We start from the raw sequence: 288358 nt of genomic DNA, 5'->3' as shown, positions 1-288358 counted from the left end.
GATTTCAGAACAATACATAAAATACCGTAAATACACGACTTGAAGCAACCACATATTTCGCCATGGAGCACGTTTTGATTGGCCAGTGAAGTGCCAAGCCTCGACACACCCACAATGTGTTAATTGATAAAAAAACAGCCCTTTCGCGCTAACGCCAGCAAGTGCCGATAATTGTAATAGTGAAAATAGCTCAAATATTTCTGAAACACACCTGAACCTATAGCACTACAGACTGCACTTAGATGTACCATTGTGTTAGGTTCGTTAAAATAGAGCCCTTAAAGTGTTATCACTGTGCTTCATCAATTAGCACAACCAAATGACCTGGATTGCAGTTGGGATTACATTAAAAGTACATAGTGCGAAATCATCACTACTGTTTAAGATTCTGCACAGATTATTAGAGCAATTGTGAAGCTCTCCTATCTTGAACGTGCACGCTTTCTATGATTACACAAGAATACATTTATAGTTACAGTAGTGCAAAAAAGGTATTAGGTGAACAATAGGTAAGTAAAGAAATAAAAACAACAGTAAAAAGACAGTGAAAAACAGTAGCGAGGCTATATACAGTTGTAACGGCAGACTTCCTCCTCTTCGTCTGAAGAGGAGGTGTAGCAGGGATCGGACCAAGACGCAGCGTAGTTCGTGTTCAACATGTTTAATAAAAAGACGATAAACGTGAACACTATACAATACAAAATAACAAATGTGGCAAAACCGAAACAGTCCTATCTGGTGCAGAGAACACAAAGACAGAAGACAACCACCCACAAACCCCAACACAAAACAAGCTACCTAAATATGGTTCCCAATCAGAGACAATGACAAACACCTGCCTCTGATTGAGAACCATATCAGGCCATACATAGAAATGGACAAACTAGACACACAACATAGAATGCCCACCCAGCTCACGTCCTGACCAACACTAAAACAAAGAAAACACAAAAGAACTATGGTCAGAACGTGACAACAGTAGCGAGGCTACAGATGTGTTACTCATTTTTAGGTTGAATAAATACTGTTACATTTAGTTTGTAAAATATCCTTAACTTTAGGCTATTTAGTGTATTACAAAGGTAACATTGAATTCTGTTTGGTCAACAACGCAGGATAGTTTCATCTGAGCCACTGGCTTAATCCTATTATTTTATTGTTGGGTTAGTTAGAGATGTAGATACAACATAGCCTATTAACTTGTCGACAAGTTAACAAATTATATTTACTGTATTGCAAAAGTGACTGAATTGTGTTTGATTGTCAACAAATTCCAATTTGTATACAAGTTTACAATTTATATATGCTTGATTCACATCTCCATCTCAACCAAAAATCTAAGTTAAAGAAATCTAATCTAACTTTAAATGCACTTTATTACGTTTGATTTGATTTACTCCTATCCTTTAACTTAGATTTGTTTGGTTGAGATGGAGACATGAATCCAACAAATTAATGATTAATTTGTAGACAAACAGGATATTTGAATTGTGTTTGGTTGTCATTGCAACCAAACATCAACATTTTAAAGGAGATGTATCTTCTGCTTGGATAGTTCCATTTGTACCGCTGATTTAGTCTGGCTTCAATTCCAGTTTCTCTACAAATTAATAATTGATGAGTTGGATTCAGGTCTCCATCTCAACAAAAAATATGATTTAAAGAATAGGACTAAATCAAATCACTATGTAAATACGTCTCTGAGATGGAGACGTGAATCCAATGTATTAATGAATAACTTGAAGATTACATTTGAAATAGACCAAAGCTTGAAATCCTAGACCTGAATCCTGGGTTGAACTGAAACAATAGCTGTTGATGACTTTACAAATGCTACATAGTCCTAAATAGTATAGTTGATTATATACGACTTATAAAGTTTGGTTTCATTTCCTTTGCTCTGTTAAACCTTCCCTTTGGAATGACTTTGATAGCGACAGTGAACATATTGTGTTATTAAGAGATCTCTCAATAATCATTCTCACGACAGGACATTGGTAGTAGTCAGGGACAAGTATGAAAGCTAAACTGGGCTGGGTTAAAACCCTGGATGGGAGACTAAAGTAATCGGTGTAGATAGATCAATTCTCCAGTAGGAGGTGCTGCCCAGCCTAAACATGTTTTTCTGATCATGGATATAATATTCAAGATCTGATGTTGTTTCAAAGGTACAAATTCAATATATTGTGTACAAGGTTTGTCTATGTTGAACATTGGTTACAATGATATCATAATCCTGTGGTTGAAATTTCACCTTCAAAACAACAGTTTACTTTTTGATTACTTTTTTCAAATAGAATCTATTTTCCACATAGATTCCACGTCATAGAATGTTGACAAATTGCATTGAAGCAACGTTAATTTAACCATTTTATGTTAATTGAAATTTAAAGGTAAATTCCAATTGAGTGTTTACCGTTAATGCAGTCTCTGCAAACGCGAGAACATTGCCTTTAAATTTCAATCGCACTATAATCACATTTCCGCAATAAGGACGGAATCCAGGCCTAACTAATATAATGTAAACTCATATAAGTCATCCGATGCCTTTTTCCAACCTCAGTATGGTCAGTTGTGTAGCAGTGTATTGTTGTCGTGGTCCATGTAGCAGTAAATGAGAGGTACAGAGTGTATCACCACAGGAGAGAAGAACTGCTGCTGCTGGAATGACTGGCAGGTCCCTGTGTCCACAGGGAGGGAGGGGGAATGCATGTGTGTGCGCGTCCGTGGGTATCCGTCCATGTGCGTCCATCCGTGTGTGTTTGTGTTTGTGTTGGACCAGGCCTGCCAGTGGAAGGCAGTATCTCCAGGGAGGTCTCTCTCTACCAGACCTGCTGTTGGGTCAGAAAGAGAGGAGGACAGGAAGAGAAGGGTAGAATGATAGAACTGTTGGGTCAGAAAAAGAGGAGGACAGGAAGAGAAGGGTAGAATGATAGAACTGTTGGGTCAGAAAGAGAAGAGGACAGGAAGAGAAGGGTAGAATGATAGAACTGCGGAGGAAGAGAGACACATGGCTGAGCGTCTCTGTATGTACACATTAAAAAAAATGTATGTATTTCTCACACTGCGTCAGGAATAGTTTTGGAGTCCTTTGTGGGAATCCCTCAACAAAAAACACACACACACACACACACACACACACACACACACACACACACACACACACACACACACACACACACACACACACACACACACACACACACACACACACACACTAAAATTACAAAAGGTTAGCTTGAGTTAACTGATTAACTGTGACAGCCCTAGTATCCATCTATACTTGTTATATCTTTTTGATACTGTAACAGATCTGTCAATATGGGGAGAGAGTGTGTCGTAGACCAGTTCTGTCACTGCCAGGGGAGAAAGAGTGTCATAGACCAGTTCTGTCACTGTGGGGAGAGAGAGTGTCATGGACCAGTTCTGTCACTGTGGGGAGAGAGAGTGTCATAGACCAGTTCTGTCACTGTGGGGAGAGAGAGTGTCATGGACCAGTTCTGTCACTGTGGGGAGAGAGAGTGTCATGGACCAGTTCTGTCACTGCCAGGGGAGAGAGAGTGTCATGGACCAGTTCTGTCACTGTGGAGAGAGAGAGTGTCAATGACCAGTTCTGTCACTGTGGGGAGAGAGAGAGTCATGGACCAGTTCTGTCACTGTGGGGAGAGAGAGAGTGTCATGGACCAGTTCTGTCACTGTGGGGAGAGAGAGTGTCATAGACCAGTTCTGTCACTGTGTGGAGAGAGAGTGTCATGGACCAGTTCTGTCACTGTGGGGAGAGAGAGTGTCATGGACCAGTTCTGTCACTGTGGGGAGAGAGAGTGTCATATACCAGTTCTGTCACTGTGGGGAGAGAGAGAGTCATATACCAGTTCTGTCACTGTGGGGAGAGAGAGTGTCATAGACCAGTTCTGTCACTGTAGGGAGAGAGAGTGTCATGGACCAGTTCTGTCACTGTGGGGAGAGAGAGTGTCATATACCAGTTCTGTCACTGTGGGGAGAGAGAGTGTCATATACCAGTTCTGTCACTGCCAGGGGAGAGAGAGAGTGTCATGGACCAGTTCTGTCACTGTGGGGAGAGAGAGTGTCATGGACCAGTTCTGTCACTGTGGGGAGAGAGAGAGTGTCATAGACCAGTTCTGTCACTGTGGGGAGAGAGAGTGTCATATACCAGTTCTGTCACTGCCAGGGGAGAGAGAGTGTCATAGACCAGTTCTGTCACTGTGGGGAGAGAGAGAGTGTCATAGACCAGTTCTGTCACTGTGGGGGGAGAGAGAGTGTCATAGACCAGTTCTGTCACTGCCAGGGGAGAGAGAGTGTCATGGACCAGTTCTGTCACTGTGGGGAGAGAGAGTGTCATGGACCAGTTCTGTCACTGTGGGGAGAGAGAGTGTCATGGACCAGTTCTGTCACTGCCAGGGGAGAGAGAGTGTCTAGGACCAGTTCTGTCACTGTGGGGAGAGAGAGTGTCATGGACCAGTTCTGTCACTGTGGGGAGAGAGAGAGTGTCATAGACCAGTTCTGTCACTGTGGGGGGAGAGAGAGTGTCATAGACCAGTTCTGTCACTGCCAGGGGAGAGAGAGTGTCTAGGACCAGTTCTGTCACTGTGGGGAGAGAGAGTGTCATGGACCAGTTCTGTCACTGTGGGGAGAGAGAGAGTGTCATGGACCAGTTCTGTCACTGTGGGGGGAGAGAGAGTGTCATAGACCAGTTCTGTCACTGTGGGGAGAGAGAGAGTGTCATGGACCAGTTCTGTCACTGTGGGGAGAGAGAGTGTCATGGACCAGTTCTGTCACTGTGGGGAGAGAGAGAGTGTCATGGACCAGTTCTGTCACTGTGGGGAGAGAGAGTGTCTAGGACCAGTTCTGTCACTGTGGGGAGAGAGAGAGTGTCATGGACCAGTTCTGTCACTGTGGGGAGAGAGAGAGTGTCATGGACCAGTTCTGTCACTGTGGGGAGAGAGAGTGTCATGGACCAGTTCTGTCACTGTGGGGAGAGAGAGAGTGTCATGGACCAGTTCTGTCACTGTGGGGAGAGAGAGTGTCTAGGACCAGTTCTGTCACTGTGGGGAGAGAGAGAGTCATAGACCAGTTCTGTCACTGTGGGGAGAGAGAGTGTCATGGACCAGTTCTGTCACTGTGGGGAGAGAGAGTGTCATGGACCAGTTCTGTCACTGTGGGGAGAGAGAGTGTCATGGACCAGTTCTGTCACTGTGGGGAGAGAGAGAGTGTCATGGACCAGTTCTGTCACTGTGGGGAGAGAGAGAGTGTCATGGACCAGTTCTGTCACTGTGGGGAGAGAGAGTGTCATGGACCAGTTCTGTCACTGTGGGGAGAGAGAGAGTGTCATGGACCAGTTCTGTCACTGTGGGGAGAGAGAGTGTCTAGGACCAGTTCTGTCACTGTGGGGAGAGAGAGAGTCATAGACCAGTTCTGTCACTGTGGGGAGAGAGAGTGTCATGGACCAGTTCTGTCACTGTGGGGAGAGAGAGTGTCATGGACCAGTTCTGTCACTGTGGGGAGAGAGAGAGTGTCATGGACCAGTTCTGTCACTGTGGAGAGAGAGAGAGTGTCATAGACCAGTTCTGTCACTGTGGAGAGAGAGAGAGTGTCATAGACCAGTTCTGTCACTGTGGGGAGAGAGAGAGTGTCATAGACCAGTTCTGTCACTGTGGGGAGAGAGAGTGTCATGGACCAGTTCTGTCACTGTGGGGAGAGAGAGAGTGTCATGGACCAGTTCTGTCACTGTGGGGAGAGAGAGTGTCATAGACCAGTTCTGTCACTGTGTGGAGAGAGAGTGTCATGGACCAGTTCTGTCACTGTGGGGAGAGAGAGTGTCATGGACCAGTTCTGTCACTGTGGGGAGAGAGAGTGTCATAGACCAGTTCTGTCACTGTGGGGAGAGAGAGTGTCATAGACCAGTTCTGTCACTGTGGGGAGAGAGAGTGTCATGGACCAGTTCTGTCACTGTGGGGAGAGAGAGTGTCATAGACCAGTTCTGTCACTGTGGGGAGAGAGAGTGTCATGGACCAGTTCTGTCACTGTGGGGAGAGAGAGTGTCATGGACCAGTTCTGTCACTGTGGGGAGAGAGAGTGTCATGGACCAGTTCTGTCACTGTGGGGAGAGAGAGTGTCATGGACCAGTTCTGTCACTGTGGGGAGAGAGAGAGTGTGTCGTAGACCAGTTCTGTCACTGTGGGGAGAGAGAGTGTCATGGACCAGTTCTGTCACTGTGGGGAGAGAGAGTGTCATGGACCAGTTCTGTCACTGTGGGGAGAGAGAGTGTCATGGACCAGTTCTGTCACTGTGGGGAGAGAGAGTGTCATGGACCAGTTCTGTCACTGTGGGGAGAGAGAGTGTCATGGACCAGTTCTGTCACTGTGGGGAGAGAGAGTGTCATGGACCAGTTCTGTCACTGTGGGGAGAGAGAGAGTGTCATGGACCAGTTCTGTCACTGTGGGGAGAGAGAGAGTGTCATGGACCAGTTCTGTCACTGTGGGGAGAGAGAGAGTGTCATGGACCAGTTCTGTCACTGTGGGGAGAGAGAGAGTGTCATGGACCAGTTCTGTCACTGTGGGGAGAGAGAGAGTGTCATGGACCAGTTCTGTCACTGTGGGGAGAGAGAGTGTCATAGACCAGTTCTGTCACTGTGTGGAGAGAGAGTGTCATGGACCAGTTCTGTCACTGTGGGGAGAGAGAGTGTCATGGACCAGTTCTGTCACTGTGGGGAGAGAGAGTGTCATAGACCAGTTCTGTCACTGTGGGGAGAGAGAGTGTCATAGACCAGTTCTGTCACTGTGGGGAGAGAGAGTGTCATGGACCAGTTCTGTCACTGTGGGGAGAGAGAGTGTCATAGACCAGTTCTGTCACTGTGGGGAGAGAGAGAGTGTCATGGACCAGTTCTGTCACTGTGGGGAGAGAGAGTGTCATGGACCAGTTCTGTCACTGTGGGGAGAGAGAGTGTCATAGACCAGTTCTGTCACTGTGTGGAGAGAGAGAGTGTCATAGACCAGTTCTGTCACTGTGGGGAGAGAGAGTGTCATGGACCAGTTCTGTCACTGTGGGGAGAGAGAGTGTCATGGACCAGTTCTGTCACTGTGGGGAGAGAGAGTGTCATGGACCAGTTCTGTCACTGTGGGGAGAGAGAGAGTGTGTCGTAGACCAGTTCTGTCACTGTGGGGAGAGAGAGAGTGTCATGGACCAGTTCTGTCACTGTGGGGAGAGAGAGAGTGTCATAGACCAGTTCTGTCACTGTGGGGAGAGAGAGTGTCATAGACCAGTTCTGTCACTGTGGGGAGAGAGAGTGTCATGGACCAGTTCTGTCACTGTGGGGAGAGAGAGAGTGTCATGGACCAGTTCTGTCACTGTGGGGAGAGAGAGAGTGTCATGGACCAGTTCTGTCACTGTGGGGAGAGAGAGTGTCATGGACCAGTTCTGTCACTGTGGGGAGAGAGAGTGTCATGGACCAGTTCTATCACTGCCAGGGGAGAGAGAGTGTCATGGACCAGTTCTGTCACTGTGGGGAGAGAGAGAGTGTCATGGACCAGTTCTGTCACTGTGGGGAGAGAGAGTGTCATGGACCAGTTCTGTCACTGTGGGGAGAGAAAGTTTCATGGAGTTATGTCTTTCTCCAGCGTATCCATCAACCTGCTATTTTAATTGGCTATGCTTTTATTCAGCTCCTACAGAGAAGAGAGATGAAGAAACATGGAGGGAGACGGAGAGTGATGGAGGGGGATGGAGGGAAAGGGAGGGTCGGAGACGGAGGGAGAGAGGGAGGGGATGGAGAGGGAGGGTGGGTCGGAGACGGAGGGAGACAGAGGGATACGACACGCTGCTCATGGTTCCCATCTTCAGCTCTCCAGCTATGTCATCTCACCGTCATTCCAATCTATAATAACCCCACTGTGTGTGTCTCTACGAGTGTCATTCCTGTCTCTGTATCCAAGGCCGCATTTCTCCAGGTTTAAGAGGTGTATCTGAGGTATTGTGTGGTGTTGTATTGTATTGTATGGTGTGATATTGTGTGGTGTGGTATTGTATTGTGAGGTGTGGTACTCTATTGTGAGGTGTGGTATTGTATTGTGAGGTGTGGTATTGTATTGTGAGGTGTGGTATTGTATTGTGAGGTGTGGTATTGTATTGTGAGGTGTGGTGTGGTATTCTATTGTGAGGTGTGGTACTCTATTGTGAGGTGTGGTACTCTATTGTGAGGTGTGGTACTCTATTGTGAGGTGTGGTACTCTATTGTGAGGTGTGGTATTCTATTGTGAGGTGTGGTATTGTATTGTGAGGTGTGGTACTCTATTGTGAGGTGTGGTATTGTATTGTGAGGTGTGGTATTGTATTGTGAGGTGTGGTACTGTATTGTGAGGTGTGGTACTGTATTGTGAGGTGTGGTATTGTATTGTGTGGTATTGTATTGTGAGGTGTGGTATTGTATTGTGAGGTGTGGTGTGGTGTGGTATTCTATTGTGAGGTGAGGTACTCTATTGTGAGATGTGGTATTGTATTGTGAGGTGTGGTGTGGTATTGTATTGTGAGTTGTGGTACTGTATTGTGAGGTGTGGTATTGTATTGTGAGGTGTGGTATTGTATTGTGAGGTGTAGTATTGTATTGTGTGGTGTGGTATTGTGTGGTGTGGTGTGGTATTGTATTGTGAGGTGTGGTATTGTATTGTGAGGTGTGGTATTGTGAGGTGTGGTATTGTATTGTGTGATGTGGTATTGTATTGTGAGGTGTGGTATTGTATTGTGAGGTGTGGTATTGTATTGTGAGGTGTGGTATTGTATTGTGAGGTGTGGTATTGTGTGGTGTGGTATTGTATTGTGAGGTGTGGTATTGTATTGTATTGTGAGGTGTGGTATTGTATTGTGAGGTGTGGTATTGTATTGTGAGGTGTGGTATTGTATTGTGAGGTATTGTATTGTATTGTGAGGTGTGGTGTGGTATTGTATTGTGAGGTGTGGTACTGTATTGTATTGTGAGGTGTGGTATTGTATTGTGTGGTGTGGTATTGTATTGTGAGGTGTGGTATTGTATTGTGTGGTACTGTATTGTGAGGTATTGTATTGTGAGGTGTGGTATTGTATTGTGTGATGTGGTATTGTATTGTGTGATGTGGTATTGTGAGGTGTGGTACTGTATTGTGATGTGTGGTACTGTATTGCGAGGTGTGGTATTGTGCGGTGTGGTATTGTATTGTGTGGTGTGGTATTGTATTGTGAGGTGTGGTACTGTATTGTGAGGTGTGGTATTGTATTGTGAGGTGTGGTGTGGTATTGTATTGTGAGGTGTGGTATTGTATTGTGAGGTGTGGTGTGGTATTGTATTGTGAGGTGTGGTACTGTATTGTGTGGTATTGTATTGTATTGTGAGGTGTGGTACTGTATTGTTAGGTGTGGTATTGTATTGTGTGGTATTGTATTGTGTGGTATTGTATTGTGAGGTGTGGTACTGTATTGTGAGGTGTGGTACTGTATTGTGAGGTGTGGTATTGTGAGGTGTGGTATTGTGAGGTGTGGTACTGTATTGTGTGGTACTGTATTGTGAGGTGTGGTACTGTATTGTGAGGTGTGGTATTGTATTGTGAGGTGTGGTATTGTGTTGTGTGGTATTGTATTGTATTGTGAGGTGTGGTATTGTATTGTGAGGTGTGGTGTGGTATTGTGAGGTGTGGTATTGTATTGTGAGGTGTGGTATTGTGTGGTGTGGTATTGTATTGTGAGGTGTGGTGTGGTATTGTGAGGTGTGGTATTGTGTGGTGTGGTGTGGTATTGTATTGTGAGGTGTGGTACTGTATTGCGAGGTGTGGTATTGTGCGGTGTGGTATTGTATTGTGTGGTGTGGTATTGTATTGTGAGGTGTGGTACTGTATTGTGAGGTGTGGTATTGTATTGTGAGGTGTGGTGTGGTATTGTATTGTGAGGTGTGGTATTGTATTGTGAGGTGTGGTGTGGTATTGTATTGTGAGGTGTGGTACTGTATTGTGTGGTATTGTATTGTATTGTGAGGTGTGGTACTGTATTGTTAGGTGTGGTATTGTATTGTGTGGTATTGTATTGTGTGGTATTGTATTGTGAGGTGTGGTACTGTATTGTGAGGTGTGGTACTGTATTGTGAGGTGTGGTATTGTGAGGTGTGGTATTGTGAGGTGTGGTACTGTATTGTGTGGTACTGTATTGTGAGGTGTGGTACTGTATTGTGAGGTGTGGTACTGTATTGTGAGGTGTGGTATTGTATTGTGAGGTGTGGTATTGTGTTGTGTGGTATTGTATTGTATTGTGAGGTGTGGTATTGTATTGTGAGGTGTGGTGTGGTATTGTGAGGTGTGGTATTGTATTGTGAGGTGTGGTATTGTGTGGTGTGGTATTGTATTGTGAGGTGTGGTGTGGTATTGTGAGGTGTGGTATTGTGTGGTGTGGTATTGTATTGTGAGGTGTGGTATTGTATTGTGAGGTGTGGTACTGTATTGTGTGGTGTGGTATTGTATTGTGTGGTACTGTATTGTATTGTGTGGTATTGTATTGTATTGTGTGGTATTGTATTGTGAGGTGTGGTATTGTGTGGTGTGGTATTGTGAGGTGAGGTGTGGTATTGTATTGTGTGGTATTGTATTGTGTGGTATTGTATTGTGTGGTATTGTATTGTATTGTGTGGTATTGTATTGTATTGTGAGGTGTGGTATTGTATTGTGAGGTGTGGTATTGTATTGTGAGGTGTGGTATTGTGTGGTGTGGTATTGTATTGTGAGGTGTGGTATTGTATTGTGAGGTGTGGTATTGTATTGTGAGGTGTGGTATTGTATTGTGAGGTGTGGTATTGTATTGTATTGTGAGGTGTGGTGTGGTATTGTATTGTGAGGTGTGGTACTGTACTGTATTGTGAGGTGTGGTATTGTATTGTGTGGTGTGGTATTGTATTGTGAGGTGTGGTATTGTATTGTGTGGTACTGTATTGTATTGTGTGATGTGGTATTGTATTGTATTGTGAGGTGTGGTATTGTGAGGTGTGGTACTGTATTGTGAGGTGTGGTACTGTATTGCGAGGTGTGGTATTGTGCGGTGTGGTATTGTATTGTGTGGTATTGTATTGTGAGGTGTGGTACTGTATTGTGAGGTGTGGTATTGTATTGTGAGGTGTGGTGTGGTATTGTATTGTGAGGTGTGGTATTGTATTGTATTGTGAGGTGTGGTGTGGTATTGTATTGTGAGGTGTGGTACTGTATTGTGTGGTATTGTATTGTATTGTGAGGTGTGGTACTGTATTGTTAGGTGTGGTATTGTATTGTGTGGTATTGTATTGTGAGGTGTGGTACTGTATTGTGAGGTGTGGTATTGTATTGTGAGGTGTGGTATTGTATTGTGAGGTGTGGTATTGTATTGTGAGGTGTGGTACTGTATTGTGAGGTGTGGTATTGTGAGGTGTGGTATTGTATTGTGAGGTGTGGTGTGGTATTGTGAGGTGTGGTATTGTGTGGTGTGGTATTGTATTGTGAGGTGTGGTATTGTATTGTGAGGTGTGGTACTGTATTGTGTGGTGTGGTATTGTATTGTGTGGTACTGTATTGTATTGTGTGGTATTGTATTGTATTGTGTGGTATTGTATTGTGAGGTGTGGTATTGTGTGGTGTGGTATTGTGAGGTGAGGTGTGGTATTGTATTGTGTGGTATTGTATTGTGTGGTATTGTATTGTGTGGTATTGTATTGTATTGTGTGGTATTGTATTGTATTGTGAGGTGTGGTATTGTATTGTGAGGTGTGGTATTGTATTGTGAGGTGTGGTATTGTGTGGTGTGGTATTGTATTGTGAGGTGTGGTATTGTATTGTGAGGTGTGGTATTGTATTGTGAGGTGTGGTATTGTATTGTGAGGTGTGGTATTGTATTGTATTGTGAGGTGTGGTATTGTATTGTGAGGTGTGGTACTGTACTGTATTGTGAGGTGTGGTATTGTATTGTGTGGTGTGGTATTGTATTGTGAGGTGTGGTATTGTATTGTGTGGTATTGTGAGGTGTGGTATTGTATTGTGAGGTGTGGTATTGTATTGTGAGGTGTGGTATTGTATTGTGAGGTGTGGTATTGTATTGTGAGGTGTGGTACTGTATTGTGAGGTGTGGTATTGTATTCTGAGGTGTGGTATTGTATTCTGAGGTATGGTATTGTGTGGTGTGGTATTGTATTGTGAGGTGTGGTGTTGTATTGTGAGGTGTGGTATTGTATTGTATTGTGAGGTATTGTATTGTGAGGTATTGTATTGTGAGGTGTGGTATTGTATTGTGGGGTGTGGTGTTGTGAGGTGTGGTATTGTATTGTGTGGTGTGGTATTGTGAGGTGTGGTATTGTATTGTGGGGTGTGGTGTTGTGAGGTGTGGTATTGTGAGGTGGGGTATTGTATTGTGAGGTGTGGTACTGTATTGTGAGGTGTGGTATTATATTGTGAGGTGTGCTACTGTATGGTGAGGTGTGGTATTGTGAGGTGTGGTATTGTGAGGTGTGGTATTGTGAGGTGTGGTATTGTATTGTGAGGTGTGGTACTGTATTGTGAGGTGTGGTATTGTATTGGGAGGTGTGGTACTGTTTTGGGAGGTGTGGTACTTTATTGGGAGGTGTGGTATTGTATTGTGAGGTGTGGTATTGTGAGGTGTGGTATTGTGTGGTACTGTATTGTGAGGTGTGGTATTGTGAGGTATCGTGTGGTGTGGTGTGGTACTGTGAGGTATCGTGTGGTGTGGTGTGGTACTGTGAGGTGTGGTGTGGTACTGTGTTGTATTGTGTGGTGTGGTACTGTGAGGTATTGTGTGGTGTGGTACTGTCAGGTGTGGTGTGGTACTGTGAGGTGTGGTGTGGTCCTGTGAGGTATTCTGTGAGGTTGTATTCATCCTGCTAGACAAAGCCATGACATGCATTATGTGTGTTGATACGACAACACACAGGGAGTGTGTCCCCGGCTGCAGGGCAAGGTTCAGACCTCTGGGCTGTCCTCATTAGGAGTCTATCAGTCAAACACAAACACCACACACACACACTGCCAGAGAGCCCAAACCACAGCAGCTAAGACGGACACACGTACACAAGAAGACAGAGTAGCTATTTGACCAACGGTGACTATGAGGCAGCATCCCACTGACTGTAGGCATACCTATATCTGGCCTAAGTTAGCTGTTGATAAGGTGGTAAGCCTGACCAGCAGCAGTGGTGCAGTGAATAGGCATCTGCCTCAGTTCTCTTCAGTGGTGCCTAAACAGTTGCCCAAAACATCTCACAGGATGCCAATGGATAGTTTCAACATGGAGACACACTGTCATCCAGTGGCTAGATATGGTACTGTATTCTCAGTAATGCCTTATAATAAATAGCTCAATGAAACACATTTCATGGACAAAGATTTATTGATTTGAAACCTACCAGTGAAATGAGTGTCATTATTATAACTGATTATAAGAGAGTGAGTTACATAAAGATCTGATGGGATCTTTATTGCCATATAGGAGATACCCAACCGGTTGGCATGCAGTCATATTCAAAACCAACCGTAGTCCAGCCTCCCTCATACACTCATTAGACTCTAGGCTACATTAGGAGAAATCTACAGGCCACAAAAATGACAATGGGATGTTTGCTTTGCTGTAAGACAGACCTTTGGACATACAGCAATATGAACACGTGTCATATGATATACAATACAGTTGACTGCAGAAGTACAAATTGATCATGAATTGGTTTTCAACAAAAAATCAGTAATGTTGAGGACCTGAAAAACCAAACTCTACATTTTCACATGTTACTGAATAGGAGATGATGTTCTGGTAACGTAGAGGTACTGTTGAGGCTGTGGGGTAAAAACACTGAGGATGCAGGCTTCGCCTCGCTTGAGACATGTGACTAACAAATGGTTCACCGGCTGTCTGACTCTCCAAAGTCTTTTCCATAGCAGAGGAAATATACAAAATGCTAACCGCTCCCCTCCTGAGCTTTACATACAGACTTCTTCAGATAGTCACCAGGTTCCCAATGGAAGAATAAATTACCACACAAATCATCAAAGTACATATACACAACAGGATCTGTCTTCATACAGTATATACACAATCAATGGAAAATAATGGAAAGCTGTATAGATACAAAAAAGTAATGTAACAATATATACAAACATCATCTTTTGAAACTTTGTCCAGGATTCAATCCGATTGCGCTTTTTGTCGGCTCTACTCCATTTAAAGGTCATTTCCGATTGAGCTGACAAATGCAGCATTTACCAAGAATGCAGTCTCCGGAAACGGGCTAACATTGTCTTTAAAAAGGTGCATAGCGGACAAAGCGAGCTTGGATTGAATCCCGGCCTTTGATTGCTTTTGTGTGTTCTCAGTGGTGTAAAGTACTTCAATAAAAATATTTTAAAGTACTACTTAAATAGTTTTTGGGGGAGTATCTGTACTTTATTTTTTACAACTTATACTTGTACTTCACTACATTCCTAAAGAAAATTATGTACTTTTTACTCCCTGAAAACCTAAAAGTACTTAGATACTAGATAGCTTAGCAGGACAGGAAAATGGTCAAATTCGCACACTCATCCCTGGTCATCCCTACTGCCTCTGATCTGGCGGACTCACTAAACACACATGCGTCCTTTGTAAATGATGTCTGAGTGTTGGAGTGTGCCCCTGCCTATCCATAAATTAAATAAACAAGAATGGTGCCGTCTGGTGTGATTATTATAAGGAATTTGAAACGATTTACACTTTTACTTTTGATACTTAAGTATATTTTAGCAATTACATTTACTTTTGATACTTAAGTATATTTAAACAAAGACTTTTACTCAAGTAGTATTTTACTGGGTGACTTTCACTTGAGGCATTTTCTATTAAGCTACTTTTACTTTTACTCAAGTATGACAATTGGACTCTTTTCGGACCACTGTGTTCTTAAATGTTTAAGTAAAGCAGAATACTTCTATATCTAGTGGCTAGACTGGAAGCCTTGTCTATCTATTCATATCCTCATCTAGTGCAGAGCGGTCCTCTGGAGCTCCCATTTCACTACAACATTCAAGGTTTTTTGAAGACCAAATGAAAGGTGCAGTATTTGTATTTGCGGCTGAGGCAAAATGACGGGTTGCAAGCAGTTCAGAAGAAACAGTAGAAATCCCAAGTGGAGTGTTCCTCGATAAGATCCAACCTGGATAGTAAATGTAAATCCCGAATACTCCAATTAGTACGCTTATGTTACGTTTCGTATGGTATGTATTGATTTATGGATGTCCATCATACATTTTGTACAATATGTTACGATTTTGAAAACGTATGATATGTTACGAATTCCAATTAGTTGTGGCTAACGTTAGCTAAGCGGCCAATGCTAACCTTAGCGAGGTTAGTTGTAATAGGGATTAAGGTTAGGAGTTAGGTTAATGGGTTAGGGTAAGGGTTAGCTAACATGCTAAGTAGTTGCAAAGTAGCTAAAAAGTAGTAAGTCGTGGCTAAAATTCTAAATCTGCCCGTCATGATTCAAACACGCAACATTTGGGTTGCTAGACATTGCCGTTATACATCCACCCAGACCAACCGCCGTACTTTCGTTTTTGCCTTATGTCTTATGTAACCATACAAAACGTGTAACAACATACTAATTTCAGTATTCTGGATTTACCTTTACTATGTTACATCTAGTCTATGAGACCAGGCTTTAAGATCAGGTCAGGAAGGACCTCTGTATCTCAGCGTGTGTAGAGCATGGTGCTTGCAACACCAGGATAGTGGGTTCGGTTCCCGGGACCACACATATGTAAAACGTGGATAAAAGTGTCTGCTAAATGGCATATAGTATTATATTACCCCAGCGATGATATTGGGATAAAGTCTCCTCTATGAGTCTCTCCATCATGTTGAGTAGTGGGTTTGGAACTGGGCCCAGGACAGTCAGTGTGGCTGGATCACTCGATCAAGGGCCAAGTGTTCGGTTTGAGATTCAGCCTGTGTTGGGACAGTGATGAATGCTGCGTGGTGGTTTTAGAACTGAGCCCAGGTCAGTATAGTGTGTCTCAATATCTCTCCATGGAACAGTGTTGGGTCAGTGGTGAGTGGTGGGTTTGGAACTGGGCCCAGGTCAGTATAGTGTGTCTCAATATCTCTCCATGGAACAGTGTTGGGTCAGTGGTGAGTGGTGGGTTTGGAACTGGGCCCAGGCCAGTATAGTGTGCCTCAATATCTCTCCATGGAACAGTGTTGGGTGAGTGGTGAGTGGTGGGTTTGGAACTGGGCCCAGGCCAGTATAGTGTGTCTCAATATGTCTCCATGGAACAGTGTTGGGTCAGTGGTGAGTGGTGGGTTTGGAACTGGGCCCAGGCCAGTGAGTGTGTCTCAATATGTCTCCATGGAACAGTGTTGGGTGAGTGGTGGGTTTGGAACTGGGCCCAGGCCAGTGAGTGTGTCTCAATATGTCTCCATGGAACAGTGTTGGGTCAGTGGTGAGTGGTGGGTTTGGAACTGGGCCCAGGCCAGTGAGTGTGTCTCAATATGTCTCCATGGAACAGTGCTGGGACAGTGCTGAGTGGTGGGTTTGGAACTGGGCCCAGGCCAGTGAGTGTGTCTCAATATGTCTCCATGGAACAGTGTTGGGACAGTGCTGAGTGGTGGGTTTGGAACTGGGCCATGCTTTATATGAGTCTCTCCACGGGCGGCGGCTGGGCTATGTTCCACATCTCTACGCGGGATCCCTCCTTCTCCTGTCGGCTGGGGCTGTAGGTACCGTGGGTGGCCCTACGGTTCAGAGCCACCACCAGGCCCACAGAGATACTGACCAGGGCCAGTAGCAGCACCACTGACACCAGACTGACCGACAGCAACAGGTCAGCGGTCAGCCCTTCAGAGGTCAACTGGAGGGGGAGAAGGGGTGAGGAAGAGGAGGAGGGTAGAGGTGGGAGGAAGAGGAGGAGGGGGAGGACAGCGGTGGAGGTGGGAGGACAGGGGTGGAGGTGGGAGGAAGAGGAGGAGGACAGGGGTGGAGGTAGCAGGAAGAGGAGGAGGAGAGGTGGGAGGAAGAGGAGGAGGAGGACAGGGGTAGAGGTGGGAGGAAGAGGAGGAGGAGGACATGGTGGGAGGAAGAGGAGGAGGAGGACATGGTGGGAGGAAGAGGAGGACATGGGTAGAGGTGGGAGGAAGAGGACAGGGGTAGAGGTGGGAGGAAGAGGAGGACATGGGTAGAGGTGGGAGGAAGAGGAGGAGGACAGGGGTAGAGGTGGGAGGAAGAGGAGGAGGAGGACAGGGGTAGAGGTGGGAGGAAGAGGAGGAGGAGGACAGGGGTAGAGGTGGGAGGAAGAGGAAGAGGAGGACATGGGTAGAGGTGGGAGGAAGAGGAGGAGGAGGACAGGGGTAGAGGTGGGAGGAAGAGGAGGAGGAGGACATGGTGGGAGGAAGAGGAGGACATGGGTAGAGGTGGGAGGAAGAGGAGGTGGAGGACAGGGGTAGAGGTGGGAGGAAGAGGAAGAGGAGGACATGGGTAGAGGTGGGAGGAAGAGGAGGAGGAGGAGGAGGACAGGGGTAGAGGTGGGAGGAAGAGGAGGAGGAGGACAGGGGTAGAGGTGGGAGGAAGAGGAGGAGGAGGAGGACAGGGGTAGAGGTGGGAGGAAGAGGAGGAGGAGGAGGACAGGGGTAGAGGTGGGAGGAAGAGGAGGAGGAGGACAGGGGTAGAGGTGGGAGGAAGAGGAGGAGGACGACAGGGGTAGAGGTGGGAGGAAGAGGAAGAGGAGGACATGGGTAGAGGTGGGAGGAAGAGGAGGAGGAGGAGGACAGGGGTAGAGGTGGGAGGTGGGAGGAGGAGGAGGACAGGGGTAGAGGTGGGAGGAAGAGGAGGAGGAGGACATGGTGGGAGGAAGAGGAGGACATGGGTAGAGGTGGGAAGAAGAGGAGGAGGAGGACAGGGGTAGAGATGGGAGGGGGAGACGGGGGTAGAGGTGGGAGGAAGAGGAGGAGGAGGACATGGTGGGAGGAGGAGGAGGACATGGGTAGAGGTGGGAAGAAGAGGAGGAGGAGGACAGGGGTAGAGGTGGGAAGAAGAGGAGGAGGAGGACAGGGGTAGAGATGGGAGGGGGAGACGGGGGTAGAGGTGGGAGGAAGAGGAGGAGGAGGACATGGTGGGAGGAAGAGGAGGACATGGGTAGAGGTGGGAAGAAGAGGAGGAGGAGGACATGGGTAGAGGTGGGAAGAAGAGGAGGAGGAGGACAGGGGTAGAGGTGGGAAGAAGAGGAGGAGGAGGACAGGGGTAGAGGTGGGAGGATGAGGAGGAGGAGGACAGGGGTAGAGGTAGGAGGAAGAGGAGGGGAGACGGGGGTTAGTACAAGTACACTACAAACTGGGAAGCAGGAAACACAAACATCAATAAATAGGTGCTAAAGTACATTGGCAGCATCATTAACAAACTGGTCAGACCAGAGGGAAGAAAAACACAAACTCTGTCTTTAATCTCTCCATTTCACACACACGCACACACACAGTCTCTCTTCTGGATATGTTACACAAGGTGCTCCGGTTCCAAGCGCTGTGCGAGCGTCATGGTAGATCTGTCCCCTAGCCAGAAGGCAGTAGAGTTGGGATCAGACGAGGATCAGGGATTGGACGAGGCTGGACAGGAGACAGGAGTCTCTGAGGTGTGAACCCCCCCCCCCCTCTATCTGCCACCGCTCACGGCTAACACCAGCAGCACTGGTAACAGGATTATCGTCATGCCAACACACCGCTGCCCTGTGTGAGCCACTTGGAGCACGTGTTGAAGAAAACCATTAAGGAGAACTCAGCATTAAATATAGATAGGTTTAGTTGCTAGGCTGAAGTAGCAAGGACATGCACATTAAGAGAAGATGACACCCAGGCTATACTCTATTTTTAAAAGAGTACATTAACCAAGACCATACGTACATTTATGACAGCTGGACGTACTATGGTCAGCAGGATACAGGAAGAAAGATGGAAGCAAGATAACTGATGACTAACACGTAAAACATAAGCATGCAATGCATAGATTATTTTAGGACGTGAAAAGGGTTCTGTCATCGTTATAACCTAACCAAAAGCAGATATGAGCGTTAGTGGGCGTGAACAAGCAAGCTCTGAGATGAAAAGATAATCATAGAGAAAAGTCAAGGGAAGCTATTTCCATATAGAGGGAGGGGACTCTATACTTTATGCAAAGACAGAATCCTATAAAGGCAGGACTCTGTAATATGAGAATTTAGTCTCTTTCCATGGAGGGGCTCGGCTTTGCTACTTTGTATTAAAGTCTTTATTGAATTCACAAGTTCTTGTAAGAGTGTTATATTTCTGAGATGATTCTCCACGACACACGCTCCGTCTGAGGAGAATCACACACACGCAGGGTCGCGTCAACTCAGCTCAGACACCGAGAAACACGTACACCGTGCCAACACAATCCAAACACACATCACAGACAACTGTTGCCAGGGCTGCTCAAACACACATCACAGACAACTGTTGCCAGGGCTGCTCAAACACACATCACAGACAACTGTTGCCAGGGCTGCTCAAACACACATCACAGACAACTGTTGCCAGGGCTGCTCAAACACACAATGACCGATTTAAGGAAGTAAAATCATCACTGTTTTTGACACAGTGATTCACAGCACATTGGATGTTGTATATCTGATGATTTTGACTAAATGAAGAACTGTGTGTTCCATCTTATTAAGCCACTGCTGTCAGAATGCACCTACATGTGTCATATTGGAGCCAAGCTGAGGTGCTGCTGGGAGATTTGACCCGTTAAACCAAGTCAACTGTCACTTCACACAGGAAAAAGAGTGAGCAACATGACCTTGTGATGTCACAGAAAAACACTCCCTAAAAGAGTCATAACACCAGGAAACCCTGAAATACAGCTAAACGAATGCCTTGTTTAAACAGTTATTGGTTGTTTGTCTGTCAGAAGAGAAAGGTTGACTGTCAGAGTACCCAGAGAACTCCACAGCAACCACGGCTCTTCATCAGTCACAGCCAGACAGAGGACTCTCTAACCAGAGGACTCTCTAACCAGTCTACACTCAGTTTCTACAGCAAAGCAAGGCCACACACACGGTCTGTCCCTACTACAGCTATACAGTGTTCATCTCAGAACCTAGGTGTCTGAGAGGGAGATGTATTCTGTGTGTGTGTGTGTGTGTGTGTGTGTGTGTGTGTGTGTGTGTGTGTGTGTGTGTGTGTGTGTGTGTGTGTGTGTGTGTGTGTGTGTGTGTGTGTGTGTGTGTGTGTGTGTGTGTGTGTGTGTGTGTGTGTGTGTGACTGTATCTCGATGAACGATAGTATCTGCGAGATAAGCTGCCCAATGTGCATTTCTCTGAAACAGTCCCAACCTGCTGGAACACCACCAGGTCTCTGAAACAGTCCCAACCTGCTGGAACACCACCAGGTCTATGAAACAGTCCCAACCTGCTGGAACACCACCAGGTCTATGAAACAGTCCCAACCTGCTGGATCACCACCAGGTCTATGAAACAGTCCCAACCTGCTGGAACACCACCAGGTCTATGAAACAGTCCCAACCTGCTGGAACACCACCAGCTCTATTAAACAGTCCCAACCTGCTGGAACACCACCAGCTCTATTAAACAGTCCCAACCTGCTGGAACACCACCAGGTCTATGAAACAGTCCCAACCTGCTGGAACACCACCAGGTCTATGAAACAGTCCCAACCTGCTGGAACACCACCAGGTCTATGAAACAGTCCCAACCTGCTGGAACACCACCAGGTCTATGAAACAGTCCCAACCTGCTGGAACACCACCAGGTCTATGAAACAGTCCCAACCTGCTGGAACACCACCAGGTCTATGAAACAGTCCCAACCTGCTGGAACACCACCAGGTCTATGAAACAGTCCCAACCTGCTGGAACACCACCAGGTCTATGCGGAGTTGCACTTCAGACAGAAACACAGACTGCTTTTAGCTGGTCAAGCATCTCTCTCTCCAATTCAATGGGGCTTTATTGACATGGGAAACATGTTTACATTGCCAAAGCACGTAAAATAAACAATAAACAAAACAACAAAAACAAACAAATCGAATTAAACAAAACAAAGAAAACCCCTGATATTAACAGTAAACATTACACAAAAAGTTTCAAAAGAATAACAATGTTTCAAATGTTATATTATTTGTGGTAAAAAAAATGTAGTATGACATTTAAAATGTTACATAAGCTATGCGTTGTGACAATGTGCAAATAGTCAAATGTACGAATGACAAATAAATATAGGTTATATTACATTGGTATTTCTCACCCACTGATTTACCTTTTCTTCTGGCAGCAAGTCACACATTTTGCTGCTGGTATTGAACACTTCCATATCTCGCTTAACAGTTACGGAGCTTTGTCAAAATGTAATTTGTGTTCAAATTCTTTGCAGGTTTGTGTAATCGTAGGGAAATATGTGTCTCTAATATGGTCATATATTTGGCAGGAAGACAGGAAGTGCAGCTCAGTTTCCACCTCATTTTGTGGGCACTGTGCACATAGCTTGTCTTCTCTTGAGAGCCAGGTCTGCCTGCGGCGGCCTCTCTCAATAGCAAGGCTATGCTCACTGAGTCTATCCTTATTCAAAGCTTTCCTTAAGTTTGGGTCAGTCACAGTGGTCAGGTATTCTGTCTCTGTGTACTCTCTGTTAAGGGCCAGGTAGCATTACAATTTGCTTTGTTTTGTGGTTGATTCTTTCCAATGTGTCAAGTAGTTTTCTCATGATTTGGTTGGGTCCAATTGTGTTGCTGTCCTGGGGCTCTGTGGGGTCTGTTTGTATTTGTGACCAGAGCCCCAGAACCACTTCTCTTTTCTGGATGTTGATAACCCGTGGGTTTAGTTCTAATTCTGCTCTGCATGGATTATTTAGGGGTTTGCATTGCACTCTGATTATATTTTTGGTGAATTCTGCATGCAGAGTCTCCGTTGGGTTTTTGTCCCAATTTGTGAATTCTTGGTTGGTGAGGGACCCCAGACCTCACAACCATAGAGAACAATGGGTTCTATAACTGATTCAAGTATTTTTTGCCAGATCCTAATTGGTATGTCGAATTTTATGTTCCTTTTGATGGCATAGAAGGCCCTTCTTGTCTTGTCTCAGCCTTGAGGAAGTTACCTGTGGTGCTGATGTTTAAGCCGAGGTAGGCATAATTCTTTGATGCACTAGGCCAACGGTGTCTAGATAGAATTTATGTTTGTTTTGAATTACTGAGATTCTCTGTCAGGGCCCAAGTCTGACAGAATCTGTGCAGAAGATCTAGGTGCTGCTGTAGGCCCTCCTTGGTTGGGGACAGATCTAGGTGCTGCTGTAGGCCCTCCTTGGTTGGGGACAGATCTAGGTGCTGCTGTAGGCCCTCCTTGGTTGGGGACAGATCTAGGTGCTGCTGTAGGCCCTCCTTGGTTGGGGACAGATCTAGGTGCTGCTGTAGGCCCTCCTTGGTTGGGGACAGATCTAGGTGCTGCTGTAGGCCCTCCTTGGTTGGGGACAGATCTAGGTGCTGCTGTAGGCCCTACTTGGTTGGGGACAGATCTAGGTGCTGCTGTAGGCCCTCCATGGTTGGGGACAGATCTAGGTGCTGCTGTAGGCCCTCCTTGGTTGGGGACAGATCTAGGTGCTGCTGTAGGCCCTACTTGGTTGGGGACAGATCTAGGTGCTGCTGTAGGCCCTCCTTGGTTGGGGACAGATCTAGGTGCTGCTGTAGGCCCTCCTTGGTTGGGGACAGATCTAGGTGCTGCTGTAGGCCCTACTTGGTTGGGGACAGATCTAGGTGCTGCTGTAGGCCCTCCTTGGTTGGGGACAGATCTAGGTGCTGCTGTAGGCCCTCCTTGGTTGGGGACAGATCTAGGTGCTGCTGTAGGCCCTACTTGGTTGGGGACAGATCTAGGTGCTGCTGTAGGCCCTCCTTGGTTGGGGACAGATCTAGGTGCTGCTGTAGGCCCTCCTTGGTTGGGGACAGATCTAGGTGCTGCTGTAGGCCCTACTTGGTTGGTGACAGAAGAACCAGATCATCAGCAAAAAGTAGACATTTTAATTTAGAGGATTGTAGGGTGAGGTCGGGTTTTGTAGACTGTTCTAGTGCACTTGCCAATTAATGTATATAAATGCTGAAGAGGGTGGGGCTCAAGCTGAATCCCTGTCTCACCCCCGACCCCCAGGGAAGAAATCGGTGTATTTATTGACCACACACTTATTATCATTTGTCAATTAGAGTGTGCAGGGTGTGTACAGTGCCTTAGGAAAGTATTCAGACCCCTTGACTTTTCCCACATTTTGTTATATTACAGCCTTATTCTAAAATTTATTACATAAAATAAAAAAAACTCAGCAATCTACACACAATACCCCATAATGACATCACAATACCCACGATGACATCACAATACCCATGATGACATCACAATACCCTCGACGACGAAAAGAAAACAGGTTGTTAGATATTTTAGCAAATGTATAAAAAATAAAAAATGTGGTTTGTCGTATGGTATTTTGGTAAGAAGCCTATTTGACATTGTTTTCACTGAGGAAATGTTGGAGTCTGCTGTCGATGATATTGCAGAGGATTTTCCCGAAATGACTGTTGATACAGATTCCGCGGTAATTATTGGGGTGATTAGACCTTGGTTCCAAATATTGTGGAAGGTGCCAGATCTGAGGAGAATGTTGAAGTTGTTGTACTTGAATTTGGTGTGTGTGTGTGTGTGTGTGTGTGTGTGTGTGTGTGTGTGTGTGTGTGTGTGTGTGTGTGTGTGTGTGTGTGTGTGTGTGTGTGTGTGTCACCACTAGCGGTCTTTGAGTTGGTATCTTAGGATCTTATGGAAAAAGAAATGGAGCCTCATTGTCTCTCTGGGTGGGTGAGGAGGCTTTGAAATAGAGGACTCCTCAGACCCCAGAATTTCAATACGAACCCGAATTGGATTCGTTAAATTCCTACCCTACCTCGACAGGATCCGGCAATTGAAAAATATATATCCGATCCGATTCGGATACGAGATGGACCAGATCCGACCCAAAACTTGTCCGAGCTGAGAGAAAATCGGATCAAAATTGGGTCTGGTCTGTATACGACCCAAATGGATCCGAAAGCAAAAAAATTCTACTTTATTGCTCGTGGAAGCCAGCTAATTGTTTTGACTTGTCTGGCAGTGAACTTTAATGTGCATTTTTGGTTGTATCTAAAATAAATGATTTGTGGTCTACAGCATAGTATTTTCGTAATGACATCTCTATAGATAGATGGAGAACTTTATGGAGTTTTCAGAAATGTTTTCCTTATTTCTGTTGACCAAATATTTTAGAAGAAGGATCTTTTTATGTGATGATAATCACTTGCCAGACTGAGCAGCAAATAGTAGTTCACTTTTGTCTGTAACATAATATTCTGTAGGCTTATTGTTTTACTAAGCAACATTACAATCTAGCCTACTTAACTGTTTTGATCAACATTGATTTAGACTGACGTTAGGCTAAGCCTGTTTGACCAGAAAGCTTCAAATTCAAAATCCATTTAGAATAGCCTATGGAAGAATGGAGTCTCCCATCTGCATTCCCGTGTCATTTCTAACAATTGGCATTTGTAGGTCTAGGTTAGTATTCCTGCTATGACAACACTATAAATGGATGTAGAATATGTTTTTAGGTTTTCAGAGATCTGTTCATTTTGTTTCTGTTGACCAAAATAAAATAAAATTGTGGTGATTTTAGACAAAGAAAATAGCAAAATAAAATAACAAAACAGCCTACTAAATAGGCGAAGTCTAAACAAATAAATTAGATAGCCTAAATAAACAAGTAAATTGAATAAATAAAACAATTAAATGAAATAGCTAAGGTGTTTTTCCCCTCCGTATGATGTGGATAAATGAAGATGTGCCTGTTGGTTTTTCCTCCCTGTACTCTCTTTCATTCAGCAAAGAGCGATTCAATGTTTCAGAAACTCTTTTTTATGTGATGATCATCACGTGCCAGACTCAGAGCAGTGAATAGCAGGGAAAGGTCAGTTGTACAACTGAATGCCTTCAACTGAAACGGGTCTTCCTCATTTAACCCAACCCCTCTGAATCAGAGAGGTGCGGGGGGCTGCCTTAATCGACATCCACGTCTTCGGCACCCAGGGAACAGTGGGTTAACTGCCTTGCTCAGGGGCAGAATGATAGATTTTTACCTTGTCAGCTCTGGGATTTCATCCAGCAACCTTTCAGTTACTATCTCAACACTCTAACCACTAGGCTACCTGCCGTTCACGTTTGTCTGCACCCTAATATTCTGTAGACTTTATAGACTAGGGCCTATCACTGTTTTCCGCTGCGTCCTCCTCCTCTTCCACAACAAGTAGCCTATTTTACCGCTTGATGTGCAGTGGCTTATTTTCATAAAGAGAATATAGCATTTTGTCACCACATGATATTGACACATTTGGTTTGATGAAAGGGGACCCATGACAGTCATTTAAGAGAATACAATCTAAATGTGTAAAATTTGCATCTGTTGTTTAGGAACTAAACTCTTCAAACATAATTTTGGATCCGGTCGGTATTCCAAATTTTTTTCTACACAGATCCAAGGCCCATGGCCACCGAGCGGGATCCGACCGGGGATCCGTGGGTTAACTACAAAATGTGGGATCCCGGATCTCGTGCAATAGGATTCGGAAAGATCCGTGAAGACCTCTACTTTGAAATAGGCTTCACAGAACAGTTAGTAACACAGTCAAATTCAAACACTTTCCACTTTTAAAAGTTCCCAATCAGAATTCAACAATGGATGTTAATCTTAATCATAGAGGATAGGGTGACAGGACAAAATATGATAAAAGGGGAAGAAACACGCTAACACACTAGCCTCTCTCTTCTTTCTCCCATCTTCATCAGACCTTTACAACACCCTCTCTCTCTCTCTCATTCTCTCTGAAGAGAGACACATCAGTAAAGCCACTGAGGAGAAGATTCACTATTTCTCTCTACTTTATCTCTATTTCCCCCTTTCATTTCTTCTTCCTTTGGTCTCAGCCTCTTTGCGCACACACACACACACACACACACACACACACACACACACACACACACACACACACACACACACACACACACACACACACACACACACACACACGCACACGCACACGCACACGGACACACAGACAGACACGGACACACACACAAATACACACACACTTGCAGGCATATTGACGTGCACATTCATACACACATGGATAGGAAAGGTTTGTGTGTGTGCAGTATGTGTGAGGTTATCAAGAGGTCACTTCTCTCTGTGTATCCTGTTAAGAGAGATTAGGTAACTATGTTTGGATGTCACGCAGCAGTGCCATACAGCTCACCAGATGACTGGTAAACCCGCCCAGTACTGACCAGTGACATAACTGCTTGATGTTGGATAAATGAAGACAGGAAGTGAAAGGAGGACAAACAACAGATTGAGGGTGAAAAGACAGGAAATGTTTATTTGAAACAGACAGAGAGATGGACATAGAGACATACTTGTTTAAAGAAGACATGAAAGAACAGACAGAGACAGCCATAGAGACAGACATAGAGATGGACATAGGGACATACAGACAGCGAGACGGACAGAGAGACAGGCGGAGACAGACAGACAGACAGATGTGATGGATGACAGACAGACAGAGAGATGGACATAGAGACAGACAGACAGACAGACAGATGGATATAGAGACAGACAGATAGAGAGCTGGACATAGAGACAAACAGACAGACAAAGAGACAAACATATTTTTAGGTCTAGAAAACAACAGGGAATGTGTGACAGAGTTTAAAATGAATAAACGTTAGGTGTGATTCATTGCCTTCAAGGGCCTAGGGCCATCTCTCTAGCTACACCTCATACAGTATCAGGACAGTACCATCATCCTCAAGGAATACAAAGTATAAATGAACACGAGGCTGACCAGATATTGTAAGTGAGATTAATCTCAGAAAACACTCTATATTTTTCCAAAAGTGCAAAAGTTTTTCAATAAGAAATAACATTTCTTTCGGGAAATTGTGCTTATACACTGACTAGCCTGTGCAATTGCAAAACCAGTGTCTTATTTTCCATTTGTTCCATTTGGAAAATACCCTTTATCACAGTTTCTGTCTAGTCTAATGGACATTATCAACTGGGTGGTTCGAGCCCTGAATGCTGATAGGCTGAAAGCCGTGGAATATCAGACTGTTTACCATGGGTATGACAAAAAAACATATTTTTACAGTTCTAATTACGTAGGTAACCAGTTTATAACAGCAATAAGGCACCTCTGGGGTTTGTGGTATATGGTGAATATACCACGGTTAAGGGCTGTATCCAGGCACTCTGCGTTGTGTCGTGCTTAAAATAACAGCTCTTATCCGTGGTATATTGGCCATATACCACACCTTCTCGGGCCTTATTGCTTAAATATAATGCTACCTGAGCTGTGTTCGTTAAGCGCCATCGCCCAAAGGATATTCATATTGCCATATCCAACAAAGAGCATATTCAAAAATCACACAACTTTATTAAAAAACATGCTGCCTATAGAAAACGTGTTGTTTTTAAGGCACAATAACAGCTCTGTGCTCTTTTCAGAAAAATAAGATGAATCCATTTAAATGTAGCTCACCTCAACAATATATAACAGAATTAAACCAATAACTAAGTTGTACTTTCACACGTACAATACCGTTCAAAAGTTTGGTGTCACTTATAAATGTCCTTGTTTTTGAAAGAAAAGCAAATTTTTGTCCATTAAAATAACATCAAATTGATCAGAAATACAGTATAGACATTGTTAATGTTGTAAATGACTATTGTAGCTGGAAACGGCAGATTTTTTTATGGAATATCTACATTGTTCGAAAATGGCGCCAGAAGAAATGACAGCAGTTTGAAATGGAGGCAGTTTTACGGGCGCCCAACCAATTGTGCTATTATGTGTTTTTCCAAGTTATTTGTCACTTATTTTGTACATCATGTTTCTGCCACTGTATCTTACAGCAAAAAATACCTTCTGGATATCAGGACAGCGATCACTCACCTCGGATTAGACAAAGATTTTTCTTCAACAAGCAGGACACACAGGACATATTCCGAGCACCCGACAAGGCCAACATCCCAGTTATTGGCAAGAGGAAGAGACGCAGGTGCAGAGAACACAGAGCGGGGTGCCTCGTAAGGATCCGCCGAAGGCGAGTGGGAAAGCTGCCGTTACTGTCAATATTACTCACCAACGTGCAATCATTGGACAATAAATTAGACGAGGTACGATCACGAATATCCTACTAACGGGACATCAAAAACTGTAACATCATATGTTTCACGGAATCGTGGCTGAATGACGATATGGATATTCAGCTGGCGGGATATACGCTGCACCGGCAGGATAGAACAGCACACTCCGGTAAGACGGGGGGGGGGGGGGGGGGGGGGGTCTGTGCATATTTGTAAACAACAGCTGGTGCACGAAATCTAAGGAAGTCTCTAGATTTTGTTCGCCTGAAGTAGAGTATATTATGATAAACTGTAGACCACACTACTTGCCAAGAGAGTTTTCATCTATACTTTTCGTGGCTGTTTATTTACCACCACAGACGGATGCTGGCACTAAGACCGCACTCAGTCAGCTGTATAAGGAAATAAGCAAACAGGAAACCGCTCACCCAGAGGCGGCACGCCTAGTGGCCAGAGGCTTTAATGCAGGGAAATTTAAATCAGTTCTACCTAATATCTATCAACATGTTAAATGTGCAACCAGAGGGAAAAAAATTATAGATCACCTGTACTCCACACACAGAGCTCTCCCTCGCCCTCCATTTGGTAAATCCAACCACAACTCTATCCTCCTGATTCCTGCTTACAAGCTAAAATTAAAGCAGGAAGCACCAGTGACTCGGACTATAAAAAAGTGGTCAGATGAAGCAGATGCTAAACTACAGGACTGTTTTGCTATCACAGACTGGAACATGTTCCGGGATTCTTCCGATGGCATTGAGGAGTACACCACATCAGTCACTGGCTTTATATATAAGTGCATCGAGGACGTCGTCCCCACAGTGACTGTACGTGCATACCCCAACCAGAAGCTATGGATTACAGGCAACATTCGCACTGAGCTAAAGTGTAGAGCTGCCACTTTCAAGGAGCGGGACTCTAACCCGGAAGCTTATAAGAAATCCCGCTATGCCCTCCGGCGAACCATCAGACAGGCAAAGCGTCAATACAGGGCTAAGATTGAATCGTACTACACCGGCTCCGATGCTCGTCTTATGTGGCAGGGCCTGCAAACTATTACAGATTACAAAGGGAAGCACAGCCGCGAGCTGCCCAGTGGCACAAGCATAATAGACGAGCTAAATCACTTCTATGCTCGCTTCGAGGCAAGCAACACTGAGGCATGCATGAGAGCATCAGCTGTTCCAGACGACTGTGTGATCATGCTCTCTGTAGGTCAACATTCACAAGGCCAGACGGATTACCAGGATGTGTCCTCCGGGCATGTGCTGACCAACTGGCAGGTGTCTTCACTGACATTTTCAACATGTCCCTGATTGAGTCTGTAATACCAACATGTTTCAAACAGACCACCATAGTCCCTGTGCCCAAGAACACTAAGGCAACCTGCCTAAATTACTACAGACCCATAGCACTCACATCCATAGCAATGAAGTGCTTTGAAAGACTGGTAATGGCTCACATCAACACCATTATCCCAGAAACCCTAGACCCACTCCAATTTGCATACCGCCCAAACAGATCCACAGATGATGCAATCTCTAGCACTCCACACTGCCCTTTCCCACCTGCACAAAAGGAAAACCTACGTGAGAATGCTATTCATTGACTACAGCTCAGCGTTCAACACCATAGTACCCTCAAAGCTCATCACTAAGCTAAGGATCCTGGGACTAAACACCTCCCTCTGCAACTGGGTCCTGGACTTCCTGATGGGCCGCCCCTCCAGGTGGTGAGGGTAGATAGCAACACATCTGCCACACTGATCCTCAACACTGGAGCCCCTCAGGGGTGGGTGCTCAGTCCCCTCCTGTACTCTCTGTTCACCCACGACTGCGTGGCCAGGCACGACTCCAACACCATCATTAAGTTTGCAGACGACACAACAGTGGTAGGCCTGATCACCAACAACGACAAGACAGCCTATAGGGAGGAGGTCAGAGACCTGGCCGGGTGGTGCCAGAATAACAACCTACCCCTCAACGTAACCAAGACTAAGGAGATGACTGTGGACTACAGGAAAAGGAGGACCGAGCATGCCCCCATTCTCATCGATGGGGCTGTAGTGGAGCAGGTTGAGAGCTTCAAAATCCTTGGTGTCCACATCACCAACAAACTAGAATGATCCAAACACACCAAGACAGTCATGAAGAGGGCACGACAAAGCCTATTCCCCCTCAGGAAACTAAAAAGCTTTGGCATGGGTCCTCAGATCCTCAAAAGGTTCTACAGCTGCAACATCGAGAGCATCCTGACTGGTTGCATCACTGCCTGTTACGGCAACTGCTCGGCCTCCGACCGCAAGGCACTACAGAGGGTAGTGCGTACGGCCCAGTACATCACTGGGGCTAAGCTGCCTGCCATCCAAGACCTCTACACCAGGCAGTGTCAGAGGAATGCCCTACAAATTGTCAAAGACCCCAGCCACCCCAGTCATAGACTGTTCTCTCTACTACCGCATGGCAACCGGTCTAGGAGTGCCAAGTCTAGGACCAAAAGGCTTCTCAACAGTTTTTACCCCCAAGCCATAAGACTCCGGGATGCTGGCCTTCTAGGCAGAGTTGCAAAGAAAAAGCCATATCTCAGACTGGCCAATAAAAATAAAAGATTCAGATGGGAAAAAGAACACAGACACTGGACAGAAGAATCTAAGTTTGATGTGTTCGGATCACAAAGAAGAACATTTGTGAGACGCTGAAAAAATGAAAAGATGCTGGAGGAGTGTTTGACGCCATCTGTCAAGCATGAAGGAGGCAATGTGATGGTCTGGGGGGGGGGGGGGGGGGGGGCTTTGATGGTGATTAAGATGGGCAAAAGAACACAGACACTGGACAGAGGAACTCTGCCTAGTAGGCCAGCATCCCGGAGTTGCCTCTTCACTGTTGACGTTGAGACTGGTGTTTTGTGGGTACTATTTAATGAAGCTGCCAGTTGAGGACTTGTGAGGTGTCTGTTTCTCAAACTAGACACTATAATGTACTTGTTCTCTTGCTCAGTTGTGCACCGGGTCCTCCCACTCCTCTTTCTATTCTGGTTAGAGACAGTTTGCGCTGTTCTGTGAAGGGAGTAGTACACAGCGTTGTACGAGATCTTCAGTTTCTTGGCAATTTCTCGCATGGAATAGCCTTCATTTCTCAGAACAAGAATAGACTGACGAGTTCCAGAAGAAAGGTCTTTGTTTCTGGCGATGTTGAGCCTGTAATCGAACCCACAAATGCTGATGCTCCAGATACTCAACTAGTCTAAAGAAGGCCAGTTTGATTGCTTCTTTAATAATCAGCACAACAGTTTTCAGCTGTGCTAACATAATTGCAAAAGGGTTTTCTAATGATCAATTAGCCTTTTAAAATGATCAACTTGGATTAGCTAACACAACGTGCCATTGGAACACAGGAGTGATGGTTGCTGATAATTGACCTCTGTACGCCAATGTTGATATTCCATAAAAAAATCTGCCGTTTCCAGCTACAATAGTCATTTACAACATTAACAATGTCTACACTGTATTTCTGATCAATTTGATGTTATTTTAATGGACAAAAAATGTGCTTTTCTTTCAAAAACAAGGACATTTATAAGTGACCACAAACTTTTGAACGTTAGTGTACATACTGTATCTCTGAACAGTCAGAGACCTTCAGTCTGGTCCACGGCTCCAATTTCTCATTGGCTTAGTTTAGGAACAACCCCAACTGTTTCTTAAAGACTCCTGTCTAAGGCTAAATCAAGTACATAGTGGTCAGCTGTCACGGACAGATTTAACCCCTTAACACCCGGTTAAGAGAACCCTCTCTGGGAACGCTGGTGGTACTGTAAAACAGACACAGATATAACAGTACTCACACACTGTTTTTCCATTGGACAGGCATTTAACAATGAAACACCCACCACCATAAGTCTCAAGCTTCCACTACAAGCCACACACACACACACACACACACACACACACACACACACACACACACACACACACACACACACACACACTCTCTCTCTCAGTCGTCCTGCCCTCCCCAGTCGATCTCAGGGTCGTCATCGAGTCGTAGGATAAGGTAGGAGAGTAGCTGGAAGAGGTTCTGCCAGAGCAGAACGGCCACGTAAAAGTAAATGTCGCTTACGTCGATCTGGCAATTGTCCCCGGCGAAACTCATGTCACACACACAGTGGTACTTGTTGATGAGGTTTCGGCAGTAGCCCCCGTTCAGACAGGGGTTGGACTTGCACTCATCCACCTCCTGCTCACAGCTGCACAGTACAGACACAGAGACAGAGGCCGAGAGAGGGTCAGAAAAACAGACAACACACAGCATCATGTGTTCTTTGTGTATGTTTTACAAGGTTCACCTATATTCTGGGTATATTTTCTTACTTTATCTCTCCCCTCCCATCTACCGCTTCCCTCTTTCTCTCTCTGTTTCCTTCTCTTTTCGCTTTCTCCCTCTGTCTCTTACCGCTGCCCTGTGAAGCCAGGTAGACAGTCACAGGACAGCTCTCTCTCGTGCAGTTCCCTACCCCTTCCCTCTTTCTCCCTCTGTCTCTTACCGGTGCCCTGTGAAGCCGGGTAGACAGTCACAGGACAGCTCTCTCTCGTACAGTTCCCTACCCCTTCCCTCTTTCTCCCTCTGTCTCTTACCGGTGCCCTGTGAAGCCGGGTAGACAGTCACAGGACAGCTCTCTCTCGGTGCAGTTCCCTGCGTTGAAGCAGGTGTAGTTTCTGGTTTCATCTCCACAGACAGACACTGGCAGCTTGGGCCGACTGTGCAGAGACACAAACACATACAGGATAACCCATCAGATAGGACAACCCATCAGATAGGACAACCCATCAGACAGGACAACCCATCAGACAGGACGACCCATCAGATAGGACAAACCATAAGACAGGACAAACCATAAGACAGGACAAACCATCAGACAGGCACACTTCTCGAGAGAGAGAGAGAGAGAGAGAGAGAGAGAGAGAGAGAGAGAGAGAGAGAGAGAGAGAGAGAGAGAGAGAGAGAGAGAGAGAGAGAGAGAGAGAGAGAGAGAGAGAGAGAGAGAGAGAGAGAGAGAGGGAGGTACTGTCTGTCTCCCCACTGGGAGACTACGGGGTTCAGGGGGTGATAGACCCCCTACTGCTCCTAAACTACAAGACATTAAACCAGAACTGTGGGAATTTAACACATCATGGACTTAGTCCTGCTCTATGGGACTTACAACATCCCATATGCAGGCTGGTTGATATGGTATTTCTTGAAATAGGTAGGGAGGAGTGAGAGGACTAGCAAATAATAAAAACAACTTACCCATTCCTGTTGACTACTATGTACCATGGAATTTCCTCAACACGATCACTGGAGGGAAAGAGATAGAGGAGAGACAGAGACAGAGATAGAGACAGAGACAGAGACAGAGGGAGAGACAGAGACAGAGGGAGAGAGATACAGAGATACAGAGAGAGAGAGAGAGATACACAGAACAAAAAGTTTGATTTAGGATGTAAACTCTTTAATTATAGCGTAGTGAGGGAGGCTGTTTCAAAAACGTCCTTGTGAAGGAGCGATGTGAGATAGAAAGAGAGAGTGTTGAAAGTGCGTGTGAGAGAGAGAGTGTGTGTTTACAAGATAAATGAATGGAGGAATTCCCTCGATGATGCTCCGAAACTAACAAAAGAGGAGAGGCAGTAGCACTGAACCACCAGGGACCTGATTACGCAGTACACTACAGCGACACACTAGAGCCATAGCCATGTGACGTTTAGTACAACAGACATGCAACAAGTAAAACACGCAGTTCATGCATGGTTTCAGTGCCTTATACACATCTCAACATTTAGAAGATCTCATTTTGCCTTAGTGTGTTGTAAAACTAAAAGGGAGTCCTGCTGGTGTACTGTCCTGTATATCTCTAAAAGGGAGTCCTGCTGGTGTACTGTCCTGTATATCTCTAAAAGGGAGTCCTGCTGGTGTACTGTCCTGTATATCTCTAAAAGGGAGTCCCGCTGGTGTCCTGTCCTGTATATCACTAAAAGGGAGTCCCGCTGGTGTCCTATCCTGTATATCACTAAAAGGGAGTCCTGCTGGTGTCTTGTATATCACTAAAAGGGAGTCCCGCTGGTGTACTGTCCTGTATATCACTAAAAGGGAGTCCCGCTGGTGTCCTGTCCTGTATATCACTAAAAGGGAGTCCCGCTGGTGTCTTGTATATCTCTAAAAGGGAGTCCCGCTGGTGTCCTGTCCTGTATATCACTAAAAGGGAGTCCCGCTGGTGTCCTGTCCTGTATATCACTAAAAGGGAGTCCCGCTGGTGTCCTGTCCTGTATATCACTAAAAGGAAGTCCCGCTGGTGTCCTGTCCTGTATATCACTAAAAGGGAGTCCCGCTGGTGTCCTGTCCTGTATATCACTAAAAGGGAGTCCTGCTGGTGTCTTGTATATCACTAAAAGGGAGTCCCGCTGGTGTCCTGTCCTGTATATCACTAAAAGGGAGTCCCGCTGGTGTCCTGTCCTGTATATCACTAAAAGGGAGTCCCGCTGGTATCCTGTCCTGTATATCACTAAAAGGGAGTCCCGCTGGTGTCCTGTCCTGTATATCACTAAAAGGGAGTCCCACTGGTATCCTGTCCTGTATATCACTAAAAGGGAGTCCCGCTGGTGTCCTGTCCTGTACATTACATTTACATTTACATTTAAGTCATTTAGCAGACGCTCTTATCCAGAGCGACTTACAAATTGGTGCATTCACCTTATGATATCCACCTTATGATATCCTGTACATCACTAAAAGGGAGTCCCGCTGGTGTCCTGTCCTGTATATCACTAAAAGGGAGTCCCGCTGGTGTACTGTCCTGTATATCACTAAAAGGGAGTCCCGCTGGTGTCCTGTCCTGTATATCACTAAAAGGGAGTCCCGCTGGTGTCCTGTCCTGTATATCACTAAAAGGGAGTCCTGCTGGTGTCCTGTCCTGTATATCACGTTGGTGAAGTTGCATGGAGATGCGTTGATTAAACTTTTACCTCATTGAAATGTACAAGTTGCAGAATCCGTTTTCAAAACATGAAATATTGTTTCATGATGTTATTGTTTCAACTGACAGTTATTAAAGTCTATTTGTAGTCTATTTGTAGACTTCAAACTTAATATTTTTCAAAATTGTGTTTAAACTCAAAGGGACTTAAAAAAAACTTGACAGACAAAAATAACATAAAAGCAATAGCAATTTGGTGACAATGTTTCAGAATGAGGTGACGGTTTTCTGGTGCGTTTATTCCTTTGTATAAAAATAAATATGACATTTCATTCCATTCCTGACCCCACCCATGTGACTCACTTGCAGTAAGGTCCGGTGTAGTTCTCAGCACACAGACAGGCATACTTGTTCACTCCATGTAGACACGTCCCTCCATGAGCACATAGATGGTTCTCACACACATCCACCTCCTCCTCACAGTTCATACCAGTGTAGCCAAACTCACAGGAACACTTGTATGCCAGCCCCTGAACGCTACAGTTGCCATGGATACAGGGGTTGGAGGCGCAGGTGTCTGTGTTGAGCTCACAACGGCGTCCGGCCCAGCCCTCGTCACAGCTACAGTTGAACAGGTTCCAGAGGTCCTGGCAGCTGCCTCTGTTCACACACGGGCTGGGCTGGCACACCGGGCCTCCACTGCACCCGCCCCTGGGCGGGCTGGGGGATGTCCGCAGGAACTGCTCCTCCTGAGTCCGGGGAAGGTTGACCTCTGAAGGGCTATAGTAAGGCAGGGCGATGCCCCCCACCTCCACGGTGCCCAGGCACCCCACTAGGCTCCAGCCAGCCTCGGGCCCCAGCCCCCCCAGCAGGATGTCCACCTCCTCCCTGAGGAAGTCCAGGTTGCCTCCTTCGCTGCTGGAGGTCCCTGCCTCCTCCGCCTCCTCATCCAGCACCATGGTCCAGCGGGATGCCTCTGCCCAGGGGGTGACCATGAAGAGGTGGACGCTGTGCCACTCCCCGTCGCTGACCCTCCTCCGGCTGCTGAGGGACACTGTGGAGGAGCCCTCCCACACCCCGCTCTGGAGCTCAAGGAAGAGAAGGCCATCCTGAACAGACACCGTCACAAACTCCGGCCCACTCTCAGCGTGCAAGATGGCGGCGTGGCGTTTACGGGTGCGCATGCTGAGGGAGATGCTGGCCAGGCTGCGTTGGATACGGCCGTTACCGCGGTAAGACAGCACACTGCTGTCGTCAAGGAAAGTGGCGTTGGAAAAGCCTGTGAAGGAGAAGAAGGGATAACTATGTAAATATGCGGTCATTTAAAAAAAGGTTTTAATCCTCAACCATGTCATGGAATACGGAATACAAGTAGTAGTGAAGCAAGTAAACAGAAAATCAGCCACAACAGGATGGATAAGATGAAGGTACGTGTGCTGGGTATACACAACAACACTGTATAGTATGCTGGGTATACACAACAACACTGTATAGTGTGCCGGGTATACACAACAACACTGTATAGTATGCTGGGTATACACAACAACACTGTATAGTGTGCCGGGTATACACAACACCACTGTATAGTATGCTGGGTATACACAACAACACTGTATAGTGTGCCGGGTATACACAACACCACTGTATAGTATGCTTGTGAATGACGGTGTTGGTTCTGTCATTATTCCAGGACAGCTAATCACAGGGGTGACAGGGCAGATGGACAGCCATGTAAATCATCACTAATCCAACCACAGGCTAATCTGGCCTAATCCCATTCCCACCTCGCGGACAGACGGACGGACGGACTGACGGGCGACAGATTTAGAGCAGAATGACTTACACTCGTATCCCTGGCTGAGGATGTGACACTCTGCCCGTGCGGGGCAGGGAGACAGCTCACACCACTTGACCTCCTCACAGCGCCGCCCTGCAGTGTTGGGGGGGCAGGTGCAAGTGAAGTCGTCCCACATGGAGTAGCACATCCCTCCGTTCTGACACGGGTTCCTCTGGAGAGGAAGAAGAACAACATAAACACATTATTATTGTTTTATTAGAACTAAAGCATAGAGGGACAGGTTATCTTGTATAATTCATAAATGCTCATGTCTGACTGACTGGGTAAGAGAGCACAGTGTCAGCTGTACTAATACAGCTAGTAGTTTACTGAACACTTAGCATCGACAAGGCATGCATAGAGAAAGCATCTCTGGTGTGCCATTATACACGAATCATACACTGAATTTTCCCATGACATAGACTGGCCAGGTGAATCCAGGTGAAAGCTATGATCCCTTATTGATGTCACTTGTTAAATCCACTTCAATCAGTGTAAAGAATGATTTTTAAGCCTTGAGACAATTGAGAAATGGTTTGTGTATGTGTGCCATTCAGAGGGTGAATGGGCAAGACAAAATAATGTGAGTGCCATTGAACGGGGTATGGTAGTAGGTGCCAGGTACACTGGTTAGTGTCAAGAACCAAGAACTGGAGGTACAACACAATCTGAGGAAGGTGTTCCTAATGTTTGGTGTACTCAGTGTAGAGATACGTAGGGATTTGGGATGGAGATAGAGAGTGATAGAGAGGGAGATGGAGGACATTAAGTCAATGGCCCATGTTCTGAAATGAAGTCAAATAATCTAGTCCTGACACTGACACTACCTCGGACTCTAACCCAAACTCTGACTCTAAACCAAAATCTGACTCTAACCCAAACTCTGACACTAAACCTAACTCTGACTCTAACTCTGACTGACTCTAACCCTAACTCTGACTGACTCTAACCCTAACTCTGACTGACTCTAACCCTAACTCTGACTGACTCTAACCCTAACTCTGACTGACTCTAACCCTAACTCTGACTGACTCTAACCCTAACTCTGACTGACTCTAACCCTAACTCTGACTGACTCTAACCCTAACTCTGACTGACTCTAACCCTAACTCTGACTGACTCTAACCCTAACTCTGACTGACTCTAACCCTAACTCTAAATGACTCTAACCGACTCTAACAATGACTCTGATTCTGACACTAACCCTAACTGACTCGAACCCTAAATCCGAGTTTAACCCTAAGTCTGAGTCTAACTCTAAATCTAACTGACTCGACCCCTAACTCTAACTCTAACTGACTCTAACCCAAATGCTCAGTCTAACCCTAACTCTGAGTCCAACTGACTCTAACCCTAACTCTGACTCTAACCCTAACTCTAACTCTAACCCTGACTCCAACCCTAACTCTGACACTAACCCTAACTCTGACTCTAACCCTAACTCTGACTGACTCTAATCCTAACTCTGACTCTAAATGACTCTAACCCTGACTCTAATTCTGACACTAACCTTAACTGACTCGAACCCTAACTCGAACCCTAACTCTGAAACTAACCCTAACTCTGACCCTGACTCTAACCATAACTGACTCTAAACCTGACTCTGACCCTAACTGACTCTAACCCTAACTGACTCTAACCCTAACTCTAACACTAACCCTAACACTAACTCTGAGTTTAACCCTAACTCTGAGTCTAACTGACTCTAACCCTAACTCTGACTCTAAATCTAACTGACTCTAACCCTAACTCTGACCCTGACTCGAACTCTGACTCTAACTCTAACCCTGACTCTAACACTAACTCTGACACTAACTCTGACACCAACCCTAACTCTGAGTTTAACCCTAACTCTGAGTCTAACTGACTCTAACCCTAACTCTGACACTAACCTTAACTGACTCTAACCCTAAATCTGAATCTAATGCTAACTCTAACCCTGAGTCTAACTGACTCTAACCCTAACTCTGACTCTAACCCTAACTATGAGTCTAACTGACTCTAACCATAACTCTGACTCTAACCTTAACTATGAGTCTAACTGACTCTAACCATAACTCTGACTCTAACCTTAACTATGAGTCTAACTGACTCTAACCATAACTCTGACTCTAACCTTAACTATGAGTCTAACTGACTCTAACCATAACTCTGACTCTAACCTTAACTATGAGTCTAACTGACTCTAACCATAACTCTGACTCTAACCTTAACTCTGAGTCTAACCCTAACCCTGACACTAACCCTAACTGACTCTAACCCTAACTCTGACTCTAACCCTAAACCGGACTCTAACCCTAACTGACTCTAACCCTAACTGACTCTAACCCTAACCCTAATTCTGAGTCTAACGCTAACTCTGACTCTAACCCTAACTGACTCTAACCCTAACTCTGACCCTAACTGACTCTAATCCTAATTCTGAGTCTAACCATAACTCTGACTCTAACCCAAATCTAAACAGTTGTCAGTATTCTTCTAGGTCCTTATTCTCTACCAGTACTCTTTGTTTCTTTAATCACCCTCTCTACTTGACATTATTAAGTACATCACAGCACTTCTGTTTAACACCCTTACCCTTAACCCTTAAACACCATTTAATTTGATTGTGTGGGATAGGTGACGTTCATCCTTTTCTAAGGCAATGAGGACGAGTGAGATAATGAAGGCTGAGAAGGGATGGGCAGGGGCCAGACTGGGGCCAGACTGGGGCCAGACTGGTAGAGCATGGTTGGGATAGGCAAGGGTGGCACAGGGCAGTGTGCAGAGCAGGGAAAGACAGGGCAGGACTGGGTATGGCATGGGAAAAGGACAGGGCACGACAGATGGAAAAGACAGGGGACAGAGTAGGACAGATGTAAGACAGGGGACAGAGTAGGACAGATGTAAGACAGGGAGCAGAGTAGGACAGATGTAAGACAGGGAGCAGAGTAGGACAGATTAAACACAGCGGACAGAGTAGGAGAGATTAAACACAGGGGACAGAGTAGGACAGGGTACAGAGTAGGACAGGTTTTAGACAGGGGACAGAGTAGGACAGGTAAAATACAGGAGACAGAGTAGGACAGGTAAAAGACAGGGGACAGAGTAGGACAGGGTACAGAGTAGGACAGAGTAGGACAGGTGTAGGACAGGGAACAGAATAGGACAGAGTACAGAGTAGGACACGTTATAGATAGGGACACGTTATAGAGTAGGACAGGTAAAGGACAGGGGACAGAGTAGGACAAGGGCCAGAGTAGGATAGGTAAAAGAAGACAGGGAACAGAGTAGGACAGGTGGAAGAGTAGGACAGGTCCCAGAGTAGGACAGGTAAAAGACAGGGGACAGAGTAGGACAGGGGCCAGAGTAGGATAGGTAAAAGAAGACAGGGAACAGAGTAGGACAGGGGACAGAGTAGTAAAGGTAAAAGACAGGTGACAGAGTAGGACAGGGGACACAGTAGGACAGGTAAGACATAGGGGCCAGAGTAGGACAGGTGAAAGACAGGGACCAGAGTAGGACAGGTAAAAGGCAGGGGGGACAGACTAGGACAGGTAACAGAGTAGGACAGGTGAGAGACAGGGAACAGAGTAGGACAGGTAAAAGACATGGGACAGAGTAGGACAGGGAGGGGCAAGTGTAGAGAGGATTAAGGACTGATCAGTCCACTCACACTACAGGAATCATCCCCAGTGCAGCCCGCTATGACGTTAGCCATGAGCTCGACAGGATATGACGTCACCGGGGTGTCCAGCCTGAAGAATTGCAGTCTCTCTCCGTTGATCCTCAGGTCCTGTATACAGCCTTTAAAGTAGCCCCCGAACGCTGCTGACGCCTTCTGCTCCGCCAGACCCCCAACATACACGACATCTCCCATTTGACTGTCCACCGTCCTGACCTCCACCGAGCCCTGCTTCTGGTTGGCTACATACAGGACCATATGCTCACGGTCAACCACCATGCTCACAAAGTGGATGTCTCCGTCGTTGACCGCACTCTCACTGGTCAAGGTTTCAAAGTTATGGAGCTGAACTCTGACCCGTCCCTTGTCCAGCCACAGGCGCAGGTATTGGCTGGTGCTGTTGACGAGCACCAATAAGAGGCCAGCGTGGCGACGTGTGCGCAGGAAAAGGGAGACAGTGATGTCACTTCCTGGGTTGTCTGTGATGGTGAAGACGGCATAGCTCTGAGAGTCCTTGTTGCCGAAGCGGGCCGCCACGTACTCTACAGAGAGAGAGACAGGTTAGGGTCATCACGTACTCTACAGAGAGAGAGACAGGTTAGGGCCGTCACGTACTCTACAGAGAGAGAGACAGGGTTAGGGTCATCATGTACTGTTCCGGTGAGAGAGACAGGTTAGGGTCATCACGTACTCTACAGAGAGAGAGACAGGGTTAGGGCCGTCACGTACTCTACAGAGAGAGAGACAGGGTTAGGGCCGTCATGTACTGTTCCGGTGAGAGAGACAGGTTAGGGCCATCATGTACTCTACAGAGAGAGAGACAGGGTTAGGGTCATCATGTACTGTTCCGGTGAGAGAGACAGGTTAGGGCCATCATGTACTCTACAGAGAGAGAGACAGGGTTAGGGTCATCATGTACTGTTCCGGTGAGAGAGACAGGTTAGGGCCGCCACGTACTCTACAGAGAGAGAGACAGGTTAGGGTCATCACGTACTCTACAGAGAGAGAGACAGGGTTAGGGCCGTCACGTACTCTACAGAGAGAGAGACAGGGTTAGGGCCGTCATGTACTGTTCCGGTGAGAGAGACAGGTTAGGGCCATCATGTACTCTACAGAGAGAGAGACAGGGTTAGGGTCATCATGTACTGTTCCGGTGAGAGAGACAGGTTAGGGCCATCATGTACTCTACAGAGAGAGAGACAGGGTTAGGGTCATCATGTACTGTTCCGGTGAGAGAGACAGGTTAGGGCCGTCACGTACTCTACAGAGAGAGAGACAGGGTTAGGGTCATCATGTACTGTTCCGGTGAGAGAGACAGGTTAGGGCCGTCACGTACTCTACAGAGAGACAGACAGGGTTAGGGTCATCATGTACTGTTCCGGTGAGAGAGACAGGTTAGGGCCGTCACGTACTCTACAGAGAGAGAGACAGGGTTAGGGTCATCATGTACTGTTCCGGTGAGAGAGACAGGTTAGGGCCGTCACGTACTCTACAGAGAGAGAGACAGGGTTAGGGTCATCATGTACTGTTCCGGTGAGAGAGACAGGTTAGGGCCGTCACGTACTCTACAGAGAGAGAGACAGGGTTAGGGTCATCATGTACTGTTCCGGTGAGAGAGACAGGTTAGGGCCGTCACGTACTCTACAGAGAGAGAGACAGGGTTAGGGTCATCATGTACTGTTCCGGTGAGAGAGACAGGTTAGGGCCGTCACGTACTCTACAGAGAGAGAGACAGGGTTAGGGTCATCATGTACTGTTCCGGTGAGAGAGACAGGTTAGGGCCGTCATGTACTCTACAGAGAGAGAGACAGGTTAGGGCCGTCATGTACTCTACAGAGAGAGAGACAGGGTTAGGGTCATCATGTACTGTTCCGGTGAGAGAGACAGGTTAGGGCCATCATGTACTCTACAGAGAGAGAGACAGGGTTAGGGTCATCATGTACTGTTCCGGTGAGAGAGACAGGTTAGGGCCGTCATGTACTCTACAGAGAGAGAGACAGGGTTAGGGTCATCATGTACTGTTCCGGTGAGAGAGACAGGTTAGGGCCATCATGTACTCTACAGAGAGAGAGACAGGGTTAGGGTCATCATGTACTGTTCCGGTGAGAGAGACAGGTTAGGGCCATCATGTACTCTACAGAGAGAGAGACAGGGTTAGGGTCATCATGTACTGTTCCGGTGAGAGAGACAGGTTAGGGCCGTCACGTACTCTACAGAGAGAGAGACAGGGTTAGGGTCATCATGTACTGTTCCGGTGAGAGAGACAGGTTAGGGCCATCATGTACTCTACAGAGAGAGAGACAGGGTTAGGGTCATCATGTACTGTTCCGGTGAGAGAGACAGGTTAGGGCCATCATGTACTCTACAGAGAGAGAGACAGGGTTAGGGTCATCATGTACTGTTCCGGTGAGAGAGACAGGTTAGGGCCATCATGTACTCTACAGAGAGAGAGACAGGGTTAGGGTCATCATGTACTGTTCCGGTGAGAGAGACAGGTTAGGGCCATCATGTACTCTACAGAGAGAGAGACAGGGTTAGGGTCATCATGTACTGTTCCGGTGAGAGAGACAGGTTAGGGCCGTCACGTACTCTACAGAGAGAGAGACAGGTTAGGGCCATCATGTACTGTACAGAGAGAGAGAGACAGGTTAGGGCCATCATGTACTGTACAGGGAGAGAGACAGGGCTTTAGGGCCATCATGTACTCTACAGAGAGAGAGACAGGTTAGGGCCATCATGTACTCTACAGAGAGAGAGACAGGTTAGGGCCATCATGTACTGTACAGGGAGAGAGACAGGGTTAGGGCCATCATGTACTCTACAGAGAGAGAGACAGGTTAGGGCCATCATGTACTGTACAGGGAGAGAGACAGGGTTAGGGCCATCATGTACTCTACAGAGAGAGAGACAGGTTAGGGCCATCATGTACTGTACAGGGACAGAGACAGGGTTAGGGCCATCATGTACTCATTTACATTTAAGTCATTTAGCAGACGCTCTTATCCAGAGCGACTTACAAATTGGTGCATTCACCTTATGATATCCAGTGGAACAACCACTTTACAATAGTGCATCTAACTCTTTTAAGGGGGGGGGGTTAGAAGGATTACTTTATCCTATCCTAGGTATTCCTTAAAGAGGTGGGGTTTCAGGTGTCTCCGGAAGGTGGTGATTGACTCCGCTGACCTGGCGTCGTGAGGGAGTTTGTTCCACCATTGGGGTGCCAGAGCAGCGAACAGTTTTGACTGGGCTGAGCGGGAACTGTACTTCCTCAGAGGTAGGGAGGCGAGCAGGCCAGAGGTGGATGAACGCAGTGCCCTTGTTTGGGTGTAGGGCCTGATCAGAGCCTGAAGGTACGGAGGTGCCGTTCCCCTCACAGCTCCGTAGGCAAGCACCATGGTCTTGTAGCGGATGCGAGCTTCAACTGGAAGCCAGTGGAGAGAGCGGAGGAGCGGGGTGACGTGAGAGAACTTGGGAAAGTTGAACACCAGACGGGCTGCGGCGTTCTGGATGAGTTGTAGGGGTTTAATGGCACAGGCAGGGAGCCCAGCCAACAGCGAGTTGCAGTAATCCAGACGGGAGATGACAAGTGCCTGGATTAGGACCTGCGCCGCTTCCTGCGTGAGGCAGGGTCGTACTCTGCGAATGTTGTAGAGCATGAACCTACAGGAACGGGTCACCGCCTTGATGTTAGTTGAGAACGACAGGGTGTTGTCCAGGATCACGCCAAGGTTCTTAGCACTCTGGGAGGAGGACACAATGGAGTTGTCAACCGTGATGGCGAGATCATGGAACGGGCAGTCCTTCCCCGGGAGGAAGAGCAGCTCCGTCTTGCCGAGGTTCAGCTTGAGGTGGTGATCCGTCATCCACACTGATATGTCTGCCAGACATGCAGAGATGCGATTCACCACCTGGTTATCAGAGGGGGGAAAGGAGAAGATTAATTGTGTGTCGTCTGCATAGCAATGATAGGAGAGACCATGTGAGGATATGACAGAGCCAAGTGACTTGGTGTATAGCGAGAATAGGAGAGGGCCTAGAACAGAGCCCTGGGGGACACCAGTGGTGAGAGCACGTGGTGCGGAGACAGATTCTCGCCACGCCACCTGGTAGGAGCGACCTGTCAGGTAGGACGCAATCCAAGCGTGTTCCGGTGAGAGAGACAGGTTAGGGCCGTCACGTACTCTACAGAGAGAGAGACAGGGTTAGGGTCATCATGTACTGTTCCGGTGAGAGAGACAGGTTAGGGCCGTCACGTACTCTACAGAGAGAGAGACAGGGTTAGGGTCATCATGTACTGTTCCGGTGAGAGAGACAGGTTAGGGCCGTCACGTACTCTACAGAGAGAGAGACAGGGTTAGGGTCATCATGTACTGTTCCGGTGAGAGAGACAGGTTAGGGCCGTCATGTACTCTACAGAGAGAGAGACAGGTTAGGGCCGTCATGTACTCTACAGAGAGAGAGACAGGGTTAGGGTCATCATGTACTGTTCCGGTGAGAGAGACAGGTTAGGGCCATCATGTACTCTACAGAGAGAGAGACAGGGTTAGGGTCATCATGTACTGTTCCGGTGAGAGAGACAGGTTAGGGCCGTCATGTACTCTACAGAGAGAGAGACAGGGTTAGGGTCATCATGTACTGTTCCGGTGAGAGAGACAGGTTAGGGCCATCATGTACTCTACAGAGAGAGAGACAGGGTTAGGGTCATCATGTACTGTTCCGGTGAGAGAGACAGGTTAGGGCCATCATGTACTCTACAGAGAGAGAGACAGGGTTAGGGTCATCATGTACTGTTCCGGTGAGAGAGACAGGTTAGGGCCGTCACGTACTCTACAGAGAGAGAGACAGGGTTAGGGTCATCATGTACTGTTCCGGTGAGAGAGACAGGTTAGGGCCATCATGTACTCTACAGAGAGAGAGACAGGGTTAGGGTCATCATGTACTGTTCCGGTGAGAGAGACAGGTTAGGGCCATCATGTACTCTACAGAGAGAGAGACAGGGTTAGGGTCATCATGTACTTTTCCGGTGAGAGAGACAGGTTAGGGCCATCATGTACTCTACAGAGAGAGAGACAGGGTTAGGGTCATCATGTACTGTTCCGGTGAGAGAGACAGGTTAGGGCCGTCACGTACTCTACAGAGAGAGAGACAGGTTAGGGCCATCATGTACTGTACAGAGAGAGAGAGACAGGTTAGGGCCATCATGTACTGTACAGGGAGAGAGACAGGGCTTTAGGGCCATCATGTACTCTACAGAGAGAGAGACAGGTTAGGGCCATCATGTACTGTACAGGGAGAGAGACAGGGTTAGGGCCATCATGTACTCTACAGAGAGAGAGACAGGTTAGGGCCATCATGTACTGTACAGGGAGAGAGACAGGGTTAGGGCCATCATGTACTCTACAGAGAGAGAGACAGGTTAGGGCCATCATGTACTGTACAGGGACAGAGACAGGGTTAGGGCCATCATGTACTCATTTACATTTAAGTCATTTAGCAGACGCTCTTATCCAGAGCGACTTACAAATTGGTGCATTCACCTTATGATATCCAGTGGAACAACCACTTTACAATAGTGCATCTAACTCTTTTAAGGGGGGGGGGGGTTAGAAGGATTACTTTATCCTATCCTAGGTATTCCTTAAAGAGGTGGGGTTTCAGGTGTCTCCGGAAGGTGGTGATTGACTCCGCTGACCTGGCGTCGTGAGGGAGTTTGTTCCACCATTGGGGTGCCAGAGCAGCGAACAGTTTTGACTGGGCTGAGCGGGAACTGTACTTCCTCAGAGGTAGGGAGGCGAGCAGGCCAGAGGTGGATGAACGCAGTGCCCTTGTTTGGGTGTAGGGCCTGATCAGAGCCTGAAGGTACGGAGGTGCCGTTCCCCTCACAGCTCCGTAGGCAAGCACCATGGTCTTGTAGCGGATGCGAGCTTCAACTGGAAGCCAGTGGAGAGAGCGGAGGAGCGGGGTGACGTGAGAGAACTTGGGAAAGTTGAACACCAGACGGGCTGCGGCGTTCTGGATGAGTTGTAGGGGTTTAATGGCACAGGCAGGGAGCCCAGCCAACAGCGAGTTGCAGTAATCCAGACGGGAGATGACAAGTGCCTGGATTAGGACCTGCGCCGCTTCCTGCGTAAGGCAGGGTCGTACTCTGCGAATGTTGTAGAGCATGAACCTACAGGAACGGGTCACCGCCTTGATGTTAGTTGAGAACGACAGGGTGTTGTCCAGGATCACGCCAAGGTTCTTAGCACTCTGGGAGGAGGACACAATGGAGTTGTCAACCGTGATGGCGAGATCATGGAACGGGCAGTCCTTCCCCGGGAGGAAGAGCAGCTCCGTCTTGCCGAGGTTCAGCTTGAGGTGGTGATCCGTCATCCACACTGATATGTCTGCCAGACATGCAGAGATGCGATTCACCACCTGGTTATCAGAGGGGGGAAAGGAGAAGATTAATTGTGTGTCGTCTGCATAGCAATGATAGGAGAGACCATGTGAGGATATGACAGAGCCAAGTGACTTGGTGTATAGCGAGAATAGGAGAGGGCCTAGAACAGAGCCCTGGGGGACACCAGTGGTGAGAGCACGTGGTGCGGAGACAGATTCTCGCCACGCCACCTGGTAGGAGCGACCTGTCAGGTAGGACGCAATCCAAGCGTGGGCCGCGCCGGAGATGCCCAGCTCGGAGAGGGTGGAGAGGAGGATCTGATGGTTCACAGTATCAAAGGCAGCCGATAGGTCTAGAAGGATGAGAGCAGAGGAGAGAGAGTTAGCTTTAGCAGTGCGGAGCGCCTCCGTGACACAGAGAAGAGCAGTCTCAGTTGAATGACTAGTCTTGAAACCTGACTGATTTGGATCAGATACTCTACAGAGAGAGAGACAGGTTAGGGCCATCATGTACTGTACAGAGAGAGAGACAGGTTAGGGCCATCATGTACTCTACAGAGAGAGAGACAGGGTTAAGATTATGATGATTGTTTTATTATAACAGGGTTCTGATGATTTTTTTATTAATTATTTATTGAACCTTTATTTAACTAGGCAAGTCAGTTAAAAAAAATATATAATTTACAATGACGGCCTACCCCGGCCAAACCCGGACGATGCTGGGCCAATTGTGCGCCACCCTATGGGACTCCCAATCACGTCCGGTTGTGATACAGCCTGGAATCGAACCAGGGTCTTTAGTGACGCCTCTAGAACTGAGACCCCTGCGCCACTCGGGGGCCCTCGTGTTGATTGTGTTATTAAACAGGGTTATAATGATTGTGTTATTAAACAGGGTTATAATGATTTGTGTTATTATAACAGGGTTATAATAATTGTTGTGTTATTATGTAATAATTGTGTTATTATAACAGAGTTATAATGATTGTGTTGTAATGTCTCATCAATCTCAGATAGCAGCTACATCCTGTAATGTCTGCCTTTTCCCACATCATACACTACATCCTGTAATGTCTGCCTTTTCCCATATCATACACTACATCCTGTAATGTCTGCCTTTTCCCATATCATACACTACATCCTGTAATGTCTGCCTTTTCCCATATCATACACTACATCCTGCACTGTCTGCCTTTTCCCATATCATACACTACATCCTGCACTGTCTGCCTTTTCCCATATCATACACTACATCCTGTAATGTCTGCCTTTTCCCATATCATACACTACATCCTGTAATGTCTGCCTTTTCCCATATCATACACTACATCCTGTAATGTCTGCCTTTTCCCATATCATACACTACATCCTGCACTGTCTGCCTTTTCCCATATCATACACTACATCCTGCACTGTCTGCCTTTTCCCATATCATACACTACATCCTGTAATGTCTGCCTTTTCCCATATCATACACTACATCCTGCACTGTCTGCCTTTTCCCATATCATACACTACATCCTGCACTGTCTGCCTTTTCCCATATCATACACTACATCCTGCACTGTCTGCCTTTTCCCATATCATACACTACATCCTGTAATGTCTGCCTTTTCCCATATCATACACTACAGCCTGAACTGTCTGCCTTTTCCCAAATCACAGGCTGTGTTTACACAGGCAGACCAATTCTGATCTTTTGCCCAATTATTAAAACCAATTAGTGAAAAAACGACCGCTTATGTACAGTGGGGAGAACAAGTATTTGATACACTGCCGATTTTGCAGGTTTTCCTACTTACAAAGCATGTAGAGGTCTGTAATTTTTATCATAGGTACACTTCAACTGTGAGAGACGGAATTTAAAACAAAAATCCAGAAAATCACATTGTATGATTTTTAAGTAATTAATTCGCATTTTATTGCATGACATAAGTATTTGATACATCAGAAAAGCAGAACTTAATATTTGGTACAGAAACCTTTGTTTGCAATTACAGAGATCATACGTTTCCTGTAGTTCTTGACCAGGTTTGCACACACTGCAGCAGGGATTTTGGCCTACTCCTCCATACAGACCTTCTCCAGATCCTTCAGGTTTCGGGGCTGTCGCTGGGCAATACGGACTTTCAGCTCCCTCCAAAGATTTTCTATTGGGTTCAGGTCTGGAGACTGGCTAGGCCACTCCAGGACCTTGAGATGCTTCTTACGGAGCCACTCCTTAGTTGCCCTGGCTGTGTGTTTCGGGTCGTTGTCATGCTGGAAGACCCAGCCACGACCTATCTTCAATGCTCTTACTGAGGGAAGGAGGTTGTTGGCCAAGATCTCGCGATGCATGGCCCCATCCATCCTCCCCTCAATACGGTGCAGTCATCCTGTCCCCTTTGCAGAAAAGCATCCCCAAAGAATGATGTTTCCACCTCCAAGCTTCACGGTTAGGATGGTGTTCTTGGGGTTGTACTAATCCTTCTTCTTCCTCCAAACACGGCGAGTGGAGTTTAGACCAAAAAGCTCTATTAATGTCTCATCAGACCACATGACCTTCTCCAATTCCTCCTCTGGATCATCCAGATGGTCATTGGCAAACTTCAGACGGGCCTGGACATGCGCTGGCTTGAGCAGGGGGACCTTGCGTGCGCTGCAGGATTTTAATCCATGACGGCGTAGTGTGTTACTAATGGTTTTCTTTGAGACTGTGGTCCCAGCTCTCTTCAGGTCATTAACCAGGTCCTGCCGTGTAGTTCTGGGCTGATCCCTCACCTTCCTCATGATCATTGATGCCCCACGAGGTGAGATCTTGCATGGAGCCCCAGACCGAGGGTGATTGACCGTCATCTTGAACTTCTTCCATTTTCTAATAATTGCGCCAACAGTTGTTGCCTTCTCACCAAGCTGCTTACCTATTGTCCTGTAGCCCATCCCAGCCTTGTGCAGGTCTACAATTTTATCCCTGATGTCCTTACACAGCTCTCTGGTCTTGGCCATTGTGGAGAGGTTGGAGTCTGTTTGATTGAGTGGGTGGACAGGTGTCTTTTATACAGGTAACGAGTTCAAACAGGTGCAGTTAATACAGGTAATGAGTGGAGAACAGGAGGGCTTCTTAAAGAAAAACTAACAGGTCTGTGAGAGCCGGAATTCTTACTGGTTGGTAGGTGATCAAATACTTATGTCATGCAATAAAATGCGAATTAATTACTTAAAAATCATACAATGTGATTTTCTGGATTTTTGTTTTAAATTCCGTCTCTCACAGTTGAAGTGTACCTATGATAAAAATTACAGACCTCTACATGCTTTGTAAGTAGGAAAACCTGCAAAATCGGCAGTGTATCAAATACTTGTTCTCCCCACTGTAGCTTATTCCCAGGGTCATTCGGTGCAGCCAGGTGAGCTAAAGTTCAAATCTACATCTAGATGTGTGTGTAGCGTTTGTGTTTCTGTGTGTCTTTCCTTAAATACGGTCAGATTATTACTAATCTCCTTTGATGACAACTGGCTAATAATATCCCTCTCAGAAAAACAAAGGGCTGAAATGACTTGCCTGGGTGTACTGTAAACTCCGCACTGACATTTGTGTGAGTCTAGGATTGCAAATCAATCTGTGTGTTTTTTGTATTGTGTAAGTATTGTAAGTCCTTACATGGCAATGCATTACGTCATCGTTTCCAACACAGATTTCCTCCCTCCTTTAATCCATTTATCCTTTCAGGGAGCTGATCTCTGAATGGGACTTCTGACTGCTCTGCTCTATTCTACACGGTGTTCTGTTCAATACATTTGAGCATGGGTATGAAGCTGTGTATGGTACTGATGAAGGCCATTGATGATGGCCACTGGTGAAGGCCATTGATAAACGCCATTGGTGATGGCCACTGGTGAAGGCCATTGATGAAGGCCATTGATGAAGGCCATTGATGATGGCCACTGGTGAAGGCCATTGATAGAGGCCATTGATAAAGGCCATTGGTGAAGGCCATTGATGAAGGCTGAAACGTCACATTTTTAATAGTTGCTTAAATTATATAATAGGTTTTTTGTTTTCACCTCGACTCACGTTGGTTGAGTGCCCTCCACTTCTTCCCATATGTAGCTACAGTTGAAGTCGGAAGTTTACATACACCTTAGCCAAATACATTTCAACTCAGTTTTTCACAATTCCTGACATTTAATCCTAGTAAAAATTCCCTGTCTTAGGTCAGTTAGGATCACCACTTTATTTTAAGAATGTGAAATGTCAGAATAATAGTAGAGAGAATGATTTATTTCAGCTATTATTTCTTTCATTACATTCCCAGTGGGTCAGAAGTTTACATACACTCAATTAGTATTTGGTAGCATTGCCTTTAAATTGTTTAACTTGGGTCAAACATTTCGGGTAGCCTTCCACAAGCTTCCCACAATAAATTGGGTGAATTTTGGGCCATTCCTCCTGAGAGAGCTGGTGTAACTGAGTCAGGTTTGTAGACCTCCTTGCTCGCACACGCTTTTTCAGTTCTGCCAACACATTTTCTATAGGATTGAGGTCAGAGCTTTGTGATGGCCACTCCAATACATTGACTTTGTTTTCCTTAAGCCATTTTGCCACAACTTTGGAAGTATGCTTGGGGTCATTGTCCCTTTGGAAGACCCATTTGCGACCAAGCTTTAACTTCCTGACTGATGTCTTGAGATGTTGCTTCAATATATCCACATGATTTTGTTTCCGCATGATGCCATCTATTTTGTGAAGTGCACCAGTCCCTCCTGAAGCAAAGCACCCCCACAACATGATGCTGCCACCCCTGTGCTTCACGGTTGGGAGGGTGTTCTTTGGCTTGCAAGCCTTCCCATTTTTCCTCCAAACACAATGATGGTCATTATGGCCGAACAGTTCTATTTTTGTTTCATCAGACCAGAGGACATTTCTCCAAAAAGTACGATCTTTGTCCCCATGTGCAGTTGCAAACCGTAGTCTGGCGTTTTTATGGCGGTTTTGGAGCAGTGTCTTCTTCCTTGTTGAGCGGCCTTTCAGGTTATGTCAATATAGGACTCGTTTTACTGTGGATATAGATACTTTTGTACCTGTTTCCTCCAGCATCTTCACAAGGTCCACAAGGTTGTTCTGGGACTGATTTTCACTTATTGCATCAAAGTACGTTCATCTCTAGGAGACAGAACACGTCTCCTTCCTGAGCGGTATGACGGCTACGTGGTCCCATGGTGTTTATACTTGCGTACTATTGTTTGTACAGATGAACATGGTACCTTCAGGTGTTTGGAAATTGCTCCCAAGGATGAACCAGACTTGTGGAGGTCTACAATTGTTTGGCTAATTTCTTTAGATTTTCCCATGATGTCAAGTAAAGAGGCACTGAGTTTGAAGGTAGGCCTTGAAATACATCCACAGGTACACCTCCAATTGACTAAAATTATGTCAATTAGCCTATCAGAAGCTTCTAATGCCATGACATCATTTTCTGGATTCTCCAAGCTGTTTAAAGGCACAGTCAACTTAGTGTATGTAAACTTCTGACCCACTTGAATTGTGATACAGTGAATTATAACTGAAATAATCTGTCTGTAAACAATTGTTGGAAAAATGACTTGTGTCATGCACAAAGTAGATGTCCGAACCAACTTGCCAAAACTATAGTTTGTTAACAAGACATTTGTGGAGGGGTTGAAAAACGAGTTTTAATGACTCCAACCTAAGTGTATGTAAACTTCCGACTTCAACTGTATGTATGTAATGGGCAAAACTAGCCCTTGAAATTAGAGAAGATCTCGAGGGCTCCCATACCTTTTCCTCACTACACCTATCCTCCTCCACTCATTCCTCCATTCTTACCCTCAGCACAGTCGTGACCTTCGTATGGCCGGGGGCACCGGCACTGGTAGCTCTGCCACAGGTTGATGCACTGTCCTCTGTTCTCACAGGGGCTGTCCTGGCATCGGTCCCTGTGGCTGCAGCCTGCAGTCACGTTCACTGCCGAGTCGCTCAGCCACTCCTCCGGAACCACCAGCTGGGAGTCCACAAACACGTCCCGTAGACAGCCAATGAAGGCCGGGACTGGGACCAGGGCGGCGCCTGCCTCCACCACCCCGCCGATGAAAGTGTTCTGGAGGGGAGACTCTGGAAAGTCCGCCCCAGCCAGGGTGCCATCGACCCGGGCTTCGCTCTCACAGTCCTGCTCCTGACAGACCCCACCATCCAGGAGCCTGAGGCTGAGCAGGCCGTCCTCCAGCACGGCTTTCACAGAGTGCCACTCCCCATCAGTCACGTTAAGGGGGAGCTCCAGGGTCTGCCTAAGCTGCAGGGCCTCTCCCTCTTCCCCACCCCCAGCCAAGGCCTCCCTCCTCAGGCTGAGTGTCAGCTGGCCCCCCAGTAGCTCCAGACCCAAGACCAGCCCTCCACTGCCCCGCTGGAAGAGCACGGCCCTGGGCAGCACTGTCCGGAAGCTCAGGGTGATGTTGCATGAGGCCTCCGCGGCCACCAGTGGGCTCTGCAACAGCAAATAGCCTTTCCGCTCGAAGGAGAAGGCTGTGGGGGTCTGGCAAAGAGGCCCGGTGAGGCCCGGGGGGCAGAGGCAGGAGTAGCCATGATGACCGTCGCTCAGGAAGGGAGAACACGAGCCCTGGTTCTGACACTCGTGGCCCTCACAGCCCACCATAGCCTCGCTGCAGTTCTGTCCCCCGTACAGGAACTCATCGTGGTTCTGCGGAGAGCAGTGGCACACATAGCTCTCCACAAGGCTCTCACACTGACCCCCGTTCTCACAAGGGCTGGGGTCGCACGCGTCCACTACCTCCTCACAAAGAGTTCCTGGAAGAGAAGGGAGACTGGGTGATGATGTGGGTCGATAATACTACGATCGGTAGAAATTAGTCTTTGGAGGAATGGAAATTAAAGTATGTTATTACTTTTTCTCTAAGAGCTGGTACCAGGCGTGAAATATTCACTCTTCACATTTCCTGCTATTCTAGTACAGAAAATATTCTTCTTCTCCTCACCTTTTGAAGCACTATTTTGAATCATGAATAATGTACAGTATATAACTTATTGAGGGACATGACCACATTATAACTTCTTACCGAAGACACATGTAAACCTTCACCATAAACACGTCTTCCATTGTACTGTATATGATGAGTGATTTGAAGCTGTAGACTAAAGGAAGCTCCCTGCGGTGCCACCCTTCCCATGATGCTCTCTGTGAGCTAAGCTCGCCAACCTCTACACCATGTCAAGTTAATACTAAAACCTAACTGGACTATCGTGTGCCTGTTGCATAATGATAAGTCTTTGGGCAACCTCTGGTCCACAGACCCAATAGACCCATCCAATCATATATACAGTAGAAAACCACATAGTAACAAAAGCTACTACACTAAGACATTTTCTCAATCTTTGCAAAAACAAACAGCAAAAGCGTGAATCTTGCTGTTGACGATCAACAATAATGTTGACGATCAACAATAATCACTTCATACAATTTACTTCAATGAGATTGATAAGTATAACAAGGTCATTACCAGCATTCGGTATTTTGTTATTGACAAAAAACAAACGTAAGGCATAAAGAACTATTTATAACCTGTAACCATACCTGCACTTAGCAATAGAATGCTCCAAATCCATACTTCCACTTGCAGCATGGTGCCGGTTTTTCGAGTTTCCCACCAATAACTATACACTCGTCTAGATGTCAACTACCACTGAGTGTTCAATCCCGTTGTGACCATAGGTCATCATATTAGCCGACAGTCCCTGTCCTCTGGTCTCCAGCCATACACAACTGAACACAGTGCGGAGTCCTTCTGCAGGAAGTAGTCCAGGGAAGCCAGATCCTCAGGATTAACACTAATGCAATTACAGCCTTCTTACAGAGTGAACACTGGTGACTGCTGGGGGAGTCAATTATAGACACTAGTCTTACCTGCTGGGGGAGTCAATTATAGACACTAGTCTTACCTGCTGGGGGAGTCAATTATAGACACTAGTCTTACCTGCTGGGGGAGTCAATTATAGACACTAGTCTTACCTGCTGGGGGAGTCAATTATAGACACTAGTCTTACCTGCTGGGGGAGTCAATTATAGACACAGCCACTAGTCTTACCTGCTGGGCCTAACAGGCAGATCACAGGCCTGCTTATGCAGCAGGATGAATAGAATAGAGCGCTAATGGTAGCCTAGTGGTTAGAGCGTTTAGCCAGTAACCAAAAGGTTGCTGGATCGAATCCCCGTTCTGCCCCTGAGCAAGGCAGTTAACCCACTGTTCCCCGGGCGCCGAAGACGTGGATGTCGATTAAGGCAGCCCCCCCACACCTCTCTGATTCAGAGGGGTTAAATGTGGAAGACCCGTTTCAGTTGAAGGCATTCAGTTGTACAACTGACTAGGTATCCCCTTTTCCCTTTCCCTAATGGGTGAAAACTTTGTAGGCCCAAGCTACAACCATTGGTGCCTGTCATATAGTTATGAAACAGAGTTGATCATTGGTTGTTGGAGGTGACCTAAACAATAGGCTGGACCAGTATCCATACTTAGGGTTGTCATATTTTAGCATTTAGCAAATGAGCATGCACTCATTTGTTATGGGAGTGCCTAGCTTCATCGAGCAGAAATGTGAACCTTTGATGGGTAATGACAGTGATCAGAAATCATTCATAATGTGTTTCAATGGACATTACCTGTGGTTCCTAGTTCATAATGTGTTTCAATGGACATTACCTGTGGTTCCTAGTTCATAATGTGTTTCAATGGGACATTATCTGTGGTTCCTAGTTCATAATGTGTTTCAATGGACATTACCTGTGGTTCCTGGTTCATAATGTGTTTCAATGGGACATTATCTGTGGTTCCTAGTTCATAATGTGTTTCAATGGACATTACCTGTGGTTCCTAGTTCATAATGTGTTTCAATGGGACATTACCTGTGGTTCCTAGTTCATAATGTGTTTCAATGGAACATTATCTGTGGTTCCTAGTTCATAATGTGTTTCAATGGACATTACCTGTGGTTCCTGGTTCATAATGTGTTTCAATGGACATTACCTGTGGTTCCTGGTTCATAATGTGTTTCAATGGGACATTACCTGTGGTTCCTAGTTCATAATGTGTTTCAATGGGACATTACCTGTGGTTCCTGGTTCATAATGTGTTTCAATGGGACATTACCTGTGGTTCCTAGTTCATAATGTGTTTCAATGGGACATTACCTGTGGTTCCTAGTTCATAATGTGTTTCAATGGGACATTACCTGTGGTTCCTGGTTCATAATGTGTTTCAATGGGACATTACCTGTGGTTCCTAGTTCATAATGTGTTTCAATGGGTCTTTACCTGTGGTTCCTGGTTCATAATGTGTTTCAATGGGACATTACCTGTGGTTCCTAGTTCATAATGTGTTTCAATGGGACATTACCTGTGGTTCCTAGTTCATAATGTGTTTCAATGGGACATTACCTGTGGTTCCTAGTTCATAATGTGTTTCAATGGGACATTACCTGTGGTTCCTGGTTCATAATGTGTTTCAAATGGGACATTACCTATGGTTCCTAGTTCATAATGTGTTTCAATGGGACATTACCTGTGGTTCCTGGTTCATAATGTGTTTCAATGGGACATTACCTGTGGTTCCTAGTTCATAATGTGTTTCAATGGGACATTACCTGTGGTTCCTGGTGGGCAGCTGCATATGAAGCCTGCAGCTTGCTGTGGGTCGTAGTGGTCTGGAAGCAGAGACTCTGAACCATACAGGCTCTGCCAGGACAGCTCTATACAGCGTCCCCTGTACAGACAGGGGTTGCTGCTGCACTCACTCACATCCACCTCACACTGACGACCCTTGAACCCTGGGCAGGACACAGACAGAATGTAAGACATACACGCATGCATGCACACACACACACACACACCTCTCTATATTTCTCAGGATAACAAAGAACATTCCTCACATTTGGGGGAGAGGTGTATTTTAGACCTGAAACCCAGACACACACTGTTTTAACTTTAGCCGCAGGCAGGCCATTAACACAAGCTGCTGTGGCTGGAAGCCAGTAACTGATGCAAGCAGTAGAATCAGATTTTTAAAAAACAGATAAAATACACCTTATGGAAGAGTGGAGACTGTGAAGAGACACACACAGACACACATACACATGATAAGACACACACTCTACACACACGTATACATGGATGTTGTATTGTAAATATGTGGTAGTGGAGTAGTGGCCTGAGGGAACACACTTAATGTGTTGTGAAAAGTGTTATGAAATGTAATGGCATGTAATATTTTTTATTGTATATAACTGCCTTAATGTTGCTGAACCCCAGGAAGAGTAGCTGCTGCCTTGGCAGGAACTAATGGGGATCCATAATAAACCCCGGGAAGAGTAGCTGCTGCCTTGGCAGGAACTAATGGGGATCCATAATAAACCCCGGGAAGAGTAGCTGCTGCCTTGGCAGGAACTAATGAGGATCCATAATAAACCCCAGGAATAGTAGCTGCTGCCTTGGCAGGAACTAATGGGGATCCATAATAAACCCCGGGAAGAGTAGCTGCTGCCTTGGCAGGAACTAATGGGGATCCATAATAAACCCCGGGAAGAGTAGCTGCTGCCTTGGCAGGAACTAATGGGGATCCATAATAAACCCCAGGAAGAGTAGCCGCTGCCTTGGCAGGAACTAATGGGGATCCATAATAAATCCAAAATACCTCCTTGAAATTGCAGGTGCCATTTCAAGAACAGACTTCATACTTGACTGCTAATGAAGTACCTACAGTACTTTCTGTCCTGTGACTGTGTGACTGCACTGTACCTGGCCAGCAGTCACAGGTGTAGTTCCCCTTGTCCTCCACACAGATGGCGCTGTTGAGGCAGGGCTGGGACGTGCATGGAGGAGCAGCAGTTTCACAGTGTCGCCCAGTGAAGGTGGTCTGAGAGCAGTCGCAGCTGTACCTGAAATGATAAGGATTTTCAGTTACGGATCTTGCAATTTCAGTGCCAATGACTTTTCCAATAAAAAGTGAAGCTTTGCAAGCAAGCATTAATGGGAAAGGGGGATACCTAGTCAGTTGTACAACTGAATGCATTCAACTGAAATGTGTCTTCCTCATTTAACCCAACCCCTCTGAATCAGAGAGGTGAGGGGGGCTGCCTTAAATCGACAGCCACGTCTTCGACGCCCGGGGAACAGTGGGTGAACTGCCTTGCTCATTAAGCAGGCGTGTCTTGTTTTACTCCACACAAATGAATACAAATCTCTCTCTCACTCACAAACTACTGACCCATTCAACCTATCAATACACAGGGCCCCGTTTTGGCATGGCTGGTGTTGGCACTCGTCAACGTCGATTTCACAGCGGTCGCCCTGGAAACCGGGCATGCAGGTGCATGAGAAGCCGTTGACGTAGTCATGACAACTCCCGCCGTTGAGGCAGGGCTGTGATTGACACTCGTTAATCTGGACCTCACAGGTGGCACCTGGAACATCAAACATGGCCGTCAGAGGGTCTGTAACATGGACTGTGGTCTTATAAAACACATTGGCCAAACCATCTGGACAGGTCTGTTAGAGAGACATGAAGGGGAATGTCAACCTGTGGGGATCATACTGAGGATGAAATTATTTCATGTTTACTGGCGGACTGATCATCATGTACTGATATTAGAGGCTGTTTCTTTTATAATACATCTTTTATTTAACAAGGCAAGTCAGTTAAGAACAAATTCTCATTTACAATGACGGCCTACCCTGGTCAAACCCGGACAACGCTGGGCCAATTGTGCGCCGCCCTATGGGACTCCCAATCACGGCCAGATGTTATACAGCCTGGATTTGAATCAGGGACTGTAGTGACGCCTCTTGCACTGCAGTGCCTTAGACCGCTGCACCACTCGGGAGCCCTTGTGTTGTTGTTTTGTTAATGGTTATTTCTGAGTCCGTTTCCTGATCGAAGCACCAGTGATCATGTTCTATCATGTTATTCTGAAGCCCAGACACAGGAGGTTGGTGTCACTTTAATTGGGGAGGACGGACTCGTGGTAATGGCTGGAGCGGAAGCGGTGGAATGGTATCAAACACACGGTTTCTATGTGTTTGATGCCATTCCACTTGCTCCGTTCCAGCCATTATTATTAGCCGGCCTCCACTCAGCAGACTCCACTAATCAATCACACTGTAAACCAGAACACAGAGTGATGGAGAGTTCGGGCTTGGACAGGTGGCAAAATAGTAAACAGAGTAGATTTAACAAGATTCGTCCATCTGAAAGTAGCCTTGCATTTAACCTTATCGTACCTAAAATACTCTAAAGAACTAGGATTACCCACAGATTATCTTTAATTAGCATTTCTCTCTATCTATAACTGTCATAGAGTATGGAAAAGATATAGATATTCTGATTTTATGTGTTTGTTTTTCATCTTTTAAACATACAGTATGAGCTAGATAGCATAGAAGAGGGAAGGGATAGATTGAGGACTAGTGTAATGAGCTCAAACTGACACTAGATGAAAACATTGTACACTCATTGGTGCCAGTGGTGAGTAATCTTCATCCCTTGACTGGGAACACACCTGATTCAACTAATCAAAGATATAATTAAAGCCTAGTTGATTACGCAGTGTGTTACTGCTTGGCTGGAGCAAAAGCCTGCACCCATGTAAGATTGGGCACCCCTTTACGTGAACCATTGGGAGGTGTTCTCCATACTTTTCACCTAACAATGGAGCAGAACCCTTTGCAACCTAAGTTCAGGTAGTACATCCGTTTCCCTATTGGTGCATTACTGAACAGAGCCCTGGAGGAGCCGTCTCTTCTCTCCTCTTACCTGTGAACCCCGGGCTGCAGAGGCAGGCGTACCTGCCCACCCTGTCTACGCAGGTGGCTCGGTTCCTGCAGGGCTGCGACACACACTCGTTCACCTCGATCTGGCAGCGCTCACCCTGGAACCCCGGGACGCAGAAACAAGAGTAACCGTCACCACGGCTACGGCAGATGGCCCGGTTGTAGCAGGGGTTGGGGAAACACTGGTCCGTTAACGGGGCCGCCGACCTCGCTTTCAGAGGGGATGCACCTGGGGACAGGAAGTCATGTTTTGATTGATTGTCTGACTGATGGGGTTTCTTTTTTTTATGATGTTTTTTTCCCTCTCAAACAATAACAACAATACATAAACATGAGACAATAAACAGACGCACACATAATTCAACAAACATCAATGACATCACACCTGCTCAGACCCACATGTTCCCACCGCAACCATACACGACATCACACCTGCTCAGACCCACATGTTCCCACCGCAACCATACACATTATGACATCACACCTGCTCACTCCCAAATGTTCCCACAGCAACCATACACGACATCACACCTGCTCAGACCCACATGTTCCCACCGCAACCATACACATTATGACATCACACCTGCTCAGACCCACATGTTCCCACAGCAACCATACACATTATGACATCACACCTGCTCACTGCCAAATGTTCCCACAGCAACCATACACATTATGACATCACACCTGGTCAGACCTACACGTTCCCACAGCAACCATACACATTATGACATCACACCTGCTCAGACCCACATGTTCCCACAGCAACCATACACATTATGACATCACACCTGCTCACTCCCAAATGTTCCCACAGACACCATACACATTATGACATCACACCTGCTCAGACCCACATGTTCCCACAGCAACCATACACATTATGACATCACACCTGCTCAGACCCACATGTTCCCACAGCAACCATACACATTATGACATCACACCTGCTCAGACACAAATGTTCCCACAGCAACCATACACATTATGACATCACACCTGGTCAGACCCACATGTTCCCACAAAAACCATACATATTATGACATCACACCTGCTCAGACCCAAATGTTCCCACAGCAACCATACACATTATGACATCACACCTGCTCAGACCCACATGTTCCCACAAAAACCATACATATTATGACATCACACCTGCTCAGACCCAAATGTTCCCACAGCAACCATACACATTATGACATCACACCTGCTCAGACCCAAATGTTCCCACAGCAACCATACAAATTATGACATCACACCTGCTCAGACCCACATGTTCCCACAGCAACCATACACATTATGACATCACACCTACTCAGACCCACATGTTCCCACAGCAACCATACACATTATGACATCACACCTGCTCAGACCCACATGTTCCCACAGCAACCATACACATTATGACATCACACCTGCTCAGACCCAAATGTTCCCACAGCAACCATACACATTATGACATCACACCTGCTCAGACCCACATGTTCCCACAGCAACCATACACATTATGACATCACACCTGCTCAGACCCACATGTTCCCACAGCAACCATACACATTATGACATCACACCTGCTCAGACCCACATGTTCCCACAGCAACCATACACATTATGACATCACACCTGCTCAGACACAAATGTTCCCACAGCAACCATACACATTATGACATCACACCTGCTCACTCCCAAATGTTCCCACAAAAACCATACATATTATGACATCACACCTGCTCAGACCCAAATGTTCCCACAGCAACCATACACATTATGACATCACACCTGCTCAGACCCACATGTTCCCACAGCAACCGTACACATTATGACATCACACCTGCTCAGACACAAATGTTCCCACAGCAACCATACACATTATGACATCACACCTGGTCAGACCCACATGTTCCCACAAAAACCATACATATTATGACATCACACCTGCTCAGACCCAAATGTTCCCACAGCAACCATACACATTATGACATCACACCTGGTCAGACCCACATGTTCCCACAAAAACCATACATATTATGACATCACACCTGCTCAGACCCAAATGTTCCCACAGCAACCATACACATTATGACATCACACCTGCTCAGACCCAAATGTTCGCACAGCAACCATACAAATTATGACATCACACCTGCTCAGACCCACATGTTCCCACAGCAACCATACACATTATGACATCACACCTACTCAGACCCACATGTTCCCACAGCAACCATACACATTATGACATCACACCTGCTCAGACCCACATGTTCCCACAGCAACCATACACATTATGACATCACACCTGCTCAGACCCAAATGTTCCCACAGCAACCATACACATTATGACATCACACCTGCTCAGACCCACATGTTCCCACAGCAACCATACACATTATGACATCACACCTGCTCAGACCCACATGTTCCCACAGCAACCATACACATTATGACATCACACCTGCTCAGACCCACATGTTCCCACAGCAACCATACACATTATGACATCACACCTGCTCAGACACAAATGTTCCCACAGCAACCATACACATTATGACATCACACCTGGTCAGACCCACATGTTCCCACAAAAACCATACATATTATGACATCACACCTGCTCAGACCCAAATGTTCCCACAGCAACCATACACATTATGACATCACACCTGCTCAGACCCAAATGTTCCCACAAAAACCATATACATTATGACATCACACCTGCTCAGACCCACATGTTCCCACCACAACCATACACATTATGACATCACACCTGCTCAGACCCAAATGTTCCCACAGCAACCATACACATTATGACATCACACCTGCTCAGACCCACATGTTCCCACAGCAACCATACACATTATGACATCACACCTGCTCAGACCCACATGTTCCCACAGCAACCATACACATTATGACATCACACCTGCTCAGACCCACATGTTCCCACAGCAACCATACACATTATGACATCACACCTGCTCAGACCCAAATGTTCCCACAGCAACCATACACATTATGACATCACACCTGCTCAGACCCACATGTTCCCACAGCAACCATACACATTATGACATCACACCTGCTCAGACCCACATGTTCCCACAGCAACCATACACATTATGACATCACACCTGCTCAGACCCACATGTTCCCACAGCAACCATACACATTATGACATCACACCTGCTCAGACCCACATGTTCCCACAGCAACCATACACATTATGACATCACACCTGCTCAGACCCACATGTTCCCACAGCAACCATACACATTATGACATCACACCTGCTCAGACACAAATGTTCCCACAGCAACCATACACATTATGACATCACACCTGGTCAGACCCACATGTTCCCACAAAAACCATACATATTATGACATCACACCTGCTCAGACCCAAATGTTCCCACAGCAACCATACACATTATGACATCACACCTGCTCAGACCCAAATGTTCCCACAAAAACCATACACATTATGACATCACACCTGCTCAGACCCACATGTTCCCACCGCAACCATACACATTATGACATCACACCTGCTCAGACCCAAATGTTCCCACAGCAACCATACACATTATGACATCACACCTGCTCAGACCCACATGTTCCCACAGCAACCATACACATTATGACATCACACCTGCTCAGACCCACATGTTCCCACAGCAACCATACACATTATGACATCACACCTGCTCAGACCCACATGTTCCCACAGCAACCATACACATTATGACATCACACCTGCTCAGACCCAAATGTTCCCACAGCAACCATACACATTATGACATCACACCTGCTCAGACCCACATGTTCCCACAGCAACCATACACATTATGACATCACACCTGGTCAGACCCACATGTTCCCACAGCAACCATACACATTATGACATCACACCTGCTCAGACCCACATGTTCCCACAGCAACCATACACATTATGACATCACACCTGCTCAGACCCACATGTTCCCACAGCAACCATACACATTATGACATCACACCTGCTCAGACCCACATGTTCCCACAGCAACCATACACATTATGACATCACACCTGCTCAGACCCACATGTTCCCACAGCAACCATACACATTATGACATCACACCTGCTCAGACCCACATGTTCCCACAGCAACCATACACATTATGACATCACACCTGCTCAGACCCACATGTTCCCACAGCAACCATACACATTATGACATCACACCTGCTCAGACCCACATGTTCCCACAGCAACCATACACATTATGACATCACACCTGCTCACTCCCAAATGTTCCCACAGACACCATACACATGATGACATCACACCTGCTCAGACCCACATGTTCCCACAGCAACCATACACATTATGACATCACACCTGCTCAGACCCACATGTTCCCACAGCAACCATACACATTATGACATCACACCTGCTCAGACCCACATGTTCCCACAGCAACCATACACATTATGACAGCACACCTGCTCAGACACAAATGTTCCCACAGCAACCATACACATTATGACATCACACCTGGTCAGACCCACATGTTCCCACAAAAACCATACATATTATGACATCACACCTGCTCAGACCCAAATGTTCCCACAGCAACCATACACATTATGACATCACACCTGCTCAGACCCAAATGTTCCCACAAAAACCATATACATTATGACATCACACCTGCTCAGACCCACATGTTCCCACCACAACCATACACATTATGACATCACACCTGCTCAGACCCAAATGTTCCCACAGCAACCATACACATTATGACATCACACCTGCTCAGACCCACATGTTCCCACAGCAACCATACACATTATGACATCACACCTGCTCAGACCCACATGTTCCCACAGCAACCATACACATTATGACATCACACCTGCTCAGACCCACATGTTCCCACAGCAACCATACACATTATGACATCACACCTGCTCAGACCCAAATGTTCCCACAGCAACCATACACATTATGACATCACACCTGCTCAGACCCACATGTTCCCACAGCAACCATACACATTATGACATCACACCTGCTCAGACCCACATGTTCCCACAGCAACCATACACATTATGACATCACACCTGCTCAGACCCACATGTTCCCACAGCAACCATACACATTATGACATCACACCTGCTCAGACCCACATGTTCCCACAGCAACCATACACATTATGACATCACACCTGCTCAGACCCACATGTTCCCACAGCAACCATACACATTATGACATCACACCTGCTCAGACACAAATGTTCCCACAGCAACCATACACATTATGACATCACACCTGGTCAGACCCACATGTTCCCACAAAAACCATACATATTATGACATCACACCTGCTCAGACCCAAATGTTCCCACAGCAACCATACACATTATGACATCACACCTGCTCAGACCCAAATGTTCCCACAAAAACCATACACATTATGACATCACACCTGCTCAGACCCACATGTTCCCACCGCAACCATACACATTATGACATCACACCTGCTCAGACCCAAATGTTCCCACAGCAACCATACACATTATGACATCACACCTGCTCAGACCCACATGTTCCCACAGCAACCATACACATTATGACATCACACCTGCTCAGAACCACATGTTCCCACAGCAACCATACACATTATGACATCACACCTGCTCAGACCCAAATGTTCCCACAGCAACCATACACATTATGACATCACACCTGCTCAGACCCACATGTTCCCACAGCAACCATACACATTATGACATCACACCTGGTCAGACCCACATGTTCCCACAGCAACCATACACATTATGACATCACACCTGCTCAGACCCACATGTTCCCACAGCAACCATACACATTATGACATCACACCTGCTCAGACCCACATGTTCCCACAGCAACCATACACATTATGACATCACACCTGCTCAGACCCACATGTTCCCACAGCAACCATACACATTATGACATCACACCTGCTCAGACCCACATGTTCCCACAGCAACCATACACATTATGACATCACACCTGCTCAGACCCACATGTTCCCACAGCAACCATACACATTATGACATCACACCTGCTCAGACCCACATGTTCCCACAGCAACCATACACATTATGACATCACACCTGCTCAGACCCACATGTTCCCACAGCAACCATACACATTATGACATCACACCTGCTCAGACCCACATGTTCCCACAGCAACCATACACATCACATACTGTATGTCTCACAAGCACACTGCCCCTCATTTATTTTAATTTTTTTCTATCTCTTTTCGATTTTTAATTCGATTATACCTTCCGGTAACCTACCTCACCCAATGTGATACGGAATCGCTATTATTTTTTAACTTTGGAACACATTCAAGAACCTCCAGTAGCTAACCAGCTAATCAGCTACTAGCTATTTAGTCATTTTTAGCCACTGCTAGCAGCTTTTACCTTCTGCACAGACACCAGCCCTGTTATTAGCCTGGATATTACTCACCAATTTACCAGCATCGAACTGTCTCTCCACAACAACGCCGGATTCCTGCCGTAATCCCTGAGCCACTACTTATGATCCTCACAGCTAGCTTGCAGCTAGCGCCACTGCCACGAAGCTAGCACCAGTTAGCAAACAATTTCTACAATACCTCCTTCGCCATCTGGCTTGGATTCTCTGTCGACACGGCGCCCCGCCGCACAAACACGTCTGGTCTGCCGACAAATACCCCATCCGCTGTGCCCTCAACCGGCCTCCGTCTGAGCAGACCCCCTCCGTCTGAGCAGACCACCCCCGGGCTACTAACTTTAAACGCCGCGTGCTAGCGTAGTGGCGGCTTCCCTGCTCCATCTACGGCTGCCCCCCGGACACTATGATCACTTGGCTACATAGCTGATGCCTGCTGGACTGTCCATTAATTCACGGTACTCCATTCTGTTTATTCTGTTTATTTGTGTTTTATCTGTCGGCTCTGTGTTTTAACTCAGGCTCTGTGTGTAGTTAATCCGACCCTCTCTGCCTAGTCATCGCCATTTTACCTGCTGTTGCTGTGTTAGCTGACTAGCTGCTGTTATCTCACCTGTTGTTTTAGCTAGCTCTCCCAATCAAGACCTGCAATTACTTTATGCCTTACTGTATGTCTCTCTCAAATATCAATATGCCTTGTATACTGTTGTTCAGGCTAGTTATCATTGTTTTGGTTTGCAATGGAGCCCGTAGTTCCACTCCCCGTACCTCTGATACCTCCTTTGTCCCACCTCCCACACATGCGGTGACCTCGCCCATTGAGACCAGCATGTCCAGAGATACAACCTCTCTTATCATCACCCAGTGCCTGGGCTTGCCTCCGCTGTACCCGTGCCCCACCATACCCCTGTCTGCACATTATGCCCAGAATCTATTCTACCACGCCCATAAATCTGCTCCTTTTATTCCTTGTCCCCAACGCTCTAGGCGACCAGTTTTGATAGCCTTTAGCCGCACCCTCATCCTACTACTCCTCTGTTCCTCGGGTGATGTGGAGGTAAACCCAGGCCCTGCATGTCCCCAGGCACCCTCATTTGTTGACTTCTGTGATCGAAAAAGCCTTGGTCTCATGCATGTCAACATCAGAAGCCTCCTCCCTAAGTTTGTCTTACTCACCGCTTTAGCACACTCTGCCAACCCTGATGTCCTTGCCGTGTCTGAATCCTGGCTTAGGAAAGCCAACAAAAATTCTGAGATTTCCATACCCAACTATAACACTTTCCGTCAAGATAGAACTGCCAAAGGGGGAGGAGTTGCAATCTACTGCAGAGATAGCCTGCAAAGTTCTGTCATACTTTCCAGGTCTATGCCCAAACAGTTCGAACTTCTAATTTTAAAAATTAATCTCTCCAGAAATAAGTCTCTCACTGTTGCCGCCTGCTACCGACCCCCCTCAGCTCCCAGCTGTGCCCTGGACACCATCTGTGAATTGATCGCCCCCCATCTAGCTTCAGAGTTTGTTCTGTTAGGTGACCTAAACTGGGATATGCTTAACACCCCGGCAGTCCTACAATCTAAGCTAGATGCCCTCAATCTCACACAAATCATCAAGGAACCCACCAGGTACAACCCTAAATCCGTAAACATGGGCACCCTAATAGACATTATCCTGACCAACTTGCCCTCCAAATACACCTCTGCTGTCTTCAATCAAGATCTCAGCGATCACTGCCTCATTGCCTGTATCCGCTACGGGTCCGCGGTCAAACGACCACCCCTCATAACTGTCAAACGCTCCCTAAAACACTTCTGCGAGCAGGCCTTTCTAATCGACCTGGCCCGAGTACCCTGGAAGGATATTGACCTCATCCCGTCAGTTGAGGATGCCTGGTCATTCTTTAAAAGTTACTTCCTCACCATATTAGACAAGCATGCTCCGTTCAAAAAATGCAGAACTAAGAACAGATATAGCCCTTGGTTCACTCCAGACCTGACTGCCCTCGACCAGCACAAAAACATCCTGTGGCGAACTGCAATAGCATCGAAGAGTCCCCGCGATATGCAACTGTTCAGGGAAGTCAGGAACCAATATACGCAGTCAGTCAGGAAAGCAAAGGCCAGCTTTTTCAAGCAGAAATTTGCATCCTGTAGCTCTAACTCCAAAAAGTTCTGGGATACTGTAAAGTCCATGGAGAACAAGAGCACCTCCTCCCAGCTGCCCACTGCACTGAGGCTAGGTAACACGGTCACCACCGATAAATCCGTGATAATCAAAAATTTCAACAAGCATTTCTCAACGGCTGGCCATGCCTTCCTCCTGGCAACTCCAACCTTGGCCAACAGCTCCGCCCCCCCCGCTGCTACTCGCCCAAGCCTCCCCAGCTTCTCCTTTACCCAAATCCAGATAGCAGATGTTCTGAAAGAGCTGCAAAACCTGGACCCATACAAATCAGCTGGGCTTGACAATCTGGACCCCCTATTTCTGAAACTGTCCGCCGCCATTGTCGCACCCCCTATTACCAGCCTGTTCAACCTCTCCTTCGTATCATCTGAGATCCCCAAGGATTGGAAAGCTGCCGTGGTCATCCCCCTCTTCAAAGGGGGAGACACCCTGGACCCAAACTGTTACAGACCTATATCCATCCTGCCCTGCCTATCTAAGGTCTTCGAAAGCCAAGTCAACAAACAGATCACTGACCATCTCGAATCCCACCGTACCTTCTCCGCTGTGCAATCCGGTTTCCGAGCCGGTCACGGGTGCACCTCAGCCACGCTCAAGGTCCTAAACGATATCATAACCGCCATCGATAAAAGACAGTACTGTGCAGCCGTCTTCATCGACCTGGCCAAGGCTTTCGACTCTGTCAATCACCATATTCTTATCGGCAGACTCAGTAACCTCGGTTTTTCTAATGACTGCCTTGCCTGGTTCACCAACTACTTTGCAGACAAAGTTCAGTGTGTCAAATCGGAGGGCATGTTGTCCGGTCCTCTGGCAGTCTCTATGGGGGTACCACAGGGTTCAATTCTCGGGCCGACTCTTTTCTCTGTATATATCAATGATGTTGCTCTTGCTGCGGGCGATTCCCTGATCCACCTCTACGCAGACGACACCATTCTGTATACTTCTGGCCCTTCCTTGGACACTGTGCTATCTAACCTCCAAACGAGCTTCAATGCCATACAACACTCCTTCCGTGGCCTCCAACTGCTCTTAAACGCTAGTAAAACCAAATGCATGCTTTTCAACCGTTCGCTGCCTGCACCCGCACGCCCGACTAGCATCACCACCCTTGACGGTTCCGACCTAGAATATGTGGACATCTATAAGTACCTAGGTGTCTGGCTAGACTGCAAACTCTCCTTCCAGACTCATATCAAACATCTCCAATCCAAAATCAAATCTAGAGTCGGCTTTCTATTTCGCAACAAAGCCTCCTTCACTCACGCCGCCAAACTTACCCTAGTAAAACTGACTATCCTACCGATCCTCGACTTCGGCGATGTCATCTACAAAATAGCTTCCAATACTCTACTCAGCAAACTGGATGCAGTTTATCACAGTGCCATCCGTTTTGTCACTAAAGCACCTTATACGACCCACCACTGCGACCTGTATGCCCTAGTCGGCTGGCCCCACGCTACATGTTCGTCGTCAGACCCACTGGCTCCAGGTCATCTACAAGGCTATGCTAGGTAAAGTGCCGCCTTATCTCAGTTCACTGGTCACGATGGCTACACCCACCCGTAGCACGCGCTCCAGCAGGTGTATCTCACTGATCATCCCTAAAGCCAAAACCTCATTTGGCCGCCTTTCCTTCCAGTTCTCTGCTGCCTGCGACTGGAACGAATTGCAAAAATCTCTGAAGTTGGAGACTTTTATCTCCCTCAACAACTTTAAACATCTGCTATCTGAGCAGCTAACCGATCGCTGCAGCTGTACATAGTCCATCGGTATATAGCCCACCCAATTTACCTACCTCACCCCCATACTGCTTTTATTTATTTACTTTTCTGCTCTTTTGCACACCAGTATCTCTACTTGCACATGATCATCTGATGACTTATCACTCCAGTGTTAATCTGCTAAATTGTAATTATTCGATTTATTGCCTACCTCCTCATGCCTTTTGCACACATTGTATATAGATTCTCTTTTTTTTCTACCATGTTATTGACTTGTTTATTGTTTACTCCATGTGTAACTCTGTGTTGTTGTCTGTTCACACTGCTATGCTTTATCTTGGCCAGGTCGCAGTTGCAAATGAGAACTTGTTCTCAACTAGCCTACCTGGTTAAATAAAGGTGAAATAAATAAAATAAAAATAAAATCCTTCATCCTCTGGAACATTCCAGTGCTTGTAGCACCATATGGCCACAAATTGCATAGTTCTATTTTTCTCTGTAGCCCACACCTTTCCAATATTTAAATAATAATATATTTGATTCATCCACCCATAACTCGTTTTACACGTAAGAAATGACTCTGCTGTTGTGCTGTATAATTGTGTCTCTTGTAGAATACATTCTATTCATTAGTTTATACTGGATGAAGCGTACATTTTGTTATCTGTAATTTCATGTTATGTTCCAACACTCCCTCCATCTATATCAGTTATTTTTAAGTCTTGATTCGAATAGTTTATATTTTTTCCAAAGACATTGTCAGTTAGATATGCTCTCTGCAAGGTTTTGTATATCTTACCTATCATATGTGTATCTTTTTCTGAGTCAAATAGGATTCCCTCAGCATTGCTTACAGGTCAAGATTTCGTGAAATAAAACGTTTAAGTTGCATATATTTGAAAATGTCTACATTGGTCAGTCCAACCCGCTTTTTAATTCTAACATTTAAATATTTGTATTTCCTATTACCACATCATTTACGGTTTCTATGCGCCATGTGGGCCAATTCATCAGTGAATTCTGAAAAGCTATCCAACGATTGTTCCATTGGGGTGTTTTTAGTGTGATATTGGTTCTTGTAGAATTTGTGTCATTTTCGTCCATATTGTTATAGTGTTCTAAACTATAGAGTTGTTAATCCTCTTAGCTTTATCTTTTGAAAACAGATACATCAAAATATTCTGGGGATGAGCATGCACATCTTCAATACGTTCCCATTCTTCCTCTCTAGTGCATTTAACTATATGTCGCAAGTAGAAACCTTGTGTGGCAAATGGATGCAATTTCAAATCTGGAAGTTTAAAACTATCCTCAGATTTAGGGAGATGTAAAACTGTTCTATTTACTCTTTGAGTTTTATTTGCCCATATGAGGTCTGTTATGGCCGAGTATACTTTTTTAAAGAGTGTCTTTGGTGGAGTAGTTAGTACTACCGAGAAAAAAAAAAAAAACTTTGGGAGCCATTCCATTCTGAAGAAGTTTATTCTACCGGTAAGATTTATGGGAAGACTTATGGTCACGACTTCCACCTACCTCTCCTTGTTCAGGCGGTGTTCGGCGGTCGGCGTCACCGATCTTCCAGCCATCACTGATCAATTTTTCATTTTCCATTGGTTTTGTCTTGTCTTCCTTCACACCTGGTTCCAATCCCATCAATTACATGTTGTGTATTTAACCCTCTGTTTCCCCTCATGTCCTTGTCGGAGATTATTTGTTTGTTCGTGTATAATGTATTGGTGCGCGACGGATTCTTGTACCCACTTTTATTTATGTTGTATTTTGGTTTTGGAGTTTTATTAAGTTTATTAAACGACTCCATTTATACCAAGTTCGATTCCCCTGCGCCTGACTTCCCTGCCACCTACACACACGTTGTTACACATCTCCTCGTAATGAACATTGTCGAGTATCCTTACAAGAAGGCTAACTTTTCTAGCTATGCCAGGCACAATCGGGCATCATCAGCTCATTGTTATGGATGTATCCAAATGAATGTCAATAGAAAATAGCTAAACAAACGCAAATGCAGCTACTTTGCTGTTATTCTGGCTGCGGAGGTCATGACCGTGTTAGCCGTAGCTAGATGGCTAGCTAGCAAACAAGGGACATAAAGAATGAACGAGCATAGCAACGGAACATAAAGTACCAACGACTGGGTCGCGTCCATAAATATCAAACCAATCGAACGAACGACTGGGTCGCGTCTCTCGAAACCAAAAGTTGACTAAGTATGAATTATCTTTTATAAATGAAAATTTCAACAAAATAATGTTATTTTTAACGGTAAATGTGTGCTTTAGTATTGTTTTCTTTGGCAATTGTGGTATAAACGAGATTTCCATTCTGTACATTACCTTGGAAAAATGAACTCTGCTGAATCGTCCATTATTTCCAAGGTAATGTACATCGCTGTTTATCCCTTACTTAACCTGTAGTTGTTGGCTCTCTTCAAGAGTAAAATATCATATTCCTGCTTAAGTTCTGAAATTGTATTTTCTTCTTTACCTTGTAAAGTGTTTAGGGCTTTTTCAAAGATAGGGATTTATTTATATTTTTCTTGAATTAAAATTTTGAACTCAGATTTAACTTTAGCATGATATTATCATTCCCCTAATATACCCCTTAAAAACATCCCAAATGATGTCGGGGGTCGGCTTTTCTCTGTCCTCTATGCCTGTATTTGTAATGGTAAAGGCCTTTATTTTTTCATTTAAGTATTTAATAGATTTCTGGTCTTGAAGATGCGCTCTGTTCATTCTCCATATTCTGTCATTATGTGTGTTTCTGTTATAGCACATGGGTGGAACATTCCAGACCGGGAGGGCCAAAGGTGTGCAGGCTTTAGTTCCGGACGTGCACTAAAATGTCTGATTCAACTAATAGCAATTGATCTTCAGGGGGAAATTGAAATATGTCACAGCAGACTTATTCTGATATCCTGTATATTATTCTCAAGGTGTCTTTCATACATTCTCTGTCTCTTTTACATTGTCGTACAAATGTCAGTACCACCAAAAAATGTACTCGTGAGGATGAACTAAAAGGGATTCATATGTCTACTAATTCTATCTACTAAATTTTATTCTCTCAGCAGTGTGTTACAATGAGTCAAGTTTTGCATTGTCTCACACAGCAATTGTGTCCTATAGCGTATGACACAAAAGGCTCTCTCCCCTCCAATGAAAACAGGCCTCCTCACTCCCCATTCTCGTCTCCGGTACAAGGACGTTTTGGAACTTAATAGCCTCACAAAGCATCACAGCTGGCCTCCATGGCAACCAATTCCACGGTTCTGTTTCTGCAGTCTCTCTATCGCCATGGCGACCGCAGGCAGACAGAAGTCAGTCATTTATCAATGCATTCCTTCCTAGTACGGCCTCGGTGCTGCTGTGCATCTACTTAATCACACAGCACAGCAGAGATTAATGACACAACGCCTGCCAATCACAGCTATGTTTCTGTTCTGTTCATTAGTTTGGCTGTAAACATGTTGCCTCCCATACTAATTAGTGGATTAATCCACTCACGTGTTTGTCCAACACGTCTACCAGGAGAGAGAAGAATTAACCGAATGGCTCCTCCTAATGCCCGGCTTACTGGAATATAGAACGTCCATTCAGATGAACTGGTATCATTTACACTGTAGATCAGATCAAGGATGGCCAATCCTTCTCCTGGAGAGATGATTTTTACGGTACCTCAGGTGTGTTACAGTAGGGATGGAGCAAAAGCCTTCACACCCAGTAGCTCTCCAGGAGGACGTAGAGTATATTCTATAGTACCCATTTCAACCAGTAAACACTCATCTGAGAGAGGTAGGTTAGTACACATACTGGGGATGGAAGATATGACCTTCCTACTGTACAGGCACACTGAAAGTAAGATGTGGACGGTACAATAATTTATTCCTTTTTCTTTATTTTTTTTATAATTTTCTACATTGTAGAATAATAGTGAAGACATCAAAACTATGAAATAACACATGGAATCATGTAGTAACCAAAAATGTGTTAAACAAATGAAAATACATTTTATATTTGAGATTCTTCAAAGTAGCCACCCATTACCTTGATGACAGCTTTGCATTCTCTCAACCAGCTTGACCTGGAATGCTTTTCCAACAGTCTTGAAGGAGTTTCCACATATGATGAGATCCAGACAAGTCACACATGGCACATAACTTCTCCTACAGTATCACACACTACTTCAATTATCACAAGAATAGAAGTTTAGTAACAGCCAGGTCGACACACAAAGCCATGGGTGAATGGAAACTACTGTAGATGCTCACGAGAGAGAGAGAGGTTCAGTGTTAATAGGTGGGAAGACCTCTGTGTTGTGGATGAGCTGGAGAGGAGTTCCCCTGGGCAGTGAGCTCTGGAGTTTGGGATTCCAGAGGTACACAGAGAGGGTGTGTGTTTGTGTGTGTGCCCTTCACATTTCAGTTGAATGCATTCTGTTGTACTGACTAGGTATCCCCCTTTTGCTTTTTTGCATACGTGCGTGTGTGTGTCAGGCATCTAGGTGATAAAGATGGGATCAGGTAGAGGTCATTCTGGGGTAAATTATTTCATATATCCATTATGAGCTTGTTCTTTATTTAACTCCTACAGTCGTGGCCAAAAGTTTTGAGAATGACACAAATATTAATTTTCACAAAGTCTGCTGTCTCAGTTTGTATGATGGCAATTTGCATATACTCCAGAATGTTATGAAGAGTGATCAGATGAATTGCAATTAATTGCAAAGTCCCTCTTTGCCATGCAAATGAACTGAATCCCCCAAAAACTTTTCCACTGCATTTCAGCCCTGCCACAAAAGGACCAGCTGACATCATGTCAGTGATTCTCTCATTAACACAGGTGTGAGTGTTGACGAGGACAAGGCTGGAGATCACTCTGTCATGCTGATTGAGTTCGAATAACAGACTGGATGCTTCAAAAGGAGGGTGGTGCTTGGAATCATTGTTCTTCCTTTGTCAACCATGGTTACCTGCAAGGAAACACGTGCCGTCATCATTGCTTTGCACAAAAAGGGCTTCACAGGCAAGGATATTGCTGCCAGTAAGATTGCACCTAAATCAACCATTTATCGGATCATCAAGAACTTCAAGGAGAGCGGTTCAATTGTTGTGAAGAAGGCTTCAGGGCGCCCAAAGTCTCCTAAAGTTGATTCAGCTGCGGGATCAGGGCACCACCAGTACAGAGCTTGCTCAGGAATGGCAGCAGGCAGGTGTGAGTACATCTGCACGCACAGTGAGGCGAAGACTTTTGGAGGATGGCCTGGTGTCAAGGGCAGCAAAGAAGCCACTTCTCTCCAGGAAAAACATCAGGGACAGACTGATATTCTGCAAAAGGTACAGGGATTGGACTGCTGAGGACTGGGGTAAAGTCATTATCTCTGATGAATCCCCTTTCCGTTGTTTGGGGAATCCGGAAAAAAGCTTGACAAGGTCAGCGCTACCATCAGTCCTGTGTCATGCCAACAGTTAAGCATCCTGAGACCATTCATGTGTGGGGTTGCTTCTCAGCCAAGGGAGTGGGCTCACTCACAATTTTGCCTAAGAACACAGCCATGAATAAAGAATGGTACCAACACATCCTCCGAGAGCAACTTCTCCCAACCATCCAGGAACAGTTTGGTGACAAACAATGCCTTTTCCAGCATGATGGAGCACCTTGCCATAAGGCAAAGTGATAACTAAGTGGCCCGGGGAACAAAACATCGATATTTTGGGTCCATGGCCAGGAAACTCCCCAGACCTTAATCCCATTGAGAACTTGTGGTCAATCCTCAAGAGACAAACAAAAACTCACAAATTCTGACAAACTCCTAGCATTGATTATGCGAGAATGGGCTGCCATCAGTCAGGATGTGGCCCAGAAGTTAATTGACAGCACGCCAGGGTGGATTGCAGAGGTCTTGAAAAAGAAGGGTCAACACTGCAAATATTCACTCTTTGCATCATCTTCATGTAATTGCCAATAAAAGCCTTTGACACGTATGAAATGCTTGTAATTATACTTCAGTATTCCATAGTAACATCTGATAAAAATATCTAAAGACACTGAAGCAGCAAACTTTGTGGAAATTAATATTTGTGTCATTCTCAAAACTTTTGGCCACGACTGTACATACAGTATAAACAACACATCCCAAAGCAGAAAGGGGCTACATTGCTGTTATTGGACAAACTGCGAAACTCAAGTAAGCAAACAAACACTCACCAGATCCTACATGTTACCAAACAAACACTCACCAGATCCTACATGTTACCAAACAAACACTCACCAGATCCTACATGTTACCAAACAAACACTCACCAGATCCTACATGTTACCAAACAAACACTCACCAGATCCTACATGTTACCAAACAAACACTCACCAGATCCTACATGTTACCAAACAAACACTCACCAGATCCTACATGTTACCAAACAAACACTCACCAGATCCTACATGTTACCAAACAAACACTCACCAGATCCTACATGTTACCAAACAAACACTCACCAGATCCTACATGTTAACAAACAAACACTCACCAGATCCTACATGTTACCAAACAAACACTCACCAGATCCTACATGTTAACAAACAAACACTCACCAGATCCTACATGTTACCAAACAAACACTCACCAGATCCTACATGTTACCAAACAAACACTCACCAGATCCTACATGTTACCAAACAAACACTCACCAGATCCTACATGTTACCAAACAAACACCAGATCCTACATGTTACCAAATAATCACCAGATCCTACATGTTACCAAACAAACACTCACCAGATCCTACATGTTACCAAACAAACACTCACCAGATCCTACATGTTACCAAACAAACACTCACCAGATCCTACATGTTACCAAACAAACACCAGATCCTACATGTTACCAAATAATCACCAGATCCTACATGTTACCAAACAAACACCAGATCCTACATGTTACCAAATAAACACCAGATCCTACGTTACCAAACAAACACTCACCAGATCCTACATGTTACCAAACAAACACTCACCAGATCCTACATGTTACCAAATAAACACCAGATCCTACATGTTAACAAATAATCACCAGATCCTACATGTTACCAAATAATCACCAGATCCTACATGTTACCAAAGGAGACAGAACATTCCTAAACATTACACCTGACAGATAGATATACTGTAACAGAATAAAGATGAATCACTTCCGTCTCCTCGTCCCTTAGATCAGTGGTCACCAACCTTTGAGTCGAGATCACTTCCTGAGTCAAGATCACTTCCTGAGTCGAGATCACTTTCTCAGTTAAAATGCAAGCTTAGATCTACCATTCGAAAAAGAATAACACATAAACCTATGCAACATGAACCTATTAAAAACAGTACTGTACTAATGAGGTTTGTTGAGTAGGCTACAGGCACAAAACATTCTCACCGCATATTGGCTTTGCTTGAATTGCCCTGCCAATGCTTTGTCGTTCTTCTCAGACCATTTAAAAAATATATATTTCAACATTTGAGGTAGGCTATATGATCACACTGGTATTAGCTGTTGTATTATTTGTGACGCACAGCTGAGTGAGTATAAATGTAAATCATTTTTTTATTTTATTTTACTGGGCTGATGGAGAATGCCTGCATCTGATGGTCAGTCTCAGCGGAGGGCAGCAGACTGAAGGTTCACCTCTCAACGTTCCTCAGCTCTCCCTTGCCTCCGCTGACACTGACCCAAAAGGGACACCATCTTCCAGCTGATGGCGAAACTCAATTCGCACCACATTATTTCTGCCTCATACACAAATTCATGTTGTTACTCCTATGACCGGAGAAAGTGAAATATTCCTTGATATTAAAAAAAGATCCATTCGGCTAATTGTAAGAACGCAAGCCTATCGATACCCTTTCCTACTCATTTCAGCTGCAGTGCTGGTTGTAGCGTAAGTGGAAGTAGGGAGAACACACAGTTTATGGATTATAAAAAAGTGTTGAATAGAAAGTGGATAGTGCTGAGTAAAAACACGAACTGACTCATAAAAAAAGCATATCTTTGCTGTATTCATTGACAGTCTCTCTCTAGTCATGGTTTTCACATTTTTGAAATCTCACAGTATCAATTTAGCTGTAGATGTCGTTTCCGCCTACTACGTTACTACAGACATGGTAATGTGAGCCATCCGATTGGCCAGCGGTAGGCATATACAGTGGGGAGAACAAGTATTTGATACACTGCCGATTTTGCAGGTTTTCCTACTTACAAAGCATGTAGAGGTCTGTCATTTTTATCATAGGTACACTTCAACTGTGAGAGACGGAATCTAAAACAAAAATCCAGAAAATCACATTGTATGATTTTTAAATAATTAATTTGCATTTTATTGCATGACATAAGTATTTGATCACCTACCAACCAGTAAGAATTCCGGCTCTCACAGACCTGTTAGTTTTTCTTTAAGAAGCCCTCCTGTTCTCCACTCATTACCTGTATTAACTGCACCTGTTTGAACTCGTTACCTGTATAAAAGACACCTGTCCACACACTCAATCAAACAGATTCCAACCTCTCCACAATGGCCAAGACCAGAGAGCTGTGTAAGGACATCAGGGATAAAATTGTAGACCTGCACAAGGCTGGGATGGGCTACAGGACAATAGGCAAGCAGCTTGGTGAGAAGGAAACAACTGTTGGCGCAATTATTAGAAAATGGAAGAAGTTCAAGATGACGGTCAATCACCCTCGGTCTGGGGCTCCATGCAAGATTTCACCTCGTGGGGCATCAATGATCATGAGGAAGGTGAGGGATCAGCCCAGAACTACACGGCAGGACCTGGTCAATGACCTGAAGAGAGCTGGGACCACAGTCTCAAAGAAAACCATTAGTAACACACTACGCCGTCATGGATTAAAATCCTGCAGCGCACGCAAGGTCCCCCTGCTTAAGCCAGTGCATGTCCAGGCCTGTCTGAAGTTTGCCAATGACCATCTGGATGATCCAGGGGAGGAATGGGAGAAGGTCATGTGGTCTGATGAGACAAAAATAGAGCTTTTTGGTCTAACTCCACTCGCCGTGTTTGGAGGAAGAAGAAGTATGAGTACAACCCCAAGAACACCATCCCAACCGTGAAGCATGGAGGTGGAAACATCATTCTTTGGGGATGCTTTTCTGCAAAGGGGACAGGACGACTGCACCGTATTGAGGGGAGGATGGATGGGGCCATGTATCGCGAGATCTTGGCCAACAACCTCCTTCCCTCAGTAAGAGCATTGAAGATGGGTCGTGGCTGGGTCTTCCAGCATGACAACGACACGAAACACACAGCCATGGCAACTAAGGAGTGGCTCCGTAAGAAGCATCTCAAGGTCCTGGAGTGGCCTAGCCAGTCTCCAGACCTGAACCCAATAGAAAATCTTTGGAGGGAGCTGAAAGTCCGTATTGCCCAGCGACAGCCCCGAAACCTGAAGGATCTGGAGAAGATCTGTAGGGAGGAGTGGGCCAAAATCCCTGCTGCAGTGTGTGCAAACCTAGTCAAGAACTACAGGAAACGTATGATCTCTGTAATTGCAAACAAAGGTTTCTGTACCAAATATTAAGTTCTGCTTTTCTGATGTATCAAATACTTATGTCATGCAATAAAATGCAAATTAATTACTTAAAAATCATACAATGTGATTTTCTGGATTTTTGTTTTAGATTCCGTCTCTCATAGTTGAAGTGTACCTATGATAAAAATTACAGACCTCTACATGCTTTGTAAGTAGGAAAACCTGCAAAATCGGCAGTGTATCAAATACTTGTTCTCCCCACTGTAGTGCACTTGATTTGCCCCTCCCCGGACCTGCCGGGAAGGCAGAGGTTCTACCTTTAGACATGTGAAATGGTTAAAAAAAAAAGTTTTATTTCACCTTTATGTAACTAGGCAAGTCAGTTAAGAACAAATTCTTATTTTCAATGACGGCCTAAGAACAGTGGGTTAACTGCCTTGTTCAGGGGCAGAACTACAGATTATTACCTTGTCAGCTTGGAATTTGATCTTGCAACCTTTCAGTTACAAGTCCAACACTAACCACTAGGCTACCTGACACCCAAGATGGAGCGCAGGGCAGCTGAATCAGGTGCACTTACCGCCAACAGCACGTGATGAATAAGAAAACTAGCTCTAGGATACGCACCAACGATGGATGATATCAAAGACAAGGATTTCCCCAAACATGGCAACCCAAAGTTGCCATAACCACCCAGCAGAACCAGATCATCAACAGTGGCAGGCCGTGTAATGGATGGAATGCGTGTAAGAAGGGACCCACAGCATTTAACACACAGAGGGGTGTGAAGTGCACACCTGTTTTCATTTTGGTTCATTCCAGCGGGCCTTTCTCAAAGCTGGATATGACAATAAACCATGAATGACCTGCCATGTTGTGGGTGTGCACTGCATGACGATCGTTTGAAGGTTTGGGATTTACAGAGTTCCATGTTAAGCAGGTGAAGCAACCATAATGGTATATCACATCAAGTTACACAGGAATGTATTGCGCCAAAAATCTTAGCTTTCCAGTCCATTCCAACTACAGATATGTATTGGTAAAGTAGGTGAACAGATCAGTCAAATTTCTGACGGGAAAGGTGAGTGACTTTCAAAATGGTCAAATCAGACCAATCAGTGACTGTCAAAATGGTCAAATCAGACCAATCAATGACTGTCAAAATGGTCAAATCAGACCAATCAATGACTGTCAAAATGGTCAAATCAGACCAATCAGTGACTGTCAAATCAGACCAATCAGTGACTGTCAAAATGGTCAACTCAGACCAATCAATGACTGTCAAAATGGTCAAATCAGACCAATCAATGACTGTCAAAATGGTCAAATCAGACCAATCAGTGACTGTCAAAATGGTCAAATCAGACCAATCACAGTGGTGGTGCAATCACACTTTCCACGGTGGACAATGGCACAACTTACTCATCCTCTCCCTCCTTAGTATCATTTGTGAAGGTCAATCAATTTCACAGAGAGCCTCCAGATTTTCACTAGAGCAGCTTATGAGTGTCTAGACCTCATCTCAGCATGACCCCGGTTGGGGGTCGGTGTCCAGGTGGGCTGGGGGGAATATCGGGTGTCCAGCCATATGTCCACTATCACGGACTATCAGCTGGAAGTACGTAGATCCAAGGCAGATCAGACACTGGATCACCCAGTGTGCATTACCAGTGCACGCACACACACACACACACACCCCACTGGGCAAAAACTGGTTGAAACCACGTCATTCCAACAACAAAAAATGAATGTGAAATTCAATGTTTTTTTTCACCCAACGTTTAACCTAAATCCAATGACATTGTGAAATTTGTTTATGATTTTACGTTGGATTCATGTTAGTTGACAACTCAACCAAATGTAAACTAAAAACTAGACGTGGAACTGACGTCTGCTCCCATTGGGGGACACACACCGTCAAGGCTGCCAACAGCAGCCACACATCCTGGCCTTGCCAACACCAACAGGTTGTTGACGGTTGTTGCCTTTTAATCAATCAATTAATCAGGAAATACTTTTTTGAATACAGAATAACTGTTGCATGCCATTCATTTAAGAAACCACAGTCCCTTTATAAGACAAAGAGGTCTTCCTGTGAGGCATATCAGTACCTTAATATTCAACCACAAGCCTGTTGACTAATGGTGCGTTCAAAACGTAGCGCCAGCCAACCAAACATCCCCTCCCACAGAATGTAAGGCCTCTTTCATATGCTAATGGCGTTATAGCTCTTTGTTCAGTGCTATCTCTTGTAGAAAGGCCCTTTCATTTTTGCAGCACATGTGGAGGGGAGATCTGACTGGCCTCTCTTTCACAGACTGACTGATGCGCACACAGGCTGGTGTGTTTGCTTGTTTCAGTGGTGATAACAGAACAAGCATGCACGAGCACACACACAAGCGCTCACATTCACACACAGACTCACACACAGACCCACACACAGACTCAAACACACTCTTAGGAGTATTGGAGACATAGAATATGCCCGCCCCCTATGGGGTCTTACGCTGCACCTCATTGTTGGGTCTGTCTTTGTGTGCTCTTTTAGCTTCAGAGCTCCTTACAGAATGTGCCATGAACACTGGGAGATAGCAGTGATGTCACCCCTCACATTTCCAATTGAAATTCAAGGCATGTCAGTTAGAATCACTATATCTAATCAGAAACAACAGTCTACGGATCAGCTACTTAACAATAGTTGTTGTGACACATGCAGCTCAGGGGTTAGAGAGTAGAGAATGCTCCTGATCAGAGAAAAGGCAGGTATGCCAATAGCAAATAGTTTTAAGATCTCCTACACACTTACAGCTGAGGGCAACATTTCTGATAGGACAATTAAAAAACATAGATATCCTACATGTAAATGGATACTTTTTCATGCCTATATAAGCGGGTTATAGGACTATTATTAACACTCGTTAAAAATAAAACAGAAACGGATCACACTGGTTCAATTAGATATTGTTGGCTACTACTGTGATGGATTCATTTACACTTTCAGACGAAACCTTAATATATTTGAATTAGAGCATGAGGATGATCTGATCAGCATTATTTTCAGAAGAAACGCAGCAGCAGTAATGGTGCGCTATACAAAACATTTTATATAACAACCTGTTTAGCACGGCAAGTAGTGGCAAGGAGTGGAATGATAGCTAAACAGACGGGTACACAGACTAGGGTGACAACACAATGAGGACACCTGCAAAATCAATAAACCCAAACAGCAGATGAAACTTTATACTTTAGCCTATGTCTTCTAAAAAACTGAGAAATGGGAATTGAACAGTTATCAACTGGTATAACCAAAAAAATACATAATAAAAGTACCCTTACTCACCATCTATCCCTATGGTTAGTGCACCATAGATGACCAAGGCGCAAGCAAGTGAATGAAACCTAGTAGATCGCAATAAATCCATATTCGTGATAGAAAATCATCCTGCTCGCTCTGTGTGAAGCATGTCGGTAGGCTGCTCCTCGATCTCTCTCTGATGTGCTGCTTGCTGCCTGTGCTTGTTGTGAACTCAAGTGCCACTTTTCCTGAGCTAGGCTCACCAATCACTTGATGCGCCCTTGTCCCCTGACGCACCAATGGGCTCTCTCTACCGTCAGCTCTTCAGATGATCCTCAATCAAACGTGAACGCTATAAAAAGGCCGCCGGGGAAGCGGATTGCCGGTGTTTGTTCAATATAGCACCGGTAGCCTAAGTGACATGGTCTGTCAGTGTTGAAATACTGTAATATAAATGTAAGTGGATGGGAAGGAGGAAACGGTGTATATTTCATACATAATGAGAATGGCTCTTTCAGGCTCCAGCACCACACTGAATAGCCTAATCATGGGGGAAGATGTAGCCTAGGATGCTGTCTTCCGCTGCTGCTCTTTTAGGCTCCAGCATTGTACTGAATAGCCTAGCTTCTCTTATCGCCAACAGAGCCTGAACACTGTAGACCTAATTCGAAAAAAGTACAGATGTTGCATACAACACACAATACTCAAATCAAACACAAATCAAGTACCAGTCAATGCAATTTCATTTACATGATTTTGTGCAACATTTGTTCCACTGGTTAACTTTTGAATTGGACAACAGAATGCCAAACGTAGCACTCACTATATGGTTCAAATTATTTTCGCCAACAAGCATTGCATCACGTATCAACATTTATTTACTAATTTAGTAGGCTATGTGGAAGACATAGCCACACCTCAATGTTGTCTTAAGTGATAAGAATAAACTGAACAGTGAATGCACAGCCACTGTAGGTTACAACTTCTAGCTAAGAACTGCTACAAAATATAATATCAACCTCGCCCCCTTCCTGGGTTGCATCTGATGACTGTAGTGTGCATCTCGGAGTAGGCGCGGCTTATGGCAGTTTAAACATTTTGAGGATCTCTGATTGGCCATTTATTGTTTACCCCGCAGCGATTGGAACATGAAGCAGCCAACCTACGATATGATTGGCTAACAAAGTAAAGCGATATTCAAACGGAACGTAACTATTAACAGGGAAACGTGTTTTCAGTCAGTTAACGTTAGCTCGCTGTAGAGAATAGTAAGGAGAATAACTACGTTAATTAGCTAGATATTTCTTGAGATGGTTCGGTGACTAACTTGCGTTGATTTCTACAGAGAAGTTTGGAAATGGCACAGTTATCAGCGAGGGGAGGTTTCCTGGATTTTAGTCCCATCAAGAAAGAAGACTCATCTGCTGTTTCTTATGGCAATAAAGAAAACAATAACTCGCACCCAGTTTTGAGTTTAATTCAGTTTTCAAGGGCTCCGTTTGTAACATTTGGAAATGTAAAGTTGGGATCTTCCAAATCATCAGTTCTTTGCATTGAGAATCCCGTTGAAGATGCAAACATAGAGGTGGCAATTGATAAGATTGCATCGACGAAAGGCTTTTCCGTGGATCAAACCCGATTTACAATTCAGGTAAGGGGAATTATAGCTAGCTAGCATGTGCTCAAATATAATACTATAACTAGTTAGCTAACTTAACGTTAGATGGCAACGAGTGGGTCTAGTTGGCATGACATTCACCAAGTTAATGTTTTGTTAGCTGTCAGATGTAACTTAAGTTAGCTAGCCAGCCAACAGTTGTCACATTTGTTTGAAGTTCTACTAGCTAGCTAGCCATACATTTTACCCGTAGCTAGCTAACGTTATTTCCCCTGTCATTTTCTTCCCAGCCCGAGGAACGTGTCAATTTGACAATAACATGGACACCGATAGAGGAAGGTGGTATTCGAGAGCTGATCACTTTCATTGCCAATGGGGTGGTCAAACACCAAGCTATTTTGCTCGGTAGAGCAGACGCACCTAAAAGGAGAAAGGTAACTTATTTATATATATATATAATGAGAAAGATGTTGCTACGCATACTAACTAATTCACACTAATCAACATGTAGCCTAATAAATCGAATTTCATTTGAACAATTTCAAAGCATCACTAATGCTCTATACATAACTACAAACCACTTCATGTGATTTATTCCTTTGTTACAGAAGAGTCTGTGGGACTCAATCAAAAGCAAGAAGGCATTTGATCTATCAGACCCTCCAAGGGGGAAGAAAAACTCAGTGTCTTCCCTGAAGATGGCAGCCAACAAGACCTTCCATGTGTCCCGGACACCACAGTACAGACGGGAGAAGGTTCGCAGCCCGCTTGCCTCACTCAACAAAAAAGCCTGCACACCTGTCGAAGGGCAGAAGTTTAAGCAGGATGTGTTGGGTCAGTTCAGTTTCGACAATGTCCAAAAGAACTCGCCTGTCGTCTTTCTAGTCCCCGCTGCAGAGCTAATCGATTCCTCTGATGCAGCAGCCAGCTACAGTTTCCCAGTAGGCACACCGGAGTGCCGAGACCTCACCAGACTACTGAACACGACTGTGTCCCCTGTAGGCACTCCAGAGAGGCTTCAAAAGCTGATGCCCCATATTCAGTCTATACAGAGCCCAGCCCCTGTGATTGATGACACTGTTGCGAACATAAGCCATACAGTGTTGGCCGGAACACCAGTGTTGTCTGTGAGAGATGCACTGGCCTTGATTGAGTCAGATCTAACTCATGTGGTTGGTGCAAGCCCTCCAAATGCGTGCTCTAGCTTTGATTTCTCCCACTCCTTGGAGTCAGCAAATGGAGAGAAGAATTGTGGCCCTGTCAAATCTGTGATTGACCTCAAAGCCCTGTCTGAAAGCCCCATCAAGTCAGATCCTGCACAGCCTAGACTAACCTTCTTCATCAAACCAAAACGTGTTACTGACAAGGAGGGTAGAGTAGAGGTTGGAGAAGTTGTTCCTCAATCCAAAAAGGTCACTTTCACCTCCGCCACAGTCATCAAAAGCAAACCAGCCCCTGTCCAGGTACGCAGTCCTGGGGTGAGGAGAATCAAAACCTCCAGGCGCTGTCTCCTGGAGAAAACACTGGAGCTGTCTGGAGACAGTGGCCATTCAGAGTCAAGCCCTGGTACAACAGTTACCCCTGGTCTCCCTGTCATAGACTCTGATGCAAACCATGATTCTCCATTAACTATCTCCCCACGGGAGGCCAGGCTGGAGTCAATTTCCTATAGCCCAGTTTGTTTGGATGATAACCCTGCTCCAGTCAACCACTCCCTCAGCTCTCCTCTGCCTATGAACCCCCCCACCGGTGGCCCCCAGCACCTTGGCCTGGATGATTCCATTCTGGGAGCCACTCAGCTCAACACAGCACCAATAGTGGAACCTCTACCTGACCGGGCAGGTGTGTTTCCTGTTTACAACCAGAGCCAGTTTGACATGAGGGTGGTGCGGAGCAAAAAGAGGAAGAGCGATGAGTTTCTGAGGGATGGAGGGCAGAAAGTGGAGGATGCTGCGGAGAAAACGTTCCATGTGAAAAAGAGTAGGGTGTCAACAGTGGTGAAGGGACCCAACAGACCAGCTCAGCAGAAGGGGATCAGTGCCTCCTCTCACAGGCAGCAGACAAAAACATCAGGTGAGTTGGTAAATGTTGATTGTTGAAATGTCCTCAGTATTCTTTGTAAATTGAATTGTTTTTAACCATTGTGGACATTGACTTGTGTGGTGCAGCAAGGCTAGGGGGGCGAGCTCCAGTTGAGCACTGTTAACGAGGCCGGCAGCATTCTGATGGACTGCTGTGGAGTAGTAGGGCCAAGTCTAGAAAGCATGAGGAATGCCGACTGGGGGAACAAGCTGCAGTTGATCACGGTCTCTTAATGAGTGTGTGGCAGCCCTCCTAATTGACTGCCTGAAGACTTAAAGGTGTGCAGCTCTCACTATGGGGGGAGCATTCTCTAGAGCAGTCCCGTACCCCTTCAAACATTCAACCTCCAGCCGTATCCGCTATAGCACCAGCGTGTTTTTTGCCATCATTGTAAGCCTGCCACACACACACACACATATGATACGTTTAATAAACATAAGAATGAGTGAGTTTGTCACAACCCGGTTTGTGGGAAGTGACAAAGAGCTCTTATAGAACCAGGTCACTCATAATAATCAATAATTTTGCTCTTCGTTTAACCATCTTGCATATGAAACCTTATTTGTTCATCGAAAATGGTGAGTAACTCACCACAGGTTAATGAGAAGGGTGTGCTTGAAAGGATGCACCTAACTCTGCAATGTTCTATTGGAGAGAGTCTCGGTCTTAAATCATTTCCCACACAGTCTGTGCCTGTATTTAGTGTTCATGCTAGTGAGGGCCTAGAATCCACTCTCACATAGGTACGTGATTGCAAAGAGCATCAGTGTCTTAACAGTGCGATTTGCCAAGGCAAGAAACACTGAGCGCAGCCCAATCCAGATTTAAATTACATTTTCACAGAACTGCTTGTTGCAATTTCGATGAGGCTCTCTTGTTCAGATATCGCTAAGTGGACTGGAGGCAGGGCAGGAACGGGATAACAAATCCAGTTTGTCTCATCTGTTTTGGGAAAGTACCTGTGTAATTGTACCCAACTTAATGTGATTGGATGTTAATTATTTGTCTTGGCTGCCTCTCTTTGATGTTGTTATTTTGCTGAACACTAGATTATTAAATGTATTTTTAACAGTGAAACGAGGCTACACAGGCGAGAGAAACTCACCCAAATGTGTAGCCCCATTGGAAAATATAATTGTTTACATTTTGAAAAATGTGAATCACATTTTTATTTTGCGTACCTGCGACGGAATTGCGCGTACCCCTAGGGTTAGGTAAACCTGGTCTAGAGCGCACGTCCTGTCAGGTATGGCTAGGACTGATTTTATGATTTGCCGCGTTTAAGCTTTTAGCTAGTCTTGTTGACTTCATGCTTTAGTTTTCTAAGTTTAAAGTCTGGCTCTGGAAGAGCTCTGGAATTCTATTTTCCTTTTGTTAATTAAAGCCTCTTTATTTGTACCGCGCTCCTGTCTGAGTCAACCTTGAGTCACTGCCTATGCCCGACCTCCAAGACAGTGCACGGGGTTTCACACGACATGCCTATTGCTTTGAATATTTCACATTCCCTGGTCTATACTTCTTAAATGATGTGATCTGTGTGTATTCTTGTTTTCCAGCTTCTGTGTGTACTAGTTCTGCCTCATCCACGAGGGCTCCAAAGTCTGTGTCCCCTGCCCAAGCCAAGCAGCCAGCTCCAAAACCTGGCCAGCGAGGTACAACAACTTGTCCTTACAATGTGGAAAACAAGACAGTACACTGTAGATGTGTTGTACTGGTAAATTAGTAGGCCATTTTCTATATGGAAGAGTTTTGCATTTCTTTGTTTTCTACTCTGATCATAGGTGCACAGTCTTTGAAATCATTTGGTGGCTCATCTGTAAAAACTGCAAAGATTGTAGCTGTGGCCCAGTCCAAGCTCACATTCACCAAGCCTGGTCAAACAGGTAACCTAGCCCTTTTGATACATGCATGCATACACTAACTACATGGCCAAAAGTATCCCTTCAAATGAGTGGATTTGACTATTTCAGCCACACCCGTTGCTGAAAGGTGTATAGAATCAACCAAACAGCCATAGAATGGCCTTACTTAGGAGCTCAGTAACTTTCAACATGGCACCGTCATAGGATGCCACCTATCCAAGTTAGTTTGTCACGGTTCTGCCTTGCTAGAGCTGCCATGGTAAGTGTAAGTTATTGTGAAGTGGAAACGTCTAGGAGCAGCACCGGCCCAGCCGTGAAGTGGTAGGCCACCCAAGCTCACAGAACGGGACCACCGAAGCAGGTAGCAACCACCTGACCTCGGTTGCAACACTCACTACCAACTGCCTCGGGAAGCAACGTCAGCACAAGAACTGTTGGTTGAGAGCTTCATGAAATGGGTTTCCATGGCTGAGCAGTCGCACAAGCCTAAAATCACCATGCGCAATGCCAAGCATCGGTTGGAGTGGTATAGGGCTAGCCACCGTTGGACTCTGGAGCAGAGGCACCGCGTTCTCTGGAGTGATGAATCTGGCAGTTCAACGGATGAATCTGGGTTTGGTGGATGCCAGGAGAGCGCTACCTGCCCCAATGCATAGTGCCAACTGTAAAGTTTGGTGGAGGAGGAATAATAGTCTGGGATTGTTTTTCATGGTTCAGGCCCCTTTAGTTCCAGTGAAGGGAAATCTTAACGCTACAGCTTACAATGACATTCTAGACGATTCTGTGCTTCCAACTTTGTGGCAACAGTTTGGGAAAAACCCTATACTGTTTTTAGCATGACAATGCCCCCGTGCACAAAGCGAGGTCTGTACAGAAATGGTTTGTCAAGATCGGTGTGGAAGAACTTGACTGGCCTGCACAGAGCCCTGACCTCAACCCCATCAAACACCTTTGGGATGAATTGGAACGCCAACTGTGAGCCAGTCCTAATCGCCCAACATCCGTGCACAACCTCACTGATGCTCTTGTGGCTGAATGGAAGTGAAGTCCCCTCTGGCAATGTTCTTCTAGAAAAGCGGAGGCTGTTCTAGCAGCAAAGGTGGGACCAACACCATATTAATACCCATGATTTTGGAATAAGATGTTCGACGATCAGGTGTCCACATACTTTTGGCCATGTGGTGTGTGTATGTATATATATATATCTCTCTCAATCAATCTCTGGCTCACTCTCTAATCTACTGTTGTGTGCTGTCACTTACGGAACATACTTGTGCAGCCATACCAAGACACCCGATGCCGTTCGCTGCAAAGAACATGTTCTATGATGAGCGCTGGATAGAGAAACAGGAGACTGGGTTTACCTGGTGGATCAACTACGTCCTCACCCCTGATGACTTCAAGGTCAACACGGAGGTCACCAAAGGTAATGTTCACCTGGCTAGATCAAGACGGTGATGTAAAGGAGTACTGTTTATTCCCGAGACTCTCACCCTGACGTGTTGTCTTGGTGTGCTAGAGGGACCACTGTTCTTATTCACTGACTGGACCTGCTATAGACCACAAGCGCCATGACGGCTTCCTGTAGACCAGTCAGCCACACGGGCCGTGGCGGCTTCCTGTAGACCAGTCAGCCACACGGGCCGTGACGGCTTCCTGTAGACCAGTCAGCCACACGGGCCGTGGCGGCTTCCTGTGGACCAGTCAGCCACACGGGCCGTGGCGGCTTCCTGGGGACCAGTCAGCCACACGGGCCGTGGCGGCTTCCTGGGGACCAGTCAGCCACACGGGCCGTGGCGGCTTCCTGCGGACCAGTCAGCCACACGGGCCGTGGCGGCTTTCTGCGGACCAGTCAGCCACACGGGCCGTGGCGGCTTTCTGCGGACCAGTCAGCCACACGGGCCGTGACGACTTCCTGTGGACCAGTCAGCCACACGGGCCGTGGCGGCTTCCTGCGGACCAGTCAGCCACACGGGCCGTGGCGGCTTTCTGCGGACCAGTCAGCCACACGGGCCGTGGCGGCTTTCTGCGGACCAGTCAGCCACACGGGCCGTGGCGGCTTCCTGCGGACCAGTCAGCCACACGGGCCGTGACGACTTCCTGTGGACCAGTCAGCCACACGGGCCGTGGCGGCTTTCTGCGGACCAGTCAGCCACACGGGCCGTGGCGGCTTTCTGCGGACCAGTCAGCCACACGGGCCGTGGCGGCTTCCTGCGGACCAGTCAGCCACACGGGCCGTGACGACTTCCTGTGGACCAGTCAGCCACACGGGCCGTGGCGGCTTTCTGCGGACCAGTCAGCCACACGGGCCGTGGCGGCTTCCTGCGGACCAGTCAGCCACACGGGCCGTGGCGGCTTCCTGCGGACCAGTCAGCCACACGGGCCGTGACGACTTCCTGTGGACCAGTCAGCCACACGGGCCGTGGCGGCTTCCTGTAGACCAGTCAGCCACACGGGCCGTGACGGCTTCCTGTAGACCAGTCAGCCACACGGGCCGTGGCGGCTTCCTGTGGACCAGTCAGCCACACGGGCCGTGACGGCTTCCTGCGGACCAGTCAGCCACACGGGCCGTGCTGTTTAAAGGCACAGTCAACTTAGTGTTTGTAAACTTCTGACCCACTGGAATTGTGATACAGTGAATTGTACGTGAAATAATCTGTCTGTCAACAATTGTTGGGAAAATGACTTGTCATGCACAAAGTAGATGTCCTAACCGACTTGCCAAAACTATAGTTTGTTAACAAGACATTTGTGGAGTGATTGAAAAAAAAAAAAAGCTTTAATGACTCCAACCTAAGTGTATGTTCACTTCCGACTTCAACTGTATATAGAATTCCATTGCTTCATATCTCACCATCTCTCTTGATGTGTAGTGAATGCTGTATCCCTGGCGATGGGCGGTAATGACAAGTTTGCCGTCAACAAGGCTCCCACCAAAGAGGAGATGTCGTTTAGTACCTACACTGCCAGGCGGCGGCTCAACCGGCTGCGGCGCTCCGCCTGCCAGCTTTTCACCTCCGAGCCCATGGTCAAAGCCATCCAGAGGCTGGAGTTGGAGGTTGAGGCTAGAAGGTTACTGGTACGCAAGGATCGTCATCTTTGGAAGGACATCGGTACGTATGCAGGCTGGCGTTAGACATGTGTAACATAGTCTGTTTCGTATGTGTGTTAGAACTCAAGTTCAATTAAAAGTTATGACATTTCTAAGTAGTAGTACGCATATTCAAAGGTTCATGTCCAAAAGCCTATGCAAAGTTTTTATTTTATTTTTTAGGGGAACGGCAAAAGGTGCTCAACTGGCTTCTATCGTACAATCCTCTTTGGTTACGGATTGGACTTGAGGTAGTCAGTCATGGTTTTATTTATTTATTTTCCTAAATGTCTATTGTCCATGTTGAAGTCTCATGAAATGCAACCTGTTTTCAGACTATCTACGGGGAGATGATCTCACTGGAGAGCAACAGTGACGTCATGGGCTTAGCCATGTTCATTCTGAAACGTCTGCTGTGGAACCCTGACATCGCTGCAGAGTTCAGACATGCCAAAGTACCCAACCTCTACAAAGATGGTAACTCATTGCTCTACTGTCTTCCATTACGCTCAGCTTTTTTGTAGCTTTTTTGAGCGATTTAAAAATATATATATTTTTTCTGTTGAATGGAAGATTCTATGAAGTGTCATCAAAAAGAAAGGAGGATATAAAGAGTTCCTTGGTCCTCCTTTCTTGTTGATGACCAATTTAACCCTTTTACCAAAGAGCACCTTCTGTCCACCAAAATGTACTATTGTGTACCTTAGTAGCACTTCCCTTCCTCCTCTTTCTACATTCTATGAAGTGTATTATATTAGTTGGTCATTGATTGTTATTGGTCTCTGTTGTGCAGGCCACGAGGGGGCGCTGTCTCGTTTCACTCTGAAGAAGCTTCTCCTCCTGGTGTGCTTCCTGGATAAAGCCAAAGAGTCCAGGATGATCGAACATGACCCCTGTCTGTTCTGTATGGATGCAGAATTCAAGGTAAGGTGACACCAACTCCCATGGCCACAAATTAAGTAATCTGTCTGACAGACATTAACAGTTTGACTCTTTTTAATTGTTTTCATTCCTTTGCAGACCCCCCCCCCCCCCCATAGTACCTCCCATTGATCTCTTGATTGTTTTAATATTCTCCAGACTACCAAGGACTTGCTGCTGTCGTTCTCCAGGGACTTCCTGAGTGGAGAGGGGATCCTCCCCCGTCACCTGGGTTACATGGGCCTACCGGTCTCCCACGTCCAGATGCCTCTGGACGAGTTCAACTTCGCTGTCAAGAATCTGTCAGTTGACCTTAAGTGTGGAATCCGTCTCGTGTAAGTGTGGAATCCGTCTCGTGGTCCCGTGTGGCTCAGTTGGTAGAGCATGGCGCTTGTAACGCCAGGGTTGTGGGTTCATTCCCCACGGGGGGACCAGGATGAATATGTATGAACTTTCCAATTTGTAAGTCGCTCTGGATAAGAGCGTCTGCTAAATGACTTAAATGTAAATGTGTAAGACATATTATCACACCCGTCCTTTTGGTGTCATTGTTGGGCTGGAAAGAAAGCCTGCACAAAGTGTTGGCTCTCGAGGTTAAGGGTTTGGTGACTGTATTAGCGTATGTTTTTCTGTCAGGCGTGTGATGGAGCTGTTCATCCAGGACTGGAGTCTGTCCCGTAAGCTGAGGATGCCTGCAATCAGTCGTCTGCAGAAGGTCCACAACGTTGACATAGCCCTGCAGGTGCTCCGAGACAGAGGGGTTGACCTCAAGGATGAGCATGGTAAATTAGCCTCTTTTTTTTCTCCAATTCATGGTAAATTAGCTTTTTTTTTTTTTTTTTCAAATGAATGATGAACTCTGCTAGTTAGACAGTAAGGTGTCCCAGTGAAGATTAAAGGGTGACTGCCTCTAAAAAGAAACGTATTGTTTTGAAAATGGCCCGTGGCATCGATATGATTCAAACATTTGTTCTAGTGTCAAAATGTACTACTAAGAGTGAATAGGATAATTTTGGTTGAAGTCAGTCTCGTCTAAAACAGATAGGGGGGAAAATGGAATGTCACGGGACGAAGTGTACCGTAACAGTTTTTCTTGGGTTCATTTTAATTCTGCCCACAGCCGGAAAGCACAAGTAATCATCAATTCAGAGCACAGCTGCATGTGACCAGGTCGTAATGGTCAATTCGGTTTAACATTAGATACCCCTATGGGGCTAGTTACGGACCCTCACTAAATGACATAATGTACATGGGACATTAGCTCCAAATTTCAATGACTTAACTTTAAACCAATTATACATTTTAGAAATTCATGTACAAATATTGAAGGCTAAAAGATGTGCAACGTGAAAATATTGTTTAATTTACATTGTGTAATTTATTGACGGTCCCTAACTATCCCCAGAGATGTGCTGTCCAAAGTTGAACCAACTTTGCAACGGTTGCACATCAGCCAGGTGAAGCTAAATAATTTGGTTTAACATTTCCCACCTGCGGACACACACAAGACACCCGTATCAAACCACACGCTGAACAAACTTGTTTTAATTCCGTCGTGGCCGCTAGCGCTTCTTAATGAACCAAATCTAAAACTAGGCCAAATCAGGAAGTGCAGGGCCGCCCTAGTGCCACAGCGGTCTAAGGCACTGCATTGCAGTGCTTGAGGCATCACTACAGATCCAGGTTCGATCCCGGGTTGTGTCACAGCTACCTGTGACCAGGAGTCCCATGAGGCGCCCCACAATTGGCCCAGAGTCGTCCGGGTTAAGGGACAGTTTGGCCGGCCGAGATGTCCTTGTCCCATTGTGGTCTAGCAACTCCTGTGGCGGGCCTGGCGCATACACGCTGACATGGTCGACAGCTATACAGTCTTTCCTTCGACACATTGGTGCGGCTGGCTTCCGGGTTAAGCAAGCAGTGTGTCAAGAAGCAGTGCGGCTTGGCTGGGTCATTTTTCGAAGGACGCATGGCTCTCAACCTTCGCCTCTCCAGAGTCAGTACGGGAGTTGCAGGGACAAGACTGTAACTACCAATTTGGATTTCACAAAAAAGGGGTAAAAATTAATTTAAATAATCACAAAGTACAGTCGCACGTTAACTAATTGCCATTATGTCTTCCAGATGCTGTCATTGACTCCAGAGATATTGTGGACGGACACAGGGAGAAGACACTGAGCCTGCTGTGGAAGATAATTTTTACCTTCCAGGTACGTTTCATATTTTTTAACCTGACAATGACTTTGGATAAGCGTCCCCTCGGCTTCATCCACTCCCATTACAATAACACACTTTCTCCCACATTCATCTCTGCTTTCATGAATGAACTCTCCCCCCCCCCCCTCCCCCTCTGTCCAGGTGGAGGTGCTTCTGGACGAGGACCAGCTGAGAGAAGAGATCAGTTTCCTCAAACACACCTGGACGACCAAACAGAGGCTGGCCTCACTGAGGGCCGACAAAGGTGTGCTGCAGAAGACTCCCAAGCCTAGACCCCCGTTCGAGCACAGTAGCTCAAAGATCACTCTACTCATGGAATGGGTCAATGCTGTCTGCCAGTTCTACCACTTGAAGGTGAGTTTTTTTGCTGACCTGTTTCAAAAATGCCTCATCTCTTTTTAAGAAAATGCAGGCGTACTCAATGTTGGGGCGGCAGGTAGCCTAGTGGTTAGAGTGTTGGGCCAGTAACCAAAAATCTGTCGTTCTGCCCCTGAACAAGGTAATTAACCCACTGTTCCTAGGCTGTCATTGTAAATATGAATTTGTTCCTCAACTGACTTGTCTAGTTAAATAAAAAAAATCAGGTAATGGTTCTGTCTGTTATCTAGAGTGGATGTTATTTTATAAAATATAACTTTTTCAACAACTTAATACTTCATATACATGCATTTTATGGTCATCCATTTTGAATTAATCTCTTGTCTCTTTCCAGGCAGAGAACTTCACGGTGTCGTTCTCAGACGGTCGTATCCTCTGCTACCTGATCCACCACTACCACCCCAGCCACCTACCGGCAGACAGCGTCAGCCACAACACCACCCAAACTGTGGAGTGCTCCCAGAGAGGACGAGTTGAACTCAACAGCTCCTCCAGCGACTCGGACATCTCCTTTGACACCTGGCCCACCACACAAAATGGTATTTCTTCCCAAATGCATCCATTTAGTGAGGCAGTTAAAAAGTTTTCATTGCATAATAAGAAAATGGACAGGTTAAATGATTTTTATTCTGTGGTTGTTAATAGGCCTAGTGTCGCCATCGATGGAGTTCAAAGAGCTTCTGGAGAATGAGAAGAGTAACTTCAGGCTGGTCAACACTGCAGTGTCTGACCTGGGAGGGGTTCCTGCCATGATGAACCCTGCTGACATGTCAAACACTATCCCAAATGAGAAGGTGGGAGGGGCTTTATGACCTTCCAAGGCTGGACTGTGCATTTCTTTTCTCAGGGAAAACTAGGGAACTGTTTCAACTTTGATTCACTTCAATACATTCTTGTAATTGTCAGTGCCTTTTTTTTTTTTTTTTTACAAGAATGCTGAATCTCTTAAGTGTTTCCAGATCCATTTGATCTGTGTTTCTCTCTTCCAGGTGGTGACATGTTACCTGTCCTTCCTGTGTGCCCGTCTCCTGGACCTGCGGAATGAGACCCGTGCTGCCAGGATCATCCAGGGAGCTTGGAGAAAGTACCGGCTGAAGAAGGATCTGAAACTTTACCAGGTTACGTCTAGTCTATATTACCTCTCAAAGTCATGAACACTAGACCTAACACCGTCTTACTGTTTTTCTGTGATTTTCTGTTTGGTGCAGATGAAATCTCTTGTACATGGAAAAACTTCTCACATCTCACTTATCCCCTCATCTGATATAGGAAAGGACTGTAGCAGCGGGGAAGATCCAGGTGCTGGTCAGACAGTTTCTCCAGAGACGTAGAGCCGTCTGTCAGACCGCTGCAGCCATCCGCATCCAGGCTGCATGGAGGGGCTACTCGGCACGGAACGCCCTGACACTGAGGAGCAAGGCTCTACTCTGGGCTCTCCAGGTTGCTGCTGCTACCACCATCCAAGTATGTTTCTTATTATTATAGAATTTCATATATGGGCTGTTGTCCCTACCTACCCATCCACCCATCATGCTCATACTTAGTAACCTGCTCACCATTAGTTATAGCTATACTACATGCATGAGGTATAGTATGTAAACTAATCTCTGCCAGTTTGTATCACTGTGGAAAGATCTTGAACAGTATTGCTAACTGATAACCGGTTTTGAGTTATCTAAACACATTTCACTTGTCATACAGGCACAATGGAAGAAGTATGTTACCTTGAAAAACTACCAGCGCTTGAGATTGCACATTGTTAAAGTTCAAGCTCTCTGGCGGATGAAGATGGCAGTCACTACCTACAGAAGGACACAGTGGGCTGCAACAGTAATTCAGAAGCATGTTAGGGCCTCGACTCTGGCAAGGGAAGAGCGTGAACGTTACTGCTCACTGAGATCAGCAGCTGTCAAAATCCAGAGAAACTATCGGAGACGGAAGACTCTGAGACTGCAGGGGGAAAACCATGCTGCCACAGTGATACAAACTGCATTTAAGAAATGGCACGGTGACAAAATGGTCCGAAGGACCGCAGCTGCCTTGAAGATTCAGTCTTTCTACAGAATGCGCAGGTGCCTAAAACAGTACATGAACACCCAGCGGAGCGCCGTCCTCATTCAGACTTGGTGTAGAGGTCATGCGCAGAGACGCAACTTTGAGACATTGAAACTGCAGCATCACTCTGCCACTGTCATCCAAAGTGCTTTTAGGGCGAGCACGGTCAGAAAACAGATGGCGACGATGAGACAATCCTCAGTCGTGATTCAGCGTTGGTTCAGGGCCTCTGTACAGAGAGATGCAGGGAGGCAACAGTTCCTGAAAATGAGATGTGCTGCTGTTACCATACAGTCCGCTTATCGTGGACATACGGCTCGGAGACTAATGCAACAACAGAATCAGGCAGCCACAGTCATCCAGACAGCTTTCATGAAGTTTGTGGCCAGAAGAAAATTCTTGTCCTTGAAAAAATCTGCGATTGTTGTCCAACAGCGATTTAGAGCCAACCTAGTAGGGGAGAAATCAAGGAAAGCGTATATTGCCCTCCAATATTCTGCATTGAGAATACAAGCTATCTGGAGAGGTAGGACAGAGAGGAAGAGGATTGAAAAACGACATAAATGCGCCACACTCATTCAGTCTTCCTACCGTAGACATGTGTTGCAGTCACAGTTCAGGTCAAGAAAGAAGGCTGCCTTGGCCATCCAAAGCCATTACCGAGCTTATAGGGCAGGGGAAACAATTAGAACTGACTATCTCCGGCTCAAGAAAGCTGCTGTTACTGTACAAGCCAGGTTCCGTGGCATGAGAGTTAGGCAAGAGCTGAGGCAAAAACACCAGGCCGCCGCTGTCCTTCAGTCAGTAGTGAGAGTTTTTCTCTGTAGAAGACGATATGTGTTACTGCAACGTGCCGCTATAGTACTCCAGTGTCGGTACCGGGCTCTTGTAGCAGGCAGAACACAGCAAGCGCTGTACAGCCAGCTGAAATTGGCCACAGTAAAGCTACAGGCTGCTTACCGGAGATCCAGAGAGTTAAGGATGAAACACCAAGCTGCTACGGTCATCCAAGCTCAGTTAAGGATGCACAAAGTGCGTCAGGCCTATCTTGCCACAAAGGTGGCGGCCATCATCGTACAGCAGCATTACAGGGCCAATCGGCTCCGAGATCTACAGATGCAGCGGTACACCTCAGTGAAGTCTGCTGCGGTTGTGATTCAGGCAGTGTATCGCGGTCACAGAGCAAGAATGGAGGTTGCTAGGATGCACCACTCAGCCATGGTCATTCAGAGGAGGTTCCTTACTTTCAGGGACAGGAAACGCTTCCTTGAGGTCAAAACTGCTGTTCTACTATGTCAACAGAGATGCAGGGATGTGGCCATGGTAAGAAAAGACCAGAGGGACTATCTGTTGAAGCTGAGGGCAGCCACTGCTCTGCAAGCAGCTTTCAAAGGGATGAAGGTCCGGAAGCAGTTGCAGACTGAGCGCAGAGCGGCCATACTCATTCAATCTCATGTCCGGAAACACCTGCAGAGGGCGCACTATAAGAGGCTTGAGTGGGCTGTGAACACAGTGCAGGCCCGTTACAGAGCCAACAAGAAGATGATTGAAGACAGGAAAGCACTGCGCGTAAAGAGGAGTGCTGTTGTCGTGTTACAGGCTGCCTTCCGGGGGATGCTATCCAGACAGCGCATGAGAGAGATGCACAAGACCGCCAGTGTTCTCCAGAGAAGTTACAGGGCGCACTGCGTACGCCGACAGTACCTCTCCTTGAGATCCTCTGTCCTTGCCATTCAACAAAAATATCGTGCCGCTGTTGCTGCGAAACAGCAGATGCAGCACTACCAACGAATGCGCAGCGCTGTCATCCTGCTCCAAGCAGCATACAGAGGCCAGAGAGCCAGAAAGGAGATCGGTCTTCAACATCAAGCTGCCACCACGATCCAGGCTGGCTTCAGAAAGCACAGAGAGGAAGTCAAGTTCCAGGCCATGAAGTTTGCTGCCATCATCATCCAGAGATACTTCAGATCTCACATTCAAATGAAACAAGACCGAGACAAATTCATAAAGCTCAGAGAGTCTGCCATAGTCCTTCAGGCAGCTTTCAGAGCATATCACATTCGACAAGATGCTGCTAAGATGCACAGAGCTGCGTCTGTGATTCAGGCCAACTTCAGGATGCACAAGGAGCAGGTCAAGTTCCAGGCCATGAGACTGTCTGCTGTCATCATCCAGCGATACTTCAGATCTCACATTCAAATGAAACAAGACCGAGACAAGTTAAAAAAGTGCAGAGAGTCTGCCATAGTCCTTCAGGCAGCTTTCAGAGGGTATCGCGTTCGACAAGACATTGCTAAGATGTGCAGAGCTGCTACTGTGATCCAGGCCAACTTCAGGATGCACAAGGAGCAGTCTGCTTATAGGAGGCAGCATTGGGCAGCCAGTGTTCTTCAGCAAAGATTCAGAGCTCAGAGACTGAGGAACTCTCAGTTGGAGAACTACCATCAGATGAGAAATGCTGTAATAAACCTTCAGGCCTTGTATAGGGGAAAACAGGCAAAGGAGCTGGCAAAACAGATGATCGCAGCCAGGAAGATTCAGTCAGTTCTGAGAATGAGCATCAGACGACAACGCTTCTTGAAGGAAAAAGCTGCTGCTCTGTTGATCCAGTCTGCCTTCAGAAGACATCAGGCCAGGACACGGTACAACAAAACACAAGCCTCTGCTGTCACGATCCAAAGATGGTACAGATCATGCAATGTCCTCAGACGACAAAGGGACGATTACTTGGCCATCAGAGAAGCTGCTGTGAAGCTTCAGTCAGCCATCCGTGGAACGCTGGCAAGAAGGCTGGCCAGACGCAAACGTGCGGCTGTCAAAATCCAGTCCGTGATACGGATGTCCATCCAACGGAGAAGGTATCTGACCCTGCGATCCAGCACGGTAAAGCTGCAGTCTCACTGCAGGGCTTGGGTGGCGAGGAGGAGATTCCTGAAGCGTCTGACAGCGGCCGCAACTCTCCAAAAGCACTACAGAGGCTGGCAGGCCCAGAGGGAGCAGCGATGCCTGTACCTAAAGACCCTGACCAGTGTCAAAACACTGCAGGCCAGAGTGCGTGGACACATCCAACTCAAGAGGTACCAGAATCTCAAGAGAAGTGCAGTCACAATTCAGGTCTGTACCAAAGTAGTATTTCCTCAATAGTCTGATGTAAACATTCTTTTTATTTATTAAAAATACCTCAACTATATGCCAAAATTGGACCGTAAATGCAGTTGACAAAAATTACTGTTCCTTTTTCCATTCAGGCATTTTACCGTGGAATGGTGGAGAGGCTCCGGTTTCAGCATCAAAGGGCATCTGCTGCTATAATACAGGAACGTTTCAGGGCCCATCTCCTCTGCCAAAGAGAGAGGGCAAAGTACCTGGAAATGAAGAAGTCTGCTGTTCTTATTCAAGTTAGTACTCAATCGACTACTACTGCTAATAATATTCCGTACTGAGGTTAATCAATGTTATTTTATTGATCATGGTCGAATGTTATCTTGTTGCTTGTTTGGATTGTAGGCAGTGTTCCGTGGTGACCATGCCAGACAGATTGCCAAGAAACGGCAGGCGGCTGTCGCCACAGTCCATCGATGTATGCAGACCAGGCATCTATGCAACAGGTAATAATACAACTTATCTTTTTTTAGTTGCTTGAGCATCAGAAATGGTTTGTCCTCTTAAGTTTCATAGATTGCTTTGATGACTAGGGTCCTGTCGACTTGTTTTGGATGTGCCTTACTTTACTATGAAAAAGTGGGCCTCAGTCAAATGAAGTGCTTGGTTTGGTTTTCCTCCAGGTTCCGAGTGATCCAGCGTAGTGTAAGGGTCATTCAGTGCAGATGGAGGGAGACCTTGAAAGCCAGGGAAGAGCGTCACAACTTCCTGGTCATGAAAGCTGCCGCTGTTACAATCGAAGCGTCATGGAGAGGCCATGCGACCAGGAATCACCTGCTTAAGGTGAGACTATTTCATCTCATACACCCCTGGATCCAGCCAGGTTCCTCTTTCTTTTGATGGCCAACTCTGATGATTGAGTCATCCAGACTGAACCTCTATGTCCCCTCCCCCTCCAGGAGCAGAGGGCTGCGGTGCTGGTCCAGTCCTCCTTCCGGGGATGGGTCCAGAAACGGGCGTACCAGAGACAAAGAGAGGCTGCCCTGTTCCTACAGAGGAGAGTGCGAGCTATGCAGCAGGCTAAAGCAGAGCGGGTCAAATACACACGTTTAAAACAGGCTACCATCACTGTCCAGGCTCACTGCAGAGGCTGGATTGCCAGGAGACAGGTAATAGAACGTTCTGTGAAACCTGATCTAGGATCAGTTAAGCCTACGGTAAATCGTTAGTGTTACTTTTAGGATGGGTGAAATCAACTGACCCTGAATCAGTGGTAAATGCTGAGATTATTACAAGAAAGCCAACTGTCACTTCTCTTCTATAGTGGTCTCAGAAAACACGAGATCGAAACACCATCGTTTTGTCCTCTGTCTTGTAGTTGAGAGAAGCGGCCTCTGCGGAGAGGAGGGTGCGTTTCTGTGCGGCTGTGTACCACCACCGCTGTGCTGTGAGGATCCAGAGAGCTCTGAGGTCACACTGGGCTCTGCAGTCTGCCAAGAGACAGATCACCTCTGTCATATTTATACAGGTACAATGTCATCCCTTTTTAACTACTGGAACCCCCCCAAACTGTATGTTGTCACCAATACGAGTTGAGAGTAAAGACATCGTATACTACTGATACTACTACTGATCATTATCAATGGACAGTTCTACCACTGATCATTATCAATGGACAGTTCTACCACTGATCATTATCAATGGACAGTTCTACCACTGATCATTATCAATGGACAGTTCTAGTAAACATGTCTCTGCCATTTTGTTCCTGCCAGAGGTGGCTGAGAGCACGGCTCCAGACGCGGCGATACGTGGAGGACAGGAGGAGGGTGGTTGTGGCCCAGAGGGCAGCCAGGAGTTGGTTAGCTCGCCGCCATCACGCTGCCTCCACCATCCAGCACGCCGCCAGGACCTTCCTCCTCCGTAGGCGGGAGCAGAGGGTTCAGCAGGGCATCATCAAGGCACAGGTACTGTACTGAGCCAGAGTCTCTGTTCAATACATTCAAGAAGGAATTAAGTTCCAGTCAGTACAGTATCCTTGCTTTGTTGTCATTAGGGAAAAAATGAATGCTTTTTTTCAATCTCTCCCTCTACTCCTCTCTCCCCCACCACCCCTGGGTCTTACACCTCTCACTCTCTCACTCACTCTCTCACACACACCACCCCTGGGTCTTACCCCTCTCTCTGTTTAGGCGTTGTGGCGAGGCCACCAGTCCAGAAAGCTCCATGACAATCGTAAAGTGGTGTCCATGAGGCATCGTCTGCGGAAGGTGTCTGAGGAGGTACGAGAGGAGGACCGGCTGTGTAACAAGACGTCCTGGGCCATCGAATACCTCCTCAAATACAAGCACTTCTCCTATATCCTGGAGGCTCTGAAGAATCTGGGTGAGACCACGCTCATCCCACTATACTGAAGCAATAATAGTCCTGAAATAACCATGAAATGGAAATGTGTAACATGCAGGGTTGAGCTAGTTGACAGCATGTCAGAGCTTAACGGCTGTTGGTAGAGTAGTACACTGGATGGTACTATTGGGGTATTGACATTAACCATGTTAGGGAGACTGGTTGGCTAACAGGAAGTGTGTCTGTGTGTGGTATTGACATGATGAACCATGTTAGGGAGACTGGTTGGCTAACAGGAAGTGGATGTTTGTTTATGCAGAGACCGCCACTAGGCTGTCCCCAGAGTGCTGTGAGCGTCTGGTGACGAGCGGAGCCACGCTGGTCATCTTCACGCTGATCCGCAGCTGCAACCGGAGCGTCCCCTCTATGGAGGTCATTACCTACGCCATCCAGGTGCTCCTCAACCTCTCCAAGGTGGGTCCTCCCTAACACCCCTTGTTGTGCACAGGCCTATATGGATACTTTTGAGTAGATGTCAATTCTGCCCAGATAAAACTATCATTTTTTTTACTTTGTGAAACAAAATGTTTGTTTAATTGTGAATATTCTCGGCCTTTCGCTGCAGCCCTCCTGGCTCAATAGACTAACGCTGCGTGTTTCTTTCACTCTTCAACAGTATGACAAGACAATCGAGGCGGTTTACGCGGTGGAGAACTCTGTGGACACACTGCTGGACCTGCTCCAGATATACAGGGAGAAGGCTGGAGACAAGGTGGCCGACAAAGGAGGCAGCATCTTCACCAAGGCCTGCTTCCTCCTGATCATCCTGCTGCAGGACCAGTCCAGGGCTCTGGTATGGCACTACTACTGGTCTCTGCTGCTGCTTTCTCTGCTGCTTCTATTACTGCTGCTATTGCTATCTGCTGCTTCTATTACTGCTGCTATTGCTATCTCTGCTGCTTCTATTAATGCTGCTATTGCTATCTCTGCTGCTTCTATTAATGCTGCTATTGCTATCTCTGCTGCTTCTATTACTGCTGCTATTGCTATCTCTGCTGCTTCTATTAATGCTGCTATTGCTATCTCTGCTGCTTCTATTAATGCTGCTATTGCTATCTCTGCTGCTTCTATTACTGCTGCTATTGCTATCTCTGCTGCTTCTATTAATGCTGCTATCTCTGCTGCTATCTCTGCTGCTTTTATTACTGCTGCTATTGCTATCTCTGCTGCTGCTATTATTGTTACTACTAGTGCTTTTATTATTTTTGTTATTATTGCTGCTACTTGCTCTACTTGCTGCTGCCAGTGGTGTAAAAAATACTTGAAAGTACTACTTCAGTAGTTTTTGGGGTTATCTGTACTTTACTATTTTATATTTTTGACTACTTTTACTTCTACATTCCTAAAGAAAATAATGTACTTTTTACTCCATACATTTTCCCTGACACCCAAAAGTACTCGTTACATATTGAATGCTTAATAACAGGACAGGAAAATGGTCTAATTCACACACTTATCAAGAGAACATCCCTGGTCATCCCTACTGCCTCTGATCTGGTGGACTCACTTAAACACACATGCTCCATTTGTAAATTATGTTGGAGTGCCCTTGACTATCCGTAAATAAACAATGTTGTGCCGTTTGGATTGCCTAATAGAAATAATTAGAAATTGTTTATACTTTTACTTTTGATACTCAAGTATCTTTTTTCAATTACATTTACTTTTATAGTTTTTTACTCAAGTAGTATTTTATTGGGTGACGTTCACTTGAGTAATTTTCTATTAAGGTATATTTTTACTTTTACTCAAGTATGACAAACGGGTTATTTTTCCGCTGCTGCTTCTTTCTGACTGGTTTGTTGTTCACAACTCAACATGTCTGACTCTGGTTGGTTTCTGTGGTCTTCAGGAAGTGAGGAAGCTTTCCAAGGCAGTTGACCGGCTCCGCAGCATCTACCGCCTCACTGCACGCAAACACAAGATGGATGCCGAGAGGACAGTGGTCAAGCAGAAGATGGGCGCATCCATAAATGGAAGCTTCATCGTCCCGGCAACCCCCCGCAAATCCAAGCCAGTGCCTAAGTGAGTACACTGGTCCCAGTACCATGGAACAAATGGGATAGTCCCAAAAGTGCAAACTGCCCACCCTGCATGTCTGTCAAGCTAAATCAAACGCATCAAGTATCCAGGTAACTGCTTAGCACTTAGAAAAGTAGCCCGAAACAATCTTTGGCAATAATGCTGATGCTACTTGAACCAAGTATGAATATGCTGTACTCATACTATTTCTTCAGTAAACCTGTTGTCACAGATTTTAATGAGTTATTTTCTTCTCAGATTCTCCCCTGACTGGGTTCTCAGAAGGGACAAACTGCAAGACATCGTTGACCCTCTCCGAGCTGTACAGATGGTGGCCGACGTCTTCTCTATTGTGCTTTAAATATACTTCATGAAATATTTTCTTTAGCTTTTCCCATAGACATTTTTTTGTATAGTTGTTTATTAAACGATACGCATATGATAATTGTATTTTTTTTAATATTTAAAAAAAAAAATGTACTCTACTCTGATGCCCTTCTTTTTTTTTAGCTTGTTAATGTTTTGATTCTATCTAGAAAAAGCTCCAAGAGTTGTCTTAGATAACATCGTTTGATTCAACAAGAAGACATGATGCAAGGTGTATACACTGATGGTTGGTGGCCACACGGTGGAAGCGTTTAACCTGTAGGTTAATGGATTGAATAAGGGTGAATTAAAAAACATGTAGACCTATTACTATTATCCCATGTTAATGATCCAAAAAACTCTGGGAGAAAGACACTAGAAGTCTCCTGATAATGGGTGAGTAACGTGGCGTTTTAACTGTCTAGATAGGTGTGTGAAGCATCTGGTAATAGAAAGATGTGATTTAGATCTAATTTGCACATGCCAAACAGAAAATATACCGGAGCGATTCTTGAATCCATTCTGTACATATTTACTTTGACTGTTTTTACTGCTGTAAATAAAACATCTAATTTCACCTGAAAGAGCCTTGTGCTGTGACCACTTCCTGCCATTAGATGCTTGTGCTGTGACCGCTTCCTGCCATTAGATGCTATTTCCCCCTACCGTTGTTGTTTATGATCATGACTAGTATAACACTGTTCCCCTAATAACAGACAAAATAATTGAGAATTCAAAACCAGAGGTACTTTATTGAAGCTCGGACTGACATGAAAAACAACTCCTGTGAAGTCAATGTTCCTTAGTTTATGCAAAGCCTCAGAACAAATAGTTAGAGCAGACTATTGACAGGTTATTCATTGACATGTTTGTCCAACAAGCCTTTGCCCATCTCTTCCCGTAGCTGAAGCCACTATTGGCATTGAGGTAAGTTCATGACCCCGTTTATACACTGCTGACGAAAATCAACGCTACCTGGGCTCAGTCTACTATCACCAGTACACTTAAAAGTGATATGATCTCCATGTGTGGCATAGAGTTTATTTTGAATTGCTGGACGATATTTAAATTCGATTTTCTTTGTGTTCATCAGCTCTTCATCCACAGTGCAGGGTTCTGAAACGAGAAGATTGTACATGAATCCGTGTGTGAATGTGTCAAGGGCCACTGATGTTTAGTTGTTTTTCATTTTAATAAATGATATCACTATACCCATAGATCCTTGAGGAATGTCACTTGTCAATGCCTCAGGAGCATGGTTCAACAGTTACCTTTTAACTCTAGATGCATTTTTAAATAGTAATTAATCAGTTGATCTTGAATTCCATTCCTGGAATTCATCCTTTCCGATCAATAAAGGGGAGTGAGTAAGCGATTGGTTAAAATTGGGCCAATGTAATTTTAGAGAACTTACTCAGGCAGGTTATCGGTCCTGTCCAGATCCCGTCACGACACGTCTTGTATGCTGAAGGGGGCTCAGGGATGTAGTATTTCTGGCAGTTATAATGAACTGATTCTCCCTGTCTGTAGCGTTCTCTGGTATCGTCCGTTGTGTCTCCGTTCATGAGATGTGGAGGTGGTCCACAGAAATCCTTGGGCTCTAGGAAGACATGAGTGACGTCAGAGAAATAGTAGTGATGAAATGTACCAAGCTGCTTTTCTTCCCCAGCAAAAATAGTAGTCCAGAAAACTTTCCTACCCTTCCAAAATGCTTTATTTTGCTACATTCTAAATCTACTTTAAACAACTTGATTGTTCCATTTGTCAAATCAATAAAAATATGATTTACCTTCACAAATTGGAAAGGAGTGACTCCACTGTCCATTGCTTGTGCAGGTGACCTCTGATTCCCCCTTCAGGACGTGTCTAGAGTTGCTGCACTCAAACTGTAGCCTGTGTCCATACTTCATGGTGCTGTTGTTTTGGGGAATTCCTATCACGTTCCCATTCTTAATCTTCTCTGCAGCTTCACAAGTCACATCTATTATGGAGGGAAAAAATAGAAAAATCACTAAATTGCTGAATATAACGTTTGCACACCTGATGTAACGTCTGAAGATACATGTTGTTGATAAAGTGATTTGCTTAGTTTTGGCTAAAGTGAAATGTTTACCTTCACAGGTGGGGAAACGGTTGTTCCACCTCCCCCCCGTGGCACACACTACCTGTGGGTTTCCCTTCAGTTGGTGTGCTGGGTTGGGGCAGCTGAACCTGAGCTCATGACCGTACTGTATAACACCATCATCATCTGGCAGACCGCTCACAACCACCCGTCCATCTGTAGCCTCGTGGACACAATTCACCACTACGGAGAAGGATCACATTGCAGGGTGTTGTACAGTCTATAACTTCATGAACCCTCTGAGTTAGTGTAATGTGCATAGTATTAAGTAAGGTGTTATGCTGTATTTATAATTAAGCAATAAGTCCTGAGAAAATTGGCCAATATATAAGGGCAATATACCACGGCTAAGGGCTGTTCTTAGACACAATGTAACGGTGTGCCTTTTAAGTGTGCCTGTAGAGGCCATGCAACTCTGTACTCATCTATAAAACAAGCAATTTAGATCAAAAGAGTCCATATTAACAAAGGAAATTGAAGGATTAACAGTACAGTTAGATAACAATAGAAACGGTATCATAGAGGCACAGAATAAGTTAGAGGAAAAACAAAAATAAATGGAGGAACTTATTCAAGAAAGATCCAGTGTAATATATTATAAAAATAAAGCGAACTGGATGGAATATGGGGAAAAATGCACCAAATTCTTTTTCAATCTTCAATATAGAAATGCTACCAAAAAAAATGTATTAACTTGTTACAAATGATGGAGTCACGCATGATTCACCAAATTATATATTGAAAGAGGAAGTAAAGTACTTTAAGAATATGTTTTCGTTTCAGGCTCCTCCATCCCCACTAACTGAAACTAATTGTATGGATTTTTTTCCAAATAATAATGTAAAATTAACATCTGTACAGAAAGACTCTGAAGGCCAAATTACAGAGGAGGAACTGCTTGATGCAATTGGGGCCTTTAAGGCTGGGAAAACTCCAGGGCTGGATGGCATACCAGTGGAAGTATACAAAACTTTTTTTGATATACTCAAAGGACAATTATTAGCATGTTTTAACCACTCCTATATAAATGGTAGATTATCAGACACGCAACAAGAAGGTCTGATATCATTATTACTGAAACAGGATCCAAGTGGTATATATAAAGATCCAGTCCATTTAAAAAATTGGAGACCTCTTACACTTCAGTGTTGTGATGCAAAATGCTTGGCGCATAGAATTAAAAAAGTATTGTCAGAGATTATTCATCCTAATCAGACAGGTTTTTTACATGGATGATACATTGGAGATAATATAAGACAAGTACAGGAAACAATTTAAATACTATGAAATATCGGGGACACCAGGCCTGGTTTTCATCGCTGATTTTGAAAAGGCTTTTGATAAAGTAAAACTGGAGTTTATATATAAATGCCTAGAATATTTCAATTTTGGGGAATCTCTTATAAAATGGGTTAAAGTTATGTATAGTGACCCTAGGTGTAAAATAGTAAATAATGGCTACATCTCAGAAAGTTTTAAACTCTCTAGAGGAGTAAAACAAGGTTGTCCACTATCGGCATATCTATTTATTATTGCCATCGAAATGTTAGCTGTTAAGATTAGATCAAACAATAATATCAAGGGATTAGAAATCCGTGGCTTAAAAACTAAGGTGTCATTGTACGCTGATGATTCATGTTTTCTTTTTTAAACCACAATTAGAGTCTCTCCACAGCCTCATAGAGGATCTAGATACTTTTGCTATTCTCTCTGGATTAAAACCAAATTATGATACGTATTGGATCACAAAAAAATGCAAATTTTACATTACCATGTAGTTTACCAATAAAATGGTCTGACGGAGATGTGGACATACTCGGTATACAAATCCCAAAAGAAAGAAATGATCTCACTCCAATACATTTTTATAGAAAGTTAGCAAAAATAGATAAGATCTTGCTACCATGGAAAGGAAAATACCTGTCTATTTGTGGAAAAATCACCCTGATTAACTCTTTAGTGTAACGACTCCCACCGAAGGTGGCTCCCCTTCCTGTTCGGGTGGCTCCCCTTCCTGTTCGGGTGGCGCTCGGCGCTCGTCGTCACCGGCCTACTAGCTGCTACTGACTTTTCCTCCCCCTCCTTTTTTGTTGAGTAGTGACACCTGTTTGTGGTTAGGGTGATTTGTGGGGCTTTATTACCCAGCAGTCCGGCCTGCTGGGTGTGCGGGATTGTTGTGTGTACAGTCTGTACATTCTTGTGTGTCAGGGTACGTGTACGTTGGTTTGTGATTTTCGTGTTTCTCACTTTGTTTGTGGTGAAGCATTAGTTTTAGAGTAGCGTTGTGTTTTCACCCGTGTGGGGAATTAAATTTGGAACGCTACTCTGAACTCTCTGTCTCCTGCGTTTGACTCCTTTCATCCACTACACCCCGGGCATTACAGAATCCCGCACCAATTAGGAATGGAGTCAGCAGGAGCAGCGGCAAACCCACTCCCATCTATGGAGGAACGGGTTCTACATCACACTACTGTACTCCATCGCATCGGTTCCGCCATGGATCAAATGATGGAGAGAATGGACCGATGGGAGAGGAGTGGTCTCCTCTCTCCACCTGCAGTCTCTCCAGCTCAGGATTCCTCCTCTCCTCTCTCACCATCCTCCGGCTCCAGCGCTCTCCGTCTTGCACTCCCGAGCGATTATGATGGAGCGGCAGCGGGATGTCAGGGGTTCTTGTTATAACTAGAACTTTACCTGGCAACCGTGAGACCCACTCCCTCGGGAGCGGAGAGGGTGAGTGTCCTCATCTCCTGCCTAACGGGTCGTGCTCTGGAGTGGGCTAATGCTGTCTGGAATGGCCCAGATTCAGCGAAGGAGCACTACCCCGGAGAGCGACTGGTTCATCTCAGGCAGGAGAAGAGGAGCGCCCAGGATTACGCGCTGGAGTTCCGGACCTTGGCCGCGGGGTCTGGGTGGAACGACAGGGCCCTTATAGATCACTACAGATGTAGTCTCCGGGAGGATGTCCGCAGGGAGCTAGCGTGCCGGGACGAAGCTCTCTCCCTGGATGAGCTTATTGATATGTCCATCCGGCTGGACAATCTGCTGGCTTCCCGCGGCCGTTCGGAGAGGGTCCTGTGCGTTCCACCACCCAGCACCCCTGCACCCATTCCCATGGAGTTGGGAGGGGCCGTGCCGAGGGGTACCGGAGGAGGAGGCTCCCCCTGCACCAGCTGTGGTCGGAGAGGACACACGGCCGATCGGTGCTGGGGGGGTCCATCTGGGGGTCGAGATGGCAGGCGGAACATTTCTCGGTCACCTCAGGTGAGTAAGCACCAGACTCACCCAGAACCCCCTGTTAGTCATATGTTTGTCTTAATTTTTTTTCTTAATTTTTTTCCCTCTTCCCAGCATAAGGCACTAGTCGATTCAGGTGCAGCTGGGAACTTTATGGATCGCGGACTCGCCATCAAGCTAGGTGTTCCGCTTGTGCCGATAGATTCTCCTTTTCCCGTGCACTCCCTAGATAGCCGGCCATTAGGGTCAGGTTTGGTCCGGGAGGCCACGGTTCCACTGGACATGGTGACGCAGGGAGATCATAAGGAACGTATACGTTTTTACATTATCGATTCGCCTGCGTTTCCAGTGGTACTGGGGATTCCCTGGCTGGCTAGTCACAATCCTACTATTTCGTGGAAACAGGGGGTTCTCCAGGGGTGGTCAGAGGAGTGTTCTGGAAGGTGTCTGGGAGTTTCCATCGGTGCCACGTCGGTGGAGAGTCCAGACCAGGTGTCCACGGTTCACATTCCCCCCGAGTATGCCGATTTGGCAATCGCTTTTAGCAAAAAGAAAGCGACTAAATTACCACCTTATCGACCGGGTAGGGATTGTGTGATAGATCTTCAGGTAAACGCTGCGCTTCCAAAGAGTCACATGTACCCTTTGTCCCAAGAGGAAACGGTGGCTATGGAGACATATGTCACTGAGTCTCTGGGACAGGGGTACATTCGGTCCTCCATCTCACCCGTCTCCTCGAGTTTCTTTTTTGTGAAGAAAAAGGAGGGAGGTTTGCGTCTGTGTATTGATTATAGAGGTCTAAATGCCGTCACAGTGGGGTTTAGTTACCCACTACCTCTCATTGCTACGGCAATGGAATCATTTCACGGAGCGCAGTTCTTCACAAAACTGGATCTCAGGAGCGCATACAGTCTGGTACGTATTCGGAAGGGAGACGAGTGGAAAACCGCATTTAGTACCACATCGGGCCATTATGAGTACTGCGTCATGCCATATGGGTTAAAGAATGCTCCCGCCGTTTTCCAATCCTTTGTAGACGATATTCTCAGGGACCTGCACGGGCAGGGAGTGGTTGTTTATATCGATGACATTCTGATCTACTCAGCCACTCACGCTGCGCATGTGTCTCTAGTACGCAAAGTGCTTGGTAGACTGCTGGAGCATGACCTATATGTCAAGGCTGAGAAGTGTGTGTTCTCCAAACGAGCAGTCTCCTTTCTGGGTTATCGCATTTCCACCTCGGGGGTGGTGATGGAGGGTGAACGCATTAAGGCCGTGCGTAATTGGCCGACTCAGACCACGGTAAAAGAGATGCAGCGGTTTTTGGGTTTTGCCAACTACTACCGGAGGTTTATCCGGGGTTTTGGCCAGGTAGCTGTCATACAAAAGTTATACTTAAATCCGAACTGGTTCTCTAGTAAATTGGTACGAATGTCTCATCCTATGTTCAAGAAGGGCCTTTTTCCCTTTATTCAGATTACACCGGTCCACTTTCGGTTGTTTGAAAAGGAAATAATGTCCAAAATATCTTTATTTTTTAAACAAGCCTTAGAAAGTTGGTTGCAATTTCAGTTTAATCCACCTGTAAAGACAGAAGAAATAATACAACAAATATTGTGGTTAAATTCAAATATACTAATTGATTTTTTTTTAAATGTATTTTTGTGAATGATATCATAAATAGGACTGGTGGAGTTATCTCACACAGACATATGGAAATGTCTGCCCTACCCAAAATTACAACCAATTAATTGCAGCATTACCACAAAAATGGAAGAGGCAAGTAGAAGGGGAAAAAAGTAAGGAACTTGTATGTCGGCCCTATATTAAAGAACATAAATGGTTAAAGAAAAGTGTGATAAATAAAAACATATACCAATTTCATTTAAGGACCAAAAAACTGACAGCTGTGCCATATAAATTGCAAAATAGTTGGGAAGAGATTTTCGATGTACCCATTCCATGGCACATGGTTTATGAATGAATTATTACACAAAACAACGCCGGATGCAAAACTTCGAATTTTTCAGTTTAAATTACTATACAAAACTCTTGCAACTAATAGAATGTTATATATATATTGGGGATACAATCTACCCAGCTCTGCAGATGCTGCTGTGAGGAGGCAGAGCTCCCCTCATTTATTTTGGTATTTTCCATATGTAGCTCGTTTTTGGTCACAGGTCCAGGAATGGCTGAAGAACTGCAACATTTTCCTAGAACTAACGCTGCAGATAGCAATACTGGGTGATTTGAAAAGCCATAGTCAATCAATAATATAATAATTATTTTAGCAAAAATGTTTATTTTTAATTTACAATCTGTAGAAGCTATGAGAATAGAAAGGTTCAATTCGTTTGTGAAGCATCACAGCACAGTTGAAAAATATATGCCAAATAGAAATCCAAAATGGATGATGTTGAGAGATAGATGGGAGAGGTTGAATGGAGCTGAAGGGTGGGACTAATAACAAGATAAAACATACGGGGTCTGTAAAATGTGTATAGGTTCAGAACTTTTGTGAAATAGCACAGTTACAAATATAAATCAAACTGGATGGACATCAGAAATAGAGGAAGGACTAAAAACAAACAAAATATAACTATTGTAAAATAGACTGTGTCTGTAAAATGTGTATAAGATGTATAAATTGAAGGTAAAAGCCGAACTGTTTATTAGTTTACTCCAATTGGGGGATCGGTGGTAGGGTTTGCGGGGAATAATAATAAAGGTATATTATTTTAAAAAGTATGTATGTCTATATAGGTATGTGTATGTATACATGTGTATATGGATATATTTACCCCAAAAATATATGGGGGATTGGAAATGATGCAGACAATTACATTGATGGAACCAATATTCTTTCCGCAATATTAAGCTGATCCACCCCTTAAAAAATAAATAATAATATTATTAAACGCGGTGTGCCTGGATACAGCTATTAGCGGTGGTATATTGGCCATATACCAAAAAACCCAGAGGTGCCTTTTTGTTCGAACAGTAAAATGTTTTTTGGGGGGACATACCCATGGTAAACGGTATGATATACCACAGCTTTAAGCCAATCAGCATCCAGGAGCCAAACTACCCAGTTTTTAATATTCAATGAATACATGGTTACCTTCACATATGGGCAGGTGGTTGCTCCATCCTGCCACCATACAGGTTCTGATGTCCATTTTGCTCACCATCTGATAACTACAGACATTAATAAAGTGATTAGGTGGTATTATGAAGTCTGTGACCTCATTAGCCGTGTTCTAAATTCAGCCTATACTAGACAGGCTGGATTCAACCCCACACTAGACAGGCTGGATTCAACCCCACACTAGACAGGCTGGATTCAACCCCACACTAGACAGGCTGGATTCAGCCCCATACTAGACAGGCTGGATTCAGCCCCATACTAGACAGGCTGGATTCAGCCCCATACTAGACAGGCTGGATTCAGCCCCATACTAGACAGGCTGAATTCAGCCCCATACTAGACAGGCTGGATTCAGCCCCATACTAGACAGGCTGGATTCAGCCCCATACTAGACATGCTGAATTCAGCCCCATACTAGACAGGCTGGATTCAGCCCCATACTAGACAGGCTGGATTCAGCCCCATACTAGACAGGCTGAATTCAGCCCCATACTAGACAGGCTGGATTCAGCCCCATACTAGACAGGCTGGATTCAGCCCATATTAGGCAGGCTGGATTGGGAGGACAGAGGGCTATTGGTGTGGGGGCTATTAACATTTTTTTTTATCATAAATAATAATGAAATGCAATCTTAAAAAAATAATAACTTGCCCATCATTGCAAGTGTATTTGATAGTGGCCCCAAAGACAAAGTCATCCCCAGCTTGGATGCTGTAGTGGCCATTGGCAGTTTCATCAGGGAGCTCACATGGTTTAGCTAGATGTCAGGAAACAGCAGGAAAACAAGATCATGATACAGTATTTTAGAAAATGATGTGTCAACAGATCTTTTAGAGTGTTTAACTAAGCTATTATGGAGTTATGCTGATCATAACTGCTACTATAGCTATTTTATTGAGGAAAAATGTACATACTAGCAGTGATAATGTGGTTGTCTCACTTAGCTATCTTAAAGGGATAGGGATTTTGGCAGTGAGGCCCATTATCTACTTCCCCTCATTGACAAAATCCCAAACTATCCCTTTAAGATAAATGCAGGAACAATAAGTCACTCTGGATAAGAACGTCTGCTAAATGACTAAAATGTCAAATGTATAACAGCAATTTTGAATCTATAACATTTAAATAAATACTCACGATTGCATTTCCCCTGACGGACCACCACCCACTTATTCTTCTTACACTGATAACTTATTCTGCCTGCTGGCACAAAGCCAACGTTGCAGGAAAAGAGGACAATGTTGTCCTCTTTGTACTCTTCTTTGACGCTTTCCTCAGTGACCCTGGCATTAGGCACATTTGGTAGAGGTACCCTGCACACTGACAGAGGAGCAGAGGAAAAACCTTTAGACAAATAGAGAGCTTGGGACTACAAAGTTCTATGTTGTTATTGACACGGCCTTGTTCTGTTCAATGTTCTCTACCTATGTAGTACTCAAAATACCCTAATTCATGCTGTTAAGTTCAAAAGAATACAAGATCAAATTTGCTGACACCATTCAAACCTTTAACTTTAGCCAATTATCTCAGAATCTTCTTTTAGCAGATAGAACCTTTAAGTCCCAAGCACTGATTATCACACAGCTCGATTACAGTAGTTTAGCACAAATATGTTTCAGTTCTGTGACATTATCGGATCTGTATCAATACAACATTAAATCATGATGATATTATTAGAAATGAGGAGATTCATCTGCAGTGGAATAAGTTAGAGATGAATTGGGGTTACACATGAGTTGGAGACTAGCATTAAAACCTTTTAAAGGCACATTCTGCAAAATTAACTGTCTGTGCTGCAGCACCCCTTGAAAAATTAAAAAACATGCAGTATATTTTTTATACACAAAAGTAGTGCATTGAGCCTTTAATCCTCCTGATCCTGGCCATTGCCACCTGTATTAGCAGACTGACACAGCCCCCCCCCCTCCCCCCACGGACAAGAAATTTCCCCCTGAATGAGAAATCACGCTTATGTCTGCAAGATTTTCTGCTGGTTAATTGTCATTTCACTTACTTATATATTGACAATGAGCTAAATTATTAGCTATAATAAGAAATGTGAGTACATCAATTACGTTTACTCACATTGTCTAGTCAGAGTCTTACAGAGCAACTGGTGAATACTAACACAATGTGGGCTTTAGAAGCATGTGAGAAAGTGAAGGAAAACACATCCTTACCAGTCTGAGCTGATGAAGCATCCACATTCACCCATACCACCAGACACAGCAGAGTCAGAGATGATTTCATGTTGAGCAAATGGTAGATGCAGTAAAAATGGAAGGAGTAGACCATAAATAAACAGTGTCTATCCCAAAGTTAATGTTTGTCTACAGAGTTACAGCCCCCAGGGAGCACTGAAGTGAACCACTGTCCAGGGTGACTGACCCAAAATACTAGAATTCAATCAAACCTACATTGCAGTAGGGGAAACACTGAGGAAAATGCTCAATGTAGGAACTGCATTGGTTCAGTCTATTAATTAATTGAGCAAATCAAAACAAATGTAAAAGTGCAAATAATTTGGTCAGCCACATAGAGACATATCTAATCTGAAGAGCATAGGTTTAGAGATAGAAAGACTTTTAGACAGGTAGCAAATACTTTGAATGTTGATTGTAATGATGATAAGCTCCATTTGTAAGGTCATTGATGAATCACCAAATATGCTGAACAAATCTGTACTGACATAAACCTCACATAAACCTGTCTGTTTACTGTCTATTGACATAGCAATGTTTGTTCCAGCAAGACAACCTTTTCCCGTCAAGCCGTATTATCCAGGGGCAAAAGGGGAGGGCCAAAATCGATTTAAAGTTAATGTTTTATTGACTTCTACACCTTGAGAGCATGCCAGGGTTCACCCCACATTAACCTACCAACTAAACAAAACACACAATGTTACATTTAACTTTTTCTTGCACATGAGAATTGAAGGTCAATATTCCTGCCTCAATGTGTAGAATGCAAAGAACACATCTATGACACTCAGTAACGATGATGCAGTTGAAATACTTGGCAAGGACCACAAGGACATTTTACTAGACATTGTCTGGCTGCTTTGATATTGTAAAAAATATACGTTATGTATCTTTACAGTGACCTTTGATCATGTCATTCCCAGCACCACTAACTTCCCACTGGGCACACAGTGGTTGAATCAACGTTGTCTCAATGTCATGGAAATGAAATTGAACCCACGTGGAATAGATGTTGATTTGGCGTCTGTGTCCAGTGGGATGAGAAGGCTTGATGGTGTGTGGGATAATATTCCAGGGAACAATTATAATAATAAATATTAGATTAGAGTAGATTTGTTTAGATTAGAGTAGATTCATTTAGATTAGAGTACATTGTATTAGAGTAGATTAGAGTAGAGTAGATTAGACTAGATTCGATTAGATTTTATTAAATTCAATTGATTAAATTAGAATCAGAGGCACTTTTTTTAATGTTGGACAATCATGAAGCTGAAAATATTTAAGAAAACTATTGACAGGGGTTATTCGTTGACATGTTTGTCCAACAAGTTAGTGGCCGTCTCTTCCCGTGAGCTGAAGCCACTATTGGCAATGAGGTAAGTTCATGACCCCATGTATACACTGCTGACGAAAATCAACACTTCCTGGGCTAAGTCTACTATGACCAGTACACTTAAAAGTGATAAGGTCCACATGTGTGACAGAGTGTTTAGTTTGATCTTTCTGATGAAGCATGAATTGGATGTTCTGTGTGTTCATCAGCTGATCGTCCACAGTGCAGGGTTCTGAAACGAGAAGATGGTACAGGAATCAGTGTGTGAACATGTCCTGAAGATCAGGTGGCATTACAATTGGCTACAGTAGCAAGTCAATGGGCGGTGGTAAAGGTTAGTCGACGTCATTAGTACATGTAGGCAGGGGTAAAGTTACTGCATAGATAATAACAGCAAGTAGCAGCAGTGTAAAGACAAAGGGGTAGGGGGATGGGGGGCTGTCAATGTAAATAGTCCGGGTGGCCATTTTATTAATTGTACAGCAGTCTTATGGCTTGGGGGTAGAAGCTGTTAAGGAGCCTTTCGGACCTAGACTTGGCTATCCAGTACTGGTTGCCAGCTTGAGAGGACAGTATATGACTTGGGTGACTGAGTCTTTGACAATTTTTTGGGCCTTCCTCTGACACCGCCTAGTATGTATGTCCTGGATGGCAGGAAGCTTGGCCCCATTGATGTACTGGGCCGTACGCACTACCCTATGTAGCGCCTTACGGTCAGTTGCTGAGCAGTTGCCATACCAGGCGGTGATGCATCCAGTCAGGATGCTCTCAATGGTGCAGCTGTAGAACATTTGCACACCTGAAGTAATGTGTTGTTGTCCGTAAAGTGATTTGCTTTGTTTTGGCTGACCTTAAATGTTTTCCTTCACAGGTGGGGAAACGGTTGTTCCACATCCCCCCCGTGGCACACACTACCTGTGGGTTTCCCTTCAGTTGGTGTTCTGGGTTGGGGCAGCTGAACCTGAGCTCATGACCGTACTGTATAACACCATCATCATCTGGCAGACCGCTCACAACCACCCGTCCATCTGTAGCCTCGGGGACACAACTCACCACTACGGAGAAGGATCACATTGCAGGGTGTTGTACAGTCTATAACTTCATGAACTGTGGTTAATGTTTTGATTCTATCTAGAAAAATGAGTTGTCTTTGATAACATCCTTTGATTCAACAAGAAGTGTCACGCCCTGACCTTAGAGATCCTTTTTATGTCTCTATTTTGGTTTGGTCAGGGTGTGAGTTGGGGTGGGTATTCTATGTTCTATTATTTGTATTTCTATGTTTTGGCCGGGTAGGGTTCTCAATCAGATACAGCTGTCTATCGTTGTCTCTGATTGAGAACCATACATAGGTAGCCCTTTTTCCCACCTGTCTTTGTGGGAAGTTGGCTTTGTTTATGGCACATAGCCTTTAGCTTCACGGTTTGTTTTGTAGTGTGTTTTGTTTGGCGTCTTTTCTAAATAAAAGAACATGTACACTCACCACGCTGCACCTTGGTCCACTTCTGTTGACGGCCGTGACATGAAGACATGATGCAAGGTGTGTACACTGATGGTTGGTGGCCACACGGTGGAAGCATTTAACCTGTAGGTTAATGGATTGAATAAGGGTGAATTAAAAAACATGTAGACCTATTACTATTATCCCATGTTAATGATCCAAAAAACTCTGGGAGAAAGACACTAGAAGTCTCCTGATAATGGGTGAGTAACGTGGCGTTTTAACTGTCTAGATAGGTGTGTGAAGCATCTGGTAATAGAAAGATGTGATTTAGATCTAATTTGCACATGCCAAACAGAAAATATACCGGAGCGATTCTTGAATCCATTCTGTAAATATTTACTGCTGTAAATAAAACATCTGATTTCACCTGAAAGAGCCTTGTGCTGTGACCGCTTCCTGCCATGAGAGCCTTGTGCTGTGACCGCTTCCTGCCATGAGAGCCTTGTGCTGTGACCGCTTCCTGCCATGAGAGCCTTGTGCTGTGACCGCTTCCTGCCATGAGAGCCTTGTGCTGTGACCGCTTCCTGCCATGAGAGCCTTGTGCTGTGACCGCTTCCTGCCATGAGAGCCTTGTGCTGTGACCGCTTCCTGCCATGAGAGCCTTGTGCTGTGACCGCTTCCTGCCATGAGAGCCTTGTGCTGTGACCGCTTCCTGCCATGAGAGCCTTGTGCTGTGACCGCTTCCTGCCATGAGAGCCTTGTGCTGTGACCGCTTCCTGCCATGAGAGCCTTGTGCTGTGACCGCTTCCTTCCATGAGAGCCTTGTGCTGTGACCGCTTCCTGCCATGAGAGCCTTGTGCTGTGACCGCTTCCTTCCATGAGAGCCTTGTGCTGTGACCACTTCCTGCCATGAGAGCCTTGTGCTGTGACCGCTTCCTGCCATTAGATGCTTGTGCTGTGACCGCTTCCTGCCATGAGACGCTTTTTTCCTGCCCACCGTTGTTGTTTCTGATCATGACTAGTATGACACTGTTCCCCTAATAACAGACAAAATAATTGAGAATTCAAAACCAGAGGTACTTTATTGAAGTTCGGACTGACATGAAAAACAACTCCTGTGAAGTCAATGTTCCTTAGTTTATGAACAAATAGTTTGAGGTAACTATTGACGGGGGTTATATCGATTGACATGTTTGTCCAACAAGCCAGTGCCCATCTCTTCCCATAAGCTGAAGCTTTACGACACCCCTTCAGAACATGTCTAGAGTTGCTGCACTCAAACTGTAGCCTGTGTCTATACTTCATGGTTTTGTTGTTTTGGGGAATTCCTATCACATTCACATTATTAATCCTCTCTGCAGCTTCACAAATCACGTCTAAAATCACCATATTGCTGAATAGAACATTTACACACCTAATGTAACGTCTGAAGGTACATATTGTTGGCGATAAAGTGATTTGCTTAGTTTTGGCTAAAGTGAAATGTTTACCTTCACAGGTGGGGAAATGGCTGTTCCACCGTCAAACATTCAGCAACTCTGCGTCTCAAAAGGCAGTGCACGTCAGGGCAAAAACCAAGCCATGAGATCGAAGGAATTGGTTGTAGAACTCCGAGACAGGATTGTTGTCGAGGCACAGATCTGGGGAAGGTTATCCACACATTTCTGCAGCTTTGAAGATTCCCAAGAACACAGTGGCCTCCATCATTCTTAAATTGAAGAAGTTTCGAACCACCAAGACTCTTCCTAGAGCTGGCAGCGCGGCCAAACTGCCGGTCAGGGAGGTGACCAAGAACCCGATGATCACTGACAGAGATCTAGAGTTCCTCTGTAGAAATTGGAGAACCTTCCAGAAGGAACACCATCTCTGCAGCACTCCACCAAACAGGCCTTTATGGTAGAGTGGCCAGACGGAAGCCACTCCTCAATAAAAAGCACATGACAGCCCGCTTAGACTTTGCCAAAAGTTCCCTAAAGTACTTTCAGACCATGAGAAACCAATATTGAACTATTTGGACTGATTGCCAAGCGTCACGTCTCGAGATAACCTGGCATCAATCCTATGGTGAAGCATGGTGGTGGCAGCATCATGCTGTGGGGATGTTTTCAGCGGCAGGGACTGGGTGACTGGTCAGGATCGAAGGAAAGATGAATAAAGCAAAGAGAGATCCTTGATGAAAACCTGCTCCAGAGTGGTCAGGACCTCAGACTGGGGCAAAGGTTCACCTTCCAACAGGAGAACGACCCTAAGCATAAGTCTCTGAATGTCCCAGCAAGAACCTGGACTTGAACCCGATCAAACATCTCTGGAGAGACCTGAAAATAGCTGTGCAGCAAGGCTCCCCATCTAACCTGACAGAGAGCTTGAGAGGATCTGCAGAGAAGAATGGGAGAATCTCCCCAAATACAGGTGGGCCAGGCTTGTAGCGTCCTAACCAAGACGCCTCCAGGCTGTAATTGCTGCCAAAGGTGCTTCAACAAAGTCCTGAGTAAAGGGTCTGAATGTAAACGTGATATTTCCGTTTTTCTAAAAACCTGTTTTTGCTTTGTCATTATGGGGAATTATGTGTAGATTGGTGAGGGGGAAAAACAATGTAATCAATTTTAGATTAAGGCTGTAACATAATAAAATGTGGAAAAAGTCAAGGGGTCTGAATACTTTCCGAATGCACTGTATTAAGGGCTGGTTAAGGGCTCTAAGAAGGAAGGTCATGAAAGTGGTGACTTATTACTGCTAGAAACACAAGCATTTCTCTACACCCGCAATAACATCTGCTAAACATGTGTATGTGACCAATAAAATGTAATTTGATTTATTACATTTCACTGCCACAACAGAACTTAAAGTAGTTTTCCAGGACTTCAGGAACAGAAAACATTCAAATTCCTCTAGTGAAAAATATCTAATAATCAAAGTCTGTGTTTTACTCTGACTGACTTTATCAATGTAATCACATTGCATAAACATAGCTCGTTGAAATTTGCAAAAAAAAACATCAACCCACAAAGGATCCAATTTAAACCATTAATAATGGAAGACACATTCCACCTCAACTTCCCTTATAATCCATTGTCTATATTTATGGTAATATCCATCTTTACGTGAAGAGTCTATTTTTGTACCATGCTCAGCTCAACTCAATCTTTCTCCATTAGATCCTCTAGATTGTAATGTGGATTTGAATCTGTGCATCTCACAAGCTGCTGTTGTAAAACATAAACATAAAACCAGAAATAGCAACATGAAACCAGAAATACCAAAATTTTCATACATCTGATATGGTCTACTGGATGAAGATAATGTTCTTATGTAAAGATGTAGGATATTCATTTTGTCGCTTTTTTGTTGCTAACAATTTACCTGTACAGCAGGAAATGCAAACTTGTACTGTATTTATGTTTTAAAAAGGTTTCTTAAGTTAATGACTTCCACTTTGAAATTTCAGACTTAATTTGCCCTAACAGAAAATGTATCAACCACCCAACTGCTTTCATTCCCAGCAAGAATAGCAAACTGTCCAGAAATCTTCCCTACCCTTTCTGAAATGCTTTATTTTGCTTAATGTTGTGTGTGAGTTGTAGATAATTGTAAATCTACTTTAAACAATAAATAAGTTGGTTGTGTTGCATTATTTTCCCAATGTGCTAAATCAATACAAATACAATTTACCATCACAAAGTGGAAAGGAGTGACCCCACTGTCCATTGGTTGAGCAGACGACCTCTGATTCCCCATTCAGAACGTGTCTAGGGTTGCTGCACTCAAACTGTAGCCTGTGTCCATACTTCATGGTGCTGTTGTTTTGGAGAACTCCTAACACATTCACATTATTATTATTATTAAAATATATATTTTTAATTTTACCCCTTTTTTCTCCCCAATTTCGTGGTATCCAATTGTTAGTAGTTACTATCTTGTCTCATCGCTACAACTCCCGTACGGGCTCGGGAGAGACGAAGGTCGAAAGCCATGCGTCCTCCGAAACACAACCCAAACTAGCCACACTGCTTCTTAACACAGCGCGCATCCAACCCGGAAGCCAGCCGCAATGTGCAAGTAGAGATACTGGAGTGCAAAGGAGAAACAAATAAAAAAAATGAATAACAATATGGGGATGAGGATGTTGGATAGGCTATTTACAGATGGGCTATGTACAGGTGCAGTGATCTGTGAGCTGCTCTGAAAGCTGATGCTTAAAGTTAGTGAAGGAGATATGAGTCTCCAGCTTCAGTGATTTTTGCAATTCGTTCCAGTCATTGGCAGCAGAGAACTGGAAGGAAATGTGGTCAAAGGAGGAATATGCTTTGGGGGAGGACCAGTGAAAGATACCTGTTGGAGCGCGTGCCACGGGTGGGTGCTGCTATGGTTACTAGTGAACTGAGATAAGGTGGGGCTTTACCTAGAAAAGACTTATAGATGACCTGGAGCCAGTGGGTTTGGCGACGAATATGAAGCGAGGGCCAGCCAACGAGAGCGTACAGGTCACAGTGGTGGGTAGTATATGGGGCTTTGGTGACAAAACGGATGGCACTGTGATAGACTGCATCCAATTTGCTGAGTAGAGTGTTGGAGGCTATTTTATAAATGACATCTCAGAAGTCAAGGATTGGTAGGATAGTCAGTTTTACGAGGGTATGTTTGGCAGCATGAGTGAACGAGGCTTTGTTGCAAAATAGGAAGCCGATTCTAGATTTAATTTTGGATTGGAGATGCTTAATGGGAGTCTGGAAGGAGAGTTTACAGTCTAACCAGACACCTAGGTATTTGTAATTGTCCACATATTCTAAGTCAGAACCGTCCAGAGCAGTGATGCTGGACAGGCGTGCAGGTGCAGGCACCGATCGGTTGAAGAGCATGTATTTAGTTTTACTTGCATTTAAGAGCAGTTGGAGGCCATGAAAGGAGTGTTGTATGGCATTGAAGCTCGTCTGGAGGTTAGTTAACCTGATGCGGACAGAGGGCGCTGTTTTCACTTTGGGGGAAAATTGTACCCAATTTAAACGCCCTCGTACTCAATTCTTGCTCGTACAATATGCATATTATTATTACTATTGGATAGAAAACACTCTCTAGTTTCTAAAACCGTTTGAATTTTGTCTGTGGGTAAAACAGAACTCATTTGGCAGCACACTTTCTGACCCGGAAGTGGAAAGTCTGAAATCGATGTTCTGTTCAAGGACCTGCCTATAAATGGGCATGATACGTATGACTATACGTGCACGTCATACACCTTCCCCTAGATGTCAAGAGGAAGTGAGAGAAGAAATGAGTTGATTATCTCGGTCTGAGATGGAATGAATCCTCTTGGAACAACGTGTCCCCCATTTTCTGTTTTCTGCAAGGCGCGTGGAGGGACCTGTTATTGCCTTCTGAAAAGCTGTCGTTATGGGCGAATACTATCTCCGGCATTGATTTTATTTGATACATGTCACAATATCATCGTAAAGTATGTTTTTTCAATATAGTTTTATTAGATTATTGAAATTTTTTCGGGACGTTAGGCGTGTTGCTTTGTCTGCATATGTTCAGGAAGGATAGCTTCGCGCCACTTGGCCAGTGTGCTTGCTAATTCAAGAGGGAAAAACGAAGTTCTAATACCAAACAAAGACGGTTCTGGACAAAGGACCCCTTGTACAACATTCTGATGGAAGATCACCAAAAGTAGGACCCATTTTGGGATGCAATTTCATATATCTGTCGAACTGTGTACTATTAGTTTTGCGCTCAGGTTTTGGGCTTTCCCTTACCATAACTAAGCCTTATGTCGTAATGAAGATATTTTTAGAATTCTAACACTGCGATTGCATTAAGAACTAATGAATCTATCGTTTCCTATACAACATGTATTTTTTTGTAATGTTTATGAATAGCTATTTGGTCAGAATAGGTGAGAGTCTAATAGAAATATCTGCACATTCTGGGAAAAAGATGCTACGTTAGCATATTGTATAACCACTGATTTCAGCTCTAAATATGCACATTTTCGAACAAAACATAAGTGTATGTATAACCTGATGTTATAATACTGTCATCTGAGGAAGGTTTATGAAGGTTAGTGAAATTTAATATCTTTTGCTGGTTTATTCGCTAACGCTAACGTGCCTATTGCTATCGCTAACGTGCCTTGATGAATGAATGCGGTAGTGTGGTAGGCTATTGTAGTAAGCTAATATAATGCTATATTGTGTTTTCGCTGTAAAACACTTAAAAAAATCGGAAATATTGGCTGGATTCACAAGATGTTTGTCTTTAATTTGCTGTACACCATCGATTTTTCAGAAATGTTTTATGATGAGTATTTAGGTAATTCACGTTGGTCTCTATAATTACTCTGGCTGCTTCGGTGCTATTTTTGACGGTAGCTGTGATGTTAGCTGCATTGTAAAACTGATTTATACCTCAAATATGCACATTTTTCGAATTACAGTACAACGACAGTAACGACAGTACAACAAATGTAATCCTTATAACCCCCCCCCCCCCCCCCCCCTTAAAAGGGTTAGATGCACTATTGTAAAGTGGTTGTTCCACTGGATATCATAAGGTGAATGCACCAATTTGTAAGTCGCTCTGGATAAGAGCGTCTGCTAAATGACTTAAATGTAATGTAAATGTAAAATTTATTGTGTAACATGTTATAGGACTGTCATCTGATGAAGTTGTTTCTTGGTTAGTTTGGTTGGTTCTAGGTTAGTTTGGTTGGTTTTGTGCATGCTACCTGTGCTGTGAAAAATGTCTGTCCTTTTTTGTATTTGGTGGTGAGCTAACATAAATATACGTGGTGTTTTCGCTGTAAAACATTTAAAAAAATCGGACATGTTGGCTAGATTCACAAGATGTGTATCTTTCATTTGCTGTATTGGACTTGTTAATGTGTGAAAGTTAAATATTTATAAAAAATATTTTTTGAATTTCGCGCTCTGGCTTTTCAGTGGAATGTGGGAGGAGTTCCGCTAGCAGAACGCTGGGGCTAGAAAGGTTAACACAGTGTCCAAAGAAGGGCCAGAAGTAAACAAAATGGTGTCGTCTGCGTAGATGTGGATCAGAGAATAACCAGCAGCAAGAGCGACATCATTGATGTATACAGAGAAAAGAGTCGGCCCGAGAATTGAACCCTGTGCCACCCCCATAGAGACTGCCAGAGGTCCGGACAACAGGCCCTCCAATTTGACACACTGAACTCTGTCTGAGAAGTAGTTGGTGTACCAGGCGAGGCAGTCATTTGAGAAACCAAGGCTATTGAGTCTTCCGATAAGAATGTGGTGATTGACAGAGTCGAAAGCCTTGGCCAGGTCGATGAATACGGCTGCACAGTATTGTCTTTTATCGATGGCGGTTATGATATCGTTTAGGACCTTGAGCGTGGCTGAGGTGCACCCATGACCAGCTCGGAAACCAGATTGCATAGCGGAGAAGGTACGGTGGGATTCGAAATGTTCGGAGATCTATTTGTTAACTTGGCTTTCGAAGACCTTAGAAAAGACAGGCTAGGATAGATACAGGTCTTTAACAGTTTGGGTCTAGAGTGTCTCCCTTTGAAGAGGGGGATGACTGCGGCAGCTTTCCATTCTTTGGGGATCTCAGACGATACGAAAGAGAGGCTGAACAGGCCAGTAATAGGGGTTACAACAATTGCGGCGGATAATTTTAGAAAGAGAGGGTCCAGATTGTCTAGCCCCGCTGAATTGTCGGGGTCCAGATTTTGCAGCTCTTTCAGAACATCAGCTATCTGGATTTGGGTGAAGGAGAAATGGGGGAGGCTTGGGCAAGTTGCTGTGGGGGGTGCAGGGCTCTTGACCGGGATAGGGGTAGCCAGGTGGAAAGCATGGCCAGCCGTAGAAAAATGCTTATTGAAATTCTCAATTATCCTGGATTTATCGATGGTGACAGTGTTTCCTAGCCTCAGTGCAGTGGGCAGCTGGGAGGAGGTGCTCTTATTCTCCATTGACTTTAGAGTGTCCCAGAACTTTTTGGAGTTAGTGCTACAGGATGCAAATTTCTGTTTGAAAAAGCTAGCCTTTGCTTTCCTAAATGCCTGTGTATATTGGTTCCTAAGTTCCCTGAAAAGTTACATATCGCGGGGGCTATTCGATGCTAATGCTGTACGCCACAGGATGTTTTTGTGCTGGTCAAGGGCAGTCAGGTCTGGAGTGAACCAAGGGCTATATCTGTTCCTGGTTCTACATTTTTTGAATCTTTTGAAATTCCTCAAGATCCTCAAAAAGTTCTACAGCTGCACCATCGAGAGCCTCCTGACTGGTTGCATCACTGCCTGGTATGGCAACTGCAAGGCACGACGGAGGGTAGTGCAAACGGCCCAGTACATCACTGGGGCCAAGCTTCCTGCCATCCAGGACCTCTATACCAGGCGGTGTCAGAGGAAGGCCCTGAAAATTGGCAAAGACTCCAGCCACCCTAGTCAAAGACAGTTCTCTCTGCTACCATGCGGCAAGCGATATCGGAGCGCGAAGTCTAGGTCCAAGAGGCTTCTGAACAGCTTCTACCCCCAAGCCATAAGACTCCTGAATATCTAGTTAAATGGCTACCCAGACTATTCGCATTGCCCCCCCCCTCTCCACACCACTGCCACTCTCTGTTGTCATCTATGCATAGTCACTTTAATTAACTCTACCTACATGTACATACTACCTCAACTAACCGGTGTCCCCGCACATTGACTCTGTACAGGCACCCCCCTGTAATATTGTTATTTTTTACTGCCCCTCTTTAATTACTTGTTACTTTTATCTCTTATTCTTATCAGTATTTTTTAAAACTGCACTGTCGGTTAGGGGCTCGGAAGTAAGCATTTCACTGTAAGGTCTACCTACACCTGTTGTATTCGGCGCATGTGACTAATACAATTTGATTTGATTTTGAATTAAGCAGCTTAGTTTTGTTGTTTGGCTACTTGAAGAGAACTAGGGCCTTCCAAATGTCTTCCAATGCATTGTGGAAAAGTGTTCATCTAATTCTACTGAACGAAGACCTGAAACGAGTATAACATTCACATACCATAGAACATTCTATTTCTGCATCCTGAGATTGCGTTGTTTCCCGCTACTTGTTGATTTCAGTAGCACATCCCCATATCTGATTTTTTTTTTTTACTAGGCAAGTGTTATGTTCCCCAGTTTCTGTGTTGTTTTGGGTTTGTATGTGTTTTTATGTGTGTATTTCAGGAAATGGCTTCCTGGATTCTAAGCAGCTGATTGGTCGGCCCCATCGATGATTGGAGCTCTGAACCCTCCCTCTCATCAGGGGAAACAGCTGTTTTCAATTACCAACTCCTTCTCCAGCTGGATAAAAGCCAGTGTTCCTTTGTCAGGAAGAGAAAGCTTCTTTGAAGTCCTGTGTTGGTTGTTGCCCAGTGACAGTTCTGTTGACAGTGTTTTGTAGCTGCTACATCTAAAGTATGTGTATGCTAATAGGACTCGTTGTTATTATTGAAATTGTTCACTAAGTTTGTATTATTCTGTTTCATTTGTTCCCAGTGGGGGAAGGGGAAGGTACCTTGGGAGTGTTTAGGCAAGAGCCCTGCGGTCATACATAACCTGTAGTATTTACTGTCTATGCACACTAGGTAAGACCTGGATGGACCACCCCCTGTATTTTGGTTGGCGCGCCAGGAGGTTCTAAAAGGTTAGGTAAGTAGTGGGTAGGAGAGGACTTAACTTTGACTTTCTTTGCTTTGGTTCTGTCCAGCCCCTTTTATCCACATTACCATGTTATGGAAATAAATTCCCTGTAAACGGATATAGTCTCTGTCATCCTTACCCGCACCTACAATCACATACCTCTTTCACTCCACGGGGACTTGAGTTGTAGCAGGGTGTTGCGTTCCCTCCAAGAGGTGTAAGTAACACATGTCAGTTAAGAACAAATTCTTATTTACAATGATGGCCTACACCGGGCAAACCCGGAGACACTGGGCCAATTGTGCACCGCCCAATGTGACTCCCTATCACTGCCTGTTGTGATACAGCCTTGAATTGAACCTGGGTGCCGCCTCATGCGCTGAGATGCAGTGCCTTAGACCGCTGCTCCACTCAGGAGCCCCTCATGCAAGGGTTTGTCCAATATTAGCCTATCAACTAAACAAAACATTCATAACATTATATTAAATGTTTGCTTGCATATAATTGAAGGTCAATATTTCTGCCTTAATGTTCAGGAATACATGGCAAGGAACACCACAGGGACATTTTAATAGATATGGTCTGGCGGCTTCAGTATCGTGTAAAATACTTGATGAAATTCCCAGATGAACTAAAGAGTAAATGAAACATATTCATGTTGTGCAATCAATTATATATGGATGTGTTTGTCCAAGACAGTTTCCAGTAATCACTTCCAGTAAGCTGAGATTGCCAGAGGCAAGAAGAAAACATGACCAACTGAGACATTACTTATACTGTCCTGAGACCCTGGAGAAGATCTAATTTAGTAGCTATAGGTGGATGATAAGAGACAACTGATTTACAAGAACAATGACAGGTGATACTGACCTGAGAAATAGTTTGTCAGCTTTAATGTGTATTTGTTAGGTTAACATCTGTAAATCATCTTATTCTGCCTTGTAAAGACTCATGGAGACAACGTGTCATCTCTTTTCCACAACTTTATTGTCTTCCTTGATAAGGACAATCATAACCAGTTGTTCACTTATGTTACACCTTCAAATAATGAATCACACAGCTGGGAGATGCAGGAGAATATTCACACATTATAGAGCGTGTTGGTCTAATCCTGAATGCTGATTGGTTAAGACCGCATTCCAGCCGGTGCCTATTCCACAAGCTACCACCGGCTAAATCTATGATGTTAAAATGCCTATTTACTCTGTTCCAACTGACTGTGCAATCCACTGTCTCATCAGCCCAGCCAGGCAATTTATAAACGTGATAGAAGGATATTCACACAATCACATCACTTTGTACTAATACAACAAATGTGCCATTTTAGTCTAGCTTTAGATAGCTGTACTGTTATTATAGTGAAGCTGAGACTGATATTATTTGAAAGATAATGTTATTTTTTTACAATGATGATAAAATGTCAAATGTTGAAAAAGACACTACATGTATTCCATTACTGGCTGGCTCACATTTTTTCTAAACCTAAATTAAACAAGCGACAAAGACACCACAAAAGCAAATGAGTCGTCTCCTTGCATATAAAGGCGGCTTTGTAAGGATTCTTGAATTTGATGGAGGGAACATCATGACTCTGTAGGAATGAAATCACATGACAAGATAATCAGTCGGTTGAGTAATAATGTGGGTCACTACTACAATAGATCAGTCTGTGGAGTAATACTGCTGATCACTACTACAATAGATCAGTCTGTGGAGTAATACTGCTGATCACTCCTACTATAGAGGATATTAGACAGTGTTTAACCATGTGACCTTTAATCTGTGTGTCAAAGATTGGAGAAATGATTCCTGCTTGATGTGATGTTATACTCCAACATGTTTCTGTTATGCTTCACTGATAAGCCATCACTCACTGTTCATATTACTGTTTATAATACTGCTCATAGTACTGTTTACAATGCTTTTTATAATTCTGTTTGTAATATGGTTCATAATACTGTCTCTATACTTTTCATAATTGTTTATAATACTGTTGATAACTGTGTATAATACTGTTAAAATACTGTTCATAATACAGTGTATAATATTTGACTTCAGACATTTGCTCTGCCTTTACTCCTACTACAGGTTTGTGATTTTTAGGACATGCCATTCTCCTTGTTAATTTAACTTACCCATTATGTTCATCATCTACCTATGAATAACGATGGCTACCTAAAAAGCAAAGAACAAATGCTTTTGGTTATACAGTCAGAAGGTTACACATAGTGGCCTCATTGAATATTATCAAACAGGTTGACTGATTTTAAAATGAGTAAATACTATCCATTTGTATTGTATTAATCCACAGTAGATGGCTCACAGGGCATCCTGGACTTCTGCATTCCATATATTAGATGATGTTAACCTGTTAATATTGAGAGAATGACTATCTTACACTGATGGGTGTTCCTTTACATGATATGAACTTACATATAGGTATGTGTTCTCCATACTGTATCGCTCCATCATCACACTTCACCTCAATTTTTTTTATATTCCATCCAATTTGTTTGTATTCATGGTAATATCCCTCTTTGCAATGGAGAGTCTTTTTTTCACCGTGCGCAATATTCTCTTTCTTGGCTAAATTCTGTAGATTGTACTCTGCATCAAAAGTGGAAATCTCACAAGGCCCTGATGGAAATGAAACCCAGTAATTATTTAATTCCCTTAGTGTACAGTACATATTTATATACTCATATACACTTGACATGTAGATATAACACCATGTTCATACCAGTTGAAAAGAATATACTTACGTAAACACTTTGGAGGTCTCGGCCATTTTCCATTCTGACATCTGATGCTGCCTGTGAAACTCAGTGTATACTGTCTGCTGCATTGATAGGACACCTCTGTAATAACATCTTCAACATCTCTATTTTCCATGGTGAAATCTCCATTAGTAATACGAGGAGGATCAGGACAGCTTGCTAGATTAAACAGGGATCATAATACCGTACCATGAAAATACAGATACAGTACCAGGATAGTACAATACCATGAAAATATATTACAATGATTCAGTACCATGGTAATACAGTACCATGATAATACAAGACCATGGTAATACAGTACCATGATAATACAAATCCCTGAAAATAGGGTAGCATAATCATGATAATGCCATGTTAATACAGTACCATGATACAGATATATGATGATACAAATATATTACAATGATTCAGTACCATGATAATACAGTACCATAAAAATACATTACAATGATACAGTACCATGGTAATACAATACCATGAAAATACATTACAATGATACAGTACCAGGATAGTACAATACCATGAAAATAAATTACAATGATACAGTACCATGATAACAGTAGCATAATCATGATAGTGCTATTTTAATACAGTACCATGATACAGTAGCAGGATAATACAATACAATGAAAATAAATGACAATGATTCAATACAGTACCATGATAATACAGTACCATAGACGTAAGACTTACCTTTACACTCAATTGGCATGTGCCATTCTCCATTCTTGCAAGTTGTATTTCCTCTAGGTCCTGTGTATGGGCTAATGCATTTATAATCTATTTGGTTCCCATTTTCATATCTCTCTAGCACTTGGTCAAGAATCAGAAATGTTTCCCCTGCGCCCTCAGGCTTCCCACAGTACTCTGTAGGTGAAGCACAGCATGTTTGAACTATCAAATTACAATCAAATACCAGACACAAAAGTGGCAGAGAATGACTGTGTGGTTAGAACCATAGTCAAGAGCCAATGTACAGTATATTCAGAGAATGTAACTGGGGCAATTTGTGATATATACTGTAAATATGCGATGAATCTCATCCATGATCATATCTAGGAATACTACACTATAATGAATTATAGCAAAAAACAACAGCAACTATCTCAAAGTGGACACATTGGGGACATATTGAGAAACTATAAATCAGAGATTGATACTTCTGTAATACCAAGCAAAGCCTTAACAAGGATTCCTGATTGTGTGAGGGGAGAAAAAGGGTGTTATATGTTAAGGAACTTTTCATCTCAATGAACATTTAAATATCATTTTTTCCTGTTTGAATAGGTGCTGTTCATAGTAGAGTAACTCTAAACTGAATTACTGCATCAGTTTTAAACTTTTATCAGTACTTACGTTTGCATGTTGGTGGTGGAGTTGTCCAACTCCCATTTTCACAAGTAAGTTTTTTAAGTCCCTCTATTTCAAAGGACTTGCGACATTCATAATTCACTTCAAATCCATCTATATATGTATTTTGATACGGGATTTCAACAATTGCATTTTCAACTTTAGGTGGAGGATCACATTGAACGCCTTGCGCTTCAAGAGAAGAAAATACTGATGTAAGATTAGTGGGTAGAAAACATACACACAGTACATAAACAGAACAACTACCTCTAATTACATAATATCATATGGGCTTCTGGGTCCTTTTCCCCAAACTATTCCAACATATAGTAAACATACATTGAAGGATGACTGGCCACTGCAGACAATTAAATTCAAGTGATAAAATCTAGAGAGACAGAGCATTGAGATTGAGTTTTAGACCAATCTAGCAGAGTCAGAAGGAAATGCATTCTACTGTTCTTGATCTACTTTGTAAAGAGGTAAAATCTAGAACATCTGTTTTCTTACCAATACACTCTGATATTCCAGACCATGTTCCCTCAGTACATGTGGCTTCACCCCACCAGCCCCCGGTAGAGGGTTTGAACCCTACATTGCAGGAATAATGTATCTTGCTATTCCTGGGATGAACATTCCTCTCATTTGACTGAACTATGAATCCATTCATCACAGTGGGGTTGATACATGCTCCCTCTATTTCTGGGGGAAACAAGGACATGAAACATTAAAGAACACATTGTGACACATTCATGGATTTTAATCCGGTTCTACAGTTGTAACGCTGAGTTTCTCCCAATTGACCCCGCTGCCAGCGGTACCTCCTTATACCCTCAATATAATGCATGCTCCCTTTATTTCTGGGAGAAACAATGGCAGGAAACATTACAGAACGCATTGTGACACATCGTTCAGTTAACAGCGCACTTAGAGGACCTGTTCTACAAAGTATTTACCATATCATTACATTTTGGCCAAGCTGTTAGTTTGATAAAAGCACTGAACAGAGCAATATCTGGAAAACCAAGTGGAAGCAAAGTGAGTGAATGTTCATGCCATTACCAATTCTACACCAAATCATCAAATAGGGAATAAAACAATAGGCTAAAATCTGATGCTTGATCTTTCCAGTAGCCTTAAACCTTCTGAATTCTGATGCAGTCCAAACTAACATCGGAGCACAAGGTAATCAAACCACAGTGATATTCAAAGATGGCTTCCTTCAGAAAACTGCACCTTCACAGAGTGGTTCTGGAGTCCAGGAGCCATCACTTATGCATGTGGCAACACCCCGGGCATTTGTGGTTTTAAATCCGGTTTTACAGTTGTAACGCTGAGTTTCACTCAATTGACCCCTCTGCCAGCGGTAGGGAGAACTCACAAGAGGGTCACGTGGATCACCACATGTTATCCCTACAATGATAGAGATGTTTAGTGTTAGCATGAATCATACCTGTACAGTAATACACAGTGATTCACCTGTGTATATCCCAATACACTCTCAATATATCATACTACAATATACTCTCCAGTATGAACATACGTTCACAATCTGTAGAAGATGACCATTGTCCGTCCTCTTTGCATGTTATTGTATTTTCAGTCTGACGTGAGAAAGAGTTCCAGAATCCTGAGGTACAGGTCACCGTTACCCTTTCATCAGGCAAGAACAGATTTCTGTCAGCAGGTGTGTAACTGGTTCCTCTTGTTGGTGGCAATGATAATGTACATTTCAATTCTGCATTTTGGAGAGAGAAACATAAAAAAAACATTCTGTTAGTAGCTTGCTATAATATGTTGACAAATTATTTAAAAATGAACTTAAAGTTCTTTTAAAACATTTAAAACATGAGTTACCCAGCAGACTTAAAATGTCAAGTTGCATTCACTTAATTCCTGAGATGATCAGATTCCTACCTTCACACTCTGGTGTTGGACTCCAGTTGGCTCTGTTGCCCATTTTAGTGCATTGAGGGAGTCTTCTCTGAGACATAACAAACTTTGTGTTACAGCTGTATCTCAGTACGTCATCTTCATTGTAATATTCCTTAGAGGGCCCAATCACTGCACCATTAGCTATGTCTGGAGCATAACATCTTATCAGTTCTGCATTTTAGAGACAAAAAATGACAGAAACACATTATGTTAGTAGTGTGCTTCAAGATACAGAGATGAGTTACCCTGCTGACTTCAAATGTCAATATATAGTTGAGTATGAATTAGGCTGTTTGAGAAGGTTTGAATCCTAAGCAACCTACCTACATAGTTTGAAGTACATTACTAACAAAGCTACTGTAATAGGTCAAAGTTGTGTGCTGGAAAAACTTGGTAGAGCATGGGTGGAATAAGCATTGTTGTGCTCATGTGAATTTCCTTTCTTTTTCGACTTCACACCAATACCTATTCTCACTTAAAACATATTGTTTTGTTTTTAATAAAAAAGAAAGGTCGGAGAATTATCTACATCAAAAGGCAAGTATTTAATTACGTTGTGAAATGAATGGATTAACATACAAGGCATACATCTTAAGTTAGAAGGCAATATTGACATTACAAGGCATTATTCTAGGCATGATCAGAGAGACCATGGCTTGTGCCATGACCAATAGATCATGGGAGAGGGAGAGAGAGAGAAAGAAAGAGCGAGGGTGTATCTCACAAGAACAGGTCAGGAGCAAAAAAAAGGGACAATGAATCTAAGACCCTTCATAACATCTGAATTATTTGAGTTGTTGACCAATAGTATTACTGCTTCTCAGAGGTGAGACAGATAGGGGCTTGAGATATCAACACAGAGAATGCTGAATTCCTGAGAAGACAATAAAGCCTATTGCATAGAGTGTTGACAAGAGACTTCGGGGGCTGGGTTGCCCTACACCTCTCAGTACCCATCATCCCATCAGATAGTGTGACCCTTTTGATGTCCCTGAACTAACAAGCAATTACATTTACATTTAAGTCATTTAGCAGACGCTCTTATCCAGAGCGACTTACAAATTGGTGCATTCACCTTATGATATCCAGTGGAACAACCACTTTACAATAGTGCATCTAACTCTTTTAAGGGGAGGGGGGGGGTTAGAAGGATTACTTTATCCTATCCTAGGATCCTATCCTAATTGACAAGGTGTTCTGTTTACCAGGCTATGTGAGCCTTAGCCAAAGGTCTCCACCTTGGCCCAACAATCAAACAGGCAAAGCGTCAATATAGGATTAAGATTGAATCCCACTACACCAGCTCTGACCCTCGTTATATATAAAGCAGGGCTTGCAAAATATCACGGATTACAAAGAGAAACCCAGCCGTGAGCTGCCCAGTGACTTAAGTCTATCAGACGAGTTAAATGTCTTCTGTGTTCATTTTGAGGCAAGCAACACTGAACAATGCATGAGAGCACCAGCTGTTCTGGACGAGTGTGTGATTGCGCTGCCTCCGTAGCCGATGTGACTAAGACCTTTAAACACGTTAACATTCAGACAGATTACCAGGACGCATACTCATAGTAAGAGCTGACCAGCTGGCAAGTGTCTTCACTGACATTTTCATGCTTTCCCTGACCCAGTTTGTAATACACTATATATACAAAAGTATGTGGATACCGCTTCAAATGAGTGGATACGGCTATTTCAGCAACACCTGTTGTTGATAGGTGTATAAAATCGACCACATAGCCATGCAATCTCCATAGACAAAAATTGGCAGTAGAATGGCCTTACTGAAAAGCTCAGTGACTTTTAACGTGGCACCATCATAGGATACCACCTTTCCAACTAGTTAGTTTGTCAAATTTCTGCCCTGCTAGAGCTGCCCCGGTCAATTGTAAGTGCTCTTATTGAGAAGTGGAAATGTCTAGCAGCAACAACAGGGCAGCCACAAAGCTGTAGGCCACACAAGCTCACAGAGCGGGACCGCTGAGTGCTGAAGCGCTACGTTGCAACACTCAGTACTGAGTTCCAAACTGCCTCTGGAAGCAACGTCAGCACAAGAACTGTTCGTCCAGGGTTTCGTAAAATGGGTTTCCTTGGCCGAGCAGTCGCACACAAGCCTAAGATCACCATGTACAATGCCAAGCGTCGGCTGGAGTGGTGTAAAGCTCACCGCCATTGGACTCTGGAGCAGTGGAAATGCGTTCTCTGGAGTCATGAATCACGTTTCACCATCTGGTAGTCTGACGGACTAATCTAGGTTTGGCGGATGCCATGATAACACTACCTTCCCCAATGCATAGTGGCAACTTTAAAGTTTGGTGGAGGAAGAATAATGGTCTGGGGCTGTTTTTCATGGTTAGGGCTAGGCCCCTTTTGTTCCAGTGAAGGGAAATCTAAATGCTACAGCATACAATTGCATTATAGACGATTCTGTGCTTCCAACTTTGTGGCAACAGTTTGGGGAAGGCCCTTTCCTGTTTCAGCATGACAGCAATTCAATGGCTCAGACACGAGACGTATGTGGCTGGGTCTACAGACAATCACGGACGACAACAAGAAAACCAGCCACTTCACGGACACCGACGTCTTGCTTCCAGACAAACTAAACACCTTCTTTGTCCGCTTTGAGGATAATACAGTGCCACCGACGCGGCCTACTCCCAAGGACTATGTGTTCTCCTTCTCCATGGCCGACGTGGGTAAGACATTTAAATGAGTTATCCCTCGCAAGGCTGCCGGCCCAGACGGTATCCCTAGCCGTGTCCTCAGAGCATGCACAGACCATCTGGCTGATGTGTTTACGGACATATTCAATCTCTCCCTATCCCAGTTTTCTGTCCCAACATGCTTCAAGATGGCCACTATTGATCCTGTACCCAAGAAGGCAAAGGTAACTGAACTAAATGACTATCCCCCCGTAGCACCTACTTCTGTCATCATGAAGTGCTTTGAGAGACTAGTCAAGGATCATATCACCTCCACCTTACCTGTCACCTTACCGCCCCAATAGGTCCACAGAAGATGCAATCGCCATCACACTGCACACTGCCCTATCCCATCTGGACAAGAGGAATACCTATGTAAGAATGCTGTTCATTGACTACAGCTCAGCATTCAACACCATAGTACCCTCCAAGCTCATCATTAGGCTTGAGGCCCTGGGTCTCAACCCGCCCTGTGCGATTGGGTCCTGGACTTCCTGATGGTTTGTCCCCAGGTGGTGAAGGTAGGAAACAACATCTACACTTCGCTGATCCACTGGAGCCCCATAAGGGTGCGTGCTTAGCCCCCTCCTATACTCCCTGTTCACCCATGACTGTGTGACCATGCACGCCTCCAACTTGATCATCATGTTTGCAGACAACATAACAGTAGTAGGCTTGATCACCAACAACGACGAGACAGCCTATAGGGAGGAGGTGAGGGCACTGGGAGTGTGGTGTCATGAAAACAACCTTTCACTCAACGTCAACAAAACAAAGGAGATGATCGTGGACTTCAGGAAACAGCAGATGGAGCTCCCCCCCTATCCACATCGACAGGACAGTAGTGGACAAGATGGAAAGTTTTAAGTTCCTCGGCGTACACATCACAGACAAACTGAAATGGTCCACCCACAAAGAGAGTGTGGTGAAGAAGGCCCAACAGCGCCAGCCTCCTCAGGAGGCTGAAGAAATTTGGCTTGTCACCTAAAACCCTCACAAACTGTTACAGATGCACAATTGAGAGCATTCTGTTGGGCTGTATCACAACCTGGTACTGCAACTGCACCGCCCTCAACAGCAGGGCTCTCCAGAGGGTGGTGCGGTCTGCACAACACAACACATCACCTGGGGTAAACTACCTGCCCTCCAAGACACCTACAGCACCCAATGTCACAGGAAGGCCAAAAAGATCATCAAGGATAACAACCACCCGAGTCACTGCCTGTTCACCCCGCTACCATCCAGAAGGTGTGCATCAAAGCTGGGGCTGAGAGACTGAAAAACAGCTTCTATCTCAAGGCCATCAGACTGTTATACAGCCATCACTAACACAGATATGCTGCTGTCTAGATACAGACTTGAAATCATTTGCCACTCTAACAAATGGATCACTAGTCACTTTATTAATGCCGCTTTAATAATGATGTTACATATCTTGCACTACTCATCCCATATGTATATTCTGTTTTTATACCATCTATTGCATCTTGCCTATGCCGCTCGGTCATTGCTCATCCATATAGTTATATGTACATATTCTTATTCCATCCCTTTACGTAGATGTGTGTGTATTAGGTAGTTGTTGTGTAATTGTTCGATTACTTCTTAGACATTGTTGCGCTGTCAGAACTAGAAACACAAGCATTTCGCTACACTTTCAATAACATCTGCTAACCATGTGTATGTGACCAAAAAAATGTGATTTGATTTGACAAACACAGTGCACAAAGCGAGGTCCATAAAGAATGGGTTTACCGAGATCGGTATGGAAGAACTTGACTGGAATGCAAATAGCACTGACCTCAACCCCATCGAACACCTTTGGGATGAATTGGAATGCCGAATGCGAACCAGGCCTAATCCCCCAACATCAGACCTCACTAATGCTCTTGTGGCTGAATGGAAGCAAGACCCTGCAGCAATTTTACAACATATAGTGGACAACCTTCCCAGAAGAGTGGAGGCTGTTTTAGCAGCAAAGGAGGAACCAACACCATATTAAAAAACCTGTTTAGGACAGGGGTTCCGCTAACTCCTCCCACATTCCACTGAAAAGGCAGAGCGCGAAATTCAAAACATATTTTTGAGAAATATTTCACTTTCACACATTAACAAGTCCAATACAGCATTTGAAAGATAAACATCTTGTGAATCCAGCCAACATGTCCGATTTTTAAAATGTTTTACAGCGAAAACACCACGTATATTTATGTTAGCTCACCACCAAATAGAAAAAAGCACAGACATTTCTTTCACAGCACAGGTAGCATGCACAAAGCCAACCTAACTAACCAAGATCCAACCAAACTAACCAAGAAACAACTTAATCAGATGACAGTCCTATAACATGTTACACAATAAATCTATGTTTTGTTCGAAAAATGTGCATATTTGAGCTATAAATCAGTTTTACATTGATGCTACCATCACAGCTACCGTCAAAAATAGCACCGAAGCAGCCAGAGTAATTACAGACACGAACGTCAAATATCAAAATACTCATCATAAAACTTTTCTGAAAAATATATGGTGTATAGCAATTGAAAGACCAAGATCTTGTGAATACAGCCAATATTTCCGATTTTTTAAGTGTTTTACAGCGAAAACACAATATAGCGTTATATTAGCTTAGCACAATAGCTAAAACACAACAGCATTTTATCAAGGCAAACGGTACCGATTGCACAGTTCGACAGATATATGAAATAGCATCCCAACATGGGTCCTACTTTTGTTGGTCTTCCATCAGAATGTTGTACAAGGTGTCCGTTGTCCAGAACAGTCTTTGTTTGGGTTTAGAAGGACTTCTTTCCCTCTTGAAATAGCATGCGCACTGGCCAAGCACTGGCCAAGTAGCGTGAAGCTCTCCATCCTGAACAAAGGGACCTAACGCAACACGTCTAACGTCCCAAAAAATTTTCAATATTCTAATAAAACTATATTGAAAAAACATACTTTACGATGATATTGTGACATGTATCAAATAAAATCAAAGCCGGAGTCAATATTCACCCCGTAACGACAGCTTTTCAGAAGGCAATTACAGGTCCCTCCATGCGCCTTGCAGGGGAAAAAAAATGGTGGTCACCTCATTCCAAGAGGGTTCATTCCATCTCAGGCCAAGATAATCAACTCCTTTCTCCTCTCACTTCCTCTTGACATCTAGAGGAAGGTGTATGACATGCACGTATAGTCATACGTATCATGCCCATTTATAGGCAGCTGCTTAAACAGAGCATGGAATTCAGACTTTCCACTTCCTGGTCAGAAAGTCTGCTGCCAAATGAGTTCTGTTTTACCCACAGACAAAATTCAAACGGTTTTAGAAACTAGAGAGTGTTTTCTATCCAATAGTAATAATAATATGCATATTGTACGAGCAAGAATTGAGTACGAGGCCGTATAAATTGGGAACGATTTTCCCCCAAAGTGTAAATTGCGCCCCCTGGTCCTCAACAGGTTTTAATATAAGGGAACAAGGCGAGACCCATATGCAGACACAGGCAGATGGTTGAGCTCTGATATTTATTATAACCCAAGGGGTAGGTAAAAGGCAGGTTGGGTACAGGTGAGAGTTCATAAACCAGGTCAGAGTGCAAACAGTACAGGGCGTTAGACAGTCTCGAGATCAGGACAGGCAGGGGTTCAGTAACCAGGTCCGACTCCAAACAGTACAAGGCGTTAGGCAGGTTTGAGGTCAGGGCAGGAAGAATGGTCAGGCAGGCGGGTTCTGTGTCAGGACAGGCAAGGGTCAAAACCAGGAGGACTTGGAAAAAACAGAGACTGGGGAAAAACTAGGGGCTAGGAGATAAACGCTGGTTGACTTGGCAAACAAGACAAACTGGCACAGAGAAACAGAAAACACGGGTATAAATACACCGGGGATAATGAGTGACATCTGGAGGGGGTGGAGGGGGTGGCCATTGGAATCAGGATCTGAATAGTTGACGTCACTTCCTCTTGAATTTGCAGACGTGTTGCTGTGCGTTTTGTTGCTGTGCGTTTTGTTGAAAACTTTACTTTGCTAGCTGACAACTTTACGTTTTTTTTTTCCTTTTTAATTACGTTTATATTTTTAGTTTTTCCATCAAAACTTTTTTCCCTCATTCAACTTTTTCACTCCGGACGCTTTATCTGGACATGGTTCGTCAGCACCTTCAACAGCCGAAGCTAAGTAGTAACATTAACATGATGTCTTTTAATTGCAGTCGCTGTACTCATAATATACAGGAGAACGATCGCCTTATGGCGAGGATAGCTGTGCTGCAAGCCCAGCTTCAGACGCAATCGTTAGGCAAGGGTAATTTCAGTGTAGGAAAGGATGAAACAGCGTCTGTGCCATCAGTAAGTACAGATAGTAACGTTAGTATAAATCCCCCCGCACAGTCCCCGCAGCCGGACAACTTTCTCATGGCTTCTGGAGGGAAATGCTGTTGGAATGCTCAACTGGTGTCGCTCATTCAGCCGACAGAAACTTTCAACCGGTTTTCCCCATTAAGTAGCGAGTCGGAGTCTGAGGCCGAGTCTTCTCTTGTCTCTACTCCTCCCGTTACGGGGTCTGAGACGCTGAAGGCTCCCACCATTAGCTCTGACAAATTGAAAACCCTAGTCATTGGCGACTCCATTACCCGCAGTATTAGACTTAAAACGAATCACCCAGCGATCATACACTGTTTACCAGGGGGCAGGGCTACCGACGTTAAGGCTAATCTGAAGATGGTGCTGGCTAAAGCTAAATCTGGCGAGTGTAGAGAGTATAGAGATATTGTTATCCACGTCGGCACCAACGATGTTAGGATGAAACAGTCAGAGGTCACCAAGCGCAACATAGCTTCAGCGTGTAAATCAGCTAGAAAGATGTGTCGGCATCGAGTAATTGTCTCTGGCCCCCTCCCAGTTAGGGGGAGTGACGAGCTCTACAGCAGAGTCTCACAACTCAATCGCTGGTTGAAAACTGTTTTCTGCCCCTCCCAAAAGATAGAATTTTTAGATAATTGGCCCTCTTTCTGGGACTCACCCACAAACAGGACCAAGCCTGACCTGCTGAGGAGTGACGGACTCCATCCTAGCTGGAGGGGTGCTCTCATCTTATCTACTAACATAGATAGGGCTCTAACTCCTCTAGCTCCACAATGAAATAGGGTGCAGGCCAGGCAGCAGGCTGTTAGCCAACCTGCCAGCTTAGTGGAGTCTGCCACTAGCACAGTCAGTGTAGTCAGCTCAGCCATCCCCATTGAGACTGTGTCTGTGCCTCGACCTAGGTTGGGCAAAACTAAACATGGCGATGTTCGCCTTAGCAATCTCATTAGGATAAAGACCTCCTCCATTCCTGCCATTATTGAAAGAGATCGTGATACCTCACATCTCAAAATAGGGTTACTTAATGTTAGATCCCTCACTTCAAAGGCAGTTATAGTCAATGAACTAATCACTGATCATAATCTTGATGTGATTGGCCTGACTGAAACATGGCTTAAGCCTGATGAATTTACTGTGTTAAATGAGGCCTCACCTCCTGGTTACACTAGTGACCATATCCCCCGTGCATCCCGCAAAGGCGGAGGTGTTGCTAACATTTACGATAGCAAATTTCAATTTACAAAAAAAAAAAAAAAAAAAACGTTTTCGTCTTTTGAGCTTCTAGTCATGAAATCTATGCAGCCTACTCAATCACTTCTTATAGCTACTGTTTACAGGCCTCCTGGGCCATATACAGCGTTCCTCTCTGAGTTCCCTGAATTCCTATCAGACCTTGTAGTCATAGCAGATCATATTCTAATTTTTGGTGATTTTAATATTCATATGGAGAAGTCCACAGACCCACTCCAAAAGTCTTTCGGAGCCATCATCGACTCAGTGGGTTTTGTCCAACATGTCTCTGGACCTACTCACTGCCACAGTCATACTCTGGACCTAGTTTTGTCCCATGGAATAAATGTTGTAGATCTTAATGTTTTTCCTCATAATCCTGGACTATCGGACCACCATTTTATTACGTTTGCAATCGCAACAAATAATCTGCTCAGACCCCAACCAAGGAGCATCAAAAGTCGTGCTATAAATTCTCAGACAACACAAAAATTCCTTGATGCCCTTCCAGACTCCTTCTGCCTACCCAAGGACGTCAGAGGACAAAAATCAGTTAACCACCTAACTGAGGAACTCAATTTAACCTTGCGCAATACCCTAGATGCAGTTGCACCCCTAAAAACGAAAAACATTTGTCATAAGAAACTAGCTCCCTGGTATACAGAAAATACCCGAGCTCTGAAGCAAGCTTCCAGAAAATTGGAACGGAAATGGCGCCACACCAAACTGGAAGTCTTCCGACTAGCTTGGAAAGACAGTACCGTGCAGTACCGAAGAGCCCTCACTGCATCTCGATCATCCTACTTTTCCAACTTAATTGAGGAAAATAAGAACAATCCTAAATTTATTTTTGATACTGTTGCAAAGCTAACTAAAAAGCAGCATTCCCCAAGAGAGGATGGCTTTCACTTCAGTAGTAATAAATTCATGAACTTCTTTGAGGAAAAGATCATGATCATTAGAAAGCAAATTACGGACTCCTCTTTAAATCTGCGTATTCCTCCAGGGCTTAGCTGTCCTGGATCTGCACAGCTCTGCCAGGGCCTGGGATCGGGAGAGACACTTAAGTGTTTTAGTACTATATCTCTTGACACAATGATGAAAATAATCATGGCCTCTAAACCTTCAAGCTGCATACTGGATCCTATTCCTACTAAACTACTGAAAGAGCTGCTTCCTGTGCTTGGCCCTCCTATGTTGAACATAATAAACGGCTCTCTATCCACCGGATGTGTACCAAACTCACTAAAAGTGGCAGTAATAAAGCCTCTCTTGAAAAAGCCAAACCTTGACCCGGAAAATATAAAAAAACTATCGGCCTATATCGAATCTTCCATTCCTCTCAAAAATTTTAGAAAAAGCTGTTGCGCAGCAACTCACTGCCTTCCTGAAGACAAACAATGTATACGAAATGCTTCAGTCTGGTTTTAGACCCCATCATAGCACTGAGACTGCACTTGTGAAGGTGGTAAATGACCTTTTAATGGCGTCAGACCGAGGCTCTGCATCTGTCCTCGTGCTACTAGACCTTAGTGCTGCCTTTGACACCATCGATCACCACATTCTTTTGGAGAGACTGGAAACCCAAATTGGTCTACACGGACAAGTTCTGGCCTGGTTTAGATCTTACCTGTCGGAAAGATATCAGTTTGTCTCTGTGAATGGTTTACCCTCTGACAAATCAACTGTACATTTCGGTGTTCCTCAAGGTTCCTTTTTAGGACCACTATTGTTTTCACTATATATTTTACCTCTTGGGGATGTTATTCGAAAACATAATGTTAACTTTCACTGCTATGCGGATGACACACAGCTGTACATTTCAATGAAACATGGTGAAGCCCCAAAATTGCCCTCGCTGGAAGCCTGTGTTTCAGACATAAGGAAGTGGATGGCTGAAAACTTTCTACTTTTAAACTCGGACAAAACAGAGATGCTTGTTCTAGGTCCCAAGAAACAAAGAGATCTTCTGTTAAATCTGACAATTAATCTTGATGGTTGTAAAGTCGTCTCAAATAAAACTGTGAAGGACCTCGGCGTTACTCTTGACCCTGATCTCTCTTTTGACGAACATATCAAGACTGTTTCAAGGACAGCTTTTTTCCATCTACGTAACATTGCAAAAATCAGAAATTTTCTGTCCAAAAATGATGCAGAAAAATGAATCCATGCATTTGTTACTTCTATGTTAGACTACTGCAATGCTCTACTTCCCGGCTACCCGGATAAAGCACTAAATAAACTTCAGTTAATGCTAAATACGGCTGCTAGAATCCTGACTAGAACCAAGAAATTTGATCATATTACTCCAGTGCTAGCTTCCCTACACTGGCTTCCTGTTAAGGCAAGGGCTGATTTCAAGGTTTTACTGTTAACCTATAAAGCGTTACATGGGCTTGCTCCTACCTATCTTTCCGAGTTGGTCCTGCCGTACATACCTATACGTACGCTACGATCACAAGACGCAGGCCTCCTAATTGTCCCTAGAATTTCTAAGCAAACAGCGGGAGGCAGGGCTTTCTCCTATAGATCTCCATTTTTATGGAACGGTCTGCCTACCCATGTGAGAGACGCAGACTCGGTCTCAACCTTTAAATCTTATATAAGAAGACTTATCTCTTCAGTAGGTCATATGATTGAGTGTAGTCTGGCCCAGGAGTGTGAAGGTGAACGGAAAGGCTCTGGAGCAACGAACCGCCCTTGCTGTCTCTGCCTGGCCGGTTCCCCTCTCTCCACTGGGATTCTCTGCCTCTAACCCTATTACAGGGGCTGAGTTACTGGCTTACTGGTGATCTTTCATGCCGTCCCTAGGAGGGGTGCGTCACTTGAGTGGGTTGAGTTACTGACGTGATCTTCCTGTCTGGGTTGGCGCCCCCCCTTGGTTTGTGCTGTGGTGGAGATCTTTGTGGGCTATACTCGGCCTTGTCTCAGGATTGTAAGTTGGTGGTTGAAGATATCCCTCTAGTGGTGCGGGGGCTGTGCTTTGGCAAAGTGGGTGGGGTTATATCCTTCCTGTTTGGCCCTGTCCGGGGGTATCATCGGATGGGGCCACAGTGTCTCCTGACCCCTCCTGTCTCAGCCTCCAGTATTTATGCTGCAGTAGTTTATGTGTCGTGGGGCTAGGGTCAGTTGGTTATACCTGGAGTACTTCTCCTGTCTTATCCAGTGTCCTGTGTGAATTTAAGTATGCTCTCTCTAAGTCTCTCGTTCTCTCTTTCTTTCTCTCTCTCGGAGAACCTGAGCCCTAGGACCATACGTCACGGCAAACCGGGCATGATGACTCCTTGCTGTCCCCAGTCCACCTGGCCTTGCTGCTGTTCCAGTTTCAACTGTTCTGCCTGCGGTTATGGAACCCCTACCTGTCCCAGACCTGCTGCTTTCAACTGTCACGTTCCTGACCTATTTTCTGTTAGTTTTTGTGTGTTAGTTGGTCAGGACGTGAGGTTGGGTGGGCATTCTATGTTTTCTGTTTCTGTGTTGGTTTTGGGTTACCTGGTATGGCTCTTAATTAGAGGCAGGTGTTTGGCGTTCCTCTAATTAAGAGTCATATTTAGGTAGGCGTTGTCACAGTGTTCGTTGTGGGTGATTGTCTCCTGTGTCTGTGTTATGTCTTACACCATACGGGATTGTTTCGGTTGTTCGTTTCGTTTTCGATGTCGTCTGTTACCTGTACGTAAGTTTATGTTTAGTTATGTAAGTTTATGTTCAGGTCTCGTCAACGTCGTTTTGTTATTTTGTAGTTTGGAAAGTGTTTTGTTTCGTTTCGTGTGCCATCGTAATTTATAATAAAGATGGCTTATTTCCCTGAGCCTGCGTTTTGGTCTGAAGATCCTTCTCTCCTCACCTCTTCCGAGGATGAGGAGAGCGTCAGCCGTTACATCAACTCTTAATGATCGGCTATGAAAAGCCAACTGACTTTTATTCCTGATTATTATTTGACCATGCTTGTCATTTATGAACATTTTGAAAATCTTGGCTCTCTCTAATTCTCTCCTTCTCTCTTTCTTTCTCTCTCTCGGAGGACCTGAGCCCTAGGACCATACGTCAGGACTACCGGGCATGATGACTCCTTGCTGTCCCCAGTCCGCCTGGCCTTGCTGCTATTCCAGTTTCAACTGTTCTGCCTGCGGTTATGGAACCCCTACCTGTTCCAGACCTGCTGTTTTCAACTTAATGATCGGCTATGAAAAGCCAACTGACATTTATTCCTGATTATTATTTGACCATGCTTGTCATTTATGAACATTTTGAAAATCTTGGCTCTCTCTAATTCTCTCCTTCTCTCTTTCTTTCTCTCTCTCGGAGGACCTGAGCCCTAGGAACATACGTCAGGACTACCGGGCATGATGACTCCTTGCTGTCCCCAGTCCACCTGGCCTTGCTGCTATTCCAGTTTCAACTGTTCTGCCTGCGGTTATGGAACCGCCACCTGTCCCAGACCTGCTGTTTTCAACTCTTAATGATCGGCTATGAAAAGCCAACTGAAAATTATTCCTGATTATTATTTGACCATGCTTGTCACTTATGAACATTTTGAACATCTTGGCATAGTTCTGTTATAATCTCCACCCGGCACAGCCAGAAGAGGACTGGCCACCCCTCATAGCCTGGTTCCTCTCTAGGTTTCTTCCTAGGTTTTGGCCTTTCTAGGGAGTTTTTCCTAGCCACCGTGCTTCTACACCTGCATTGCTTGCTGTTTGGGGTTTTAGGCTGGGTTTCTGTACAGCACTTCGAGATATTAGCTGATGTACGAAGGGCTATATAAAATAAACTTGATTGATTGGAGACAAGTACAAGGACAGGTGAAACAGATCAGGGCGTGACAATTAATGATTTTGGAATGAGATGTTTGACGACCAGTTGTCCATATACTTCTGGTTTCAAGCAGACCACCATAGTCTCTGTGCCCAAGAACGCCAAGGTAACCTGCCTAAATGACTACCGCACTCACATCTGTAGCCATAAAATACTTTGAAAGGCTGATCATGGCTCACATGAACACCATCATCTCAGAAACCCTGGACCCACTCCAATTCAAATACCACCCCAACAGATCAACAGATGACTGCCCTTTCCCACCTGGACAAAAGGAACACCTATGTGAGAATGCTGTTCATTGACTACAGCTCAGCGTTCAACACCATAGTGCCCTCCAAGCTCTTCACTAAGCTAAGGACCCTGGGACTGAACACCTCCTTCTGCAACTGGATCCTGGACTTCCGGAGAGGAGCCGCCCCCAGGTTGTAAGGGTAGGCAATAACACATCCGCCACACTGACCCTCAACACAGGGGCCCCTCAGGGGTGTGTGCTTTGTCCCCTCATGTACTCCCTATTCACCCAAGACTGTGTGGCCACGCATAACTCCAACACCATCGTTAAGTATGCCGATGACACATGGTGTTAGGCCTGATCACCGATCATGATGAGACAGCCTATAGGGAGGCGGTCAGAGACCTGGCAGTGTTTTGCCAGGACAACAAGCTCTACCTCAATGTGAGCAAGACAAACAAGCGTATTGTGAACTACAGGAAAAGGAGTGCCGAGCACGTCCCATTCACATCCATGGGACTGGAGTGGAGGTCGAGAGCTTCAAGTTCCTTGGCGTCCACACCACAAAGGACCTATCATGGTCCAAACACACAAGAAAAGTTGTGAGTAGGGCTCTGGATCCTCAAAAACGTTAAACAGCTGCTCCATCGAGAGCATCCTGACCGGTTTCATCACCGTAGTATGCCAACTACTAGGCATCCGACCGCAAGGTGCTACAGAGAGTTGTACGTATGGCCAAGTACATCACTGGGGCTTAGCTCCCTGACATCCAGGACCTCTATACCAGGCGGTGTCAGAGGAAGCCCCTAAAAATTGTCAATGATTCCTGCCACCCAAGTCATAGACTGTTGTCTCTGCTACCGCACGGCAAGCAGTACTGGAGCACCAAGTCTAGGACCAAAAGGCTCCTTGAACAGCTTCTACCCCCAAGACATAAGACTGCTGAACAGTTAATGAAATGGCTACCAAAGACTATTTGCATTGACCCACTTATTTTATTATTTTTTTAAACTTATTTTTTTGTACTGACTCTCTTGCACAGGCTCGATGTAAACTCACTGGAATTTAACCACACACTCACACATACTACAATGACACTCCAACACACACACACACGGACACACACATATGCATATTTTCATCACACACACACACACACACACACACACACACACACACACACACACACACACACACACACACACACACACACACACACACACACACACACACACACACACACACACACACACACATTCCTTCACACTGTTCACGTACGCTGCTGCTACTCTGTTTATTATCATAGTCACTTTACCCTTACCTACTGTACATGTAAATATTACCTTCATTACCTACACTACCCCGTACCCCTACACATTGACTCGGTACTGGTACCCCTTGTTTATAGCCTCTTTATTGTTATTTTATGTACCTATTTTTCCTTTAGTTTATTTAGCACATAACTCTGCATTGTTGGTTAAAAGGGCTCGTAAGTAAGCATTTCACGGTAAGGTCGAAGCCTGTTGTATTTGCCGCATGTGACAAACAAAATTGGATTTGATTTTGTTGTGCAGCATCTAATAAAAGTAGCAAAATAAACACATCAGTTACGTTTGCTCACTTTGTATAGTCTAGTCAGAGTCGTACAGAGCAATTGGTGGATACTAACACAATGTGGGCACTAGAAGCATGTGAGAAAGTGAAGGAAAACACATCCTTACCAGTCTGAGCTGATGAAGCATCCACATTCACCCATACCACCAGACACAGCAGAGTCAGAGATGATTTCATGTTGAGCAAATGGTAGATGCAGTAAAAATGGAAGGAGTAGAACATAAATAAACAGTGTCTATCCCAAAGTTAATGTTTGTCTACAGAGTTCCAGCCCCCAGGGAGCACTGAAGAGTGGGGGACTGATCCAAAATACTGGAATACTCAAACATATTGATTTCAATCTATTGCAGTAGAATCACAGGAAATATCACACAGTTTTTGTGAAAATGCTCAATGTAAAACGGCTCTGGCTGGTGGAAGTGCCCTCCAAAACATGGACATACAGTGATTGGACTGCTGTGTCATCACCTCTAGCAATGGGCTAATTATTCTTTCCAAGACATTTTGTGTTGCTATATTCTTTGCTTTGTATTATAAAAGGTTTAATTTTTGGTTGAATAGAACCTAATTTTTGGTTGAATAGAACCTAATTTCTTTTGCCTTAGAAAGATAAAGATATTGCTAAGCAGCAGAAGGACCTCAGTGTCTGCCAGGATAACTAACTACTACAGTATTTCAGCACAGCTGAAGAGAAAACAACATACAGTTACAGGCCCAGGCCACTAGAGGGCCTGGTCACGCCTTAAAGGGAAATTTCACTCTGGCTCTGCTACAGCATATTGTAGGTACTATATGGTCTGAAAGATACTCTGTGGTCTTCAGGCTACATCCAACAACCTGCAACCCCAAGCTCGTTCGATATGACCACCTGTAACCCCAAGCTCGTTCTATATGACCACCTGCAACCCCAAGCTCATTCTATATGACCACCTGCAACCCCAAGCTCGTTCTATATGACCACCTGTAACCCCAAGCTCGTTCTATATGACCACCTGCAACCCCAAGCTCATTCTATATGACCACCTGCAACCCCAAGCTCGTTCTATATGACCACCTGTAACCCCAAGCTCGTTCGATATGACCACCTGCAACCCCAAGCTCGTTCGATATGACCACCTGCAACCCCAAGCTCGTTCTATATGACCACCTGCAACCCCAAGCTCGTTCTATATGACCACCTGCAACCCCAAGCTCGTTCGATATGACCACCTGCAACCCCAAGCTCATTCGATATGACCACCTGCAACCCCAAGCTCGTTCTATATGACCACCTGTAACCCCAAGCTCATTCTATATGACCACCTGCAACCCCAAGCTCGTTCGATATGACCACCTGCAACCCCAAGCTCATTCGATATGACCACCTGCAACCCCAAGCTCGTTCTATATGACCACCTGTAACCCCAAGCTCATTCTATATGACCACCTGTAACCCCAAGCTCGTTCGATATGACCACCTGCAACCCCAAGCTCGTTCTATATGACCACCTGTAACCCCAAGCTCGTTCTATATGACCACCTGCAACCCCAAGCTCGTTCTATATGACCACCTGCAACCCCAAGCTCGTTCGATATGACCACCTGCAACCCCAAGCTCGTTTGATATGACCACCTGCAACCCCAAGCTCGTTCTATATGACCACCTGCAACCCCAAGCTCGTTCGATATGACCACCTGCAACCCCAAGCTCGTTCGATATGACCACCTGCAACCCCAAGCTCGTTCTATATGACCACCTGTAACCCCAAGCTCGTTCGATATGACCACCTGCAACCCCAAGCTCGTTCGATATGACCACCTGCAACCCCAAGCTCGTTCTATATGACCACCTGCAACTCCAAGCTCGTTCGATATGACCACCTGCAACCCCAAGCTCGTTCTATATGACCACCTGTAACCCCAAGCTCGTTCGATATGACCACCTGCAACCCCAAGCTCGTTCTATATGACCACCTGCAACCCCACGCTCGTTCTATATGACCACCTGCAACCCCAAGCTCGTTTGATATGACCACCTGCAACCCCAAGCTCGTTCGATATGACCACCTGCAACCCCAAGCTCGTTCTATATGACCACCTGTAACCCCAAGCTTGTTCTATATGACCACCTGCAACCCCAAGCTCGTTTGATATGACCACCTGCAACCCCAAGCTCGTTCTATATGACCACCTGCAACCCCAAGCTCGTTCTATATGACCACCTGCAACCCCAAGCTCGTTCTATATGACCACCTGTAACCCCAAGCTCATTCGATATGACCACCTGCAACCCCAAGCTCGTTCGATATGACCACCTGCAACCCCAAGCTCGTTCGATATGACCACCTGCAACCCCAAGCTCGTTCGATATGACCACCTGCAACCCCAAGCTCATTCGATATGACCACCTGCAACCCCAAGCTCATTCGATATGACCACCTGCAACCCCAAGCTCGTTCTATATGACCACCTGTAACCCCAAGCTCATTCGATATGACCACCTGCAACCCCAAGCTCGTTCGATATGACCACCTGCAACCCCAAGCTCGTTCGATATGACCACCTGTAACCCCAAGCTCATTCGATATGACCACCTGCAACCCCAAGCTCGTTCTATATGACCACCTGCAACCCCAAGCTCGTTCTATATGACCACCTGCAACCCCAAGCTCGTTCGATATGACCACCTGCAACCCCAAGCTCGTTCGATATGACCACCTGCAACCCCAAGCTCGTTTGATATGACCACCTGTAACCCCAAGCTCGTTTGATATTTAACAAACATCAAAATGATCCAAACAACAAGCTGGAACGAGCTTGGGGTTACAGGTGGTTGGATGTATCCTGAGGACCACAGAGTACCTTCCGGACCATGTCATCAAACAAGTCTCACCCCTTTCTCTTTTTACCTGTTCTCTTTGTAAAACTCAGGTCATCTGGAGTCCTTCCACAGTGCACTGCTGAAAAATACCCTAAAGAGGCAGCATTTTGTGTTCACCAGCATGAGGGAAGGGGCACACCTTGCGGTTATGGTGCACAACAAGATTGTGGGACAAAAGAGAGCGAGGGACACTGAAAAAAAACACAAAAACCCCAGTAATGACACAACCACCTCATTCTTCTCTCTGCAGATTCTCAAAACACAATACAAAAACATGTCTCCAAAAAATCCATGCCAAGAGCTTCTATTGGCAAGAATGATCTGTCAAAGTCAATGGACAGGGTGAGGTTTACATATACGTCTTTGAGATGACAAAGAGGTTTTGTGTTATTGTGTATGAGAACGATTTGAAAGGTGCCATACACAACATTTCATACTGTATAAGAACTGCCCTCCTGAGACTTTTCACAGCCCCCCAGCCCATGCACTTAGTTGACTGATCTTTCCTCTCAAAATAAGCTCCTAATGTCCCTCATTGTCCCTAAAAAATGCACTAGTGTGTCTCTAAACACTTATGTCCCAATCGGTTGACACCTTTACCAACAATGGCATGTTGCCCTACATCCCTTCCATACATTTTTAAAATGGTAACACCACAACCATGTCTTTTCAAGAGTACAATTCTTCTGCAAGAGGCCCAAACAGTTGGTGCTTAAGGTCTATGAGCCCGACACCACTTCTGTCGTGACTGAGCCTGGTTAATATGACCTGATGACTCCTCCAGTCTCCCAGCAGAACTCTGGAAACACTGAAACAAGGAAGAAGAAGTGGAAGAAGGACAGGAAGAGGCCCCAGCCACAAGCAGCTAGAGAGCAGCAAGGCCCAGTCAAAGGCAGGGAGGAAGTGGTGGGTGTGGCTAGACTGTATGCAGATGTTCCTCTGCCAGAGGCTCATCTTATACGGCAACACCACCGTTGAACTCAAGCCCTGGATTAAAGCTACTGGAGCTGCCTGATGGCCATGAAGCAGATGTCACCATGGACTGTCATCACGTACTGTATGAAGGAACCAATGTGTTACCTAATATTGTTTAGACATGTGTAAAGGATACAATGTGTTACTCAGCAAACTGGATGTAGTCTATCACAGTGCCATCCGTTTTGTCACCAAAGCCCAGTATACTACCCACCACTGCGACCTGTATGCTCTCGATGGCTGGCCCTCACTACGTACTCATTGCCAAACCCACTGGCACCAGGTAATCTATAAGTCTTTGCTAGGTAAAGCCCCGCCTTATCTCAGCTCACTGTTCACCATAGCTACACCCACCAGTAGCACGCGCTCCAGCAGGTATATTTCACTGGTCATCCCCAAAGTCAACACTTCCTTTGGCCGCCTTTCCTTCCCGTTCTCTGCTGCCAATGACTGGAACCAATTGCAATAATCACTGAAGCTGGAGTCGTATATCTCCCTCTCTAACTTTAAGCATCAGCTGTCAGAGCAGCTTTTTTGGGGGGGGGGGGGATTATGGAGGGATTATGTAAGGTCCTGTGGAGGGAAGTAGGAGGGAGGATGCATGTGTATTAGTGGAATCTCTGTTGGTTTGTGTCTTTTTGTCCTGTCAAACCCCCCAAAAAGGTACAAAATGTAAAACTAAACTATATTATACTATACTTGTTCTTCCACTAGTGTTGCAATTATTGTTTTAGCTAAATAATATACATACATATCTACAATATTCTAATATACATACTGTAGGTTTAGAGCTAGCCTCATCTACCAGTGAGGTTAAGGCTTGTGTCTGAGGATAGTTTAGAGCTAGCCTCATCTACCAGTGAGGTTAAGGCTTGTGGCTGTGGATAGTTTAGAGCTAGCCTCATCTACCAGTGAGGTTAAGGCTTGTAGCTGAGGATAGTTTAGAGCTAGCCTCATCTACCAGTGAGGTTAAGGCTTGTGGCTGAGGATAGTTTAGAGCTAGCCTCATCTACCAGTGAGGTTAAGGCTTGTGGCTGTGGATAGTTTAGAGCTAGCCTCATCTACCAGTGAGGTTAAGGCTTGTGACTGAGGATAGTTTAGAGCTAGCCTCATCTACCAGTGAGGTTAAAGCTTGTGACTGAGGATAGTTTAGAGCTAGCCTCATCTACCAGTGAGGTTAAGGCTTGTGACTGAGGATAGTTTAGAGCTAGCCTCATCTACCAGTGAGGTTAAGGCTTGTGGCTGAGGATAGTTTAGAGCTAGACTCATCTACCAGTGAGGTTAAGGCTTGTGGCTGAGGATAGTTTAGAGCTAAAAAGACATTGAGGGCTACAGTTAGTTTGAATGCTGATAGGCTCCATTAAAACATTTGTATGGTCATTATTGAATCACAAGAGATGTTGAACAACAAATACTGTACTTACACAACCCTTACATAAGTCTGGTTAACTGTCTATGGACATGGCCTTCAGAATGTTTGTTCCAGGAAGGCAAAATCACTGTTTCCCATAAAGCCATGTTTTCCAGGGGCGAAATGGGAAGGCCAAAATCAATTTCTACACCTCGGGAGCATGCCAGGGTTTAGCCCATATTACCTTACCAACTAAACAAAACATTAAACGTTTTCTTGCATTTGAGAATTTAAAGTCAATATTCCTGCCTTAATGTTCAAGATTCACTCAATGACGATGAGGTAGTTGAAATGCAGGGCAAAGAACACCACAGGAATATTTTTGATAGATATTGTCTGGCTGCTTCAATATTGTAAAACATACCTGATGATAATATTCCTAGATAACAATGAACTAAAGAGTAGATGAGTAGATATGAACCAGAGGCACTTTATTTAATGTTGGACAATCATGAAACCAGGAATCTGTAAATAATTTGAGCAAACTATTGACAGGGGTTATTCATTTACATGTTCGTCCAACAAGACAGTAGCCATCACTTTCCGTAAGCTGAGATCAATATGGGCAAAGAGGCAAAGTCATGACCCCATGTATACACTGCTGATGAAAACCAACACTACCTGGCTAAGTCTACTATGACCAGCACACTTAACAGAGATATGACCCCATGTATACACTGCTGATGAAAACCAACACTACCTGGCTAAGTCTACTATGACCAGTACACTTAACAGTGATATGACCCCATGTATACACTGCTGATGAAAACCAACACTACCTGGCTAAGTCTACTATGACCAGTACACTTAACAGTGACATGATCCCATGTATACACTGCTGATGAAAACCAACACTACCTGGCTAAGTCTACTATGACCAGTACACTTAACAGTGACATGATCCCATGTATACACTGCTGATGAAAACCAACACTACATGGGCTAAGTCTACTATGACCAGTACACTTAACAGTGATATGACCCCATGTATACACTGCTGATGAAAACCAACACTACCTGGGCTAAGTCTACTATGACCAGCACACTTAACAGTGATATGACCCCATGTATACACTGCTGATGAAAACCAACACTACCTGGGCTAAGTCTACTATGACCAGCACACTTAACAGTGATATGACCCCATGTATACACTGCTGATGAAAACCAACACTACCTGGCTAAGTCTACTATGACCAGTACACTTAACAGTGATATGACCCCATGTATACACTGCTGATGAAAACCAACACTACCTGGGCTAAGTCTACTATGACCAGTACACTTAACAGTGACATGATCCCCATGTGGTAAATAGAGTGTCTTTTTATTTTCCGTCCAATATGCTCATTGGATGTTCTGTGTGTTCATCAGCTGTTCATCCCAAACTGGATAAGGTTACAAGGGCCCAGAGTTCTGAAACAAGAAGATGGTACAGGAATCAGTGTGTGAAAATGTCCTGAAGATCAGGTGGCATTGCAGTTGGGCTCCGTTCCAATTTTCTCCCTCACTCCAATCCCTAGGCCCTTATTACCTCCCCTGGCTAGTCAGAGATAACAGGGGGGCTTTGAAAGGGAATTGATCCCAACAATCCACCATGATCTGTGAATGGGAGTGAGCATGGGAATAGGATAGGGATGTGAGCGTGTGATTGGATATGAATCAGGTAAACGTTGTTTCAGAGATATAACTAATTCAGGCATGTCATCTCTCCAACCCAGATCCCGTTACGACACGTCTTGTAGGATGAAAGGCTATTAAGGGTGTAGTAAGACTGGCAGTCATAATGAACTGATTCTCTGTTTCTGTAACATTCTCTGGTACGGCCCATCGTGTCTCTGTTAATGAGATGTGGAGGTGGTCCACAGAAATCCTTGGGCTCTAGGAAGACATGAGTGAGGTCATAGAAGTACTAGTGATGAGATGTACCCAGCTGCTTTCATTAACCAGCAAGAATAGCAAACTGTCCAGAAATCTTCCCTACCCTTTCTGAAATGCTTTATTTTGCTTAATGTTGTGTGTGAGTTGTAGATAATTGTAAATCTACTTCAAACAATAAATAACTTGGTTGTGTTGCATTATTTTCCCAATGTGTTAAATCAATACAAATACAATTTACCATCACAAAGTGGAAAGGAGTGACTCCACTGTCCATTGGTTGAGCAGATGACCTCTGATTCCCCCTTCAGAACGTGTCTAGGGTTGCTGCACTCAAACTGTAGCCTGTGTCCATACTTCATGGTGCTGTTGTTTTGGAGAACTCCTAACACATTCACATTATTATTATTATATATTTTTTTTTTAAATTTTAGCCCTTTTTTCCCCACCAATTTCGTGGTATCCAATTGTTAGTAGTTACTATCTTGTCTCATCGCTACAACTCCCGTACGGGCTCGGGAGAGACGAAGGTCGAAAGCCATGCGTCCTCCGAAACACAACCCAACCTAGCCGCACTGCTTCTTAACACAACGCACATCCAACCAGGAAGCCAGCAGCAATGTGCAAGTAGAGATACTGGAGTGCAAAGGAGAAACAAATAAAAAAATGAATAACAATATGGGGATGAGGTAGTTGGATAGGCTATTTACAGATGGGCTATGTGCAGTGATATGTGAGCTGCTCTAAAAGCTGATGCTTAAAGTTAGTGAGGGAGATATGAGTCTCCAGCTTTAGTGATTTTTGCAATTCGTTCCAGTCATTGGCAGCAGAGAACTGGAAGGAAATGTGGCCAAAGGCGGAATATGCTTTGGGGGAGGACCAGTGAAAGATACCTGCTGGAGCGCGTGCCACGGGTGGGTGCTGCTATGGTTACTAGTGAACTGAGATAAGGCGGGGCTTTACCTAGAAAATACTTATAGATGAAGCCACTGGAGCCAGTGGGTTTGGCGACGAATATGAAGAGAGGGCCAGCCAACGAGAGCGTACAGGTCACAGTGGTGGGTAGTATATGGGGCTTTGGTGACAAAATGGATGGCACTGTGATAGACTGCATCCAATTTGCTGAGTAGAGTGTTGGAGGCTATTTTATAAATGACATCTCCAAAGTCAAGGATTGGTAGGATAGTCAGTTTTACGAGGGTATGTTTGGCAGCATGAGTGAAGGAGGCTTTGATGCAAAATAGGAAGCCGATTCTAGATTTAATTTTGGATTGGAGATGCTTAATGTGAGTCTGGAAGGAGAGTTTACAGTCTAACCAGACACCTATTTGTAATTGTCCACATATTCTAAGTCAGAACTGTCCAGAGCAGTGATGCTGGACAGGCGTGCAGTTGCGGGCAGCGATCGGTTGAAGAGCATGTATTTAGTTTTACTTGCATTTAAGAGCAGTTGGAGGCCATGGAAGTAGTGGTGTATGGCGGTTTGTTAACACAGTGTCCAAAGAAGGGGCAGAAGTATACAAAATGGTGTCGTCTGCGTAGATTTGGATCAGAGATTCACCAGCAGCAAGAGCGACATCATTGATGAATACAGAGAAAAGGCCAGAGAATTGAACCCTGTGGCACCCCCATTGAGACTGCCAGAGGTCCGGACAACAGGCCCTCCAATTTGACACACTGAACTCTGTCTGAGAAGTAGTTGGTGAACCAGGCGAGTCAGTCATTTGAGAAACCAAGGCTATTGAGTCTTCAGATAAGAATGTGGTGATTGACAGAGTCGAAAGCCTTGGCCAGGTCGATGAATACGGCTGCACAGTATTGTCTTTTATCGATGGCGGTTATGATATCGTTTAGGAACTTGAGCGTGGCTGAGGTGCACCCATGACCAGCTCGGAAACCAGATTGCATAGCGGAGAAGGTACGGTGGGATTCGAAATGTTCGGAGATCTGTTTGTTAACTTGGCTTTCGAAGACCTTAGAAAGGCAGGCTAGGATAGATACAGGTCTTTAACAGTTTGGGTCTAGAGTGTCTCCCCCTTTGAAGAGGGGGATGACTGCGGCGCCTTACCAATCTTTGGGGATCTCAGATGATACGAAAGAGAGGCTGAACAGGCCAGTAATAGGGGTTACAACAATTGCGGCAGATAATTTTAGAAAGAGAGGGTCCAGATTGTCTAGCTCCGCTGATTTGTAGGGGTCCAGATTTTGCAGCTCTTTCAGAACATCAGCTATCTGGATTTGGGTGAAGGAGAAATGGGGGAGGCTTGGGCAAGTTGCTGTTGGCGGTGCAGGGCTCTTGACCGGGGTAGGGGTAGCCAGGTGGAAAGCATGGCCAGCCGTAGAACAATGCTTATTGAAATTCTCAATTATCCTGGATTTATCGGTGGTGATAGTGTTTCCTAGCCTCAGTGCAGTGGGCAGCTGGGAGGAGGTGCTCTTATTCTCCATGGACTTTAGAGTGTCCCAGAACTTTTTGGAGTTAGTGCTACAGGATGCAAATTTATGTTTGAAAAAGCTAGCCTTTGCTTTCCTAAATGCCTGTGTATATTGGTTCCTAACTTCCCTGAAAAGTTACATATCGCGGGGGCTATTCGATGCTAATGCTGTACGGCACAGGATGTTTTTGTGCTGGTCAAGGGCAGTCAGGTCTGGAGTGAACCAAGGGCTATATCTGTTCCTGGTTCTACATTTTTTGAATCTTTTGAAATTCCTCAACATACTCAAAAAGTTCTACAGCTGCACCATCGAGAGCCTCCTGACTGGTTGTATCACTGCCTGGTATGGCAACTGCTTGGCCTCCGACCGCAAGGCACGACAGAGGGTAGTGCAAACGGCCCAGTACATCACTGGGGCCAAGCTTCCTGCCATCCAGGACCTCTACACCAGGCGGTGTCAGAGGAAGGCCCTGACAATTGGCAAAGCCTCCAGCCACCCTAGTCATAGACAGCTCTCTCTGCTACCATGCGGCAAATGATACCGGAGCGCCAAGTCTAGGTCCAAGAGGCTTCTGAACAGCTTCTACCCCCAAGCCATAAGACTCCTGAATATCTAGTTAAATGGCTACCCAGACTATTCACATTGCCCCCCCCCCCCTCTCCACACCACTGCCACTCTCTGTTGTCATCTATGCATAGTCACTTTAATTAAACTAAGTAAGACCTGGATGGACCACTCCCTGTGTTTTGGTTAGCGCGCCAGGAGGTTGTAAAAGGTTAGGTAAGTAGTGGGTAGGACTCAAACTTTTACTTTCTTTGCTTTGGTTCCGTCCAGCCCCTTTTACCCACATTACCATGTTATGGAAATAAATTCCCTGTAAACGGATATAGTCTCTGTCATCCTTACCCGCACCTACAATCACATACCTCTTTCACTCCACGGGGACTTGAGTTGTAGCAGGGTGTTGCGTTCCCTCCAAGAGGTGTACGTAACACATGTCAGTTAAGAACAAATTCTTATTTACAATGATGGCCTACACCGGGCAAACCCGGAAGACGCTGGGCCAATTGTGCGCCGCCCTATGTGACTCCCTGTCACTGCCTGTTGTGATACAGCCTTGAATTGAACCTGGGTGCCGCCTCATGCGCTGAGATGCAGTGCCTTAGACCGCTGCACCACTCGGGAACCCCTCATGCAAGGGTTTGTCCAATATTAGCCTATCAACTAAACAAAACATTCATAACATTATATTAAATGTTTGCTTGCATATAATTGAAGGTCAATATTTCTGCCTTAATGTTCAGGAATACATGGCAAGGAACACCACAGGGACATTTTAATAGATATGGTCTGGCGGTTTCAGTATCGTGTAAAATACTTGATGAAATTCCCAGATGAACTAAAGAGTAAATGAAACATATTCATGTTGTGCAATCAATTATATATGGATGTGTTTGTCCAAGACAGTTTCCAGTAATCACATTCAGTAAGCTGAGATCGCCAGAGGAAAGAAGTAAAACAAAAAAACAGGACCAACAGACATTACTTATACTGTCCTGAGACCCTGAAGAAGATCTACTCTAGTAGCTATAGGTGGATGATAAGAGACAACTGATTTACAAGAACAATCAATGACAGGTGATACTGACCTGAGAAATAGTTTGTCAGCTTTAATGTGTATTTGTTAGGTTAACATCTGTAAATCATCTTATTCTGCTTTGTAAAGACTCATGGAGACAACGTGTCATCTCTTTTCCACAACTTTATTGTCTTCCTTGATAAGGACAATCATAACAACAGTTGTTCACTTATTACACCTTCAGATAATGAATCACACAGCTGGGAGATACAGGAGAATATTCACACATTATAGAGCGTGTTGGTCTAATCCTGAATGCTGATTGGTTAAGACCGCATTCCAGCCGGTGCCTATTCCACAAGCTACCACCGGCTAAATCTATGATGTTAAAATGCCTATTTACTCTGTTCCAACTGACTGTGCAATCCACTGTCTCATCAGCCCAGCCAGGCAATTTATAAACTTGAAACAATGATGATAAAATGTCAAATGTTGAAAAAGACACTACATGTATTCCATTACTGGCTGGCTCACATTTTTTCTAAACCTAAATTAAACAAGCGACAAAGACACCACAAAAGCAAATGAGTCATCTCCTTGCATATAAAGGTGGCTTTGTAAGGATTCTTGAATTTGATGGAGGGAACATCATGACTCTGTAGGAATGAAATCACATGACAAGATAATCAGTCGGTTGAGTAATACTGTGGATCACTCCAACTATAGATCAGTCTGTGGAGTAATACTGCTGATCACTGCTATTATAGAGGAGAGTCTGTGGCGTAATACTGCTGACCACTCCTACTATAGAGGATATTAGACAGTGTTTAACCATGTGACCTTTAATCTGTGTGTCAATGATTGGAGAAATGATTCCTGCTTGATGTGATACTCCAACATGTTTCTGTTATGCTTCACTGATAAGCCATCACTCACTGTTCATATTACTGTTTATAATACTGCTTATAGTACTGTTCATAGTACTGTTTACAATGCTTTTTATAATTCTGTTTATAATATGGTTCATAATACTGTCTCTATACTTTTCATAATTGTTTATAATACTGTTGATAACTGTGTATAATACTGTTAAAATACTGTTCATAATATGGTGTATAATATTTGACTTCAGACATTTGCTCTGCCTTTACTCCTACTACAGGTTTGTGATTTTTAGGACATGCCATTCTCCTTAATTTAAGGAGTTAAGGAGTTAAGGAGTCTCCTTAATTTAAGGAGTTAATTTAACTTACCCATTATGTTCATCATCTACCTATGAATAACGACGGCTACCTAAAAAGCAAAGAACAAATGCTTTTGGTTATACAGTCAGAGCTTACACATAGTGGCCTCATTGAATAATATCAAACAGGTTGATTGATTTTAATAAAAAATGTTTCAATCAAAATGAGTAAATACTATCCATTTGTATTGTATTAATCCACAGTAGATGGCTCACAGGGCATCCTGGACTTATGCATTCTATATATCAGATGATGTTAACCTGTTAATATTGAGAGAATGACTATCTTACACTGATGGGTGTTCCTTTACATGATATGAACTTACATATAGGTATGTGTTCTCCATACTGTATCGCTCCATCATCACACTTCACCTCAATTTTTTTAATATTCCGTAGAAAATGTTTGTATTCATGGTAATATCCCTCTTTGCAATGGAGAGTCTTTTTTTCACCGTGCGCAATACTCTCTTTCTTGGGTAAATTCTTTAGATTGTACTCTTCATCAAAAGTGGAAATCTCACAAGGCCCTGATGGAAATGAAACCCAGTAATTATTTCATTCCCTTAGTGTACAGTACATATTCATACATTTATATACTCATATACACTTGACATGTAGATATTACACCATGTTCAGACCAGTTGAAAATAATGTACTTACGTAAACACTTTGGAGGGCTCGGCCATTTTCCATTCTGACATCTGATGCTGCCTGTGAAACTCAGTGTATACTGTCTGCTGCATTGATAGGACACCTCTGTAACAACACCTTCAACATCTCTCTTTTCCTTGGTGTAATCTCCATTAGTAATAGGAGGGGGATCAGGACAGCTTGCTAGATTAAACAGGGATCATAATACCGTACCATGAAAATACATTACAATGATACAGTACCAGGATAGTACAATACCATGAAAATATATTACAATGATTCAGTACCATGATAATACAGTACACTACCATGATAATATAGTACCAGGATAATACAATACCATGATAATACAGTACCATAGACTTAAGGCTTACATTTACACTCAACTGGCATGTGCCATTCTCCATTCTTGCAAGTTGCTTTTCCTCCAGGGCCTTTGTATGGGCTAATGCATGTATAATCTATTTGGTTCCCACTTTTACTCTTAGTACTTTTAAAATGTGCTACTTTTTACTTTTACTTGAGTAGTATTTTACACCAGTACTTTTACTTCTACTTGATTACAATTTCATTCAAGTAACAGTACAGTTCTACTTGAGTAGGATTTTACAGTACTCTTTCCACCCCTGCTGTACAGTAATACACAGTGACACACCTGTCTATTCCTCCTTATATCCTCAATATGATGCATGCTCCCTTTATTTCTGGGAGAAACAATGGCATGAAACATTACAGAACGCATTTTGTGACACATCGTTCAGTTAACAGTGCACTTAGAGGACCTGTTCTACAAAGCATTTACCATATCATTACATTTTGGCCAAGCTGTCAGTTTGGTAAAAGCACTGAACAGAGCAAAATCTGGAAAAACAAATCGGAGCAAAATGAGTGAATGTTCATGCCATTACCAATTCCACACCAAATCATCAAATAGGGAATAAAACAACAGGCTAAAATCTGTATTTGCATTATTACCATCTATTGCATTATTTCCATCTATTGCATCTTGCCTACGCCGCTCGGTCATTGATCATCCATATATTTATATGTACATATTCTTATTCCATCCCTTTACTTAGATTTGTGTGTACTAGGTAGTTGTTGTGGAATTGTTCGATTACTTCTTAGATATTGTTGCACTGTCGGAACTAGAAGCACACTCATTTCGCTGCACTTGCAATAACATCTGCTAACCATATGTATATGAACAATAAAATTGGATTTGAAAAACACAGTGCGCAAAGTGAGGTCCGTAAAGAAAGGGCTTATCAAGATCGGTATGGAAGAACTTGACTGGCCTGCACAGAGCCCTGACCTCAACCCCATTGAACACCTTTGGGATGAATTGGAATGCCGAATGCGAACACCCAACATCAATCAACCTAATCACCTAATCACCCAACATCAGACCTCACTAATGCTCTTGTGGCTGAATGGAAGCAAGACCCTGCAGCAATTTTACAACATCTAGTGGACAACCTTCCCAGTAGAGTGGAGGCTGTTATAGCAGCAAAGGGGGGACCAACACCATATTAATATAAGGGCACAAGGCGAGACCCATATGCAGACACAGGAGGCAGATGGTTGAGCTCCAATATCTATTATAACCCAAGGGATAGGCAAAAGGCAGATCGGGTACAGGCGAGAGTTCATAAACCAGGTCAGAGTCCAAACGGTACAGGGCGTTAGACAGTCTCGAGATCAGGACAGGCAGGGGTTCAGTAACCAGGTCCGAGTCCAAACAGTACAAGGCTTTAGGCAGGCTCGAGGTCAGGGCAGGAAGAATGGTCAGGCAGGCGGGTTTGGTGTCAGGACAGGCAATTGTCAAAACCAGGAGGACTGGGAAAAACAGAGACTGGGGAAAAACAGGAGCGAGGAGATAAACGCTGGTTGACTTGGCAAACAAGACAATCTGGCACAGAGAAACAGAAAACAGGTATAAATACACCGGGGATAATGAGTGACACCTGGAGGGGGAGGAGACAAGCACAAGGACAGGTGAAACAGATCAGGGCGTGACATTTAACGATTTTGGAATGTGATGTTTGACGAGCAGTTGTCCACATACTTCTGGTTTCAAGCAGACCACTGTGCCCAAGAACGCCAAGGTAATCTGCCTAAATGACTACCGCCTCGTAGCGCTCACATCTGTAGCCATGAAATGCTTTGAAAGGCTGATCATGGCTCACATGAACACCATCATCTCAGAAACTCTGGACATACTCTAATTCAAATACCACCCCAACAGATCAACAGATGACTGCCCTTTCCCACCTGGACAAAAGGAACACCTATGTGAGAATGCTGTTCATTGACTACAGCTCAGCGTTCAACAACATAGTGCCCTCCAAGCTCATCACTACGCTTAAGGTCCCTGGGACTGAACACCTCCCTTTGCAACTGGATCCTGGACTTCCGGAGAGGAGCCGCCCCCAGGTTGTAAGGGTAGGCAATAACACATCCGCCACACTGACCCTCAACACGGGGGCCCCTCAGGGGTGCGTGCTTAGTCCCCTCATGTACTCCCTATTCACCCAAGACTGTGTGGCCACGCATAACTCCAACACCATCATTAAGTTTGGTGATGACACATGATGGTAGGCCTGATCACCGACGATGATGAGACAGCCTATAGGGAGGAGGTCAGAGACCTGGCAGTGTGGTCCCAGGACAACAACCTCCACCTCAATGTGAGCAAGACAAACAAGCTTATTGTGAACTACAGGAAAATATTTGGCATGGGCTCTCAGATCCTCAAAAAGTTTAACAGCTGCACCATTCAGAGCATCTTGACTGACTGCATCACCGCTTGGTGCGGAAACTGCATGGCACCCAACAGCAAGGCGCTACAGAGGGTGGTGAGTATGGCCCTGTACATCACAGAGGAAGGTCCAAAAATGTGTCAAAGTCTCCAGCCACCCAAGCCATAGACTGTTCTCTCTGCTACCGCACGGCAAGCGTTAACACACACTTTCACACTCACCACATACACTGCTGCTTCTGTGTATTATCAGTCCTGTTGCCTAGTCACTTTACCCCTACCTACAGTATACTGCTGCTACTGTGTATTATCTATCCTGTTTCCTAGTCACTTTACCCCTACCTACAGTATACTGCTGTTAGTGTATTATCAGTCCTGTTGCCTAGTCACTTTACCCCTACCTACAGTATACTGCTGCTTTTGTGTATTATCTATCCTGTTGCCTAGTCACTTTACCGCTACCAACAGTATACTGCTGCTACTGTGTAATATCTCTCCTGTTGCCTAGTCACTTTACCCTTTCCTATGTGTACATAACTACCTCAATTATCTCGTATCCCTGCACATCCACTTGGTACAGTTGCTCCCTGTATAGAGCCATGCAATTTTTTACTCGTTTTATCGTTATTTGTTATTAACTTTGTACTCCATTTGTCACTTTCTATTTTCATTTCACTTTTTATCTTTAAATCTACATTGTTGAAAAAGGACCCGGAAGTAAGCATTTCACTGTTAGCCTACACCTGTTGTTTACCAAGCATGTGACAAATAAAATGTGATTTGATTTGAGTATGAACATACGTTCACAATCTGTTGTAGAAGATGACCATTGTCCGTCCTCTTTGCATGTTATTGTATTTTCAGTCTGACATGAGAAAGAGTTCCAGAATCCTGAGGTACAGGTCACCGTTACCCTTTCATCAGGCAAGAACAGATTTCTGTCAGCAGGTGTGTAACTGGTTCCTCTTGTTGGTAGCAATGTGCCTTAGGCTGGCTGCAAGGAGGCATGAGGACTGCACATGTGGCCAGGGCAATAAATTGCAATGTCCGTACTGTGAGACGCATAAGACAGCGCTACAGGAAGACAGGACGGACAGCTGATCGTCTTCGCAGTGGCAGCGTCTTCGCAGCGTCTTCGCTGTTTTGTTGCGGTTCAGTTTCACCAGGGGTGGTGGTCGGATTTGCGTTTCTCGTCAAAGGAATGAGCGTTACACCGAGGCCTGTACTCTGGAGCGGGATTGATTTGGAGGTTGAGGGTCCGTCATGGTTTGGGGCGGTGTGTCACAGCATCATCGGACTGAGCTTGTTGTCATTGCAGGCAATCTCAACGCTGTGCGTTACAGGGAAGACATCCTCCTCCCTCATGTAGTACCCTTCCTGCAGGCTCATCCTGACATGACCCTCCAGCATGACAAGGCCACCAGCCATACTGCTCATTCTGAGCGTGATTTCCTGCAAGACAGGAATGTCAGTGTTTTGCCATGGCCAGTGAAGAGTCCGGATCTCAATCTCATTGAGCACGTCTGGGACCTGTTGGATCGGAGGGTGAGGTCTAGGGCCAATCCCCCCAGAAATGTCCGGGAACTTGCAGGTGCCTTGGTGGAAGAGTGGGGTAACATCTCACAGAAAGAACTGGCAAATCTGATGCAGTCCATGAGGAGGAGATGCACTGCAGTCCTTACTGCAGCTGGTGGCCACACCAGATACTGACTTTTGGTTTTGAACCCCCCTTTTGTTCAGGGACACATTATTCCATTTCTGTTAGTCACATGTCTGTGGAACTTGTTCAGTTTATGTCTCAGTTGTTGAATCTTGTTATGTTCATACAAATATTGACACATGTTATGTTTGCTGAAAATTAACACAGTTGACAGTGAGAGGACATTTCTTTTTTTGCTGAGTTTATGTATAACAAAAGCAAACATGGGTTATGATGGGGTACAACAGCTGAGCTAAGTTCATGAAGCATTTACAAGTAATATTTTTGAAGAATCAATGGTTATACATCATTAATTTGAAAGTCCAAATATAGATGTAGAAATTGCAGATGGCCCCTTTGAAATGGCAAGTTATAGTTTAAATAAATAAAATCCCCACAACACAGATGAGCTCTGGTTTATGTGCTGTCCTGTCTCCTGCTGTTTGGCAGGGGTACAGGGGTACAGGCCATTCCCTGACCAAGGGGGCAAGGAGTGCCTCTCAGTCCCCATCATCCGTTCAGATACTGTGCCCCTTTTCATGTTCCTGAACAGACAAGCATCAACCCCCTTGGCCATTGACCATGAGCTCTGTTTACCAGGCTGTGTGAGCCTTTGCCCATGGTCTTTGCCACAATCAACTGTATGTATCCTCAGACCAATCTTGAAAATGCAGATGACAATGCATTCTTGTGATGTTGATCAGCTTGTTAGACAGTATTTAAAGTTACTATGAAGAGGACATGTTTTCTTACCAATGCATTTTGGAAATGGATGGTTTATCTCTCCATCATTACACTCCACTTCAATTTCTGCTGTATTGCTTTCAGGTGCATGTTTATGGTAACATCCATGTTTGCACCGAAGAGTCTTTTTTTCACCGTGTTCCATGTACATTATTTGGGGTAAATCCTGTAGATGGTACTCTGCATCAAAAGTGTGAATCTCACAAGGCCCTGGTGGAAATGAAATAGTAACATTAAAGCAGCAATACTTGAGCCATGCGTTTCATATACATGATATGTTCATACTGGATGAAAGTCATGTTCTTACGTAGGCACTTTGGTGGGGTCTGCCATTCTCCATTCAGACATCTGATGCTGCCTGTGAAACTCAGTGTATAATCCAAGTTACATTGGTAGGAAACCTCTGTAATAACGCCTTCACCATCTCTCTCTTTGACAGTGTGATCTCCATTATTAATAGGAGGGGCTGGGGGACAGGTCACTAGATCAAACAGGAAATATATATCAATCATACATTTCAATTGATCTGCAACATTTTATGTTCTAAATTAGGAGTCTGAGAGAACCAGGGAAACACTGTGGTTAACATGGTCTTGGCCTTCTATTCCAGAATACGTGCAGATCCCCTTTAAATAGCTCACAAAGTTAGGCAAAGTTGATATTTATCCCTCTCAGCAAAAAGCTTTTTCAAAGGTCAACTGCCCTTTAGAACCAGCTTCTCTTTTAAAAGGCCTATATATCATCAATATGAGTAAGAAACATTAATTATAGTGTCAAAATTGACTACAAAGTGTTTATACTATCATTTTGGTAATGAAGTCAGTCTCGTCCAAAACGTGTTTGGTACGTGACTGCATCAGGATTCTCTTGAGGGCTTGGTTTGCATTACAATTAATGGCGTGTTCAAAACAAATGGGAACTTGGACCTCGTATATCTCAGACTTTCCGACTTCAGTGCGATCAAAACAACTGGGAACTCACCCACAGCACTTGAACTGCTTCGCCAGACAAGATGTGTGGTTAGTATTTGCCCTTGCTTGGGAAATAGCTACTCTAATGATGGGCTTCCATAAAGTTGTTCAGTAATCTTGTGCAGATGGCCAGGATATGGATTAACGTTAAACATGACTAGTTTCTACTTGTGCTGTCAACCGTCAAGAGTGTTGTTGTTAAGTAAAGTAGCTAGCTAAATTGTGTTTATAGCTTGCTAGCTAGCTAGATGTAGCTACATTAGCTAGGTAGCTACATGTCATTAGCTGATAGGCTACGCCGCTATGATACTGTGATAGAACTAGTTAAATACATAGCCTCTCCCTAACGTGTGATGTGAGAGGAAGATTTGCATAGCTAACATTGCACCTGAAGACAGGGTTGATCCCTGCTAGCTACCGTTAGCTAGCTAGCTCATAATCTAGCAAACCTGTTGACCTGTATGATACATGTTGCCAGCTTGCTTTCAACAGTGTTTCAACTCAAGCTGGCTAGCTGCTGTCCTTGTTTGTTGTGATTGAATGGCAAAGACACACCCACATCAAACCACAACTCCAAGACAACTCTCGTTTGACTTCAGTCATAGGTGCTAAAATTCATAATGAGCTTTGATGAAAAATGAGGCCAAATCAGTGCATTCGCCCTTTAAATCTGTAATGAGAGTGTGTGTTTCTGGAAGTCAATCAACTATTCTGGACAAGCAGAAGGTAAATGAGAAGGAGGAGTCTACCGTGTCCGTAGGCAAATTCGCCATTTATTTTCTATATTCAGGATTCAGCCAAACATCGTTTTAAAGTATGTTTTACTATTAAACAGTTTCAGTCACTGAATTGTTTAATCAAACTTTTTGCTCCCAACTCCTGATATCAGGGCATAAAAACGTTGATCTGTCTCCTGAATTAGCATAGCGTGCATGTCCGCAATGCGCACCAGGTCTGAGCTCGTTTTTCAACTAGATGGCTAGTTGAAATATGCTAGTTTTCATCCTCATTGCCAAACTTCATAAATACTGTAGCCTCAACTCCTTTGCTAGTTTTACAACTCATGTAACTAAGAAATTCACTGGAAAGAAACATTAAAATTATGTATTGTTTTATTGAATAGTCATGACTGATTCAAGATATCTGTCATAAGAATACGATGGTGAAGCATATCATGGCTACTTAATTCAACGGAAAGAAACATTTTTGGGGGGACCAATTGTTTGTAAAAATCAATTTGCGGGGGCCTCCCGAGTGGTGCAGCAGTCTAATGCACTGCATCACAGTGCTTGATGCATCACTACAGGGGCAGGATGACAGATTGTTTACTTGTCAGCTCTGGTATTCGATCCAGCAACCTTTTGGTTACTGGCCCAACACGCTAACCACTTGGCTATCTGCCACCCCGATTATTTTTCAGTCCCTGGGCCATGCACGCTGACACAGTGTGGCCAGGTGTCACAACTGGCAGTGACTGGGAGACCCATCAGGCAGCGCACAATTGGCCCAGCATCGTCCGGGATAGGAGAGGGTTTGGCATGCAGAGATGATCTTGTACCATCTCGCTCTAGCGATTCCTATGGTGGGCCAGGCGCATGCACGCTGACACAGTGTGGCCAGGTGTACGCTGTTTCTTCCGACACATTGGTGCGGCTGGCTTCCGGGGTAAAGTGGACATTGTGTCAAGAAGCAGTGCGGCTTGACTGGGTTGTGTTTCGGGGGACGCGCGGCTCTCGACCTTTGTCTCTCCCGAGTCCGTACGGGAGTTGCAGCGATGGGATAAGACTATAACTACCAATTGGATACCATGAAATTGGGGAGACAAAAGGTATAAAACAATTAAATTTATTTAAAGGGCCCGGGGGAGGGATGGGGGCCGTACTTTGCCCCCCCTTGACTTACCGGTACTTTATTTTATGGGACTGAAACATAATCGGGGCGGCAGATAGCCTAGTGGTTAGCGCGTTGGGACAGTAACCGAAAGGGTGCTGGATCAAATCACAGAACTGACAAGTAAACAATCTGTCATCCTGCCCCTGAACAAGGCAATTAACACACTGAAGGCCGTCATTTAAAAAAAGAATTTGTTCTTAACTGACTTGCCTGGTTAAATTTAAAAATGGGAAGATTTTTTATTTTTTTTGGTAACTACCTTGTACCAAGGTAACGGTACCCAGTGGTACGGGTTCAAATTAATCAATTATTAATAGGTTATAATTGTCGAATTACCATATGTTCATGTAAATACCTGGTACTTTCTGTACTTTAAAATACAGTCCTACAGACTTACCTTGACACTCGATTGTCTTACTCCACGCTCCGTTCTTGCAAGTTGCTTTTCCTCTTGAGCCTGTGTTTGGGCCGCTAAGGCAACCATAATCTATTTTGTCCCCATTTTCATATCTCTCTCGGTCAGGAATCAGCAGCATTCTGGTGTCTGCACCCTCAGGTTTACTACAGTAATCTGCAAGTGAAGCACAGACATGGAGGAATACCCTCCTCCATACACTCTTTTGGCTCCTCCATTTCCACCACATCTTTTAAAAACAGTGTAACGTGTTACTCTGTGTGGAAATATCATTCCAATTGCAAGGTTCGACATTAAATCTTGTACGGGACAAGTGAAAATCAAAATAGTCGGGCAAGCAAAATATAGACTTAAGTTGTTCGAATGGACAAGTAAAAAAAAAAAAAAAAAATAACATCAAACAATTACTCAGATCAGAATTGAATCAAAGTGTCCTCCGGATGTGATGTGTTGCGCACTGTTCTCACAATTTGGGGAGGCAGGTAGCCTAGTGGTTAGAGGGGGGAGGCAGGTAGCCTAGTGGTTAGAGGGGGGAGGCAGGTAGCCTAGTGGTTAGAGGGGGGAGGCAGGTAGCCTAGTGGTTAGAGGGGGGAGGCAGCGTAGCCTAGTGGTTAGAGGGGGGCGGCAGCGTAGCCTAGTGGTTAGAGGGGGGAGGCAGCGTAGCCTAGTGGTTAGAGGGGGGAGGCAGCGTAGCCTAGTGGTTAGAGGGGGGAGGCAGCGTAGCCTAGTGGTTAGAGGGGGGAGGCAGCGTAGCCTAGTGGTTAGAGGGGGGAGGCAGCGTAGCCTAGTGGTTAGAGGGGGGAGGCAGCGTAGCCTAGTGGTTAGAGGGGGGAGGCAGCGTAGCCTAGTGGTTAGAGGGGGGAGGCAGCGTAGCCTAGTGGTTAGAGGGGGGAGGCAGCGTAGCCTAGTGGTTAGAGGGGGGAGGCAGCGTAGCCTAGTGGTTAGAGGGGGGAGGCAGCGTAGCCTAGTGGTTAGAGGGGGAAGGCAGCGTAGCCTAGTGGTTAGAGGGGGGAGGCAGCGTAGCCTCGTGGTTAGAGGGGGGAGGCAGCGTAGCCTCGTGGTTAGAGGGGGGAGGCAGCGTAGCCTCGTGGTTAGAGGGGGGAGGCAGCGTAGCCTCGTGGTTAGAGGGGGGAGGCAGCGTAGCCTCGTGGTTAGAGGGGGGAGGCAGCGTAGCCTCGTGGTTAGAGGGGGGAGGCAGCGTAGCCTCGTGGTTAGAGGGGGGAGGCAGGTAGCCTCGTGGTTAGAGGGGGGAGGCAGCGTAGCCTAGTGGTTAGAGGGGGGAGGCAGCGTAGCCTAGTGGTTAGAGGGGGGAGGCAGCGTAGCCTAGTGGTTAGAGGGGGGAGGCAGCGTAGCCTAGTGGTTAGAGGGGGGAGGCAGCGTAGCCTAGTGGTTAGAGGGGGGAGGCAGCGTAGCCTAGTGGTTAGAGGGGGAAGGCAGCGTAGCCTAGTGGTTAGAGGGGGGAGGCAGCGTAGCCTCGTGGTTAGAGGGGGGAGGCAGCGTAGCCTCGTGGTTAGAGGGGGGAGGCAGCGTAGCCTCGTGGTTAGAGGGGGGAGGCAGCGTAGCCTCGTGGTTAGAGGGGGGAGGCAGCGTAGCCTCGTGGTTAGAGGGGGGAGGCAGCGTAGCCTCGTGGTTAGAGGGGGGAGGCAGCGTAGCCTCGTGGTTAGAGGGGGGAGGCAGGGTAGTCTAGTGGTTAGAGGGGGGAGGCAGGGTAGTCTAGTGGTTAGAGGGGGGAGGCAGGGTAGTCTAGTGGTTAGAGGGGGGAGGCAGGGTAGCCTAGTGGTTAGAGGGCGGAGGCAGGTAGCCTAGTGGTTAGAGGGGGGAGGCAGCGTAGCCTAGTGGTTAGAGGGGGGAGGCAGCGTAGCCTAGTGGTTAGAGGGGGGAGGCAGCGTAGCCTAGTGGTTAGAGGGGGGAGGCAGCGTAGCCTAGTGGTTAGAGGGGGGAGGCAGGTAGCCTAGTGGTTAGAGCGTTGGACTAGTAACCGAAAGGTTGCAAGATTGAATCCTCGAGCTGACAAGGTAAAAATTTGTCGTTCTGCCCCTGAACAAGGCAGTTAACCCACTGTTCCTAGGCTGTCATTGAAAATAAGAATTTGTTCTTAAGTGACTTGCCTAGTTAAAAAAATGTAAAATAAAAAAAATGTAAAAAAAAATCTCTGCAGAGCACATCGAATATAATGATTGTATTGTATTGAGAGACACGAGCGTTTTTTCAATCACTTTTTTGTATAGTGCATTCGGAAAGTATTCAGACCCCTTGACTTTTTCCATATTTTGTTAAGTTACAGCCTTATTCTAAAATGTATTCAATTGTTTTTCCCCCTCATCAATCTACACACAATACCCCATAATTACAAAGCAAAAAAGTAATTTTTGAAAATGTATTTAAAACCCCCCCATAAGTATTACATTTACATAATCGTTCAGACCCTTTACTCAGTACTTTGTTGAAGCGCCTCTGGCAGCGATTAAAGCATCGAGTCTTTTGTATGACGCTACAAGCTTGGCACACCTGTATTTGGGGAGTTTCTCCCATTCTTCTTGTCGCTGCACTTTTTTCAGGTCTCTCCGCCTTTACCTCGATCCTGTCTAGTTTCCCAGTCCCTGCCGCTGAAAAACCTCCCCACAGCTTGATGCTGCCATCCTATGCTTCACCGTAGGGATAGTGCCAGGTTTCCTCCAGATGTGACGCTTGGTATTCAGTCCAAAGAGTTCAATCTTGATTTCATCAGACCAGAGAATCTTGTTTCTCATGGTCTGAAAGTCCTTTAGGTGCCTTTTGGCAATCTCCAAGTGGGCTGTCATGTGCCTTTTTACTGAGGAGTGGCTTCCGTCTGGCCACTCTACCATAAAGGCCTGATTGGTGGAGTGCTGCAGAGATCGTTGTCCTTCTGGAAGGTTCTCCAATCTCCACAGATGAACTTTGGAGCTCTGTCAGAGTGACCATCGAGGACTTGGTCACCTCCCTGACCAAGGCCCTTCTCCCCCAATTGCTCACTTTGGCCGGGCGGCCAGCTCTAAGAAGAGTCTTGGTTTTTCCAAACTTCTCCCACTTAATAATGTGGAGGCTACTGTATTCTTGGAGAGCTTCAATGTTCGAGACATTTTTTGATACCCTTCCCCAGATCTGTGCCTCAACACAATCCTGTCTCGGGGCTCTACGGGCAATTCCTGCGACCTCATGTCTTGGTTTTTGCTCTGACATGCACTGTCAACAGTGGGACCTTATTTAGAAAGGTGTGTGCCTTTACAAATCATGTACAATACATTTAATTTACCACAGGTGGACTCCAATCAAGTTGTAGAAACATCTCAAAGATGATCAATGGAAAAAGGATTTTGAGTCTCATAGCAAAGTGTCAGAATACTTATGTAAGTAAGGTATTTATGTTTTTTATTTTAAATAAATGTGCACAAATTTCTAAACCTCTTATCGCTTTGTCATTGTGCGGTATTGCGTGTAGATTGATTTAATCCATTTTAGAATAAGGCTGTAACGTAACAAAATGTGGAAAAATTCAACGGGTATGAATACTTTCCGAATGCACTGTAGTGTACTTAGTGAGTTAGTTGCTCAGTTTTAGCAATTATTTTGTCTGCAAACAGGTTTCGTACGAACATGAAACGTCAAGGGGGCTGTTGCTCCAGGAGAGAGAGCAACATTCAAAATGTAATTGAGGGAAAAACAGTTTTTAAAACAATTATTTTTAAAGAGAGTGGAGTTCCAGGTTTCTGTGAGTTTAACACATATTCTCAACATTAAATAATAAGGAAATGCTACCACTTTACAAACAGAGAATGTAATTGAGATGATGCAGTAGTGGAACGGAGCGGAGTGCGCTGTTTGTAGTGAATATATACTCTATATAGGTCTACCAAAGGACTGTTTTTGTTGGACATTACATTCACTGTTAGCAATGTAATTGATCTATCTAGCAACAATATCTTATTTAATGTTAGCAATCTAGCTAATGTGTTTTGATTTCACACTTCCTCATCAGGTGGTGAATTATGTAACATATAATCTAGGCCAATATGAACAGAAAAGATGATTCCTAATGAGAAAAAAATTGAATCATTCTGGATCCTACTTTGACATGAGGAACATCAAAATATCCATCATGTATTCCCTGCACATGTTAGAAATAGCTAGCATAGCTAGGCTGTCTAGAGCCCTGTTGTGAAAAATCTGTCATACATTTCCAAATGACAAGTGGGTAAAAACAGTTAATGTCAAGTCCTGAATTGTAGTAAATGCAATAAACATTTCAATGTTGACAGTACCATAGTAATGCCATAGACGTTAAAGACACAATCAGAAGTTGAAACAATAAGAAAGAGTTTTGGTTAAAAGCTGAGTGATAGGGCTGGAGAAATGTTACCACTCTCAAATTCATAGACATAGTTATAGATGCAAGGACAGACCATCATGATATCAACATTATACATTGAACCATGTTTTGAGGCTGTATAGTGTTTGTTTACATTTACTTTGTTTTACTCCTTTGTTAGTAAACAATCTTTGGGTTATAATGAGGTGCGACAGTTGAACTAAGCTCATGAGTCATTTATAAGTTATGTTCTTTAAGAATCATTTGGTACATGTCATTAATTTAGAAGTCCAACAATAGGTGTAGCAACTGCAGATTGCCCCTTTAAACTGACCTTTGCCCTTGATGGTCTTATCCCACTCTCCGTTCTTACAAGTTGCAAGACATCCATACTCTACTTGGTCCCCATTTTCATAACGCTCTCGATCAGGAACCAGCGGCATTCTCCTCCCTGCACCCTCAGGCTTACCACAGTACTCTGCAGATGAAGCACAGCATGCATACAGTGACCGAGACGCTCATGCTTTAAATTACATTCAGCTTATAAAGACTTCATAAAGCCTTCATAATGCTTTCATCAGCACTACATAAATGTGTTACAAATCATCTATAACAGTATGTCATGCTTTATAAAGGGTTCATAAATGGGACATAACTGTGTGACATAATCACCAATGTGACATAACCCACTATGTCAAATATGATAAAAGACTCTCCCAGCGCATTACTCATTGGCTTAATCAACCAACCAATCATGTCCACAACAACTTCCCCCATGTGTCCTGTGCATCAGTCTAATTGGTCAGACGTCTTGGCAGTAAAGAGATTGTGTTTGTTTATTGGGATAGTTTTCCCCACAATTATAAGTGTGTAGTCTTTATTCTTCTGGGTGAAGCCATTAGCTAGCTATGTCTTTGCTAATTAGCTAGCTGGAAATTAGGGATCATTGTTTTTTCTCTCTCTTGAGGCTAGGGGAATGGTTTCCACTAGATAGGAAAGCCACAAAGTCAAAATTAGCTATATCATAGAAATTCATGAAAACAAACATTTGTTTTTTGGTCTTAATTCAAGGTTAGGGTTAGGCATAAGGTTAGCAGTGTGGTAAAGGTTAGGATTAGGTTTAAACTGAAACTTGAAGAATGGACATTTTGGAAATGGGTGGAGTTTGACTTTGTGGCTGTGTTAACTTGTGACGACAAGGGGAAATATATTTGGTGTCAAAGGACATGATAACAAATACTTTATTCAGTAAGGTCACTCTCATAGAGTTCTATGGTCACTCCCACTAAGGCCATCAGACTGTTAACTAATATTGAGTGGCTGCTGCCAACATACAGACTCTAGCAACTTTAATAATTAATACTTGGATGTGATAAATGTATCACTAGTCACTTAAACAATGCCACTTTATATAATGTTTACATACCCTACATTACTCATCTCACATGTATATACTGTACTCTATACCATCTACTGCATCTTGCCTATGTCGTTCATCCATATATTTATATGTACATATTCTTATTCATTCCTTTACACTTGTGTGTATAAGGTAGTTGTTGTGAAATTGTTGTTATTAGGGTTGGCATTCTAGTGTTTTTATTTCTATGTTTTCTGTTTCTATGTTTTGGCCGGGTATGGTTCTCAATCAGGGACAGCTGTCTATCGTTGTCTCTGATTGGGAATCATACTTAGGCAGCCTGTTTTTCCACCTTAGTTGTGGGTAGTTATCTTTGTTAGTGTAACGGTCGTCTTGTGGTGAATGAGCGGACCAAGGCGCAGCGGGTGATGAATACATAATGAATATTTATTAACAGAACGACGAAACACGAAAACTCTTTAACAAACTACAAAACAAATAAACGACGTAGACTGACCTAAAACATGAGAACTTACAAATACACGAAGAACGCATGAACAGGTACAGACTACAAACAAACGCTACAGTCCCGTGTGGTACGAACATACATACAGACACGGAAGACAATCACCCAACAAACAAACAGTGTGACACAGCCTACCTATATATGATTCTCAATCAGAGGAAATGAATAACACCTGTCCCTGATTGAGAACCATATAAGGCTAACAGACAATGAACCTAAACATAGAAACACATAACATAGAATGCCCACCCCAACTCACGCCCTGACCAACTAAACACATACAAAAACAAGAGAAAACAGGTCAGGAACGTGACAGTTAGTGGCACTATAGCCCTAGTAAGCTTCACGGTCGTTTTTGTTGTTTTTTCTTGTTTTTGTTGGCGACATTCAAAATAAAAGGAAAATGTACGCTAACCACGCTGCACCTTGATCCGGTCGTTTCCACCGTGACGACAGCCGTGACACCTTCTAAATATGTCTCACACCCTACAGCTGACATATTCAACTATATTCTTATAGGGGCCAGATGTAAAGAAGGTTAATTGCAGGGAGGCCGGACATTTTCCACATGCGATTATTCTTCGGAAGAACTGTATAAAAAAGTAACACATTACCAACAATAATGCTATTTTCTTCATATTAAATGTTGCTAAAAGTAATTGAGGAAGAAGTGGAGGGCGTTCAAACAACGTAGGTCGAGGTTCAACCACAAAATGGGATTATCATTGAAAAGAACAAGGCGCAACACTCATTATTTTATTTAAACAACTATTTAAAGTTTCTTAAAAGTAATAAGGCAATTTTTTTATTATCTGAAAACTAAGCATCTCAATAAATAACACAAAGCGCTGTCAAATCAGGTAATGCTAAATTCCAGTTCTTTAGGAAGTGTGCTTTGAATTTAGTTCCCTCAGTCATTAGGTGTGTTTTTTGTCACACTAAGGCAGTTTATACAATTTTTAAAACATTACAATACATTCACAGATTTCACAACACACTGTGTGCCCTCAGGCCCCTACTCCACCACTACCACATATATCTACAGTACTAAATCTATGTGTATGTATAGTGTGTATGTTATTGTGTGTGTGTGTATGCATGTGTCTGTGCCAATGTTTGTGTTGCTTCACAGTCCTCGCTGTTCCATAAGGTGTTTTTTTTAATCTGTTTTTTTTAAATCTAACTTTACTGCTTGCGCCAGTTACTTGATGTGGAATAGAGTTCCATGTAGTCATGGCTCTATGTAGTGCTGTGTGCCTCCCATAGTCTGTTCTGGACTTGGGGACTGTGAAGAGACCTCATGTGGCATGTCTTGTGGAGTATGCATGGGTGTCCGAGCTGTGTGCCAGTAGTTTAGACAGACAGCTCGCTGCATTCAACATGTCAATACCTCTCATAAATTAAAGTAGTGATGAAGTCAATCTCTCCTCCACTTTCAGCCAGGAGAGATTGACATACATATTATTGATATTAGCTCTCTGTGTACATCCAAGGGCCAGCCGTGCTGCCCTGTTTTGAGCCAATTGCAATTTTCCTAAGTCCTTTTTTTTTTTTTTTTTTTTTTTTTGGCACCTGACCACACGACTGAACAGTTGTCAAGGTGTGACAAAACTAGGACCTGTCTTGGTGATAGTTTTGTTAAGAAGGCAGCGCATCGCTTTATTATAGACAGACTTCTTCCCATCTTAGCTACTACTGCATCAATATGTTTTGACCATGACAGTTTACAATCTAGGGTTACTCCAAGCAGTTTAGTCATCTCAATTTGCTCAATTTCCACATTACTTATTACAAGATTTAGTTGAGGTTTAGGGTTTAGTAAATGTTTTGTTCCAAATGCAATGCTTTCAGTTTTAGAAATATTTAGGACTAACTTATTCCTTGCCACCCACTCTGAAACTAACTGCAGCTCTTTGTTGAGTGTTGCAGTCATTTCAGTCGCTGTAGTAGCTGACGTGTATGGTGTTGAGTCATCCTCATACATAGACACTCTGGCTTTACTCAGTCTGTGGCATGTCGTTAGTAAAAAAAAATAAAAGCAAGGGGCCTAAACAGCTACCCTGGGGAATTCCTGATTCTGACTGGATTATATTTGAGAGGCTTCCATTAAAGAAGACCCTCTGTGTTCTGTTAGACAAGTAACTCTTTATCCACATTATAGCAGGAGGTGTAAAGCCATAACGCATACGTTTTTCCAGCAGCAGACTATAATCGACAATGTCAAAAGCTGCACTGAAGTCTAACAAGACAGCCCCCACAATCATTGTATCATCAATTTCTCTCAGCCAATCATCAGTCATTTGTGTAAGTTATGTGCTTGTTGAGTGTCCTTCCCTATAAGCATGCTGAAAATCTGTTTTCAATTTGTTTACTGTAAAATAGCATTGTATCTGGTCAAACACAATTTTTCCCAGAAGTTTACTAAGGGTTGGTAACAGGCTGATTGGTTAGCTATTTGAGCCAGTAAAGGGGGCTTTACTATTCTTGGGTAGCGGGATTACTTTAGCTTCCCTCCAGACCTGAGGGCACACGCTCTCTAGTAGGCTTAAATTGAAGATGCGGCAAATAGGAGTACAATATCGTCTGCTATTATCCTCAGTAATTTTCCATCCAGATTGTCAGACCCCGGTGGCTTGTCATTGTTGATAGAAACAATAATTTTTTCACCTCTTCCACACTGACTTTACGGAATTCAAAAGTACAATTCTTGCCTTTCATAATTTGGTCCGATCTACTTGAATGTGTAGTGTCAGTGTTTGTTGCTGGCATGTCACCCCTTTTTTGCATGAAAAAGTCATTAAAGTAGTTTTCAATATCAGTGGGCTGTGTGATGAATGAGCCATCTGATTCAATCAATGAAGGAGCCGATTTGGCTTTTTTTCTCAAAATGTAATTTAAGGTGCCTCAAAACGTTTTACTATCATTCTTTATATCATTCTTTATATAATTTATCTTTGTTTCATAGTGTAGTTTCTTTTTATTTAGTTTAGTCACATGATTTCTTAATTTGCAGTACGTTTGCCAATCAGTCGGTTGTGCAGCCAGACTTATTTGCCATACCTTTTGCCTCATCCCTCTCAACCATACAAATTTTCAATTCCTCATCAATCCAAGGGGATTTAACAGTTTTTACAGTCATTTTCTTAATGGGTGGGTGTTTAGTAGTAACTGGAATAAGTAGTTTCATAAATGCGTCAAGTGCAGCGTCTGGTTGCTCCTCATTACACACCACAGAGCAGCAAATATTCTTTACATTATCAACATATGAATCACTACAAAACTTGTTGTATGACCTTTTATACACTATTTTAGGCCCAGCCTTTGGAACGTTGGTTTGCCTAGATATGGCTATTATATTGTGATCACTATATCCTATGGATTTGGATACTGCTTTAAAGCACGATTCTGCAGCGTTAGTAAAGATGTGATCAAGACATGTTGATTTAATTCCTGTGCTGTTTCTAACTACCCTGGTAGGTTGACTGACAACCTGATCCAGGTTGAAGGCACTGGTTACAGTTTGGCACTGGTTACAGTTTGGCACTGGTTACAGTTTGGCACTGGTTACAGTTTGCAGCTTGATGATAGCCAGTCAATATTTAAATTACCCAGAAAATATACTTCTCTGTTGATATCACATACATTATCACCTTCGCTCACTTGTAACTGCTAGAAACCACTAAAAACCACTAGAAACAGCTAGAAACCACTAGAAACCGATAGGAACCACACAAAAGACTACACTTGCCATTTTGGCACTGAGTTGGATTTTGGAGGGGATTTAATTTGCAGAGCTTTTATTAATGCTTTTTGGGGCGGCAGGGTAGCCTAGTGGTTAGAGCATTGGACTAGTAACCGAAAGGTTGCAAGTTTGAATCCCGAGCTGACAAAGTACAAATCTGTTGTCCTGCCCCTGAACAGGCAGTTAACCCACTGTTCCTAGGCCATCATTGAAAATAAGAATTTGTTCTTAACTGACTTGCCTAGTTAAATAAAGGTAAAATTTAAAAAAATGGACCAACTGTTGTGTCTTCAATGACATTTTCAAACTCTCCCTGACTAATACCTACATGTTTCAAGCAGACCCCCATAGTCCTTGTGCGAAGGTAACCTGCCTGAATTACCACCCCGTAGCACTCACGTTGGTAGCTATGAATTGCTTTGAAAGGCTGGTCATGGATCACATCAATAGCATCCTCCCGGATATCCTAGACCCACTTCGATTTGCATACCACCCCAACAGATCCACAGATGACGCAATCTCAATATCCCTCCACACTGCCCTTTCAAACCTGGACAAAAGGAACACCTATTTGAGAATTCTGTTCATTAAATACAGCTCAGCATTCAACACCATAGTTCCCACAAAGCTCATCACTAAGCTAAGGACCCTGGTACTAAACACCGCCCTTTGCAACTGGTGGTAAGGGTAGGCAACAACACGTCTGCCACGCTGATCCTCAACACTGGGGCCGCTCAGAGGTGTGTACTTAGTCCCCTCCTGTACTCCCTGTTCACCCTCGACTGCGTGGCCAAACATGACTCCAACACCATCATTAAGTTTCCTGACAACACAACAGTGGTAGGACTGATCACCTACAACAATGAGACAGACTATAGGCGGGAGGTCAGAGAACTGGCATCAAAGACTCCAGTCACCCAAGTCACAGACTGTTTTCTCTGCTACCGCACGGCAAGCGGGTGCCAGAGTGCCAAAAGGCTCCTTAACAGTTTCTTCCCCCAAACCATAAGACTGCTGAACAATTAATCAAATGGCCACCGGACTATTTACATTGACACCCCCCCATTTGTTTTGTATAGTGCTACTCGTTGTTTATTATCTATGCATAGTGACTTCACCCTTACCTACATGTACAAATTTCCTCAACTAACCTGTACCCCAGCACACTGACTTGGTACCGGTACCCCCTGTATATAGCCTCGTTATTGTTATCTTATTGTGTTACTTTTAATTATTTTTTGCTTTAATTTATTTGGTAAATATTTTCTTAACTCTTCATGAACTGCACTGTTGGTTATGGGCTTGTAAGTAATCGTTTCATGGTAAGGACTACACTTGTTGTATTCGGCGCATGTGACAAATAAAGTTTGATTTCATTTATTCAGAATTGATCAAAGGGCCAGTCTAAATGAATAAACGATCTGTCCGGATCTGGCTTGCGTGCTGCCAGTTGAATAGCACTGCCCTACAGTAACATGTGGATCATGAGAGAACCTTCATAAATCAGCAGAATCTTTATAATCTATTTATTGACACTTCATGTTGTGGCCTGTAGTACTTAATTTAAAGTCAGACACCGTAGGACATTCATAACACATCCATAAAGACTCTATATCGCATGGCGCTGTACATACTATAACATCAATAACCCTTTGGTCATTTATAACACATACAAAAAAGGCTTGATTGATGTCAACACAATGTATTAACACTTAGGGAATTATCACTAAGAGCTAAAACAAATAAACATTAAAGACAAGTTTAAACTATATTTCCTTTTTAAACAATACAAATACATTCAGTTGAAAAATGTCCAGCAATTACATTGAATATTACACAGGGCTGTGAATGTTTTCATTTGACCTTTATTTAACTAGGCAAGGCAGTTAAGAACAAATTCTTATTTACATTGATGGCCTACACCTGCCAAACCCAGGCAACCCTGGGCCAATTGTGCACCACCCTATGGGACTCCCAATCATAGCTAGATTTGATGCAGCCTGGATTAGAACCAGGGACTGCAGTGACCTCTTTTGCACTGAGATGCAGTACCTTAGACTGCTGCGCCACTCGGGAGCCCTGTGAATAGTGTAGCTTGTCCCTGAGCTGGCGGATGAATGGTTCTTGCCTCTCTTCCTGTTGGAGGTACTGGATGTTGGTTCCAACCTTAAAAGTAACAACAAAGCAAGTTAGCAGTTCTGTTAGGAAATGCCTTTGTACGAGGGCATTTCTGTGCTGCACAAGACATACTCTAAATGGGGAGATGGGAAACTTGATATGTATTATTATATTCCTCTTTCATTACAAATTTCATGATGTGACTATGAGACGTACAGTGGGGAGAACAAGTATTTGATACACTGCCGATTTTGCAGGTTTTCCTACTTACAAAGCATGTAGAGGTCTGTAATTTTTATCATAGTTACACTTCAACTGTGAGAGACGGAATCTAAAACAAATATCCAGAAAATCACATTGTATGATTTTTAAGTAATTAATTTGCATTTTATTGCATGACATAAGTATTTGATCACCTACCAACCAGTAAGAATTCCGGCTCTCACAGACCTGTTCGTTTTTCTTTAAGAAGCCCTCCTGTTCTCCACTCATTACCTGTATTAACTGCACCTGTTTGAACTCGATACCTATATAAAAGACACCTGTCCACACACTCAATCAAACAGACTCCAACCTCTCCACAATGGCCAAGACCAGAGAGCTGTGTAAGGACATCAGGGATAAAATTGTAGACCTGCACAAGGCTAGGATGGACTACAGGACAATAGGCAAGCAGCTTGGTGAGAAGGCAACAACTGTTGGCGCAATTATTAGAAAATGGAAGAAGTTCAAGATGACGGTCAATCACCCTTGGTCTGGGGCTCCATGCAAGATCTCACCTCGTGGGGCATCAATGATCATGAGGAAGGTGAGGGATCAGCCCAGAACTACACGGCAGGATCTGGTCAATGACCTGAAGAGAGCTGGGACCACAGTCTCAAAGAAAACCATTAGTAACACACTACGCCGTCATGGATTAAAATCCTGCAGCGCACGCAAGGTCCCCCTGCTCAAGCCAGCGCATGTCCAGGCCCTTCTGAAGTTTGCCAATGACCATCTGGATGATCCAGAGGAGGAATGGGAGAAGGTCATGTGGTCTGATGAGACAAAAATATAGCTTTTTGGTCTAAACTCCACTCGCCGTGTTTGGAGGAAAAAGAAGGATGAGTACAACCCCAAGAACACCATCTCAACCGTGAAGCATGGAGGTGGAAACATCATTCTTTGGGGATGCTTTTCTGCAAAGGGGACAGGGCGAATGCACCGTATTGAGGGGAGGATGGATGGGGCCATGTATCGCGAGATCTTGGCCAACAACCTCCTTCCCTCAGTAAGAGCATTGAAGATGGGTCGTGGCTGGGTCTTCCAGCATGACAACGACCCGAAACACACAGCCAGGGCAACTAAGGAGTGGCTCCGTAAGAAGCATCTCAAGGTCCTGGAGTGGCCTAGCCAGTCTCCAGACCTGAACCCAATAGAAAATCTTTGGAGGGAGCTGAAAGTCCGTATTGCCCAGCGACAGCCCCCAAACCTGAAGGATCTGGAGAAGGTCTGTATGGAGGAGTGGGCCAAAATCCCTGCTGCAGTGTGTGCAAACCTGGTCAAGAACTACAGGAAATGTATGATCTCTGTAATTGCAAACAAAGGTTTCTGTACCAAATATTAAGTTCTGCTTTTCTGATGTATCAAATACTTATTTCATGCAATAAAATGCAAATTAATTACTTAAAAATCATACAATGTGATTTTCTGGATATTTGTTTTAGATTCTGTCTCTCACAGTTGAAGTGTACCTATGATAAAAATTACAGACCTCTACATGCTTTGTAAGTAGGAAAACCTGCAAAATCGGCAGTGTATCAAATACTTGTTCTCCCCACTGTAGGTGTATCTAGGGGGAGTTTTATTTAGCTGAGCCTGCTAGCTAGCTAGAGCGTATGTTGCTAACGTTAACTAACTATCTAACGTTAGCTAGCTAGGAATTCCTGTAAAGTCACCGACATTATTTGTAATAACAATTGAGTTAGTTATATAATCTAACTAAACACTTAACTGCTACAAACTAATTTAAATTATAATAAATAAGGTTAACTTACCTGTTTTTCACTTTCCAGTGGCACCACAAGTGGGCATTTGATTTGTGCTTACTGTGTTACAGAAACTTCACGAACCAAAATGCATGTGCACCGAATTAAAGGCTAACTACACAAAAAAAATCAATGTTTCTTAGATTTTTTCAAAACGTGGTCCCCTGATGTGTTTTAAGCATTGTTATGAACACAGAAAAGGGGGGAAATTGAAAAAACAGGAGAACTAACAAAAAACGAGAAAACAGAATACAAATATATGATTTTAAAAGGCCATACCAATTTTTTTTCTGTGCGTGAATGCGCTTTAGAGTGTGTGTCATCCTGCAACACAGCATTTTGGGGGAAGCTGAGGTCAGGTCTAATATTGACTATGCACACAAGAGGGAAAGAGGTTAGGCCATCTGAGAAATGTTTTTGTGAAATATAATATATTATATACCGTTTAGCAGGAACTTTGATCCAAAGCGACTTACAGTCATGCGTGCATACATTTTTACATATGGGTAGTCCCGGGAATTGAGCCCACTATCCTGGCATTTCAAAGCTCTACAAAGACGCATGACTAGGTTATGAATGCTTTTTGAAAACTCAATTTAATATGATTTATAAAGCCTTTATTGAGCAGTGCTTATGCAACTCTTTGTAAAGCACAAGTGTATGTCATATTGATGGGTTATGCTGCACCCTGACTGGCACCCTGACTGGCGGCATCACTGCCTGGTATGGCAACTGCTCGGCCTCCGACCGCAAGGCACTACAGGAGGTAGTGCGAACGGCCCAGTACATCACTGGGGCCAAGCTTCCTGCCATCCAGGACCTCTATACCAGGCGGTGTCAGAGGAAGGCACTAAAAATTGTCAAATACTTCAGCCACCTTAGTCATAGACTGTTCTCTCTGCTACCACACGGCAAGCGGCACCAGAGTGCCAAGTCTAGGTCCAAAGAGGCTTCTAAACAGCTTCTACCCCCAAGCCATAAGACTCCTGAACATCTAATCGAATGGCTACCCAGACCATTTGCATTGACCCCCCCCTCCCCTCCCCTCCCCTCTTTACACCGCTGCTACTCTGTTGCTATCATAAATGCATAGTCACTTCAATAACTCTACCTACATGTACATACTACCTCAACTAACTGGTGCCCCCGCACATTGACTCTGTATCGGTACCCCCTGAATATAGTCTCGCTATTGTTATTTTACTGCTGCTCTTTAATTACTTGTTACTTTTATCTCTTATTCTTATCCATATTTTTTTGAAACTGCATTGTTGGTTAAGGGCTCGTAAGTAAGCATTTCACTGTTGTATTCGGCGCATGTGACTAATACAATTTGATTTGATTTGGTGGTTATGTTACAGAGTTACTGTATGCCACATTTATGAACCCTTTATAGAGCATGACATATGGTTATAGATGATTTGTGACACATTTATGTTGTGTTTATGAAGGCTTTATGCAGCCTTTATAAGCTGCACATCATTTAAAGAGGGACCATATGGATCAAATGGCAATTTGATTATAAACTCAGCAAAAAAAGAAACGGCCCTTTTTCAGGACCCTGTCTTTCAAAGATAATTGGTAAAAATCCAAATAGCTTTACAGATCTTCATTGTAAAGGGTTGAAACACTGTTTCCCATTCTTGTTCAATGAACCATAAACAATCAATGCACCTGTGGAACGGTCGTTAAGACACTAACAGCTACAGACGATAGGCAATTAAGGTCACAGTTATGAAAACTTAGGACACTAAAGAGGCATTTATACTGACTCTGAAAAACACCAAAAGAAAGATGCCCAATGTCCCTGCTCATCTTTGTGAACATGCCTTAGGCATGCATGCCGTAAGGAGGCATGAGGACTGCAGATGTGACCAGGGCAATAAATTGCAATGTCCGTACTGTGAGACGCCTAAGACAGCGCTACAGGAAGACAGGACGGACAGCTGATCGTCTTCGCAGTGGCAGACCACGTGTAACAACACCTGCACAGGATCAGTACATCCAAACATCACACCTGCGGGACAGAAACAGGATGGCAACAACAACTGCCCGAGTTACTCCAGGAACGCACAATCCCTCCATCAGTGCTCAGACTGTCTGAAATAGGCTGAGAGAGGCAGAACTGAGGGCTTGTAGGCCTGTTGTAAGGCAGGTCCTCACCAGACATCACTGGCAACAACGTCGCCTACGGGCACCCACCGCCGCTGGACCAGACAGGACTGTCAAAAAGTGCTATTCACTGACGAGTTGCGGTTTTGTCTCACCAGGGGAGATGGTTGGATTCGCGTTTATCGAGCGTTACACCGAGGCCTGTACTCTGGAGCGGGATCGATTTGGAGGTGGAGGGTCCATCATGGTCTGAGGTGCTGTGTCACAGCATCGTCGGACTGAGCTTGTTGTCATTGCTGGCAATCTCAATGCTGTGCGTAACAGAGAAGACATCCTCCTCCCTGATGTGGTACCCTTCCTGCAGGCTCATCCTGACATGACCCTCCAGCATGACAATGCCACCAGCCATACTGCCCGTTCTGTGCGTGATTTCCTGCAAGAGAGGAATGTCAGTGTTCTGCCATGGCCAGCAAAGAGCTCGGATCTCAATCCCATTGAGCACGTCTGGGACCTGTTAGATCGGAGGGTGAGGGCTAGGGCCATTCCCCCCAGATATGTACGGGAAGTTGCAAGTGCCTTGGTGGAAGAGTGGGGTAACATCTCACAGCAAGAACCGGCAAATCTGGTGCAGTCCATGAGGAGGAGATGCACTGCAGTACTTAATGCAGCTGGTGGCCACACCAGAAACTGACTTTTACTTTTGATTTTGATCCCCCCCTTTGTTCAGGGACACATTATTCCATTTCTGTTAGTCACATGTCTGTGGAACTTGTTCAGTTTATGTCTCAGTTGTTGAATCTTGTTATGTTCATACAAATATTTACACATGTTAAGTTTGCTGAAATAAATTTAGTTGACATTGAGAGGATGATTCTTTTTTTGCTGAGTTTATATTCCTGAAGTCCTGTCAAAAACATAAGGGAATATGGAATATGGAATTGATGGCAGAAATTGTTATAACTTTCCCAAATTATCAGAAGAGTAATGTGTTGTTTCCCTATGATGATCTTCAATAGTAGCTAAACGTAGCAAAGCAAACGCATCAGTTACGTTTGCTCACTTTGTATCGTCTAGTTTGTGTCTTACAGAGCAATTGGTGGATACTAACCCAATGTGGGCACTATAAGCATGTGAGAAAGTGAAGGAAAACACATCCTTACCAGTCTGAGCTGATGAAGCATCCACATTCACCCATACCACCAGACACAGCAGAGTCAGTGATGATTTCATGTTGAGCAAATGGTAGATGCAGTAAAAATGGAAGGAGTAGAACATAAATAAACAGTGTCTATCCCAAAGTTAATGTTTGTCTACAGAGTTACAGCCCCTAGGGAGCAATGAAGAGGACTTCTGTGAAGGGGGACTGACCCAAAATACTGGAAAACTCCAATACATGGAATTTAATCAAACCAGCACTGTGGTAAAAGCACAGTTCTTGTGAAAATGCTGAATGTAGGAACTGTGTTGGTTCAGTCTGTTAATAATAGGTCAGAAAACACCTCATTTTAATTTGAATGATTTTAATTTGTAGTATTTTTAAGACCACCTATATTTGATATCAGAATAAATAACTTGTGTGCTCGGTCTTCCACTATTGTTCAGCTACATGAGATAGAGACATTTCTACAGTAATCTGATGTTCTTAAATTAAGAGCTAAACAAGCATTGAGTGGTACAGGTATCACATACTGTAGTTAGAATGTGGTCAAGGGGCCTCCCGGGTGGCGCAGTGGTCTAGGGCACTGCATCGCAGTGCTAGTTGCACCACCAGAGCCTCTGGGGGCGCGCCCAGGCTCTGTCGCAGCCGGCCGCGACCGGGAGGTCCGTGGGGCGACGCACAATTGGCCTAGCGTCGTCCGGGTTAGGGAGGGTTTGGCCGGTAGGGATATCCTTGTCTCATCGCGCTCCAGCGACTCCTGTGGCAGGCCGGGCGCAGTGCGCGCTAACCAAGGGGGCCAGGTACACGGTGTTTCCTCCGACACATTGGTGCGGCTGGCTTCCGGGTTGGAGGCGCGCTGTGTTAAGAAGCAGCGCGGCTTGGTTGGGTTGTGCTTCGGAGGACGCATGGCTTTCGACCTTCGTCTCTCCCGAGCCCGTACGGGAGTTGTAGCGATGAGACAAGATAGTAATTACTAGCGATTGGATACCACGAAAATTGGGGAGAAAAGGGGATCAAATTTTCAAAAAGAAAAAAAAAGAAAAAAGAATGTGGATAAGATCCACTGAAACATTTAGTCATTATTCAATCACAAAACTGTACTAACATAACCCTTACTGTACATAAACCTTGTTCACTGTCTATTGACATGGCTAATGTTTGTTCCAGCAAGCCAGTGCCACCTTTTCCCATCAAGCCATGTTTTCCAGGGGCAAAAGGGGAGGGACAAAATCAATTTCTGCACCTTGGGAGTATGTCTGTACTGCCATTGCTCACCGTAGCCCCACATTAGCCAACCAACTCGACAAACCATACATAAAACATGACATTAAACATTTTCTTGCATATGAGAATTGAAGGACAATATTCCTGCTTAAATGATCAGGATGCCAGCAACAGGAAGGAACACGTCATCAAGGCACTATGTGATGACGATGCAGTTGTACACCACATAAGTTTTTTTTATAAATATTGTCTGGTTGCTAAGATATTGGGAAAAAATCCTTTATGTGTCTTTATATTGAACTTTGAAAAATTCATTCCCACACCACTAACGTTAGAAAGCTTGGTGTTGTGTGTGTTTGTGTGGTGTGTGTGTTTGTGTGTGTGTTTGTGTGTGTATGATATTCCATGAAACAATTAAAAGAATCAAGAGTAGATGAGTAAATATGAACCAGCAGCACTTTATTTAATGTTGGACAATCATGAAATAACATACATTTATTCAGACAATGAATATGTAAATAATTTGAGCAAACTATTGACAGGGGTTATTCATTGACATGTTTTCCCAACAAGCTAGTGGCCGTCTCTTCCCGTAAGACGAAGCCACTATTGGCAATGAGGTAAGTTCATGACCCCGTTTATACACTGCTGACGAAAATCAACGCTACCTGGGCTCAGTCTAAGATAACCAGTACACTTAAAAGTGATATGATCTCCATGTGTGGCATAGCGTTTATTTTGATCTCCCGGAGGATATTTAAATTGGATGTTCTGTGTGTTCATCAGCTCTTCATCCACAGTGCAGGGTTCTGAAATGAGAAGATTGTACATGAATCAGCAGGTGAATGTGTCCTTCAAGGGCCACTGATATTTAGTTGTTTTTAATTCAAGAAATCACTATACCCATAGATACTTCAGGAAAGTCACTTGTCAATGCCTCAGTAGCATGGTTCAACAGTTGCATTTCAACTCAGGATGCATTTTTAAATAATAGTGAATCAGTTGATCCTTTCCGATCATTAAAGGGGAGTTAAGTTAGCAAGCGAGGGATTGGGTAGGAATTGGGCCAATGTAATTTTAGAGAGAACTTACTCAGGCAGGTTATCGGTCCTGTCCAGATCCCGTCACGACACGTCTTGTACGCTGAAGGGGGCTCAAGGATGTAGTATTTCTGGCAGGCATAATGAACTGATTCCCCGTGTCTGTAGCGTTCTCTGGTATCGTCCGTTGTGTCTCCGTTAATGAGATGTGGAGGTGGTCCGCAGAAATACTTGGGCTCTAGGAAGACATGAGTGAGGTTATAAAAGTACCTTTACTAGTCCTGTATTCAGGGATGGTCCTGGCCATTGCTGCCTGTATTAGCGGACCGATACAGACGTTTGTATCTTCATACCATTGTGGTCACTACAAGCATGTGAGAAAGTGAAGGAAAACACATCCTTACCAGTCTGAGCTGATGAAGCATCCACATTCACCCATACCACCAGACACAGCAGAGTCAGAGATGATTTCATGTTGAGCAAATGGTAGATGCTGTTAAAATGGAAGGAGTAGAACATAAATAAACAGTGTCTATCCCAAAGTTAATGTTTGTCTACAGAGTTCCAGCCCCCAGGGAGCACTGAAGAGTGGGGGACTGATCCAAAATACTGGAATACTCAAACATATTGATTTCAATCTATTGCAGTAGAATCACAGGAAATATCACACAGTTTTTGTGACAAGGCAAAATAGAAAAAGGCTCTGTCTGGTGGAAGTGCCCTCCAAAACATGGACATACAGTGATTGGACTGCTGTGTCATCACCTCTAGCAATGGGCTAATTATTCTTTCCAAGACATTCTGTGTTGCTATAGCCTTTGCTTTGTATTATAAAAGGTTTCATTTTTGGTTGAATAGAACCTAATTTATTTTGCCATGTATATATATGCGCCACATAAAAAATATAATGCTATAAATCCCTAGAAAGATAAAGATATTGCTAAGCAGCAGAAGGACCTCAGTGTCTGCCAGGATAACTAACTACTACAGTATTTCAGGACAGCTGAAGAGAAAACATACAGTTACAGGCCCAGGCCACTAGAGGGCCTGGTCACGCCTTAAAGGGAAATTTCACCCTGGCTCTGCTACAGCATATTGTCAGTACTATATGGTCTGAAAGATACTCTTTGGTCTTCAGGCTACATCCAACAACCTGTAACCCCAAGCTCGTTCAATATGACCACCTGCAACCCCAAGCTCGTTTGATATGACCACCTGCAACCCCAAGCTCGTTTGATATGACCACCTGTAACCCCAAGCTCGTTTGATATTTAACAAACATCAAAATGATCCAAACAACAAGCTGGAACGAGCTTGGGGTTACAGGTGGTTGGATGTATCCTGAGGACCACAGAGTACCTTCCGGACCATGTCATCAAACAAGTCTCACCCCTTTCTCTTTTTACCTGTTCTCTTTGTAAAACTCAGGTCATCTGGAGTCCTTCCACAGTGCTCTGCTGAAAAATACCCTAAAGCGGCAGCATTTTGGGTTCACCAGCATGAGGGAAGGGGCACACCTTGCGGTTATGGTGCACAACAAGATTGTGGGACAAAAGAGAACAAGGGACACTGGACCCCCCCCCCCCCCCCCCCCCCAAAAAAAACCCCCAGTAATGACACAACCACCTCATTCTTCTCTCTGCAGATTCTCAAAACACAATACAAAAACATGGCTCCAAAAATCCATGCCAAGAGCTTCTATTGGCAAGAATGATCTGTCAAAGTCAATGGACAGGGTGAGGATTACAGATAAGTCTTTGAGATGAGAAAGGGGTTTTGTGTTATTGTGTATGAGAACGATTTGAAAGGTGCCATACACAACAATTCATACTGTATAAGAACTGCCCTCCTGAGACTTTTCACAGCCCCCCAGCCCATGCACTTAGTGTAGGCTGATCTTTCCTCTCAAAAGAAGCACCTAATGTCCCTCATTGTCCCTAAAAAATACACTAGTGTGTCTCTAAACACTTATATCCCAATTGGTTGACACCTTTACCAACAATAGCATGTTGCCCTACATCCCTACATTTTTTAAAATGGTAACACCACAAATATGTCTTTTCAAGAGTACAATTCTTCTGCAAGAGGCCCCAACAGTTGGTGCTTAATGTCTATGAGCCCGACACCACTTCTGTCGTGACTGAGCCTGGTTAATATGACCTGATGACTCCTCCAGTCTCCCAGCAGAACTCTGGAAACACTGAAACAAGGAAGAAGAAGTGGAAGAAGGACAGGAAGAGGCCCCAGCCACAAGCAGCTAGAGAGCAGCAAGGCCCCGTCAAAGGCAGGGAGGAAGTGGTGGGTGTGGCTAGACTGTATGCAGATGTTCCTCTGCCAAGAGGCTCATCTTATACGGCAACACCACCGTTGAACTCAAGCCCTGGATTAAAGCTACTGGAGCTGCTTGATGGCATGTGGGCCATGAAGCAGATGTCACCATGGACTGTCATCACGTACTGTATGAAGGAACCAATGTGTTACCTAATATTGTTTAGACATGTGTAAAGAATACAATGTGTTACTCAGCAAACTGGATGTAGTCTATCACATTGCCATCCGTTTTGTTACCAAAGCCCCGTATACTATCCACCACTGTGACCTGTACGCTCTCGTTGGCTGGCCCTCACTACGTACTCATCGCCAAACCCACTGGCACCAGGTAATCTATAAGTCTTCGCTAGGTAAAGCCCCGCCATATCTCAGCTCACTGGTCACCATAGCTACACCCACCAGTAGCACGCGCTCCAGCAGGTATATTTCACTGGTCATCCCCAAAGTCAACACTTCCTTTGGCCGCCTTTCCTTCCCGTTCTCTGCTGCCAATGACTGGAACAAATTGCAATAATCACTGAAGCTGGAGTCTTATATCTCCCTCTCTAACTTTAAGCATCAGCTGTCAGAGCAGCTTACCGATCACTGTACCTATACACGGCAAATCTGTAAATAGCACACCCAACTACCGCATCCCCATATTGTTATTTATCCTCTTGCTCTATTGCACCCCGGTATCTCTACTTGCACATCATCATCTGCACATCTATCACTCCAGTGTTAATGCGAAATTGTAATTATTTAGCCTCTATGGCCTATTTATTGCCTTACCTCCCTACTCTTCTACATTTGCACACACTGTACATAGATGTTTCTATTGTGTTATTGACTGTATGTTTGTTTATGTGTAACTCTGTGTTGTTGTTTTTGTCGCACTGCTTTGCTTTATCTTGGCCAGGTCGCTGTTGTAAATGAGATGGCCTACCTGGTTAAATAAAGGTGAAATAAATAAAACATTTGTAGTATGTTGAACTATACTGTATATACTATACTATTGTCTTTCCAATGTGCTTCTGCTTAATGATGACTGAACCTAATATACAGGCAAAGAAGGATTTGTCTTGCTGGCCTAACAGCAGCCAAGAGAATGGTTGCCTTACAATGGCAAGCCCCACACACTCTGCCATGTCAGCAATTTCCTCATTCATAGACATTGCTCAACTGTCGATCTGTCAACTGCATGATGAAAAATCAGACAATATTGACATTTGGAATACAACTCGACAGCTTAAAATCACTACTTTGACACTGTATGTACATTTGCTTAACTTAATGTTTCTGTTAAAGTTAGTGTTTTTGATCACTCGGTATACGTTCTCTGTACATTTTTTTTTGGGGGGGGGGGGGGGGGGGGATTATGGAGGGATTATGTAAGGTCCTGTGGAGGGGAGTAGGTGGGAGGATTAATGTGTATTAGTGGAATGTCTGTTGGTTTGTGTCTTTTTGTCCTGTTAAACCCCCCAAAAGGTACAAAATGTAAAACTAAACTATATTATACTATACTTGTTCTTCCACTAGTGTTGCAATTATTGTTTTAGCTAAATAATATACATACATATCTACAATATTCTAATATACATACTGTAGGTTTAGAGCTAGCCTCATCTACCAGTGAGGTTAAGGCTTGTGGATGAGGATAGTTTAGAGCTAGCCTCATCTACCAGTGAGGTTAAGGCTTGTGGCTGAGGATAGTTTAGAGCTAGCCTCATCTACCAGTGAGGTTAAGGCTTGTGTCTGAGGATAGTTTAGAGCTAAAAAGACATTGAGGGCTACAGTTAGTTTGAATGCTGATAGGCTCCATTAAAACATTTGTATGGTCATTATTGAATCACAAAAGATGTTGAACAACAAATACTGTACTTACATAACCCTTACATAAGTCTGGTTAACTGTCTATGGACATGTCCTTCAGAATGTTTGTTCCAGGAAGGCAAAATCACTGTTTCCCATAAAGCCATGTTTTCCAGGGGCGAAATGGGAAGGCCAAAATCAATTTCTACACCTCGGGAGCATGCCAGGGTTTAGCAAATATTACCTTACCAACTAAACAAAACATTAAACGTTTTCTTGCATTTGAGAATTTAAAGTCAATATTCCTGCCTTAATGTTCAAGATTCACTCAATGACGATAAGGTAGTTGAAATGCAGGGCAAAGAACACCACAGGAATATTTTTGATAGATATTGTCTGGCTGCTTCAATATTGTAAAACATACCTGATGATAATATTCCTAGATAACAATGAACTAAAGAGTAGATGAGTAAATATGAACCAGAGGCACTTTATTTAATGTTGGACAATCATGAAACCATGACTCTGTAAATCATTTGAGCAAACTATTGACAGGGGTTATTCATTTACATGTTCGTCCAACAAGACAGTAGCCATCACTTTCCGTAAGCTGAGATCAATATGGGCAAAGAGGTAAAGTCATGACCCCCATGTATACACTGCTGATGAAAACCAACACTACCTGGCTAAGTCTACTATGACCAGCACACTTAACAGTGATATGACCCCATGTATACACTGCTGATGAAAACCAACACTACCTGGCTAAGTCTACTATGACCAGCACACTTAACAGTGATATGACCCCATGTATACACTGCTGATGAAAACCAACACTACCTGGCTAAGTCTACTATGACCAGTACACTTAACAGTGATATGACCCCATGTATACACTGCTGATGAAAACCAACACTACCTGGCTAAGTCTACTATGACCAGCACACTTAACAGTGATATGACCCCATGTATACACTGCTGATGAAAACCAACACTACCTGGCTAAGTCTACTATGACCAGCACACTTAACAGAGATATGATTCCATGTATACACTGCTGATGAAAACCAACACTACCTGGCTAAGTCTACTATGACCAGCACACTTAACAGAGATATGATTCCATGTATACACTGCTGATGAAAACCAACACTACCTGGCTAAGTCTACTATGACCAGCACACTTAACAGAGATATGATCCCCATGTGGTAAATAGAGTGTCTTTTTATTTTCCGTCCAATATGCTCATTGGATGTTCTGTGTGTTCATCAGCTGTTCATCCCAAACTGGATAAGGTTACAAGGGCCCAGAGTTCTGAAACAAGAAGATGGTACAGGAATCAGTGTGTGAAAATGTCCTGAAGATCAGGTGGCATTGCAGTTGGGCTCCGTTCCAATTTTCTCCCTCACTCCAATCCCTAGGCCCTTATTACCTCCCCTGGCTAGTCAGAGATCACAGGGGGGCTTTGAAAGGGAATTGATCCCAACAATCCACCATGATCTGTGAATGGGAGTGAGCATGGGAATAGGATAGGGATGTGAGCGTGTGATTGGATATGAATCAGGTAAACGTTGTTTTAGAGATATAACTAATTCAGGCATGTCATCTCTCCAACCCAGATCCCGTTACGACACGTCTTGTAGGATGAAAGGCTATTAAGGGTGTAGTAAGACTGGCAGTCATAATGAACTGATTCTCTGTTTCTGTAACATTCTCTGGTACGGCCCATCGTGTCTCTGTTAATGAGATGTGGAGGTGGTCCACAGAAATCCTTGGGCTCTAGGAAGACATGAGTGAGGTCATTAAAGTACTAGTGATAAAATGTACCCAGCTGCTTTCATTCCCAGCAAGAATAGCAAACTTTCCAGAAATCTTCCCTACCCTTTCTGAAATGCTTTATTTTGCTTAATGTTGTGTGTGAGTTGTAGATAATTGTAAATCTACTTTAAACAATAAATAAGTTGGTTGTGTTGCATTATTTTCCCAATGTGCTAAATCAATACAAATACAATTTACCATCACAAAGTGGAAAGGAGTGACCCCACTGTCCATTGGTTGTGCAGGTGACCTCTGATTCCCCATTCAGAACGTGTCTAGCGTTGCTGCACTCAAACTGTAGCCTGTGTCCATACTTCATGGTGCTGTTGTTTTGGAGAACTCCTAACACATTCACATTATTATTATTATATATTTTTTAAATTTTACCCCCTTTTTCTCCCCAATTTCGTGGTATCCAATTGTTAGTATTACTATCTTGTCTCATCGCTACAACTCCCGTACGGGCTCGGGAGAGACGAAGGTCGAAGGCCATGCGTCCTCCGAAACACAACCCAACCTAGCGGCACTGCTTCTTAACACAGCGCACATCCAACCAGGAAGCCAGCCGCAATGTGCAAGTAGAGATACTGGAGTGCAAAGGAGAAACAAATAAAAAAATGAATAACAATATGGGGATGAGGTAGTTGGATAGGCTATTTACAGATGGGCTATGTGCAGTGATATGTGAGCTGCTCTAAAAGCTGATGCTTAAAGTTAGTGAGGGAGATATGAGTCTCCAGCTTCAGTGATTTTTGCAATTCGTTCCAGTCATTGGCAGCAGAGAACTGGAAGGAAATGTGGCCAAAGGCGGAATATGCTTTGGGGGAGGACCAGTGAAAGATACCTGCTGGAGCGCGTGCCACGGGTGGGTGCTGCTATGGTTACTAGTGAACTGAGATAAGGCGGGGCTTTACCTAGAAAAGACTTATAGATGAAGCCACTGGAGCCAGTGGGTTTGGCGACGAATATGAAGAGAGGGCCAGCCAACGAGAGCGTACAGGTCACAGTGGTGGGTAGTATATGGGGCTTTGGTGACAAAATGGATGGCACTGTGATAGACTGCATCCAATTTGCTGAGTAGAGTGTTGGAGGCTATTTTATAAATGACATCTCCAAAGTCAAGGATTGGTAGGATAGTCAGTTTTACGAGGGTATGTTTGGCAGCATGAGTGAAGGAGGCTTTGATGCAAAATAGGAAGCCGATTCTAGATTTAATTTTGGATTGGAGATGCTTAATGTGAGTCTGGAAGGAGAGTTTACAGTCTAACCAGACACCTATTTGTAATTGTCCACATATTCTAAGTCAGAACTGTCCAGAGCAGTGATGCTGGACAGGCGTGCAGTTGCGGGCAGCGATCGGTTGAAGAGCATGTATTTAGTTTTACTTGCATTTAAGAGCAGTTGGAGGCCATGGAAGTAGTGGTGTATGGCGGTTTGTTAACACAGTGTCCAAAGAAGGGGCAGAAGTATACAAAATGGTGTCGTCTGCGTAGATTTGGATCAGAGATTCACCAGCAGCAAGAGCGACATCATTGATGAATACAGAGAAAAGGCCCGAGAATTGAACCCTGTGGCACCCCCATTGAGACTGCCAGAGGTCCGGACAACAGGCCCTCCAATTTGACACACTGAACTCTGTCTTTGAAGTAGTTGGTGAACCAGGCGAGTCAGTCATTTGAGAAACCAAGGCTATTGAGTCTTCAGATAAGAATGTGGTGATTGACAGAGTCGAAAGCCTTGGCCAGGTCGATGAATACGGCTGCACAGTATTGTCTTTTATCGATGGCGGTTATGATATCGTTTAGGAACTTGAGCGTGGCTGAGGTGCACCCATGACCAGCTCGGAAACCAGATTGCATAGCGGAGAAGGTACGGTGGGATTCGAAATGTTCGGAGATCTGTTTGTTAACTTGGCTTTCGAAGACCTTAGAAAGGCAGGCTAGGATAGATACAGGTCTTTAACAGTTTGGGTCTAGAGTGTCTCCCCCTTTGAAGAGGGGGATGACTGCGGCGCCTTTCCAATCTTTGGGGATCTCAGATGATACGAAAGAGAGGCTGAACAGGCCAGTAATAGGGGTTACAACAATTGCGGCAGATAATTTTAGAAAGAGAGGGTCCAGATTGTCTAGCTCCGCTGATTTGTAGGGGTCCAGATTTTGCAGCTCTTTCAGAACATCAGCTATCTGGATTTGGGTGAAGGAGAAATGGGGGAGGCTTGGGCAAGTTGCTGTTGGCGGTGCAGGGCTCTTGACCGGGGTAGGGGTAGCCAGGTGGAAAGCATGGCCAGCCGTAGAACAATGCTTATTGAAATTCTCAATTATCCTGGATTTATCGGTGGTGATAGTGTTTCCTAGCCTCAGTGCAGTGGGCAGCTGGGAGGAGGTGCTCTTATTCTCCATGGACTTTAGAGTGTCCCAGAACTTTTTGGAGTTAGTGCTACAGGATGCAAATTTATGTTTGAAAAAGCTAGCCTTTGCTTTCCTAAATGCCTGTGTATATTGGTTCCTAACTTCCCTGAAAAGTTACATATCGCGGGGGCTATTCGATGCTAATGCTGTACGGCACAGGATGTTTTTGTGCTGGTCAAGGGCAGTCAGGTCTGGAGTGAACCAAGGGCTATATCTGTTCCTGGTTCTACATTTTTTGAATCTTTTGAAATTCCTCAACATACTCAAAAAGTTCTACAGCTGCACCATCGAGAGCCTCCTGACTGGTTGCATCACTGCCTGGTATGGCAACTGCTTGGCCTCCGACCGCAAGGCACGACAGAGGGTAGTGCAAACGGCCCAGTACATCACTGGGGCCAAGCTTCCTGCCATCCAGGACCTCTACACCAGGCGGTGTCAGAGGAAGGCCCTGACAATTGGCAAAGCCTCCAGCCACCCTAGTCATAGACAGCTCTCTCTGCTACCATGCGGCAAATGATACCGGAGCGCCAAGTCTAGGTCCAAGAGGCTTCTGAACAGCTTCTACCCCCAAGCCATAAGACTCCTGAATATCTAGTTAAATGGCTACCCAGACTATTCACATTGCCCCCCCCCCCTCTCCACACCACTGCCACTCTCTGTTGTCATCTATGCATAGTCACTTTAATTAAACTAAGTAAGACCTGGATGGACCACTCCCTGTGTTTTGGTTAGCGCGCCAGGAGGTTGTAAAAGGTTAGGTAAGTAGTGGGTAGGACTCAAACTTTTACTTTCTTTGCTTTGGTTCCGTCCAGCCCCTTTTACCCACATTACCATGTTATGGAAATAAATTCCCTGTAAACGGATATAGTCTCTGTCATCCTTACCCGCACCTACAATCACATACCTCTTTCACTCCACGGGGACTTGAGTTGTAGCAGGGTGTTGCGTTCCCTCCAAGAGGTGTACGTAACACATGTCAGTTAAGAACAAATTCTTATTTACAATGATGGCCTACACCGGGCAAACCCGGAAGACGCTGGGCCAATTGTGCGCCGCCCTATGTGACTCCCTGTCACTGCCTGTTGTGATACAGCCTTGAATTGAACCTGGGTGCCGCCTCATGCGCTGAGATGCAGTGCCTTAGACCGCTGCACCACTCGGGAGCCCCTCATGCAAGGGTTTGTCCAATATTAGCCTATCAACTAAACAAAACATTCATAACATTATATTAAATGTTTGCTTGCATATAATTGAAGGTCAATATTTCTGCCTTAATGTTCAGGAATACATGGCAAGGAACACCACAGGGACATTTTAATAGATATGGTCTGGCGGTTTCAGTATCGTGTAAAATACTTGATGAAATTCCCAGATGAACTAAAGAGTAAATGAAACATATTCATGTTGTGCAATCAATTATATATGGATATGTTTGTCCAAGACAGTTTCCAGTAATCACATTCAGTAAGCTGAGATCGCCAGAGGAAAGAAGTAAAACAAAAAAACAGGACCAACAGACATTACTTATACTGTCCTGAGACCCTGAAGAAGATCTACTCTAGTAGCTATAGGTGGATGATAAGAGACAACTGATTTACAAGAACAATCAATGACAGGTGATACTGACCTGAGAAATAGTTTGTCAGCTTTAATGTGTATTTGTTAGGTTAACATCTGTAAATCATCTTATTCTGCTTTGTAAAGACTCATGGAGACAACGTGTCATCTCTTTTCCACAACTTTATTGTCTTCCTTGATAAGGACAATCATAACAACAGTTGTTCACTTATTACACCTTCAGATAATGAATCACACAGCTGGGAGATACAGGAGAATATTCACACATTATAGAGCGTGTTGGTCTAATCCTGAATGCTGATTGGTTAAGACCGCATTCCAGCCGGTGCCTATTCCACAAGCTACCACCGGCTAAATCTATGATGTTAAAATGCCTATTTACTCTGTTCCAACTGACTGTGCAATCCACTGTCTCATCAGCCCAGCCAGGCAATTTATAAACTTGAAACAATGATGATAAAATGTCAAATGTTGAAAAAGACACTACATGTATTCCATTACTGGCTGGCTCACATTTTTTCTAAACCTAAATTAAACAAGCGACAAAGACACCACAAAAGCAAATGAGTCATCTCCTTGCATATAAAGGTGGCTTTGTAAGGATTCTTGAATTTGATGGAGGGAACATCATGACTCTGTAGGAATGAAATCACATGACAAGATAATCAGTCGGTTGAGTAATACTGTGGATCACTCCAACTATAGATCAGTCTGTGGAGTAATACTGCTGATCACTGCTATTATAGAGGAGAGTCTGTGGCGTAATACTGCTGACCACTCCTACTATAGAGGATATTAGACAGTGTTTAACCATGTGACCTTTAATCTGTGTGTCAATGATTGGAGAAATGATTCCTGCTTGATGTGATACTCCAACATGTTTCTGTTATGCTTCACTGATAAGCCATCACTCACTGTTCATATTACTGTTTATAATACTGCTTATAGTACTGTTCATAGTACTGTTTACAATGCTTTTTATAATTCTGTTTATAATATGGTTCATAATACTGTCTCTATACTTTTCATAATTGTTTATAATACTGTTGATAACTGTGTATAATACTGTTAAAATACTGTTCATAATATGGTGTATAATATTTGACTTCAGACATTTGCTCTGCCTTTACTCCTACTACAGGTTTGTGATTTTTAGGACATGCCATTCTCCTTGTTAATTTAACTTACCCATTATGTTCATCATCTACCTATGAATAACGACGGCTACCTAAAAAGCAAAGAACAAATGCTTTTGGTTATACAGTCAGAGCTTACACATAGTGGCCTCATTGAATAATATCAAACAGGTTGATTGATTTTAATAAAAAATGTTTCAATCAAAATGAGTAAATACTATCCATTTGTATTGTATTAATCCACAGTAGATGGCTCACAGGGCATCCTGGACTTATGCATTCTATATATCAGATGATGTTAACCTGTTAATGTTGAGAGAATGACTATCTTACACTGATGGGTGTTCCTTTACATGATATGAACTTACATATAGGTATGTGTTCTCCATACTGTATCGCTCCATCATCACACTTCACCTCAATTTTTTTTATATTCCGTAGAAAATGTTTGTATTCATGGTAATATCCCTCTTTGCAATGGAGAGTCTTTTTTTCACCGTGCGCAATATTCTCTTTCTTGGGTAAATTCTTTAGATTGTACTCTTTATCAAAAGTGGAAATCTCACAAGGCCCTGATGGAAATGAAACCCAGTAATTATTTCATTCACTCAGTGTACAGTACATATTCATACATTTATATACTCATATACACTTGACATGTAGATATTACACCATGTTCATACCAGTTGAAAAGAATGTACTTACGTAAACACTTTGGAGGGCTCGGCCATTTTCCATTCTGACATCTGATGCTGCCTGTGAAACTCAGAGTATACTGTCTGCTGCATTGGTAGGACACCTCTGTAATAACATCTTCAACATCTCTCTTTTCCTTGGTGAAATCTCCATTAGTAATAGGAGGAGGATCAGGACAGCTTGCTAGATTAAACAGGGATCATAATACCGTACCATGAAAATACATTACAATGATTCAGTACCAGGATAGTACAATACCATGAAAATATATTACAATGATTCAGTACCATGATAATACACTACACTACCATGATAATATAGTACCAGGATAATACAATACCATGATAATACAGTACCATAGACTTAAGACTTACATTTACACTCAACTGGCATGTGCCATTCTCCATTCTTGCAAGTTGCTTTTCCTCCAGGGCCTTTGTATGGGCTAATGCATGTATAATCTATTTGGTTCCCACTTTTACTCTTAGTACTTTTAAAATGTGCTACTTTTTACTTTTACTTGAGTAGTATTTTACACCAGTACTTTTACTTCTACTTGATTACAATTTCATTAAAGTAACAGTACTTCTACTTGAGTAGGATTTTACAGTACTCTTTCCACCCCTGCTGTACAGTAATACACAGTGACACACCTGTCTATTCCTCCTTATATCCTCAATATGATGCATGCTCCCTTTATTTCTGGGAGAAACAATGGCATGAAACATTACAGAACGCATTTTGTGACACATCGTTCAGTTAACAGCGCACTTAGAGGATCTGTTCTACAAAGCATTTACCAAATCATTACATTTTGGCCAAGCTGTCAGTTTGGTAAAAGCACTGAACAGAGCAATATCTGGAAAAACAAATCGGAGCAAAGTGAGTGAATGTTCATGCCATTACCAATTCCACACCAAATCATCAAATAGGGAATAAAGCAATAGGCTAAAATCTGATGCTTGATCTTTCCAGTAGCCTTAAACCTTCTGGATCAGTGTCTTGACTCTGATTTGTGGTTTTAAATCCGGTTTTACAGTTGTAACGCTGAGTTTCTCTCAATTGACCCCTCTGCCAGCGGTAGGGAAAACTCACAAGAGAGTCACGTGGATCACCACATGTTATCCCTACAATGATACAGATGTTTAATGTTAGCATGAATCATACCGCAACTGACTAGGTATCCCCCTTTCCCTTTTTCTCTTGACCTGTACAGTAATACACAGTGATTAAACTATGTATACTGTACACCAATACACTCTCAATATATAACACTACAATATACTCTCCAGTATGAACATACGTTCACCATCTGTTGTAGAAGATGACCACTTTCCATGCTCTTTGCATGTTATCAACAATCAGTTCCAAACTGCCTGTGGAAGCAATGTCAGTACAAGAACTGTTTGTCGGGAGCTTCATGAAATGGGTTTCCTTGGCCGAGCAGCCTAAGATCACCATGTACAATGCCAAGCGTCGGCTGGAGTGGTGTAAAGCTCACCACCATTGGTCTCTAGAGCATTGGAAATGTGTTCTCTGGAGTCATGAATCACGTTTTACCATCTGGTAGTCTGACGGACGAATCTAGGTTTGGCGGATGCCATGATAACACTACCTGCCCCAATTCATAGTGGCAACTTTAAAGTTTGGTGAAGGAACAATAATGGTCTGGGGCTGTTTTTCATGGTTTGGGCCCCTTTATTCAAGTGAAGGGAAATCTTAATGCTACAGCATACAATTACATTCTAGACGATTCTGTGCTTCCAACTTTGTGGCAACAGTTTGGGGAAGGGCATTTTCTGTTTCAACATGACAGCGAAATGTCAGTATAAAGACAAAGTGGAGTCACAATTCAATGGCTCAGACACGAGACGTATGTGGCTGGGTCTACAGACAATCACGGACTACAAAAAGAAAACCAGCCACTTCACGGGTACCGACGTCTTGCTTCCAGACAAACTAAACACCTTCTTTTTCCGCTTTGAGGATAATACAGTGCCACCGACGCGGCCTACTCCCAAGGACTGTGTGTTCTCCTTCTCCATGGCCGACGTGAGTAAGACATTTAAATGTGTTATCCCTCGCAAGGCTACCGGCCCAGACGACATCCCTAGCCGCGTCCTCAGATGCTTCAAGATGGCCACTATTGATCCTGTACCCAAGAAGGCAAAGGTAACTGAACTAAATGACTATCACCCCGTAGCACTTACTTCTGTCATCATGAAGTGCTTTGAGAGACTAGTCAAGGATCATATCACCTCCACCTTACCTGTCACCTTACCGCCCCAATAGGTCCACAGAAGATGCAATCGCCATCACACTGCACACTGCCCTATTCCATCTGGACAAAAGGAATACCTATGTAAGAATGCTGTTCATTGACTACAGCTCAGCATTCAACACCATAGTACCCTCCAAGCTCATCATTAGGCTTGAGGCCCTGGATCTCAACCCGCCCTGTGTGATTGGGTCCTGGACTTCCTGATGGTTCGCCCCCAGGTGGTGAAGGTAGGAAAAAACATCTACACTTCGCTGATCCTCACCACTGAAGCCCCATAAGGGTGCGTGCTAAGCCCCCTCCTGTACTCCCTGTACAGCCATGACTGTGTGGCCATGCACGCCTCCAACTTGATCATCAAGTTTGCAGACAACATAACAGTAGAAGGCTTGATCACCAACAATGACGAGACATTCTATAGGGAGGAGGTGAGGGCACTAGGAGTGTGGTGTCAGGAAAACAACCTTTCACTCAATGTCAACAAAATAAAGGAGATGATCGTGGACTTCAGGAAACAGCAGAGGTAGTTCCCCCCTATCCACATCGTCGGGACAGTAGTGGAGAAGATGGAAAGTTTTAAGTTCCTCGGCGTGCACATCACAGACAAACTGAAATGGTCCACCCACACAGACAGTGTGGTGAAGAAGGCCCAACAGCACCTCTTCAACCTCAAGAGGCTGAAGAAATTTGGCTTGTCACCTAAAACCCTCACAAACTGTATCAGATGCACAATTGAGAGCATTCTGTTGGGCTTGTTCACCACCTGGTACGGCAACTGCACCGCCCACAACAGAAGGGCTCTCCAGAGGGTGGTGCGGTCTGCACAACACATCACCGGGGGCAAGTTACCTGCCTTTCAAGACACCTACAGCACCTGATGTCACAGGACAACAACCACCCGAGCCACTGCCTGTACACCCCGCTACCATTCAGAAGGTGTGCATCAAAGCTGGGGCCGAGAGACTGAAAAACAGCTTCTATCTCAGGCCATCAGACTGTTATACAGCCATCACTAACACAGAGAGGCTGCTGCCTACATTCAGACTTGAAATCATTTGCCACTCTAACAAATGGATCACTAGTCACTTTTTATTAATGCCACTTTAATAATGATATTTACATATCTTGCATTACTCATCCCATATGTAAAAACTGTATTTTATACATCTATTGCATCTTGCCTACGCCGCTCAGTCATTGCTCATCCATATATTTATATGTACATATTCTTATTCCATCCCTTTACTTAGATTTGTCTGTACTAGGTAGTTGTTGTGGAATTGTTAGATTACTTCTTAGATATTGTTGCACTGTCGGAACTAGAAGCACAAGCCTTTCGCTGCACTTGCAATAACATCTGCTAACCATATGTATATGACCAATACAATTGGATTTGATTTGAAAAACACAGTGCGCAAAGTGAGGTCCGTAAAGAAAGGGTTTATCAAGATCGGTATGGAAGAACTTGACTGGCCTGCACAGAGCCCTGACCTCAACACCATCGAACACCTTTGGGATGAATTGGAATGCCGAATGCGAACCAGGCCTAATCGCCCGACATCAGACCTCACTAATGCTATTGTGGCTGAATGGAAGCAAGACCCTGCAGCAATTTTCCAACATCTAGTGGACAACCTTCCCAGTAGAGTGGAGGCTGTTATAGCAGCAAAGGGGGGACCAACACCATATTAATATAAGGGCACAAGTCGAGACCCATATGCAGACACAGGAGGCAGATGGTTGAGCTCCAATATCTATTATAACCCAAGGGATAGGCAAAAGGCAGATCGGGTACAGGTGAGAGTTCATAAACCAGGTCAGAGTCCAAACAGTACAGGGCGTTAGACAGTCTTGAGGTCAAGACAGGCAGGGATTCAGTAACCAGGTCCGACTCCAAACAGTACAAGGTGTTAGGCAGGCTCGAGGTCAGGGCAGGAAGAATGGTCAGGCAGGCGGGTTTGGTGTCAGGACAGGCAAGGGTCAAAACCAGGAGGACTTGGAAAAACAGAGACTGGGGAAAAATAGGAGCGAGGAGATAAACGCTGGTTGACTTGGCAAACAAGATGAACTGGCACAGAGAAACAGACAACAGGTATAAATACACCGGGGATAATGAGTGACACCTGGAGGGGGTGGAGACAAGCACAAGGACAGGTGAAACAGATCAGGGCGTGACATTTAACGATTTTGGAATGCGATGTTTGACGAGCAGTTGTCCACATACTTCTGGTTTCAAGCAGACCACTGTGCCCAAGAACGCCAAGGTAAATGACTACCGCCTCGTAGCGCTCACATCTGTAGCCATGAAATGCTTTGAAAGGCTGATCATGGCTCACATGAACACCATCATCTCAGAAACCCTGGACATACTCTAATTCAAATACCACCCCAACAGATCAATAGATGACTGCCCTTTCCAACCTGGACAAAAGGAACACCTATGTGAGAATGATGTTCATTGACTACAGCTCAGCGTTAAACAACATAGTGCCCTCCAAGCTCATCACTACGCTTAAGGTCCCTGGGATTGAACACCTCCCTCTGCAACTGGATCCTGGACTTCCGGAGAGGAGCCGCCCCCAGGTTGTAAGGGTAGGCAATAACACATCCGCCACACTGACCCTCAACACGGGGGCCCCTCAGGGGTGCGTGCTTAGTCCCCTCATGTACTCCCTATTCACCCAAGACTGTGTGGCCACGCATAACTCCAACACCATCATTAAGTTTGGTGACGACACATGATGGTAGGCCTGATCACCGATCATGATGAGACAGCCTATAGGGAGGAGGTCAGAGACCTGGCAGTGTGGTCCCAGGACAACAACCTCCACCTCAATGTGAGCAAGACAAACAAGCTCATTGTGAACTACAGGAAAATATTTGGCATGGGCTCTCAGATCCTCAAAAAGTTTAACAGCTGCACCATTCAGAGCATCTTGACTGACTGCATCACCGCTTGGTGCGGAAACTGCATGGCACCCAACAGCAAGGCGCTACAGAGGATGGTGAGTATGGCCCTGTACATCACAGAGGAAGGTCCAAAAATGTGTCAAAGTCTCCAGCCACCCAAGCCATAGACTGTTCTCTCTGCTACCGCACGGCAAGCGTTAACACACACTTTCACACTCACCACATACACTGCTGCTTCTGTGTATTATCTATCCTGTTGCCTAGTCACTTTACCGCTACCTACAGTATACTGCTGCTACTGTGTATTATCTATCCTGTTGCCTAGTCACTTTACCCCTACCTACAGTATACTGCTGTTAGTGTATTATCAGTCCTGTTGCCTAGTCACTTTACCCCTACCTACAGTATACTGCTGCTTCTGTGTATTATCTATCCTGTTGCCTAGTCACTTTACCGCTACCAACAGTATACTGCTGCTACTGTGTAATATCTCTCCTGTTGCCTAGTCACTTTACCCCTTCCTATGTGTACATAACTACCTCAATTATCTCGTATCCCTGCACATCCACTTGGTACAGTTGCTCCCTGTATAGAGCCATGCAATTTTTTACTCGTTTTATCGTTATTTGTTATTAACTTTGTACTCCATTTGTCACTTTTTATTTTCATTTGACTTTTTATCTTTAAATCTACATTGTTGAAAAAGGACCCGGAAATAAGCATTTCACTGTTAGCCTACACCTGTTGTTTACCAAGCATGTGACAAATAAAATGCGATTTGATTTGAGTATGAACATACGTTCACAATCTGTTGTAGAAGATGACCATTGTCCGTCCTCTTTGCATGTTATTGTATTTTCAGTCTGACGTGAGAAAAAGTTCCAGAATCCTGAGGTACAGGTCACCGTTACCCTTTCATCAGGCAAGAACAGATTTCTGTCAGCAGGTGTGTAACTGGTTCCTCTTGTTGGTAGCAATGTGCCTTAGGCTGGCTGCAAGGAGGCATGAGGACTGCACATGTGGCCAGGGCAATAAATTGCAATGTCCGTACTGTGAGACGCCTAAGACAGCGCTACAGGAAGACAGGACGGACAGCTGATCGTCTTCGCAGTGGCAGCGTCTTCGCAGCGTCTTCGCTGTTTTGTTGCGGTTCAGTTTCACCAGGGGTGGTGGTCGGATTTGCGTTTCTCGTCAAAGGAATGAGCGTTACACCGAGGCCTGTACTCTGGAGCGGGATCGATTTGGAGGTTGAGGGTCCGTCATGGTCTGGGGCGGTGTGTCACAGCATCATCGGACTGAGCTTGTTGTCATTGCAGGCAATCTCAACGCTGTGCGTTACAGGGAAGACATCCTCCTCCCTCATGTAGTACCCTTCCTGCAGGCTCATCCTGACACGACCCTCCAGCATGACAATGCCACCAGCCATACTGCTCATTCTGAGCGTGATTTCCTGCAAGACAGGAATGTCAGTGTTTTGCCATGGCCAGTGAAGAGTCCGGATCTCAATCTCATTGAGCACGTCTGGGACCTGTTGGATCGGAGGGTGAGGTCTAGGGCCAATCCCCCCAGAAATGTCCGGGAACTTGCAGGTGCCTTGGTGGAAGAGTGGGGTAACATCTCACAGAAAGAACTGGCAAATCTGGTGCAGTCCATGAGGAGGAGATGCACTGCAGTCCTTACTGCAGCTGGTGGCCACACCAGATACTGACTTTTGGTTTTGAACCCCCCTTTTGTTCAGGGACACATTATTCCATTTCTGTTAGTCACATGTCTGTGGAACTTGTTCAGTTTATGTCTCAGTTGTTGAATCTTGTTATGTTCATACAAATATTGACACATGTTATGTTTGCTGAAAATTAACACAGTTGACAGTGAGAGGACATTTCTTTTTTTGCTGAGTTTATGTATAACAAAAAAAAACATGGGTTATGATGGGGTACAACAGCTGAGCTAAGTTCATGAAGCATTTACAAGTAATATTTTTGAACAATCAATGGTTATACATCATTAATTTAAAAGTCCAAATATAGATGTAGAAATTGCAGATGGCCCATTTGAAATGGCAAGTTATAGTTTAAATAAATAAAATCCCCACAACACAGGTGAGCTCTGGTTTATGTGCTGTCCTGTCTCCTGCTGTTTGGCAGGGGTACAGGCCATTCCCTGACCAAGGGGGCAAGGAGTGCCTCTCAGTCCCCATCATCCGTTCAGATACTGTGCCCCTTTTCATGTTCCTGAACAGACAAGCATCAACCCCCTTGGCCATTGACAATGAGCTCTGTTTACCAGGCTGTGTGAGCCTTTGCCCATGGTCTTTGCCACAATCAACTGTATGTATCCTCAGACCAATCTTGAAAATGCAGATGACAATGCATTCTTGTGATGTTGATCAGCTTGTTAGACAGTATTTAAAGTTACTATGAAGAGGACATGTTTTCTTACCAATGCATTTTGGAAATGGATAGTTTATCTCTCCATCATTACACTCCACTTCAATTTCTGCTGTATTGCTTTCAGGTGCATGTTTATGGTAATATCCATGTTTGCACCGAAGAGTCTTTTTTTCACCGTGTTCCATGTACATTATTTGGGGTAAATCCTGTAGATGGTACTCTGCATCAAAAGTGTGAATCTCACAAGGCCCTGGTGGAAATGAAATAGTGACATTAAAGAAGCAATACTTGAGCCATGCGTTTCATATACATGACATGTTCATACTGGATGAAAGTCATGTTCTTACGTAGGCACTTTGGTGGGGTCTGCCATTCTCCATTCAGACATCTGATGCTGCCTGTGAAACTCAGTGTATAATCCAAGTTACATTGGTAGGAAACCTCTGTAATAACGCCTTCACCATCTCTCTCTTTGACAGTGTGATCTCCATTATTAATAGGAGGGGCTGGGGGACAGGCCACTAGATCAAACAGGAAATATATATCAATCATACATTTCAATTGATCTGCAACATTTTATGTTCTAAATTAGGAATTTGAGAAAACCAAGGAAACACTGTGGTTAACATGGTCTTGGCCTTCTATTCCAGAATACGTGCAGATCCCCTTTAAATAAAAGTTAGGCAAAGTTGATATTTATCCCTCTCAGCAAAAAGCTTTTTCAAAGGTCAACTGCCCTTTAGAACCAGCTTCTCTTTTAAAAGGCCTATATATCATCAATATGAGTAAGAAACATTAATTCTAGTGTCAAAATTGACTACAAAGTGTTTATACTATCATTTTGGTAATGAAGTCAGTCTCGTCCAAAACGTGTTTGGTACGTGACTGCATCAGGATTCTCTTGAGGGCTTGTTTTCCATTACAATTAATGGCGCGTTCAAAACAAATGGGAACTTGGACCTCGTATATCTCAGACTTTCCGACTTCAGTGCGATCAAAACAACTGGGAACTCACCCACAGCACTTGAACTGCTTTGCCAGACAAGATGTGTGGTTAGTATTTGCCCTTGCTCGGGAAATAGCTACTCTAATAATCGGGCGGCAGATAGCCTAGTGGTTAGCGCGTTGGGACAGTAACCGAAAGGGTGCTGGATCAAATCACAGAACTGACAAGTAAACAATCTGTCATCCTGCCCCTGAACAAGGCAGTAAACCACTGTTCCCCGGTAGGCCGTCATTTTAAATAAGAATTTGTTCTTAACTGACTTGCCTGGTTAAATTTAAAAATGTGAAGATTTTTTTTTTTGGTAACTACCTTGTACCAAGGTAACGGTACCCAGTGGTACGGGTTCAAATGAATCAATTATTTATAGGTTATAATTGTCTAATTACCATATGTTCATGTAAATACCTGGTACTTTCTGTACTTTAAAATACAGTCCTACAGACTTACCTTGGCACTCGATTGTCTTACTCCACTCTCCGTTCTTGCAAGTTGCTTTTCCTCTTGAGCCTGTGTTTGGGCCGCTAAGGCATCCATAATCTATTTTGTCCCCATTTTCATATCTCTCTCGGTCAGGAATCAGCAGCATTCTGGTGTCTGCACCCTCAGGTTTACTACAGTAATCTGCAAGTGAAGCACAGACATGGAGGAATACCCTCCTCCATACATTCTTTTGGCTCCTCCATTTCCACCACATCTTTTAAAAACAGTGTAACGTGTTACTCTGTGTGGAAATATCATTCCAATTGCAAGGTTCGACATTAAATCTTGTACGGGACAAGTGAAAATCAAAATAGCCGGGCAAGCAAAATATAGACTTAAGTTGTTCGAATGGGCAAGTAAAAAAATTAAAATAATAACATCAAACAATTACTCAGATCAGAATTGAATCAAAGTCTCCTCCGGATGTGATGTGTTGCGCACTGTTCTCACAATTTGGGGAGGCAGGTAGCCTAGTGGTTAGAGGGGGGAGGCAGGTAGCCTAGTGGTTAGAGGGGGGAGGCAGGTAGCCTAGTGGTTAGAGGGGGGAGGCAGGTAGCCTAGTGGTTAGAGATGGGAGGCAGGTAGCCTAGTGGTTAGAGGGGGGAGGCAGCGTAGCCTAGTGGTTAGAGGGGGGAGGCAGGTAGCCTAGTGGTTAGAAGGGGGAGGCAGGTAGCCTAGTGGTTAGAGGGGGAGGCAGGTAGCCTAGTGGTTAGAGCGTTGGACTAGTAACCAAAAGGTTGCAAGATTGAATCCCCGAGCTGACAAGGTACATATCTGTCATTCTGCCCCTGAACAAGGCAGTTAACCCACTGTTCCTAGGCTGTCATTGAAAATAAGAATTTGTTAAGTGACTTGTGTGTTAAGTGACCTAAGTGCCAAGTGACTTGCCTTTTTAAAAAAAGGTCAAATAAATAAAATAAAATAAAATCTCTGCAGAGCACATCGAATATAATGATTGTATTGCATTGAGAGCCACGAGTGTTTTTTCAATCACATTTTTGTACACTGCATTCGGAAAGTATTCAGACCCCTTGACTTTTTCCATATTTTGTTAAGTTACAGCCTTATTCTAAAATGTATTCAATTATTTTTTCCCCTCATCAATCTACACACAATACCCCGTAATTACAAAGCAAAAACAGGTTTTTAGAAATGTTTGAAAATGTATTTAAAACCCCCCCATAAGTATCACATTTACATAATCGTTCAGACCCTTTACTCAGTACTTTGTTGAAGCACCTCTGGCAGCGATTAAAGCATCGAGTCTTCTTTTGTATGACGCTACAAGCTTGGCACACCTGTATTTGGGGAGTTTCTCCCATTCTTCTTGTCGCTGCACTTTTTTCAGGTCTCTCCGCCTTTACCTCGATCCTGACTAGTTTCCCAGTCCCTGCCGCTGAAAAACCTCCCCACAGCTTGATGCTGCCATCCTATGCTTCACCGTAGGGATAGTGCCAGGTTTCCTCCAGATGTGACGCTTGGTATTCAGTCCAAAGAGTTCAATCTGGATTTCATCAGACCAGAGAATCTTGTTTCTCAATGTCTGAAAGTCCTTTAGGTGCCTTTTGGCAATCTCCAAGTGGGCTGTCATGTGCCTTTTTACTGAGGAGTGGCTTCCGTCTGGCCACTCTACCATAAAGGCCTGATTGGTGGAGTGCTGCAGAGATCGTTGTCCTTCTGGAAGGTTCTCCAATCTCCACAGATGAACTTTGGAGCTCTGTCAGAGTGACCATCGAGGACTTGGTCACCTCCCTGACCAAGGCCCTTCTCCCCCAATTGCTCAGTTTGGCTGGGCGGCCAGCTCTAAGAAGAGTCTTGGTTTTTCCAAACTTCTCCCACTTAATAATGTGGAGGCTACTGTATTCTTGGAGAGCTTCAATGTTCGAGACATTTTTTGATACCCTTCCCCAGATCTGTGCCTCGACACAATCCTGTCTCGTGGCTCTACGGACAATTCCTGCGACCTCATGTCTTGGTTTTTGCTCTGACATGCACTGTCAACAGTGGGGCCTTATTTAGAAAGGTGTGTGCCTTTCCAATTCATGTACAATACATTTAATTTACCACAGGTGGACTCCAATCAAGTTCTAGAAACATCTCAAGGATGATCAATGGAAAAAGGATTTTGAGTCTCATAGCAAAGTGTCAGAATACTTATGTAAGTAAGGTATTTATGTTTTTTATGTTAAATAAATGTGCACAAATTTCTAAACCTCTTATGGCTTTGTCATTGTGCGGTATTGCGTGTAGATTGATTTAATCCATTTTAGAATAAGGCTGTAACTGTAACGACGTTCCTCCTCCTCTTCATCCGAAGAGGAGGAGCAGGGATTGAACCAAAATGCAGCTTTTTGATAAGACATGATTTATTAAAGTAAAGACGAAAACACGAACTTCACTTTAAACTAAACAAAACAACAAACGGAGTAGACGAACCTGAACATAAGAACTTACATAACCAGAAGGACTCACGAACAGGAAAATGACTACACAAAACGACGAACGAACGAAACAGTCCCGTATGGTGCAAACAGACACTGACACAGGAGACAACCACCCACAAACAAACAATGTGACACCACCTACCTTAATATGATTCTCAATCAGAGGAGATGAAAACCACCTGCCTCTAATTGAGAACCATATCAGGTACCCATTAAACCAACATAGAAACACAACACATAGACTGCCCACCCAAACTCACGTCCTGACCAACTAACACATACAAAACGAACAGAAAACAGGTCAGGAACGTGACAGTAACGTAACAAAATGTGGAAAAATTCAACGGGTATGAATACTTTCCGAATGCACTGTAGTGTACTTAGTGAGTTAGTTGCTCAGTTTTAGCAATTATTTTGTCTGCAAACAGGTTTCGTACGGACATGAAATGTCAAGGGGCCGTTGCTCCAGGAGAGAGAGCAACATTCAAAATGTAATTGAGGGAAAAACAGTTTTTCAAACAATTATTTTTAAAGAGAGTGGAGTTCCAGGTTTCTGTGAGTTTAACACATATTCTCAACATTAAATAATAAGGAAATGCTAACACTTTACAAACAGAGAATGTAATTGAGATGATGCAGTAGTGGAACGGAGCGGAGCACTGTAACGTCCTGACCAGAGTTCTTATGTGTTTTGCTTGTTTAGTGTTGGTCAGGGCGTGAGCTGGGTGGGAATTCTATGTTGTGTGTCTAGTTCGTCTGTTTCTGTGTCCAGCCTAATATGGTTCTCAATCAGAGACAGCTGTGAATCGTTGTCCCTGATTGAGAATCATATATAGGTGGCTGGTTTTGTGTTGGGGATTGTGGGTGGTTGTTTCCTGTCTCTGTGTTTGTGTTGTGCACCAGATAGGACTGTCTCGGCTTTCACGTTTGTTATTTTGTAGTTTGTATAGTGTTCACGTTATTGTCATTCTTTATTAAACATGTTGAACACTAACTGCGCTGCATTTTGGTCCTCTCCTTCATCCCAGGAAGAAAGCCGTTACAAGCGCGCTGTTTGTAGTGAATATATACTCTATATAGGTCTACCAAAGGACAGTTTTTGTTGGACATTACATTCACTGTTAGATCAATTACATTGCTATCTAGCAACAATATCTTATTTAATGTTAGCAATCTAGCTAATGTGTTTTGATTTCACACTTCCTCATCAGGTGGTGAATTATGTAACATATAATCTAGGCCAATATGAACAAAAAAGATGATTCCTAATGAGAAAAAAATAAATCTAAGCATTCTGGATCCTACTTTGACATGAGGAACATCAAAATATCCATCATGCATTCCCTGCACATGTTAGAAATAGCTAGCATAGCTAGGCTGTCTAGAGCCCTAATGGAAAGTAGGCCTAACTGTGTATAACCAACTCCGTCCATATTACCCAGCTCCAGACAGAATGTATTCTACATTTTTGTCTCATTTTCTGTATGATAATAATAATGATACTAATGAATTTCATTTTGTAAAGTGTCTATTTGCATCATACAACACAATTTGGACTTGAGCTTTCACACTTGTTAGTAAACAATCTTTGGGTTATGATGAGGTGCGACAGTTGAACTAAGCTCATGAGTCATTTCTAAGTTATGTTCTTTAAGAATCATTTGGTACATGTCATTAATTTAGAAGTCCAACAATAGGTGTAGCAACTGCAGATTGCCCCTTTAAACTGACCTTTGCCCTTGATGGTCTTATCCCACTCTCCGTTCTTACAAGTTGCAAGACATCCATACTCTACTTGGTCCCCATTTTCATAACGCTCTCGATCAGGAACCAGCGGCATTGTCCTCCCTGCACCCTCAGGCTTACCACAGTACTCTGCAGATAAAGCACAGCATGCATACAGTGACCGAGACGCTCATGCTTTAAATTACATTCAGCTTATAAAGACTTCATAAAGCCTTCATAATGCTTTCATCAGCACTACATAAATGTGTTACAAATCATCTATAGCAGTATGTTATGCTTTATAAAAGGTTCATAAATGGGACATAACTGTGTGACATAATCACCAATGTGACATAGCCCACTATGTCAAATATGATAAAAGACTCTCCCAGCGCATTACTCATTGGCTTAATCAACCAACCAATCATCTCCACAACAACTTCCCCCATGTGTCCTGTGCACCAGTCTAATTGGTCAGACGTCTTGGCAGTAAAGAGATTGTGTTTGTTTATTGGGATAGTTTTCCCCACAATTATAAGCGTGTAGTCTTTATTCTTCTGGGTGAAGCCATTAGCTAGCTATGTCCTTTGCTAATTAGCTAGCTGGAAATTAGGGATCGTTGTTTTTTCTCTCTCTTGAGGCTAGGGGAATGGTTTCCACTAGATAGCAAAGTCAAAATTGGCTATATCGTAGAAATTTATGAAAACAAACATTTGCTTTTTGGTCTTAATTCAAGGTTAGAGTTAGGCATAAGGTTAGCAGTGTGGTAAAGGTTAGGATTAGGTTTAAACTGAAACTTGAAGAATGGACATTTTGGAAATGGGTGGAGTTTGACTTTGTGGCTGTGTTAACTTGTGACGACAAGGGGAAATATATTTGGTGTCAAAGGACATGATAACAAATACTTTATTCAGTAAGGTCACTCTCATAGAGTGCTATGGTCACTCCCACTGAGGCCAACTTTGAATGGTTGATATCCCAGGCTTATATGTGCAATAGCCTGTGTACGAGGTTACACCAAGAAGCAGTTATCTTGATTAAAGCCCCCAACATAAGGAAATTGACAGTGGCTTTCTTCTGGAACCAAGTTGCATGTTCCTCAGTACACAAACACGCACACAACAATGTAATGAGCCATACCGTGCGGTGCTGGGCCCAGTCAGGTCTTTGATCATTTCACCCACTCCCCCGCTGAAAGATCAGCCACAACATGTTGGCACCATTGTAACAGGTTGTAATCACTACCTGCCTTCCAGGACACCTACACCACCTGATGTCACAGGAAGGCCAAAAAGATCAAGGACAACAACCACCCGATCCACTGCCTGTTCACCCCGCTATCATCCAGAAGGCGAGGTCAGTACAGGTGCATCAAAGCTGGGACCGAGAGACTGAAAAACAACTTCTATCTCAAGGCCATCAGACTGTTAACTAACATTGAGTGGCTGCTGCCAACATACAGACTCTAGCAACTTTAATAATTAATACTTGGATGTGATAAATGTATCACTAGTCACTTAAACAATGCCACTTTATATAATGTTTACATACCCTACATTACTCATCTCACATGTATATACTGTACTCTATACCATCTACTGCATCTTGCCTATGTCGTTCATCCAAATATTTATATGTACATACTCTTAATCATTCCTTTACACTTGTGTGTATAAGGTAGTTGTTGTGAAATTGTTAGATTACTTGTTAGATATTACTGCACGGTCGGAACTAGAAGCACAAGCATTTCGCTACACTCGCATTCATTTGATTTGATTTGGTTTCAAGCCCTGGTCTCCCGCATGGGAGAGAAGACGAATAAGAATACACACACACCCAAAACCCAAGCTTTGCAGGTCCATCAACCCATCTGTCACGCCCTGGCCATAGAGGCTTTTATTCTCTATTTTGGTTAGGCCAGGGTGTGACTAGGGTTGGCATTCTAGTTTCTTTATTTCTATGTTTTCTGTTTCTATGTTTTGGCCGGGTATGGTTCTCAATCAGGGACAGCTGTCTATCGTTGTCTCTGATTGGGAATCATACTTAGGCAGCCTGTTTTTCCACCTTAGTTGTGGGTAGTTATCTTTGTTAGTGGCACTACAGCCCTAGTAAGCTTCACGGTCGTTTTGTTGTTTTTTCTTGTTTTTGTTGGCGACATTCAAAATAAAAGGAAAATGTACGCTAACCACGCTGCACCTTGATCCGGTCGTTTCCACCCTGACGACGGCCGTGACACCATCTAAATATGTCTCACACCCTACAGCAGAGATATTCAACTATATTCTTATAGGGGCCAGATGTAAAGAAGGTTAATTGCAGGGAGGCCGGACATTTTCCACATGCGATTATTCTTCGGAAGAACTGTATAAAAAAGTAACACATTACCAACAGTAATGCTATTTTCTTAATGTTAAATGTTGCTAAAAGTAATTGGGGAAGAAGTGGAGGGCGTTCAAACAACGTAGGTCGAGGTTCAACCACAAAATGGGATTATCATTGAAAAGAACAAGGCACAACACTCATTATTTTATTTAAACAACTATTTAAAGTTTCTTAAAAGTAATTTTTTTAAATTTAATTTTTAAAAATTATCTGAAAACTAAGCATCTCAATAAATAACACAAAGCGCTGTCAAATCAGGTAATGCTAAATTCCAGTTCTTTAGGAAGTGTGCTTTGAATTTAGTTCCCTCAGTCATTAGGTGTGTTTTTTGTCACACTGAGGCAGTTTATACAAATTTTTAAACATTACAATACATTCACAGATTTCACAACACACTGTGTGCCCTCAGGCCCCTACTCCACTACTACCACATATATTTACAGTACTAAATCTATGTGTATCTTGTGTGTGTGTGTGTGTGTGTGTATGCATGTGTCTGTGCCAATGTTTGTGTTGCTTCACAGTCTCCGCTGTTCCATAAGGTGTTTTTTTCATCTGTTTTTTAAATCTAATTTTACTGCTTGCGTCAGTTACTTGATGTAGAATAGAGTTCCATGTAGTCATGGCTCTATGTAGTGCTGTGTGCCTCCCATAGTCTGTTCTGGACTTGGGGACTGTGAAGAGACCTCATGTGGCATTTCTTGTGGAGTATGCGTGGGTGTCCAAGCTGTGTGCCAGTAGTTTAGACAGACAGCTCGCTGCATTCAACATGTCAATACCTCTCATAAATTAAAGTAGTTATGAATTCAATCTCTCCTCCACTTTCAGCCAGGAGAGATTGACATATTATTGATATTAGCTCTCTGTGTACATCCAAGGGCCAGCCGTGCTGCCCTGTTCTGAGCCAATTGCAATTTTCCTAAGTCGTTTTTTGTGGCACCTGACCACACGACTGAACAGTTGTCAAGGTGTGACAAAACTACGACCTGTCTTGTTGATAGTGTTGTTAAGAAGGCAGAGCATCGCTTTATTATAGACAGACTTCTCCCCATATTTGCTACTACTGCATGAATATGTTTTGACCATGACAGTTTACAATCTAGGGTTACTCCAAGCAGTTTAGTTATCTCAATTTCCACATTACTTATTACAAGATTTAGTTGAGGTTTAGGGTTTAGTAAATGTTTTGTTCCAAATGCAATGCTTTTAGTTTTTGAAATATTTAGGGCTAACTTATTCCTTGCCACCCACTCTGAAACTAACTGCAGCTCTTTGTTGAGTGTTCTAGTCATTTCAGTCACTGTAGTAGCTGACGTGTATGGTGTTGAGTCATCCTCATACATAGATACTCTGGCTTTATGTAACGGATGTGAAATGGCTAGCTAGTTAGCGGGTACGCGCTAATAGCGTTTCAATCGGTTACGTCACTTGCTCTGAGACTTGAAGTAGGGTTTCCCCTTGCTCTGCAAGGACCGTGGCTTTTGTGGAGCGATGGGTAACGACGCTTCGTGGGTGACTGTTGTTGATGTGTGCAGAGGGTCCCTGGTTCGCGCACGAGGTCGGGGCAAGGGGACGTACTAAAGTTATACTGTTACATTTACTCAGTCAGTGGCATGTCGTTAGTAAAAATAAATAAAAGCAAGGGGCCTAAACAGCTACCCTGGGGAATTCCTGATTCTGACTGGATTATATTTGAGAGGCTTCCATTAAAGAACACCCTGTGTGTTCTGTTAGACAAGTAACTCTTTATCCACATTATAGCAGGGGGTGTAAAGCCATAACACATACGTTTTTCCAGCAGTAGACTATGATCGATAATGTCAAAAGCTGCACTGAAGTCTAACAAGACAGCCCCCACAATCATTTTATCATCAATTTCTCTCAGCCAATCATCAGTCATTTGTGTAAGTGATGTGCTTGTTGAGTGTCCTTCCCTATAAGCATGCTGAACATCTTTTTTCAATTTGTTTACTGTAAAAAAGCATTGTATCTGGTCAAACACAATTTTTCCCAGAAGTTTACTAAGGGTTGGTAACAGGCTGATTGGTCAGCTATTTGAGCCAGTAAAGGGGGCTTTACTATTCTTGGGTAGCGGGATTACTTTAGCTTCCCTCCGGGCCTGAGGGCACACGCTCTCTAGTAGGCTTAAATTGAAGATGCTGCAAATAGGAGTGCAATATCGTCTGCTATTATCCTCAGTAATTTTCCATCCAGATTGTCAGACCCAGGTGGCTTGTCATTGTTGATAAACAACAATCATTTTTTCACCTCTATTGAGTAGCTTGGATGAAAGGTGCACAGAGGTGACCAGAGTAAACGGCCTGCTCCTCAGTCATAGTTGCTAATATATGCATATTATTATTAGTATTGGATAGAAAACACCTGAGAAGTTCCACTTCCTGTTTGGATTTTTTCTGAGGCTGGTAGATTTTCAAACAAGCTCCCATTGAAATTACAGCGAGATATGGATGAGTTTTCACTTCCTACGGCTTCCACTAGATGTCAACAGTCAATAGAACTTTGTCTGATGACTCTAATGTGAAGGGGGGCCGAAGGATACATGAATGAGTCACCACTGCCATGAGGTGACCACGCGCGTTCACGTGAGAGGCAGCTCCGTTCCATCGCTCAACTGAAGTCAATGTAATTCTCCGGTTGGAACGTTATTCAAGATGTATGTTAATTAACTTCTTATGGCTGCAGTCCCGTTAACGGGATCGATATGACAACAGCCAGTCGAAGTGCAGGGCGCCAAATTCAAAAAACAGAAATCTCATAATTAAAATTCCTCAGACATTCATGTGTTTTATATAATTTTAAAGGTAATCTTGTTGTTAATCCCACCAAAGTGTCCGATTTCAAATAGGCTTTTCAGCGAAAGCACTACAAACGATTATGTTAGGTCACCACCAAACGACAATAACCACAGCCATTTTTTCCAGCTAAAGATAGCTTTCACAAAAAACAGAATAGAGGTAAAATGAATCACTAACCTTTGATTATTTTCATCAGATGACACTCATAGGACTTCATGTTACACAATACATGCATGTTTTGTTTGATTAAGTTCATATTTATATTAAAAAAATCGGAATTTACATTGGCGCGTTACATTCACTAGTTCCAAAAACATCCAGTGATAGTGCATAGCCACATCGTTTCAACAGAAATACTCATCATAAATGTAGATGATAATACAAGTTATACACATGGAATTATAGATATACCTCTCCTTAATGCAACCGCTATGTCAGATTTTTTTTAAACTTTACGGAAAAAGCAAACCATGCAATAATCTGAGACGGAGCTCAGAACAATAGTAAAATTTGCCACCATGTTGGAGTCAACAGAAACCAGAAAATACATGATAAATGTTTCCTTACCTTTGATGAACTTCATCAGAATGCAGTCCTAGGAATCCCAGGTCCACAATAAATGCTTGATTTGTTCGATAATGTCCGTTATTTATGTCCAATTAGCTACTTTGGTTAGCGCGTTTTCTTCAGGGTTTATGTTCAACGTCAGGGTATGATGAAGACAGCTTGTCTGTTGAAACGTTAGACATAAATATTTTTGCATCTGAGCTCCTAGAGTGTGCGCCTCTCCTTTATTTTTTAAGTGCTCCTCATTACACACCACAGACCAGCAAATATTCTTTACATCATCAACATATGAATCACTACAAAACTTGTTATATGACCTTTTATACACTATATTAGGCCCAGCATTTGGAACTTTGATTTTCCTATATATGACTATTAGATTGTGATCACTGCATCCTATGGATTTGGATACTAAATATTTGCAGCGTTAGTAAAGATGTGATCAATACATGTTGATGATTTAATTCCTGTACTGTTTGTAACTACCCTGTTATTTTGACTGACAACCTGATCCAGATTGCCGGCACTGGTTACAGTTTGACGTTTTTTCCTGAGTGTGCAGCTTGATGATAGCCAGTCAATATTTAAATCACACAGAAAATATACTTCTCTGTTGATATCACGTACATTATCATCTTCGCTCGCTTGTAACCGCTAGAAAACCGATACAAACCGCTTGGCACCACACGAAAACCACACTTGCCATTTTGGCACTGAGTTCGATTTTGTAGAGGATTTCTTAATGTAGAGCTTTAATTAATACTTTTATTGGTGGACCAACTGGCAAGTGTCTTCACTTACATTTTCAGCCTCTCCCTGACCAAGTCTGTAATACCTACATGTTTCAAGCAGACCGCCATACTTCCTGTGCCCAAGGAAGCGAATGTAACCTGCCTAAATAATTACCGCCTCGTAGCACTCATGTCGGTAGCCATGAAGTGCTTTGAAAGGCTGGTCATGGATCACATCAACAGCATCCTCCCGGATACCCTAGACCGACTCCAATTTGCATAACGCCCCAACAGATCCACAGATGACGCAATCTCAATCACACTCCACACTGCCCTTTCAAACCTGGACAAAAGGAACACCTATGTGAGAATGCTATTCATTGACTACAGCTCAGCGTTCAACACCATAGTGCCCTCGAAGCTCATCACTAAGCTAAGGACACTGAGACTAAACACCTCCCTCTGCAACTGGTTGTAAGGGTAGGCAACAACACGTCTGCCACGCTGATCCTCAACACTGGGGACACTCAGGGGTGTGTACTTAGTCCCCTCCTGTACTCCCTGTTCACCCTCGACTGCGTGACCAAACATGACTCCAGCACCATCATTAAGTTTCCTGACAACACAACAGTGGTAGGCCTGATCACCTACAACGATGAGACAGCCTATAGGGAGAAGGTCAGACAACTGGCATCAAAGTCTCCAGTCACCCAAGTCATAGACTGTTTCTCTGCTACCGCACAGCAAGCGGGTACCAGAGCGCCAAGTCTAGAACCAAAAGGCTCCTTAGCAGCTTCTACCCCCATGGCATAAGACTGCTGAACAATTAATCAAATGGCCACCGGACTATTTACATTGGATGGCAACAACAACTGCCCGAGTTACACCAGGAACGCACAATCCCTCCATCATTGCTCAAATTGTCCGCAATAGGCTGAGAGAGGAAGGACTGAGGGCTTGTAGGCCTGTTGTAAGGCAGGTCCTGTCGTGGAAAACATTTCAAATACAACGCTTATCAGAACTTGTAAATTCAATCATGCTCTTTATTACAACTGTACAGCCCACTGGCATGTCCCCGCGGAACACACCCCGCGGAACACACACCGCGGAACACCCCCCCCATTTCCCAGAGCCTTAGCTCCTATATTTATACACACATAGCACTATGTCCATCCCTTATGCAAATGAAGTCTCCCTTCTCAAGTCATTCGCCACCACTATCCTCTAGTTCAAGCTTCCCGCTTGTTCACGCCCAATAACGCCCACATCTGCTCTCAGCTAGACTACAATGGTGGCCGGACCCTCCATCCTAGTGTGTCAGCAGATTCTGTGTCTCTTCCTTTCATCAATGTGTCAATGCACTTTGCCCCCATTGGAATCAGCAGATTCTGCCTTATAGGCCTTCTTTTTAGAAGCAGCTGACTATGGATCCCTCTATCTTTAGTGTGTCAGCATAATGTGTCAATGTACTCTTTGTTTTGTTTGCCTTTATTGGAATCAGCAGACTCTGTCCTATAAACCTCTGTGTAGAAGCAGCTGACTATGAATCTCTTTATCATTAGTGTCAGGTCAGCAGACCATGTGTTCTCTCCCTTTCATTAGTGTCAGGTCAGCAGACCATGTGTCAGGTCAGCAGACCATGTGTCTCCCTTTCATTACTGTGATCTATTTTTAATGTTCAGCCATTTTATACATCTATGTGCTGTCCTATATATTTCATTTACTTCTACAGTCCTCACCAGACATCACTGGCAACAACGTCGCCCTTGGGCACAAACCCACCGTCGTTGGACCAGGCAGGACTGGCAAAAGTGCTCTTCACTGACGAGTTGCGGTTTTGTCTCACCAGGGGTGATGTTCGGATTCGTGTTTATCATTGAAGGAATGACGGTTACACCGAGGCCTGTACTCTGGAGCGGGATCGATTTGGAGGTGGAGGTCTGTCATGGTCTGGGGCGGTGTGTCACAGCATCATCAGACCGAGCTTGTTGTCCTTGCAGGTAATCTCAACGCTATGCGTTACAGGGAAAACATCCTCCTCCCTCATGTGGTACCCTTCCTGCAGGCACATCCAGACATGATCCTCCAGCATGACAATGCCACCAGCCATACTGGTCGTTCTGTGCGTGATTTCCTGCAAGATAGGAATGTCAGTGTTCTGCCATGGCCAGCAAAGAGCCCGGATCTTAATCGAATTGAGCACGTCTGGGACCTGTTGGATCTTGGGCAATTCCCCCCAGATATGTTCTGGAACTTGCAGGTGCCTTGGTGGAAGAGTGGGGTAACAATTCACAGCAAGAACTGGCAAATCTGGTGCAGTCCACGAGGAGGAGATGCACTACAGTACTTAATGCACCTGGTGGCCACACCAGATACTGAATGTTACTTTTGATTTTGACCCCCCCCTTTGTTCACGGACACATTATTCCATTTCTGTTAGTCACATGTCTGTGGAACTTGTTCAGTTTATGTCTCAGTTGTTGATTCTTGTTATGTTCATACAAATATTTGCACATGTTAAGTTTGCTGAAAATAAACGCAGTGGACAGTGAGAGGACGTTTATATTCCTGAAGTCCTGTCAAAAACATAAAAGTGAATATGGAATTGATGGCAGAAAGTGTCGTCACTTTCCCTGCGTATCAGAAGAGTAATGTGCTGTTTCCCTATGATGATGTACAATAGTAGCTAAACGTAGCAAAGCAAACACATCAGTTAAGTTTGCTCACTTTGTATAGTCTAGTCAGTCTTACAGAGCAATTGGTGGATATTAACCCAATGTGACACTAGAAGCATGTGAGAAAGTGAAAGAAAACACATCCTTACCAGTCTGAGCTGATGAAGCATCCACATTCACCCATACCACCAGACACAGCAGAGTCAGTGATGATTTCATGTTGAGCAAATGGTAGATGCAGTAAAAATGGAAGGAGTAGAACATAAATAAACAGTGTCTATCCCAAAGTTAATGTTTGTCTACAGAGTTACAGACTCCAGGGAGCACTGAAGAGAACCACTGTCCAGGGTGACTGACCCAAAATCCTGGAAAACTCCAATATATAGAATTTAATCAAACCAGCACAGCTGTAAAAACACAGTTCTTGTGAAAATGCTCAATGTAGGAACTGTGTTGGTTCAGTCTGTTAATAATAACTAATTTTAATTTGAATGATTTTGTAGTATTTTTAAGACCACTACTTAACATATGAGAATAAATCACTTGTGTGCTCGGTCTTCCACTATTGTTCAGCTACATGAGATAGAGACATTTCTACAGTAATCTGATGTGCTTAAATTACAAGCTAAACAGACATTGAGTGATGTAGTTAGAATGTGGATAAGTTCCATTGAAACATTTAGTCATTATTCAATCACAAAAACTGTACTAACATAACCCTTACAAGACATAAACCTTGTTCACTGTCTATTGACATGGCTAATGTTTGTTCCAGCAAGCCAGTACCACCTTTTCCCGTCAAGCCATGTTTTCCAGGGGCAAAATCCATTTCTACACATTGGGAGTATGTCAGGGTTTACCCCATATTACCCAACCAACTAATCTAAACATTAAAAGTTTTCTTGCATATGAGAATTGAAGGTCAATATTCCTGCTTTTATTTTCCGGGTTCACTCAATGACGACGATGACGTTAAAATACATGGAATGGTACAACAATTATATTTTTATGAATATTGTTTGGCTTCTTTGATATTGTAAAAAATACCTGATGATTATGTTTCCAGATAACAATTAACTGAAGAGTATATTAGTAAATACAGTGAGTTTGAAAAGTATTCAGACCGCTTCACTTTTTCCATATTTTGTTACATTATAGCCTCATTCTAAAATTGATTAAATCGTTTTTTACCCCTCATCAATCTACACACAAAACCCCATAATGACAAAGCATTAAAAAAAACTTAAAAAAAACATAAATCTGTTAGAAAATATTACCTACACATAATGAGCAGCTCATACTACATGTTAGACCAATCCGAACTCATCTCTCGTCATGTCCAGCCCACCCATTATCTCAGCCAATCATGGCTAGCGGGAAGGTTCTGGCCTTTTTCAGTGACTAAACCAACTAGGCTCGTAATTTTAACAATTGTATTCATATTTACAGATGGCATACAAGGCACATGAAGGTTCACATGTTCCAGAAGGAATTTCTGCCCCAAAACTAATTTAGTTAACAAAATGAATGTTTACGTTCAAATGGACCTCCTGTGAAGTAATGACATATGTCTAGCTTCGGGAAATGAGTCACATATCAAGAGACGGAGGAAATAGGACGATCGTCACATTCCCTACCCCGTCTCCTCGACCCCTGCTCCTTGACACACAAAGTGCCGAGGTTACGAACTAAACAGCAACAGTCTTACCACCTCCCTTGAAGCGGAGGCTGTCAAAAGTATTTTAACACAAGAACATGGGTTTTTGCATGAGAATAACCTGGCTGAAAGTTCAAGTTATATCAAGAACAAAAACAGGAGCTTGCCGGCATTTTAACAGTGAGCACTGACATTGCATTGACGTCGGCCTACATCAGTTTCCCTGTTTCTCTGGCCAGTGGCAACATGAGCTAGAAGACACCAGGTGCATTGCGCTGTGAATATGGCCATTACTCACCTTTACTCTGATGGACGTCATCTCAGCGCGACGTACGTTTGTTGTTGAACACTGTTGATTGCCGAAAGCTGAACGCTGAACGAGAGACCTGGCTTTATTGTTTTTGTAAAACTGACAGTGTTTTTATATACTTTTATTTTAATTTGGATCCTGCGGCTCTGTTGGGCTTAGTTGCTTTGAGTTCTGCTGTCTGTACCGGAATCCCTCCAGATTCCGCGAGAGGGGAGAGACACGGAAGCCCAGCTAGCCTAGCTGACTCAGAGGTCTCAAATGGAGGTCGCTATTTCCAGCACTGCAGGAGCTGAGTTTACTTTACTTTGTTCCGGGACAATGTGGACCTTGCTGACTTCCAATGTGGAGAACTACAGGGGCGAAGTGGCTACTCTTAGCAACCAAGTAGCAAACCTACACAAGCTACTGAGGAATCCACACCCGCCTACTTTTTCTTTTTTCTTCCACCCCAGTAGTCGGACGCCGTTCTGGTCTGGTGGAAGTGTCGCCGCCGTGTTGGCTCTCCGCAGCCAACTGGCCGGTGCTCAGCATGATTCCGTCCCCGAAGGGGTCTCCCCCTTCCCTGGAGAACGGAGCTGTTTTCGACCCAACCAACCAGCCATGGAAATACGTCACTCACAGTGGAATTCGAAGAAAGCATCCTCTGGCAACAGGGGTCTTCTTGGAGATGTTGAGCCCGGACCTGACACAGATCAGAAACTGTTTTGCAGCCCTGGATCCAGGGGTTCCAGCTCCTCCTTCCTTGGGGGCTTCCCATTCAAGATCGGATCTGGAGGTACCTGTGTCTTCGTCCTCTGTTCTGTCTCCCTCTCCTGTGGCTTCTACCTCGGGTTCAGATCCTCGGAGCTCCCACCCTCATCAGACCGTGAGGCTGCCTGAGCGACTGGCCCATTCAACATCACCAGCTGTCATCATAGGCAGCTCTATGGTGAGAAACATCTCGGTTCCCAAGGCAAAAACTCTGTGCTACCCAGGAGCACGAGTACAGGACATCACATGCTTCCGACTGTTCTACGACAGATGGCGGGAGCTGACACTGTCATAGTCCATGTGGAGTCAAACGACATCAGGAGGGCTAGCTTGGAACATCTGAAAATGGATTTAAAGAACTAATTTTAGCATGTAAATACAAAAACAATGGCAGATGAAATGAAGGCGGGTCCACCCATTTCTGAACACTCAGTTTGTAGAGCCTGATAGGTCAGGAAAACAATGTTGAGCTTCTACTGGCAGTAGCCCAGCAGAAACAAGGACAGGGTCAGACCCTCCCCAGAATCAGGCCTAGAGCCCAGCTCATTAAGGTCAGTCTCAGCAGGAAATAGCGGTGGAAGCTCTTCACTCTTACCCGCAGCTAGACAGAGACTCCACCCCACTGCCATCCACCATCTCAGCAGCATTGGCCATGGACAGCTGGCTAGCTACCAGCTCATCAGCAACACCAAAAACCTGCAGCTCCTCTGGTTCACAGACAGGAAGCTCTGAACACACCCCTTCTCCAGAGGACAGGCTCACCGGAACCATCTCCGTTGGCAGCTCTGATTCACCCCCAGCAGGGAGCAGTAGATCAGGGAAAGGTAGCTCAAGGAAAGCTCATCCACTCTTCCAGGAGCAGACAGTAGAACAGGGGGCTCTGACTCCCCCTCAGGAAACGACAGAGAGGACAGCTCCTCATCGACAACAGGGGATGACTGTGGGGCCTCAACAGCCAGTGGAACAGCCACCTCATTTGGAAGCTTGACCTCCAGCACCTCCTGTAGGATCTGCAGCAGCTGGAACAGCTTCCCAAGTGGTGACGCTGGTAGGCGTCTGCCCAATGATTCCTCGTTCAAGACGGCAGGTAGCCTAGCGGTTGAGAGCATTGGGCTGGTATCCGAAAGGTTGCTGGTTCGAGTCCCCGAGCTGACTAGGTGAAAACTCTGTCGATGTGACCTTGAGCAATGCACTTAAACCCTAACTGCTCCTGTAAGTCACACAGGGTAAGAGCATCTGCCATATGATGTAAATCTAAAAGACGAGCGCCTCGATCACAGCTGATGCACTACGCTGGTATTCAGTAAGCACCACCAGTAATTAGCCGCATCTTGCAACTCCTCTGTCACATTGCCGACCAGTGACAGGGTTTTCCAGAACTTCTGACACCGTTTGTGAGGTAGGCCAAGCGGTTGGATTTGAACAATGAGGAAACTGACAAAGTAGATGTTGCCAAAGTGAGGCTTTGTTTTTTAGCAGTGAGGAATATTTATACAGATATTTACAATTACAAAAATAATGAAATAATATAAATCAAATGGCGCCCTCAAAGAAAACCCAGGCTCAGTAAGGGAGTGAACTTGTTGATATTGAGGGATACCTTGAGGTAATCGGACCTCTTTGAAATGGAAATGGATGGCCCTCCATATTTTAACCTAGTCCTCCCCGAGCGTTTGAAAAATAATTAATGTAACCCTGCCACTCCAAAATGATAATTAAAACAAAATAGCAGGGAATATTAAGTCCCTTTTTAGTAGGCTATCAACATTGCAGTCGTGATTTCTATCAATTCGACCCGTGGCTGAGAAACACTGCTGTATTCATACCATATTTATGTTGTTTGCATTTAGCAAATAAAATTTAAAAAACATTATCAAAGTGACTAGTGTTCAATTATTAAAGTGATCAGTGATGTCTATGTACTGTTTACAGGGCAGCAGCTTCTAAGGTGCAGGGTTGATTTAACCGGGTGGTAGCCGGCTAGTGATGGCTATTTAACTGGGGCGGCAGGTAACCTACAGGTTAGAGCGTTGGGCCGCTAGACGAAAGGTTGGTGGATCGAATCCCTGAGCGGACAAGAGAAAAATCTGTTGTTTTGCCCCTGAACAAGGCAGTTAACCCACTGTTCCTAGGCTGTCATTGTAAATAAGAATTTGTTCTTAACTGACTTGTTAAAGTTAAATAAAGGTTAATTTAAATAAAAGCTGTTGCTCAGTCCCAGCTTTGATGCACCTGTACTGACCTTGCCTTCTGGATGGTCGCGGGGTGAACAGGCTTATGGTTTATGTCGTTGGTGATCTTTTTGGTCTTCCTGTGACATTTGGTATTGTAGGTGTCCTGAAGAGCAGGTAGTTTGCCCCCAGTGATGCCTTGGGCAGACCGCACCACCCTCTGGAGAGCCCTGCGGTTGCAGGCAGTGCAGTTGCAGTACCAGGTGGTGATACAGCCTGACAGGATGCTCTCAATTGTGCATCTGTAGAAGTTTGTGAGGGTCTTACCAATTTCAGTGTTAAGGGCCTTCCACCAAGGAGGATAACTATAATGATAAATGATACATAACTATAAAACTTTGGTAAGCATCCACACTAGAGGAATGTTCATCGTGCTACAGTAGTCTACACCTGTCAAACAACAGATCAAAGCATCCTACTGCATGTTGTAGGCATATTAAACCCTATGGTCTATTGACGCACCGGAGCGGCAACCTAAGTAACATAATACAAAAATCCCCATTTAAAATCTGTAAATTTAAGCTAGAGATGTTTTTTTTGTTGCATGAGCTGAAACTCAATCCACCACATTCATCCGGTTTGGAGATTCTACACAAGCGTCTACAACTTTCACAAGTGTCATGGGAGTCGTCTGAAGGTAACCGGTACAGATTTAAGAAAATTAATGAAAGTATGGAGGTAGTTTTGTCCCTACCCCAAAAAAGGGTTAAATATGTGTAAAAAAAAATAAAAAAAATAAACACACATGTGCATTCGGAAAGTATTCAGACCAAGTGACTTTTTCTATGTTACAGCCTTATTCTAAAATGGATTAAATAGTTGTTTTTTTTACACACAATACCCGATAATGACAAAGTTAAAACATGTTTTTTGAAATTTTATAAATAAAAATGTATAAAAAAAAAACCTGAAATATCACATTTACATAAGAATTCAGACCCTTTACTCAGTACTTTGTTGAAGCACATTAGGCAGCGATTACAGCCTCGAGTCTTCTTGGGTATGACGCTAAAAGCTTGGCACACCTGTATTTGTGGAGTTTCTCCATTCTTCTCTGCACATCATCTCAAGCTCTGTCAGGTTGGATGGGGAGCGTCGCTGCACTGCTATTTTCAGGTCTTTCCAGAGATGTTCAATCGGGTTCAAGCCTGGGCTCTGGCTGGGCCAGTGTAAGAATATGTCAAAGATAAATACACAACGCAGAGACAGAGGACTAGGATTAACGATCAATAGGAATTGGTTTTCAGTTTCAGAATCTGTGGAATGTCACTCCTGGACTCAGAGCTACAACAGCCACGTTTTTATTGGTCTGTACATTGAGTCGGGAGCAGGATACTTGGTATTAGGCCATTGGCCAAGTTGTACTGCAAGGACTTCTGTTTGGTCAACCCCAGGCTAGGGTGGGGGGTTATAAATGGCATCCTGTTCCTTTGCTGAGGACAGGGGAGACTGAACATCTCAACATCTACCTCCCAGCATAACATCTTGATTTGTCCTTCTCAAATAAACCAATTTTTCTTTCCCTGATTTGCTTTGGAGTTTGTGTTATTGGAGAATAACATCAATTGCTAACATTTGGTGCCTTGACCTGGATCAATTGGTCTGAACAACAACAACAACGTATCAACTGTGTGTTGATCCAGAGTAAAGAGATAAATGGCAGTGCGCAACCACCTTTGGGGATTCAACTCTTAATCTCCTGATTGACGGCAGAATGGCTGGGTGAGTCTACACCAATATCATTTTAAAAGAACCAAATCAGGTTGAAATAGTGTATGCAATGAGTGATATGTATCTGTGATGTATAAGCGTTCAAGTCCTTTGTTTTATTACAGAGTTTAGTCCTTTGATAGTCTATATAAGGTTTGAGTCCTTAATCTATTAAAAGGTTTGAGGCCTCTATTTTTGTGAAGCCTTCTTGTTGCGTAGAAGTGAGTTGCTAGAGAAGTAGAAATGTTTACACGTGTGGTTAATGTAAGCCTTCAACAAGCTTGTTGAAGTGAACATAAGATTTTATGGGTATCTAGGCCATACAGAGACAATTTGTGTTCTAGAAGAGGTTTGGGTCCTCAAAAGGGGTGTAATATATACAGTTTACATACACCTTAGCCAAATACATTTAAACTCAGTTTTTCACAATTCCTGACATTTAATCGTAGTAAAAATTCCCTGTCTTAGGTCAGTTAGGATCACCACTTTATATTAAGAATGTGAAATGTCAGAATAATAGTAGAGAGAATGATTTATTTCAGCTTTTATTTATTTCATCACATTCCCAGTGGGTCAGAAGTTTACATACACTCAATTAGTATTTGGTAGCATTGCCTTTAAATTGTTTAACATGGGTCAAACGTTTCCAGTAGCCTTCCACAAGCTACTCACAATAAGTTCTGTGAATTCTGGCCCATTCCTCCTGACAGAGCTGGTGTAACTGTGTCAGGTTTGTAGGCCTCCTTGCTCGCACACGCTTTTTCAATTCTGCCTACACATTTTCTATAGGTTTGAGGTCAGGGCTTTGTGATGGCCACTCCAATACATTGACTTTGTTGTCCTGAAGCCATTTTGCCACAACTTTGGAAGTATACTTGGGGTCATTGTCCATTTGAAAGACGCATTTGCGGCCAAGCTTTAACTTCCTGACTGATGTCTTGAGATGTTGCTTCAATATTTCCCCATAATTTTCCTTCCCTCATGATGCCATCCATTTCCTTCCTCATGATGCCATGCGAAAAGTATGATCTTTGTCCCCATGTGCAGTTGCAAACCGTAGTCTGGCTTTTTTTATGGCGGTTTTGGAGCAGTGGCTTCTTCCTTGCTGAGCGGCCTTTCAGGTTATGTCGATATAGGACTCGTTTTACTGTGGATATAGATACTTTTGTACCTGTTTCCTCCAGCATCTTCACAAGGTCCCTTGCTGTTGTTCTGGGATTGATTTGCACTTTTCGCACCACAGTACGTTCATCTCTAGGAGACAGAACGCGTCTCCTTCCTGAGCGGTATGACGGCTGCATGGTCCCATGGTGTTTATACTTGCGTACTATTGTTTGTACAGATGAACGTGGTACCTTCAGGCATTTGGAAATTGCTCCCAAGGATGAACCAGACCTTGTAGAGGTCTTGGCTGATTTCTTTTGATTTTCCCATAATGTCAAGCAAAGAGGCACTGAGTTTGAAGGTAGGTCTTGAAATACATCCACAGGTACACCTTCAATTGACTCAAATGATGTCAATTAGCCTACCAGAAGCTTTTAAAGGCATGCCATCATTTTCTGGAATTTCTCAAGCTGTTTAAAGGCACAGTCCACTTAGTGTATGTAAACTTCTGACCCACTAGAATTGTGATACAGTGAAATAATCTGTCTGTAAACAATTGTTGGAAAAATTACTTTTGTCATGCACAAAGTAGATGTCCTAACCGACTTGCCAAAACTGTAGTTTGTTAACAAGAAATTTGTGGAGTTGTTGAAAAACGAGTTTTAATGACTCCAATCTAAGTGTATGTAAACTTCCAACTTCAACTGTACCATGGGCACATTGACCACAGTCATGAGGCTTTGTGTGATGATGAAAACCCTTATTATCCCCACCACATTCTGGTGAACACCACTGACACCCATGAATCTTGTGATATCCCCTATCACGTAATCGGCAGATTTTAGCAGACAAACATCGGGCAATAGCACACTTGATAACCTGGATGAGGATGAGGAAAATAACCACAACTCCCACTATTGGAAGTATCATGCCCACCAAAAAACTTCCCCATGTATCGAATGTGGACGACAACCACATGACTAAGTCTAAATCATCTGGATTGGAATCATGATATTTAGCTCCCTCAGTCTTGATCTTTTGGATTAGGTCAGTTATTTCCACAGAATTATCAGGAATATAAATTCAGCATTCAGCACCAATAACAACGGACAGAAGGTAATAAGGTGCCAAACGATTTTGCATCGCCAGAGTCCGAATGGCAACCAGCACAGCTGATTTGCTTTGGAGTTTGTGTTATTGGAGACAGACATGAAACACCAGTCAAGGACCTTCAGAGACATGTCTCGAAGCCACCTTTGCATTGTCTTGGCTGTGTGATTAGGGTTATTGTCCTGTTGGAAGGTTAACCTTCGCCCCAGTCTGAGGTGCTGAGCACTCCGGAGCAGGTTTTCATCAAGGATCTCTCTGTACTTTGCTCCGTTCATCTTTCCCTCAATCCTGACTAGTCTCGCAGTCCCTGACGCTGAAAAACATCCCCATAGCATGATGCTGCCATCACCATTCTTCACCATGCTTCACCGTAGGGATTGTGCCAGGTTTCCTCCAGACATGACGTTTGGCATTCAGGCCAAATAGTTCATTCTTGCTTTCATCAGACCAGAGAATCTTGTTTCTCATGGTCTGAAAGTCCTTTAGGTGCCTTTTGGCAAACTCCAAGCGGGGTGACATGTCCCTTTTACTGAGGAGTGGCTTCTGCCTGGCCACTCTACCATAAAGGCCTGATTGGTGGAGTGCTGAAGAGATGGTTGTCCTTCTGGAAGGTTCTCCCATCTCCACAGAGGAGATGGAGCCCTGTGAGAGTGACCATCAGGTTCTTGGTCACCTCCCTGACCAAGGCCCTTCTCCCCCTATTGCTCAGTTTGGCTGGGGCGGCCAGCTCTAGGAAGAGTGTCAGTGGTTTCAGACTTCTTCCACTTGAGAGTGATGGAGGCCAATGCTGCAGATTTTTTTGATACCCTTCCCCAGATCTGTGCCTCGACACAATCCTGTCTCGGGGCTATACGGACAATTCCTGCGACCTCATGTCTTGGTTTTTGCTCTGACATGCACTGTCAACAGTGGGACCTTATGTAGAAAGGTGTGTGCCTTTCCAAATCATGTCCAATCAATTGAATTTACCACAGGTGGACTCTAATCAAGATGTAGAAATATCTCAAAGATGATCAATGGAAACAGGATTTACCTGAGCTCAATTTTGAGTCTAATTGCAAATGGTATGCTTAACTATCTAAATAGGTATTTCAGTTAAATCTTTTAAACATATTTGCAAAAATTCAAAAAAACTGTTTTTGCTTTGTCGTTATGGGTTAGTGTGTACATTGATTAATATATATATATATATTTAAATCAATTTTAGAATAAGGCTGTAACATAACAAAATGTGGAAAAGGGGAAGGCATCTGAATACTATCTGATATGCCTATCCAATGAATTTATACAATTAAATATTTTTTTATCAGATTGATATGAAACAACAGGCAGCCTAGGATAAACATGTTTCTCAAAAATGGAGAACAACTCGTAGGTATACAGATTGTCCAACCATCCACATGGACTGTTGTCCTCCCCATCTGGGAGCACCTCTTCCAACATCCGATTTAATCAATTCACTCTTTCCCACATTCAGGAACCATCTCCCTTTTTCCACGAGCTGTGGTCAATGCTATTGTGTATTGATGTGATGTACTGATCCATGACGTCACCACGTCAGTAAAGAATGCAGGGTTCTTGTTACATCGACAGTCATGGAGTAAAGACATGTTGAAGTTGACCTCTGAGTCTGGTTCATTAAATTCAGTATAATATAACTTAGCACAAGTTGTAAGTATAGGACTGAACACTTGAGTACTTGTGTGACGACATGCTTGTTGTTGTCATAAAGCAACATTTATTGGTGCTTTCAAGACGGCTTTAAAACGAGGTCAAATCATGACGTCAGTGATCTTCAGGTCGGAAAGACGGAGCTCTAGAAGATGCCAGAGTTTCCGACATTGAATTCCGAATTGGATGACCATTCAAATCAAATGTTTACCAGTCTGAACTAGTTTTTTTCTGAGTTCCCAGTTGTCTTGAATTGCATTATTTCTACCGCTGTTCTTGTTGCGCGCTAGCGCCCTACATTATCACTACAAGCGCTATCCGCATAATCTGCAAACCCAAGTTCTCAATAGCCAAGCACGAAGAGGGACTGATCGAACAGCCAATGGAAAGGTAAAAGCAAAATCCTCACTCAGCTGGGCTCAGCGATGAGAATGCGAGAGAGAGCAGGGATGTACACCAAAGTTACACAGTAAAATTCAATACGTACATTTTATATTGCTGACAAATGACATGATCTTCTCCTGAAAAAAACACAAAAAACACTAAACCCTCCCTCTGATTGAAATGGAAAAATAATGACCCTCCCCATTTTCCTCCTGGTAAGAATTGTGTAAATTTCGACTAGTCCCTAACTTATTTACACAACACATAGCATAATGTGACAGTTCTAACTGTGCATCCCTCTCTAAGATTAACTCAGTAATTGGGGTAGGACATAGATCGCCAGGTAATTATCTCTGTATCTAAGCCTCTTAAAAATTGTATAGTGTTATCGAACACTTGTAGTATCCGAGTGGTGATGCAGAGACTCGCCAGCTGGCTAGATCCATACGTTTATGACCTATAGCATTAATCACATAATGGAGTCAGATTTAATATTATACTGTATATTCCTCCTACAGTAATGTCTGTCATCCACAGTAGGAGTGGATTCTTACAAATCTACATGAAATGTTTTCTTGCATATGAGAATTGAAGGTCAATATTCCCGCCACAAAGTGTAGGATGCAAACAGCAATGAAGACGTCTAAGATGCTGCCGATGATTCAGAAATACATGGCAAGGACCACAGGGACATTTCAATAAATATTGTCTGGTTGCTAAGACATCCTTAAGACATACTTTGTGTATATTTATAGTGAGCTTTGGGGCTTGTATTGCTGGTTTTGTGTGTCTAGTCATTTTCCAGGTAACAATTAAAATAAAAAGAGAAGAGTAAATTAGAAATACCACGTGTTAAGACAATGAATATGTAAACAATTTGAGCAAACCATTGACAGTGATTATCCATTGATAAGTTTGTCCAATAATACAGTTTGTCATTTCCAGTAAGCTGAGAACTATTGTCAGGATGTAGAAAACAAAAACGAAAAACCCATGACCAACTGGGACATGTCAATACTGTCCTGAGACACTGGAGGAGATCTACTGTTCACCTGAGAAAGTGGATGTTAAGAGACACAACTGATTTACAAGAACGATCAATGACAACAGTTATACTGACCTGAGAAACAGCTTCAGTCAGCTTTAATATGTGTATTTGCAAGGATAACATCTGTAAATAATCTTATTAGGTTGTACTGTAGCCTTGTAAAGACTCCTGGACACATATTTGTATCTCTTTTTGCCAACTTTATTGTCTTCCTTGATAAGGTCAATCACAACATCAGTAGTTTACTCATATTAACCCTTCAGATGATGAATCACACAGCTGGAAGATACAGGACAATATTAACACAATCACATATTTATACCAATGTAACTCATTTACCATTTTAGATAGCTTCACTGTATTCATAGTACAGCTGAGACTGATAATGATTAGAAATACTTATTTAGTTACAATGTCAAATGTTGAAGAGACATCTACATGTATGACTATATGAATGGCTCACACCAGAGAGGTACATTTGTTCTCAGCGTAACTTAAACAAGCAAAAACAAACCACAATAGCAAAAAGGTCTTCTCCTTGCACATAAAGGTGGCTTTGTAAGGATTCTTGAATATGCTGGACGGAACATCATGACTCTGTAGGAATGAAATCACATGACAAGATAATCAGTCTGTGGAGTAATCCTGCTGATCACTCCTACTTTAGATCAGAGTAAAGGTCACATGTTTAACCATGTGGCCTTTCACTGTTTCAATTATTATAGAAATGACTCCTGCTTGATGTGCTCTTACTTTGACATGTTTATGTTATTCTGCACTGACAAGCCATCACACACGGTTCATAACTGTTTATAATACTGTTCATAGTACTCTTTATAATATTTGACTTCACTCTGTCTGAAGGTTTGTGTGATTTCAGGACAGGAGTGAACATATTATTTTAAGTGGGGGGTGGGGTATTTTTCTCCACTCATGAAGGAGTAATAAAAGCCTAGTGCACAAATGTTGTGATTTTCTTTTTCTTCAACTGTGTTTAAATATTTTCTCATTTTATTGTGATTTATCACTGGGAGCTGCAGCACCCTCAGCACCCCTACTTCCTGTGGCTATGCATGCAGTTGTAGGGAACTCAACATTGTTCCAAACATTGTGTGCAAAGAAACTACTCTGATTTCTCCAACTCTGTAGAGACCAAATTATTTTCCAGGGTTAGCCATCCCTGAGACCGGGTATGGTAACTCATCATTATTAACCTTTAGATGTACGAGTACAGCAGGAGCTTTAGTAAAATAGCTTTGTAAATGAAAAGAGAGCAATGAATCAACCTACGTGACATCAAAGAGGGCCAGCCTACTTTCTGGTAGAGAATGCAGTGATGTGCACTGAACTTGTCACACATAAAACGAGGTGTGCCATGGTAAACTGCATGTAACGGCTTTAATGAAGTGGCAGCTGCATTTATAGATGATGTCGCCATAGTCTAGGACCGATAGGATTATTGAGAGGCATACCCTATTTCTATAGAAGAAGCCCCATTTTTATTCTTAGCTATAAGAATACTTGTGTGAGGTTAAGAACAATGAAGATCCTCTTTAACTGCTCAGAGGCCGCGGATAGTTAGTCCAGATTTACATATGCCAATATATCCAACTCAGAGGACGGAAAAGGAGTTAACGATTGAGATTTAAAACTAACAGCACCTGTTTAAGCAGCAAAGGGACGATAAATTCCATTCTGGTTAATGAAAACATTTATAACCAGGAGCTTTAATTGCTTAGGAACAGAAATATTAAGAGATTGGGACACCATGAGATCAGATGGCCACTCCTTTCTTTAACCTGTCACATCTCAAGACATTATAACCGTTTAGCTCAATGTCATTTTTAGAGATCAAACCATTTAATCAGGTTTCTGAGAGTACCAAAATGTCAGGATTTGTGTCCTGTGCCCAAATGTCAATCATGTCATTTAAAAAAAAAAAATGCTTCACACATTTAATTGCGTCAGTCCAAACCCCCAAGCCAGGTTAAAGTCAGAAGGAGATCCACATTAGTGGTATTCACAGCAGGCTTCCCATTTGAGCTACTGTAACAGAGCTAACAGTGGAGTTCAATTTAACGGGGACAAGATTACAACCGTCTATCTAGGCTCGACCCGAAACTATGCGCTCTCTGTCACCTGGGGCTGCATGGCAAATGTCCCGGGAACACAAGGAAGACACCAAAGACAATGATTTAATGGCCAGTACGTCCTTCCACCTTTTGGGCCAGTACGTCCTTCCACCTTTTGGGCCAGTACGTCCTTCCACCTTTTGGGCCATCTATATGGATGTACAGTGAGGGAAAAAAGTATTTGATCCCCTGCTGATTTTGTTCGTTTGCCCACTGACATTGAAATGATCAGTCTGTAATTTTAATGGTAGGTTTATTTGAACAGTGAGAGACTGAATATCAACAAAAAAATCCAGAAAAACGCATGTCAAAAATTTTATAAATTGATTTGCATTTTAATGAGGGAAATAAGTATTTGACCCCTCTGCAAAACATGACTTAGTACTTGGTGGCAAAACCCTTGTTGGCAATCACAGAGGTCAGATGTTTCTTGTAGTTGGCCACCAGGTTTGCACACATCTCAGGAGGGATTTTGTCCCACTCCTCTTTGCAGATCTTCTTCAAGTCATTAAGGTTTCGAGGCTGACGTTTGGCAACTCGAACCTTCAGCTCCCTCCACAGATTTTCTATGGGATTAAGGTCTGGAGACTGGCTAGGCCACTCCAGGACCTTAATGTGCTTTTTCTTGAGCCACTCCTTTGTTGCCTTGGCCGTGTGTTTTGGGTCATTGTCATGCTGGAATACCCATCCACGACCCATTTTCAATACCCTGGCTGAGGGAAGGAGGTTTTCACCCAAGATTTGACGGTACATGGCCCCGTCCATCGTCCCTTTGATGCGGTGAAGTTGTCCTGTCCCCTTAGCAGAAAAACACCCCCAAAGCATAATGTTTCCACCTCCATGTTTGACGGTGGGGATGGTTTCTTGGGGTCATAGGCAGCATTCCTCCTCCTCCAAACACGACAAGTTGAGTTGATGCCAAAGAACTCCATTTTGGTCTCGTCTGACCACAACACGTTCACCCAGTTGTCCTCTGAATCATTCAGATGTTCATTGGCAAACTTCAGACGGGCATGTATATGTGCTTTCTTGAGCAGGGGGACCTTGCGGGCGCTGCAGGATTTCAGTCCTTCACGGCGTAGTGTGTTACCAATTGTTTTCTTGGTGACTATGGTCCCAGCTGCCTTGATATCATTGACAAGATCCTCCTGTGTAGTTCTGGGCTGATTCCTCACCATTCTCATGATCATTGCAACTCCACGAGGTGAGATCTTGCATGGAGCCCTAGGGCAAGGGAGATTGACAGTTCTTTTGTGTTTCTTCCATTTGCGAATAATCGCACCAACTGTTGTCACCTTCTCACCAAGCTGCTTGGCAATGGTCTTGTAGCCCATTCCAGCCTTGTGTAGATCTACAATCTTGTCCCTGACATCCTTGGAGAGCTCTTTGGTCTTGGCCATGGTGGAGAGTTTGGAATCTGATTGATTGATTGCTTCTGTGGACAGGTGTCTTTTATACAGGTAAGAAACTGAGATTAGGAGCACTCCCTTTAAGAGTGTGCTCCTAATCTCAGCTCGTTACCTGTATGAAAGACACCTGGGAGCCAGAAATCTTTCTGATTGAGAGGGGGTCAAATACTTATTTCCCTCATTAAAATGCAAATCAATTTATAACATTTTTGACATGCGTTTTTCTGGATATTTTTGTTGTTATTCTGTCTCTCACTGTTCAAATAAACCTACCATTAAAATTATAGACTGGTCATTTCTTTGTCAGTGGGCAAACGTACAAAATCAGCAGGGGATCAAATACTTTTTTCCCTCACTGTATGATCTCTGTGGTTACTTGTAGTTGTTGGCACTATAAGCAGTTGTCTTCTCAGGAATACTTTCTTATCTGTATTGCTCCCAGCCCACCTCCGCAGGTCATCACACAGATGTGACCCCCAACCTAGAGGATGTTGGCTGGTTTGATCCAATTAGATATTTTTGTTTTATTACCTTTGGTTTGGTCTGTGGATTGGTCAACAATTGATTTTGAATACAAACAAGTCAGAGCTGGTATAAATTAAATCAGTCTGTTGTTCTCTCTTATCCTGTATCCTGCCATAGAATAAGGTTGAATTAAATGCTCAGCTTGTAACTTGTGAGCCTGAGTAGGTCTGATTAGTTCATGTTTTGTCTTGGAAGGTAACCCGAGGGTCTGTATGCCTAAATCAGGGATGACGTCATGGAAACCAATTTCACGAAGCTCCCGAGGAACAGTTCTTGTGCTGACGTTGCTTCCAGAGGCAGTTTGGAACTCTGTCGTGAGTGTTGCAACCGAGGACAGACGATTGTCACGCGCTTCAGCACTCAGCAGTCCTATTGGGTGAGCTTGTCTGGCCTACCACTTTGCGGTTGAGCCATTGTTGCTCCTAGACGTTTCCACTTCACAATAACAGCACTTACAGTTGACCGGGGCAGCGCTAGCAGGGCAGAAATTTGGTATCATCCTATGACGGTGCCACGTTGAAAGTCTGAGCTCTTCAGTAAGCCCATTCTACTGCCAATGTTTGTCTATCGAGATCGCATGGCAGTGTGCTCTATTTTATACACCTGTCACGGGTGTGGCTGAAATTGCCAAAATCACTTATTTGAAGGGGTGCCCACAAAGTACCAGTCAAGTGTTAAATCAATAAATATTTTAAATTTTACATTCTTCAAAGTAGCTACCCTTTGCCTTGATGACAGCTTTGCACACTTGGCATTCTCTCAACCAGCTTCACCTGGAATGCTTTTCCAACAGTCTTGAAGGGTTCCCACATATGCTGAGCACCTGGCTGCTTTTCCTTCACTCTGCGGCCCAACTCATCCCAAATCATCTGAATTGGGTTGAGGTCGGGTGATTGTGGAGACCAGGTCATCTAATGCAGCACTCCATCACTCTCCTTCTTGGTCAACTAGCCCTTACACATCCTGGAGGTGTGTTTGGGGGTCATTGTCCTGTTGAAAAACAAATGATATTCCCACCAAACGCAAACCAAATGGGATGACGTATCGCTGCAGAATGCTGTCTTAGCCATGCTGGTTGTGTCCCTTTAATTCTAAATAAATCACAGACAGTGTCACCAGCAAAACACACCCACACAATCACACCTCCTTCTCCATGTTTCACTGTGGGAACCACACATGCGAAAATCATCCGTTTATTTGGGTTGCAATCTGAGGTGCAGTTAACTCAAATTAATTTATACTCTGCAGCAGAGGTAATTCTGGGTCTTCCTTTCCTGTGGCGGTCTTCATGAGAGCCAGTTTCATCATTGGGCTTGATGGTTTTTGCGACTGAACTTGGGGAAACTTTCAAAATTCTAGAAATTTTCCTGATTGACAGACCTTCATGTCTTAAAGTAATAATGGACTATCAGTTCTCTTTGCTTATTTGAGCTGTTCTTGCCATAATATGGACTTGGTCTTTTACCGAATAGGGCTGTGTTCTGTATACCAACCCTACCTTGTCACAAGTGATTGGCTCAAATGGAATTAAGAAGGAAAGAAATTCCACAAATTAACTTTTAACATGGCACACCTGTTAATTGAATGCATTCCAGGTGACCACCTCATGAAGCTGGTTTAGAGAATGACAAGAGTGTGCAAAGCTGTTATTAAGGCAAATAATGGCTACTTTGAAGAATCTCAAATATAAAAATGTATATTGATTTGCTTACTACTTTTTTGGTTACTACATGATAACACATATGTAATTTCATAGGTTTGATGTCTTCACTGTTATTCTACAATGTAGAAAATAGTAAAAATAAAGAAAACCCTGGAATGAGTAGGTGTATCCAAACTTTGACTGGTACTGTACTTCTGTATATATAGTGTAATGTACAGGATATGATATATATTTCTTCACTACATCTTCACCCCTGGGAATATGGATATTTTTAGTAGTAAGACAATAATGCTGTGAAATAATGGGAAGGATTACCTGAACTGGATTAGCACCATAGCCCATCATCGTCTAAATATCTGCCTAAAAATCAAAATAATTATTATGTTATTAAACAAGAAATCCTGGACATAAGTTTTCCAAATCGAAATTTAAAGATAATTACCATCTCACACTGATATTCCGGGTGTATACACTCATTTTGTCCCTTACGTTAGCCCTTTACATAATAACACTTACATTCAGGAAGGCCTGTGCTGTTCTGAAATCTGATCTTTCCATCATCACACTCCACGTCCATCTCTCTTACATTCGATTTAGGTAATTTTCTGCATTGATGGTAGTATCCTTCCATGCAATGAAGAGTCTTTTTTCCACCGTGCACAACATAAACTTTTCGGGGTAAATCTTGCAGATGGTACTCTGGTTTAAAAGTGTGAATCTCACAAGGACCTGATGGAAATGAAAACGTAACTTACAGGATCTTAATTTGATCACTCTTTTGTTGCTAAGAATTGTCCTGCAGCAGCAAACTGGCTCAAATTAAGATCCTACATCTGTAAACCCAGCAATACTTGTATTATCTTACTGTATAGTATGTACATACATGTATATAGTGATATACACTTGACATGTAGATATAACACCATGTTCAGACCAGTTGAAAAAAAGGAACTTACTTCTGCACGTTGGAGGGTTCTGCCATTTTCCATTCTGACATCTGATGCTGCCTGTGAAACTCAGTGTATACCTTCTGTTGCATTGGTAGGACACCTCTGTAATAACACCTTCAGTATCTCTCTTGTTCTTGATGTAATCGCCATTTTTAACAACAGGGGGATCAGGACAGCTTGCTAGAATAAAAAAGATTAAATACAAATAATTAGCTGTCAAACCATATCAAAGATTAACTAGCCGTCAGTCCTTTTCGGAAATACACACTCAGTGGCCTGTTCATTAGATACACCCATCTAGTACCGGGTCTTGCCTCCAGAACAGACTGAATTCTTCAGGTCATGGAAACGTTGTTCAATTGGTACCAAGGGACCTAACATGTGCCTGGGAAAACATTCCCAACAACATTCAATCGAAAGGTAACTGAATGCCTTGACGCTTGTCTGCCTGCTTTGTAAAGCAAGCCATGGCGTCATGACTCACTATCTGTAGGAGCGAACCATTATTGTGAACGGGTGGTGTTCCTAATAAACTGGGAACTGAGAGTATATCAATCATACAGTTCAAACTATCTGCAACATTGTAGGTCCTAAATGAAGAGTTGGATGAAACTAATGAAAAGCTGCAGTCAACATGGTCCACATTTTCCCAGTTTACATTCAGTTCACAAAATGTAAAGATCTCGTCTTCAAATAGATCAACCTTTCTCCTCTCTCTCCTCTATTTGTCCCCAACATATCATTTAGGTAGAAATAGTGCAATGTGGGTTGGTGTGTGACAATAGCAGTAGAATCAGATTTAAAAAACATGTAAAAATACATTTTATGGAACAACGGGGACTGTGAAGAGACACACACAAAGGTACAGAGACCTGCATATGCATACATTGTGAAATTGTTGTATTGTGGTATTAAACATTTTGTATTGTTGGTATGTAGTGATGTAATAATGTTATATGTTATACTGTTTTATCTTTTGTTTTAAATGTAATGTAAGTGCTTTAACATGTTCAGACCCCAGGAAGAGTAGCTGCTGCCTTGGCAGGAACTAATGGGGATCCATAATAAATACAAATAGCAATCCAATCAAAGCCCATATGATAAAGCATTGCGAAAGCTTCAGTACCATGATAAAACCATGAAGTACAATGATAACAGTACAGTTCCATGATAAAGTACCATGTTAATACAGTATAGTACCAAGATAATAGTTCCATAATTAATACAGTACATAATACAGTATCATGATAACAGTCCAGTACCATGAAAATACAGTACAATTATAATACATTATCATTATTAAAAGAGTACAGTATCATGTTAATACAGTACCATGAAAATACAGTACCATGAAAATACAGTACCATGAAAATACAGGACCAATTTACAGTACCATGATAATACAGTACTATTATAATGCAGTACCTAATACAGTATCATGATAATACAGTTCAGTACCATGTTAATATAGTACCATGAAAATACAGTACAATTATAATACATTATCATTTTTAAAAGAGTACAGTATCATGATAATACAGTACCAATATAATACAGGACCATAATACAGTACCATGATAATACAGTACCATGATAATACAGTACAGTATCATGATAATACAGTAACATGATAAAGTAGATTGCCACAATTGTTCCTGTACCCAAGAAAGCAAAGGTAACTGAACTAAATGACGTCTCCTAGCACTCAATTCTGTCATCATGATTTGCTTTGAGAGACTAGCCAAGGGTCATATCACCTCTACCTTACCTGTCACCCTAGACCCACTTCAATTTGCCTAACCGCCCCAATAGATCCACAGACGATGCAATCGCCATCACACTGCCCTATCCCACTGCCCTATCCCAATACCTATGTAAGAACGCTGTTCATTGACTATAGCTCAGCATTCAACACCATAGTACCCTCCAAGCTCATCATTAAACCCTGGATCTCAACCCCACCCTGTGCAACTCGGTCCTGGACCCCGCCCTGTGCAACTGGGTCCTGGACTTCCTGAAGGGTCGCCCCTAGGTGGTGAAGGTAGGAAAAAACGCCTCCACTTTGCTGATCCTCAACACTGGGGACCCCCAAGGGTGCGTGCTCAGCCCCCTCCTGTACTCCCTGTTCACCCGTGACTGCGTGTCCAAGCATGCCTCCAACTCAATCATCAAGTTTGCAGACGACACAACAGTAGTAGGCTTGATTACCAACAATGACGAGACAGCCTACAGGGAGGAGGTGAGGGCTCTGGGAATGTGGTGAAAGGAAAATAACCTCTCAATCAACGTCAACAAAAAACAAAAGGAGATGATCGTGGACTTCAGGAAACAGTAGAGGGAGCACACCCCTATCCATATCGACGGGACCGCAGTAGAGAAGGTGGAAAGCTTCAAGGTCCTTAGCGTACAAATCACTGACAAACTGAAATGGTCCACCCACACAGACTGTGTGGTGAAGAAGGTGCAACAGCTCCTCTTCAACCTCAGAAGGCTGAAGAAATTTGACTTGGCACCTAAAACCCTCACAAACTTTTACAGATGCACAATTGAGAGCACCCAGCTGGGCTGTATCACCGCCTGGTAAGGCAACTGCACCGCCCGCAACCGCAGGGCTCTTCAGAGGGGGGTGCGGTTTGCCCAACGCAACACCAGGTGCAAACTACCTGCCCTCCAGGACACCTACTGCATCTGATGCCATAGGACAACAACTACCCGAGCCACTGTCTGTTCACCCGCTATCATCCATCAGGCGTGTTAAGTACAGGTGCATCTGAAAAGAGCTTCTAAACATCAGAACTGGGATTGCTCACCTCAAACTGGACCAAGAGTTTTTCTTCAATGAGTCGGATGCGAGGGATATACTGTTGACACCGGACCGGGCCCCGATCCCCGTTATTTGCTGGAGAAGGAAACGTAGACTTCGAGGCAAATGATCAGGGTGTCTTGTGAGGACCAGGTGACGAGTGGCTAATCTGCCCTTGCCCTCCGTTCTGCTTGCTAACGTTCAATCGCTAGTAAATAAATGGGACGAACTGAAAGCACATATCCTACCAACGGGACATTAAAAACGGCACTATTTTATGCTTCACCGAGTCGTGGATGAACAACAACATTAAGAACATAGAGCTGGCGGGTTATACACTCTATCGGCAAGACAGAACAGCAGCCTCTGGTAAGACACGGGCCTATGCATTTATGTAATGGGGCGGCAGGTAGCCTAGTGGTTAGAGCGTTGGACTAGTAACCGAAAGGTTGCAAGATGGAATCCCCGAGCTGGCAAGGTAAAAATCTGTCATTCTGCCCCTGAACAAGGCAGTTAACCCACTCTTCCTAGGCCGTCATTGAAAATAAGAATTTGTTCTTCACTAACTTGTCTAGTTAAATAAAGGTAAAATAAATTTTAAGAGAAACAACAGCTGGTGCATGATATCTAAGAAAGTCTCAAAGTTTTGCTCGCCTGAGGTGGAGTATCTTATGATAGATACGCTGCAGACCTCACTATTTACCCAGAGAGTTTTTTTTTGTAGCTGTCTATATACACCACCACAGAGCGAGGTTGGAACTAAAACTGCACTAAATGAGCTGTATTCCGCCATAAGCAAACAGGAAAACGTTCATCCAGAGGTGGCTCTGCTAGGTGACTTTAAAGCAGGGAAACTTAAATCAGTTTTACCTAATTTCTATCAACATGTTAAATGTGCAACCAGAGGTAAAACAATCCATCTCTACTCCACACATACAAAGCTCTCCCTCGCCCACCATTTGGCAAATCTGACCATAACTCTATCCTCCTGATTCCTGCTTACAAGCAAAAATAAAGCAGAAAGCACCAGTAGTCGGTCTATAAAAAAGTGGTCAGATGAAGCAGATGCTAAACTACAGGACTGTTTTGCTAGCACAGACTGGAATATGTTCTGGGATTCTTCAGATGGCATTGAGGAAAGCACCACATCAGTCACTGGCTTTATCAACAAGAGCACCGAGGACGTCGTCCCGACAGTGACCGTACGTATATACCCCAACCAGAAGCCATGGATTACAGGCAACATTCGCACAGAGCTAATTGGTAGAGCTGCCGCTTTCAATGAGCGGGACCCTAACCCAGAAGCTTATAAGAAATCCCGCTATGCCCTCCGACGAACCATCAAACAGACAAAGCTTAAATACAGGACTAAGTTGAATCGTTCAACACCGGCTCCAACGCTTGTCGGATGTGGCAGGGCTTGCAAACTATTACAGACTACAAAGGGAAGCACAGCCGAGAGCTGCCCAGTGACATGAGCCTACCAGACGAACTAAATAACTTCTATGCTCGCTTTGAGGCAAGTAACACTGAAACATGCATGAGAGCATCAAATGGTTCTGGATGACTGTGTGATTACGCTCTCCGCAGCCGATATGAGTAAGACCTTTAAACAGGTCAACATTCACAAGGCCGCTGGGCCAGACGGATTACCAGGACGTGTACTCCGAGCATGCACTGACCAATTGGCAAGTGTCTTCACTGACATTTTCAACCTCTCCCTGTCTGAGTCTGTGGATACACCTGTGGATGTATTTCAAGGCCTACCTTCAAACTCAGTGCCTCTTTGCTTGACATCATGGGAAAATCAAAAGAAATCAGCCAAGACCTCAGAAAAATAATTGTAGACCTCCACGAGTCTGGTTCATCCTTGGGAGCAATTTCCAAATTCCAAAACCACCATAAAAAAGCCAGACTATGGTTTTCAACTGCACATTGGGACAAAGATCGTACTTTGAAGAAATGTCCTCTGGTCTGATAAAAGAAAAATAGAACTGTTTGGCTATAATGACCATCGTTATGTTTGGAGGAAAAAAGGGGGAAGCTTGCAAGACGAAGAACACCATCTCAACCGTTAAGCACGGGGGTGGCAGCATCATGTTGTGGGGGTGCTTTGCTGCAGGAGGGACTGGTACACTTCACTAAATAGATGGAATCATAAGGAAGGAAACTTATGTGGATATATTAAAGCAACATCTCAAGACATCAGTCAGGAAGTTAAAGCTTGGTCGCAAATGGGTCTTCCAAATGGACAATGACCCCAAGCATACTTCCGAAGTTGTGGCAAAATGGCTTAAGGACAACAAAGTCAAGGTATTGGAGTGGCCATCACAAAGCCCTGACCTCAGTCCTATAGAAAATGTGTGGGCAGAACTGAAAAAGCATGTGCGAGCAAGGAGGCCTACAAACCTGACTCAGTTACACCAGCTCTGTCTGGAGGAATGGGCCAAAATTCACAACTTATTGTGGGAAGCTTGTGGAAGGCTACCAGAAACGTTTGACCAAAGTTAAACAATTTAAAGGCAATGCTACCAAATACTAATTGAGTGTATGTAAACCTCTAACCCACTGGGAATGTGATGAAATCACTTTACTATTATTCTGACATTTTACATTCTTAAAATAAAGTGGTGATCCTAACTGACCTAAGACAGGGACGTTTTACTTGGATTTGTCACGATCGTCGTAGTGAGGAGAAGAAGTTGACCAAGGCGCAGCGTGAGAGAAATACATCTTCCTTTTATTTTTGACGAAGACGTAACGAAACACTCTTACAAAAAACAAACAAAACAAACAAACGACCGTGACGCTATAAATGAAAGTGCACACACAAGCTACTAACGTTCAACATAGACAATTACCCACATTAACCTAATGCCTATGGCTGCCTTAAATATGGCTCCCAATCAGAGAAAATGAATGACAGCTGTCTCTGATTGAGAACCATTCAGGCAACCATAGACTTACCTAGACAACTACACTAGACACTGCCCCATACACATACAACACCCCTAGACACTACAAAAACACATACATTCCCCATGTCACACCCTGACCTAACTAAAATAATAAAGAAAACAAAGATAACTAAGGCCAGGGCGTGACAGGATTAAATGTCAGGAATTGTGAAAACTGAGTTTAAATGTATTTGGCTAAGGTGTATGTAAACTTCCGACTTCAACTGTATTTACTTAATTCCATTCCTTTACTTAGATGTGTGTGTATTAGGTATATGTTGTGGAATTGTTAGATATTACTTGTTAGGTATTTCTGCACTGTCGAAGCTAGAAACACAAGCATTTCGCTACACCAGCAATAACATCTACTGAACACGTATGTGAAAAACACAATCTCATTTGTTAACACAGTACCATGATAATACAGTACCATGATAACAGTACAATGATAGCACATTATCCATTTTAACACAGTACAGTATCATGATAATACAGTACCATGAAAATACAGTACAATACCATAACAATGAAGTGCCTTGTTAATACAGTAGAGTATAATGATAATACGGTACAGTACCATAATAATACAGTACAGTACCATGATAATGAAGTGCCTTGTTAATACAGTACAGTATAATGATACAGTACCATAATAATACAGTACAGTACCATAATAATACGGCACAGTACCATGTTAATACAGTATATCAAAAATACGGTACCATGATAAAATAGTACAGTATGATGATAATACCATACCATGATAATACAGTATCATGATAATACCATACCATGATAATACAGTATCATGATAATACAGGATCACGATTAAACAGTACAGCACCATGTTAATACAGTATAATGATAATAGAGCACAATACTGTGATAATACAGTATCCTGCAAATAGAGTACATTACCATGATAATACAGTAACAGGATAATACAGTACCACGAGAATACAGTACAGTCCTATAAAAATACAGTATCATGATAATACAGTACAGTACCGTGATACAGTACCGTGGTATACAGTACCATGATAATACAGTACCGTAGACTTAAAAGACTTACCTTTACATTCAGCTGTCATGTGCCATTCTCCATCCTTGCAAGTTGCTTTTCCTCCTGGGCCTTCGTATGGGTTGAAGCATTTATAATCTATTTGGGTCCCATATTCGTATCTCTCTAGCCCTTGGTCAGGAATCTCCATTATCCTCCTTGCACCCTTAGGCTTATCACAGTACTCTGCAGGTGAAACACAACGTGTTTGAACTATCAAATTACAATCAAGTACCAGAGACACAAAAGTGCCAGTGAATGATGCTATTAGAACCATAGTCAAATGGCCAATGTACAGTATATTCAGAGAATTTAACTGGGGCAAATTGTGATATATAGTGTAAATATGCATTGAAACTCATCCATGATCATATCTAGGAAAACTACACTTGTGTAAATGTATTGAACATATCAACAACAACAACAAAAAACAGCAACTATCTCAACGTTGACACATTGGAAAGATGCTCTATGCAAACTGGAAACCATTTATCTGGAGGCTGCATGTATTGTAACTGGGGATATTAACAAAGCAAATTTGAGAACAAGGCTACCTAAATTCTAGCAGCATATCGATTGTAGTACCCGGGCTGGCAAAACACTGGATAACTGATACTCTAACTTCTGCGATGCATACAAGGCGCTCTCCCTCCCTCCGTTCGGCAAATCCGACCATGACTCCATTTTGCTTCTCCGTACTATAGGCAGAAACTCAAACAGGATGTACCCGTGACTAGGACCATTCAACGCTGGTCTGACCAGTCGAAATCCACGCTTCAAGAATGTTTTGATCATGCGGACTGGGGCATGTTCCGGGTAGCCTCAGAATAATATAGATGTATATGCTGATTCAGTGAGTGAGTTGAGGAGAATGTGAATAGGAGGTGTTGTTCCCACTGTGACTATTAAAACCTACCCTAACCAGAAACCGTGGATAGATGGCGGCAGGCGGCATTTGCACAAAACTGAAAACCCGATCCACCGCATTTAACCATGGAAAGACGACCGGGAATATGGCTGAATACAAAAAGTGTAGTTATTCCCTCCGCAAGGCAATCAAACAAGCGAAACGTTAGTATATGGACAAAGTGGAGTCGCAATTCAACGGCTCAGACATGATACTTATGTGGCAGGGTCTACAGGCATTCAATCACAGACTACAAAAAGAAAACCAGCCACGTCACTGACACAGACATTTTGCTTCCAGACAAACTTAACACCTTTTTTTGCCCGCTTTGAGGATAATACAGTGCCAGCCGACGCGGCCCGCTACCAAGAACTGCTTCCCTCCCCTCTCCTTCTCTGTGGCCGACGTGAGTAAGACATTTAAACGTGTTAACCCTCGCAAGGCTGCCGGCACAGACGGCACAGACGGCATGCCTAATCGCTTTCTCAGAGCATGTGCAGACCAGCTGGCTGGTGTGTTTATGGACATATTCAGTCTCTCCATATCCCAGTTTGCAGTCCCCACATGCTTCAAGATGGCCACCATTGTTTCTGTACCCAAGAAAGCTAAGGTAACTGAACGACTATTGCCCCGTAGCATTCACTTCTGTCATCATGAAGTGCATTGAGAGACTAGTCATCACATCACCTCCACCTTACCTGTCACCCTAGACCCACTGTATTTTGCATACCGCCCTAATAAGTCCACAGACGATGCAATCACCATCACACTGCCCTATCCCATCTGGACAAGAGGAATACCTATGTAAGAATGCTGCTCTTTGACTACAGCTCAGCATTCAACACCACAGTACCCTCCAAGCTCATCATTAGGCTTGAGGCCCTGGGTCTCAACCCCGCCTTGTGCAACTGGGTCCTGGACTTCCAGTTGGGCCGCCACCAGGTGGTGAAGGTAGGAAACACCATCTCTATTTCGCTGATCCTCAAGACCGGGGCCCCACAAGGGTGCGTGCTCAGCCCCGTCCTGTACTTCCTGTTCAACCATGACTGCGTGGCCATGCATGCCTCCAACTCAATCATCAAATTTGCAGACGACACAACAGTGGTAGGCTTGATCACCAACAATGACGAGACAGCCTGTAGGGAGGAGTTGAGGGCACTCGGAGTGTGGTGTCATGAAAACAACCTCTCACTCAACGTCAACAAAACAAAGGAGATGATCGTGGACTTCAGGAAACAGCAGAGGAAGCACCCCCCTATCCACATCAACAGGACAGCAATAGAGAAGGTGGAACGTTTCAAGTTCCTCGGCGTACACATCACGGACAAACTGATAGGCGCCTGAGGAGGCGCAACAGCTCCTCTTCAACCTCAGGAGGCTGAAGAAATGTGGCTTGTCACCTAAAACCCTCACAAATGTTTCAGATGCACAATTGAGAGCATCCTGTTGGGCTGTATCATCTGCAACACCCACAGCCGCAGGGATCTTCAGAGGGTGGTGCGGTCTGCACAACGCGTCACCGGGGGCAAACTACCTGCCCTTCAGGACACCTACAGCACCCGGTATCACAGGAAGGCCATAAAGATCATCAAGGACAACAACCACCTAAGCCACTGCCTGTTCACCCCGCTACCATCCAGAAGGCGTGGTCAGTACAGGAGCATCAAAGCTGGAACCGAGAGACTGAAAAATAGCTCAAGTCCATCAGATGCCTACATAGACTTGAATTCATTGGCCACTAACAAATGGATCACTTGTCACTTTATTATTGTCACTTTAATAATGTTTACATATCTTTCACTACTCATCCCAGATGTATATACTGTATTTTATACCATCTATTGCATCTCCTCTATGCCAGTCGGTCATGGCCCATCCATATAATTATATGTACACTACCGTACAAAAGTTTGGGGTCACTTAGAAATGTCCTTGTTTTTGAAAGAAAATAAAAAAAATTGTCCATTAAAATAACATAAAATTAATCAGAAATACAGTGTAGACACTGTTAATGTTGTAAATGACTATTGTAGCTGGAAACTGATGATTTTTTATGGAATATCTAAATAGGCGTACAGAGGCCCATTATCAGCAACCATCACTCCTGTGTTCCAATGGCACGTTGTGTTAGCTAGTTTATTATAAAAGGCTAATTGATCATTAGAAAACCATTTTGCAATTATGTTAGCACAGCTGAAAACTGTTGTTCTGATTAAAGAATCAATAAAACTGTCCTTCTTTAGACTAGTTGAGTATCTGGAGCATCAGCATTTGTGGGTTCGATTACAGGCTCACAATGGTCAGAAATAAAGAACATTCTTCTGAAACTTGTCAGTCTATTCTTGTTCTGAGAAATGAAGGCTATTCCATGCAATAAATTGCCAAGAAACTGAAGATCTCGTACAACGCTGTTTACTACTCCCATCACAGAACAGCGCAAACTGGCCCTAACCAGAATAGAAAGAGGAGTAGGAGGCGCAAAACTGAGCAAGAGGACAAGTACATTAGAGTGTCTAGTTTGAGAAACAGATGCTTCACAAGTCCTCAACTGGCAGCTTCATTAAATAGTACCCGCAAAACACCAGTCTCAACGTCAACAGTGAAGAGGCGACCCTCGGGATGCAGAAAACAGAGTTGCAAAGAAAAAGCCATATCTCTGTCCAGTGTCTGTGTTCTTATTTCTTATTCCATCCCTTTACATAGATGTGTGTGTATTTGGTAGTTGTTGTGGAATTGTTAGATTACTTGTTAGATCTTGCTGCACTGTCGGAACAAGAAGCAGAAGCCTTTCACTACACTCGCAATAACATCTGCTAACCATGTGAATGTGACTAATAAAAAATTTATTTGAGAAACTATAAATCAGAGATTGTTAGTTTCTGTAATATCAAGCAAAGCCTGAATAAGGATCCCTGATTGTATGGTGGAGAAAAAAGGTGTTGTGATACGGAATTTTTTTATCTCAATGAACATTTTAAATATATATTTTTTCCTGTTTGAATAGGTGCTGTTCATAGTAGAGTAACTAAACTGAATTACTGCATCAGTTTCAAACTGTTATCAATACTTACGTTTGCATGTTGGTGGTGGAGTTGTCCAATTCCCATTTTTGCAGGTAATTTTTTTTTTAAGTCCCTCTATTTCAAAGGATTTGCGACATTCATAATTCACCTCAAATCCATCTATATATGTATTTTGATAAGGGATTTCAACAATTGCATTTTCAACTTTAGGTGGAGGATCACATTGAACGCCTTGCGCTTCAAGAGAAGAAAATATTGATGTAAGATTAGTGGGTAGAAAACATACACACAGTACAGACACAGAACAACTACCTCTAATTACATAATATCATATGGGCTTCTGGGTCCTTTTCCCCAAACTATTCCAACATCGACAACTACTGTGATTATTATTATTTGACCATACTGGTCATTTATGAACATTTGAACATCTTGGACATGTTCTGTTATAATCTCCACCCGGCACAGCCAGAAGAGGACTGGCCACCCCTCAGCCTGGTTCCTCTCTAGGTTTCTTCCTAAGTTTTGGCCTTTCTAGGGAGTTTTTCCTAGCCACCGTGCTTCTACACCTGCATTGCTTGCTGTTTGGGGTTTTAGGCTGGGTTTCTGTACAGCACTTTGAGATATCAGCTGATGTACGAAGGGCTATATAAATACATTTGATATAGTAAACATACAGTGAAGGATGACTGGCCACTGCATACAATTAAAATCAAGTGATTATTTCAAATGTACAAAACTATTAACAACTACTCACGTTCACAAGCTGGTAACGGTGTTTGCCATTCTCCATTGTTACATGTTATAGTCATCTTTTCCGATGTGTATCCATCTTTGCAACCAATTGTAACAGTTTGTTCATTATAATAGACTTCTTTGTGAGGTACATTTGTGTTGGGAATGACAGGGAATGGGCCACATTGTGATTGATCTAGAGAGAAAGAGTATTGAGATTGAGTTTCAGACCAATCTAGCGAAGGAAATGCATTCTACTGTTCTTGATCTACTTTGTAAAGAGGTAAAATCTAGAACATCTGTTTTCTTACCAATACACTTTGATATTCCAGACCATGTTCCCTCAGTACATGTGGCTTCACCCCACCAGCCCCCGGTAGAGGGTTTGAACCCTACATTGCAGGAATAGTGTATCTTCCTTTTCCTGGGATCAACATTCCTCTCATTTGACTGAACTATGAATCCATTCATCACAGTGGGGTTGATACATGCTCCCTCTATTTCTGGGGGAAACAAGGACATGAAACATTAAAGAACACATTGTGACACATTCATGGATTTTAATCCGGTTCTACAGTTGTAACGCTGAGTTCCTCCCAATTGACCCCGCTGCCAGCGGTAGGGAGAACTCACAAGAGGGTCACGTGGATCACCACATGTTATCACTACTATGATAGATGTTTAGTGTTAGCATGAATCATACCTGTACAGTAATACACAGTGATTCACCTGTCTATACCTCCTTATATCCTCAATATGATGCATGCTCCCTTTATTTGTGGGAGAAACATTACAGAACGCATTGTGACACATCGTTCAGTTAACAGTGCACTTAGAGGACCTGTTCTACAAAGCATTTACCATATCATTACATTTTGGCCAAGCTGTTAGTTTGATAAAAGCACTGAACAGAGCAATATCTGGAAAACCAAATGGAAGCAAAGTGAGTGAATGTTCATGCCATTACCAATTCCACACCAAATCATCAAATAGGGAATAAAACAGGCTAAAATCTGATGCTTGATCTTTCCAGTAGCCTTAAACCTTCTGGATCAGTGTCTTGACTCACATCCCCAGAGTTTTAGATGATTGAAATGTAAATGTCATCCTACCTTTACAGTCAAGTGTCTTGGTCCAGCCATTTGTTGTACAGGTAGCAGTAGGTCTGGTAGTACTGTCCAATAGTTCATAATTCATCTTACACTCATAAGTGAGCTGATCATTGAATATGTATCTTGTTTTGGGGTCTTTAATCACAGCATTTAGGATATCTGGCTTGTCACATGTTATGTCTGAAAGACAAACAACGTAATTCTGATGCAGTCCAAACTAACATCGGAGCACAAGGTAATCAAACCACAGTGATATTCAAAGATGGCTTTCTTCAGAAAACTTCACCTTCACAGAGTGGGTTTGGAGTCCAGGAGCCATCACTTGTGCATGTGGCAACACCCCGGGTATTTGTGGTTTTAAATCCGGTTTTACAGTTGTAACGCTGAGTTTCTCTCAATTCACCCCGCTGCCAGCGGTAGGGAGAACTCACAAGAGGGTCACGTGGATCACCACATGTTATCCCTACAATGATAGAGATGTTTAGTGTTAGCATGAATCAAACCTGTACAGTAATACACAGTGATTCACCTGTCTATACCTCCTTATACCCTCAATATATCATACTACAATATACTCTCCAGTATGAACGTACGTTCACAATCTGTAGAAGATGACCATTGTCCGTCCCCTTTGCATGTTATTGTATCTTCAGTCTGAAATGAGAAAACTTTCCAGAATCCTGAGGTACAGGTCACCTTCAGGCTTTCATCAGGCAAGAACAGATTTCTGCCAGCAGGTGTGTAACTGGTTCCTCTTGTTGGTGGCAATGATAATTTACATTTCACTTCTGCATTTTGGAGACAAAAACATAGACAAACATTTTGTTAGTAGCTTTCTATAATATGTTAACAAATGGTTTAAAAAAATGAACTTAAAGTTAAAAACATGAGTTACCCAGCAGACTTAAAATGTCAAGTTGCATTCACTTGATTCCTGAGATGATCAGATTCTTACCTTCACACTCTGGTGTTGGACTCCAGTTGGCTCTGTTGCCCATTTTAGTGCATTTAGAGGCTCTTTTCTGAGACATAACATACTTTGTGTTACAGCTGTATTTCAGTGTGTCATCTTCATTGTAATCGTCCCTAGGGGGCCCGGTCACTGCACCATTAGCTATGTCTGGAGCGTAACATTTAATCACTGTGAATTGAAGAAGCACATAATTAAACAGATGATTGGTCATCATGATTAGAAACAGCAACGTGTGACAGTACGAGTTGTTGAATGGAATATGATACAATCATCGTTTTAATATTACACTTTTGAGTTGATGACCGTCATTCAAATCTGGATTTTAAAAAACACTACATAAATATAATCACTGATCATTCTATATGGTCATTATTAACTCTACCCCAATCACAAGCAGGTGTTCACATACTGTAGTGTACACCACCAGGCACTATGACATCGTCACACACAACGATCATTGTGATTTTATATTGTATGCTAGTGGGAAGTTGCTCTGTTGTGTGTGACGATGTCATAGTGCCTGTGGTGTACACTACAGTATGTGAACACCTGCTTGTCTAACATTTCATTCAAAAATCATGGGTATTAATATGGAGATGGTCCCCCCTTTGCTTCTATAACATCCTCCACTTTTCTAGGAAGGCTTTCCACTAGATGTTGGAACATTGCTGCGGGGACTTGATTCCATTCAGCCACAAGAGCATTAGAGAGGTCGGGCACTTTTGTTAGGCGATTTGGCCTGGCTCGCAGTCGGCGTTCCAATTCATCCCAAAGGTGTTTGTGTTGAGGTCAGGGCTTTGTGCAGGCCAGTCAAGTTCTTCCACGCCGATCTCGACAAACCATTTCTATATGTACCTCACTTTGTCCAAGGAGGCATTGTCATGCTGAAACAGGAAAGGGCCTTCCCCGAAATGTTGCCACCAAGTTGTAAGTACAGAATCGTCTAGAATGTCATTGTATGCTGCAGCGTTAAGATTTCCCTTCACTGGAACTAAAGGGGCCTGAACCATGAAAAACAACTCCAGACCATTATTCCCCGTTCACCAAACTTTACAGTTGGCACTATGCATTGGGGCTGGTAGTGTTCTCCTGGCATCCGCAAAACAAAAACTGATTTGTCCATCAGACTGCCAGATGGTGAAGTGGGATTAATCACTGCAGAGAACGCGTTTCCACTGCTTCGTAATCCAATGGCGATGAGCTTTACACCACTCCAGCCGTCGCTTGGCATTGTGCATGGTGATCTTAGGCTTGTGTGCGGCCGCTCAGCCATGGAAACCCAGTTATTGTGCTAACATTGCTTCCAGAGGCAGTTTGGAACTCGGTAGCGAGTGTTGCAACTGTGGACCACTTCAGAATAAAAGCACTTACAGTTGACCTGGGCAGCTTTAGCAGGGCAGACATTTGACCAACTGACCTGTTGGAGGCAATCTATGACGGTGCCATGTTGAAATTCACTGAGCTCTTCAGTAAGGACATTCTACTGGCAATGTTTGTCTATGGAGATTGCATGGCGGTGTGATCTATTTTATACACCTGTCAGCATCTGGTTTGGCTGAAATAATCCACTAATTTGAAGGGGTGTCCACATACTGTTGTATATATAGTGTATCTTTACATACAGTAGCTTCAGTTTACCTTCACATGTTGGGACTGTGCTGCTCCATTCTCCTTTGTGGTTGCAGTCTATCTCAGACGATCCATTGAGTACCATGCGATTTGATTGGCACTCAAACTGGATCACATTTCCATAGGTTGCATCCTCACTGTTTCCGATGACCAAAACGTTGTCGTTGGCTTGAATCACTGGGCATTTCAATGCTGTGAAAAACACACCACATGGAAAATAGATACAATGCCTTGCAAAAGTATTCATCCCCCGTGGCGTTTTCCCTATTTTGTTGCATAATGGACATACACAAAATAGTCCAAATTGGTGAAGTGAAATGAAAAGAATTACATGTTTCAAAAAATGTAACAAAAAAAACAAAAAAAACGGGGAAGTGGTGCGTGCATATGTATTCACAGGCTTTGTTATGAAGCCCCTAAATAAGATCTGGTACAACCAATTACCTTCAGAAGTCACACAATTAGTTAAATAATGTCCACCTGTGTGCAATCTAAGTGTCACATGATCTGTCACATGATCTCTGTATATATACACCTGTTCTGAAAGGCCCCAGAGTCTGCAACACCACTAAGCACCACCAAGCAAGCGGCACCATGAAGACCAAGGAGCTCTCCAAACAGGTCAGGGGCAAAGTTGTGGAGAAGTACAGATCAGGGTTGGGTTATAAAAAAATATCAGAAACTTTGAACATCCCATGGAGCACCATTAAATCCATTCTTTTTTATTTTTTTTAAAGAATATGGCACCTCAATAAACCTGCCAAGAGAAGGCTGCCCATCAAAACTCAGACCAGGCAGACCAGGCAAGGAGGGCATTAATCAGAGAGGCAACAAAGAGACCAAAGATAACCCTGAAGGAGCTGCAAAGCTCCACAGCGGAGATTGGAGTATATGTCTTTAAGACCATTTTAAGCTGTACACTCCACAGAGCTGGGCTTTATGGAAGAATGGCCAGAAAATAGCCATTGCTAAAAGAAAAAAATAAGTGGTGTTGTGGTGTTTGCCAAAAGACATGTGGGAGACTCCCCAAACATATGGAAGAAGCTACTCTGGTCAGATGAGACACAAATTTTGCTTTTTGACCATCAAGGAAAACGCTATGTCTGGTGCAAACCCAACACCTCTCATCACCCCGAGAACACTATCCCCACAGTGAAGCAGGGTGGTGGCAGCATCATGCTGTGGGTGATGTTTTTCATCGGCAGGGACTGGGAAACTGGTCAGAATTGAAGGAATGATGGATGGTATTTGGTATGTTATTAGGATCCCCATTAGCTGTTGCAAAAGCAGCAGCTACTCTTCCTGGGGTCCACACAAAACATTAAACATAATACAGAACATCATTGGACAAGAACAGCTCAAGGACAGAACTATAGGTTTGCTGTTTATTTGAGCAATATGAGATGGAATTGAGTTCTATGCAATAAAGGCTCTATATAATACTGTACGTTTTCTTGAATTTGTTCTGGATTTGGGGACTGTGAAAAGACCCCTGGTGGCATGTCTGGTGGGGTAAGTGTGTGTGTTAGAGTTGTGTATAAGTTGACTATGCAAACAATTTGGGATTTTCAACACATTAATCTTTCTTATAAAAAGAAGAAGTGACGCAGTCAGTCTCTCCTCAACTCTTAACCAAGAGAGACTGGCATGCATAATATTTATATCAGCCCTCTGATTACAATTAAGTGTTCTGTTTTTTAGTTTTATTTCTTGTTTGTTTCACAATAAAACATATGTTGCATCTTCAAAGTGGTAGCCATGTTGTGTAAATCAAATGATACAACCCCCCCAAAAAATCTATTTTAATTCCAGGATGTAAGGCAAAAAAATAGGAAAAATGCCAAGGGGATGAATACTTTTGCAATCCACTGTAACTAGCATATAGGATCCAGCCACTGGCAGTGGAATCAACGATTTTGTAGATTTCATTACACTGCACGTTTTTTTCTTACCCAGAAAATGCTTGAAAATAATTTGTCTTGTAACAAGATATTCCCGCTTTGTTTTGTTGGTTAAATTAAGCAATATGATCTGCCAATGCACTAAGATACTTTGTGTCGGGAAGACATCTGGGTAAGCTTAATCAACTCAAAACAAGTCATTTTGATTACATTATCTTAATACAAGATAAAAAGTCTAGTCTGTTATACAATGTAGGGTGAGTCTATGTTCTTGACAGAATATATCACTTCTTACCTTCACATATAGGGAGTGCGCTGTCCCAGCCTTGTTCCACGCAGGTCCGATGTCTGGTCCTGGTCACCATTTGGTAACTGAGATGGAGACAAGTTGGAGAACAGGCATTTGATGGTTTGTTATACTTTAAGAATGATTATTTACAGTAGAAGCAGTAGCAGCTTTAATAGTAGCAATATTAGTAGCAGCAGTAGTAATAGTAGTAGCAGCAGTAGCAGAATTAATAGTAGCAATATTAGTAGCAGCAGTAGTAATAGTAGTAGCAGCAGTAGCAGCATTAATAGTAGCAATATTAGTAGCAGCAGTAGTAATAGTAGTAGCAGCAGTAGCAGCATTAATAGTAGCAATATTAGTAGCAGGAGTAGTAATAGTAGTAGCAGCTGTCACGTGGGACTAGGTGAGCGAAAGAACCAGACGCAGAGAGAGAGAGCCGCTTGGGAAAAATATTCCTTATTTTTACTCTTAACAAAAAAACTGAATAAGCCGGAACATCCAGGGCGCAGTGAAAACACTTGCCAAACACCCAAAATACACACACGTAACAAAAACAATCCCGCACAAAACAAGGGCGGGGAAGCTCATTAAGAAACAAAAACAACAGGTGCAACTAATAAGACAAAACAAACAGACAAACGAAAAAGGGATCGGTGGCGGCTAGTAGGACGGTGACGACGACCGCCGAGCACCGCCCGAACAGGCAGGGGTGTCAACTTCGGCGGAAGTCGTGACAGCAGCATTAAAAGTAGCAATATTAGTAGCAGCAGTAGTACTATTAGTAGCAGCAGTAGTAATAGTAGTAGCAGCAGTAGCAGCATTAATAGTAGCAATATTAGTAGCAGGAATAGTAATAGTAGTAGCAGCATTAAAAGTAGCAATATTAGTAGCAGCAGTAGTAATATTAGTAGCAGCAGTAGTAATAGTAGCAGCATTAATAGTAGCAATATTAGTAGCAGCAGTAGTAATAGTAGTAGCAGCAATAGTACTATTAGTAGCAGCAGTAGTAATAGTAGTAGCAGCAGTAGTACTATTAGTAGCAGCAGTAGTAATAGTAGTAGCAGCAGTAGTAGCAGTAGCAGCATTAAAAGTAGCAATATTACTATTAGTAGCAGCAGTAGTAATAGTAGCAGCATTAACAGTAGCAATATTAGTAGCAGCAGTAGTAATATTAGTAGCAGCAGTAGTATTAGTAGCAGCAGCAGTAGTTGCAGCATTAATAGTCGTAATATTAGTAGCAGCGGTAGCAGTCTCAATCTCCATTATCAATGCTGTAATAGTCTATGTGTCAGGGGGTTAGGGTCAGTTTGATTAAATTCTCCTGTCTTATCTGGTGTCCTGTGTGAATTTACTGTAAGTATGCTCACTCTAATTCTCTCTCTCTCTCTCTCTCTCTCTCTGTTATGTTCTGTTAATTACTGATGTCCCCTTTAAGAATGGAGCACCATTGGTCATGCGCAGTGTTGTTCTATGTTATTCTGGTACTAACTCGTTTTAGTAAATGTGAAGCTCCAGTTCCATTTCTTGTATTCAGAGTCTTTCTTATTATATAAATAAGTAATACGAGCTAAGACACTACAATGGCGACGAGGATGATTACCTGCAGTGTGCATCACGAATGCAGGTAATGTAGGTAAAGCTCGTAGGAAGAGAGGAAGATTTTGACCCTGTTGCACAACAGCTAGCAAGCAGTGACGAGAACGAGGCGGCAGATCAGAGACCCGTGGAGCCGGCGGTAAAGAGAATGGCTAGCATCGGGAAAATAGATGTGTTTGATGACACGCAAGAAAACTGGGCAACTTACATTGAACGACTGGAACAGTACTTCATTGCAAACGACATTGCTGATAACAAGAGAGTACCAGCGTTGTTGAGTTTGATTGGCCCAAAAACTTACAGTTTGCTAAGAGATCTGACTGCCCCTCTGAAGCCCTCAAATAAAACATTAACAGAGATTGTGGGGATACTGCAAAATCACCTATCACCTAAACCACTCCTCATCGCGGAACATTTTCGTTTCCACAAGAGAGATCAGAATGAGGGGGAGGGTGTTAGTACATATGTAGCAGAGTTGAAGAAACTGTCTGAACATTGCCAGTAGGAGAGAACCTAAATGACACATTAAGGGGTATATTTGTTTGTGGACTGAAACATGAACACATTCTAAAACGTTTCCTCACAGAATCAGATCTCACGTTTGCAAAGGCTGTTGAAATTGCTGTGACTGGAAATCGCGACTAAAGATGCATTTGAGTTGCAAAGAAAAAGAAATACTGACCTATCACAAACTTCCCTGCACAAGTTTTCACGCAGTCGACAGCGCCCCCGTGTGGCCGAAAAATGCAACAGGTGTGACAGAGATGGTCACAGAGCAGAGGACTGCCGTTTCAAAGACGAAATTTGTCACAAATGCAGTAGAAGGGGGCACATTCAAAGAGCATGCAGAGCAAAATTCAGTCACAACAGGAAAACTGAAAAAATTAAAGGGTCTGTGAATGCACTAGCAGAGAACAGTGGCAGTGATTCAGATGAACGGTTAATTGGTACAATGGCGTTAAACACAGTGACTTCTCCCAGCAGTAGCATAATATGGGTGACACCAGATATCGAAGGCAAACCCCTCAAAATGGAGCTGGACACAGGATCTGCAGTGTCTATAATTTCCACTACTGTCTACAATGAGCACTTCAAGGCTATCAAGCTGAAGAACACAAATGTGTTGCTGAAGACCTACTCAGGAGAGAGATTGAGCCCAATAGGGGCGTTGCAGGTCAGAGTGCGGTATGGGGGGCAAACACAGCAGTTACAGCTGTATGTGGTGCCTGGAACTGGCCCCCCATTATTTGGCAGGGAATGGCTTTCAAAAATAAAGCTGAACTGGTGTGACTTGAAAATGCTCCACACGTTCCAGTCCAAAGAGAAAGGCACCGACCAAACACTGGAACACTTGTGGAAGAAATAAAACACAGTTTTCAGTGATCAGATGGGAACAGTAAAATGCTTCACAGCAAAACTTGTACTGAGAGATGACGCAACCCCAAAATTCTGCAAAGCCAGATCTGTTCCATACTCCCTGAGACCAAAGTTGGAAGCGGAAATCGATCGCTTGCAGGATACAGGGATCCTGACGAAAGTGGACAGAAGCGAATGGGCCACACCCATAGTTCCTATTGTGAAGAAAGACGGGTCTGTTAGAATGTGTGGGGACTTCAAGGTAACTGTGAATTCAATGTTGCATGTGGACCAATACCCCCTGCCACGTCTGGAGGACATCTTTGCTGCACTAGCTGGTGGGAAACACTTCAGTAAAATCGATCTGAAACAGGCTTACCTGCAGCTACCGGTTGAAGAGAGCTCCAAACAGTACCTGACAATAAACACACACAAAGGTCTATACAGGTATAACCGCCTGGTTTTTGGCATTGCATCAGCCGCAGCCATTTTGCAACAAACTATTGGCCAGATTTTGCAAGGAATCCCAGGAACCCAGTGTATCCTGGATGACATGATCATAACAGGACGCACCGACAAAGAGCACCTGGCTAACCTGGAAGAGGTCCTGAAAAGACTGAAAGAGTAGGGTCTACAGGCAAACTTACAGAAGTGTGAGTTCGTCAAAGACAAAATTGTCTTCTGTGGACATGAAATTGACCGCAATGGATTGCACAAAACACAGGACAAAATCGAGACAGTGGTACAGGCACCACAACCACAAATATCACAGAAGTGAGATCTTTTACGGGACTGATCATACTACAGAAGATTCCTCCCAAACCTTTCAGCAGTACTCCAGCCTCTAAATCAGCTCCTGGAAAATAATAGGACATGGCGGTGGACAGAACAGTGTGAAAATGCATTTCTTGAGGCGAAACGGCTCATCATATCTGAACAGGTCCTGATGCATTACGACCCTGAACTGCCAGTGAAGTTGGCTTGTGATGCGTCCCCTTATGGCTTAGGGGCCGTCCTTTCACACACACTGAAAGATGGGTCAGAGAGGCCAGTTGCATTTGCGTCATGAACGTTGAATGATGCAGAGAAAAACTACTCACAAATCGACAAAGAAGCACTGGCGCTAGTGTGGGGCATCAAGAAATTTCACGCATACCTATATGGCAAGCGTTTCACACTGGTTACGGATCACCAGCCGTTGCTTTCCATTTTCAGTCCAAAGAAAGGCATTCCGGCAATGACAGCAGCCAGGTTACAGCGATATGCCTTGTTCCTCGCCAGTCATATGTATGACATTGAGTTTAAGCCGTCGTCCCTCCACACAAATGCAGATGGATTATCCAGACTGCCGTGTACAAGAGAAAGACAAAGGAGTGTGGATGCAGTGGACATTTTCCATACCGCGCAGCTCGAGGCACTACCGGTCACAAGCTCAGCTCGAGGCACTACCGGTCACAAGCACAGTTATCAAACAGGAGACAAGGAAAGATGTGACCTTGTCAAAAGTGTACACCTACACCATGTCAGGATGGCCAGCTACTGGCAGAAAGGAGCTGACTCCGTATTTCCAGCGGAGAAACAAAATTACAACGTACCAGGGATGTTTGATGTGGGGAATGAGAGTCATGATACCCCAGAAATGCCACATCAGGTTTTGCAGCAACTACATGAAGGTCATGTTGGAATTGTCAAAATGAAGCCGCTCGCAAGGAGCCACTTCTGGTGGCCAGGTCTGGATCAACAGATAGAAACTATGGCAAAGAACTGTAGTGGATGTTTGGAAACCCTTCACATGCCTGCTCCTGTCCCAGTCCACCCATGGGAATGGCCCACAGAGCCATGGCAGAGAATTAATGTGGACTACGCTGGTCCCTTTGAAAAGCACATGTTTCTGGTTATAGTTGATGCCCATTCCAAATGGCCAGAGGTGTTTTGCACTGACTCCTCCACCTCAGCTCAGACGATAGAGTGTCTCAGAACAACGTTTGCACGCTTCGGATTGCCGCTGCGCTGGTAAGTGACAACGCGCAAGCTTTTGTAAGTGACGAGTTTACAAGATTCATGTCAGTAAATGGAATCAAACACTCAACCTCAGCTCCGTACCACCCTGCCACCAATGGGCTGGCAGAACGCTTTGTGCAAACCCTAAAGCAAGGACGAAGGGACTTTGTAAACTAAACTGGCCAAGTTCCTGGCCTCCCGAAACACCCCACATGCCACGACAAATGAAAGCCCAGCCGCACTGATGTTCGGGAGGCCTCTCCGCACACAGCTGGACATCATGAAGCCTAACAGGCATAATGAAGTGCTGAACAAACAAGCCAAGATGCTCTCCGGTGGCCGGAAGCGCCATCTCCAAACAGGACAGGAAGTGATGGTGTGAGACTACAGAAGGGGAGGGAAATGGACAAGAGGGACCGTACATACACAAACGGGACCCAGAACTTACCAGGTTCAAGTGAGCCCAGACATAATGCGGTGGCGTCACATTAACCAAATGCATTCCACGGAAAACAGCACAACAATCGAGAGAAAACAGGCACAGAGAGCTCCTGAGAGTGACACACAGGGAACTGTAGAGTAACAGTAGTAGTAGTAGTTTTAGTAGTTGCAGTAGTAGTAGCAGTAGTAGTAGTAGCAGCAGCAGTAGTAGTAGTAGTAGCAGCAGCAGTAGTAGTAGTAGATTTAGTAGTAGTAGTAGTAGACGTAGTAGCAGCACAGCAGTAGTAGATTTAGTAGCAGCAGTAGTAGATTTAGTAGTAGTAGTAATAGTAGGAGCAGCAGTAGTAGCAGTATTAATAGTAGCAATATTAGTAGAAGCAGTAGTAATATTAGTAGCAGTAGCAGCTGTCATGCCGTTGGCCTGGGGGTAGGTTTATGACAGTCATAAATACCTCTTCCCCCCTTTTTCCCTCTCTACCCTACTGATGTGAAATTTGAAAGGGTTGGTATCGCTGCTGAGGTCAGAGATCAATCCTTTTATGGGTGGAGGTTCACTAATTACCGGAGGAGTGGTGACCACCTCCTTTGATAGCTTGCACATTATTAGAAAAATTTAGAGGAAAAATGTTCCTATTTTTTTCAAAGGTTTGGAATTCGAATTGAAAATTCGAAATTGAAATTGAATTAATTAATCAATGCCAATGATTAATCCTATCTGGGTATTAAACTTGAATTAACCTGAGATGTTGCTTCATCTAGGTTAACATGAGAAGTTTAAGTGTGTCTCATGTGATTGGAAGAACATTAAATTATGTTCAACAATTTAACTTATTAAATTAAATGAGACGATAATCCATACAATCTCCATTGTGACGGTTCTCTCCACTTTAGCACTTATGTATCGCCATCAAAGGTTGGCATCGGTCCAATACCACAGTGCACAGCTGAAGCACGTGCAAGACATGGCTAACATGAGGGGACAGGTGGAGAGAACTGAGCAAGTATTGACAAAAGCAGGAAATGAAAACATTCTGCTAGTCAAGGAACAGCGTTTGAAATCTGAACAATTAAAAGTAATTGCAAATACTTTTGACGATGAACGAGCACAAACTCTTCAACAAAATCGTTGTCTCCAGGAACAACTCGATTTAGCCAAAACTAAATACGAGGTAGTCCACTCCAAACTAGATAAATCTGTTGAGTTATCTACAAACAGGAGTGCGCAATTTTATAACATGCAGGCAGTTTTGTTGAACGTTACTCAGAGTAACAATGTTCTACTCCAAATTCTGCAGACCAAAGATGATCAGTTGATGAACACAATGACGAAGTTGGATGACAAATCAGCAGAACTCATTGAAGTCGCTGACCAAATGAATAATGAGAGAACTCGGGTGATGAAGATGGAAATCTTGATTTCTAAGCAAGCGGAAGAAATCTCATCACTGAATCTCTCGCTCTGTACTCAAGACCTCTATCTGCAAACCATGACAGATAAGTTTGAGACCGAAAGGAGCAAGTGCGACACTCACGTGTCCAAAATCAGTACTCTAAGAGCTCAAGTGGACTCTGCAATGCAGCAGAATACCACCCTTAGGTACCATCTGGAGGAAGTCCAGAATGGTCACGCTCTACAGCGTGACTATCCATCCAAGCAACCGGAGCCCGGTACTCAAAGGAGTGAAGACGATAGTTTTCAGACATTGCCTCCATCATGTGTCCCTCAGTCTTCTCCTCTTGGCCATTCGGCACTGAGTAATATGGCACCTCTTGGCCAACAAAGCCAAAGCTTGGCTTCTCCTCTTGGCCTTTCGACCCCATTTTCCCCACAGGATGAAGCCAACCCTGTCTGACCGCTTATCGCGGAATACCTTGACAAACTCGTCAAGAATTTCCCCACCTTTGACCCCGTTCCAGGTCAGCCAAACGATACTGAGACGTTCCTAGCTGACATAGAGGACGCGTTGGATGGCTACCCGAACGCTACGGGTTCTGACAGGGTTTACCTGTTGAAGCAAATGTCGAATAGACATGTGACAAGGTTCATTCGCCTACAACAGCAACACGTGCTAAATGACTACGCTAAACTTGCCACAGCTTTGAAATTAGAATTCAGTGGTTCTGCAACTCGCAAACACGATAACTCACTGGCTAACACGGTCAAACAAGCTCGGAACGAACACCCACAAGCTTACTATCATAGGCTTCGTTCAGCTTACTTTGGCCTACTCACTGAAACAGGCATGGAAGACCTGTTACCATTTAAACAAATGTTCCTGTCGAACATGTATCCTACCTTCATTACCTACTTGGGCCCTGCAGCCCACGTTGGCTTGCCTATCTTACAACTCAGAGAGCTTGCAAGCACAGCTTTTGAGGCATCAAAAGCTTGCAACGCTAAGAGCCATGACCACTCGGTTTTGAAGTTTGACCAGGAGCACTCACTCCAGTCAAAGGGTGCATTATCAGGTATTGGAGCGTTAAGAGATGACGCACAACAACAGTTTCTACCACGAAACCATGATTCCAATAACCTCCGCGGTTTAAATAACTGTAAAGTACGTCGCCACCAAAATGACTACCGCTACAATCGACCTGTTCACTACGTTCCTGCACCCAACCCACACAAAGTGTCAGAGCACAAGGGTAACAAAGGGTTGAAGGATGATCAAAACGTAGACCAATGTTCTCCAGAAGCTCCACTACGTGAAGAACTAAAGCGAGAAACATTTGAGAAAAGGGTAAAAGATAAGTCACAAGGACAAGACGGGGAATTACCGGACACCAGGTCCGCAGGAATTAACACCCATAGCAAGGACGTTAACTTCTCTGAACTACGGATACCGGATGCGGGTTTAAATTCGATAACATACGATGATCGCCACAAATAGTCATATTAAAATTCAAATCGCTCCCGCTCTCACTCGAGACCCTATCCAGGGCCCGCTTGATCAAGAAACAAGCCCACAGGCTTTGTTTATAGACTCTGATACAAAGGTTGCGAAGAAAAAGGTCAAGCGCTTCGTTAAAGCCAAGCCCACTTAAAATCTGAAAAGTCGATCTGCTTCCACCTTGAACAGAATTGACACATCACGTCGTTGCGAACGACCACTCCACTTTGTGGGGAATATGTCTACTAAACACGAATCGAAACGACCATACCTGGAAACAGTCCTGGAGGACTGCTTAACTTGTCATGCGCTAATTGATTCGGGTGCGACAATATCACTCATCTCTCAAACATTGTTTGATGATCTAAAAAGGGCTTTGAAGCCAACTGAACGTTGGTTAAAAGTGGAACGATGCGACACTACACTTCGAGGGGTCACTCAGACTACCTCGCCTCTCACATTGAGAGTCATGCTGAAACTACACTTCAAGGACGTATCGCTCGTCTGCCCTGTGTATGTTACCAGCCTCGAAACTGTACCCCTGTTACTTGGAGCAGACTTGATGGATCGGTTACTCCCATTGATGTATTGGAAAACCAACCAGGTATGGTCACAGGCTACAGTTCCTTCTCCACCGATCACACTGTCTTTCCCTAACGCTAGCTGCAACGCAATCATTCACGAGGGGTATCTGTCGAAAGCATCCCTTGGGAAAAAGACGTTTAGAAAACACTTGGTGCAGAATCCGATCCAAGGAGATATTACGATATCTCGACACATTACATCAGCCAATCTGATTGACAATTATTTTCATGATTTCGAGCCAGCTGTCTCTGTGAATGAGCAACTTCCCTCCTCCTTGCAGTCATGCAATACGGTAGTTGAGATGAACTTCTCTTGCCCTTCGGACACTTCCGCAAGCACTGCGGCCGTCGCAGCAATAAAAACATTGATGCGCAGAGTATACTCCGCTTATGATGACACACCTTCCGCTTTGTGGGGGACTGTCAACCCTTACAATGACACTAATGGCGTCAGTCCAGCAACTGACACGATGACTCCCACTGGTGAAACACTTTGCGATATCACAGACCGATATCCTCGTCTCAGTTTGCAGGTACTGAAGAGGTTGCCACACGCGGACGCGGTGGTGACTGACAGACCTCGACAGCCACTGAGGGTGTTGAAGCACAAACACCAGGAGATTTGGTTGAAAGGTTACAGCCATTCTCATAATAACGCGGCCACTGACAACTCGTACATAGGGTCCGAACCTTTCGTTTGCGCCTCGGATACCAACACCACATGCTGGTGGGGGGGTCCCGAGACACAAAGGGGGGGAATAGTAGCCCAGACCTATGATGAGCCTTATCGAGGCCGGTGGGGGGGTCGAGACTACGGACAACACCGTACGAGGCCGCCAGAGCATAAATCAAATTTAGTTGTAAACTCCCCTTTGAGAACAGTGAGGAGCAGACAGGCCCCTAGACGGGATTATCTTAGAACATATCTAAGATAGTACTGAGGTGTACCACTGGTCGTAAAGGAAGTCCAGTGGACTTGTCCACCTCCAAAACAAATGGCAACAATTAGCATTCCTTGCCATGTGTAGTAGTCACTACAAGACAACTAGTAAAATGCTCTAATCATGTATTCCTGTAGGATAACATTTCAGAATGAATCGGTAGGACAACTGGACCCCTTGAGTACCAGTACCAATATCACAGTCAGTCCAGCAAAACTCAGTAAGAGGATTAGTAACCTCACAAGTTAAATTGCTATTGATAATAGCAACATAGGAGTCACTCAGAGTGCAACACGGGGAAGGGAATCTCCATTGCACTCTTCCAATGGTTACACACGCCACTAATAAATAGAACCCTCCGTTCAGGAGAAAAGTTATTAGAAGTCATGAACCACGATCACACCACGTACAACTGGTTTAATACTTAGAGTACGTCCGTCATGAGGTTAGCTCCTCCTTGGATAACATAGCTATGAAGTATACTTCTTCATACCTACCGCCACTACAATAGTGGAAGACAGTGACTGGTAGTAAAACCACTACAGACTCCCTCGACACCAAATTCTGACTGACCTTCAGGCATTGACCTGAAAATTACCTGACTACGTCAGACTCATTCTGACCAAGTTGTAATCTGCCAGGATACTTGGTTTCCTTCCCTTGACATGTGCGCTTGCGTAAGCATAAACGCACATGCACAACGAAACATCCAATTAGGATTTATGCTAGGATCACTTAAGGGTCCGAGCAAAATACCAGCCTTAGTAAAGTTGAACATTTATTTTGAGGCCTTTAACTCTACAGCTACAGCACTCACCAGTTTTCTTCCCAGAAGTCCATAGGTCATCCCTGTAGACTGCCCAAAACTAGTGCCTTCCAGCTGTAGACTTATCATATAGTTATCAACTTAGGATAGTACCCTAAGCAACACCCCACAAATTAGTAAAGCCCTAGATATGACATTAGACAATGCTATGATAGGGTCATTTTTCCAAGACCATGGACGTAGATAGAATACAGTCCAATTAGATGGTTAAGGTGGCATAACTATATTTTGTTTTGTTTATGCTTTCATTCATTTTGTTTCATTTTCTTCAGCACGTAGAACGTGATAGAGCCATAAACAACTTCCCCATACAATCATCAGTTAGTGCCACAACGCCGCTCATTTGGGAGGAAATGTAATGATATATTTCATGAGTGTGTGTGCGTTGTTAACATCTGCCTAAGTTACTGCCCAGATCTTCCAGTCTGGACGACCAGACGACGGGTCCGGAACGGCGATCCCAATCCGGACATCCACTGCCCAGCCATGGAGCAGACTTCTTCATTTGCAGACACCCTACCCGGGTCGATCACACCAGAGGGGGGACTGCAACAGCGATCACCAACTGGACATCTGCTGTCCAGCCATGGAGCGGACTTCATTCGCAGAAACCCTACCCGGGTCGACCACCAGATGGAGACCACAACGATGGTCCACAACCAGGACAACCCATGGTCATTTTTATGTTGGTTTGCAACATGCAGGTTAATCGCAAGATTGAACACAACATGGGGGGACTGTCATGACGTTGGCCTTGGGGTAGGTTTATAATATGTCAGTTCGGTTGTCATCTGGCACATTCTCATCAATGATAGAATGACATAAACTCTATAGTGGAAAGTCTACACATCAGAGTTATCGGATTCACATGGAATTGTTGTTCAATTTAAATGTTTGAATATTAAATTATTCGTGATGGGATGAAATGTGATTTTAGCTTCTAAAATGTGAGAATTGGGTTTTCATGAGTGAATTAGGCCCGACTCAGTGGCCCGCCCACGTGAAGAGACATAGGTTGTAAATTATGAAACACACCCCTTTTCTCCCTCCACTATATAAGCCCTTGATGAAAATGTAACCTTTCTGTTACAAGTACGTGAGGTCTGCAGCCTCTGCATTAAAAAGGACTAACATGTCAACTACAGAACTAAGCCAACATCAGCGTGAGCTTTGGTTGCGAATGGTATGAACTCTTATTCACTACAGAAGTGATACCTCCTAGATGTTGAGAAAGCAACAGCAGCTGCAAACGTAAATTAGGAAAGGACAGACAGAGTATCCCATCTACCACACAACAACGTTACTACAACGTATTCAATTTACAAGCAGAGACATTCTTCAAAGGACTCGGTTGGGCAACACGGCCTTCCATCTACCACCAACCTACCGAAGCGCAACTCATAAATATTTATTGCATTTTCCTTTTCCAAATGGGCGGTAATTTAGAATGCATAAGATACTGTATTTACGATAGCATGGCTTCTCCCTTGGTTCCTCAAGTCTTCCCGCTCTTTCACTCAAACTCAGCCCCCATTTCTTTTGTGTAACCAGCTGTCATATCTGTTCCGCCCGCTAGGGACGTTTTCCTTTATGACGTAATTTGTAATCAAGGTATGATTCATTCTGTGTATATGTAATTCTGTGTGATTAGTTATGTATTTAGTAAATAAATAATTAAACCCAATTTTGTATTGCTGATTCAACTTGTTAGCCAGGGTTCGTGAAGATAACCTAGAATTTACAACTTTCAGATGAGACTGAAATAAGGTGACGATTAATATTGACTGCTATTGATGCAAAATATTAGGTCTTTAAGAGTTTATTCGGAAGATAACAGCTCTATAAATATTATTTTGTTGCCCCGACTCTCTAGTTAATTACATTTACATGATTAGCTCAATCAGGTAATATTAATTACGGAGAAACAATTTTATATAATGGCATGTCATATCACTTAATCCGGCATAGCCAAAGACACGACACAGCATTAAAAGTAGCAGTAGTAGTAGCAGCAGTAGTAATATTAGTAGCAGCAGTAGTAATAGTAGTAGCAGTAGTAATAGTAGTAGTAGCAGTAGCAGCATTAAAACTAGCAGTATTAATAGCAGCAATAGTAATATTAGTAGCAGCAGTAGTAATAGTAGTAGCAGTAGTAGTAGTCTTATCTGGTGTCCTGTGTGAACTTACTGTAAGTATGCTCAATCTAATTCTCTCTCTCTCATTCTCGTTCTCGTTCTCGTTCTCTCTCTCTCGTTCTCTCTCTCTCTCTCTCTCTCTCTCTCTCTCTCTCTCTCTCTCTCGCTCTCTCTCTCTCTCGTTCTCGTTCTCTCTCGTTCTCGTTCTCTCTCTCTCTCTCGTCCCTGTTCTCTCTCTCTCTCTCTCTCTCTCTCTCTCTCTCTTTCTATCTATAGTTTTTCCTAGCCAACGTGTTTCTACATCTGCATTGCTTGCTGTTTGGGGTTTTAGGCTGGGTTTCTGTATAAGCACTTTGTGAAATCTGCTGATGTAAAAAGGGCTTTATAAAAAGACAATATTTGATTTGATCAGTTATAGTCATAGTAGTTTCAGTAGTAGTAGTAGTAGTAGTAGCAGCAGTAACAGTAGGAGCAGTAGTAGTAACAGTAGTAGTAGTAGTAGTAGTAGTAGTAGCAGTAACAGTAGTAACAGTAGTAGTAGTTTTTGTAGTTGCCGTAGTAGTAGCAGCAGCAGTAGTAGTAGTAGTAGTTTTAGTAGTAGTAGCAGTAGTAGATTTAGTAGTAGCAGTGGTAGTAGTAGTAGTAGTAGTAGTAGCAGCAGTAGTAGTAGTAGTAGTAGCAGCAGTAGTAGTAGCAGTAGTAGTAGTAGCAGCAGTAGTAGTAGCACTAGTAGTGTAGTAGTAGTAGTAGTAGCAGTAGTAGTAGCAGTATTAGATCTGATAGTAGCAGTGGTAGTAGTAGCGGCAGCAGTAGCATGAGCAGCAGATTACCTTCGAAGGGTTGAAATGATCAAAGTGTAACAACAGAGAAAAGATTTAGCATGTAATTCCCTACCCTTTTCTGCATTCGTACAGAACTTGAGCTCCAAAGACAAAATCGTCCAAAATCGAAAGATGGAAGTCTCCATTTGGTGTGTCTCCTGGATGTCCACATGACTTAGCTGCAAACAATAACAGAGATTTAGCCCAAAGGCTGATTTTAGCCCAAAGGACATTCAACAAAACCATATTGGTCCAACATCTACATGCTCCTCTATTCTTTTTGTGTGTGTGTGTAGTATAATTCACAATTCATGATCTGCAATATGGAATTTCACATACGGTAAATTATAATTTTGTAATCAGAATTAACTTTAAAAGGTCATTTGTCAAATGCAATGCACATCATAAGTAATTCTAAAGCTCAGTTTAAACAAGGGAAGGGATGAGCGTAGACTTACGTTCACATTTTCGACCACCATCTTTACTCCATCCATTATTGTCGCATTTGAGTCTAACGAAACCTACGTAGCCAATAGCACAGGGCAACCTCACTGTTTTGCCACTTTCAGTGTCTTGTAGGTTGGAAATGTCCACGTTTTTAGTTTCAGGAATCACTGAAACATCCTTTCGGAGACAACCTGTGAGGTACACAGAGGTACAGGCCTAAATAACACAATAAACATTAGAATGCACAATAGACTCAGGCTTATTAAAACATTTCAAAATATGCAATGTCAAGGGTGATGCTTCAAACTCATCATATCTATCAAATATTTTCATTTTATTTATTTACTTTATTTATTTATTAGGGTCTCCATCAGCTGTTGCTAACGCAGCAGCTACTCTTTCTGGGTCCACACAAAACAAAACCTGACATGATACAGAACATGAATTGACAAGAACAGCTCAAGGTCTGAACTGCATACATTTAAAATAAGAATAATATAAACAAGTCCTGTAGTGACAAAACATGAGGACACAGACACTTGCATGCATTATATAAGTACTACATATACATACATGTTATTTATGTCAGATAGGGGAGAGGCGTTGTGACGTGAGGTGACGTTTCATATTTTTTTTAAGCTAATTTTGCTGTTTGTTTGAGTAGTTTGAGATGGAAGAGCTCCATGTTACCATGGCTCTATATACAGTGGGGCAAAAAAGTATTTAGTCAGCCACCAATTGTGCAAGTTCTCCCACTTAAAAAGACGAGAGAAGCCTGTAATTTTCATCATAGGTACATTTCAACTATGACAGACAAAATGAGAATCACATTGTAGGATTTTTAATGAATTTATTTGCAAATTATGGTGGAAAATAAGTATTTGGTCACCTACAAATAAGCAAGATTTCTGGCTCTCACAGACCTGTAACTTCTTCTTTAAGAGGCTCCTCTGTCCTCCACTCGTTACCTGTATTAACCTGTTTGGGCTGCAGGGGCAGTATTGAGTAGCCGGATAAAAGGTGCCCATTTCAAACGGCCTCGTACTCAATTCTTGCTCGTACAATATGCATATTATTATTACTATTGGATAGAAAACACTCTCTAGTTTCTCAAACCATTTGAATTATATCTGTGAGTAAAACAGAACTCCTTTTGCAGCAAACTTCCTGATAGGAAGTGGAAAATCTGAAATTGATGCTCTCTTCTAGGGACTGCCTATTAAAGTCCTTGAGATTTATTCGTTTAGATGCACTTCATACGTCTTCCACTAGATGTCGACAAGGAGTGAGAGAAGAAATTAACTGTGTAACTTGATCTGGGCTCGTATAATTGCTCTTTGTATGACGTGTCACCAGTTTCCTGTTTTCTGGAGAGCGCGTCATGGGACCTGGATTTGCCTTCTGATAAGCTGTCGTTACGGACGACTAATATCTCTGGCTTTGATTTTATTTGATACATGTGACAATATCATCGTAAAGTATGTTTTTTCAATATAGTTTAATCAGATTATTGAAATTTTTTCGGGAGTTTTGCCGTGTTCCGTTCTCTTCCGTTTGTTGACATGGAGAGATTCGCGCCACTTGGCAAGTGTGCTTGCTAAATCGAGAGGGAAAAAGGCCGTTCTAAATCCAAACAACGATTGTTCTGGACAAAGGACCCCTTGTACAACATTCTGATGAAAGATCAGCAAAAGTAGGACCCATTTTATGATGCTATTTCATATATCTGTCGAACACGTTGTGCTACTCGTTTGCGCCCAGCTTTTGGGTACTCTCTCGCTATACCTAAGCTGGATGTCGTAATGAAGTTATTTTTAGAATTCTAACACGGCGATTGCATTAAGAACTAGTGTATCTATCATTTCCTATACAACATGTATTTTTTAGTTATGTTTATGAATAGCTATTTGGTCAGAATATGTGTGTCAGAAAAAGTGTCAGAAAAATATCCGGACGTTGTGGGAAAAAGATGCTAAATTAACACAATGTATAACCACTGATTTCAGCTCTAAATATGCAAATTTTCGAACAAAACATAAGTGTATATATAACCTGATGTTATAGGACTGTCATCTGATGAAGCATATCAAGGTTAGTCAAAAATTATATATCTTTTGCTGGTTTGTTACGATCGCTAACTTTTACTGCTGGGGAATGGCTTGTGTTTCTGGCTATTGTGGTAAGCTAATATAACGCTATATTGTGTTTTCGCTGTAAAACACTTTTTACTTTTTTATGGCTGCAGGGGCAGTATTGAGTAGCCAGATAAAAGGTGCCCTTTTCAAACGGCCTCGTACTCAATTCTTGCTCGTACAATATGCATATTATTATTACTATTGGATAGAAAACACTCTATAGTTTCTAAAACCGTTTGAATTATATCTGTGAGTGAAACAGAACTCATTCTGCAGCAAACTTCCTGACAGGAAGTGGAAAGTCTGAAATTGAGGCTCTGTTCCAGGGGCTGCCTTTTAAAGTCCATGTTATTTATTAGTTTAGATGCACTTCATACGTCTTCCACTAGATGTCGACAAGGAGTGAGAGAAGAAATGGACTGTGTAACTTGATCTGGAGTCGAATTACAGCTCATGGAATGACGTGTCCTCCATTTCCTGTTTTCAGGAAGGCGCGAAGAGGGACATGGATTTGCCTTTTGAAAAGCTGTCGTTATAGGCGACTACTATCTCTGGCTTTGATTTTATTTGATACATGTGACCATATCATCGTAAAGTATGTTTTTTCAATATAGTTTAATCAGATTATTGAAATTTTTTCGGGAGTTTTGCCGTGTTCCGTTCTCTGACTTTGTTGACGATGGAGAGCTTCGTGCCACTTGGCTAGTGTGCTTGCTAATTCAAGAGGGAAAGTGGCCGTTCTAAATCCAAACAACGATTGTTCCCGACAAAGGACCCCTTGTCCAACATTCTGATGAAAGATCAGCAAAAGTAAGAAACATTTTATGATGCTATTTCATATATCTGTCGTATATGTGAAGTAGTCGTCGGCGCCCAACTTTTGTGTACTCTAGCTATACCGAAGCTGGATGTCGTAATGAAGTTATTTTTTAGAATTCTAACACTGCGATTTCATTAAGAACTAATGGATCTATCATTTCCTATACAACATGTATTTTTTAGTTATGTTTATGAATAGCTATTTGGTCAGAATATGTGTGTCAGAAAAAGTGTCAGAAAAATATCTGGACGTTGTGGAAAAAGTAGCTAAGTTAGCACAATGTATAACCATTGATTTCAGCTCTAAATGTGCACATTTTCGAACAAAACATAAGTGTATGTATAACCTGATGTTATAGGACTGTCATCTGATGAAGAATATCAAGGTTAGTCAAAAATTATATATCTTTTACTGGTTTGTTACGATCGCTAACTTTTGCTGCTGGGAAATGGCTTGTGTTTCTGGCTATTGTGGTAAGCTAATATAACGCTATATTGTGTTTTCGCTGTAAAACACTTAATAAATCGGAAATATTGGCTGGAATCACAAGATGCCTGTCTTTCAATTGCTGTACACTATGTATTTTTCAGAAATGTTTTATGATGAGTATTTAGGTATTTGACGTTGGTGTCTGTAATTATTCTGTCTGCTTTCGGTGCAATTTCGGATTGTAGCTGCAATGTAAACTATGATTTATACCTGAAATATGCACATTTTTCGAACAAAACAGATTTATTGAATAACATGTTATAAGACTGTCATCTGATGAAGTTGTTTGTTGGTTAGTTTGGTTGGTTCTTGGTTAGTTAGGTTGGCTTTGTGTATGCTACCTGTGCTGTGAAAAATGTCTGTCCTTTTTTGTATTTGGTGGTGAGCTAACATAAATATACGTGCTGTTTTCGCTGTAAAACATTTTAAAAATCGGACATGTTGGCTGGATTCACAAGATGTGTACCTTTCATTTGCTGTATTGGACTGTTAATGTGTGAAAGTTAAATATTTAAAAAAAATATATTTTGAATTTCGCGCCCTGCACTTGATGTGGCTGTTGTCATATTGTGGGCGGCCTCGGGCTTGCAGCCAGAAGAAGTTAATGGTACCTGTTTGAACTTGTTATCAGTATAAAAGACACCTGTCCACAACCTCAAACAGTCACACTCCAAACTCCACTATGGCCAAGACCAAAGAGCTCTCAAAATTGTGGACCTGCACCAGGCTGGGAAGACTGAATCTGCAATAGGTAAGCAGCTTGATTTGAAGAAATCAACTGTGGGAGCAATTATTAGGAAATGGAAGACATACAAGACCACTGATAATGTCCCTCGATCTGGGGCTCCACGCAAGATCTCACCCCGTGGGGTCAAAATGATCACAAGAACGGTGAGCAAAAATCCCAGAACCACACCTAGTGAATGACCTGCAGAGAGCTGGGACCAAAGTAACAAAGCCTACCATCAGTAACACACTACGCCGCCAGGGACTCAAATCCTGCAGTGCCAGACGTGTCCCCCTGCTTAAGCCAGTACATGTCCGGGCCCGTCTGAAGTTTGCTAGAGAGCATTTGGATGATCCAGAAGAAGATTGGGAGAATATCATATGGTCAGATGAAACCAAAATAGAACTTTTTGGTAAAAACTCAACTCGTCGTGTTTGGAGGACAAAGAATGCTGAGTTGCATCCAAAGAACACCATACCTACTGTGAAGCATGGGGGTGGAAACATCATGCTTTGGGGCTGTTTTTCTGCAAAGGGACCAGGACGACTGATCCGTGTAAAGAAAAGAATGAATGGAGCCATGTATCGTGAGATTTTGAGTGAAAACCTCCTTCCATTAGCAAGGGCATTGAAGATGAAACGTGGCTGGGTCTTTCAGCATGACAATGATCCCAAACACACCGCCCGGGCAACGAAGGAGTGGCTTCGTAAGAAGCATTTCAAGGTCCTGGAGTGGCCTAGCCAGTCTCCAGATCTCAACCCCATAGAAAATCTTTGGAGGGAGTTGAAAGTCCGTGTTGCCCAGCAACAGCCCCAAAACATCACTGCTCTAGAGGAGATCTGCATGGAGGAATGAGCCAAAATACCAGCAACAGTGTGTGAAAACCTTGTGAAGACTTACAGAAAACTGACCTCTGTCATTGCCAACAAAGGGTATATAACAAAGTATTGAGAAACTTTTGTTATTGACCAAATACTTATTTTCCACCATAATTTGCAAATAAATTCATTAAAAATCCTACAATGTGATTTTCTGGATTTCTTTTTCTCATTTTGTCTGTCATAGTTGAAGTGTAACTATGATGAAAATGACAGGCCTCTCTCATCTTTTTAAGTGGGAAACTTGCACAATTGGTGCCTGACTAAATACTTTTTTGCCCCACTGTATGCGTTGCCTTAAATTTGTTTTGGATTTGGGGACTGTGAAGTGACCCGTGGTAACTTGTCTGGTGGGGTAAGTATGTCTGTCAGAACTGTATGTTAGTTGATTATACAGAATGTTCTCCTCTACTTTGAGCCAAAAGAGACTGGTATGCGTATTGTTGAAATTAGCGCTCTGTGTACTGTGAAGGGCAGGGTGTGCTGCTCTGCTCTGGACCAGCTGCAGCTTTCCTCTGTCCTTCTTTGGGGCACCTGACCTTATAACCAGATAATAGTCCAGATGTGCAAAGCATATTTTTTACCACAGACAGACCTCTCCCCATTTTAACAACAATTTAATAAAATGCCTTGATGACAGTATACAATCTAAGATAACACCAAGAAGTGACGGTTTCCTCTACTTGCTCAACAGTCACATCATTAATTAGAAGATTCAGCTAAGATCTAGTACTTAGGGAATGACTTGTCCCAAATACAATGTTTTTTATTTTATTTTTTTAGATTTTTGGTGTTCAGGACTAGTTTATTACTAGCCACCCATTCTAAAACCGACTGCAACTCTTTGTTTAGGCTTGCAGTGACGCTGTGGGTGCTGAAGTGTATAATGTTCAATCATCTGCGTACATAGACACACAGGCTTTGTTTAAGGCTAATGGTAGATCATTAGTAAAAATAGAAAATAAAATCAAATTGTATTTGTCACGTGTGCCAAATACAACAGGTGTAGACCTTTACAGTGAAATGCTTACTTACAAGCCTTTAACCAACAATTCAGTTTTAAGAAAATACCAACAACTAAAAAAGTATGAGATAAGAATAAGAAATAATTAAAGAGCAGCAGTAAATAACAATAGCGGGGCTATAGACAGGGGGTACCGGTACAGACTCAATGTGCGGGGGCACTGGTGTCGAGGTAATTGAGGTAATATGTACATGGAGGTAGAGTTATTAAAGTGACTATGCATAGATAATAACAGAGTAGCAGCAGCATAGAAGGAGGGGGGCAATGCAAATAGTGTAGGTAGCCATTTGATTAGCTGTTCAGGAGTCTTATGGCTTAGGGGTAGAAGCTGTTTAGAAGCCTCTTGGACCTAGACTTGGCGCTCCGCTCTTGGCCTTCCTCTGACACCTCCTGGTATAGAGGTCTGGAATGGCAGGAGAAGCTTTTAGAGAAGCTTCCATTAGAGAAAACCCTCTGTGTCCTATTAGATACTGTAGATAGGTGTCAATCCATAATGTGGCAGGTGATGTAAAGCCATAACACGAGAGTTTTCAATAACAGGTTATGGTCAATAATATCAAAGGCTTCACTGAAGTCTAACAAAACAGATCCAACAATCATCTTATTATCAATTTGTTTCAACCAATCATTAGTCATTTGTACATGTGGGCAGTACATGTGGAATGCCTTCACTATAAGCATGCTTAAAGATGGTTGTTACATTCTTTACATAAAAATTATTTACAGAACAATATAATAGTATCTGGTCAAACACTATTTTTTCCAAATGTTAGTAGGAACCGGCAGCAAGCTGATTTCAACATGATCACAACTGTGAACCTGAAAGGCTGTTTCAGGGATGCATACATGGAACATTACACAAACCACACATAACTTCTTCTATCTGTAATATTTCACTCAGGCAGAGATATCTTACCTTGACCTTTCACAAAGCTGAGTGTACACAACCATAGTGCAAAGACAAAGCTGAGAGTTATCAATCGCATTTTGACTTCATCACCTATTGTCTGTCACCAGCGAGAGTGTTTGGATGTTGTGGGTCACAGACAGAGTTGCAGTAGTTAAATTATCTCCTGTCGGTCAATGATTTGCCAGAGCCCTCTCAAGTCACAGTCCGTCCACGCAACTCAACAGCGCACTAAAATGAGAAGGTAACACGTGTCCTGTATTGTAACGCAGTGAGCCACAGGCTGCAGGAGCCAGTAGAGGATAACTGTAAATGGAGAAAGACGAGGAAGGGAGGGGATGGGGGAGAAGGGCAAGTGACCACATTATGTCTGGTTGAGGCACCGAGGGTATGTTGTGAAAGACAAACAACTAAGCCAGAGGGAGGGAGTTAGGACTGGAATCACTACAATGTTTTGGGGGGAATGTTTATCATTGCACATTTCCTGGCATCTAGATATTTCCATTGCCAAACACACTGTGTACTATTAACAAGATGAAACCCAAAGTGTGCATTGATTATACATAGCCTTTCTATTCTACTGGTGAACCTGAAACCATTGCACTCAATACGGGTATTGTGTTGATGAAATATCTGAAATGGTGAACTTAATCAAAAACATACATTTATTATGAAAATAAGTCCAGCTAATGTATGTTTTAAATGAATGTCTCTGAATGTGGAAACTGGGTCTAACTTGTTTGTCTTTTACTGAATAAATAAAGTATTCCCGAAAAGGGTTCATTCGTTGTGTAAACCTCTGGTGATCATTTGCAGTAACCAAATAGATGGCTTAATCTGAGGCTTCCCAACCTTTGAAACCACACTACTGGCATTATGAGATAAAAGTCCATTTTCAAATAAAGTATAGTAGCATTTTTAGTAAGGGACATTTCAGGACAACATAAGTGACAGACTGGAATCTGCCCTGATTTAACTCTAAAACAACCAACATATTTTACATACATGGATTACCAACTGGGGTCAAAACATCTACTTAATTCTTATCAAAACATGAGTCATGTACAGTTGAAGTCAGAAGTTTACATACACTTAGGTTGGAGTAATTCAAACTCGTTTTCAACCGCACCACAAATTTCTTTTCAACAATCTATAGTTTTGGCAAGTCGGTTAGGACATCTACTTCTTGCATGACTGTCACGTTCTGACCTTAGTTCCTTTTTTATGTCTTTATTTTGTTTTGGTCAGGGAGTGAGTTGGGGTGGGCATTCTATGTTGTTTGTTTTTCTATTTTTTCCATTTCTATGTGTTTGGCCTGGTATGGTTCCCAATCAGAGGCAGCTGTCTATCGTTGTCTCTGATTGAGAACCATACTTAGGTAGCATTTTCCCACCTGTGTGGTGTGGGTAGTTAATTTCTGTTTAGTGTGTGTTGCACCTGACGGAGCTGTTTCGGTTGTCTCTTTGTTGTTTTTGCATTTTAGTGTTCAGTTTCGAATAAACATGACGAACACGTACCACGCTGCGCTTTGGTCTTCACCTGCTTCCACCAACGGCCGTTACAATGACACAAGTCATTTTGCCAACAATTGTTTACAGACAGATTAGTTCACTTATATTTCACTGTATCCCAATTCCAGTGGGTCAGAAGTTTACATACACTAAGTTGACTGTGCCTTTAAACAGCTTGGAAAATTCCAGAAAATTACGTCATGGCTTTAGAAGCTTCTGATAGTCTAATTGACATAAATTGGAGGTGTACCTGTGGATGTATTTCAAGGCCTACCTTCAAACTCTTTGCTTGACATCATGGGAAAATCAAAAGAAATCAGCCAAGACCTCAAAATTAAAATTGTAGACCTCCACAAGTCTGGTTCATCCTTGGGAGCAAATTCCAAACGCCTGAAGGTACCATGTTCATCTGTACAAACAATAGTACGCAAGTATAAACACCATGGGACCACGCAGCCATTATACCTGTCACGCCCTGGCCTTAGTATTCTTTGTTTTCTGTATTATTTTAGTTAGGTCAGGGTGTGACATGGGGGATGTTTGTGTGTGTTTGTCTCGTCTTGGGTGGTTGTATTGTCTAGTTTTTTTTTAGGCATTAGGTCGGTTGTGGGTAATTGTCTATGTTTGACGTTATTAGCTTATGTCTGCACTTTCGTTTGTAGCTTCACGGTCGTTTGTTGTTTTTGTTTAGTTTGTATTAGTGTTCGTGTTCGTTTCATCTTCTCAAATAAATAGAAGATGTATCTATATCACGCTGCGCCTTGGTCCTCTCTTTCACCGAAAGACGATCGTGACAATACCGCTCAGGAAGGAGACACGTTCTGTCTCCTAGAGATGAATGTACTTTGGTACGAAAAGTGCAATTAATTCCAGAACAACAGCAAAGGACCTTGTGAAGATGCTGGAAGAAACCGGTACAAAAGTATCTATATCCACAGTAAAACGAGTCCTACATCGACATAACCTGAAAGGCCGCTCAGCAAGGAAGAAGCCACTGCTCCAAAACTGCCATAAAAACGCCAGAGGGTTTGCAACTGCACATGGGGACAAAGATCGTACTTTTTAGAGAAATGTCCTCTGGTCTGATGAAACAAAAATAGAACTGTTTGGCCATAGTGACCATCGCTTGTTTGGAGGAAAAAGAGGGAGGCTTGCAAACCAAAGAACACCATCCTAACCGTGAAGCACAGGGGTGGCAGCATCATGTTGTGGGGGTGCTTTGCTGCAGAAGGGACTGGTGCACTTCACAAAATAGATGGCAACATGAGGCAGGAAAATGATCTGGATATATTGAAGCAACATCTCAAGACATCAGTCAGGAAGTTAAAAGCTTGGTCGCAAATGGGTCTTCCAAATGGTCAATGACCCCAAGCATACTTTCAAAGTTGTGGCAAAATGGCTTAAGGACAACAAAGTCAAGGTATTGGAGTGGCCATCACAAAGCCCTGACCTCAATGCTATAGAAAATATGTGGGACGATCTGAAAAGTGTGTGCAAGCAAGGAGGCCTACAAACCAGACTCAGTTACACCAGCTCTGTCAGGAGGAATGGGCCAAAATTCACCCAACTTATTGTGGGAAGCTTGTGGAAGGCTACCCAAAACATTTGACCCAAGTTAAACAATTTAAATGAAATGCTACCAAATACTAATTGAGTGTATGTAAACTTCTGACCAACTGGGAATGTTATGAAATAAATAAATAAAAGCTGAAATGAGTCCTTCTCTCTACTATTTTTCTGAAAAATAAAATAAAGTGTAGATCCTAACTGGCCTATAACAGGGATTTTTTTAAATAATTAAATGTCAGGAATTGTGAAAATTTTTTGTTTAAATGTATTTGGCTAATGTGTATGTAAACTTCCGACTTCAACTGTATATTTGTTAACAACAAGTTAAATGACAAAATCATGAAACATTTGAAGAATTTAATACACCACCCTTGGGCTATGATAAAAAATATGCCTCTGGGGTCAAAGTGACCACAGTCAGTAAGTAGTATGAGGGTTTAATTGAGAGGTCAAAAAAACATGTGTTTAGCTGTTGGGTAATGTTGAGTTGTTGAACTTCCTGAGTTGTCCTTTATGTGACCTCCTTCCTCTGTTTCTTAATCATTTCACCTATTCTCCCTCCCTGGCCTCTAGGTCACCAGACTGCTGATTATTACGCACACCTGTCACCATTGTTAAGCGCCCCAGTGCTTATTGACACTCACCTGGACTCCATCACCTCCTTGATTACCTGCCCTTTATATGTCACTCCCTTTGGCTCCTTCCCCAGGCGTCATTGTTTCTGTATCTGTTTCATGGCTGTGTGCTGTTCCTATTTAATGTTTGTTTATTTATAAAATCTATTCACTCCCTGAACTTGCTTCCCGACTCTGAGCGTACATCGTTACAAATAAGGACTATTCCCATCCTTGTCTGCACCACATCTTATTAGTCAGCAGTTGCAATGTGTTTACATAATCTTGAGCTGCCGTACAGAATTCAAACACTACTCAAATATTTAGCTAGGAATTGCAATATGTTCACATCGAAGTGGTTATCAGTTACATTAAAACATAAATCAGTTATGTTAGAATGCAGTGGTTATCAGGTTCATCAGAATATAGAGTGGATATCAGTTACATCAGAATATAGAGTGGTTATCAGTTACATCAGAATATAGAGTGGATATCAGTTACATCAGAATATAGAGTGGATATCAGTTACATCAGAATATAGAGAGGATATCAGTTACATTAGAATATAGAGTGGTTATCAGTTACATCAGAATATAGAGTGGATATCAGTTACATCAGAATATAGAGTGGATATCAGTTACATCAGCATATAGAGTGGATATCAGTTACATCAGAATATAGAGTGGATATCAGTTACATTAGAATATAGAGTGGTTATCAGTTACATCAGAATATAGAGTGGATATCAGTTACATCAGAATATAGAGTGGATATCAGTTACATCAGCATATAGAGTGGATATCAGTTACATCAGAATATAGAGTGGTTATCAGTTACATCAGAATATAGAGTGGTTATCAGTTACATCAGAATATAGAGTGGATATCAGTTACATTAGAATATAGAGTGGTTATCAGTTACATCAGAATATAGAGTGGTTATCAGTTACATCAGAATATAGAGTGGTTATCAGTTACATCAGAATATAGAGTGGTTATCAGTTACATCAGAATATACAATGGATATGAGTTGCATCAGAATGTAGAGTGGCTATTTGTTACATTATAATATAAATCAGTTCATTAGAATATCAAGTGGTTATCAGTTACATTAGAATATAGTGGTTATCAGATATATTACAATATACATTGGTTATCAGCTACATTAAACAGATTGGGATAGAATGTTCAAAGACTTCAATTACAGAGTAGGGAACATATGTTGTTCTGTCTTCAGCGCAAGACACTCCATCTGCTGGTCCTTTATGCAACAGCAAGAGGGAGGAATAGGTTGGCTATATACTGAGTGTACAAAACATTAGGAACACCTTCCTAATATTGAGTTGCACCCCACTTTGTGCCCTCAGAACAGCATCAACTCGTCAGGGCATGGACTTTACAAGGTGTCGGAAGCGTTCCACAGGGATACTGGCCCATGTTTACTCCAATGCTTCCCACAGTTGTGTCAAGTTGGCTGGATGTCCGAAGGGTTGGTGGACCATTCTTGATACACACGGGAAACTGTTGAGCGTGAACTACCCAGCAGCGTTGCAGTTCTTGACACACTCAAACCGGTGCGCATGGCACCTATTAGCATACCCCCTTCAAAGGGACTTAAATATTTGTTCTTGCTGCATTCACCCTCTGAATGGCACACATACACAATCCATGTCTCAAGACTTAAAAATCCTTCTTTATCTGGTATCCTTCCCTTCATCTACACTGATTTAAAGTGCATTTAACAAGTGACATAAATAAGGGATCATAGCTTTCACCCGGATTCACTTCAGATCAGTCTCTGTCATGGAAAGAGCATGTGTTCCTAATGTTTTGTCCACTCAGTGTAATATGGTAATGATGTGCATTGTAAAGAGGAAAATAAACTTAAATTAAAGAAAATGAAATGAAATAGATTTAAGGTACGTGGTAGTAAATGTAGTGATGCATATTGACCATTCAATTCAATTGTCAATTCCTTCAACTTTTCACAGACAGCATACAGATTCATTTGAAAAGCATTTTGCCTTTACCACAGATCCAACTAAGATCTGAATATCTGAATCAAGATGAAAACAGCTGTTAAAGGTGCTTGGAAATCAATCAATTTGATTTTTCTTAGTTTTGATATATGTGTTTGTTATAGGGCTTGCCTGAAGGGCTGGTTGTGGAGTAAATCTGTAACTTTGTAAATGAAATCCTTATGGTCCATGGGCAACAGTTTACAAAGCATGATTCCAAATCACCTCTGCTACAGTACATGTACTCAGTTTATGTTTTGGAGCACTGAATCCACCTTTGACCCACGCTGGTTGAGCAATCTCCATTCTACATTTGACAGAATATCAGGCATAGAGTCTTCCTTTACCACCAGAGGGCAGAAGTGATCCTTTCGTTGGACTCCGGGCATACACTGCTACAACTAGAATAATACACCGTGGAGGCTTTGGATTTCTACTGATTCACATTCTATATCAACAGTTGGTGCCGTATCTTATTAATGTCAGCTGTTGACTTTTTTGACTGTACTTTTACTAGTTACAGAATGATCTAATGAATCTGAACCAAGAGGTATTAATTGGTCACCCTACACAGGGAGACACGTAACTACATAACATTTTAAAACTGAAAATATTAGAAAAGATAAATATTCAACTATTTTCCATCAGCATACATTGAAGCTTTTAATTGTTTTTCATTTTATTTATATATATATATTTTTAGGGGGTAGATCAGCTTCAATATTGCAGATATATTATGGCTTCTATCAATGTAATTGTCTGCATTATTTCCAATACCCCATATATTTTTTTTGTAAATATATATAATTCTATATATATTTATGTGTTTTCCTTTATTATTTTCCTATAACCCTACCATCCCTC

The 288358-nt window shown here is 43.7% G+C and overlaps 8 protein-coding genes, 1 long non-coding RNA gene and 1 other non-coding gene across 18 annotated transcripts; 3 read left to right on the top strand and 7 right to left on the bottom strand.

The window, feature by feature from the left end:
* Positions 1–13373: 13373 nt before the first annotated feature.
* Positions 13374–83415, bottom strand: crb1 (crumbs cell polarity complex component 1). The gene is made up of 13 exons (XM_071346380.1): positions 83186–83415; positions 59906–60151; positions 58361–58556; positions 57892–58031; positions 56742–56924; positions 52920–53894; positions 40700–41250; positions 37051–37216; positions 35571–36486; positions 33548–33595; positions 32893–33015; positions 32378–32504; positions 13374–16880 (listed from the first exon to the last, which is right to left on the bottom strand). Exons 1-13 carry the CDS (start codon positions 83265–83267, stop codon positions 16662–16664), a joined length of 3972 nt encoding a protein of 1323 aa, XP_071202481.1. The 5' UTR covers positions 83268–83415; the 3' UTR covers positions 13374–16661.
* Positions 83416–84375: 960 nt separating this feature from the next.
* Positions 84376–105841, top strand: aspm (assembly factor for spindle microtubules). Its single transcript, XM_071346365.1, has 30 exons — positions 84376–84791; positions 85049–85192; positions 85367–86831; positions 88397–88492; positions 88622–88723; positions 89982–90128; positions 91576–91815; positions 91977–92044; positions 92129–92270; positions 92587–92717; positions 92874–93049; positions 93351–93496; positions 94836–94921; positions 95070–95282; positions 95641–95845; positions 95952–96100; positions 96296–96424; positions 96576–96770; positions 97008–100475; positions 100610–100759; positions 100869–100969; positions 101147–101306; positions 101423–101632; positions 101842–101991; positions 102239–102430; positions 102656–102848; positions 103129–103283; positions 103486–103662; positions 104722–104894; positions 105150–105841. Exons 1-30 carry the CDS (start codon positions 84498–84500, stop codon positions 105250–105252), a joined length of 9360 nt encoding a protein of 3119 aa, XP_071202466.1. The 5' UTR covers positions 84376–84497; the 3' UTR covers positions 105253–105841.
* On the top strand, positions 93072–93148 carry trnat-ugu (transfer RNA threonine (anticodon UGU)). Its single transcript has one exon. It is a non-coding gene; the product is annotated as a tRNA-Thr (tRNA).
* A 141-nt stretch (positions 105842–105982) lies between the features above and the next one.
* On the bottom strand, positions 105983–116465 carry LOC139541574 (complement factor H-like). Its single transcript, XM_071346376.1, has 8 exons — positions 115949–116465; positions 114906–115088; positions 114420–114525; positions 113741–113817; positions 107371–107562; positions 107047–107238; positions 106672–106857; positions 105983–106373 (listed from the first exon to the last, which is right to left on the bottom strand). Exons 1-8 carry the CDS (start codon positions 116061–116063, stop codon positions 106171–106173), a joined length of 1254 nt encoding a protein of 417 aa, XP_071202477.1. The 5' UTR covers positions 116064–116465; the 3' UTR covers positions 105983–106170.
* Positions 116466–117408: 943 nt separating this feature from the next.
* On the top strand, positions 117409–118787 carry LOC139541579 (uncharacterized). Its single transcript, XR_011668365.1, has 2 exons — positions 117409–117636; positions 118174–118787. It is a non-coding gene; the product is annotated as an uncharacterized lncRNA (long non-coding RNA).
* Positions 118788–129349: 10562 nt separating this feature from the next.
* On the bottom strand, positions 129350–149694 carry LOC139541573 (complement factor H-related protein 1-like). Of its 5 annotated transcripts, XM_071346371.1 has the most exons (11): positions 149509–149679; positions 134432–134620; positions 134058–134252; positions 133751–133927; positions 133025–133216; positions 132521–132706; positions 131858–132031; positions 131147–131320; positions 130818–131021; positions 130520–130559; positions 129350–129975 (listed from the first exon to the last, which is right to left on the bottom strand). In XM_071346371.1, exons 1-10 carry the CDS (start codon positions 149621–149623, stop codon positions 130540–130542), a joined length of 1626 nt encoding a protein of 541 aa, XP_071202472.1. In that variant the 5' UTR covers positions 149624–149679; the 3' UTR covers positions 129350–129975; positions 130520–130539. The 5 variants fall into 5 exon arrangements, with proteins under 5 accessions (XP_071202472.1, XP_071202473.1, XP_071202474.1 ...); XM_071346372.1 differs by lacking the exon at positions 131858–132031 and having other exon boundaries at positions 149509–149688; XM_071346373.1 differs by lacking the exon at positions 134432–134620 and having other exon boundaries at positions 149509–149676.
* Positions 149695–160705: 11011 nt separating this feature from the next.
* LOC139541577 (coagulation factor XIII B chain-like) lies at positions 160706–188450 on the bottom strand. The gene is made up of 9 exons (XM_071346378.1): positions 188293–188450; positions 175582–175725; positions 170903–171076; positions 167949–168122; positions 167651–167851; positions 162447–162620; positions 162110–162313; positions 161794–161833; positions 160706–161196 (listed from the first exon to the last, which is right to left on the bottom strand). Exons 1-8 carry the CDS (start codon positions 188405–188407, stop codon positions 161814–161816), a joined length of 1206 nt encoding a protein of 401 aa, XP_071202479.1. The 5' UTR covers positions 188408–188450; the 3' UTR covers positions 160706–161196; positions 161794–161813.
* Positions 188451–189953: 1503 nt separating this feature from the next.
* Positions 189954–191117, bottom strand: LOC139541578 (complement factor H-related protein 2-like). Its single transcript, XM_071346379.1, has 3 exons — positions 190960–191117; positions 190608–190793; positions 189954–190324 (listed from the first exon to the last, which is right to left on the bottom strand). Exons 1-3 carry the CDS (start codon positions 191072–191074, stop codon positions 190122–190124), a joined length of 504 nt encoding a protein of 167 aa, XP_071202480.1. The 5' UTR covers positions 191075–191117; the 3' UTR covers positions 189954–190121.
* A 9509-nt stretch (positions 191118–200626) lies between these two features.
* Positions 200627–225088, bottom strand: LOC139541575 (coagulation factor XIII B chain-like). 2 transcript variants are annotated; one of them, XR_011668364.1, is made up of 11 exons: positions 224871–225088; positions 215557–215700; positions 211349–211522; positions 210243–210416; positions 209945–210145; positions 208302–209852; positions 202689–203441; positions 202324–202497; positions 201987–202190; positions 201671–201710; positions 200627–201117 (listed from the first exon to the last, which is right to left on the bottom strand). XR_011668364.1 is itself a non-coding variant. In XM_071346377.1 (9 exons), the coding sequence occupies exons 1-8, from the start codon at positions 224983–224985 to the stop codon at positions 201691–201693; spliced, it is 1206 nt and encodes a 401-aa protein (XP_071202478.1). In that variant the 5' UTR covers positions 224986–225061; the 3' UTR covers positions 200627–201117; positions 201671–201690. The 2 variants fall into 2 exon arrangements, 1 of the variants encoding a protein (XP_071202478.1); XM_071346377.1 differs by lacking the exons at positions 202689–203441; positions 208302–209852 and having other exon boundaries at positions 224871–225061.
* Positions 225089–237079: 11991 nt separating this feature from the next.
* LOC139541572 (complement factor H-like) lies at positions 237080–282107 on the bottom strand. 4 transcript variants are annotated; one of them, XM_071346367.1, is made up of 18 exons: positions 281793–282107; positions 274815–274994; positions 274430–274535; positions 260771–260847; positions 258584–258766; positions 256928–257113; positions 256566–256760; positions 256259–256435; positions 255973–256152; positions 255172–255363; positions 254883–255056; positions 254174–254362; positions 250208–250381; positions 243382–243555; positions 242942–243154; positions 242741–242785; positions 242336–242374; positions 237080–237293 (listed from the first exon to the last, which is right to left on the bottom strand). In XM_071346367.1, the coding sequence occupies exons 1-16, from the start codon at positions 281860–281862 to the stop codon at positions 242751–242753; spliced, it is 2505 nt and encodes an 834-aa protein (XP_071202468.1). In that variant the 5' UTR covers positions 281863–282107; the 3' UTR covers positions 237080–237293; positions 242336–242374; positions 242741–242750. The 4 variants fall into 4 exon arrangements, with proteins under 4 accessions (XP_071202468.1, XP_071202467.1, XP_071202471.1 ...); XM_071346366.1 differs by lacking the exon at positions 242336–242374; XM_071346370.1 differs by lacking the exons at positions 242336–242374; positions 250208–250381.
* Positions 282108–288358: the final 6251 nt, after the last annotated feature.

The sequence above is a fragment of the Salvelinus alpinus genome, chromosome 16 (assembly GCF_045679555.1).
Source record: "Salvelinus alpinus chromosome 16, SLU_Salpinus.1, whole genome shotgun sequence".
Taxonomy (NCBI): domain Eukaryota; kingdom Metazoa; phylum Chordata; class Actinopteri; order Salmoniformes; family Salmonidae; genus Salvelinus; species Salvelinus alpinus.
Note: the sequence above shows the minus strand (reverse complement) of the source record. Positions and strands in the feature narration are given on the sequence as shown.

Bases quoted from the DNA above. Each gene is read 5' to 3' on its own strand.
- LOC139541573 (XM_071346371.1), bottom strand. From the start codon at position 149,623: ATGTTCTACTCCTTCCATTTTTACTGCATCTACCATTTGCTCAACATG. The intron at 133,928-134,057 runs GTATGTTCATAC...CTATCATTGTAG, and splicing joins ATCTTCTACAGATTGTGAAC to GGATAACATGTGGTGATCCA. The intron at 132,707-133,024 runs GTAAGAAAACAG...CTTCTCTTGAAG, and splicing joins TGGAATATCAGAGTGTATTG to CGCAAGGCGTTCAATGTGAT.
- LOC139541578 (XM_071346379.1), bottom strand. From the start codon at position 191,074: ATGTTCTACTCCTTCCATTTTAACAGCATCTACCATTTGCTCAACATG. The intron at 190,794-190,959 runs GTAAGGATGTGT...ATGTCTTCCTAG, and splicing joins TGCTTCATCAGCTCAGACTG to AGCCCAAGTATTTCTGCGGA. The intron at 190,325-190,607 runs GTAAGTTCTCTC...TTCTCATTTCAG, and splicing joins AGGACCGATAACCTGCCTGA to AACCCTGCACTGTGGATGAA.
- aspm (XM_071346365.1), top strand. From the start codon at position 84,498: ATGGCACAGTTATCAGCGAGGGGAGGTTTCCTGGATTTTAGTCCCATC. The intron at 92,271-92,586 runs GTAACTCATTGC...TCTGTTGTGCAG, and splicing joins ACCCAACCTCTACAAAGATG to GCCACGAGGGGGCGCTGTCT. The intron at 93,497-94,835 runs GTAAATTAGCCT...TATGTCTTCCAG, and splicing joins TGACCTCAAGGATGAGCATG to ATGCTGTCATTGACTCCAGA.
- crb1 (XM_071346380.1), bottom strand. From the start codon at position 83,267: ATGGATTTATTGCGATCTACTAGGTTTCATTCACTTGCTTGCGCCTTG. The intron at 53,895-56,741 runs GTAATGTCCCAT...CTTCTCTTCCAG, and splicing joins CTGCCCACCAGGAACCACAG to GAACTCTTTGTGAGGAGGTA. The intron at 37,217-40,699 runs GTGAGTGGACTG...CTTCCTCTCCAG, and splicing joins CTGGGGATGATTCCTGTAGT to AGGAACCCGTGTCAGAACGG.
- LOC139541575 (XM_071346377.1), bottom strand. From the start codon at position 224,985: ATGTTCTACTCCTTCCATTTTTACTGCATCTACCATTTGCTCAACATG. The intron at 211,523-215,556 runs GTCAGTTTAAAG...CTTCACTTGCAG, and splicing joins TAAGACCATCAAGGGCAAAG to ATTACTGTAGTAAACCTGAG. The intron at 210,417-211,348 runs GTAAGTCTGTAG...TGTTTGATCTAG, and splicing joins TAAGACAATCGAGTGCCAAG to TGGCCTGTCCCCCAGCCCCT.
- LOC139541574 (XM_071346376.1), bottom strand. From the start codon at position 116,063: ATGGTCTACTCCTTCCATTTTTACTGCATCTACCATTTGCTCAACATG. The intron at 107,239-107,370 runs GTAAACATTTCA...CCTCCATAATAG, and splicing joins CCGTTTCCCCACCTGTGAAG to ATGTGACTTGTGAAGCTGCA. The intron at 106,858-107,046 runs GTAAATCATATT...ATGTCTTCCTAG, and splicing joins CTCCTTTCCAATTTGTGAAG to AGCCCAAGGATTTCTGTGGA.
- LOC139541572 (XM_071346367.1), bottom strand. From the start codon at position 281,862: ATGCGATTGATAACTCTCAGCTTTGTCTTTGCACTATGGTTGTGTACA. The intron at 256,761-256,927 runs GTAAGAATCTGA...TCCAAAATGCAG, and splicing joins TCCAACACCAGAGTGTGAAG to AAGTGAAATGTAAATTATCA. The intron at 243,155-243,381 runs GTAAGTTCCTTT...CATTTCCATCAG, and splicing joins GAACCCTCCAACGTGCAGAA to GTCCTTGTGAGATTCACACT.
- LOC139541577 (XM_071346378.1), bottom strand. From the start codon at position 188,407: ATGTTCTACTCCTTCCATTTTTACTGCATCTACCATTTGCTCAACATG. The intron at 171,077-175,581 runs GTCAGTTTAAAG...CTTCACTTGCAG, and splicing joins TAAGACCATCAAGGGCAAAG to ATTACTGTAGTAAACCTGAG. The intron at 168,123-170,902 runs GTAAGTCTGTAG...TGTTTGATCTAG, and splicing joins TAAGACAATCGAGTGTCAAG to TGACCTGTCCCCCAGCCCCT.